This window comes from Drosophila elegans, unplaced genomic scaffold, assembly GCF_018152505.1.
Source record: "Drosophila elegans isolate 14027-0461.03 unplaced genomic scaffold, ASM1815250v1 contig_476, whole genome shotgun sequence".
In the NCBI taxonomy this organism is placed as follows: domain Eukaryota; kingdom Metazoa; phylum Arthropoda; class Insecta; order Diptera; family Drosophilidae; genus Drosophila; species Drosophila elegans.
This window is the reverse complement of record NW_024545863.1, coordinates 9052878-9296670: the sequence shown is the minus strand read 5'-3', so window position 1 is coordinate 9296670 and position 243793 is coordinate 9052878. Positions and strand designations below refer to the sequence as shown.

The 243793-nt window shown below is 36.1% G+C and overlaps 8 protein-coding genes across 16 annotated transcripts; 7 read left to right on the top strand and 1 right to left on the bottom strand.

Moving 5' to 3' along the window:
* The first annotated feature begins 1526 nt into the window (after nucleotides 1-1526).
* On the top strand, nucleotides 1527-60027 carry LOC108141074 (ras guanine nucleotide exchange factor V). Of its 2 annotated transcripts, XM_017264234.2 has the most exons (3): nucleotides 1527-2848; nucleotides 58008-58414; nucleotides 59319-60027. In XM_017264234.2, exons 1-2 carry the CDS (start codon nucleotides 1824-1826, stop codon nucleotides 58366-58368), a joined length of 1386 nt encoding a protein of 461 aa, XP_017119723.1. In that variant the 5' UTR covers nucleotides 1527-1823; the 3' UTR covers nucleotides 58369-58414; nucleotides 59319-60027. The 2 variants fall into 2 exon arrangements, with proteins under 2 accessions (XP_017119723.1, XP_017119724.1); XM_017264235.2 differs by lacking the exons at nucleotides 58008-58414; nucleotides 59319-60027 and adding an exon at nucleotides 35804-38118.
* Nucleotides 60028-63749: 3722 nt separating this feature from the next.
* Nucleotides 63750-76064, top strand: LOC108141177 (DNA polymerase alpha catalytic subunit). The gene is made up of 6 exons (XM_017264407.2): nucleotides 63750-63862; nucleotides 63919-64113; nucleotides 65191-66206; nucleotides 66849-69409; nucleotides 72570-73048; nucleotides 75715-76064. The coding sequence occupies exons 1-6, from the start codon at nucleotides 63847-63849 to the stop codon at nucleotides 75909-75911; spliced, it is 4464 nt and encodes a 1487-aa protein (XP_017119896.2). The 5' UTR covers nucleotides 63750-63846; the 3' UTR covers nucleotides 75912-76064.
* Nucleotides 76065-77000: 936 nt separating this feature from the next.
* Nucleotides 77001-80898, bottom strand: LOC108141176 (circadian clock-controlled protein daywake). 3 transcript variants are annotated; one of them, XR_001774221.2, is made up of 5 exons: nucleotides 80697-80879; nucleotides 78622-78877; nucleotides 78274-78571; nucleotides 77799-78210; nucleotides 77002-77736 (listed from the first exon to the last, which is right to left on the bottom strand). XR_001774221.2 is itself a non-coding variant. In XM_017264405.2 (4 exons), exons 2-4 carry the CDS (start codon nucleotides 78836-78838, stop codon nucleotides 77937-77939), a joined length of 789 nt encoding a protein of 262 aa, XP_017119894.1. In that variant the 5' UTR covers nucleotides 78839-78877; nucleotides 80829-80898; the 3' UTR covers nucleotides 77001-77936. The 3 variants fall into 3 exon arrangements, 2 of the variants coding, with proteins under 2 accessions (XP_017119894.1, XP_017119893.1); XM_017264405.2 differs by having other exon boundaries at nucleotides 77001-78210; nucleotides 80829-80898; XM_017264404.2 differs by having other exon boundaries at nucleotides 77001-78210.
* A 1288-nt stretch (nucleotides 80899-82186) lies between these two features.
* On the top strand, nucleotides 82187-85046 carry LOC108140966 (protein archease-like). Its single transcript, XM_017264034.2, has 3 exons — nucleotides 82187-82315; nucleotides 82382-82406; nucleotides 84615-85046. Exons 1-3 carry the CDS (start codon nucleotides 82261-82263, stop codon nucleotides 85003-85005), a joined length of 471 nt encoding a protein of 156 aa, XP_017119523.2. The 5' UTR covers nucleotides 82187-82260; the 3' UTR covers nucleotides 85006-85046.
* Nucleotides 85047-87726: 2680 nt separating this feature from the next.
* LOC108141058 (transcription factor E2f1) lies at nucleotides 87727-133918 on the top strand. 5 transcript variants are annotated; one of them, XM_017264208.2, is made up of 7 exons: nucleotides 87727-88201; nucleotides 102977-103062; nucleotides 125474-126263; nucleotides 126994-127722; nucleotides 129032-129266; nucleotides 129398-130264; nucleotides 133323-133918. In XM_017264208.2, exons 3-7 carry the CDS (start codon nucleotides 125796-125798, stop codon nucleotides 133448-133450), a joined length of 2427 nt encoding a protein of 808 aa, XP_017119697.1. In that variant the 5' UTR covers nucleotides 87727-88201; nucleotides 102977-103062; nucleotides 125474-125795; the 3' UTR covers nucleotides 133451-133918. The 5 variants fall into 5 exon arrangements, with proteins under 5 accessions (XP_017119697.1, XP_017119698.1, XP_017119700.1 ...); XM_017264209.2 differs by having other exon boundaries at nucleotides 102977-103068; XM_017264211.2 differs by lacking the exons at nucleotides 87727-88201; nucleotides 102977-103062 and adding an exon at nucleotides 112561-112579.
* A 4326-nt stretch (nucleotides 133919-138244) lies between these two features.
* LOC108141042 (insulin-like receptor) lies at nucleotides 138245-198826 on the top strand. The gene is made up of 13 exons (XM_017264174.2): nucleotides 138245-138822; nucleotides 152745-153253; nucleotides 174914-174966; nucleotides 181073-182278; nucleotides 186080-186658; nucleotides 186734-186903; nucleotides 186962-187244; nucleotides 187363-187725; nucleotides 187837-188261; nucleotides 189818-189932; nucleotides 190020-190661; nucleotides 191337-191641; nucleotides 193464-198826. The coding sequence occupies exons 4-13, from the start codon at nucleotides 181303-181305 to the stop codon at nucleotides 195996-195998; spliced, it is 6393 nt and encodes a 2130-aa protein (XP_017119663.1). The 5' UTR covers nucleotides 138245-138822; nucleotides 152745-153253; nucleotides 174914-174966; nucleotides 181073-181302; the 3' UTR covers nucleotides 195999-198826.
* A 4739-nt stretch (nucleotides 198827-203565) lies between these two features.
* On the top strand, nucleotides 203566-205043 carry LOC108141004 (cilia- and flagella-associated protein 161). Of its 2 annotated transcripts, XM_017264078.2 has the most exons (5): nucleotides 203566-203630; nucleotides 203708-203768; nucleotides 203976-204494; nucleotides 204550-204651; nucleotides 204806-205043. In XM_017264078.2, the coding sequence occupies exons 2-5, from the start codon at nucleotides 203712-203714 to the stop codon at nucleotides 204971-204973; spliced, it is 846 nt and encodes a 281-aa protein (XP_017119567.1). In that variant the 5' UTR covers nucleotides 203566-203630; nucleotides 203708-203711; the 3' UTR covers nucleotides 204974-205043. The 2 variants fall into 2 exon arrangements, with proteins under 2 accessions (XP_017119567.1, XP_041565261.1); XM_041709327.1 differs by having other exon boundaries at nucleotides 203574-203768.
* Nucleotides 205044-218373: 13330 nt separating this feature from the next.
* On the top strand, nucleotides 218374-230312 carry LOC108141228 (homeobox protein slou). Its single transcript, XM_017264484.2, has 4 exons — nucleotides 218374-219969; nucleotides 221384-221642; nucleotides 227083-227363; nucleotides 229748-230312. Exons 1-4 carry the CDS (start codon nucleotides 218728-218730, stop codon nucleotides 229961-229963), a joined length of 1998 nt encoding a protein of 665 aa, XP_017119973.1. The 5' UTR covers nucleotides 218374-218727; the 3' UTR covers nucleotides 229964-230312.
* The last annotated feature ends 13481 nt before the right edge of the window (nucleotides 230313-243793 follow it).

The window sequence follows — 243793 nt, the reverse complement described above, 5'->3', positions numbered from 1 at the left end:
GCCGAGACGTTATAGCCATGCCCGTATAAACGTCGAGATCTCGAAAACTTTTAGGTCCAGAGAATTGTGATTTATCTTGAAGATGCTAGGTATGACTTCGCAGCGCAAGTTTATTTTAAACGCCCTCAAATCGCGAAAGTATTTCATGGTACTCTAAGATTTCTTATTCGGTCAATATCTATCGACTCTTGCAAAACATTAAAGGTTCGGCTGGTGGGGTCACCTCAGAGCCGATTTTTTGTTGGGGGTATATTTATTTTTAATTCGATTAAACACTTTCGATGCACTCTTTTTTGGTTTAAGCGATTAATTATAACAAACGAGGAATATGTCAATATTTTCTTTTTTTTTTAAGATCAACAAGTAAACACATCGGTAATAATTATTTTGTAAATAAGCCAATAACAATTAAATTTTTCAATTGTTCTTATGGCAGCTATAAAATTGTAACACAAAACAGTAAAAAACCCAGAGTTACCTGCTATATCCATCTCCTTCTGTTCCTCTCGCTCACTCACTTTTTAATGCAGTGGTGCTGCAGGTGTCGAAAGTTCTCCACTCTTTTGCTCTCAGCGAGCTTTTAAAGCGTTGTTTTGATTTCATTTTTTGCTCACGGTAGCGGGTTTTATGCCGGTTATTGTTGTTGCTGTTGCCTATGAGTTGGTATTTTCATTGATGAAAATCCCACGTCACGAGTGTGGGAGAGCATCGTGGAGAGAGCATGAGATTGGGAGAGCGAAAACTGAGGACCAAAAACTAAATTACAGTCGCTGACAGAAAAGTTGGTGTCCCAAACTTTAAAAAACATTTTCTAGAAAAGAAATGTTTTACATAATATTAAATCTTCTCAAAATAAATATCTCCATTACTGCTTTGTCATTCATTATACAAATTTTGTTTATTATACATTATTATTTATAATTTTTATATTAATAATTTTAATTATTGATTTATAAAATAAGATTATTATATCCTAATTATGGAATTGCGCTCCTTTCTAATGATTATTCAGTGTTTCAAGGAATGTCTTTCATATATTTCCGTAATGTAAGACACTTATAGATTTCCTCGTTATCAAAAAAAAAGAACTTTAATATAATACGATTGCATAGGAAATCGTCGGAGAAATTCTTTTAAAGATCAAAAATTCAATAGTTTAGGTTCTACACTCCAGTGCAGGTAAACAGTGCAGATGAACAGAAAAAACAGTAAGAACAGTTTTAAGCAGATGTTGATCTTTTCCGGTTTCTACCTCTACCCTGTCTCTCTATCTCTTTCTCTCTCGGTTGATCTTTCACTCTTAACATTTTCGAAAATAGCTTTTGGTAAACAGCTGAGCGATCTTGCTCTCTTTGCACTCTCTGTACGTTTCAGCAGGTGCAGCGGCAACAAGTGTCGATTTGCTTTTCCGGTCTTTTTGCGCTCTCACCTCTCTTACTGTTAAAATGTGTATCTTATGTTACTTAACAGACCAGTAGCAGAGACTTTTGAGCGGCGAGTGAAGCGAATCAAGTGTATATAGTGTCCGACTTCGACTCGAAAAAAAACTTTCGTGCGAGACAGACGTGTGTGACGGAGCTGCGCTTTTATATTCAAACCCGAACCCAACTGTTGACTGCAACTTTGGCGCGACTTTTCGCGAAGTGAACGAGCTGAAAGCCAAGCGAAATTAGATGTGAAACAAGTGTGAATGGCAGGCTGAAGAAAAAAGAGAAATAAGGTGCATATGTGCAGCAAGTGTAACGATACCCAATACCCAGGCTTAAAAAAAAAATAAAAACAAAAAATCAAATACAAGTAATACCCCTTAGTGGCCAGTAGCCATGTCTACGAAACTGGAGCAGCAGCACTCGAAGCCCATTCTGAGTCCAACTCGATCCCTGGACGAAGGTTTCGAAAGTGATCCGGATCGGGTTTCCACCGATTCGGAGCATCAGACATCTGGAACCAATAGCACCAGTGCTGGCAACAACAATGCAGCCAACAACAACAGTAACAGTAACAATGCCAGCAAGCTGGCGCAGCTCAGTTCGGCGGCCACTGGGGGCGCCACTAAGACAACGGCTGGAGCCACTGCATCCAGTGCTTCTATGGCAAACTCTGGAAATGTCAGGGGCGCACTTACTTTGGCCGCCCCCCAGCTGCAGAGGCGGGAGTTCTTCAAGGATCAGCCCAAGCTGCGGCATCAGGCACCGCCCCCACAACAGCCACGCCTCCAGTACCAAAAACAACGACAACCCCTGGTGCCCAGTTCGGCCTCCAGTGTTCACAATCATCGGTTAACCTCGTCGATTCAGGGATCTTCGGGACCGGGAAATAATTTGGGAACCGGAACCGGAACCGGAACTGCCAACTATCGCCGCGGGCGCCGGCTTCACATTAATCCCCCTCGAAACGCCCTACGCTCCCACTCCGTGGACGCCATATCGCGACCCAATCGACATGGTTACGACCCCAGTAGCCTGATACTGAAACACGACGGGAATGGTAATATAAGCACCAGCAACGCTGCAGGCACAGCCCGTATGTTGAACTACAAGACCACGGGCGGAGGCAGTTCAGCCGGAACCTCAACAGCCGGACAGGCCTTACTCGTCCAACCGATTTCCAGTGCCACCCTGTCTCCGCTGGTGGCTGCTGGCGTGGTCGATGTGGTCGAAGGAGGTGGCTCCTCGCCGGTGATTGCCTCCGCCACCCACAGCCTGTACACCTTCTATCCGGCGGAGGGGAATCTGCAGGTGTGGCAGACGGAGTGCGGCGACCTCACCTACAAGTCGTCCCGGAATATGCATCAATTACACAAGGCGCCCATGTGCTGGACGCAGTCCATTCCGAGGCAGGCAAGAAGGTAAGTTATTCCATTTGTATTATATATTGCAACCATTCAATCAAAGCCTAAATGTGACAGAAAGCTCATGTGTTGATCAGTGTTTTGCCGTTTAAATTGGGCTACCATATTTTTTAACAAAATGTTTATTTTGTTATTAGCAATTTGTAAATTTTGAATAAGCCAAAATATTTTTAATTTTAGGTTTTTTTACTTTAAGTATGTATTCAACATTTTTTTCATAACAAGTTCAACTGCTTATGGGAAAATAGATTTATAAAGTCTGGTCTTAAGACTTGATTTTATCAATAAAACATTATAATTAAACATTTAAAAAAATAAATATATAGTACTAACATTATTTTTTAAATATAGTTAAAAATACAAATTTTTAAAATCGTTAAAAGTCGGGAAAGCATTTTTAAAATTAATAAAATATATCTTTTCTGTTATAACAATCTAAAGATAATCAAAAGTAACATATTTATTAAACGAAATTGTAATAATCTAAAAATTTAAAAAATGGTAAATAACATGGGATTACTTTCTTAAAAAGTGATAGTTAGAAAACGAACAATTTGCTATGTCCTCTTTTTAATTAGTGGCTGCTAAATATTTTTAAGTTTTCTCATTTAAAGAAGACCATTTAGGTATCTTTCTTAGTTAGTAACTAGCTACTCTTAAATCTAGAGCTCAATAAATCGCTCAAAATGTGAGCTAATTAGTTAATGGCTCAGTTTTATTTTTGGCCAATAACGAAGTCTATAGCCATTTCATCTTTAGCGCTTGGCCAGAGTGAAAGTCTTTTTAACAGCATCGACAGCAGCGCCAACAAACAGGCCGAGATACAGAAAAACAGAGAGAGAGAGAGTGAGAGAGAGACACTCAGAGAAAAAAGTTGGGGAGATAAAGAAAGAGGCCGGGGCAGCCACATGTGTCATTTAGTTTGGCCGCGGGGCAGGTTGCAAGTTGCGCTTAAAATGCCTTCGAAAACTGCTTCACATTGATTTCCCTCGGCTCCGTCCCTTAGTAGATTGTTAAATTCGACGTTACATAACTTAACATTGCCCGGGGTTCGCCCGAAATGTGTGTGACCCCAAATTAAACGCAAATTGCACACCAAAATTCAGGCACATAAAGTTTGCCAATTTCGCGGCAACATTTCCAAAAGACATTTTAAGTTTTGCCTAATTTTGGTCTGGGTTGGGTCTATTTTGTTCACTTGGGGACTGTTACAATTTTTGTGTGTGCGAAATGTGTCTGAAATATTTAATAGCTCTTGAAATCGTTTTAATTTTATGACTATGCACAGATAAAGAAACTGAGGGGTGAAGGGGCGTGTCATTGGTAAAAAATGGGTAAAAAAGTTACGATTTACCATCGGCTAGTAAAAACCAAAGGTAAGTAAGACTGTTCGAACTTATTACCTTTCTTAAATTAGAGAATTTATATAACGTAATCCTTAAATATTATATGCAATTTATATTTTAACATGTAACTATTAATGGGAGCTTATAAGAGATTTTAGTAGCTAGATATATTTCTGTTTACTATTATTACTTATGTAAGCTTCTTATTAACGATAGCTTAACTAAGCATCATTGAATTACATTACTTGGGTAGATGTTGTAACTTAAGAAATTGTCTAAAACTCCAACTCAAGCATGAATTTGTTGGGGAACTCATATTTTTTTATTACAAGCTTATATTTTTGTATTGCTTATTTAACTGAAAAGTACTCTCAAAGTTCAAACTTTACACAATTTTTAATACAAAAACTTAACTACATTAAAATATTTGTAGTATACTTATTATGCAAGACAGGCAATACTTTGAATTTAACTTTCAAATTTCGAGTAATGCATAAATGACTTTTGATGTAAAAATATCTGTTTCATTGCATAAGCACACGCAAATATGTTTATTAAAAGCCTTTTACTTTGACTAAACAACGCCCACTCCAATGCCGCAACTATCTGCCTCTGTGGGTGGTGGGGCAAAATAGTGACGCAAAAGAATTGCAAACATTTCAATCAGCAGGAGCAGACATGCAAAGTGAATCAAAAGCGAAAGAAAAAGTAGCAGTTGTCTGCAACTAAAATGTTGATAAGACTGCCAAGGGGTATCCGTCGGAAATGTGTACAATCAATCAAAAGACTAAGGCAACAAACTTTAGTAGTTCAACGCACTGCGAGTTGTCTTTAGTGGTTGGGATTTTGTGTTTGCTTTCGGAATTTTCTCCATTTCAACTGTTGTCGTGTTCAGCTTGAGGTTCGATTGATATCACACTCAAAAGCACAACTCATAGCTGTATTGCAAATCAAATTGCATGATGAGCAAATATTTTAGCTGCGACAGGGACTTTAACACCACAAGGAACAATAAAAGTAAAAGTTTTTTTTTTCGCTTTGCCAAATTTATTTATATAGTTTTTGGTAATTTTGATTACCTCTTGGACTTTGTGTCATACCTTTTGCTTTTCATGAGACATGAACTACGTGTAGGTGTTCGAGATGCGAATTTTTTATTATGTGATGTTTTTTAGCTCTTAGATGAGGTGTTGCTGGAGAGATGATTTGGTTGCCTTTGACGTGTGAAAGTTTTTTTGGCTGATGAACATGGAGTAGCGTTGTTTGATTTCTGTGTGATAGTGCCAAACTTCCGTCTTATGCATATTATGGGAATTTGCGGTTCGGAATTTACCAAATGGTCAGAGAAGTGATTTTTTATGCGTGTTGGCTACAATTTTATATTTAATTTTAATGGATAAATCCTTTTGATTTATAGTTGTACCTAAAATAATTGTTCTCCAGTACATTATTAAAGTAAATTAAAATAAATATTATAATTTTAAAATTCTTTATTTTAGCAGCGTTTTAAATTGTTGAATTAACTGTTTTTTTATGAACATTTTCTCCCTTGAATAATGCCCATCAATAGCAAGGTCAGAAACAATTATTTGCCCTACTCAAGGCTACGTTTAGTTGGCCAATCCTTAACGGCGCCATTTAAAATTCAATGAATTTGTCACTTAACAACCGATGTTTTCGCACTTGCAATCAAATGCCGCTAATTGCTCCTTCACATCCAATCAAGGCAGATTCAACATAATTGCTTGCTATTTGTAATGCCGGAGGCGAAGGCCAAAGTTTCCTTCTGATTGCTGTTTACCAATCACTTTGCTTAGCTGATAGATGATAATGTTGTTGCTCGGCATTCGATTTGATTGCTCACCACTGAGCTCATCATCAGCGCCGAAATTATCGACAAACACGGGGTTTAATTAAAAGAAACAAGATCTTAAAAAGAACCAAAGGCAATCTTCCGTATTTGTCTTAAGTCTTTTTTGGTTGGTAATTTTTTGGTTAAATAAATATGTACAAACGTGAAATTCATATGTCAACATTTGTTGCGTAAATTCGACGTCTCTGTGAGCTGTGGGCCTAAAAATAGATCAAGTATTGTAGGAGGTGGTTTGAGGAGCAGGCAAATGAGACAAGCAAACTGTTTTTTTTTACATTATGCCCAAACGGGAAGTTTTAAGTGCGCCTGCTTAATAGTTTGGTTGACATAAAGCCGACCGTTGTCTTGAGCAATGCACTTGTCATTTATGTAATAGGATAACTCAGAGGGATTCATTTTGTTTACTCAAATCTTAATGGGTTTTCAAGCCTTTTCAATGTCAAATGGTTGGGTTAATTGAATTTTTAAAAAAACAATTTTTTTTGGCATCCACACTTGTTATACTTTCAATTTTGAAGCTTTGACGTCTGCTTTATCGCCATTTTTGGACGACTCATCAAGACAAAAGAACTATAAAATGGATAGCACTATTATGTGTTTGCTTCAGCTCGAGTGCTCCCTTCCTCCTGCCTCACTGTCAATGACATCAGAAGCAGCTGAAACGAAAACTGAAATTAAAGCAACCGGAAATGCAGCGCAAAAAAATTCCCAAGGCTCTATAGGGCTTCCCGCTCAACTTCTGTTACATTTATGCCATTTAGCGTTTGCCACTTTGGTAATTATGCGAAAATGAAAACAATACGACCAGGTGAGTCACCGCCAGCGTCAGTTGTCTACACCTGCGACCGCTTTGGGTCACGGGCCAACCATGTGAACCCACATGTGAAGAGTCGGCGAGAGTAGGGTTCAGTTCAGACGTTCACCGGGGTCGGTAGCGAGCCAAATTGTAAAATGCAATAAAATTCGTGTGCTTTATGGCAGCGCCTTTTGTTTGAGTGCGAGTCATGGTAATTATACTTGGCATATGAACAAATACATTTTTCCCCTGCGTGCGCGGGGTGTATGCGGTATGCAAAACTAAATAATATAAGTTGCAATTTTTTCTATAGCTATATCGGATTGGTCAATTGTGATGAGATTCTGACTTGCGATACTATTAGCTTTTTTCTATTTTTAAAACCCGAATCTCACCAAACTGCTAGAGTCCAATCTACTGGTAAATATTTGTATATTCAAGAAGAAAATAAGTTTACGATAAATAAGCATCTTATTAAAGACTTTAATCCACACAAAAATATCGCAATGATGTCTTAAAATGGGCATAGTGATGACCCGGTTGTAACCCCCTACGTCATCATTTAATCTTATAATAAGTCATAATATGAAAATAAGTAAATTTAAGAGAAAGATGCTCTCAAGATACACAAAGTCACAGATAGCAACCAACGCAAAGTCATGAAAACCGCAAAAACCTCAATTTTAATTTAAAAAGCAAAAATGCAATTTAAGCTAGGCGAACAAATTTGATGAACCGCTTAGATGCTGGCACAATAGGAAAGCCACAACGGAGAGATGCGGGCAAGAACCAGAGAACTTGGCAAATAAATACAATTTGAACACCTTTACTCCACATTCCTTTAGGACAGTTCCGTTAGCCTTCAACAATGGGACGGCACGGGCATCAAATGTTATTATTATTAATTAAAAAAATATTTCGCTTCCAAGTCATCGCCAAATCCCAGGCCAAACCGTGCCAGAACCAAGCCCAACTTAAGTCCAAACATCGCCTGACTGTAGTTATCGGGACAAAGGCATCAAACCACTGCAAGTTGCAGCCCGGTGGAGTAATTTGGTCCAGAGTTTTGATTGGAACTCTTCGTGGCCGTGACATGCGAGCTCGGCCGCTTCGTGTCAGCAAATTAGAGAAATATTTTGTTTGCTCAGTAATTGGCTGTTGATCCAGAGATCCCCCGGAACGTTTCGAATGGAAACCAGAAATAAAGCTTTACAAATTGTCTAGAAGCTCGTGGAGCACACTCCCAAAACCATTCGTATGTGAAATCAATAAACGTCTAATAAATAATGACCGTCCATTCCGGTTTCATGCTTTCGGCGTTTGTATTAGCGAATCTCAAAAGGAATTTGCATTTTCGAATTTAAATATCAGCATGACAAAGAGCTGATAAAAATGTATATTTAGAATATTATAATGTGCGATTCTTGTTCACCCAACATTTTTGTTTCCAGTAAAAGTGAAAAAATCGTTCGTATTAGGTCTTCGAAACCGAAAAATAGTACAATCTTTTGTTAAGCAATATCTCATAAAATTATAAAACTACCCACCAAATTTTCATTTCGCTATCAATAAAGAAAGTTGTAGTCGTGTTTTGCTTTATATTAAATATATTAATTAATTATATTAATCCTTGCCTTATTTTTGTTTTATTGTTGACCCAGAGAAATTCTAATAAATATGTTTTAAAAATTAACTAAAGACTACCGATCGCATTTTTGAAAGTCACTAAATAATGGACACTTTTTAAGAGACTCACATAAATTCCCTCATTCAAAGAAAAGCTGTTCTGATAGCATCAACAAAGGCCGCCTCAACTTAGGTAAACAGCCCATAAATATCAACATAAGTTTAAAATAGGTAACGATTTAGGCTAAACTGTTTAAGTAAAAACGTTTAAATAAAATATATTTCGTCGTATATGTTAAAAAAAACGAATTTATATTTATTTCTTAATTAATTATCCGATAAAAAAGGCGGTTGCGAATTTTTCAGACTTTGATTGATTTCGAACCTGCTGGCGATGCTGCTCAAGAATATGCTCTTTATAGGGTCGAAAATGTCTCCTTCCCTCCGTTAAAAAACTGACCGAAATTATGATCCCCCTGCAAGGGTATATAAGGTGCAGTCAATGTTTCTTTTCACTCAAGAACATAAATTATCAAAGCTTAAGAACTAAGAAAAAGGTAAATAAAATTTATTGAATTAAAATAACAAAAAAAATAATAAAGTTGGGAGGAAACTATCCTCAAGATCTTGACACTATTTTATGGCAGTTCGTGGAAAAAATAAAAGATGAGAAATTTTGTCTAACAGCTATTGTATGTAAACGGAAATACTAAAACAGAACTTGGAATTTAATTTGAAAGTATAAGCAAGTTCCATGACTTGGTGACTGGTCGTTCCCCTATTAGATGAATGCTTTGATCTGCTTAATTGTTTACCAACACTCATAACTTTAATTTGTTTTGTTCTTCGCTGTTTTCTCACACGCATGTGCTTCTTTAGAAGTTTTATGCCTAAAATTAATTTAAACTATTCCATCCATTTCTTGGACCCGGTCTAACTTGCTATTTTATGGATTAATTTTTGGGTGTTCTGGCCAGTAAATGGCAAGACGTTGTTTACCCGTCCCGGCTGTTGTTATGCAAATGAGCCACACGAATAGCCAAATTAGTCAGTTTATTTTCGGGTGGGTGTAATGCTTAGAGAGCAGTTTACGTTCTGTTTTCATTCCTCTTGAGTTGGACTAATTGACTTGGCATTTTAAATTGGACATACATTTCGGGAAAATATGGTATAAGTAGTAGAACAGAATTTTAAAAATTGAATTAACTTGCTTTAAAAGACAAATTTAATATATTTTTTTCTAATGAATAAAACAGCTTTAATTAAGACAGAAACAAATCACCAATAAAAAAAATATATCAAATAATTATATATATATTTATTTTTGAGGACCTTCAAGGAGTACCCAAAAAACTCTTCAACTTTTCTACTATATTAAGTACTGTGTGTCAATGTTCCGATTCCACCAAAGCCTTGTACGGAGTCGTAGTCAACGATAAGACATTTCCAGCAGTAACCCATTTGCCTTATTTTTCTTAGATGCTGTTGTTGCTGCTAGAAATGATGCTGCTGGTGATGTTGGTGCTAGTGATGTTGCATACACCCTCACAGAAATGCACTGACAACAGCGACGGCATATTTTCAACACCTGCCTTGCCTCGACTTTGCCCGTCAACCTTTGTGCCACTTTGCCAGTTCCCAAAACTCACTTTTGTGTCATTGCAGCAGTTGCTGCTGCTGGTGTGGTTCCTCCGGGAGATAAGCGCAAAAAACTATTTGCCAGAAAATGTGGTCGTTGTCTCAGCTGCTGGGGAACTGAACTCGGGGATTTGAATGGAGTCGGTGGGGAATTTTGTCTGCATGCATTAGAGCAAGTTGTAGGCAGTCGACAAATTAACTTGGCGAAGGAGAAGCCGCCAGGCAGCCAAAGGTAGACGCATTGCTGGCTTTTCAGTTCCCCATGCCCCGAGTCACCTTCTTGCCACCCCTTGTTGTGACTGCAAATATGCGAACTGCGCATCTTATTAAGAAAGAAAGTACTCTCTGTCAGGCAGCTGTTGCTTGTTGGGTCGTTGTTGTTGCCGTTGACTGTTTTCTACTATACCTACTGCTTACTAACTTATGTATATATATATAACTCTACACTTTTTAGGGAGTTGTTTGGCTGGCAAGCGGAAGATGTGTTCATAATTATACAAATGCTAGATAGTTGTTGTTTCTTAAATTCACTCAATATAAATCATTTCCCTTAATTCATATAATTAATTTATTAATATCAAATTAGTCTTCCCTTATGAAATTATTCTATTATACTGGCTTACAAATTTAAATCGACCAAATCAAACCTTGATAGGAGTTATGGTACCATTTTTTTTTTAACTTTAAACTTGTTTACCTGTTTTCATACCTATTATTTTTATCTCCAGTTCCGCTCAAATTGTTAGCTTATTTTACTATAAATAAAATGTTCTTCAACTTTCCTATACATGTTATAAGGACAAGTTTTCTTATTTAAATTTAGAGCACAACAAAATTTTGAAAAGTATTTTCAACCATAAATTAGTTCTTATTAAGTACATGCTTAAAACCCGGAATTTATTTTATCTCTTTATTTTACCAGCTATTCAAGCTATAAGGTTAACAATCCGCCGATAAATCGATTTTATACTGATTTTTCTGTCTACGAAAGTGCGTTTGTTAACAACTGCATTGGCACTGAACTTATGCTTTACAGACGTTAACAGCCTACAAATCCCGTTATTTTAAAGCTTAAAATTTCTGAATTCTTAGAGTTTTAAACACACATATTTCTACATTTAAATATTTAGTTTAATGTGTTTTTTTTTTAATAAATCAAGCACCTAAATAAAAGTTTAATATGAAGAAGTGTATTCAAACATCTTATTTTTTGATTTACCTGACTTTTCTATTATCATACGTACAATACATTTTTTTTCATTCAGTTTGGATTTTTCAAGTGCCGTGCGAACTTCAACTTGATGTCTCGATGTTGTCGGGCCACATAAGATGACTTCCCTCGACTAAAATTCCCCTCAGCTTCCCACCCCTTTTTGAAGTCAGGGGGATGGCAAGACATTACAAATACCTAGCCTAAAACCGACCTGGTTGGACTTGTTTACTGGGGTTCCATTCGGAGTTTTTCTGTCATAATTTCAAATGCATTTAAATTGGCCAAAAAACGCAAAGAAACCACAAAGTTGCCCAACAAGATTTATTTGCACTTTTTCGCCAGTTGACTGAATTGTTGCTAACGCAATTAAATACAAATATTTTTCCTTTCGTTGTATTTAATTTGTGTAAATTTTTCTTTGCCAGGTAAAATTTTCGCTTTGCTTATTTCTTATATTAAAATAATTGCAAGTAATTGTAAAGTTATGTTAACCACATGAATGGAATTACAAAAAAATATAAGTTATTCAACTAAAAATTTAAATTAGGCATATTAATGCGGGAAATATTTTGATGGTTTTAATGAAATTGAAATCGATGTTTATTTTAATTGCTTGTAGGCCAATTTTTTTGGCTAAGCAAATGAAAATTTTTAGAGCATCTGCAAGGTAGATTTCATCGGTTTTTTAAAATAAAAATGCAACTAGTCTAAAAAGCCGGACCCAATACATCCCATTATTTTATTTGCACTTATTCCGCTTATTCTCCTAAAGCAATTGAATTTTATTAGGTCTTGGTATGTACACTTCTTAGTTAAACATTACTTTTTGATCTGTATAACACTCGTTCCGATCGGTCCACTAAACATGACCTTAAAATTGAGCTTCCTATGTATACTAAGGAAAAATTACCTGTTTATGCGCTTCGTCACTAAATATACTGCGTCCACAGTGATATATGTACCAAAAAAAGATGCTTTTTCGATGGCATCTGCTCTTCATAAGGTTTTTATAACACGATGGAAGTCAGAGTGGTTAAGCAAGCACTAGCCACACTTCAATCCAGGCCCTTCAACAAGAGGATCGGGTTGAAGAAACTAGTATAAAAAGTTTGTTGTTAACGATGGCCGGGTGATTATGTAGTTAGGTCTGGTCTCCTACTTAAGTCACACAAAATGTATGCTCATTTGCATTATTTTTTGTTCTTCGGATATTCCGTACTTCTAATTGAGCTGAAAGTCAAAATGATTATGTAAACAAGGAGTAACCGACCCGAATGCGTAACAAGAAACTTTTACCTAGCGGAGGGCTCATTCGTTGGCTACCTTTCGACATAAAAAGACGGAAACTGCTCAGAAGCAAAGCCAAATTCAAAGTGGGAGGAAATGGGAAATAAAAGCGGGCCCAAAAATATTTTTTGAATCACGTTTTCAGGTTCACTTGCTAGGTACCCAATTGAAAACGAAAGTGCAAATAGCTAGCTGAGATATAAAATAGTACAATACAAGTGGTAGAAAATCGAATGACAACAACAAAAAAAAACATTTTCTTTGACCCTTTCTCTTTCGTTTGCTTTGGCTTGAACACACTTTTGATTTCCGCATCGTCGCACCGTCCGCTTTTCATTCCGTTGTCCTACCCGTTTTCCATGTTCATTGGAGCGCCCCTTAGGTGTAAGAAGATTTTTCGAATGGAAATGCCCAGACGGATCTTGTGCCGGAGTGTTGACCACGTTCAATTTACAATGAAAGTGCCGAAAACGAAACCAAAATTGAAAATAAAACGATTTCCCGATTTAATTTAACAGATTAATTTATTTTACAGCAGCTTAAGCAAACAAAATGTGTGAACATCGTGCTGAAAAGGTTATGAATACTAACAGACTGATTTTTTTGCTAAAAAAATGTTTTACTTAATAAAAGCATTTTGTTCCCTATTAAAAGCATATTTTTTTATGAAACGCTTTATCTCATTTTCCACTTTTATTTGATGTAAGGCAAGAAGAAAATGCCTGATAATATCTGTCCGATACTGTCCCCTTCACTGGCGATCTTGGCAATCGCCACGGCTATAACGATAATTTCTTGATGGAGAAAAATTGCAACTCTGCTAATTTGCTGTAAATAAACGACGCGCAAATAATATACAATTAATTGCCATTTCAGCTCGGACTTGAAGTTGCAGCTCGAAGTCAAGCTGACGGTCGAATTCAGCTGCGGTGGCCGGCAGAGCCAATACATTGCTCTGAAATCCCGTGATCGGCCAGCTTTTGTGCGCTCCCCGCTGTCTTCAGCTGGCAGATCGAAACCTTCGGAGGGTCGATGGGCAACGCCCACACGCAACGATTCTCCGAGGGCAATTTGGAGTTTGGGGCGCTCTGATTGGCAAATTATGAAGTGCCAAGAAAGCCATTTAAACGATTTAATGGCACCCTGCGTTTCCACCGCGTTTTCCAATGACCGTAAATAAACAGAACGTATAAGAACAGAGAGTCAGTCCCCCTTTATGGCCCCTGGCCTGCGGTGAGGATGCCCTCCTGGTGGTCACTTGGATTTACTCCACAAAGGTCTTCGACTGGAGTTTTTTCCTGGGAAATGAGTTGGCTGGGCCAAACCAGGATGGGTGAATTGAAATCAAGGGCTTGAAAAGACAAAGTAGCATTCCGAGAAGACGATACAGACCACCAGCTGGAGTCCACCCATACATGATATACTTCAATTAAAAACTATGTCGAACATTTTTAGTTTTGGACTACAAAAATACTAATACTTGGACTAACATATACCAATATGTGTTTAATGATAAACAAGTTGTATGTTTTAAACTAGAAGCATGTCATTTGTTACTAGCTTTTGTAAGACCGTGAATTGCCAAATTGAACGCGTCCTTGTTTCCAGTTCTGAACTATTTGTTTCAAGAACTTGACTTAACTTTTTTTTTATAATGTTATATATTTGAAGCGATATGACAGCGCTAACTAATGTTAATAAAAACATCCTCTATTTTGTTAATGATTCAAGAAGAATTTTCAAGCTGAAGTGTTATTTTATTACTTTTTTAAATGATTTTAAATAGCCCTCGTATTTTCATTAACTTTCCCTTGTTCGAGAAATCAGATCCATACCCTATTAGAACGTATACTCTTAGTAGATTTCAGACACAATTGAAATCCAATTACAGCCCGCAAACAAATTTCACCCGACAACTGCATTTTCTATGCTTCGAGATGCAATGTGCCGGGCGCAGACATCAGACAAAGGCAAGTTAAAAGTAATGCTAAATTTTTGCCCTCGGTTCATCCATAGTAATGCAGATTTGCAACAATGTCGGCATGTAGCGGAAGTTGTAGAAATATCTTGTAGTTTTTGCGATCTTAGTGTTTGTAGTGAGATGAACTTGAAGCTCGGCTGAGATTGTGACTCGTGGCTAAGTCGTCATCATTTGATTAATTTTTTCTCTTTGTTGGAAAGTTTTCTTTATTTCATTTGTTTTGTTTGGGATATTTCTTTTTTTCATCTCTCTGCTGCAAAGTGAAATCTACGGCTGGGTTGTGTTTCTCCAATTCATATTCCAGTACCTATGTCTTCCAAACCAAGAAATTCAATTTTCCACAGCGCTTGGATCTGATAGGGTCTTTAAATTCAGCTGCACTCCGCTTCAGACCGCATGGCAAATCAATTGTGTCTCCTAATAATAATCACAATAATTTGTTATTTCTTTTGTGTTTCAATTTCGGTTTGCCTCTCCGTCTTTTTTCGGATACCTATCTTTAGCTCTGAAGATTGTCAAGTGCGGCACGTACTTTCAGATACTCTTGGCTTTCTTTTCATTTCCATTTTTCTCAACGCTCTGGATTTTAGCTCTGTGCGCGACCAAGACGCTAATTACGTAAGCACATAGTTACTGAAAGCCCAACAGATACAAGATGCTCGCTGCCAGATACATTTATAGCCAACTTACTTAGCACCCAATCCGTCTTAATTAAATTAACACCAATTTTCGACCCGACTTTTCACTCTTACCTCGAAAAGTTGCTGTTTCTTTATGCGAGGATGACGCACGATTTTTGGCTGTGGATCAAGTACCATACAAGTGCTAAAAAATCGCAAAAAAAATTGCCCAAATAAATTTATGAATTAATAAACAACTTAAGCAAGAATACAATGTTATTTTAACTACGTATTGCTTTTATGGATTGATAAATTTGGATGAAATTTACATAAATTCGCACCTGCTATTGATTCGTTCTTCAATTGCTTAAAAAAAAGCGTTGTTGGAAGTGCTTTAGATATTTTAGGTTTTTAGGACTGATTTAATAATATCCCGCTTAAAGTTTCTTTATAAAAAGTAATGGTTGTGGCAACGAAGAGGCAGTTAAGTAAATAAAGCCAAGCTGCCAAAAAAGAATATTGAACAATCAAAGTGTCATAAGCTAAGTTAACCAAACAAGACGTAATAAAGTTAATATCAAAGGTTTACTAAATTAGTCATATCACTTAGCATATGTTACAAGTTTCATAAGCAAACTCACCCATTTATCCATTATTATTGCTTACCTGAGCATCCAGCCAGTATGCTGTTTGACGATAGCCCCAGTTCAACTAACCATTTAACAATCTTGCACAAATCTCCAACTGGTCAAAACTCAACTTCGGTGGGTTGTATACTTACCCACCTAGGTTGCTCCACATGAGAGGGCACAGCTCGAATGTACGCAGACTGATTACACCAGATTTTCGTTTGTGGCACAGCAGCAACGGCAGCGGGAAATGGTTACATGATAAACAGCGGGCCAAAAATCAGCAAGCCGAAGACCAGCAAACGAATTCGTAGCTCGTGAAACTTCAATTACGAAAACAATTTGCTACTCATTAAGCTGCTAAAATGTTTATCAATATGTTCGCTGCCGCTTTGCTAGTGGTGTAGTTATACAATTGCCACACAAGCAACAAGCCAAGTGGGTATATTTTAAATTTGACTCTACCTTAGAAGTCGAGATAAAGAAAAATGGTATACTTATTCCGTATGAACGTCGGAAACTATAAAAGCCAGAGATTTGGGACTTAACATGCAGTTTTTAATTATGGCCAAGTTTTTTTCGAAATGAGACCACGCCCTCGAATCGCGAGCCATTATTTTTAGAAGCTACTAGCATATATGTACATTTAAGGATATTTAAAATTCGAGGTGCTGTTAGCTTTCAGCTTGTAGTAGTGAACCTGCAGCTTGGCGCATGGACCTCTACCTAAAACCGAATGGTTTTCTGGGGCTTGTTTATTTTGAAATTGAAATTTGAAAGTTTTCCCGTAGAAGAAACTATTCGGATATCCTTAAACTGTGAAGGTTGCACTTCCTTTAAGTTACGTGTTGCGGTTAAGGGCACTTGAAGAACATGTTTACGATCATCATAATCATCACTCTAGCGATGATGATAATAGTGTAAAGGTTTTACCATGTGTTGTATAACAGGGTAAAAGTTTCAGCGACCCTCACCAGGAAATCAATCTTTCCATATGCCCCTCACAAAATTCAACTTTTCCTGGCCCATTGCATCCAACAAACTAACCCACGAGACTTCATATTGTGTTTCTCACGCACTTTAACACCATTTAGTTGATAAAAATCGCCGAGACGATTCGCCCCTCTTTTTTCTGTACCGCCTATCGCCATCTCACTCCGCGTGCAATGCCACTTGCCACTTGCCACTGCCTCAATGCCTTAACTGCACGCCGAAGATTCCGTTTGGCTTTCCCAAAAAAATGAGAAAAGGCCCCAGACATAAAAAAATCAAGACGCGATAAGCAAAGTCCACAAGCAAACGGACCTGAACCTGTGCACTCAACTGGTTGCCAGCTAAAAAACGGAAAAATATGAAGAAAAAAACGGCAGGGAAAATAAAATACAGGTACCGAAAAAATAGCAGGAAAAAGTACACATCGAAGGAGAAAGTAAACTTTAACGATGCTGCCGCAAAACGTTGAAATGTTGCAAAGAAAGCAGCCAAAGCCGGCAAAAAGGCAGACAAACAAATATTTCTCATCTCTTTCCTATCTTTTTGGGCAAAAGCTTGAAGTCTTTGGATTTTAGTAAACGATGAGCTCGAAATGAAGTGGCCAATTTTGATAGCAAAATGCGTAATCCGAGTTGTGAGAAAAAAGTTATCTTTTATACCAAACCTCGATAGGGAAAGGTAGTCAAAGTAGTTAAACAGATTTTAAAATAAAACATACATGAATATTTTCTTGTCTTCGAGTTTTTTTTTTATAAAAATGCAACTTCAATTTAACAAAATAAATTTATTTATTTAGGAAGTCAAACTGCATAAGAAAACTAACATTCATATAGGGAGTAAATTGCTGATTTTATTTTGTAATTACGTGTTTCTAAATTACTAATAGTAATTAAAGCCTATTAATTAAATTTATTCAAACCTAAACCAAGATATTTAAACGAACCCTTATCAAAACAATTTCACATTTTTACAAACTATTTTAATAATCTAATCGATAAACTTCCGGTCGGTTTAAATCTATTTCTCCCCTCTGTCAGTCGGCATACTCCATTCAACGGCTGCTGGAATTCCTAGCGAATGTGCTATGAAATCAATAAAGTATTCTAGCATTTGTGGCAGCAGCTGGCCATGTTGCCTCTGACTTGGCTGGTGATGCCGTATTCGCCGTTTTGACCACTTTGTAGCTGCCACTTGTTGCACCTTTCTCCTTTGCTTTGGCCCCGAAATTCGATACGAGCCGGGCGATGATAAATTTTTGCAACCATAACGGCCACAGTCGAGTATGTGCCGCTATATATGCGATAGAGTACACTCGGAGAAATCGAGTGATTTTTTATTTGTATTCAATTGTCTTTTCATATACAAGGTTTGCAGTTTTTTACAACACTTTCAAAAATATACATTTAACTTATTATAATCTTAATGACCCAAGAACCACATTTTTAAATCAATAGATAATACATCTTTGAAAACCCAAACCCTTTGAAATTCGGTTTTCATTTAGAATTTTATTTTGATGTGTATTAATGTCTTGTACTGATTATCGTATAAAATACATTTTTTTGTGTAGCTACCATCTTACCCCCTATACCTTCTTAACAAGCAACTTATGCGCATAATTTTGACTTGATTTTATTTTTCTCGCATGCGATTTTTGTGTTTTTTCTCCTATTTTTTCGTTCAATTTGAAATTGAAATTCAAATGTGAAAGCACCTGAATCAAAGGGGGCTGAGGGACCTACGATCGATGGCCCAAGTTAGCCGCTGACCAGCTGGATATTTATTACCTCACATCAAATGCAAATTTTCTCGTGAACTCCCCATCTCTTTTTCAGCTTCTCAAGTTAGAGAAAAACTACTGGCGTAAAATTATGAAAATTTTCTCTAAGTTTATCGACCTCAAGAAAATTTGAGCTTTTAACAAGAAAGGAAGCAAAAAATTCTGCAAACCGTAGTTCATATACCCTTGCAACTTTTGCAAAAATTAAATATTCTTGAAAACATTAAAATTGTGATTTACTTGCGTATATGTCTAAAAACATTGAAGCTATGTAAGATGATTTGCAGCTCAACTATTCGATAGTTCCTAAGGCAACTTATGATATCGTTTTCCGATTTTAGTAAAATTAAAAGCGTAATTCTTAAAGGTCAAATTATAAATAAATCAAAAAGAATTTAAATACAAAATAGAAAAGTTACATTAAAAAAAATTTTAATATTTTTATTGTTTCCATGGAGGCTTAAAGTCATAGTCGTCCGAATTTGATGAAATTTAAATATATATTCTTGATCAGCATCACTAGGAAAGGCGATCTAGCCATGTATACTTTATGGAGTCGGAAATGTCTCCTTCACTGCGATGCAAACTTCTGACTGAAATTATTACACCCTATGCAAGGGTATAAAGCCACACAAAAAACTAGAGAAGAGTTGGGGTATACATGGTAGCGGACCACCACCAGAAACCAGTCCAAAACATTATTGACAAGGTCACTTCCGTCACATGCTGTCGTACCGTGTCGTGGGTGGTTATTCACCTTTTTTGCCAGCCTTTATGTTTGTCAAGGCGCTTTCGGTTGAGCTCAAAACTGGCCAAAAAACGCAAAGAGGCGCCTAATTGAGAGGTAATGTGGCGGGAAGAGGACTTCGCATTGACCCTAGATGGGATGAAGAGCGGCAGTCTGTTTTCAAGTCAGCTAACTGGAACATTTTACTTGATTACCTTGAGACCTCACTAACGTTTAGCTAATTTTTTGAAGCAATTGACAGGTGCCTTGAATTATATTTTTTTTTTCATTTAATGGGCCAATATGACGGCGATCCAGTTATGAGTAATGTCGTGTGACTGTTTCGGGTCTGATAACTCGAATACCGTAGCAACTAAGCTAAATAAGTGCAGTAACAAATATTAAAGGGATTATAACTTTAAATACAACATAACAGAACAACTAGAATAAGAGTAACCAAACTTACAATTAAACAAATAAACAATTAAACTCAATTGTTAATTTAATTTAAGCATGATACTTTTGTAACACCATCCAAAAGTTTTCTGAAATATTTTGTTTATGTAATTTAGTCTTCTGGATTATACATTTTTCAAGCAGAAAAAATTAAGTTAACACGCACATGAAATGTCTAATATTTTTAATAATTTATTTCAGGTTTGTTATTCATCTCAAAGAGATAGTAGATACAAATCGATATGACGATAAATATGAATAAAGTGTCCTATTAAAAGTTTCCTAAACATAAATCCACAACCATTAAATTCTCAAAGTAAAATAATAAAACAGAAGAACAGCACCAATTTGTGGACACTATTATATCTACAAGATACAAAGTTCATGACTTCATTTGTTATGTATATATATATTTTTTTTTTGGCATTCACTTTTGTTTTCAGACATTCTTTTGTGTTATTTTTACTGTCGATTCTGTCTCAAAGCATATTGGGAGCGACGAACAAGCTCTTAATTACAGGTTTTTTGTAAGAGAGAGTGAAAGGGAGAGACATATTATTAAAATTGGCAAACTTCGACTTATAGAAATTAAAAGATTTTTGTGTTTCTCCTCATTGAAAGTTATTGGAACGGATGTACTGAGACTTCGCTTTGATCAATTAAAAGACGACTCCTAAATTTATTCAGAAGAGAAATAACAAAAAAAAAAAACTTTCTCAAGTGCCGACAGTCAATCAATTGAAACGCTTCGCCAAACAAAATGATTCAATGAAATAATTACAGTCAGCCGCAAGAGAAAAACACTCAATTTTTTTCCCTCTGCCACTCTTTGCGTTTCGATGTTGCACTAACAATTTGGAAAGTAAAAGTCAATCTGTCAACGTATTTTTTTTGTTTGCGAGGTCCAACCTTCCTTATATTCAATTGAAAACTCTGCCATAAATGATGACTTATGTTTTTTGTGTAACCTGTGTATTTTTTGCTTCATGTGGATGTGTTGGCTGAGTGTTTGGGCTAGTGTGCCGAAGTAATCGAAAATCACTCGCACGGATCAGTCGTTTAATTACATTGTTAAATCATGCAGTCATGTGCGAAGACTAACATCTGAGGAAGGGACTCTACCCGGGCTGGCAATCAAAAGCTTTGTAAAGTAAAAGATCTGTCAATACGGAGGTTTCGTAATGGTTCAAGTACTTTAATGTTCTTACAACGTATCATTATGAGTACATCTGAGGTGATCTACTTATAATTAATGTAATAGGATATTTTTCACAAACATAGTACAATTATTAGATCTTCTAGTAACTGCACACTGCAAAAACTTTTAGTAAGTTACTAACGATACACTAGCTTTGTCAAGCATTAAAAAATGAGTACAAAGCATTTATAGTACCGGTGTTTTTCATCAATTAATCAGTTTTAAACATTACTTAAAAATCGTCAAATGTAGTAGCAGTAGATTTAGTATCGAACTAAAATCTTAGATTAAACTTTAGGCAGCTTTAGTTTTTAATCTCTGCCGTTCAAATAAAAATCCATTTAACCATGATACACACTTGTAAAATTTTCTACTCCTAAGAAAATGTATCTTTTTTGTTTGAATATTTTGATTTTACCGTTTTTGAGCAAATCGAATGCGATTTTCAAAAGCACTTAATTGGCAATTAGTTTTTGGCCGAGCTTGTGCCTTAAATCTCCAACTTAAAGCGTGGGACTCCCTGCTGAGGTTGGTGGGTGTGGGATGCGGAGAAGTGTTTTGGAGGTTTGTTCAGCCACTCGAGAGGGTTCACTTTCTTCTTTCTTTCATACAGACTTTGATGTGTGTGTGGTAATAAAAACAGATGAGTGGCACCCGCAATCCACTTTCAGACCCGTCTCGTCCCGATTTCATCGGCCCCATCATCTGCACGATCATCATCACAGCCGTCGCCATCGCCATCGCCATGTGGCAAACACTTTCATTTGCCGTTGACAGAAGTCGTCAAGTGGTCAAGTGGGGACACTAATGCAAAGGGGGGTGAGCCGAAAACTTGTTGCTGCCTCGTTTGTTTGTACATCAACGTCATCATCAGCGTCAGAGTTCCAGCATAGAAACAACTTGAAGACTCGAAGAAGAAAAAAATTTCACTTTCAAAACTTACAATAATTCCGCGGGATACCTATAAATTTACGGAGCGGGTGCAGCCAGGAAACGCTAACTCGTAAGCGTAATTGTTTGGCAATTGTATTGGATTTGCATGCCTCATTTTCTTGCATTGGCTATTCGAAAATTGATGCCGATCTCGGTCTTGTCTTGGTCTCTTTTGGCTCTTTTGGTGATTTGTCGACAACATTTTTGCCTGCTAATTGGATTGCGGACGGATCTCTTTGTGGTTAACATAATAATTTATTAATAATTGGCTGAGGGTTTGTTTCAGTCCATGATCCCGGGGCGGGGTATTGTGCAGGGTAACCAAATAGGATGCGGATTTCCTGCCTACGACTTATAGTTTTCCCTTTCTAGGATATTTTTTTCTTGATGACGAGATCTTTTCACGGACAGAAGAACTGAGTGAAGAAGCGTGACAAACAAATATTTATGAATGATAGTAAAAATTTTAAAATATTCATAGCATTTTGTAACTGCACATTTGAAACGTTGAATAAAACTCTAAAGAAGGAACAAAAATTTAAGCACTATAAATTCGTAAAATATTTAAGTATTTAAAGTTTTAAGAACCAGCTTAAACTAAGCTAATATAATAGCAAGCAAGATAACAACTTAAAAAGCTTCCTTTGCCTTTTAAGATTTTATTAATGAAGTAAATTTTAATGAAGAAGTCCCCTTTCGCTTTTATGATGCCATTGATTTGTTAAAGATAAACATGTATTATCTACTTTAAATACAAATTTTTTCATACATTAATTTTTTACTCTCCCAATATTCCTACTTCAATTCAGGTCCAATTTTTGCAGGCACTTTCCATCCAGAGCCCTTTCTTTGTTAGCCAGCCAGCAATAAACAATTTAACGTTTTTAGCAGCTTTTGCTTTTACTCTAGTCGTGCGCGGAACCAAAAGACGTTTTTTCCCCCTGAATTGACTGAAGAGCTTACAGACTGCCAGCAATGTACCGGGACTCCATGCTGGAAAATTACACAGTTTTTCCTCTGGTTTCTTGTTCGGTTTTCATTTTGTTATTGTTGCCTTTGAAGTGAAACAAATAGAACATAACTTTTGCTTTCACCTTTTTCAAGGGAAACCTCCACAACAACGTCAGCAGCCACTGAACGACAAATCCGGGCAAAAATCTCCACTTTTGTATTTTCTTTTTGTTGTTGTTGGAGCTGTATGCCAAAAGCGAGCAGCGAAGTTGGTTTGTAATTGGCCTACACAGAAAGAAATTATTTCTCTCCAACTTCGTTAGTGAGTTGTAATTATTATTATTATTTTTCTTATTTCAGCATGTATACATTATTTTAATCATTTATTTAAAATCTTTTTCTTATACCTCTAAGTGATTTTTATACCCTTGCAAACTAGTCTCTCAGTTTTAAAGCTTTCTGCATGAAACTTTCCCAAACGTTGCCTTTCTATTAAATATTAAAAAAAAATTTTGAATAAATGTAACTTTTCTATTTTGTAATTTTTATTAATTTCTTTTTTTTTTAACTCAGTTATGGTTAAGCTTTTTAGAATTATGCTTTTAATTTTATTAAAATGGGAGAACGATTTCATATGGCTGCCATAGGAACGATCAAATATCTAAGCTAAAAATCATCATAGTTTAAATTTTTTAATCATATACGCATATAAATCGGTATCTAGATGTTTTAAAGAATATTTAATCCTGGTTATAACTGGCAAGGCTTGCCGAAATTTACTTCATTTCTTTATTTGACCTCATTAAAAATCAGAAGAAATCGGCATCTAAACATTCCGCTTTATCTATTTATAACCGTTAAAGTATTCTCAATAACCAACATTTCGCTAACTGATAATCAGAAAATAAATAGAGCACAAATACAATATACAATTTTTGGTTTAATGGCTTATCACAACTTAAAAATAACTTATTTCGTGACTTATAAAACTCCAAGAAATACTATTTCATAAGATCAGTTAATTTTTTTGTTGGTAGTTCTGAAAGTTCTCTTGATTTGTCACAGTGCACCCCAACAGTTGATGGAGGCGGAGTTGTTGTTGCTGATGTTGCTGAAATTTCTGCTGTGGCTGCTGACGCCGCGTTGCGTCTGGCGCTCAATTTGCATGCCAACAGCAGCCAAGCGGAGAGCTCGAGGGAGGCAGGGTCGAAACAATTTGTTATTTGCCTTCTGCGGCTCTCGTTCTCTGCCATTTCAATTTTCGTAGAGGACAGGTTGCAGGTGGGCCAGTGGAAGATTGGTGCTGCTTTGGGCCCGAGACCGAGCTAACCCAGTGACCAAATGAACCACATTCTGTCAGCCCTGCAACTGGGAACTACCTAGATGTGTCTTTGGCTGCTTAGATATTCTGAACGCGGCCTGCAGTTGAAATTCGCGCGCGCATCCAAATAGATTCGGAATGCTCGACGCATGGCAAATGGCAAATGGCAAGCGTTGAGATCCAAGAAAGTTTCTTTGTTCCTCAAACACACTTTCCAAAGAGAAGATTTGCTAATTTAAGGGAATTTACGAGCACTGCCAAACGCCTGACATTTGGAAAGTGCTGAAAGGGCCAAACACTAGAAATCGCAAAATATTTCCGCACAAAACGCATCTCAATGTCGCGTTAATTAGGCAAAAATAATGCCAGCGAAGCACACGAAACACAAATCAAAGGGAAGACAGCTCTACAGCGGTTTCAATCGATAAGGCAACCTGAGGTTAACGTTAACCTTTGCCCAGGGTTCGTGAATGTCATGCAAAGGTTGCAGGTCAAATGGAATGAGGCAGACCGCACTCACATGTGAACTCTTTTTTTTGCTACCCTTCCAAACGTTAACTGTTATTAAGTTTGGTTTGATTATCTTTGCCATAAGTGGATTTATTTTTGGAAGACCTAATAGACTTTAATAAGCATGATTATAAAACCATTTAGACATCCAATAAAATGCATAAAGTTTGTCTTATTAATTTAAGTTAACCTCAATTAACATAATTAAATTGATACACCTTCCATTAACGTTGCGTATTCGTATCCATTTAAATATCACAGAGTTGCCCTACTTGGACAGCGTCACTATGCGAAAGTAGGCTAATTTTAGTTTGAAATCATAAACCACCGTATGGCAAACACCATCATCATCTTCGTCAGCTTCAACCCTGTCAAGCAATCATAAAAAAAAAAGATAATCTTATGCAAAATTTGAAGGTTATAGCCAACAACGAGCGATGCCTTTTTCTCTCGATCGACCGTTTTTATTTCAGTCAAAAGTTTGCTACTCGACCCTATAATGTATACGAGCAATTCCAGAGCAGTGAACGAGACATTTCCGACCCTATAAAGTATATATATTCTTGATCAGCATGACTGGGAGAGTCGATCTAGCCATGTCCGTCTGTCCGTCCGTTTCTACGCAAACTAATCTCTCATTTTAAGAGCTATTTGCATAAAGCTTTCCCAAAAGTTGTCTTCTTATTGCAGGTAGTACATAAGTCGGAGAGAGCCTGATTGGACGACTATAGCATATAGCTCCCATAGGAACAATCGAAAAAAAAACTAAAAAAAATTATAACTTTGCTGTTTTCTAATTTATTTTTTTAGTTCTTTGACATTTAGTAATGGTTAAATATTTCAAAATTACGGTTTAAAATCCATCAAAGTCGGACGACTGCATCATACAGCTCCCTTGGAAAAAATTCAAAGTATTACAAAAAAAAAATATACAACAAATTTTTACTTATCTAATTTTCTTAATTGTTCTTTAAATTCTTTTGTACATAGTACTAGTTTTATAAATCAGAATTACGCTTTTAATTTTATTCAAATCTGAGAACGATATCATATAGCTGCCATAGAAACGATTGTTTTAAACATATACGCTTATAAATCGAAATTTAGATGTTTTAAACACTAATTTTATTTTGCAATTGCTGCAAAGGTATATAAACTTCGGCTTGGCGAAAATTGCTTTCTTTCTTGTTATTGTTATATAAAAATTTGACTAAAATATTATATCGACAAATGATAAACTCATCGCAAAATAGTTTTTAAACATGAACGCATTTAAATTGAAATATAGTCGTTCTTAGCTTTTTTTGTAATAGCTGGAAGGGTATTAAATCTCCGGCTTGTCGAAGCTGGCTTCCTTTCTTGTTAATTTACGTATTTTTTATTGAGAGCTTTAATTTACATCGTTTTTTATTTTTTCGCATGCGTTGAATTTAACTTCTAATTTGTTTTCGAAAAACAAACACGTTTTCAGATCGAAACGAATGGAAACTAGTTTTTAGCATAATCTTCTTTTTGCTTTTTGGGCAACTCAGCTTAACCTCAGGCAATTTATTACATCCAGTTGAAGATTTTATGTATATGCATATGCAGATCATTTTCAAGCTGCTCTTTGAAATTGATAAAAAAGAATGTGTGCTCCTTTTTTTGTTCACTCAACTCTTGAAGAATTGTTAAATGGCTATTTTAAATGATTTGTGAGCAGCTACATTGAAGTGGACTTCATTTTTAAATTATATATATTTAAATTTGTGATAAGTGAAAAATTATAAGGTTTCAAGCGTTTATTGGATTATATAATCATTTGTGATTATTGGTAAGCAAAGTTGCAAAGAATTCCGACAAAAATAGAACAGGTCAAAGCTTTTATTTATTTTTAGTGTTACTTCCATTGTTTAACAAAATCCAGGATCAGATCCACGTGTTTTCTACATATACAAATTAAAAGCCATAACTGATTTCTTTAAATTACTCACTGTCATTGCATCCGTCCTTCTATGACGAGCTGTAAAAGTTTAAATACCTTTCATAAATGGGATTATCAATTTATATAATTTTACACAGCAGGCAACCAAATCTCATTTAATGCAATAAATATTTCGATGAATTTTCACTTTTTTCTCATTTTTTTTGTCGGCTGAAGTCATAAATTTTTCGTTCATTAAGTTGCTGTTTAATGTTATTTAGCACGCGGGCACTCACGTAATCGCAAATGACAAAAAAGCTTGGGCAAAGACGTTAACTTAAACTATCTTAAGTTGCAGTTTAACGAACTGTGACGGGACAAGCTTGAAAAAAAGCTGTTAAAAATCTCCTCTACTTCAACATATATATTTTCTGAGCATTGAAGAGCGTTTCAAATTTGTTTAGTAGCGCAACTTTAATTAATATTTACGCGTTTCCTCGTGCCATAATTAAAAACTGTTCACTTCGGTTCACACATAATTTTTGATGATTTCTTAATTAAATTATGTAAGCTGCGGGGAAAGTCAAGGGAAATGTCAACTGAGCTGGGGCAGATTGCCCCTCGACCCAAATTGAAAAATTAATTAAAGTGAACGCCCCGGCATGGTCTTACCTCCTTTATTTTCTTTTTCTTTCCTGGCCAGTACTCCACACCCACCCACATTTCACTAACTAACCAACTAACAATTGGTCAGGCTTTTTCCTCATCCTAGTCCGTTATTGGGCCTGGTCGATCGACCTGGATTTGGGTTGGTCCCTGACCGCAAACGTGAAGCGATCCGCGATCCCTGCTAGAACTCAGTGCTGCCCCGGCAGTTATAATAATATTAAGCATACGGCACCGGCACCTACAACAGCAAAAATGCGGAGAAAAATTGCAGATCCAATATGCCCCGGCCCAGGGTTAACTCCCTCTTGCTGTAACAGCGCCAAAGCCAAAAATAAAAACAAAGCCCAAATAAAAATAAGTAATAACAATATTTTTCAAACAACACAAGAAATCAACAGGAGGAAAACAAGCGCCCAGAGCAGATAGCCAAGCTAACAGAAAAACCAAACCCATTTTAACCGTTAAGCCCATTTGACTAAATCTGCTACACATGGGCGGCATCCGCATTGCGGGTGATCCAGCGACAGTGGCTGCGGTGCAAGGGGTGGCCAGTGGGTGGAAGCCACTCCAGATAAAGCGATCGATGCAGGAAATGTGCAGCGAAACATCGCAAAGAACTGGAATCCTTTCGGTTGCAGGAGTTGGGGCCGTTCCCCTGCATCTCGTTTTATTTTTTTTGGCGATAGCAGATCGCGGTACAAACAGAATTAGATAACGAGAATGGAGCGGAGTTTTGCGATAAAGGGCAGCCGCTGATTAAAGTCTCTTGTAAAAGTTCTTCACAATAGGTATTGGCTCTAGAATTGAAGTTTTAAAAACTCTTGGAATTAAAATACCATAAGCGAGACTAATTTAAGAATCCTTTTTATTTAATACCATTTTATAAAATGTTAATATCTTATGTCACACAATAAACCATAAGAGCTTGTATGGTTTCACAGTAAAACTTCAAAAATTCTTTAAATTCCTTAAGTAGAATAATGATGTAATTTAATGCTCAGAAATCCGTGTTAGCATATATAATTTCGGCTAAAATGTTTTTGTGCTGTACGCTCTAAGCTTCTAGAGTTAGGAATGCAGTTCGACAGATGGCGCCACCTAGACCCCGGTTGTTTTGTGTTTGAAATGTTGTTAGCTGTATAACGGGAAACTAATAGTCGGGGAACTCGTCTATAGCGTTCTTTTTTTGTTTTTATATTTTTAAAATAAATAGGAAACCGCAGCATTTTTCAATTCGTAAGGCACATTTGTCTACTAGCTGCTTTCGACATATATGCGATGCTAGATTCGTTGGTGTCTCCTTTTCATCGTTAGGGTATGCCAAAAGGTAGCCACTTGTTGCAGCAGGAAGCTAGGTGAGCCAGCCCACATGCACCACACTATCGCGCACACACACATTTGCCGGCTTGCGGACCGAGTGAAAACAGTTAAGACAACAGCAACAACTGCAAAACTGCGAACTGCCAACTGGCAACAGGAAGACCTTAAACTTGGCCTCAAACGTCAGCGGCGGCAACGTCGTGAAGCCAGTACACAATAACAAAAAAACAACTGCAACTGCTGCACAGCCAAACACACAATTCAATTTTATTTCATTTACTTTGTTGTTGGTTGCGGTTGCCATTCGCCAAAGAGCCTGGCTCTGGGGCTTTGGCCAAGCCTCGTGGATTTGCTATTGCCATTTCTGTGTGTGGGCTGCCACTACCCCGCCCCCCGCTTGTTTGGATGACTCGAATCGTTTGGATCGCTCCACTCCACTCCACTCCGCTCCATTCCATTCCATTCCACTCCTCGAGCGCCAGATTGAGCTCATGAATGGGGAGTCGTCGCAGTTTCTAACTCATTTTCCTCCAGTTGCTGGGGCTTGTTTTTGGTTTCTTTTTTGTGAATCGGCGTAAAAATGTTGTGAGAACAAATGGATGTTAACTTTTGCACATTTTTTCTTGGCTTTTTGTCGCTGTTTTTTTCCCACTTTTTGTTGTGTTGATTTTTGTATATTGCCCGTGTTGTTGTTGGCGCGTTAATTTGCGTTTAACTGTTAAGCTCTCCGCTGCCCCTGCTGCAAGTTCGTTGCCTAAGTCTTTCGTTTCGGGCGCGATTTTTATTGCCGTAGTCCGTTTTATCATATGTATTTTCGCTTAAGAAATCCTGCTGTTGTAATAATATTTATAAGAAAATATGTGTTGAATGACTAACTGACGCTGGCGTAATATGCCGTTAACCAAAGACTTTGAGCTTTATTTTCACTGTTTGTGGCTAGGTATTTTAAAGATTATTGTTTTGTGTAGGGCAACAGTTGGAGTTATCGAAGGTTAGTCTGAAATATTTTGGGGGAGGGATGAGATAGCTGAATAATAGCCGGATTCCATTGACGTATTAAAACGCATTTAGCCTAATGCCCATTTATTTGCACAGGGAATCCCATAAGGCTAAATTCCTCGATTAAAAACAATTTTTGAAAAAAACAGCTAGTTTTTATATGCAAGGATGGTGCAATTTTTTATTTCTTTCGAATGTAAAATCTAGCTTGCATAAAAATTACTGAAAACAAGAGCACACGCTGCAAATCCTGGTAGCAGTACCACAATATATTACTGATCTCTGACAGGAAATCACTCCCATATATCTCCTTGGATCCTTGCTCTTTATTTTGAAACTGTGGTGGTCTTCTTTGCAAGCCTGTCAAACAACACCATCAGCTCCCCTTCATTGTTGTCCAAGTTGGCAAATGCCTTTAAGGATTTCCGTAAACTCGCTCATATTTATGATTTTTAATTCATTTTGTTTTGATTTACGACAATTTGAAAGAAAACAAATCAAGATCAGCTGTTCGTGCCACTAACATGTCGGAGTAGCATTATCTAAATGCTAATGCGCCAATAGAATCAGACACATTTAAAAAGTGCACTAATGCGGAAATCAAATCAGGCTTAATTGTGGAAACAAAATATATTATTAAATATTAAAATTAAATTTGTTGCAAAAACAACATTAAAAATAATGCGTTACTTTCTGATTCGTTTGACTTTTAATTCGAACCTTATGAACCTCACGGGACGGTGTAAATTAATTTGTGCCACCCCACGACCTTGAAAAACCCCATTCAAAGCAAACTGTCCAAACTAAAAAATCTAAATATTATGACATTCAGAAACCATTCAATTTGAAGAGCAGACAACACCTCACAAATAAAAGACGCAAGCCGAAATGATTGTAGAATGTTTACTTTTAAGAAATCGTTAAATATTCGTATGGTGTAAAGTGAACGAGAGGAAGGGGAACGTCGCCAAGACTAACAATAAAACTTAAAAAAAACACACACAAAAAACTTGCCTTTCATATGCAAAAGAAATCCATTTACTACTGCAGACAAAAACGAGTTGGGTTTAGTTGTTTGGGCTGGAACCAGATCTGTGAAGGTCAGCTCGTTTAACACATCTCTCTCTTGGACCCATCCTCTATAGACAATATGGGACCCGAGTAATAAACTACAGAGAAATAAAATGATGTCAAAGCAGCCTCCACTTCCATGGGTTGACAATTTAAATTGCGTGCCAAGTGCGGCGCTCATGAATCATGAGTAGTTGGAATTTTGTACAGTTTTTTGGGTATTTTCTGCAATTAGCTGCTGAGCTTGCATTTAATTTATATTATTAGGGGTCCGTTACAGTAATGTGCCGACTGACTTGTGACTGTCTCCTTTTCCTTCCTCACCCAAGACTCACGGCCATTGTCAGCATTCGGCATCTAACATTTGCATCAGCATCGGCGTCATCCTCGCCTCATCGTTCGTGGTGTAATTTCTCTGAGTAGGTTAATGGTGCCAAAACGTTGCAACAACAACTACAACAAATGTCTGTCGCAACGACTGTAGCACCCAGGAATGGTGCCTCATTCATCTATCTTTTTTCACAATTTTTTCTTGGCTTTGTTCTGTGTTTAGTGGACCTTCAGTTGCTCCCTTTTATTCTTGACAGAGTCATTAAATAATAATATAATTCCGAACTTTGTACCGCACTCCTGTTTCTTCCAAGCCTACCACCCAAAAAAAGAAAGTCCTTTTCCCAAAGTACTAGAATTGTATTTGCAGCATTACTATTTATTTTATTGACAGGCAGACATAAAGAGTTTTCCCTCGACTTTCCATACTCTCACCACCTGATGATATGGTGTCTTTTTATGATTTAAATAAAGAACATATTTTTTAAGATTTTTTTTTTTAATAAAACTATACCAATTTTGTCATTTACTAAATATAGAACAGATATCGAAATTTTGATTGCTCAACTTGAGGCCATATTTCTACAACACAACTATCATCTCCCACGCACTCCCGTTATGATCAATTACCATATATAATTCATCATTTTTTGTTTTTCAAATTTGGTTATTATTTTAAAATTTGTTCTTACAATTATTTGGTTTCACCCAGCAGAAGTTATCATAATTTCAGTCAACAGTTCGCAACGCAGTAAAGGACACCTTTCCGACCCTTTAAGCTAATCTCTCAGCTTGAAAGTTATATGCATAATTTTAGTGAGAACTTTGCAACGCAGTGAAGGAGACATTTCCGACCCTATAAATTACATATATTCTTAATCAGCATCACTAGGAGAGTCGATCTAGCCATGCCCGTCTGTCCGTCCGTCTGTCTTAAGCATATATTTCCCATAGGAACAATCGGTAAAACAGTATTACTTCTATTGTGAGTGTAAAAACAGTAAGAAAAGTATTGCCATAAGAGCGTGGAACTGATTAAGTGATATATTCTACAATTGATTTGTTAAGTCTGCATTAAGTACAAATTTTCTGACAAAATAATAACATTTTATTAACGAAATCATATAGCAACCTTAGGAACGATGAAATATATCCGAAAACCATCATAGCTTCACTGCTTTTTAGGCATCCGAATAAAGGAATTATAATAAATAAATATAAAGTCAATTTTCCAATAGCTGCAAGGGTATACAAACTTCGGCTTGACGATGTTAGCTTATTTCTTGATTTAGATTAGCTTCTTCAATTTTCCTTTTTCTTTTCAACAAAAATTTTATTTGTCGCCTTGTTTTCTTTTGTACCCATATATGTTATTTAACTTTTAATTTAAACAAAAACCTAAAAAATAGTTCGTTTTAGAGAAACGTAAATGAATACCAAGGGTCTCCAGTATTCGTTGTTGCTCCTTTTCGGTAAATGACGGTAACCCATCGTGGGCAAAGTGACTGCGATCCCCACCTGGATGGATGCTTTGACTGCCCGACAGCCTCGAATGCTGCTCCTTCTGCTGCCAAGTGGCAATAATTTGCTGACTTGCCCAAAAGTCGGACACCAAAGAAGAGAATACCGAAAGAGAACCTTTTACTTTGGGCTAATAAATTGCCATTGAACGACTTTGGAAGGAATTGCCACAATTGTTGCACCATAATTTCCCATCAAATTTTTCACACTCGTTTCGTTGGTTGGATTTTGGCGCTGCGAGTGCTCGCGATAATCAAATATTTGACCTCTGCCGCAAATAAATTCCCAATGCAATCGCAGGCCAGGCCAAGGAATCCAATCCAGTTGGCCAGAGCATGGTTGAATAAAGTTCGGTTAAGTTGAGTACGTGAAAGCGCTTTGCCGGTTGGCCGGTATCCGTTGGATACCGAATGCTGAACGTTGAACGCTGGCTGGCAAAACGTCGACGTTGCGTGTTAAACACAATTCAAAGTCTATAATTATTGTACAATTGCCAGCAGAACCAACAGAACCCAGTCAGGCCTGGCTCTGGCCAGGGCGAACTCCTGTTGCCGGCCAACTCAGAGGCTGGGATTTAGATTTGGATGGGGATCGAAGTTGGAACTATAGTCAAAGCTGGGGCTTATGCTGGAGCTGGGACACCAGCAGTCAGCATGCTAAAAGAAAATTGTAGCGTGTAAGTTGCTGTGAGCAGAGGTACAGACGAGCCGAGCATGCCAACACACACATTCTAATTCTACACTAGCCTCGGCTTTTGGTTTGACACACTGTTGGGGCAGCAAAATGCCCGAGTTTTAGAGATGAGTGCGTGATTTTTTGGGACTATTGTTTTATAAGAAACATATAAGCATTTACTTTCGCTTATCACATTTTATTTTAGAATTTAATGTGTTAAATATATTTACACTGAAAAGAATGCTAGAAAGCGAAATGACCTCTAAAATGTCAATATGAACTAAAATTTCCTTAAAGGCCATATATGACCTTAGTGCAATCTTAAGCTAGTTTTACTTGTTATTTGAAGAGTTCGTTGAAAAGTATGTAAAGCGTAGAGGGAAGAATTGCCTGCCCTATAAATTATATATATTCCAGACATTGCCATGTCTGTCTGCCAGTCGCTATGTCCGTCAGTTAAAACGACGATATCTCGTAAACTATTAAAGCCGGAAAATTGGGATTTAAAATGCAGAATATATAACGCCTATTCATCGAATTTATGTCATGTCACTTTCAGTTATTGGACGGTGTATGATATATTCGGTTATATCTAACCAGGCGCACATTTGCAAAATCGAAACTTTATTTTAGAAGTTACAAGCATAGATGTAATTTTTTGGATATTTCAGACGTATGTATTTTGAAATTGGTTATTTACGTAACGGATATTTAACTGTCTGGGCACGCGACCATAGCGTTTTTTCATGTTTTTTCCTAAATTTTGACATAATTACTTACATTATAGTTCCTAAAACGTACACTCATAGCAAAATGTACCCTAAAAACAAGAAATTCAACATATTTTTGTCATTAATGGCAACCCACCATAAATTCTAGGTTAAATTTTGCTAAAATTAATAGCGTTTCTTTCTAAAATCTAGGTTTGCCCTTGAGGGAAGGAAATCTTTTCTAGAATTTAGAAAAATGTGTCCAAAATTTCGTATTTCTAATGCTCTGCACAAGTGACCACCACAAACGGCAGCTTTTATTTTTCTAAGTGAATCTCCAGTTGAAGCGCCTAAGAATCGGGCTCCGCAACCGATGACTGCATTTAACTGTTAACTTTGCTCTTTCTTTGGATCTTTTGACTTGCAATTAATGCCCCAGACCTTACTGTGTATGCAGCTATTGTTGCTGTTATGGTAGTGTTATTTTTTATATGCAGTTTCGGGAAAGCGGAAGCGTTGCCCACGCCCACTTGTCAGTTAGCCATGGCCAACAGTTGGGGCGAAGGAGTAAACGGGGCGAGGTGGGAGTGGGAGTGGGCGGACGTGGCATTGGGGGTGTTTAAAAACACCCCACGCACTCGCCTGGAAAAAGGGAGGTAGATAGCTGGCGATCTTCGCCGGAGATGGCGGCAATAGTTGAAAGTCTAATTGTAAACTGTTGTTCGCACTTCTCCTAACTGGTGCTTGTTAAGCGCTTGTTTATTAACAATTTAGCACGGAAAATTCACAGGCAGAACCCAAGAATCGACTGGGAGGGGGAGTATTGGACGGAGGACGAGAGAGGGATCTTCTCGTGGGCGTAACTTATCTCCGAACGGGACCACCGAAAATTTATGCCCGTTGCCGGAGCGAGCTCCTCACATACTCGTAAAGTTTGTTAGTTTATGTGCTGACCGCCTGACCTTCCCCGCCCCTTCCATCGCCCCATTACTAGATCCCCAACACACACTACTCACATGTTTCTCGCCGATCATAACTGTCACAATGTTCGAGGCATGAAAATGGGGCGTGTTGGGTGGCTTGGATTTTTCTGTGAGTTGCGAGGGGGTGGAATAGATCACTGGGATCCCTGGGATGTGAGCGCCGATGTTGGCGGGGAAATTTACCTATTTATACTATAAATAAAAGTTACATATCAGCATTAAAATTTGTAGACAATTTTTACGTTGGGCTAAACTTTTAACAGTTTGAAAATGGCATAAGCAATAAATCGAATAAACATTCGTTAAAATTAGATTTCATTGACTTGCAAACAATGTAATCCAACATGTTATTTCATTTTACAATGCTTTTTTTAAATAATGAACAGTAGGAATATACAAATAAAATTTAACAAGAAAAGAAGCAAACTTCATATTGCAGCTATTGCAAACATTAAACATTCTTGAAAACATTAAAATTATGATGAAATAGAGTATGTTTAAAAACATTGAAGCTATGATGATTTGCAGCTCAGTAATTCGATAATTCCTATGTCAGGTATATGATATCGTTTTCCGGTTTCAATTAAATTTAAAGCGTAATTCTAAACAGTCAAATTGAGGAAGTTTTCTTCCTTTATTTATTTTTGGAACCGTAGTTTTTTGGATGTTTAATGAAAATTATGAACAGACTATCTATCATTATGGAAAAAGGTATTTGAAAGCAATACATGTTTCTTTTTAAGTCTTACAAAACAAAATGTATAATTTATATATATTAATATTTATTTAAACGTATATGCCGACTTAAATTGCTCTATTGGATACCCTTATTTAATGACTTTTCCCCAGACAACTAAGTGTAAACTAATGCTCCCTTTTTTTTCTCTTTCCAGGTAAGCTTTTGAAACATCGACGCTGTTTTGGTTATGCAAGTTGGGCCAACTACCCAACAAAGTTAAACTAATGCAAATAATTGGATAGATCGCAGCGGGCCGACGCCCTAGCTAAAAACCTCAGAGGAAACCAACAAAAATGTAGCGAAAATCGTAACAATAGGGCACTGACCGTTGCAGCCAATTTCGATTCCAAATGTAAACGATTTTCGTTTTAGTGGTCCGCTGCAGTGCTTGCATAAGTTTTGTGTGCGCAATTCGGGCTAAATAAGCCAGTGGAATAATAACGGCCGGCATGGGTTAATGATGCGACATGTTAGCCAACGAAACACAGGCAACAAGAGCAAACGAGATGAAAAAATGCGTCACGCTTACCGTTAGCATTCCAAAGAAAATTGGGTGGCAGAGGGGTGAAAAATGGGGTTCGGGAAACGTGGGGGCTCCAGCTTGCCATGGAGAACGCACACGTATGGCAAACCCCTCCCTGGGGGGTCCCATCCCAGCGTAACATCCCAACCCATCATGCATTTCCACTCTCCCACGGATCGGCTTAGATTGGCCTGGCCTCCTCCCCGCCGCCCAGCATGTGGTGCGCTCCCTTTTTTGGCAAATTTGGTGCAGTGGCAGCAAAAGCGGCAGCGCCTTTCACAAAATCTAATCAGCAGGGGAGTGGACTACCGAGGGGAGTGGTGCAAAGGAAGAGAGCAATTTAATCAAGCGAAAAATTAGCAAGGAACAAAAAACGAAGAAAATAGTTTTTTTGAGAAGTAGAACATGATATACCCTTAAGTAATTTTACAAATCTAAGCTTATTCTAAATCGGGATTTCAATGAAGATCCCCCACCAATAACACCTTGAGAAAACTTTTTTTTTGGCCGTATAATTTGTATGAACATTTTAAGGTTCAAAGGTCCTGCATTTACCATACATTGGTGAATTCGAGAAATATTATATGAATTTTTTTTTAAATGTGTTTTAGGGTCTACGCATTGAATTCAAAGCCTATAATCGTGGCCTTTGTCACAAACTTTTAGATTATTGCGGAACGCTTAAAACTTATAATACAATGTTTTCGTTTTGTACACCAAAATCTATCACATTAATCAGTAAGAGTTATAGAAAAGATGGAGCGTTACACAAATTCTATTGCAGCTATTGTACTCCTAGCCAAAGTGCATAAAAAACCCCATGACTACGGAAAAACTGGCTGCTTGATTTAAGCAAGTCAGTGGGCGTTGTTCCGCAAATAAAGCGGTACGGGAGGAGGAAAGTGGATAAAAGTCTTTCAACATGGAAATCTTGTTACGCTGCCAGGCAATTCTAATTTTGCAATCCTCGGTGCGTGTGAGTTTTTCAACAAGAAAAAAGAAAATAGAAGGTGACCAGGAGATAGATCCGCTTGCATGAGCAAATTTGATACCATCTGTGTACAATTAGCTGTCAATATTGCGCATGCGCCACTTATGCAAAAGAAGACGGCAATCCACGGAGGGGAAACTATCGGTAATGGCGTTCGGAGGTAAAACAGCAAAGCAAACAAAAGCAACTGGTGACTGACTCATTTGCTTAAAATATTTTACAACACGCAACACAAAGTCAACAACAACACACGCAACTATGTCTGACAAATACAGTAAAAACATTTTGGCAAGATTCAACAAATTATAAAAAAATAAATAAGCAATTCCTCAAAAACAGCATGTTATCGATATCTTACATAGTTAACTATTATAATTTTTCTTTTTGAAGATATTCTTTCCAACTTAAAAATAATCAATTTGTCTTTATCAGAAGCAAGAAAAAGAAACACACTTTCTCAAATGTAAATTTGATCTCGCCAACTTTATAAAAACAAATGCTGGTTAAGAGTTTATATTTTTTATAAGGTAGGAAAAAAAGTTAAATTTAAAAAAAAAGGTCGCAGCTTATATATTGTAAGCAAATTTCAAAAAAAAGAATGTCATTGCAAAGTTTTCGCTGGCATGGCATCATCAATGTACCTCAAATCGTCACTCCCCATTCCCCCAACTAGGCCAAATGTATGCCTATTGGCCCACACCCAGAGCTATGGAGGCAATTGCAGCTCTTATATAGATATAGACACGACGGCCATAATCGTAGAAGGATTAGGCAGAGCCACTAAATATTTTTTTGTCGCTTGCTCCACATTTGGTGCGTTGGGCAATTTCAAAGGCGGACGAAAAGTCCCAGGGCGAATGCACTTGGGGTGTTACATAGCTGTTGTTGCTGCGGTGTACAAGAAAAAATATTAATTACAACTGGATATATGCGACTGAATTTACGTACCATTTTTTATATGAAAGTATGAATATCTTCAAAAATATCTACGAATTGGCTAAATTAAGTGCTGTTCATATTGATCAAAATTTAAAAAAAATTGTGTCTGTGCAATATAACAAAAGTATTGGCACAAAGGCGCGTGAGTGAGTATATTTTGTTTTTTTTTTTGTTTTTTTTTGGTTTTCTTCTTATTTTTTTTTTACAACAAATAATAAACAATGGGGCGTTCCCGTTCGCCTCAGCTGCAGGTTGCAACTAAAATATAACATTCGCCAAAATTCGTGCCTTCCATATGTCGCCAGAAAGTGGCGCACTTCGGGCCCAAGTTAAAGTGGCCCAAAAAAGCCAAATCCGTTGTCGTGGAAACCTCTCGAAGGCATTTCGCTCGGCTCTCAGTGAGGGTAAATCAATGAAAAGTGTGTCAGCAGTGTGTTAACATGTGAAGCGGGTAGTGCAGCCAAATATTTTTATGCTGACAGCGAAGTTTTATATAAAGGGGAACAAGAACAAGTGTGCCCCGAAATAATTCTATATTATTACACTGGTTTACAAATTTTAATCGATGAAATCCTCCAGCGATCAAATCTTGATTTTCCGGTGCAGATGGACTCCATGATTCAAAAAATGGCACTACAAACTTTTTTGTAGAATATCATTTTGTTTTATCGTTTTTAACCTGCTTTCACGCTCATTTTTTTATATCCAGTTCTGCTTTACTGAATTCGGTCATCGATAGATACTTCTTCAACTTAGCTACAAGTAACTATTGCATAATAAAAATATTTTTTAAAACATCTAAATCTTTAACATTTTAAACATATGCGTATATGTTCAAAAATATTAAAGCTATGGTGACTTTCACCCCATTTATTAATTCTTTCGTATGACAGCTATATGATATCCTTTTCAGATTTAAATAAAATTAAATGCGTAGATCTAAGCTATTAAACCATTGCTATGTGCATAAGACATAAGAAAAAGGAAAATTAGAAAAGCTAACATTTTTTTGCATTTGTGTTTAATATTTCGATTATTCCCTTGTTAATTATTTTTTAACCGTAATTCCAAAATAATAAAACAACACTAAATATCGAAAAACTTAAAAAAAATTAAATAATATCAAATAAATGTTATCACTTTATCTTGAAGATGGAACATCACGAATCTACTAAGTTATTAACCTTATCAGGCGGACATGGCTAAATCGACTCTCCTAGTGATACTGACCAAGAATATATGAACATTATGGGGCGGAAATGTCTCCTGCGTTACAAACTTTTGACTGATATTATAAAATTCTCTTTAAGAGTATAAAAATATATTAAGACTGTGCTTGGTATTAAAATGTTGTACCATATTTCAAGAAAATTTACTTTATAAGAACAATATAGCTTAAAGTTTGAAATGTTGACCCAATGTTGTAGGTAAATGTTATCAAGAATACCTAAAAACATGTAAAAAAAAGTCAGACATAAAAAGTCTAAAGTACTCATCATCCTCAAAACAAAACTAAATACTTAATAAGAACAGAAGAGATCTTGGTCCTCACAAAAAGTTTAATGGTCCCCACCTCTGGTCCGGCAAGTTTTCAATCCACCGCCTTGACAAGAACACTGGCCAAGAGCACTCCTCCGCCGCGTTCCCCCCGGAGACTTGGAGGTGGGCGGGCTTATGAGTGGCAAATGTCTTAGCCCGGGTGGTCCGCCAAGTATGTTAAGTGTCTTCGGAAAATTGTACGATCATAACTCAATAGCCGGGACTCATTAGGGCCAAAAAAAAGAAAAAAGCCAAAAACTCCACCGAACCGCAGACAGATTGCTCTGAGCGGTGAAGTGGCGTCGGCGTGTGCAACAGTAGCCTCAGTTGTTTGCGCTTCCCCCGCAGCAGGCACACACATGCTTGGATGTATACTGGAAACATTTAAGCTAATGCCCAAATCATTTTCGAGTTTCCACTCAAAAAATGGATCTCAATTTCCTCCATTTGGAGCAGGTGAGTCAACCAGGGGCCCGACAAGAAATTGCTGCCCAGAATCTTTCGTCACCGCCGACGGTCACGTCAAGCCGTGCGGTTAATGTCCGTTAATCTTCCGCCTTCCCCCAGTTGTTTTTACTCATTTTTCGTCGGGAGACCTTTTTTGGGAAACTTCTAATCACCTTAGAACACGCTTTATTATTGGCTAAACTAGTTACAAAACGGTTTCCAAAGATGAGCATTAATTATTGCCAAAACAAAAAGAAAAAGGAACTCTGGTCGCTCGACACCAACTTTGTTATAATCTTTGCCTAAATATTATGGTTTTAAACAAAGTCTGAAAAGCCATTGTTAATGGTCTACATACAACAGTTATATAGGTGTTCTGTATAAGAAAACTGGTAAAAAAAATAGAATGGTAAAAATAAATATCTGACTACTAAATTTAAAATTGTATATTAAATATTAAAACTAAATAAATTATTAAATTACATGATTTATAAATTTAAATTTAAATTAACGTGAAAAATATTAGTTTTAAAATATTTCCTATTTGATTTAAATGCATTTTATTTGAGTTAAATATGGTTTAAATTTTTAATAAATTTTTACATATTAAATCAAACCCGAATATTTTCATATATTAAATAACTCAATACCGCAATGGATGAAAATCAAAGTGGAGATATTTTAATTAAATACAAAATATTTGGATTTACTCCGTTTTTAAAGCAGCTGGAAGAGAATATAGGTTTCTGAGACAGTTTTTGACTTATTAGAAGTTCTTCCCGACTCAGATACAATATGGGCATTGCGAGGGTATTATATTTCAGTCAGAAGTGAAGGAGACATTCCCGACCCTATAAAGTATATATATTCTTGATCAGCATCACAAGGAGAGTCGTCCGACTGTCCGCCCGTTTGTACGCAAATAAGTCAAAGCGTTGGGATTTGCGCCATACTGCTTCACATTTTGCTACGTTATAAGCCCGGATAATAATTCAAAGAAATATGTTTGCAATCAAATAATTTTTATAAACTATACCTTTGAGCTCAACTTGATCAAAAATTAAAAAACGAAGTAGAATGTTAGAAAAAAAAGACAAAAACCAAAAAAAGTATAAATTTATTACCTTGTCTGAGGCTTTGAACCCGGAATCTTAATAACTTACCCAATGTTTCTTGTTCTAAGACACTTACTCCCTAGTCCAATCATTTTAAGAACGGAATGTTCTTTTTTAAAGAACGGCGTTCTTATTTTGAGAACATTTTTGAACCAACCACATTTCAAGAATCAATTAAACTTGATTCAGGAACATTATAACATTTTGTACTCAAAAGTTTCGTTCTTGTTTAGAGCACATTTTCAACTCAGCTGAGAACATCAAAATTCTCTCTGTGTAGTCGTTTGATCCGGCTCGTTCCGACTCTACTATTGATGCTGATCAAATATATATATATATATATATATACTTTAAAGGTTCGGAAATATCTCTTTCACTGCGTTGCCAACTTCTGACTGAAATTATAATACCCTCTGCAAGGGTATAAAAAGAAGTCAAAACACATCTAAGAAAAAGTTGTAAAATGTATTATCTGATTTCATCTGCAAGGATTGATTTTGTGGGAAATGTGGGTCAGAAAAAATTATTAATATAGTGGATTATAATGCTTCAACTGCAGGCTTGGGATCACTTTGGCTCAACTGTAGCTTAGATTTCTGAAACCTTTCACTGGCTATCAATAAATCTCTGTCTGCGATGGCAGGCGGCGATAAAGACAAACGGCCTGCCAATATGAATTAGCTAAGCGAATTGGCCATTTGGCAACTTGGTAAACAACTTCCCGGAGAGAGCATCCCTCTAGCCCTTCCCAGCCCGAGTCCAGTATCATCATTATCATTAGTACGAGTTTGCGCTTAAGTAAAATAATTGGCGAGCAGAGGGGGATAAAGGAAAAACTGTAGCAGTTGATAAATGTTTACCTTGATAGCACAAGCGAGAATTCTAAATACTCTGAAAAGATGGCTAAAGGAATGAGGGCCTCGCTTTGGTTAATCCATTTTATAAATTACCGCTTATCTTTGCTGGAAAAATTAGATTTATTAAACTAAAGCTAAATACAAGAAAAGGTATTAAAGTCAATGCATTACTAATTAAATATCGACGCATTTTTGAGACCTAAATTCTATACATTTAATAGACAGGTGTCTTTTCACTTCTTAGCATGCTTAACTAATATATTTTATAAAGTAGTAAACTTTTTAAAGTTAGAGTATCCCGGTGAAATGGGCAACTTGCATCCTGGCTAGCTGGAAAGGTCAAAAAAGTTCAGCGGCGAAGCAACGAAATTCCATTCATTGGCCATCGGAGAAAGAGAAAGACAGGAAGGAGGAAAGGCTCATTGACGATGTTGTCGTCTCGTCTGCAACTGAAACCGTGGCTTGTGCTTTGCCTTTTCAACACGCTTGGCCAATAAATTGTAACCAGCACTTGTTGTTACGCTTTTAACGGTTTGGATTCGGGTTCGACTTGAAGTTGTAGTTGGAGTCGGAGCTCGGATTCAGGTTCATGTCCAGGTACGGTTTCAGCCCCTCTTACTTTACATTCCTCTTGGCATTGACCGTGGCTGTTGGATGAGAGTTGCCCAGATCTATTTTTGCTTGGCAACAAAATATTTCTCTTGTTCAAATTTTTTACAGGAAACTGAAACTGCTTAGCCATTAAAGGCTGCCTCCGAAAAAAACATATTGCTGCTTGTTTTTTGCAGGCAACAATAGATTTGGCTCATTCGATTAGACTTGATTTAGCTGGGAAAGGGGTTGGGCTGGATCAAAAGATTTAGCTTTCAGCTTTTTTCATGGAATTTCCGCTCCATTCGTGATGCTTTTTCTGCAGGCCCGGTCTTTTCTCTACCGTTTTTCCCATTTCGATAGCATCACATTGGCCTGGTCAGCTACTGGGGGCATAAGTTGTGCATGTTTCTATTACTACTTTATTGGGTCCGATCGGAATTTGTCAAATCATCGAACTTGCGCGGAAGAAGATGGTCTGGGTGATTTGCATAAACCTTTTCAGCAGAACTCGTTACCTTTCTGCCCTGGGCTTTCGTGCGCTATTAGCCTAGAAAGCATCCATCTAGCCATTCAGCATCCAACATCCACCGTCTCATCTATTCGCATTGATGTTGTTCATCTTTTTTGGCAGCTTTGGGCCTCTGTTTGTTTTGCTTCACGGGCCCGCCAGCTTTGTGCTAATCACTTCAACATTTGCAACTGCTTTTTGACCCGCTTTTCCACTGCCATCACAGTTGGCAACCGGCAACCGTTTTGTTTGCTTGTAATTATTTTTGTTTATTTCTTACTGGTTGTGTGATGGGTCTCTAAGCAAGTAACATTTACAGTTTTAGAGGCGTTGCGTGTGGGTAATGATGGGTGATCTATGCGAATATCCGAATGTGTATTTAGATTGCCTAATAGTCACGGCATGCTTTCTGGACCCGGAATATTGGATTCGACTTTTTCTCTCGGCTCTTCGATTAGCTTTATCAGATATGCTAATTTTGTTAGCCTTAATAAAAGAGGTGCTTATGGGCTGCAACTAATAAACACATTTAGTTCAACGGCAGTCATAAGGGTTAACTTTAAGATTACATTTTTATCTTATTCATTCAGATTATTGTTTTTTTTTTCTAAAATATAGAACATCACAGAGAAATGTAGGCGACCCAGTAACTCGGGACTCTCCACCTCTGCCTTAATAAGTTTACGAATAAAAGCAATACCAAGCATCATTCATTCTTCTTTAGAAGAAGTCTACTAGGGTAAGATGGTAAGATTAGGTTTGCATCCCAATAAAGGCCCCGTAGAATTTTGGCTTTTTTAAATAAATTAAAAAAAAAGGCAGTCATCGAAACGAAGTTTATATACCCCTGCAGCAAAAAATGAAAAAAAATCAGAAAAGGGAAAAAACAAACTGAGAATTCGAAATCTCAAAATGAGGATTTACTAATTCTGAGTACAGATTTTGGCTATGCTCACATTGAGGATAATTTTACTCATATAAAGGATATGCTTACGTGAATGTTGAATTTAAAATATTTTGCTTATAACGAAAAAAAATGTATTTAAAATCCGTGGCCTAGCGGTCTGAGATGTCCAGACCGAGTTTGTATTTTCAAATAAAAAAATTCTACATTGAGAAGCTAAAAGGTTATGGACAAGCTAAGGGGTTATGGGTAACATGTAGAGTGCTATATTTTCAACCAAGGAAAGAGTAAGTTCATAAAAGCATTTTGTTCGTAAGTATGCTAAGCATACCAATTATTAAGTGAGCAGTTTTGTTCTTGATTTTTTTTTAATACAAAAATACTCAGATGTATTGCAATGTACTAATTAATTTTTTTTCTGTACAAAAAATGTTTCCTGAGTTCCTCAGCGAAATTTGTATGCATTCTATGTGTTTGTGTTTCCACGATTTTTCAAGCTAACTATAAGTTCAACTTCTTCATTGTCATTGGTGTCCACACCTCCAATTTGTGGTTATTTATGTTTGGCCAACTCTTTTAGCAGACCCGACTTTATCTTTTTTTGGAGCTTCCCAACGAAAACCCGCAACAAGCACATTGACACATCAGTACCTGTACCTGACTAGCCCTGACTTTACTCTTCATTGCACTTTTGGCATTGAGTTTTTTCTGCTCGGCTGCTGTCGACGACGAGTCGGTAGTTGTTGTCTATAAAAAAAAGAAACCTGCAACTTGGTCAAAGTGTCGCCCTGACATGTTTTTGCAAAAGGCGCATGGATAGAAGGGGGCGGGGAGGAAAAGAAAAACACTTTCCGTCTTTACGCAAAGCTAAAACCGCAAATCGTCTTTTGCAAAGGCAGCACGTCGGTGAATCGCAAACGAAGTTAGTCCATGACATGTTTGGACTTTCTGAGCAGGAAGCCAACCAATAGCAAGTGGCACTTTGTCTCCTTCTCTTATGTCTCGTCGTCGTTTGTTCCACAGGTTGCACCTAGGCCCGAACGAGTGAAGATACACTGAAGGAAAAATCAATCAAATTCCTATTCAGGTCGCCTTTAAAATACTGTTTCGTTGAAGATGGTTTTATCTAGCCTTGTCCATCCACCTGTTCGTCCATCCGTCCGTCCGCTTGTCCGTCTGTTTCTTCGCAAACTAGTCCCTCAGTTTATAAGCTATCTGTTGCAGGTAGTATATAAGTCGAAACGAGTCGAACTACTGTATCAAATAGCTCCCAAATGAACAATCGGAAAAAAAATGTTCATTTATTTAAAGGAAATGCGATAAACTGTAATGAATTAAAAGGGGAGAGAGAAAAACTACCTTTTTAATAAGAGTTCGAAGGTAAATGTTTGCATTCAAATGTCTTCACTTTGTTTTCTATATATTAGAAAAATAATTTTTTGAGTGTATACAAGTACACTAGAATGTCTCTGCAGAAATGTTTTGAAGGCATCGCAACATACGGGTCACAGTCTAGGTCCTACCACTCATTTTTTTACAGAGACCTCAGTTGGTCAAATGGGCAGCAGAATTGAGTCAGTGTGACAAGCAATAATTCCCTCCTTCGGCTGGGAAGCCACATAAAAGTTGCCAACTAAGCTTTTAAGTGGGACAACCCATGTTTAACTCCCAGTTGCAGCTAATTTCATGCAAATTATCTATCTTAATGTAGAAACGCTTTTGTGGGTGCTGTCCACTTGCATAATTAAAAGTTTCGACAAAAGTTCCCAAGCAAATTGGAGCAATTTTGGTTTCTACTTTTGCGTGTAATACTCGGGGTCCAGACACAAAAGCAAAACTTTTCGTTGTTTTCCTTTTTTCATTACGGAGCCCCAACTCAAATTTATAAACGAGATAGACACGCCCCGCTAACAAGTAACAAGAGTTAGTTTTGCTAGGTTTTTGTGAAACATTTAAACAATTGTCTTGTTGGGTGTCTCTAATTGATACTGTCGTGACTTGGCTTGTGCTAGAGTCCAAATCTATTTCGCTTTATACGAAAAAAGCAACAGCAGTTTATAAAAGGCGTTTTCGGTTTGGTGGGTACAAGAAAAAGTTTAAAATTGAAAATTGCCCACGTTGTTAGTGCTTAAAATATATTCCAACAGAAGATTTATATTTGCTTCTACACTATAAGCCCAAACTATTAAATTACTGTTAATAAATATTCCAACAGATGATACTTTACTAAGAATATTTTGAATACTGAAAACATATAAAAAATAAATAATAATAATAAAAGCAAGAAGATTTAAGTAAAAAAAGAAACGAAATGCAAAGCTATGTGGATAAAATTATTTAATTATCATAATATGCAAAACCATTGAGTAACGACCACTTCTTCAAATCCATTTAACAGATAAATAATAAAGCATATTTGCAAATGGGAATTCTTTCGCTTCAGAAATTACATTTACCTGAATTCGTAATTAATATTTAGTAACCTTACTAGTGGATTCGCAATTGCGGCTATTAACGATTGTCACAGCAGGAAAACAACTATTCTCATCTTAATTGTTCATAACTCTAGAAGATAACCTTGCGCTGCCGGTTGACACCTTTCACAATGTCGAACGCAACAGAGCCGACATTAAAAAGCTCTATCAAGTTTATTAAATCCGAAGCTGCAAATAAAAAACACACCTACACAAAAATGCAATTTTAAAAATCTAAGGAACCGGTAAGGTGAACTCTGCTTTGCTCACTAAACAATCAAAATGCCATTGTGCATTAATCTTAATTGAGTTTTATAGAGTTTTGATTTTTCATCATGAATTTTCATTAGACACGAGGGGAGCTTCCTTAAGTTTCTACTTCCGCATGGCCATAAAACTACTGACAATTGTTATTCACCTCATTATATATCAAAATGTTATACTTTTAACTTAACTGTCGTACATTTAAGAACTGCACGCCCTTAGCTTCTAGTATTGGCTATTAAGTTCGACTGATGGCGCCACCTGAACTATGATTGTTCTGTGGTGGGATATTAAATTTAAAATTTGGTGGCTTAGTAAAGGTAAATAATTGTAGGGGAACTTAACTTTAGCGCTTTTTCTTGTTATAATTATGTTCTAAAAATTAACTGCTTTTAAGAAATTAACTTCTTTCGGTTACGTTTAACGGTATGCAGCTAAACTGCAGCTTAAAAGTTCTGATATACTTTGGGTGTGATTCCTTATTTTAAAAGGTGTTATCCACTTGCGGAAGTTGTTTTGATGCACTCTTCGATGTTGTTTTGATAGCATGTTTAACTGACAAAGATAAAGTGTTTTTAACTACTCTACTTTGCCCAGTCACTGCCACAGGAAAGACTTTTATAACTGCTCTGGAAATTAAGTGCTGCCGAAAGGCCTTTGCTTAGATGCCTCAACATCAACTTTTCTATAAAGACTCGTCACGTTGAAATCCTGAGGTGTTTTCACTTGCCTTGTTAGTTTTAAGGTTGTTAAGTTTTCGCTTGCAAAGATTTTAGATACCGTCAGTATTGATACAAAAATTTTGTTTGAACTTTAATTTTTTTAAATGTAATTTTGTAATTAAAAATAATTTTTTTTGCTTAGATCTTCCAAGTCTCTTTAAAATCTTTAAAAATTAATTATTCCAATGTCTTCTTTTCATTATCAATCAGTAATCTTTTTTTAAGGCTTCCGTCGGTCTTGTCTCTAATTTGGGTTAATCTTTGCCCCAAAAGAACCATTCATAAAAGGCTATTTCGACTTGCCCGTTCTTTACCTAATCAACTCTTTTCTTAATAAAAAAAATCACGCTCCATCTTGGGCCGGCTATCTATGCCACTTAATAGAAGACAACTGCATAAGCTGAAGCTAAAGCTACACTGATTTAAAAAGGAATAGTAAAATTAAGTATGTGACTATAAAACTCAAAATTTAATTTAATTTTTAATTTTATCCCAGCGCTAAAAGCATATACTTATTGTTAAGACACTGGTCACTATACTATGAAAAAATATAAACATTATTGACATAAGACTAACACCTATAAACTATCTTATTTTAAAGAATTTTCAATTTTTTTTTATTTTTCCCCCTCCTTTTTTTTATGATATTGTAATTTTCATGTTTATTTTTCGAAAATGATTTGTTATTTATAAAATTATTTTACTTCATTTTAAGACAGAGAAATTTTATAATTAATTCTTAAATTAAATATTTAATTTAAATTAAATTCAATTCACATTAAATAGATTATTTAATTTAAAATATATTAATTAATTTGGAAAATAATTGATTTAAAATAGTTCCCATTTAAATAATTCATTTTATTTAAGTTTAGTATGTTTTAAACTAAAATGACATTATCAGATATAAGGAGCAAATCCAAAAATAATCAAATTAAAATTTTTAAAAATTGTAATATTTTCATATTTAAAATACCTCAAAAGCGAAACAAATGCAAACAAAGCTAAAAATTACTAAACTGAGTACCAGTGTATATGAAGCGTTGACTTTTTGCAGCAAAGCCTTTTGACGGCATCTGCAACCTGGAGAATTTGCAGCGCTTGGGGGTCAGTTATTAATTCACATCAACCTCCTGTACGACGCCTTGGATCCCGACATTTGGTAAATTGGCCAATTCATGCGCTTTAATTACTTCATAAAGAAGCTACGTTTCTGGCTTGTTTTTTAACGTTTTCTGGAAACCCTTAGCTTCAAAGCATACATTTACTAACACTTTTTTAAAAAGTGTTGTGAAAATTAAGCTAAATGGTTATGCAATTGCAACCCATGAAAGCAGGGTTGCCAAAGCCCAAATGCTCATGTCTTTTGCTGTTGCACTGCCTATTAATATAGGAAAAGCAAAGTCGATGCATTTTTTCTTCGCAAGTAATTATCTTTCAGGTTTTATTTTGTTTTGTAGTTTTTATATTTTTATACCCTTGCAGAGGGTATTTTAATTTCAGTCAGAAGTTTGCAACGCAGTGAAGGAGACATCTCCGACCATATAAAGTATATATATTCTTGATCAGGATCACTAGCAGAGTCGATTTAGCCATGTCCGTCTGTCCGTCCGTTTCTATGCAAACTAGTCTCTCAGTTTTAAAGCTATCTGCATGAAACTTTTGGGACGCAAACTTCGCAGCTATTGCAAAAATTAAACATTCTTGAAAAAAATTTAAATTATAATTTATTTGCGTATTAGCTTAAAAACATTAAAGCTATGATGATTTGCAGCTCAATTATTCGATAGTTTCTATGGCAGCTATATGATATGGATTTCCGTTTTTAATAAAATTAAAAGCGTAGTTCTGAACTGTCAAATTATTAATAAGTCAAAAAGAACTTTTTAGAAAAAATACAAAATAGAAAAGTTAAATTTTTAAAAAATTTTTTTTCTACCCTTGCAGAGGGTCAGTCAGAAGTTTGCAACGCAGTGAGGGAAACATTTCCGACCCTTTACAGTATATATATTATTGATCAGTCGATCTAGCCATGCCCGTCTGTCCGTCCGTTTGTTTGGGCACCCCTGCTTTATAAAGTAGGAAAAGTCCTCTTTACTGCGTTGCAAACTTCTGACTGAAATTAAAATACGCTCTGATAGGATATAAAAAGACTATTATTTATAGTAATCGAACAATTTATCATTACTAACGATTTATAAATAAAAATGTTTTAAGGTCATACAACACATAATGGCTTGCTAACGTTAATGTAAAGTTAATGCTTAAATTATTTTTTTTTAATAGATTTTAAACAGCAAAATAAATTTCAAAATGTAGAAGAAAAGTCTAATGCCAAACAAAGTGATGCAAACGGAGAAAAGGTGAACAAAATCAAACAGAAAATGTTGTCTGGCCAAACAATTTGTAAATTGCTTCCGACAGTAAATTTAATAATAACAAAGGCAGCGGCATCAACAGCGGCGACTGCTGGAAAATAATAGTTACTTTCAATCATTCATCATCGATTTCAATAAACACTTTCAATAATGGCCGGGCCGTAGAGACGCACAGTTGAGGAGGCAAGGTGCAGATTACTCGAACTCCCCTCAAAAGAGCTTCGAATGTGTGAAAGATTTGCTTCACTTCGTACCGGTGCTTCCCTATGGGGATTCTATTCTGTCCGCTTCTTCAGGGCGATGACTGGCTAAACTATCAGAGATCCATTTGGGCTTTATGCTGCCTATGCTCGCCAATCATTCATTCCTTTGGCCACTGTAATTGGAAATTCTTGCCGCTTACATAGTTGCAAAATCACAAATGGATATTTGACGAGCAAATCTTAAAGTCTTGTGGCACATGCAGCCTTGACATTTCGCGGCGCCTGAAGAGATCGAAAAATAAGGGAGAACGCCCATTCTGATTATTAGACTTTTTTGAGACGCGATCAAAACGTGTTTCTATTCGATGCGACTCGCAGCGCTAATCGGATGAAAATGTCAAAAGTCGAACCTAATGATGCTATATATATTTTTATATAGACATAACTTTTGCCCAAGCGGTAAAACAACAGTCAACGGGCTGTTAAAACCAGTCAATGCTAATGGCAAGTCGGTTAAAGTATGCCAAATAAATTATATTACCAAACAAAAAAGGAAGCAAATTTCAGCAAGCCGAAGTTTTTTTTACAATATTCCGATACCGAAGTATTTTTTAATCAATTTTTTTCATATATTTTTCCGATTGTTTCAATAGGACCTATGTCAATTTTTAATTGTTAACAAAGTTAACTGCAGAACTCTAATATATTTAACAATTACTTTATTTTGAAGAACTTAAAAAACAATTAAAAGCACGAAGTAATACTTTTTTAAATTAATTTTTCCAATTGTTTCTATGGAAACCTTTTGATATAAACGTCTGATCCGGTTCGTACCGACTTATCTTCTACCCGCAATTTTTGGGAACGTTTTATGCAGGTAGGTGTAAAGCCGAGAGACTAATTTCCGTAGTTTGGACTTTGCAATATATAAATACACATATTTAGTTCTTAATTAAAATTTGAAAATTTGTCAAAGTTTAAGGGCGATATTTTTTAGGTCGATTTTCTAAAGTATAGAAAAATATTTCTATGAAAAAACAAAAAAACACTAGTTTTCTCCCTGAAATCTGTGCAACTTGGCACACTCTCCAATAGCAGCCATTCGCGGTCTCTTTGGCTGTTCTAGAACAATTTTGTGTCGTATGCTAAGCAAAAGACTCAGGAAACGAACTGCAGGCTGGCACTTGGCTTACTTCGCGAGCGTCTTCCTCTTCGCACTGGCGGATAATTATGGCATAAAAATTGCTTTTCATTTACCTCAAAATAAAGCAATTGTTAGAGGCCGGGGAGGAGGGCGAAAAGGGGGGAGGAACGCGATGCGGATGTGAAACTGCGCAAGTGCGGCTCTTCTTTTGTTTTATTTTCTTTCATTATTATATATTTCTTTTTGCCACTTTCTGGGCAGCTGCTTAACATGCCACACAAGCAGAGAGCAGCAGGGGAAGCTTCCAGACAGGCCGCAAAAAGAAGATGCAACTGCAACAGTAAATATGTAATTATGTTAAAAGACAGCCGGCAGCTGCCTCAATTCTCCAGCTCACTCTATGCCTATCTTCGTCATAGAGCTGGGTAAGCATAGATAATATCGGGATTGCTCTAGGAATTTTTTTGGTTTAAAAAACTTTGATAAGTCTTAAGCTAGTTTATTCGTTTTATTTTATTGATACTTATACTTTCACCAACATTTAACGAACATGCCATGTAGAACATCTTGACATGGTTATGTTTTTAAAACAGATATCTAAATTTAAATTATTTTTATAATATTTATTATTATATAAATAATATTATAATTAATCTTTGTCAGTACTCTAAATTCCCTGTGTTTCTCTATTTCCCCCTATTTTATAACTATTACCGTATCTGTGGGTATGCCTTACTTTTTATTTTGGATTTTTTATTTGATATATATGTCTTGAGCATTTGAAAAATGTACAATGCCAGCCATTTGCCTATTGGCTAATTTATCAGTACTTGGCTAGCGAAACTCTATTGGCCATTTGTCAACTGTTTGACAATTAAAATACGGGTCCGGATGCAACGCAGCTAAGAGATTGCGATATAAATTAACAGTCAATCCGGTATATTTTTATTTTCAGCCTTTGCCGAAAATCACTTAAATTGTTTGGTCAAAAAACAAACAGTGTCTTGCGCATCCCTTTCGATTGGCTTTAAATTTATGCGCTCGCTGAACTTGAAAAAAAGTCAAAAGAGCTGGACAAATAAAAAAAAAATGGGGAATCATAAACATTTTGTGCAAGCTGAAATCAGCTTTAATTTATAAAGATAACCGGTTAGACCTCATCAGACAGCTCCCTCCCCGAGTCTCCCCTAAAATGACAAGCTATGAGAATTGGGTCAAAATTAGCAACTCTTTGAGCCAATTTTAATGCGTTTCAATGGTGCAGAATGGGTGGGAGATGCTGGGAAACTAAGTGATTGGATAAGCTTTGTGTCCAATATCTCTATAAGAATGACATTTTGCCGAAAAAATATATAGAGGGTTTTGATAGGCCTAGATAAAGATAAGTTAAAAAAGTGAAATTGAAATTTTGATAAATGATGCATGCCATTCAGGTGGAAAACGGTTAATTCGTGTAAAAAAACACAATTTTTTTTTTAATTTTGACATTTAAACATTATTCTACGGCAACGACAGCAATTTCTCAAAAAAAATATGCATTGCGGTGCCCATCATAACACAAATTAAAAGTGAAAAACCTAACATATAGCGAAAACAGCGGTTAATTTTATTAATTTTTATATACATCGCTATATTTTTATATACGTCGCTAGTGTAACAAAATATTGCTGAATGTTTCAAAAAGGACGGTTTGAAGCTATGATGGGTACCGCCTTTTGGGAAAAGGTTTTAAAGTTTTGAAAACAAGTACACTAGGTCTAGTGAAGCTGTACAAAAATACCTATACCTTCGTCAACTTTTCTCCGATCCGAAAATTAAGACACAACATTCTTAAGATATTATACATTATTTTAAGACAAGAAAAAATTAAACACATTTTATTAACTGCGCAGGTACGTTTAATTAAAGCTCACCAACTTGAACTGATATTGATAAACATTCCCACTACTTTTTGTACTTTCTCTGGCATTGCCACAAATACCAAGAAACTTAAAATAGCATAAAAGCAAAAACGCAACACAAAATCCTTTCCCACTGTATGAAAGGCAGGCAATTTTTTACACACGCGTACAAACAGACAGTCATATGTTGATGGGTCAGAAATATGAAAATGTGTATTATATTATAATTAATTATGATTTTCTGAATGCTTCAAAGCCTCAAAGTCAACGCAAAGTTCAATGCCAAAGCGAAACAAACGCAGACCAAAACAAAAGCTACCAACCAAAATACATTTTGAATGCAACTCCCAGCTGATAATGCTTAATTATGTACACATAAAGCGCAGCTTCAGCAAAACAAAAAAAAAAAAACAAGAACAATGGCCTCAGAAAAGATGAAAATTGTAAAACGAAACGCGAAGATAATTCACACGGTATGAGCACTTGAGCAAAGGGCATTTAATGGCATGCAAATAAACCAATAAACTTAAATGAAAACTTTGGAAACTAATTTAATGAATGCAATCAACATTTTTAGCTTTGACTGCGGGTGTGACTCACATTGATATTTTCTCAAACTGCCGATACGAATTGGCAATACAAACTAAATAGTAGGACCCAAGTCCTATTAGAATTTCAGCAACTCTGTAAGCAAGGCTTACATCTTAAATTATGTTCACACTTTGATTTTATTAGAAAATTCTACTTTATTAGAAAATTCGTGTATTATAGAGTATTTGGTGAGGCCCATGCAGCGGATGCTTTTTGAAATGGCTATACAAGTAACGACTGGTTATTTTTAAAATATGTTATTATTGAATGAATATAATTTATGTACGGACGTACTTGAACATTTAAGAACTACCGTGTACAGATTAAGTACAGATCGTACTTGATAATTATATGTTTTTTTAATACACAGAGAAACGATATTTTTCGCCTTAATTCTGCTTATAGTGTTTGTAAATAATACTATAATTAATAAAAACAGTAAACTCTATAAAAAACTATTAATTTAAGAAACGACCTAGTATTTTAAAACAAGAACATTAAACCAGGGGGTAAGTGATTTGGAACCCGAGTTCAAACCCCAGACAAATATATTTTTAATTTTTATGTGCTTTACTAAAATTTCTTATCTAGTTGAACTCAAAAGTATAGCTATAAAAGCTATTTGATTGCTAACATATTCCTTTGAATTCTAATACGGGCTTAGTACATGATAAATACATCATTTATTTTGCACCAAGTCGACCCAACCTTGGTTCGAACTCGTACTCTATATACTGTATAATTTAATATGGTTATGCATTTATTTTATTTAGTATATATCTATGCTATACTTTTGAAGTCAACTTTTTAAAATAAAATAAAAGCATAACAATATTATTTTATATAACACTTTTTCTTCTAATGGCCCACGGGTCTTACATATCTACGATTTCCAAGTGGAAGTTAATTATTTTTTGGACTTCATTTTCGACTTCTAGTGGATATATGTACCTATTGAGTAATTGAGCAATGAGATCTCCTGACTTGCATATTGATGTGTCATCTGGTATTTATTTTTCATCCCACATTATTTACCCAACAATTTATTTTCGCCGCAAAGCAATTATCTCGAAAAACAAGGCTGCTATTTGTAAGCTCATATATATTTTTTCGCAACAGGAAAAACAATATAAATTTTATAAATATTTATATATATATAAAAACATAAGCCCAAAGCGAGCTCAGCTCATAAACAAATTGATTAGCGTATTTAGCGTTGAAGCAAGAGCAGCCTCAGCAAAGCCCACTTGGCACTCAAATAATTTTTGATCAACCATGAAATAATTGCTGCGATTTGATAACGAAATCGGGCTGTTGCCAAGCATTGGTATCCGAAAGTCTGGCCCCATCCTTCCGTAGAGTTCGCTGTTGTGTGCGACCTGATGGTACACACCTCTGTGGATGAGGTGATTTCTTCACACCTGGTACACGTTTTTTTAGTTTCTGGTTAAATAAAAAATATTGCAATTAGCAGGCTGAGTAACATCAGCATTCAGCCCCCCTAATCTTCTTCATTTATACAGATTGTAAAAACGAAATAGTTTCTTAAAACAAAATTTTTGAGTTCGTTCGTTATTATGCAAATAAAATTGAATTATTTTTTCTCCAAACTTTTTGTAACACTTTATAAAATGAAATTTCAAAATGTTCCATGATATTCTGTAATGATGAGAAAGTAAAAGCAACAATGACTGTCTTGTTCTTTAAAAGAAACATTATAATCAAGACAATAAATATTACAATAAATTTCAATATTGATTTTTACACAACGTCGAGGATGGGGTGATTTCTTCACACCTGGTACACGTGTATTTGGTTACTGGTTAAATAAAAAATATTTCAATTAGCAGGCTGAGTAACATCAGCGACCAGCCCTTCTAATCTTCTTCATTTATCCAGATTGTAATAACGATATAGTTTCTTAAATCGAAGTTTTTGAGTTCGTTCGTTATGATGCAAAAAAAATTAAATAATTTGTTCTCCAAACTTTTTGTTTATAAGAAGGAAGTAGGTTCCGACCCTTCAAAGTAAATATATTCTTGCTTAGGATCACTATCCGGATTAAGACATGTCCGTCTGTCGATTGTAGTTCTACTTTTGCAACTCCAGTTTATTTCAAAATTTGGCCATATAGTTTTTTAACTCGGTCAATATCTATCGACACACCAACACTTTTTCGAATCGAAATATTTACGGACACCTAAAATTTTTTACAAATCTAACCATTATTTCAGAAGTGAAGTGCTAAACGCAGTTTCTGTACCCTTGAAGTTTGCAACGCAGTGAAGGAGACATTTTCGATCAGCATTACTTGGAGAGTCGATCTGTCTGTCAGTCTGTCCATCCGGCCGTCCATCCGTCCGTTTCTACGCAAACTGGTCTCTCATTTTTAAAGCTCTCTGCATGAAACTTCCCCAAAAGTTGTCTTTCTGTTGCAGGTGGTATATACAGCTGCGGTCAATATAATAGTTGTGCTATTGCCCCTCATCTTTAAATTTTTGTAGTTGTTTTTTTTCTGGTTCAAATCTTGTCATGCAAACAAAAGAAATCCGGATCATTTTGCAGTTTATTTTATTGAAATCAACAATTTGAAAAATAGTGAGAAAACATAAATATATTATTTGCCAAACATTGGTTAGGATTGATTTAATTCGATTTTTGTCGATTATTGTAAGCTATGATTTCAGACCGTTATTCTATATGGTCACGAAACCTCCAAACGTCTTTTAAGTCAAAATAGGTCAAATATGGAACAATTGGGGCCATAAATGTTTGAGCTTGGCTGATTCTAAATTAGCTAGAAGTTGATTAGCAAAATACTGTAGGTTTCTTATGAGACTCAAGTCCTTCGAACTACTAAAAGTTAATTGTTCATGAGTTTTTAAAAATGAAGTTTATTGACCTCTTACATATTTACATTATAACTTTTCTATAATTTGAAAAAAAAACTAACTTGGACTTGAACACAAGTAGTAATGAATTTTTATTTACCGTATCGTACTAAAAAATATTCAAAACCAACGCCCTTTTAAATGAAGTGCAATTTTATGTTAAGGTGCAAAAAAATCACGTATACGATTACTGAGCCAATACCACCAAAGAGGGGTTAACTATGACATGGGAATGGCTTCAGCCTGGAAATGGGCTGAAAATATCTATAACAGTCTATTTTGGATTATTAAAGACCACTTCACAAAATAAGCATAGTCTTAAGTATCATGTTTTAACCTAGCTCTGTTGAAATTTTTTTTTTTCGTATTTGTGAAATGATTTTTGCCTTTTCTATAATAAGGCATCTATTACCTAATTATTCTTGCAACGAATAAGCCGATGCACGGATAAATATATATATGAGGATATTTCATATGCAAAGACCTCATAAGCTAAGGTAATCTTTTAAAACTTATATTTTTACAAAGAGCTCACGCGCCGTATAAATTTAAATTTTTAGCTCAGGTTTATTAATGCTATGAATTATCAAAATTTTATTCAGTTTATGTTTTTATTTCATTTTTATAACTTTTTGAAAAATTATGTCAAAACGGTTTATTTAGTTTTCTTAAATCCAGAAAAAAAACAAAATATTTAAGAAATTACAACATTTTTTCAGCAAAAAAGGATTATGTTGCTAATTTTTAATTTTAATGAATTAATCGTCTTCACTAATTTTGTTTGTTTTCAACAATAGTCAATAATGGCAAAATTTGGTCAAGAAATATAACAATTACAAACTATTACTACTATTAATTTTACCGCAATTGTAAGTCGCAACGAGCCAAATGCACCACTATAGCATATTACTTCACAACGGTTACAGCGGTTCCTGCTGATAGTTATGCTTCTGGTTTAACTTCTGAAAAGAAAACATAAAATAAAATGGAAACAGGGCTTGTTTTCTCGTCTTGATGATTAAATAAAAGTAAATTTTTAGGCGTGATATTCACACTACCAAAATGCTCCCAAACTAAACACAAATTCAAATAAAAAAAAACGGAAGGACAGACGGACATGGCTAGATCGGCTCTCCTGGTGATGCTAATTTATTAATTCACTTTATGGGATCGGACATGTCTTCATACTGTCTGAAAGAATGTATAAGAATTAAATTTTTTAAATTTGTAATAGTCAATTCTTGTTAGTAGTAAACGCAGGCATACTGTAAATCAACATTTTTGAGTTAACACAAATCTTTTTTTGCTTAAGATCTAGAACACATAATTTGTGCCCTTAGAAACCTAATTTTGCACCGTTATCCTTTTTGCAGATATATAACACCGTCAGCAGCTGCCACTGCAACGGCAACCAATTCAACCTCAGCGACAGGAGGCGTCGGTGGCACCAATCTGGCGGTTTATCCCACCGCCACCGCACAGGTGTATCGTTCCAGCAACGGCCTGGATGTTCTGGACTGCGCTGGACTCGAAAACCACAACACGGCCTCCACATCTGGACACTCCGGCATCGGCTTCTCTCAGCGCCTCAGGGAACTAGCCGCTTCCGCTGGACTGCTTTCCCTTAAGCCCCGCCAGCCTCTCAAGCCGGTGATCAAGACGCGTGGCTCTCCCGGACCGGAATTCCCAAAGAAGGTCACCTTCAGTGCATTTGCCACCGTGCAGGTGGTGTGAAGGCGCGTGAGTAGTGGGGGTATCATCTGTGCAGGCACAGAGCAAGGTGAGATAACTTATGCGTTTTTTAAATATATTTTAAGAAATATTTTCTTCATTTAAAAAAAAAAAACAAGAGATAACGCTTTTCCGACTATAAGATTCCCGTTACTCAGCCAACAAACTTTAAACTAAGTATTCCCCCTACAAAAAAAACGAAGTTTAGGTGGAGTCATCTATCGAACTGCATAGCTAACAGTAAAAGCTAAATAAGGGCGTTCAGCACTGTGGGGGATTACCGGCAGAGCAGCGACAGAAGAACGGCAAAGCGGCGGCAGAGGACTTTATAACCCTATAACTTCTTAAATATTAGCTCGACTTATAAAATTTCTGCCGATAGAAATGACCGAAACACACTCACACACTCACTAACATGTATCAGAGTGACAGTAAATACTTTCACGATTTGTGAGCGTTAGAGTGGGCGTGGCTCCGTTAAACTTGTGCTGCGTAGGAACTACTAAAATCTGCATAAAAACCCCCAAATCTCTAGCTTTTATAGTTTCCGAGATCTCAACGTCCATACAGAGGGACAAACCGACGGACATGGTTAGATCGACCCGACAATTGATCTTGATCAAGAATATATATTTGATATGGTCGGAAATGCTTCCTTCAACGTATTACATACTTTTCAACGATTACAATATTAACTCTACGAACAGCGGGTATAACAACTTGTAAAAAAATCAAAACCTTTTTTTTTGAATTAATAATAAAAAGAGACTAGATTTCATTTTTAATTCAAGTTAAGTTAAAGTTAAGTTAAGCTAGTTTATTGATCAAAGTTTCTCACACCTTGGTTTTGTAATCAATTTAATCAATAATGAAAAGACTTTTTTAAACACATTCTCGAAATAATTATAATTAAAATATCTTTATTAATGTATTTTTCTTTCTTTTCTTTGCAGTTTCACCTTGCACTTGTTAACCATTATTTGTTGTTGTTTATGTTTGTTGCTGTTGTTTAATGTTTAGCCAAAACTATGGAAACCATAAGAACAGAACTACTCCTGAGAATAAAAAAAAATTGTGCCATGTCTGTGGCTTAAAACAAAAATTAAAACCATATAGAAAGGAATTGCACACCCCATAGCTGAAGAAAATACCTCAAAGTCCCAGAATCTCTAACTGTCTTTTTTCTTATCTTTGCTTTCTTAATAGTATAAAGTTTATACATTTGCCTTTGATAGACTGACTTATTAACCACTTTCCTAGAGTTCCTTTCGATCACCCTCTACTAAAACAGTATTTTCCATATTTTTTCATTTTCTACCATTTTCCCCACAAACACACCCGAAAAAACGCTCGAAAAGAAAAAGACTACAAACGCGAAAATTCTAAATATTTTCTATTAAATTGCAAATATGTGTGAATTTTTGCTTATAACGATTCTAACAGCAAATAAAGTCATAAATATATGTATTCATTTAATATGTAAGTCTGTTTTGTATATGTGTATATATACATATATATAAACCATGATTTTGCATAAATTATTTTATAGGAAACAAAAAAACGTTTTGAATTCACAAAAAATGTTAGCGGAACTGCTGTTAATTTTATTTAATGTATAATAAAATATATAATGTAAGCCTAAAAGTATGCATGATCAATAAAATATAAATAAAACCATACTAACAGTCTGTCTATTATTTTGGGACCCTTTGTCACTGTGGTCGGTCATGTATGGGAGCCGCGGCCATAACTACTTCTAGAGGGGCTGTCGCTTTGAAACTTGTTCCAAAAATCTAGAAAAATGTTAGAATTGGTCAGATCGTACCAATATATCCTATAGCTTCCATAGGAACAATCGGGAAAAAAATGAACAAAATTATAACTTTTTTGATTTTTAAATTTTGTGTTTAGTTCTTTAAGATTTAGTAATAGTTTAATATTCCCGAGTTTCGGTTTAAATATTATTGAAATCGGACAACTATATCATATAGCTTTCATTGATACAACACAAAACAAAACGCAAACGTGAAAATTGGCACTCCTAAGGAAATATTAAGCTATTATTTTAAAGAAAAGAATATAGACACAAAACATAACACAAAAATAACAACAAACGACAATACAAACCAACAAACGGCAATAAACTACAAAAAACAGCAGAAGCACGTTTTTTTTTTTTGAGGTTAGGTTACCTTTTTCTATAATTGCAAGTCGTTCGGCAACTTTTGGCACTTTAATTAAACATTCTTATATTCTTAAAATGCTTAAGAATATTATACAAAAAGATTTGTTTGTGCCAAAGAATGCCATCACAACTAAGACTCAAACACAGAAAAGACAAACCAAGAAAGCTCACAATTATGTGTTGAATACAATATTGATTTCCACAAAACACAACACATACTACATATGCTTTTTGTTGTAAAATAGAAATTAATACCTTTATTTATAATATCAATCACTTTCATTGCACTAAAACTTGTTTTTAATAAGCTTAAAAAAATTTTTAGGAAGAGCTTCCCTTGCACGTTGCTTACGCTGAAATACCCAATGAATATCATGCTCTCGCTTTCGATGCTATTCTTGAAGAGGACAGATACAGCAAAACAAAAAATGGATAAATTCAAATAGCTAGACTAATTATAAATAAGAATTTGTGCATTTAAAATTAAATTTTTGACTTTGATTATTTTATTTATGGCCTATGGAACCGACTACTGTGCTTTGGTTTGAAAAATATAATTAGAAGAAATATACGCGTACTCCATTTGTATACCGTTACAGAGGGAACTATAATTTCAGTAAACAGATTGGGATAAACTTCCTGCCAAATAACGGCAAAAATAACGGTTTTTAAAAATAAATTGTTATTTTTCCCGCATATTCATATTGCACTACGAAAACGCGTATATATCGATAACATTCACGAGCGCGATAATATATCGATACACGTCGAGCAAGCCTTATTTTTTTAGTTTAAATAAATTATATTTCCTTTTGCCCTATTCAGACAGGCGTCTTTTCTGCTTCAGCGAATAAATTCAGCTATAATAGCGTATTTCCACAGAAATCCATCCACCTTCAACCATCCGTTGATCCATAAGGTCCATAAGGTTTGGCCGTTACTACGGTGCAACCCTCTTTCCACGCAGTCCATTCCTGAAAAACCGTTGGGATTTTTAAAAAACTCCTGTTTCCATAGAGATTTTCGACAAATTGCTAAAGCCTAGTACTCAGATCGACGAAAACCGTTGGAAATGGAGGGAAAAACGACAACAAAAAACGAAAAAGCCGGGTATCTGCCACCATTCCAATTCCAAATTTAACTCTTGCGTTAGGCCCAGCTGATTGACAGTATGACCGAAACACACGAACTCGGCTGAACTCTGAAAACATCGGTCTCACTGGAAAGATTATAGTTTTTTCACTGGCGAAACTATTGGTCGATCTGAGTACTACGTTTAAGAAATATCAGTACTACAATGCTGTATAAAAAAGTTAGCGACAAAAGTAGGTAACAGTGGCTGCATACAGCCGCCAGCATAGAAACGCACAAGATTTTATCAAAAACTGTGGGTTTTTTCATGAAACTGGGCCCACGCTTACTTAAATGGTATACCCGGTATAGCTGCACAAATTCTTAATATTCTGCAATTTGCAATTTGAGTTTTGCTAAGTTTTTGCTAGTTTTTTGTCTAGAGCGTACCTGTTTGTTAACCACTGTTAAGCTATTTTCTCTAAAACACAGTTTTTCTTATTAAAGTTTTTGGTCATTAATCTTAAAATAGAGCTGTATTTTGTGATATATGCACACAAATTGTTTAAGACGAGTTTTTAAAAAAAAAAAGATTTGGGACAACTTTTCAAATGCATTTTTCCTATACTTGTTAGATATAATATTGTTTGAATAGAAGTTTAGACGATTCTTTATTATTTTTTTAATATGTCTGCAGTTTAATTTTTTCAAATTGACCTCGTAATTGCGAAAATATTTAAAAATAAAAAACGCTTCCTTGTTCCAATTTCCACGATTCCGCTTCCGTCGCTGACCGACCGTTGCTAATTTGACGCACATCTCAATTGTCTGTTGCTGTAAATACGGTTTGATTCAGTATTTAGAGGAATTTTACTTGAACAAATTCCAATTCGACAATATGAAAGACTAGGAAGGCTTACATTCTTCACGCTAAATGTAATAGCCGGATTCCAACGGCGCATTAAAACGCATTTAGCCTATTGCGCATATATTTACACAGGGAATCTCATAAGGCTACATTCCGCATTCAAAATAAATGCGATAAAATAATGCAATTCAAATCATTCGTTTAAAAAAAAAAAAAAAACAGAAAATACCGATATTTAACAATATTTCGTTAGTGCCACAACTACAACACCTGTGTTTTATATGCAAGGTTGGCGCAATTTTTGATCTTATGAAATTAAAATCTATTTTGCATAAAAATTACTGAAAACAAGAGCAAACCCTGCAAATCCTGGTCGCAGTACCACGATGCATTACTGCTAGACTTATGATAGAAAAAAGATGACAAATATCCTGGGAACCTTGCTCATTTTTAGAAACTAAGGTCTCCTTTGCAAACCCGTCAAACAACACCATCAGCTCATCTTTCTTGTCGACAAAGTTGGCAAATGCCTCGATAACATTATGAATCCGTATGGATTTCCGTAAATTTGCTCAAATTTATGATTTTAAAATAATTTCGTTTTGTTTTCCGACAATTCAAAATAAATCAAACCCAAATCAGCTGTTCGTGCCACTCACATGTCGGAGTAGCGTTAGCTAAGTGCTAATGCGCCAATGGAATCAGGCACATTAAAAAGTCCACTAATAGCCTCTTTTCGCAGAGATCCATCCACGTTCCACCATCCGTTGAACGCTAGGTACACAATGTCCAATTCAGGGTAGAGTTTTTTTTTGGGCGAAGAAAATTCACATTACCACCGTATTACCGTCATCGTCTTCAACCGTCTTTGTCTATGTTTTGATGAGCAACAGCTGTTCAGATTAGCCGAAATCGGAAGGTGGATGTGCTCTGTGGAATTCAGAGTTTCACACTTGTCAAAAATTTCAACTGTTTCCAACGGATAGACTGTGCGGAAATTGAATCAGTGTATATATATGCAAGCGAGATTTGTTCTTGAATTTGTTTTGTTTTCTTTATTTTTTATGAATTGTTCATTTCTATATACAAACACAAAACAGACAGGCATGTTCTTTATGTGTAAACGAAAGTCATAAATTTAAATGAAACATCGGTAGAAAACTCGGATTAGTGTGCCTAAGCTATTACATTCTTCTTCTTCTGCCTATATCGATATTTCATGGCCGTCGTTGCTCATCGCTGTGTTGTTGTCAACATATTCCCGCCATTGGCGCTTCAATCAGTCTCCAGCCCTGGACATAAATGAAAAGAATCTGCAGCACAACAAAGGGAAATTAATCAGCGTTATCCAGTTCCAATGTCCGAATCACCTTGTAAGTAAGTTAGTTGGCCAATATACACCGTATTTACTTGGACAATCTGTTTCCAGCTGGTCCCCGCTCCAAGCGCCAAAAAATAGACAAAAATGGTCGGTTCGCGGCAATGGAGCGCCTTCGCCAGCTGAAGGGGACCAAGAACAAATGCCAGGTGGAAGACCATGTGGACGATGTTTACGATGTAGTGGATGAGCGGGAGTACGCCAAGCGGGCGCAGGAGAAGTACGGCGACGATTGGATCGAGGAGGGTGAGTAATAGCCTTCGGAAACATCCCGTAAAATGTTGATGGGAATAATTGAGACTGCCTTTAAACATCGAAGTGAGCAGTTTATGAACAAATAACACATACTTTTTACCGTTTTTTTTATCAATTTTAATTATTCAAATTATAGCCAGTTTATGTTCAATTTAAGTGGTTACATTAATGATATTTTTATTCAATTACTCGAAAATGTAACTATTATTATCCGTATTATTGCTGAGTATATATTCTTACCCGTTACAACAAGTCACATTTGTCATTGCAAAAATATATATTATTCTTAAGTATAATATTCTTCTTAATGCATATAAGTTGTTGTTATTTTTTCATTTTCTATGCCCATAAGTCGTAGTGTAAACGGGCTTACCGTATTCGTTAGAAAGTATATAACTGGTAAAAGGAAGCGTTTCAGGCTCCCTTAGGGTTTGCATATTCTTGATCAGGATTAGTAGCCGAGTCCATCTGTCCGTCCTTATGATCGTCGAGAACTCGGAAACTATAAAAGAAGGAGATCTTTATGGTCATTAGATAGGACCTTTGTGGTCGCTGATGTAGAAATTGTGACGGTGCTACTCGCTCTTAGCTTCTGGTATTGGCAATGCAGTTTGACAGGAGACGCACCTAAACACTCGAATGTTTTGCTGGGCAATATTTAAATTGAAATTTGTCAGCTGAGTTGCAGGTATCTAATGACTATTATAGCGTTCTTTCTTGTTTCCTATTCTCCCTATTGAAGCTACATATATGATATAGACGTCCGATCTGTCCCGTTCTAGTTAACTGCTTACTTAAAAATGAAGCTTATGAAATAACTCTTATAACGTAACACTCTTCTCCTACACCGTGTTTTAAGATCCTTTCCATTTGGATGCTTTAATGACTTTACAGTCATCTTCGATTGTTGAAATTAAATTTTGATATTTTAATATAGTATATATTAAAGTAATTCGAAATGTTTTATTAAAAAAAAAACTTTTCAATGTCATGTTAAGCTAAAGATGTTTGGTTAAAATTATATTTTTTGAAATTCTACAGTTAAATTAAGTTTTTCTGACTTTTAAGATGGCACTGGCTATGCAGAAGATCATCGGGATTTCTTTGAGGATGAAGATGAGTTCTCCGATAATGAAGAGGAACCAAAGGATAGAACAAAGAAGAAGGGCGTGGCACCCAACAGCAAAAAAAGACCACGGGAAGCTGAAAAACCTGCCAAAGGAAAAGCCTCTATCAAGAATCTCTTTAGCACTGCTGTGCCCAAAAAGCCAGACATCAAAAACAGTGTGAAAGATGATGATATCCTGGCTGATATTTTGGGAGAAATGAAAGAAGAGCCTGCAGAGACGACTGGAAAAGTGGAGAATGTTATAGCGCCGGCGAAAATAGCAGTTGCCTCGCGAAAATCCGACGCCGCCGCTGCTAAGGAATACATGAACAGTTTCCTTAAAAACATCAAAGTTCAGGAGCAGGAGCGCAAGAAGGCGGAGGCTAGTAGTGATAACGAGATGCTGGAGCGTATTTTGAAACCCAAGGCAGCAGTACCGAACACAAAGGTGGCCTTTTTCTCCACTCCCTCAATCAAAAAGGAACCACTGCCCGAAACAAACCCAGTCAATGAAGGACCGAAAGATCCTTTTTCCGATAATATGGATTTCAGTTGCCTGGATGACGACGAAAACCAGTTCGATGTCGAGAAGGAGCAGCCTAAGGAGGAGATTTTCCAAACAAAAACAGAAGGGAAGGAGACATACCAAGCTAAAGTCGCCGAAAAAGTAACTCCCAAAGCGGAGCTAATTGGATCTCCAAAGGAAAGTGAACCCGAAGAAATTAGCAAGCTTCTAAACAACTGGGAGTCCATCTGTCAGATGGACGATGACTTTGAGAAGTCCGTGCTCACTGCAGATCAGGAATCGCCAATCTCTTCCGATGAACAGCTGCGCTTCTGGTACTGGGAGGCCTGGGAGGATCCAATTAAGCTGCCCGGCGAGGTCTTCCTCTTCGGCCGCACCGCTGACGGAAAGTCTGTCTGTGTGCGTGTGCAGAATATCAACCGAGTGCTCTACCTTCTACCCCGTCAATATGTAAGTAATGTTCTGTTATTCAACAATATTTTAAATGTAACAAATGTGCAATTTAGATTTTGAAAAAAACGTTTTTTGAAACAAGAAAATCAAAATGCAAAATATTTAAATTTTTTAATCTAAAATTTTAACACTTTTAAACTCTGTTGTTTCAAATTATATTTTCTTTGCAAATAAAAAAGCTTTTTTTATTTTGGAAAGAGCTTTAAAGTTTTTTGATACCAGAAGGTATCATAATTTAAAAAAAAATTTAAGAAAATTAACAAAATTCTGAGTTATAACTTTTTATCTTTTTTTTTTTTTAGATATATTGTATATTATATATATTGTTGAACGTTTATGCACTATAAACAGTACAAGCAAATTTATGATTTATCAAAATCCCTGCTTAAATTGAACAATCAGAATATATATAAAAAAGAATAAAAGATAACTAATTTTAACTTTTCCAATTTTCAATTTTTTTTTAATTCTTTTGGACACAGTAATGGTTTTAATTTTATTCAAATCGGAAAACGATATCATATAGCTGCCGAACGATCGAATAATAACATATAAACTTCGGCTTGCCAAAGTTTTCGTTGTTCATTGTTCAAAACTATGTAGAATGTTTCCTATTAATTCTTTTTATAACTTTTACAGCTGTTGGACCCCATTTCAAAGGAGCCGACCAAGCAGAAGGTTACTGTGGCTGATATCTACAAGGAGTTTGACAGCGAGGTGGCCAGCGAACTTAAGTTGGAATCTTTTCGATCCCGCAAGGTCAGCAAGAGTTTCGCCCACCACGCCATCGGTATTGAAGTGCCCCAAACTTGCGATTACTTGGAGGTTCACTACGATGGTAAGAAACCACCTCCCAATGTGTCGGCTAGCAAAAAGTACAACTCCATAGCTCATATTTTCGGCTCCACCACCAATGCATTGGAGCGCTTTCTGCTCGAACGCAAAATCAAGGGTCCTTGCTGGCTGCAGGTTAGTGGATTTAAGGTGAGCCCAGCTCCCATGAGTTGGTGTAAAACGGAGGTAACCTTGTCAGAACCCAAGAATGTGGAATTATTGCAAGATAAGGGCAAACCGGCACCACCACCTCCTCTTACTCTTCTCGCACTTAATGTCCGTACTTCGATGAATCCCAAAACATCAAGAAATGAAATATGCATGATTTCCATGCTGACCCACAATCGTTTCCATATCGATCGTCCTGCTCCACAGCCCGCTTTCAATCGTCATATGTGTGCTCTAACCCGCCCAGCGGTTGTTAGTTGGCCTTTGGATTTGAATTCCGAGGTAACTAAATATAAATCCACCAAAATATACAAGCACGATTCAGAGAGAGCCCTCTTAAGTTGGTTTTTGGCTCAGTACCAACAAATAGATGCGGATCTTATAGTAACCTTTGATGCAATGGATTGCCAACTGAATGTTATTACCGACCAAATTATGGCTTTGAAAATACCCCAATGGTCAAGAATGGGTCGCCTTAGGATGACGCAATCGTTTGGCAAGCGTTTACTGGACCACTTTGTGGGCAGAATTGTCTGTGATGTAAAGCGTTCCGCGGAGGAGTGTATAAGAGCCAGATCCTATGATCTTCAAACGTTATGCAAGCAAGTTCTGAAGTTAAACGAATCCGAGAGAATGGACGTGAATGCCGATGATCTTCTAGAGATGTACGAAAAAGGAGAGAGCATCACCAAGCTTGTATCCCTCACAATGCAGGACAATTCCTATTTACTAAGGCTGATGTGCGAGCTTAACATCATGCCGTTGGCCATGCAAATCACCAATATTTGTGGCAACACGATGACAAGGACTCTTCAAGGAGGTCGTTCCGAACGGAATGAGTTCTTGCTGCTGCATGCTTTTCATGAGAAGAACTATATAGTGCCGGATAAGAAGCCGCAATCAAAACGTGGTGGAGCTGGAGATCCGGAGGCTACACTTCTTGGTGCAGATGCCACTTTGGGTGCAAAAAAAAAAGCGGCTTATGCTGGCGGCTTGGTTTTGGAACCAATGAGAGGTCTCTATGAAAAGTTTGTTTTGCTTATGGACTTCAACTCCCTGTATCCAAGTATAATTCAAGAGTACAACATTTGCTTCACCACTGTTCAACAGCCCGTTGATATGGATGAGTTGCCCACTCTGCCTAATTCCAAAACTGAAGCTGGAATCTTACCCCTACAACTAAAACGTTTGGTCGAGTCGCGAAAGGAGGTTAAAAAGCTAATGGCAACGCCCGATCTCTCGCCGGAACTTCAGATGCAGTACCATATTCGACAGATGGCTCTGAAACTCACAGCCAACTCCATGTATGGTTGCTTGGGCTTTGCACATTCCCGATTTTATGCCCAGCATTTGGCTGCTTTGGTTACCCACAAGGGCAGAGAAATCCTCACAAACACCCAACAATTAGTCCAAAAGTTGAATTACGACGTGGTTTACGGTGACACAGATTCCCTGATGATTAATACCAATATAACAGACTACGATCAGGTCTTCAAAATTGGTCACAGCATCAAGCAAAGTGTGAATAAATTGTACAAGCAGCTAGAGCTGGACATTGATGGAGTCTTTGCCTGTCTGCTGTTGCTTAAGAAGAAGAAATATGCTGCTGTTAAGTTAAGCAAGGATTCCAAGGGTAATTTGAAGCGGGAACAGGAACACAAGGGCCTCGATATAGTTCGACGAGATTGGTCTCAACTGGCTGTGATGGTGGGAAAAGCTGTTCTCGATGAAGTGCTGTCTGAAAAACAGCTGGAAGAAAAATTAGATGCAGTGCATGCCCAACTGGAAAAGATCAAAAATCAAATTAGGGAGGGTGCAGTACCTCTGCCACTTTTTGTAATCACCAAGCAGCTTACTCGGGCACCCCAGGAATACGCCAACAGTGCTTCGCTACCGCATGTCCAGGTGGCTCTTCGTATGAATCGAGAGCGCAACAGACGGTACAAGAAGGGTGACATGGTTGACTATGTAATCTGCTTGGATGGGTCCACAAACGCTGCCATGCAGCGAGCCTACCATTTGGATGAGCTTAAGAGCAGTGAGGATAAAAAGCTCCAGCTGGACATGAACTACTACCTTGGACATCAGATACACCCGGTAGTCACGCGGATGGTAGAGGTGCTTGAAGGAACCGATGCGAGTCGCATCGCCGAATGCCTTGGCATGGATCCCACCAAGTTCCGACAAAATGCACAGCGGTAAGTTTATTTACATTCTTGCAGAGGGCTAAAAGTTTTCATCGCACAAAAGGATACAATTCAAATCCGTAGTAAATATATATTTCTGATTACCATCAACAGGCGAGTTAATTTCGGCTGTCCGTCCATTTCTACGCAAACTAGTAGTCCCTCGGTTTTAAAGCTTTCTAGATGAAACTGTTTAAAAAAGACATTTTTGTATTGCAAGTATATATGTTAAAATTGGTCTGAACGCACGAAAAATAATATAAAAAAAAGAGGGAAAGCTGTTGTCGAATGTTCCGACCATTAAATACCCTACACTCTGCTAACCAATTTCAATATATTGTTTTTTTTGTGACCTTTAAAAAACTGGATGTCATTTTTAGCGTTGGTAATCGTAACTATAACACAACTTTTTAAGTTTTCATCACACTAAATAAATATGCTACCAGAAAATAGTCGTGCTTTAGGTGCCAACTGCCGAACTTTAGAGTCACATTTATGCTCACATTATGCTTCTCAAATAATGGTTCGATTTGAAAATGGATTTTTGTTTGAGTCTAAAGATATTGACGGAATAAACACATACAGTTTAATAACTGGCATCTATCACGATTCAGAGTGAATGACAGAGATTCGCAAATTTTTAAAATCTGCATCTTAAATCACAAATATCTGTCTTATTTAGTATCATACGGACAGACGGACAGAAAGGCAGGCTGGCAGACAGACAGACATGGCTGGATCTACTCGGCTGTTGATTCTGATGATATTTTTTATATTCTTTGTAGGGTAGGAGTAGGGTAGGAGTAGGTTAGGGGTTTTCTTCTACCTGTTGCATACTTTTCAACAAATACAATATACCCATTTAATAAACTTATAACTTATTATGCTAAAGACTTGAAAACGAACAGGAAATTCAAAACAACTTCGTTGTTATACATCAATCGTCAGAAGAAGAATTAGCACAAAGAGTATACGGTGGCTCTATTTAAAGCCATTACGAGGCCACATCTTATCTAAAGTTTGTCCTTTTTATCATTATCCTTCAATAAACATATATTTTTTATAATAAATAAACGCTTTCCAAAATATAGTAAGCGCACATAAAACAATTTTAGTTGCAACTTTTAATAAAATTTTATATTAGTATTTTATTTATATGTCTGAGAAAATTTGGCTGGCCAAACATTTCACAAAATTTAATTACTATACAGTGGATAAAAATTTGGTTAACCTAAAGAATAAAAAATATTTTGTAATTTTTAGGTAGAGCATTACAAGGATCTTAAAAAGTTCCTGCAATATCTATCAGCCTTAAAATGTATCTGGGAAAAAAAAGAATGTGTCATTAAAAGGTCTGTTTATTTTGCTATAACATTGCCATATAAAATGTTGTTGATTGCAAATATATTTAGAGAGCTTTATTATACAATGAAAATATTAACCAATTTGAAAGAAAAACTCGACAGTTTTTTCTGAACTTAAAAGTTAATTCCTAAATATGTAAACAAGTTCTTGACTAACAACACATAGAGTACTGATATCCGTACTTTATTTTCTCGTCCTGTTAGATTCACTCATTCCTTAATTTCTTGCTGTTGTGTATCAAATTTATGGCTAACCACATGTTTGGGTTAAACAATAAAATATAAACGCGACCGATTTACAATAAATTTGAAACTTAGAATCTGTGTATTTCAAAAATAAAGGTTAAGTTAAAATACTTTATGGTAAGTTAGGCATAAATTTTAAAACTTGGTCAAAATCCGTTTTCAAATACAACTTTTATATTAAAAATGGGTCGCGAAATGTACTGCAGAGCTATTAAAATAATATTATAATATTATGTTTATTTTAATAGCTCTGCAAGGAAAACAGAAGGTTAAACAATATACTTTATAGTTAAATGAATGCATTGCTAAGGAAAAAGTTTGTTTTTGGGTATAATTTTACCATTGAGGCGAAGAGTGAGGACAGAATGCAACTGACCTTTTAACCTTTCACGACCTTTTAATTACTAAAATCGAAAAAGACCCATTTTTATGTAAGGGCCTTTAAAATCATTGGTGACATCATTTTCTTGTTGGTTGAATAAAATAGGCTGTTTTTAAAATAGGTTTGAAAAAACCATCGGCAACGAAATATAAATTTATATCTAATATAAATACGGAAAGCTACTGTATAATGTCAAGCACGCCAAAATAGGAATAACGTGTTTCAATCTAACAAAACTGAAAATTATTTGTTTGAATATGGTGGTAAAAAGTTAGCTAAGCGGCCAAAGTCTATTTCCTTCCATTAGAATCACAAGAACTTCTTTAAAAATATTAGAAACAAAATCAAGCTTGGTGGGTTTTTTTTAGCTTTGGATACCGGTCCGATATTCCTGATCTAAGAACAAATGTAGGTTCCAGACTTATTTAACAAACTTAAGAGTTTATTGCCGACATATTATGAATAAGGCAGTGATTTTAAGTAGGAATATAGGCAGGATAATGACCCTAAACGCGTATAAGCCCTAATTAAATCGTTATAATATTTTAGAGTGGCCGATTAGTCCATGCTCCAAAATTTCTTTAGAACTTTTAAAGGGGTTCTTAAAAAATAATTCTGTATCCTTAAATCCGAATAAAGGAAAGAATTGTGGGAAAAATGTCAAAACATAGAGTGATGTGCCACTAATGACCAATTTTGTTACAATCTGAAAATTTAATTGCCTCATTAGTGCTCTGCGGGCTGAAAAACTATTACAATTTAAACAATTTAAAAATACTGTGTTTTAAAACTTAAGCATAAAGGTTCTATTAATTTTTCCAGGGGAAAATACCTAGTTTATTAAAATCTTGTTGTTCCTTAGTGTAAAAGATATCCTTAAATATTTTAGCAAATACATAAAACAAAGTGAAAAACTCGAAGTCATAGTTGGTTTTAAGTCCTTAGCAACGTTTTTAGAACTATTAGTTGTACATGTATTTTTTCAAAATAATATATTTTTGGCGGACGAGTCTGAGCCTCTGCTTTAATATTTTCTTTGGATGTGTATTGATAATTTCATACTTTCGTCGTCGACAAATTTCAAAAGTAGAATTAAAACTATGCTTTCCTTCTTATCCGTTACTTTGGAAGTTTAAATAATTCTTTAATTGTGTTGCTTGTATTGTTGTATTTTATTTAGAGCCCAGCGTGAGATCACCGAACAGTCGGAAGGCGAGTCTCTCCTTAAAACAACTCTCCAGTTGTACCGCCTCTGCGAACCTTTCCGATTCCAGTGCGTTGCCTGCAAGACGGAGCAGCTGATGGCCAGTGCCTATCGCCCGGGACCCAACAGCTCGCACATCTCTGTGCTTCAGCAATGCGCGAATTCCGAGTGCCAAACCGCACCGGTCCAGTACCTGGCCAGTATCCGTAATCAGCTACAACTTTCCATACGGCGGCACGTGCAGCGGTTCTACAAAAATTGGCTGGTCTGCGATCACCCCGATTGCAACTACAACACACGTACCCATACGCTGACGAAGGAGATGCGTCGCCCACTCTGCCACAAGTGCCGTAGTGGTAGCTTGTTACGGCAGTATACGGAGCGGGACTTGTACAATCAGCTCTGCTACCTGCGCTTCATCTTCGACCTCGGCAAACAGCAGTTACAGCAAAAACGTAAGTAAAAGTCTGGGAATCAGCATCACCGTCTGTCTGCACGTTTCTACGCAAACTTGTTTTTGTCATATAAAGTGCCCGAAGTAAGTATGTAGGACCCTACATTTTATTGGCTAACAAGAAAAGGGTTACATATTTTTCAAAAAAACAAATTTATATTTGTTCTTTATTCAATTAGTAACTATGTTCAAAAGATATAAAAAAAAAACTTCAAACATTATAAATAAGAAAAGAAGCTTACGTCGGCAAGCCGAAGTTTATGTACCCTTGAAGCTATTGCATAAAGTAAATATTTATTAAAAGATTTTAAACATATGCGTATATGTTTTAAAACATTGAAGCTGTGATGATTTTCGCCTCAATTATTCGATCGTTCGTATGGCAGCTATATGATATAAATTAAATTAAATGCGTAGATCTAAACTTTTTAACCATTACTACATATGTCCAAAAGAATTTAAAAAAAATTGAAAATTATAAAAGTAAACATTTTTTTATTTGTTTGTAATATTTCGATTGCTTTCCTGGGAACTTTATGATATACTCGTCCGATTCTTTAAGAGTTTAATGTTGGGTTCCATTGACATAAACCGTTTGAGAAAGGATGTCTTATAGATTTTCTATTGGATTCATGTCCGAACTGCGCGCTGGCCATTCCAAAATTGGGATTTGCGACGATAACAAATGACTCTTCAATGTTTTTAAACTTATACGCAAATAAATCATAATTTTAATGTTTTCAAGAACATTTAATTTTTGCAATTGCTGCAAGGGTATATGAACTTCGGCTTGCCTAAGTTTGCTTCCTTTCTTGTTTTTATTCATTTTGGATATTTTCGATTTCAAAATTTCCAACTACGCTTTTAGATTAACTGAAATCGGAAAACGATATCATAAAGCTGCAATAGGAATGTTCGAATAATTGAGCTGGAAATCGTTTTAGCAATTTTTTAATTGTATTTTATAATTTTATAATTTTATTTGTATTATTATTTCTAAAATTTAAAAAAGTCATGGGAACCAATAGCATACTGTTCTGATTAATAAATGTTGGAGATTGAGAAAATTTGTTGTAAAATTGTAACACATTACCAATCATTTAGGTTATTTTAAATATATGGGCACCGTAATAAAAAATTTCGCCCAACATTATATTTTCGTATTTTCTTAGCTATACTGCGAAATGGAAGTATTATTTAAAAGCACAATATTAATTCATGAAAGTGTGTAAATGGTTCATTGCAGACTATTAGATTGTATATAGGTTTGTCTTTTACATTTGTATATATATTTATACCCTCATATTAAAACAAGAAAGAAAGCAAACTTCGGCAAGCCGAAGTTCATATACCCTTGCAGCTATTGCAAGAATTAAACATTTTTGAAAACATTAAAATTATAATTTACTTGCGTATATGTTTAAAAACATTGAAGCTATGATGATTTGCAGCTCAATTATTTGATAGGTCTTTTATATATTTTTATTGTTCCTATGGGAGCTATATGATATAGTCGTCCGACTTTGATGAAACTTAAACCGTAAATTGGAAATATTTAACCATTACTAAATGTCGAAGAACTAAACAAAAAATTAAAAAACAGAAAAATTATAATTTTTTTTCATTTATTTCTCCGATTGTTCCTATTGAAGCTATATGATATAGTCGTCCGACTTTGATGAAATTTAAACCGTTAATCGAAAATATTTAACTATTACTAAATGTCGAAGAACTAAACAAAAAACTAAAAAACAGAAAAGTTATAATTTTTTTTCATTTATTTTAAACCGTAAATCGGAAATATTTAACCATTACTAAATGTCGAAGAACTAAACAAAAAATTAAAAAACAGCGAAGTTATAATTTATTTTCATTTATTTTTCCGATTGTTCCTATGGGAGCTATATGCTATAGTCGTCCGATTTTGATGAAATTTAAACCATAATTCTGAAATATTTAACCATTGCTATATGTCGAAGAACTAAACAAAAAATTAAAAAACAGCAAAGTTATAATTTTTTTTCATTTATTTTTCCGATTGTTCCTATGGGAGCTATATGCTATAGTCGTCCGATCCGGCTCGTTCCGACTTATATACTACCTGCAATAGAAAGACAACTTTTGGGAAAGTTTCATGCAGATAGCTTTAAAACTGAGAGACTAGTTTGCATATAAACGGACGGACAGACGGACAGACGGACGGACAGACGGACATGGCTAGATCGACTCGCCTAGTGATGCTGATCAAGAATATATATACTTTATAGGGTCGGAGATGTCTCCTTCACTGCGTTGCAAACTTCTGACTGAAATTATAATACCCTCTGCAAGGGTATAAAAATAAATTGAATTTGCTGAGTTGATTCAGAAATGTATGTATGTTTGTTTGTTTGTCCGCATTATCGTCGAGATCTAAAATCTTCAAATTCTGTGGCGCTAACATTGTTACTGGTAGAGACATGTAATTGTTCTTTTAAGTTTGAATTAAAAACCTGTATCGTCGCACTAAAGTGTCAACGATCACTTTTCTTGACCAAAACTAAAAACTTTGCTTAATTGAATAGAAATTAAGTATTATCGGGTAGCGTGTATTTCTTGTCGAAGAAGCATAATTTTCTGTTTAAAATTGGTTTTTAAAAATATTAATAAAAATATTTCCCATTTCAGCCACCCTAACGCCGGAGCTTGAGCAGGCCTACCAGCTCCTTTACGAAACAGTAGATCAACAACTTCAGAGCTCTTCCTATGTGATCATTTCGCTAAGAAAACTCTTTGGCCGGACCCTCGCCTTGATGTCCTTGCAACCGCCCAAACCAACGCCCCACAACGATTTGATCGCAAGTTCTTTGGCAGATGTCGTCTAAGGGTTTAATTAAACATCATTTGTTATAAGTTCCATTAAGAAAACAACAAAACATATGGACATTTCCAGGAAAAAGTCAACCAAGCCCCAAAAACTAAACGTTGAGAAAAATTTTGTTTTGTAAATACAATATTAAAGAAAAACTCAAATTTTATAAACGATTACATCAGAGTCCATTTCTTAAGGGTTATTTAAAATTTTTTCACAAAAAAAATGTATAAATGGTGTTTTATTTTTAAAGTCTGTCGCGTCCGAAATCAATTTTTGTAAGCCCTTGCAGTGGGTACTAAAATTTTGGTCAGAAGTGTGTAACGCAGGGGAGGAGACGTTTCCGACCCCATAAAGTATATATATATTCTTGATCAGGATCGATAGGGGAGTCGATATAGTCATGTCCGTCTGACTGTCTGTTTCAGTACTGTTCGCAAGCTCATTTTAAAATTTAGCGATCTGAAACTTTCATAGTCGTCCTAAAATATGTGTACGCAGATCTAGTTTGAAGAGCGCCCCGACTGGACGTCTATATCCTATAGCTTCCATAGGAACAAGCGGATATAACTTGCAAGAATTGCAGATATTTTGCGCAGTGTAAAAGCTATTGACATGCATCTTTTTAAATTGTATTTTTTATGCATACCTTGATCAGGGTAAAAGCGCGTGCTGATGGGACGTCTATATCCTATCGCTCCCATAGGAACAATAGGGTGAAATCGGTTAAAATTCAATGTTTTTCAGGATATTTTGCGCAGTATATAAGCTTTTGACATGAATCTTTTCAAAACTTAATTTTTATGCCTGTCTTTATCAGGGTAAAAGGGCGTACCGATCAGACGTCTATATACTATAGCTCCCATAGGAATAATAGGGTATAATCGGTCCAAATTTGATGTTTTTCAGGATTTTTCGCGCCGTTTAAAAGCTATTGACAACATTTTTCCAAGTCCTATTTATTTACCCATACCTTCATCAGGGTATAGGCGCTTGCTTTACTTTTTTTTGCAAAACTATAAGAAAACTTAAGAAACAGAATGGAATTTTTAAAAATATCTTTATATTTTCTGATAACAGCACCTCGCAATATAAAAATAAATGTATCGTCCGTAGCTTAATAGATTTTTTGTACTGTGGAGCGGTCGGTGGCGTTGGAGCTATAATTATAGTCCACTGGATTTGTTTAGATGCGCTCAAGACAACATTAACGGAAGTCAACTTATGTATGTTGGCGCCAATGAAATCGAAACAATTATACTGTTGCAGGAAAAAGGGGCAAATGTGGCCCGGGTTTCAGGAATACGATAAATAAAATACACATCTTGTAATAACAAAGTTGAAATTTATGTAGACCTTACAGCTCTAAATAAAAAAATTAATTTAGTACTATTTTCGTAATTAGCAATATACTACAAAAACTGACTTATTTATTGAAGAAAGGCGTTCAATATTTTAGCTAGTACGCTTGAACACAATTATGCATTTACTGAACGACGATTACCAAATTCCAACCACAAACTCATATGGGTGCCGTAGAAAAAGTCGGATATTGTCTGTAGAAATAATGTCGCAAAACTTAACAGGATCCATTTTTTTAAAACAAAATATATCTGAATCATTTCGGGGAAAAAATGTTCAATTATTTGTTTAGTAGCAATATTTCGAGCCCGAAATCTATAATCATTTTTAAAAACTTTTGAAAATTTTTCAATAAAACTTGCTTATATGAATGATAGCACCCCTCTAGGTATACTGAAAAAAGGATGTGCAAAAAATCCATCCAGATTCGCAGACTTTTGTGTTTTTATCATGTTGCTGTTGTATTATTGTCGCGTCTGAAATTCAGGTATTTTTTTTTATTCCATTTACGTGATATATTTAGCTAAGTTTTTTTTACCATTGGTAGAGATGATTAGGAGCTATTCTAAACAAAAGTAAAAAAAACTTATTTTTCACACTTGTTTTGAATGTTAAAGTTGTCAGGATGACGCGTACGAAACCCTGGAATTGCCCATATGTAAGGTGGTAGAAAGGGTCACGTGGAGAGAAACTTCTCGAGGGGAAAGTGTCGGAATGATTCGTTGAATATGTCTGTAAATGCTGAGCTGACCAACTCGTTTATCATCGGCTTGATAAAGGGCAGTCCCAGTTGCCACATGCTGTTGATAACTCCATCAGCCAGTTGGTTAAGTGGTTGTCCCTGCAGCAGGTTCTCAATGTGTAACTCCATTCCGCCGATGCGGTCCACCTCTACGTGCACCTTGATCAGCGAACCCGGATCCCCGATGCGTCGCACACTAGTGGTCTGACTGGGGAATGAGCAGAGTAGAGTAAAACAGCTTGTGAAATTATATATGCAACGCGCTGCTCACCTGTAATCGTAGAGGGTGAGGTTCCAGTGACCTTTTCGGTTCATCTCGGTGCCCAGCATTTTGGCGACGAACTCGTACTCCCCCTCAAGACTCTTCTCCGGGAAATACTGAGCGTAGACGATGCGCTGATCCTCGGGGTCGGCATAGAACTTGGTCACCTCGGATCGAGCCCATCCGAACTCGGAGACATTGCGCAAGATCAGTCGAAAGCTGCCCAGGCCTTGTGAATCACCGCGCCGCAGCTCAACAAAGCTACAGCGATGCGGGTCAAAGGGCTTAATGTTGTAGTCAGGCACACCTGAAAGAGTTTCCTCATTATTGCTCGCTCGTAATCCAAACCTCACTCACCCGTCGTAAAGTAGGCCCTTAAATCGTTAAGCACCTGCCGCATGCACTCGTTGAAATCCTCATTATCCTTCTTTTGGCAACGACTTAACATGTGCTTCAAATCCGCATCCACATCGATTTGACTGGAGCTGACGCACGCCAAATTAGTGGCAAAGAGCAAAATTACCGCCAGGGAGACCAGATTGTTGCCACAGTTTAAAAGCCACTGTTGCGACATGCTCACGGATTTAGTTTGACAGACTCTGACGGACGACAGCTAATAGAAAAAGTAAATTTAAGTAAGGTTTTTAATGTTTATATGACTTTGCTCGCGTCTTGTTTGTGTTTAGTTTTGAAGCAAATTGCCATTTTATGTGGGCGTATAAGCATCTGGTATTTGTTGTACGAATTGTCCTTGGATTTTAAATTAGTTCGCTTGATTGAAATGCAATACCTAAATGATTTAGGGAACCAATCCCAGTCGGTTTTATTTTATCAGTTTGACACTTAAAAAGATTAGATAAGTACAAATTATTATAATTTTACCAAAATTGTAATTAATCAGTGTTGCCAATTTACGGTCTTGGGAAGTAATTAACTATGCAAACTAAACTAATTGCATCATGATTTATGAAAATGTTTAAAACCGCTGTAGTTAACAGTAAATTATACTTTTAAACTGAAGCTTCATTTAACTATCTTGTTAACCAAATCGATGTTAAATTCTACCTATTTCTTGCAGCTACGTGATTATTTAACAATAGGAAGAAAAAACTTTATCCGAAGGCAATTTAAATAGTGCTTTTAGCTGAAATAACACTGCTTGGTTGTTAAGGACATTTTACAGGGAACGTAACAGTTATATGATTTATGTGAAAAAATAATTTTAAATGTTTTTTTTTTCTAATTTTTATTATTAAAATGCTAAAATATGTCAACTTATAAACTGTTACTCAAAAGTAATTTGAACTTTTAAAAGTCTTTTATAACTGTTAGAAAGATTTTTCAAATAGACTTTGTTATTTTTTAGAGAGTTTTTTTTAAGTGAAAATATATATATAAATCATTCAAAAACTTTTTTACTGACTTTTTAAAAACAAAAGTCATTAAAAGACTATTTATATATAAAAAATACTTTATCTGTCGATATCTTTAAAAGTGCGCAAGACAAAGCTACCAAATTTAAAATATATGTTCATATTACTTTATATTTTAAAAATGTTCAGCTTTTTTTTATTTTTTTGTAACTTATAATTTAATTATTTTCTGTCTCAATAGTTATATTATTAGAAACATAAAACAACAGATAAACTCCCTTTGGGAAGAGATATCTCCAGAGATTCTTAAAAAAAAAAGTTGATTCGGTAACAAGACGCCTTCAAAAAGTTATAGAAACTAGAGGCGGATCTACATTTTACTAATTTCCTCTCAATTAAATTTCTTTACTATGATGTATTTAAAAAATGTTTTCTTAGTTTTACATTTTTGTCAAAATACTTAAGCCATAATTACAGATTTCAATATTTTTATGTTTCAATTTTTGTATTAGTTATTTTTAAAATGGAAAAATAAAAAAAAGAATTAAAATTTTCTTTTGTCAAAGTACACATGCCGACTAGTGTACACAATGCACACTTTGGATTCATTGACTATATTAGAACACTTGTCATCTATCGAAGACTTTTCACCGAGTATTGACCAAAACCAATATTACTTTTCAAACAACTTTTTCTTCATGTAATTTGTTTTGTAATCTTTTTATGTTTGCGGACTGCACTTGACCTCTTTAATGTAACCACACAGATTACAGCAGGTCTCTGTACTGCAGAAAAAGAAAACTTCGACCATGACAATAAAGCACATTAGTGTGTTTTTTACTACAATGGTAAACGAAAGACTTGGACAAGACACAAACTTGGGGGTGCGAACAACTTTTATTTCCACTTATGCCAGTCGCTCATGCAACACGAAAGCAACCACTTATGATAATATTTGGCAATTCTTCAGTTTTGCAGTTGCAATTGCAGTGGCAACGTTGACCAATGGTCAGTTATTGAACAACAAGTTAGCTACTTCGTTTATTTTACTCAGGTTACCTAAAATAATTTATACTATGCTACTTATGTAGATTTTTCGTTGTTTTAGTGTTGTCAATTATTAAATTTTGGAACGCTAAACTTTTTTGTATGCAAAGGCGCACAAAGTCTTGACATTAAAAATAACTTTACAGTTAGCTGAGCCGAATACGCGACGTGATCATGTCGAACTACCGAAGTTGACTGAACCACTCCAAGACGGGACAATGACGTACAACCCAAACCCGAAAAGAGCTTCCACTAAAAGTGGCAAAAGCAGCTAGTTAAAGCCAAAACAAAGTCACAAAATAGCGGGTTTGGAGTTTGCCACCCTCTAGTCGCATTTCCTCATATTTACCCTAAAAAAATTATTTAAAACAAACCACACAAACGTGAATCATTTATACAACGAATACTAAAACCACGTTTTTTTTTACTGCCAATGAACCAAGCTAGACATATTTATCCGCCATTTGTAACGGATAAGAAAACTATAAAATGAAATTGCTTAAAATGCATATTATAATTGTAAAAACTAATAAGCTTGAAACTGTAATAATGACTTAAATCTCACTGAAATTATCAGTTACAAGAAAGGAAGAAAATTTATCAACCCGAAGTTTATATACATAGCTTTGGAGCTTTGCAAATATGTAATATACCTTAAAATAATTTAAATAAATCGGCTCCCCTAGTGCTGCTGATCAAGAATATTTATACTTTATAGGGTCGGAAGTGAATGGTTTTAACCCTCTTCAAAGTAACAATGAATTTTACGATCAAGAAATTAAATGTTATTTATAACAAATCATCGCTGGCCAAAAGTGATCTGAATTTAATTAGGCAAGCCCATGTCCGTCTATGTTTTTTTTAAAGTACCAAATCAAGTACTCACAACCAGATCTCAAGTTCATGAAACTGAATAATATTAGCTTCGCGATTGACAACAGAGCGTGCTTAAAATGTTACGATTGCAAGAAAAGCAGACGATGACAGCGAGAAAATGATTATGTGGACTGCTTTTTGCCAAATGGATCTCACAAGGTTGCAGAGCCTCAGATGTTATAACTGCTTTCAATTAAAGCAAAGGACAAGGTCAGCTTTTACAGAAATTCAAAACGGGCTGAGAAGATAATCCAGAAATTTGTAAGTTTTGAATTGCGATAATAAGAGTTTGTTAGCCGAATATTTTTATTTTAATATATTTCAATTACTTAGTTTTTTAAATTAATTTTATTCATTAATTAATTATAACAATATAAACTGCTTTCATTTATGACATTCTCATCATTAAATTCCAAATAGTAGTTCAAAAGCACTTTATACTTAAATGAAACTTTTAGTTATTTCAAAGAAAATAATTGGAAAATTTATTTACAAAAATGTTAATGTTTATATAATTATTTGTTTAACAAAAATTTAATTTAAACGTATTTCTCTTATTAGAGTTTAGTATTTTTTTTTGTAAATGCCGCGAGTAAGTATTTTTCGCCTGCCCATCAAGGGTCACACTGTACGGTAGCTGGTTTGTTTATAGTTATTTAGCGGCTAGCTTTACTTTTATTTTAGTTATAAATAAATAATAATGGAGGTGGAGTTCAGCAAGGAAAACTTTCTGCTGCCGGAGGTGAAGTACGAGTGTGAGTAGATCTTAAATCTGTATAGGAAACACCCTGTTGATAGGTTTTTTGTTTGTTATATTGCAGACTTGGATCACACGGCGGATGTGCAGTGAGTAAGACAACGATGACGGCGCTCAGTGACCATGTGGAGTAGGGTGGACCGATATCTAAAAATATAAAATCTAGAAGATTGTACAAGCAGTATTCTTTTAAAATTGAGCTCGTAATAAGCAGACACCGTAAAATACTTAATTAACCAAAACACAATCTCTGGATTAAAATTTATTCTCAAGGCAATTTGATGTTTCTAACAAGAAATTATAAAGACAAACGTGTAGATTTAAATAGACTAAGCACCATTGTGCATGAAATTTGTAACTTATAGAATGTTTTCTACAACTATTTCGGAGCCTCAAAACAGAGTATTTCAGGAGTACATTGGAGTGAGTACCTTAGGTCAGAAGATTAAACGTTGTGACATTGTTCGAGTCCCGATATCACAAATACGCTTTGAAAACGAAAACTAAATATACAGGTTTGCTTCTAACATTATTTTTTACGAATAAGTCCGATTTTTTTATAGATCTCATTTTGTTGCCCTGTGCCATAAATTATTTTTTTTTTTTATCAAAATTTAACTTAATAGTACGTCATGGCGTCTGTCGTAAATTTTTTACCAATCTCTTTTCATATTCTTGTATAGGTATATCAAATTTATTTGAAAAATAAATGCAAGAATTTGATGATTTTTATTTCTTTCCGCTTAAAACAAAACTTATCAGTTCGTCACAACATCTGTATTCAAAATTTCCCTGATGTTACATCTATATACTTTGGGTCGGTGTTGAAATTTGTAAGACAAAAATCAAACCAATTTTAAATATGCAATCGAATTGTGAATATGTATGCATTAAACATAGGTTTATTTAATTAAATAAATTGTCTTTGCCCATAACACAGGCTTACAAATTTACATCACCAAAAAGCCTACAGAGGTCAAACGTGGATTTTTTGTTGTTTTTGGACGTTTTTACCACCATTGTACTATGTTTTTAAAGTGTTTTTCAACTGACTGTCCTACTTTTTATTTCCATTTCTGGCTTAACCGATTTTGGTCATTGATAGCTTATTTTTCTTAAAAGTCTGAAAATGAAGCTAGAACTGATTTTCCGACAACATAAATTAATTTTTAACAAATAAACGCCTAAAAAACCAAAAATATTTTGATCGCTTTATCTTAAATACGGAACAACAAACGGTTTTATAAAGATTTTTTTGTCTGCGAAAAAGGGTATTTTTAGACTGTTACCCTAGTTGTCTTCTTGTCTTACAGCAGCTAAAAGTCCAAAAATCCCCCTTTGATAAATATTATGTTTATAGTTTTTGATCAAAATTCAGATAAATTTTATAAATTTGGTTAAATCCAAATCCATTTCTTGACTGCAAGGGTATTTAAGGGGCAGAATGGTTTCCAAGGCTGTAAAAAACAGCCAGAAATTTTCACAGGACATTCCTGAGATGTTGTACTTTTATATAAAATATTATAAGAAAAATGTTGTTTTAAAGTTTCAAACCATCCTGCTTTCTTAAAACTTTAGTTTGCTAAAGTTAGTTTCCATTTTCGTTTTACCCCTACTGAGGCTATTAAGAAGACATCTCCGACCCTATAAAGTATATATATTCTTGATCAGCATCACTATGAGTCGATCTAGTCATATCCGATTGTCCGTCTATGCGTCCGTTTCAACGCAAACAAGTAAATATATCTGCACGAAACTTTCCGAAACTGACACATAGCCCCAAAGGAACAATCGGACAAAAAAAGGACACAAAATTAACACTTTGCTGTTTTTAATATATATCATAAAGCTCCATGGAAACAATCAGAATAGGAAAAAAATAAATGAAGCAAAAATTTTAAGTTCACTAATTTTCACTTTATTTTTGTATTTCTTTTTAATAAAGATATGGTTTAATACTTCATTATTGCACCTTTAATTCTATTAAGCTCGGAAAGCGATATCTTATAGCTTCCAAAAGAGCGATCTAATAATTGAGCTTAAAATCATCAGAGCTTCACTGTTTTTAAATCGAAATTTTTGCTATAGCTGCAAAAGGTATACAAACTTAGGCTTGCAGAAGTGTAAAAACAGATAGTTTTAAAACTGAGCGCCTTGTTTTCGTATAACACGGATGGACGGACTAACACGTCTAGTTCGACTCCTTCACTGCGCTGCAAAATTCTGACAAAAATTATAATATCCTATATAATATAATATCAAAAATAAAAAAAACATTTATTTATTTCATTTAACAGAATCCATGGATGGGGTACAAGCCTGAAAGAGGCGTTCGAACAGTGCGGAGTGGCCATGTTTGGATATATGACCGAACTGGATTACGTGTCCGTAGAACACTGCTTCGAAATCCAAGCGCAGGGCGACGATCTAGAAGGACTACTTTTCCATTTTCTCGACGAGCTGCTGTTCCTCTTCTCCGCCGAACCATATCTGGTATGCAAAAAACTGGAGATTACCAAGTTCGACTTGGAAACCTTCGAGATCTCCTGCCGTTGTTACGGAGAACCCTTCGAGTTGGGAAAACATCCACAAGGCACCGAGGTCAAGGCAATCACATACTCGGCGATGCAAATCGTTCAGAACACTGATGCCAGCAACTACGAGGTGTTTGTTATAATTGATATTTGATTCAGCTCCGATCTGAAATAAATATTACTGTTCCGTTTCAACCCCTTTGTTTGTCTCAATTAATCATAAGTGAAATGCCAAGAAAATGATATTAATGCCGCTGTTCCGAAAAATTTGCAATCTCTCGTGCTGTGTATGCATCCCCTGACGATGAGGATGGCTTATCAAAAAACCACTCGATTGTGCGGCTGCAAATGCAATTAGGACTGGCTCCGTTCTCACCGCTCTGATTAAGGATTTACCCTTTAGCGTCTACATTTGTTGTGCACTATTTTTTTTTTTTTTTTTTTTTTTTTGCGGACAGCTTTGTGAATTGGCAGGGTTTTAAATTCCCAGACAACCGCCAAAATTTCTGTCCTTTCCCAGACCGCAGTTCGTTGCAATTATTTTTTTTTACAGCCTTCAGCATTTTTTATAGCGTTAATGAGCGATTCGGGGCAATAACTAGCCATCCCAGATTTGTAAACCCTTGCAGAAGGTATAATACATTTTTTTCTTGACTTAGGGTCGTGATGTCAAACACCAAGGTTTAAAAACCGCATTTTTGTGACCTTCACTTGGTGACGTGGATTGGGGATATTTATGATATTCTTTTATATAAATATAAATTTGGGGAGCCCCATTTCAGTCAAGGAACACAAATATTTTCTGGCTTTGTTACGCTAGGGGCAGAGTTTTTTTCCGACCCTATTAATTATATATATTCTTGGTCATTATTTGCATAATACCCTGTTTAAAAGAAAGAGATCAAAAGTTTTGATCGAAATGAATTGACCATATCCTATAACTACCACATATACTTCTCGAACTGCCCATACTATATGCCTATTTTTTTTGCAGTATAACATATTAGGCAATTGCTTATGGAATATTTTTTAATAAATATTTAGTTTTAAAGTTAAGTTATCTGATAACTTATTCTTATCCAGATAAGGATTGATCCATTGGTGAATAAATAAATATATATATAGATTCTTGAATCTTTTCAAATCGTATATCCTCATTTGTTAAAAAATCAAATCAATCAAAAAGCGTACACAATCGTGTATGTAGTGACGATATTAGGAGTTTTTGGAGTTGAAGGTGCGTTTGTCAAATGATTTTACCTCGAAAAGATGTGGGTTTGTTTGATATTCTATAGCTGTCATAATAACAAGCAGGTAAAATTTGATAAATTAATTTTTTTTTTTTTCGTATATATTATTATATTATATATTTTTGCCCTATATAATGGTTTTTTAAGATTTTCACCTAGATTTTGTTATTGTAAAATGAATTCTACCTTCTTTCTATCTTTCAGATGTGTCTAACAAGATAAGAAGATATTGCCGATAAAAAGGTATTGGTTATGGTTTGGTGATGATTTGCTTTACTGATAAATCTCTTTGACATGCCCATGTTAAATTGATCACTATTTTGTATAGAAAATCATAACCTTTTCATCAGTAGGATTATTTTTATACCTGTTACTCGTAGAGTAAAAGGGTATAATGTATTCGTTGAAAAGTATATAACAGGTGGAATTTGGACTTGGCATGCAGATTCTAACAGTCCCTATTCAGAGCCAGTTTATTTAAAAACGGAGCCACTCCCACTATCTCAGTTTTAAAGATATGTGCATGAAGTTTTCCAAAAGTTGTCTTTCCTTTGCAGGTAGTAAATAGGTCGGAACGTATAGCTCCCATTGGAACATTCGGCAAAAAAAGTATAACTTTGCTGTTTCTTAATATGTTTTTTAGTTCTTCGACATTTAATAATGGTTAAATATTTCAGAATTACGTTTAAGTTTCATCAACCATAGAAACAATAAAAATATCAAATAAATATTGTAAATGTGACTTTCCTATTTTGATTTTTTTTTTAATTCTTTTTGAGTTATTAATAATTTGACAGTTTGACTTTAAATTCTATTGAATCGGAAAACGATATTGTAGAGCTGTCATAGGAACTATCGAATAATTGAGCTGCAAATCATCATAGCTTCATTGCTTTTAAGCATATACACCAATAAATCATAATTTTAATGTTTTCAAGAATATAAAATATTTGAAATAGCTGCAAGGGTATATGAACTTTGTTTTGCCGAAGCTTGCTTCCTTTCTTGTTTTGCATGTATTTGAAGATGACTTTCATGTTGCTACCAGTGTTGCATTCTCAGTTTTAGTAGAAAATACGCTGTTTTTTTTAAAATGCAACTTACAAGTTCAGCGGCCCCTGGGTTGCTGAACTACTGAAATTTCAGACTGTTAAATTTGTATGGGACTGCTGTCAAACAGGTGACAAAAACTCAGCAACGTGGGGATTCAGTTAATTGGGGAATACGCAAACTATCTATATTTAACAACAAACATTCCAGACATTTCAAACTACGCGCAAATGGTATAAAGCGGTATTTTTATGTATGACTTTTTTGTGGCCCGGGATTATTTAGTGGGTCTTTAGCAACACCAGCTGGCAGCGCCAAGCGATTTGTTTTGAAACAGCTGATACCCGATATCATAACGTGAACAACAAAAATAAACGTTTGCCGGGCTAGACCAACCATATGGGATTTCTCTGGAACAGCGGGCAAAGGCAAATTGGAAATTATTCACAATAGGCGTGTATGTTTTAACAGCTGATTGATATTGAAAAGCAACGCTGCGATACGAAAGAGTGTGTAAAAGAACAAACAAAGTATGAACGGCAAATCGCACACACACAAGCAGCCAGTTGCTCATTTCGCCTTTGGCTTTTGAAGTGCGTTGAAATAAAATTGGCCTGTAAGCCTGAAAAACGTATGTGTGCCTTTAACACAAATCATTTCTTGTGATAATATTGAACACGAAGTGGGTGGAAAAACGTCATCGAGTGCCGCATTTCGCCTCCTGTTTGTTGTTGTGTTTGCTGTTGCTTTTCAATTCGCCACTTCGCCTCGCCTCTCTCTAGCTCGCCTGGCACTCGCCGCACCGCTCATTCTGCAGCCACCAATTGTCATGGTGTTAAAAGAAGAGGAAGCAGCAGTCCGAGAGCACATTGTGCGCTAGTTGTTGCCGTTTTACACCCAAAAATTGGGCAGATATCGCCCTGAAAGCCCTACCAATCGAAAGGTAACGTTGTTACCTGTAACTTCCGATCGAAAACATATAACTAGCGCAAGGGGAACCCAGTGAAAAACGTGGCGGAAATTCATGCGAAGACGAAACCGAAAAATGTGGTAGGTAGTACTAGAAGTAGAGAATGTGACATGTGCGAGTGTGGTGTGCGGGGTGCCGCGCTGGGCATTTTCTTTATAAAGGGGAGACCAAAAAAAACCCAACGTTTTTTGGGCGTGCGCCTCCAACTGCCGGCAAAAAATATATATGTAAAACCACTAATAAGCTGACGCAGTAGCTGCAGCAAGAACAAGACTGATAACAGGCGGTATGTGGTAAAGCATCTTGGCAAAAAAGGAGAGCTCATGATAATGCGCACTTTATATAATTGCAGTTACCTGTAAGCCAATCCCAATAGTGTTCGTTTCTTTCTGTGTTTGTTGTGTTGTGGGTGAGCGGCTAACGGCATACGCATTCCTGGCAGAATCCAATTCATAGGATTTCTGCGATGACGTCACTACAATTTCATTGCAATCATTTCAATTTGATGTATCCTAAATGTAAGTTCGGGCGATAGCTTCCTCGATCAGTGGCCACTGGCAAAGCAAGACACTGGAAACACACGAAGTTAACAAATTAAGCCTTTGGTTTTTTTTTTTTGTCAATAATAAAATAATTTATTTCGAAAAGATGTTGATGTTCCGATGCCAAATGTGTGAATGGACCTTAACGTTGGAAATTGGCGGTATTGGGCATTTTTTAACCATATGAACTAGCATACGAATTGTTGTTTTCGAAATTGTCCTAAACCATGGCCTAGTGGCCGGTACACTTTCTAAGACAATACCTGTATGGGACATGAGGTAGTCCCATTTCACAGTTAACTCTCTGCTAAAAATCATTGAAATTGATTAAAATTAAATATTTAAAATACATATTTAAGCAAAGTTCTAAAATGTAGGAAATGTTTTTAAACAATCAGTATATACGCAACTCATATATTTAAAAATATTGAAGCTATGAAGATTTGCACTTCAATTATTCGATTCGTTTTATTATTCCGATTTCAATAAAATTAAATGCGTAAAACTTTTGTTCAAAAGAATTAAACAAAATTAAAAGCGTAATTCTAAATTATAAAACCATTCAAAAAAAATTTTAAAAAAATAAATAATAGAGAAGTTCCAATTTTTTATGATATATTCGTCCTTTTTTTTATCAAATTTAAACCGAAATTTTGAAATAAAAAACCCTTTCCATATCTCGAAGAACAAAAAAATAAAAAAAAACAGCAAAGTTGTAATTTCTTTTCCTTTTTCCTGATTGTTCCTATGGAAGCAATATGCAATAGTTTTTCCAACTCATATACTACCTGCAACAGAAAGACAACTTTCGGGAAAGATTCATGCAGATAGCTTAAAAACTGAGGGACTAGTTTGCGCAGAATCGGACGTACGGACAGACGGACATAGCTAGTTCGACTTTCTCTCTTAAATCAAATCATTTTATTTTATTAAATGTAACGAACATTAATACATTTTTCCCAGACTGATCTTGAGCTTGAACACAGAACGCACGCATTATTTTCCTCGGTTTTGGCTCGTCGGCTATTGAGGTGATGATCTTGCTCTGCAATTCAGGACGGCCTTAGTAATTAATACAAAATTACAAGATAAAAAAAACCACAGAGAACACTTCTACAATTAAGCTATTTTGTTGGCCAAGAGAGGCCACGCACTGTTGTTATTAAGGCTTGCCTCGCCCACCCTTCCATTGGCCGTTCCCATTTCCCTACGACTTCGAACTTCCTTATAAAAAGAATTTACATTTCGCCCTGATGACCTGTTGCTTTTACTAACTAGTATAGCCACCTCCCCCTAAATGGCGCTCTGAAGGATTCTGATTGCCCTATACTACCAGCGCTACAGAAGCCACATTATTAGAAATACCACGCCTTAGAATCGAAAACAAAAATCTTATCTACAGTGCACACTAAGGCAGAATGCAAATTTTTTGGCGAAAAATCTGTTTTTTTCCTGTATAGCTAAAGAGCTGAAATAAAGCCTATTGTCTTCTTAAAGGATTCAACTTTTCAACCTACTAAAAATCAATTTTAAAGATTTATATAAGTTATTGTTATTACAAACCAAATTCGGAAGTTATTTTTAAAATAATAAAATTGTTTACATTAAAAGTTAAAAAAAACACAATTTACTTATTTAATATTTTTATACCCTTGCAGAGGGTATTATAATTTCAGTCAGAAGTTTGCAACGCGGTGAAGGAGACGTTTCTGACCCTATAAAGTATATATATTCTTGAATTTTAAGCCAAAAATAAACCAAAGGAATCACAGGAATCCAATGGGATTTTCTTGGGTCAGATTTTGGTGGCAACATAGTTGAATGACCTCAACACGCTTACGCCCAAATGCCCAGCAATACACTGTCAATTATGCACGTCCGTATACACATGCTCCAAAACAGGCAATGGCGGCCATCGAAGACGACGCTGTCTCAAGTCGCATGGTTTTTTTTCAATCTCCATGTATTGGGCGACGTTTTTTCTCGAGTCTGCAGTTTTTATTTTTCTCTTACATTCTTTGTATTTGGTTACTTTGATTTCGCTTGGCCTTCGGGCGCAGTCTTGGTTTCTTGGTCAGGTCTTTTTTGAACCAGTTGCTCTAAGCGCCTCTGTTACCTGTTCGGCTCTGTTTGGTATACACATCGTTTTGTGCTGCCATAGATCGCACCAAGTTCGATATATCATTACGGAAGCGGTGATTTGAACATTCCGTTTTGTTTTCCCTATGTCTCCAAACAATTTAAAATTACAAAAGCACTGACAGCTTTAATGGGACGATAAGGCCTTCAAAAATTGTAAAATTGAGGTCACATGAATCAAACATTTTTAATAGAGCCACTCACTTTAATATACAGTTGTTATGTCCTGGAAAAATAAATATGGTATGAGTATTTCTAATCTTGAAGAGCAATGACCATTTTGATTTCATCATTTACCCGCCGATCGTATTGTGTTTGTTTTTATTATGTGCTGCATTTTTTTTTTTACATTTATAACAGACCATAAGAGGGCCACATGATGAGGCATGTCTCCATGCCAGACACACACGGTCAAACACTCGCTGGTATAATAAACTTAAGCGAAACGAGTTAGTTGAGAGCTATTTCATTGATATGTTTTTGTTGCTGATTGATGTTTACTGTGCAGGCCGCTGCAATAGCAAGTGGAAACGTTTCCGACCCTATAATGTATATTCTTGATCAGGATCAAGACGAGTCGATCTAGCCTTTATGAACGTCGAGATTTCGCAGGGGTACATAAACTTCGGCCTGCCAAAGTTTTCTTCTGTTCTTGTTTTAAAAAAATTTATTTTTCCTGTTTTTACGGCTGTTTTTCTGGTATTTTACTAAAAATATAATTTGTTTAATGTTCATAGGTTAGTATTTTTGCGGCAGAGCGCCGGTAGAGAACGACACAGACAGTATAAATTCTTCCTCCTTCATACTTAAAAAAAGTTATGATAATTTCGATAGTACTATTAATACTATTAATGATAGTACTCCGATTTGTCCAATTTTGTAGTATAAAGTAATAATATTTAACTAGGTTTTTGCTGAAAGTTTCAGAGCGATAGCGATAGAAGTATTTATGGGCGCGGCTCCCTACAAGCGGATCCACTGTGCACCGGCCCCAAAAGCTTCAGTAAAAGACAAAATTTCTTTTGCGCTTCCAACTCCATTTCTCCGAAACCAAATGATTTTCTAAAACTCTTAGTATCCACAAAGTCCTAGAAAAGTGAGACCTTTTTATTGCTGTATCACTTTTTTAAGATCGGACTATTCTTAGCTGACTTCGAATATGGCGTCTATATATAGTAGTCTCTTTGCGCACGCTTACTGGTGCTCGTCGTCACTACATGTACTGACGTCCATAGTGATTTAAAAGCGTTTTTAGAATTTTTTTGTTAAGAATGGTGGTGCGTATTAAGTGTTAGTGTGTTTAAACGGTTGAAATCTATCCGGTTATCCATGTAATTAAATATTAAAGTGAGTTGTCTTACAAGCTCTTTTTATAACAATATTAACTTTTAACTAGAGCAACAAAGACAAAAACAAACAAAACAAAACAAAATCTTTTGAGATTTGTAAAGTATTTAATTCTTGTTCAAATGTATGTTATTAAAGTCGCCATCTATTGCCACTTTTTCAGATAATTAGTTTTTAAGACATAACCTCAAGTTTTGCATCTTTGAGTTGTTTTTATATGGAATAAAAAGGTAACCAAAAAGGACAATGAATAGTCTTTTAAATTACTATTTCAACCTTTTTTCAAAACTGCAGTAGCTTATTTTACCTTAACAATTAAGAATACACTTTTGTAATGGCAAGCAGAAAATTAAGCTGGACTTCTACATCAATTATGGAGCAAACACAAACCAAATTTGAAGTGGAAAACTGAAACTGTTATAGTACTTTTGAAAACCTTGGCACCGGAGGGAGTTCACCATTTACCGTTCTAGCAAGAGAACTAGATCACGGAGAATGCAATCTGCTAATTTATGTATTAACATTGCTCACTTGTGTGATAAAGAACCATTCGATTTACATGGAAATTTCCTTGGAATACCATTGCAAAGAGCAACGAGATAAAATTTTTCCAACCGTTTTTTTTATCCTAAGGCAACATATTTATTTAAAAAATTGAGATCGTTCTATCCACCTTTGTTCTTTGTTAAAACAAAACTTTTTGTTTTTATACCCTCGCAGAGTGTATTATAATTTCAGTCAGAAGTTTGCAACGCAGTGATAGACACATCTCCGACCCTATATATTATATATTCTTGATTACCATCACTAGGAGAGTCGATCTAACCATATACGTCTGTCCGTCCGTTTCTACGCAAGCTAGTCTCTCAGTTTTAAAGCTATGTGCATGAAACTTTCCAAAAAGTGGTATTTCTATTGCGATGGTATATAAGTCGGAGCGAGCCGGATCAGACGACTATAGCATTAACCTCCCATAGGAAGACACATAAGAATGGTTTGAACTCCGCTTTTAATAAAAACTCAAATTTAGTTACAAGAAGAATTACTCATTTTGTATACAGCAAATTTTCGGTAGACTAAAGATTTCGTTTATGTATGCAATCATTTATATAGATTACAACATCTAATAATAAATAGTGGTTGGGTGATTCCCATGCTGCAACATCCAAGCCTAGACTTAAAAATGTGCGCACCCAAATCATATTTCCTGTCCGATAATTATACAAATGACAAGAAAAAATGCAACCCGAGATAATTACACAAAGTTGATTTGAATTGACAATACAACAGAGAAGCGCGATCTAGCAGCTGCCCATAAATTTATCCTGCTCCAGTTGCCTAATGCATATAGAATATTTTGAAGGGTAAAATGATTTCACCCCAAGGTTCAAAGAAATCACAAAAAAAACAAGAGACTGAGCAAAAGAAAAATACTTTTTGAAAATCGATTTCGAACGCAATTTATGAGACACATTCTCGAGATACAGCTGCATTATCCAGGACAAAGAAAGTGTGATAGTAAGACCTCGGCCATTGAGACGATTGCGAAAGTCGTTGGAAGTATTGGTTCACTTTCTTCTGCCGAACGGTAACGACAGAATGGCATCTGCCGTTGACAAAGGAAAGGCAATTCCGAGGAGTTTTTACATAATCTTATGAATGAATAGGAAAGAGGACATGCATTTTTGGGCCTCCTTCCCATCCGCCAGCCCCCTACTTTTTCGTTTGCATGTGGGATGATCTTTTATAATCCTTAGCGTCCCGAGATCTCCGTGTACGTGCTCTTAGGGTATGATCGGGCATCTCAAATACAGATACACACCTGCATGGCTCTTCTGCATCTGTTTTTGCTCTAGGACAGCTGCGCTACATGAATTTTTCCCATTTGTTAATTTATACTTAAGCGCCGACTTTAAACTGTTAGGGATCTTCTTCTTCTCGGCCTTCTGTTAATTTGTTCTCTTTGTGTGGCTTAACAGGTGGTTGCTTGTATAGTTTGTTTAGAGAAAGCCTGCTGTTTCTTAAGATTTATAAATTTAACGACTGAAAAAATTAAAAAACTATAAGTGATCTCTCAAAATATTCAGATTAATAAGAACTTTTTTTTTAAAAAGTGCATTCAATGTAATTTCGCTTATATAGATTGAGATATTAAATAACATACGTAAAAATTACTAAATTGTATCATTAAATTAGTATAAACCATTGCAGCTAATACAAAAATAAAATTTTCTATAAAACGACGTTATTTTGATTTGTATGCGTATACACTCATACAAATTTTCAACAGTCAAGCAAAATCGAATTTGAATTTTTATGGGGTGTTTACCTTGTGCGTATAAAAAATAGATTTCAATTTGCGTATAGATAGATGTTTCAGGAATACACTTGCGAAATTGATTTTTCCTTTAACTAAACATTTTACTCGCCAAAACGGTGATTGCATACTTTTAGGAGAAAATTCTTGCTCAGGCATCGTTAACTGTTTTGAACTAAGAAAAGTTGCCGTTATTGTTGCTTAATTACTTTCGAAAACTACTTTTTATGGTCATGTGCTCTATCTTAAATTAAGGAATCTTAAGCTACATATGTGTATTAAAAAAAGTTAAAACTTTTTTTAAAATTCCAAAAAAGCTTAAAAAAAACCTTTTTGGTATAATTTTAAAACTATGTTTTTATGTATTATGTTAAGCAACGTGATTGTCATTTGACAATACCCCTTAGACGACATACAGCACTTGCCTGTAGCTTCATCAGCTTAAATGTTATGTCTGTACAAAGTTTAGCTTTTTATACTCGTTACTCGTAGAGTAACAAGATATATTGTATTCGTTGAAAGGTATGTTCTAGGCAGAAGGAAGCGTTTCCGACCATATGAAGTATATATTGATAATAGCCGAGTCGATCTAGCCATGTCCGTCTTCTGTCCGTCTGTATGAACGTCGAGATCTCGAAACTTTAAAAGCTACAAATTTTGATTCAGGCAAAAACGCAACTAGGTTATGTGGGTCATTTTACTAAACCTGGCTCAAATACTCCCAAAATTTGGAGTATAACATTTTCACCGCCCTAAACCAATTCCTTTCTGAAAATTCTTGGTATGAACACCGAATTCTTTTAGCGATACTTTTCGATTGGTGTATTACTCGTTACGATCATCACACCAGATTTTAAATTCTGCGGTCTACTTTTTCACTTACATTTTTGTTGTAAAACACTTTTGGTGATTGGGTAATTAGTACAATAGCAGAACAATACCAGAATTGGGGATACAAGGAGTTGGGCTGGTTTTTTTTTGGAAAGTCATCAGGCCATGCATTCAGCAGCAATTAAAAAAGCATTTGTTTCCCACCCACTCCTCTCTTTCTATCTCGCCCACGTTATGTTATGCAGTTTTGTTTGGCTAATAAGAGCTAAGGAAAACACTAGTGCACGGAGTGTTACCCGTGAAAGAAGAAAAACCCTGCTTGCCTCAAATTTGCAAAAAAAAAAAAAAAATGTCAACGACCACAAAACTTGTTTCGTACACAAATCGAGATGTGAAGTTAGGTGGCAGAGGGCGGGAGGGGGAGCAAGTATGTATGTATATAGGGTGGTCTGATCAGCTCTGCCGAGGACGATACATTGTTCAGCTCTCTCTCTCTCTCCTCTCTCACAGAGACAAGCGATCGTTTTACTTTTGCGTGTTTGACAGAATAGAGCAGCTCTCGCGTTAAGATCACCTCATATAGTTGCATCATGGATTGATCCACATGCCGCATCATTGTTGTTGTCTGCCCCACTTAGGGTCTCTCTGCCCCTTTCTCGCGCCCTACCCCTCTGTCACTCCCTTTTGATCTCCACATGATTCGCATTCCAACAAAAACAATAAGAGAAAAACGAAAAAAGCGAGGTGTTGCAAATGAAAATAAAATTTACAAATTCCATTCATGAAATTTGGCTGCGTCGACGTCAACGCCAAGCTTCACACACACACATACCTAAGGCCAGAGAGAGAGAGCGAGAGCGCTTTGAAGATGCCTCAAATTTCTCCACCCGGCTCCATGCTGTCCTGCTGTGCCCCACCCCACACCCCTCTTCCTACTTTACGTTTGTGTGGTGGTGCGGGTGCATGACTGCGTGTGGCGCTCGCAATGCTTTAACGCTCGTTTCTCGACTATGCTATTTAAAATACCCAGTAGTTGTCCTTCCATTTAAAGAAGTGCTAAAGTACTTACGGAAGCCTCTTATTATTATTTATAAATACATAAATGCCTATAAGTTGGTTTTTTTAAACTAAAAAATAAAAATTAGGTATTTCAAAACAAAAGTTATAAAAATTTTTAAGAGGTTTTAATATAATTTTAAACAATGTAAGTTTAAAACTTGTATTGAGTTATAAACATTATCTTAAAGATAAATATTGATTTCTTTTGTTTATATGGAGGTGTTTGTTATTTAATTATTAAATCTATAAAGGCTTGCATTGAAGTCGAGACATATATGCTTTTTAAGAATGGCAGATATGGTATTGATATATGATATAATTAATCGACGGATTCAACTCTCCTTCACTATCTGAAGTTAAAAAATGTATTCTTAAGAACCGTTTAAGGGGGACAAAAACCATTACTTTTTCAATTTTTTTAATCGAATTATTTTTTTTTTTGGTTTCAAGATTTTGTATGTCTAAGATGTTTGACATTTTTTTAAAAACTTAAAATAGGGATAATGATTGTCTACACCACTTTGTTGGCCGGCTTGTTCTTCATTTTTTTGCTTTAGGTTCCAACTTTTTATTATTTATCAGGGTATCTAAGCGGTTTCGTAACCGTTATCACCGACCGGTAAAAGCGAATCGTAACCGTAACCGAAATCGAAACCGGGCATGATATATCTTTTTGCCCAACCGGATCTGTAACCGAAATATATAGCAACCAGAATAACCGTTACATATGTTATACCCAAACATTAGAACCGGTTTTATAAAATGTGTTTTTATAAAAATGCATAAGTCGTAAAACGTCTTAGCCATTTAATATGTTCTTTAGTTAGTGTACTTAGTGTGTAAAAAGTGTCGATTAGTAAATAATATAAATTCGTTTGTATGTATGAAGTCGCTAAGCGTTTCTAAGTAAATAAGTACTAGTCAAAAAATTTAAAGCTTCTAGAAACTTTGCACATTCTACGTGCGAAAATCTTATTTGCTCTAATGATTAATTTTTTGCAATAATAGATAGTTGTAATGTTAGAAATGTTATTATTATTTGAACCCGTACAATACCGATACCCACAACTTGTTTTGGTTGTGGTACCCTAACCGCAACCGAAATAAAAAATGGCAGCAAAACCGAAACAGTAATTGAATAATTATATTAATTATAACCTTAACAGTAACCGAAGCAGATATTTGATTCGAGTTTAATCCCTTCTATTAATTATTTTAAATTTTTCAAACTAGGAATTCAGCTATTGAGTGATTTTTGTGAGAAAAGAATAAAAAACGACATCAGTAAAAAAAGAGCTGATCCTTGATTTTTAACGGAATAGGTTAACAGATTTTTAGATAGATGCTCGTAAAGATTTAGTCTACTCGCGGTTTCATATCGACGGCAGTCGATTGCTCATGAAATTATTTCTTAAGCAATATTAGTAGAATTTTTTCTTTGGTAGCCTCAATTTCAGTAAGAAGTTTGCAACGCAGTGAAGGACAGTGACGTTTCCGATCCTATAAAGTTAATATATCCTTGATCAGCAACACTAGGAGGGTCGATCTAGCCATGTCCGTCTGTCAGTCCGTTTCTACGCAAACTGCCATATGAACTATCAAATAATTAAGCTGCAAATCATCATAGCTTCAATGTTTTTAAACATATCTGCAAGTTAATCATAATTTCAATGTTCTCAAAAATATTTTTGAAATAGCTGCAGGGTATAAGAACTTCGGCTTGCCGAAGTTTGCTTCCTTTCTTGTTTTTTTATGAAGTTCTTTGTTTGACAAAGTTTGACAAAAACAGAAAGATTTTTGAGCCTTTTTTGTTGGAACGTTTTACAGGGTAACAACTGGTTTAGTCAAGCACCCGTTAAGTTGCATTCCAATTCGTTGTTTTTCCTATTTGGCGTTCTCGCCGGATGTGCTGTTGTTGCAGCTGATGGGGCTGTTGTTTTCATGTCTAACCGTTTCATCTGCCGGCTTTCTTCTTGCTGTGCTGCTCCCCGTCGCTTCCCTCCCTCCCTCCCTGTCCGTCTCGCAATCCAGTTCGTCTGGTGGGGTCTAAAGACTGGCCCGGATTCTCTGGTTCTTTGTTCCGACTTTCTGGTATGGAGCTCTGGGGCTGCGTGAGTGCAACTTTGTTGTCGCCACCTCCAGCCACTCTACATCTCCTTTTTTTTGTCGTCTGTCTGGGCAATTACAGGCGAAATACGCTGCGGTCGCAATTTTGTACACATTTTTATACGCCCTGGTTTTTAATGGGGGTGATGCAGGAAGCTTTAAAACTTACATTTTCCTCCTTTTTTTTGCCGCAAAACGCAAAGTTCATAAGTTTCCTAGGACCCGTTTGAAATGCAGCTCATATGGTGTCTAATTTAAAAAAAAAAAACTGTGTGGCTACATTTTTATGTAAAGGGATTTGCGGGAACAGCAAACAAAGAAACGGTATATAATTTTTAAAAATGTTTTACGGTCTGAAAAATTGTAGGTCTAATATATATATTATTTATTATTATTAACCATTAAACTTTGATGTACTTTGTTTTCGATAATGACCTAAATACATATTTTGATGATTGCAATATTACAATATCAAAGTTGTCGCTGCTAGGCTAACTTTTATTGATTACATGAAACGCTGTAGACGTATCATATTCCTTGAAGCCCCACCATCGCACTGAAACCCCTAGTTGGTCCTGCTTTGTGCTGAACTTTCAATGGAATTCTCAATTTGAGTGCAAACTAAGGAGCTTAGGATGGTGAGTAGGGGAGAAAGCTGTCGAAGGCCGAGCAGCGGCAGAGCTGCGGCAGAGGGCTTTTTAACTCAATAAAGTCTAAAATAATAGCCCGATTTTAAAATTTGTGTCTGCCGAAAGTTTGCACATATCTCAGGAAACATAACCCAAAAGCCTGAATAATGGATAAAAATTGTATACAAATTATATCTTGATTTTTAAAAATACTAATTTACAAAAAAAAGTACTTTAAATTATAAAACAAATTGGAGAAGAAGAAGTCAAGTGCCCCGTTTAACAGATACGTATGCCTGTTGGTTTTTAAAGCCTTTTACGAACTCCTTTTTCCCAACCGGGACACACGATTCTAGTAGTTGCCGCAAATAAAATACAATAACAAAAATAATGAATTCCTCCTTTTTACTTTAACCTCAAGTTGGCTTAACTTCATTTGTTTCATTGTAATGCAGACAACATGAAGATGAGGCCAAAACAGGTTAAGATAAAAAAACAGGCGAAATTTTTCACTTTTGCGGTTTATCAAGGGGGATTTAAGGAGCAAAGGAGTTGTACCCTTTAGACCAAGTCGCGAGCCACAGTTAATCACAGGAGCTTCTTGACCAGCTTAGTCTGACAAACGGACACCATTTGAATCTACTTAAAATTCCAAGATATGCTTTTTCTTTGCTAAGCTGCTATTGTTGCACTTACATTTTTGAGCTCCTGCATACTTTATTTAGAATTTCGTTTTCGGAGTAGCAAATATGCAAACTATATACCTATAAACACTATTACTATTACAATTTAAAGAACAAGACTATAATTGAAATTCATATACGAATTAATTTCTAAAAATATTTAATAAATTAAAGTTAATTATACCCATTACTATTCCTTATAAAGTATACAAATTCTTGTCCGTATGAACGCCGAGATCTCGGAAACTATAAAAACTTGAGATTTGGGATTCTACATTAGTTTAGTTATTCTATTAATTCCTAAGCAGCGCAAGTTTATTTTAAAACGTGGTCATGCCCACTCTAAAGCTCTAAAATAGCGAAAGTCTGTCTTGTAACTCTGAGACACGAAACTCTGAGAAACAAATTTCAAATCGATCAATTATTTTAGAAGTTATTGAGCTTATTATTCTGCCGGCAGATCACTATTCTTTGGTCTTTATATATATATATATATATATATATATATGTCCTGGTGATCGCTGATGTAGAGAGGCAGAGTAAACGATTTCTGAATGCAGCTTAACAGATGACACCACCTTTTCAGTTTGGAATTTGTTAGCTGAAGCTAGAAGTCGGCAAACTCGACTTGTTTTTTGTTGTTTTCCGTAAAAGATAATGTCTCAGACCAGTTAACACAGCAATTTTGAAAACACCTTTCCCTTCTGCTGACATGTTTTGTACCAAAATTAAACACCAAAATCCGTGGGGCGCTAACGCAGTCTCGAAAGTTTTGGAGTAGTGGAAACGTTTAAACTAAAGGGACTGGAATAACCTTGGGATCAGGTCTGATCAATATGCCGCAATGTAATTTCGTGGTCAGTTGGCAGCCACGATCGTGGCTCTCGGCATTCGAAGCTGTTGACCATCAGGAGCAGACACACAATATGTAGCAGCAGGTCCCTGAAATTACATCAAATTATGCTGCAATGCGAGCTAAATATGCGGCGGCGAATTTCGTTTTCGAGGCTACATAATTCGTTCACCTCTAAAAACTCCAGACCCATTGTGATGCTATCGGCCGGCCGACTTTAGCATCTCTACGCGTAGTTTCTTAAGTTTGCTTTTTTTTTTTTTTTGGAAGCATGTGCAGCAAGGAGCCATGAATGCCGTGATACAAAACAGAGGCTGTGTATTGGGCATGAAATATTTTAAACGCTCCGATGGCAAAAGCCTTTCTCTCTGTGCGCACAGTCACACAAAACGTATTTGATTTAATTTCAATGAGAAACTGAAATGGGATTTAATTGGCATTGTTGAGGTGCACAACTTGGAAAATACGTGTTTAAACCCCGTCACCTATGGGTTCTACTGATAAGCACTGTTTGCATTAGTTAGTTAACACCTTACAGTAAAATATTAAGTTTTCAAGCTTTGGCTTGAAATATAAAGTTTTTAATATTGTTTTTAAAAGCGGGGCTTACATTTCTGTTTCTGTGTTCTTCAGACATACAGAGCAATCATTTTGTGTGTAAAAAAAAATCTTATCAATTAAACTATTTTAGTATAGGTTTTAATCAACATTTTACTTATGAATATTTTTATTATCATGAATTAACCTTGAATTCGGTATCTTGCTTTGCATTTAACTATATTATCATCTCGATTAGGATAGCAAAATGTTTCCATTTTACTTCTTCCCTTTAAAGTTGAATATTCACCTTATCAATCCGCCGTCAACTTTGTCCCACGGTTGACTGGGGCTAGACTTTGGACTAGTTGCACTTAGCTGGCTCCGCTGATGCAGATCCGGACCGGGTCTGGCGGCTGTCTGGTCGGGTTGTGTGGCGCTCCATTGGTCCCTTGGTTTTCACTGTGGGTTCGATTTGCTTTAATTAAATTCATTCTCACAGTGTGTGCAACATGTGGCTGAATCGGTGGAAGTTGGGAGTCAAAGTCGGCAGCGGAATGCAGCAGATTCAGAGGTTGGAGTCTGCAAGTCCGCAGTCCGCAGTCTCCCGCTTTGATTCCAACCATCTATTGCGTAGTCACTCCTCCATCTGGGGTCTGGTTTTCCTTGCTACCTACACTCGGGACCTTTAAACTCTTGCGACTTTGGCTGGGCCTTCTGGCCCTTAGTCCTCGTTCTTCTTGGTCGTCAGCAGCAAATCAGGTTTCGCCTGCCTCCACTGACAGACGCATAAATCGCTAAAGTTCTTTGAATGCCAGTCAGCTTGGAAAGAACTCTTAAGCAAAAAGTTATAAATGTTTTCCATATTTTTAGCACCAAAACCGAAGGAATCCACAGCGGGATCTGTTCTTAAGTTCTCTGTTTGATTTAACAACTTTGTTGGCATTGCCTTGTTTGGCTTGTTTGCCTTGTTTGTTCATTTGCGTTTGCCTGCGAATCTGTCCAAGTTTTGCTCTTTAAATCGGAGCAGTCAGCTTTATAGCGATTTGTTTATGACCTACGTTAGGCTATGTTTTCATAGCCCCAGATGATCGTACACAAAGAAAGTTTTTGGTTTTTTTTGAACCAATCAACTTAAACTGTAAATAACGAATTAAAAACATAAAATATTACTTTTAAAGTGCATCAGCCATATGATTTCGTTAGAACTTACTTTTGGATAGCATCAGGTCATGTGTTTACTTTGACAACTGTAATTTACTGTAAAGTAACTATAAAAGTTATAATTAATAGTAGATCTATTAGTTTATCTTTTATATTAGACAACTGGTACTAGCGCTCCATGCACCAAGACTCACATGACAAGAAACACTTTTAAACTTGGGGATTACATTAATAAACAAAACCAATTTTCCTGTAACAACGATAAGTTAGTATTTTTATGTATATTTTTCCGACTGAATAGTTGAATTTCCTGTTTCCTGTTTGAAGTTCTTAAGATAGAAATAAATGAATTAAGATAAATAGCATCCAAGAATAATCTTATTTTTCAGAAGCCTTCAGAATTTTCTAGAGGTTCCTTTAAAAAAAATTGGAAAAAACCCGTGAAAAAGATGTAAAAAAAAATGTTGTGCATTTGACAAATATTTCGTAACTTTTTGAATAATCCAGTAACAAAAAATATACATTCAATGTTATGATTTAAGATTAAGGACGCATAACATTAAATAGTTTAGATGCCATTCCTTATATTTGCATTTAATTTTGATATCATACTTATTTCTTCTTCATTTATACATTTTACTTGCGTAGGGACGCTGTTTGATGCCCATTGGCCTGGACCAAAAACACTTTTGTGCTGTTATATTCAACGACCCATTTGGATAATTAAACAAAAAGTATGTGTAAGTAAATTACAGCTTATTTGTAGAAGTTACGTAAGGGAACCTGATTTTATTTTATCAACCAAATGAAGGGATAATCTAAACTTTCTATTTCTACCTAATTCCCCGCACAAACCGTATGCGTAAACAAATTATTTCAAATAAAATTTCCTTACTACCATTTGCACTTAACCTATAGTGAACCCGTAAAGGGTTTACTCGACCCAAGTCCACTAAACTGTGGACAAGTCGACAACCAACAATTTTAAGGGTCCACAAACAGTCAAGCAAACAAAACGAGGGAACAAGTTAACCCCGAAACGAAATAAGGCGGAATAAACTGGCGGACAGACTCGCGGACAAACATCAAAAGACAAACTTGTAAGTCCGCCGGTGAACAAGGATCGGTTTAAGGTTCTTTCTGTACCCCGTGAAATGTCACACGGTTCACAGGAACTGGTTATCTCCTCTTTCTCCATTTGAAGCTTACAAATCAATTTGATGTTTTCTTACTGGAATGATGATTGCAGAACACTATTTTCACAGACATGTTTGACACTGACTTGACACTCTGCCGCCCGTTAATTGTATAAATATAAATTTTTAGAGAAGGGGAAGGACGGGCCAAAACAAATAGATTCCGAAACCAAATGCTAATTAATACCACGTCTTTTCGGGAAGGGATTTGATTTTGCGCAAATGATTTTCACACAAGGGTCGTCCGGTTTTCTGTCTGGCCCTGATCCTAACCTTTAACACGCTCTGATTTCCGATTTTCAATTCCATGCTTGTAATTGCAAATTGCATTTTTTGTTCATTCCTATTTTTAGGGTCTTATCCCGGACCCATACAAAATCTGTTTTGATTTAAGACGGTTTCCATGCTTCTGTGTCAGGATGATTACCAAGATTTTTCTAGATCTTCAAAACACGCGCGAAGCATCCTCAAATAGTCCTGGAAACCCTAACCCGACCTCAACACAGAAAACGAGAGCACAAATAATTAGGAAAAATAAAAATAATAGTGACTGCTGTTACTGCGTCTGGGAAGGATTCCTTCACAAGGGGACCAATTGATTAGTAGTAACTAAACGACCCTTGCCTTCCAACTGCACCCCTTGTATTGGGCTGGCTTTGCTCAAATTTACAATACCTCTTTATATTTATTAACTCGTGTATCCTCGACAAGGGCATTACTGCTTTGCCCAGAAGCTTAACACGTTCTGAAAGAATCCTTTTGACTAAATTAACAGCATTAAAATCTTATATTTTGTTATCCCCTTGCCTTTTTATGACATAAATAATAGATAAATGAAATTTGGGACTTATTTTTTTGTTCAAGAAATTCATTTTTTTCTCGTGTTATTCTTTTGCGTTAAATTACAACTTTATTTCTATGGCGGAAACTTATGTTTTAGATCGATATAAGATGTTCTTAAAACGTTTTCTTCTCAGCCAAAGAAATTTTATTGCCCTCAACTTAAAAATGGAGGACATTATTTCTGAAATAGTATACCATTAATAAAGGCAAAAAAAAATAATATATTTTATTAAAACCATGAAACACATTTTTTTTTATGGAAGTAGAGTTTTAAAGATGACTGTCAAAGGAGTCTTGTGGTTTTAAGAGTGTTTGCTTCTTCAGTTTGTCAGCTGCATTCTTGCATTTATGTGTATCCCCCTTTTTTTGCACACCGAAAAGTGGAATGAAAAATTTGTTTACTCTATTCTCAGTGCTGGCTGGCTAGGGGTTGCATCTCCCCCTCTCCTGTGGCTGCTTTAGTTAAGTTTAATTATTGGCTCAGTGCCGTCTAGCGGCGCAGACCTCCATTTGCCAGTGGTGCCGGGACAACCAACTTTGGGTGGTTCTCCGAAGCGGCACATGGCATTTGCCTACAATGGACTTCGGAGTCTAACCAGCTCCTTTAGGTATTTCCTCCCTTGCAGCACAGTGGTTAACACATGGTGGCTATTCTGGCAAATCTTTAAATGGGTGCAGGGGTTGATAGTCCAAAAATTAAAATGAACGAAAGAATTATTCCACGTAAAATATTATAGCTTATTTAGATATAACATTTAAAGATTTTTAAATATAAATTTGTAACCAGTTAACAAATAGCTTACATCGCATAAATCGCATCATTTCAACTAACATATTTAAATGTCATATAATTTTTCCTTTCTACTAAAAACACTCCAAACAAAACACTGTTCACTGAAGTCCCAATGTGCAAGACTGCTGCTTTTTGTGCTTAGTTTTCCATTGTGCGTCTGCAAATGCAGCAGGAACCACTTACCGCTTCCTGTTGGAATTACCAGAAGCCCTGAAACAATTACAAACACAAACAAGAACCAAGGGAGTCAAAAACTGTCGGCAAATTCTAATACAAGATCCTTGAGCCCTTGCCTTAAATTAAAACTTCTGTTGCTCTTCTCCAACAACAATTGTAGAGTGCACAATTACAGAGTGGTAAAAAATATAATATCCTTAACATTCTAAATTAACTTATAGCTGCAAGACACTAATTTGGAGTATAACAATGTATTGACGGGTTTTATTGGAGCTCAGAAAGATATAACTTAATTTTAGATACCAAAATCTGGTTAGTACCCTTTAAAAGTGTGGAAATGAAAAAAGGTGTATCTATTGCGGATGACCACAAATTCTAATAAGTTAATTTAATTGCAACCGCGGTAGATTCCAAGTGCAGACAGAAAATATAAAAAGTAAGTTTAACTAATCATGAAATGTAAGTGTTTAATATTAAAATACCAATAGATAAACAAAACAAGAAAAGAAGCAAACTTCGGTAAGCCGAAGCCTATACACCCTTTCTGCTATTGCAAAAATTAAACATATGAATTTCGAGTTATATGAGAACTCATTAAAAACCCTTAAAGTTATGATGATTTTCACTTCAATTATTCGATCGTTCCTTAGCCACCTGTAAGATATCGTCTTCCGATTTTAATTAAAAGCGTTATTGTAAGTTATAAACCACTCTTATGTTCAAAATAATTACAAACAAAAATGGAAAATTAGAGAAGCTACCATTTTAAATTTTTTTTTTTTTATCCGATTGTTGCCGTGGGAGCCACATATATAATATATTCGACCGCTTTTATCAAATTTAAACCGTCATTCCAAAATAATAAACCATTACTAAACATCGAAGAACTATAAAAAAATTTATAAATTTCTTTTCCATGTGTTTCCCCGATTGTTCCCATGGGAGCTATTTGATATAGTCGTCCGACCGGCTCGTTCCGACTTATATACTACCTGCAATAGGAAGATAACAATAACAATTTTCTGTGTACTTTCAGTTTCAAGTATTTTTTTTTTAAACTTGAGCTATTACGACTTTCCGATGAATTTTTTTATCTTTTTTTGGAAGCTATATGATATGGTCATCTGATCCGACTTATATACTACTAGGTGATAAAACTAAACTGTGTTTGTTTTAAAACTGCAGAAGTCTACAAAAAGTGATTAATTTATTTCAAGGAAAGGTATTTTATTTCGTATAACTAAAAAAATTGTTAACTTTATATGATTTTCAAAATTCCCACAAGAGAATCTTTACTATCGAATAACAAATCAAACTTTTTTCTAAAAAAAAAAAAAGTGTCTTTTCTTTAAGAAACCCTTCTTGGAACCGAAACGTAAGTGTCATTCAGAAGCCTCTCAAAAAAGCAAAAAAACGACATTTGCAAAATGCACCCCACGTGGCAACCCCTTGCTTATGTTCCTCTTCTGGTTCGTTCCACTTTTATACATTCCAACAGCAGTAACTGTCTGAAGTGGATTGTGGAAAACGAAGGAGGAGTGGAGAGATGTTGGTTACTATGAAAGGGTGTTCGAACAACTGCTACGTACAACTATTTCTGTTTATTTTGGTTTTCCCTTTTAAGGGTACTTCTTCAGGCTGTCTCTTTTTCTCTGGTTCTACACCTAACCTTGCGCAAGAAATGCGAACCAGGTGTAAAGTGCGTTTGTGCTACCTTTTGCTTCTCTACTTCTGTTTCCATTCAATCCCCCTCCCCCTCCTATTCTACTTCTTGTTATTTTTCTTTTATTGTTTGTTTTGTGGGACATCTGTCAGACCATTTGATTTCATTAAGTGTATGAACACTTCCGTTTTGGAATTTATTTATTGGAAAAAGAAGCTCCCACGCCTGGGATCCACTTGGAGCACAATCCCATAGTCCTTTGCAGGCTAATTGCACTCTCTTATTCCTCCTTGGGGCAGTGTCCTATCCTGATCTTGTCCTGCTTTCCGTTCTTGCTTCATAGGAAACGCAACAACAAAGGGCGCAAGAGATTTACCGATCGGCAAATTTCCTGGAACTCTCCTGAATGGGAAAAACAAAAGCGCAACGCACACTGAGAGAAAAAGGGAGAAAGTTATATCTGAAATCTTTCTATGTGGTGCTTACACTGAGAAAATACTAAGTTATTAGAATAAAGAATAGTGCTATTTATTAAGAAAATTATTATGCCAAATTTTGATATTTATGGTGTTTAATCCTGCTGAAAGTTTTATATATTATTTTTGGAAAAAAATTATTTACTTGTAATTTTGAATAATAATTACCTGTCAAAGACGGAATCCTTTCATAACGTTAATGTCAATCAATTTTTAGAATAATAAAACTGTATAAATGAAAGTCGTTCGGTTACAATTTGTTCCGAGGCTCAAGGGACTTTATTTTATTTTGCAGTGTTCTTAACCTGAATCTTAATCTCAACCTGGGACATCCGAGGACGCCGCTATTCTTATGAATGTACTTGGTACTTGGCCCGAAGGTTTCTGAACAGACATCGGCAGCTTTTGTTGCCTTGCCGCTTCACGTAACCCCGTCCTAGTCGCACTCCTTGTTTGCCGGTTCCTCGCGTTATTGTTACTTAAAATAGCTGAAATAAACGAAAGATAAAAAAGGTAAGGGGGGCATATCCCAAATTTGAAAACCGGTGTAGCCTGAGCCTCAGCCTCAGGTCCAAGTCCCGGCCCAGACCAGATCTTTTCAAATCAGATCGGCCAAAGGTTGTCCAGGTAGCAACCTCTCTCTCTCTCTCTCCTTTTTTTGTTTCTCTCTCTCTCTCTCTTTCTCGTATTTTATTTATTTTTTGTTTAATAATCTCAACTCCGATCGGTTTTTTATTAATTAATAAATGGTTTTATTTTTAAGAAACTAAGAAAATGTTTTTAAGCTTTCTAAGACGGAACGATTTAAAGGACTGGTTACAGTTTTCGGCTGTTATGTTATACCCATGCAAAGGGTGTTATAATTTCAGTCTGGAGTTTGCCACGCATGACCCTATAAAGTATATATATTTTTAATCAGCATCACTAGAAGTCCATGTCCATCTGTCCGTCCGTCCGTTTCTACGCAAACTAGTCTCTCAGTTTAAAAAAAATATAACTTTTGGGAAAGTTTCATGCAGATAAACTTTCCCAAAAGATGTATTTCTTTTAGTAGTATATAAGTAGAAATGAGACGGATCTTAAAAAAGTATAACTTTGCTGATTTCAATTTTTTTTATTTTGGTTTTCTTAAATATATATTGGTTTAATATTTCAGAATTAAGGTTTACATTTCATAAAATCGGTCTACTATAGCATATAGTTCCCATTGGAAGAATCAAGGTATTGCAAAACAATAAATAAAAAAATTTAGCTCCACTATTTAACATTTTTTTTGTTAATACTATTGATCATAATAAGGATTTAAAATTTCATAATTTTAATTTTATTAAAATCGAATAATTGACTTTAAAATTGTCATAGCTTCAATGTTTTTAAGCATACACGCAAATATACGCAAGGTTATATAAACATTCCGAAGTTTGCTTCCTTTCTTGTTTTTTCAAAACAATTTTTTTTTATAAATCGGAATGAAAACAACCAAATTGGTAAAAAGAATTGAATAGTAAAAGAAATGTCTGACTATTGAATTTAATATGGTATATATCATTTTTGAATTCAATTTTTAATCATAATATTAAATACAATGTGTAACATATATGCATTGTTAGGTTTAATATGGTTGAAATTTCTTTAAATTTTCAGATATTAAAATCAACTGTCATATGAAAAATGTCAATATTTTCAGATTCAACTCTTTTATGCCCACTGTTGTCTACAGCCAACATTTTCTTTCAGTTTTTATTTAATTCGGGTATGAAAGGGTTAAAATAACTAAAACGGCAATGGATAACTTATTTTCTTTTTATTTTCTGTTATGGGATCTTCCATGTTATTTGTATTTTTTAATCTGTTTAACAGGTGTTTGAGTGGTTCGAAAGATTTATCGATAGTTGAAAATGCCCTATCCTGCTAGGATCATCCTGATCCCTAAGAGCCGTCTGACCCTAGAAATATCTACATCCTTCGCAACGTTTACTTTTTCCTAGTATGCCTCTTCTTGTTTGTGGCATGCGCTAAGAAGGTTTGTTTTCAATTCTTTTCGTGTGTGCCAGCGGTAGTCAAACCCATAAAGCGGCAGCTGCAAACTATTTGCCTCCTTTATTCCTCAATGTTTCATGCGTATACATCGTATACATCGCAGCAATACGTCAGTAAAGACCCTCTGCCAAACCTCATCGAGCCCCCGACAAACCATGAGCTCGCGTCTCTCCTCTCGGCGCTCAATTTAGTACCCTGCTCTCCGTTCACCATTCCTCAATGCAATGTCCTGAGCAGTCTGTACTACCCGTCCATATCCTGCTGGAATTCTTAGCTATGAGCCGTACAGTACAGGCTCCGCAACGTTGTAACTTTTGTATTTTAAGTGGGGTCTTCCCCTTACTTAAACAAATGGTATAAATTGTTAATGATTCTCCAAAGTTAAACCCTTCCTCGTACAGTAAAAATGTATTCCCCGACAAGTGTAAAACAGGTTGAAGGATGCGTTTCCAGTCCTATTGATTATAAAAACAAATGCATATAAAAAGCACAAACTATTATGATCCGAAAACAAATGGATTTGTTTTTTTATATATGATTGGTAATTTCAGAAATTGGCGGATTGTGAAGTGGGGTTAATGAATGTCTTATAACTTATTTCTTGTGTGCAATCAAAATAAGAGGACGTGTCCTATGCTCTCCCTGTTATTAAGTGAGTACCGATCGCGCGATATTTTTCGTTTTTTTCTCAGATTTTCTGCATCTGATTTTCGGTTGTTTTGGACTTCATCTGTTGGATTTGCATGACCATAAAACCATATTTTTGCACACTCTTCAGCAGAGATTTCTTGAGTTCTGAGGTTAACGTTCACAGACCTGTCAACATCATTATGATGATCAAGGTACTTATGAACGTCCACAACAGATATTTCCATGTCAGACAACTTCAGCTGTCAGTGAGTACTAAAGGGAATCTCTATGGAGATGCTCTTGATCGTTTCACACATAAAAAAAACTGACCTAAATTACCTAGAAACAAAAAAAATCGATATTGTCTAGTACCTCAACTTTTAGATAACAGTTTTTTAGCCAACCAATTGCATAACAAATATGTCTCAGACATTAATCGGGACTTAGCTTCGACTGCCCAGCTGGTATACCTAGAATCTGCGTGTTAACTACCAAATCTAATGTTTTTATAGTTTTCGAGGCCTTGACATTCGTACGGGCAAACAGACAGACAGACAGAACATGGCTCGTTCGACTCGGCTATTGACCCTGATCAAAAGTATATAAGGTATACAGTATATACAGGGTCGGGAACGCTTTTTTCTACCTGTTACATACTTTTCAAGAAATACAATAAACCGTTTTACTCTACAAGTAACTTGCATAATGAGCATAGCCCATTTACTTTAGTAACAAATGTTTGACAAATTTGGTTATACGTGGCCTAATTTTAGACAATTTAAACAATTTTTGGGTAATTCTTAATTCATTTTGTATTTACTTAATTATTACATTTTTGCTACAATCAAGAGATATGTTTTTAGTCTATTTAATGTATGAAACGATCAATTTCACGCTTATGACAAACCGGTAAAAACTTAAATATAGTTCAAGAGATTCAAGAGATCTTAGTTGTAGTTAGATATTCGGTTACAAACAAAAGTTTTTTATTATATTTAGAAGCGTACAGACAATTTTTATCATATGCACACATTAACCAATTACAGGATACAGGAGAGATTGTCTAAACTCGCCTGCTCTAAACATTTTTATTTCTTTAGTAAATTTTTTCATTTATAAATTATATGTAAAAACAACCTTTATTACTATCACAACGAAGTATACCAATACCAAAGTTTCTTTGTGTGTATTTCTTGTATGAATTTGGGACTTTTGGGAATAGTATTTCTCAAAGAGCCGCCGGTAGTTAAGTCATTTGGTCAATCAAAGATTTCCGAACAAAGGCTTAAGAAATATCTGTCCAGACGTCTATTGTTTGATGTCCTTGCCACCTCGGAGAAAAGCTCGTTGCCATTCCTTCTCCGGGTTGTAGACCTCTCCCTTTCCCAGTCTCTTCGATCTGAATGCAATGCCCTATCCTCCCTTATTGCTTTTGTTACCCTACTGCATTCCTTTTCATACGCCCCGTTACGTTACGAGTTCTCTCTCTCTCTCTCTCTCTCTCCCTCTCTCTGATATTTCTTTAAGCACTCGCACTCGTGTTTCGATCCCCCTGCAATTGCATTCCTGTTTTAGTGCTCTCTCCTCTATCTCTCTCCCCGGCGCTTCTTCTTCCTTTTCGCCGGGTTTTTCGGAATTTGTTGTATCAAGGGAAAAGTAAGCAACATTTTCGAATCGAACGCAGCTGAAAGTAGAAGTTATCAACGGATCTCCGGATCTTTAGATCAATCGTCGTTATTCGCGCGTTGCTTGTTTTTACTTTGTTATCGTTAGCAATTCATTTACAAAAATTTCAAAATGCGCTCCAGTGAAGCAAAACAAAAATTGAAATGCAAAATTTAAAGAATACATAAAGTTCTGTTAAATGTATCTGCAAGATACGGAAAATAAACGACCGCTTATAAAGTGTTCTGTTATGTTACAACCCACAAATAAACATCAATACTAATGTTTCGGATTTCGAGGATGTTACTCAAAACTTATAAATCAATACAAAAATATAAAACTCATAAAAAAAAATAAACAAAAAAATGTACATCTGATTCTTTGCAATACTTAAAATTGTTTCAAGTTTTCTGTTTGTTATTTATTATTAAATCTTTCACGAAACAAGTTTCTCTTAAAAATCTCATTACTATTTAAGTGTTTCTATTCTAAAAGTTACTTCAAAATTGTTTTAAAATTAATTTAAAAAGTTCATTAAGTTATTTATACAAATCTTTTTGACATAAGCCTAACTAAAGCCAAATTCGTTTTAAGCAAATCAACGCTTATTTATTTATTATACCTTAATACTAAATTTGTATTTAGTTAATCGTAACTTTAAAGAAAATAAAAAATCTAAATTACCCGATAAAATAAAACCAGTTCAAAATACTGTAAAAAACCTATTTGGATTACATTTAAAAATTGCTTCATCAAGGCTTCAATTATGTAAGTATATAGAGAGAAATTAAATTAAGTAATACAAGGATATCTTAAGACCAAACTAAATATGAAATAAACTCATGTCCCGAGATTTTTTTATCAGCAAGTTTTTTTATTTGTTGGTCTTACATGTAAATATATAATTAAATGTATATACAAATTATATTCAGTTAAAAAGATTCTTTGTGGCCTACAGAACGTTATATAGATAGACGTCAATAAAGTTCATTGAAGGTGATTTAGTAGCATCGAAACTGGCGGCAACCGAAACCAAACTCAAAGCCGAGAATGTGTAACCATATAGGTTGTTAAATTAGTGTGTGCATTTCAGAGTATCTGTGAGTTGATATCGTACTCACACAGATTGAGCTCAGGTAGTCCACTTAGGTATTTCTCTCTTTCTCACACATGGAGCTTCAATTGGGAGAGATGTTCCGGTGGTGTCGCACGTCTTAATGTTGATAGTAGTCGTTGTGTTTTTGTGCAACTGAAAGAGGGTATATGATCTAACTGAATAATAAAATAGTTAGATAGTAAATTATACATATATGTATACCTTCAAGCTATAAAAGGAATCCCTTATAACAAAAATAATAAATTTCAACTGACTCATAATCGTATTAATCCCACACGCAAAGTCTGTAAAAATAATTAACATAAAAATCGAATTAATGTTCAATTTGTGCAAAGTATGAAACATAGATGTTGTGGGGAGAAAAATTCGTTCGAAACAGGGAAAGTGAAAAAGAAAGAGGAAGGCGCTTACGGCAAAATCAATTTTGTAGAAAATCCAGCATGTGTATCGAGATTTTTAATAAATGTTTCCCGCAGCCAAACTGGTGGGGAAAAGTAGATAAACTAAGAATCAAAACATTGAGAAATTCTACATACATATATCTTTTTATTGGCATGGAAAAATAACAATTGTTCAAGGAAGCCCAGACCTTAATATACTTTGTTCAATGATCAGTACACATTTTTAGTGTCAGTATAAAGGATTTTATAAATATTTCCCTAAGAAAACTGAAGCCGTGACATGAAAAGGTTTATTTATAAAATGTACATTATTAAAATATATTTGTTAGTACTTAAAGGAAGATTCTTAACAAATATTAACATTTTTATTAAGTTTGTTTTAATATATGGCTACAACGCGCGAAAGTCTGTTATGTTACTCTGAGTTATGGTATATGCCAGTTAAGCTGTATATGTTTATTCGGTCAATATCTCTCGGCTCAATTAGAAATTATTAGCATAAATGTACATTTTTTGGCAAATGGCGCCATCTAAACCCAATTTTTACAGTGAACATATTTATTTTGAAATTGGTTAGCTGATTATCGGATGTCAAATAGTCGGCACTCGACTACAGTGTTCCTATATATAGTAAAAAAAAAAAGAAATTTATTTAGTGTTTGGTTTATCCAAGTGTATTTTAAAAGCTGCTGCCTCTGAATTAAAAACTTCACCCCGTGGCTCTACACCTCTGACTGACATTCCGTCAAACAGGCGGCGACTTCGACGTCAACTTCAACAGTCGCGTCGTTCCACCTTCCTTCCTGTCCACCTCCCCCTTTTTGTTTCACTTTTATTTTCGAATATGAATATCGCGCCGCGGCTTGAGACTCTCAAGTAGTTTGCTTGCTGATTGCATTCCATGCCGGAGACGTGGTTTCCTCTTCTTGTTTTTCCCTTATCCGCCGACAACTCTCGTTCATTTCCCATATGTCTGGCTTCCTGGTAGAAAAGGGGGTGGCGGCGTACCTCCAAAGGAAAAGGGGTTGCTGCTCTGAGTTTGATGAGGTAGAAATGGCAGGGATGTGATGGCCAAAGGAGCAGGGAAGGATAAAAGAAGGATGACGAGGTTGACGAGGAGCATGATGCACGATTGACGCAGTTTCATCGGGGGTGACAGATTCGAAACGCTGTCGGCTAAATACGTCTGGTTTTGAAATAAGCCAATATTTAATATATTTATGAACAGGAGTGGATGAAGAGTATCAGTAAAAAACTTTTCGTGGAACAACTCAAATGTCTCTTGATTTTTTATACTTGGTCAATAAAGCTTATAGTTTACAAGAAAAATGCAGAAAACTTTTGCCTTCAAATCGTAATTTTAAAAAGAACGCACAATGAATTAGATCGGTGTGCCATTACTAAACTCTTATCGATATTTTACAAAACTATCGCTATCATCTCTACGGTTTTCGCATATCTAACGCTTGAAGCTTGATAAAATTTTACTTTTCTTAGACTTAAAATCAGTTTACAGTGTAAATTTTTGAAATTTCAATATTGGTTTTATTTGCTTATGCTTTAATTCTATCTACATAGCTTATATGCTTTTAATAACATGTGCAAATAAATCAAAACTTAAGTGTGTTCAAGAATATTTCATATTTGCAGTAGCTACAAAGTTAAATGAACTTCGACTTGCCGAATTTGCGAGAAATTGCCAAAAAACCAGAAGCAACCGTTTTTACAGCTATTTTCCAAGAAATCGTTTTTTTCGCAAACTTTGTCCTATTTATTCGTAATCAGAAAACCAGAAGTACAGCCGAAACTTTTTCTTTAACCGAATTTAACTAACCATGATTTGTATTAAAAACGTTAGCTTAAAAAATGCTTCTAAAAATGATTTTATATGTCTATAGCATAAAAATGTTTTATTTATTTCGATAATTTCAATGAAATTTCTAAGGCGTTAAAGCCCCCCAATAAAAATATCTTTCCACCTTATGTTACTCGCAATCGTTGTGGAAAAGTTGCAAGTGTCTAAGTTAAATTTTAGGCAATGAGTTCATTGATCTAAGCCCAAACAAAAACATCTGCTCAAATATGTGCTCAGCCCTTGTGTTAAACGTATCTATGCCAGTGCTTTGTCTTCCACCCCCTCTCTCACTCTCTCTTTCCCTTTGCCCATCCGTAAAAGTTTATGATATGACATACGGAAAAAAATCAAGCAAATTATGGTAAATACGCCCCAGAACACTCACGCCCCTCTTTAAGGTTCTGGAGTGAGCATACAACGGATACAGAGATACTCACGATCGGCGAAAAAAACCAGGCACTCGCACACGCATTTCCAGTTAATTAAAAGTATTTATGACACTGCGCACATAAAATGTCTTCCCAAGTACCAGAGTCCACCCAAGGATCGTGGGAAGTTCCCTTTTTTCTCTCTGCTGTATGGCAAAAAAAAAAAAACATCTTGCAAAAAAACGGGAGGAAAAAATCAAACATAGACTACTCTAATTGCATATGCTGAAGAGTATGGATGTGGAAGGCCAAACTTCACTTCTATGCGGCCGTGAGGGGTGATTCGCCCTTGTCCTCTTCTTCTTGTTGTCTGGTCTGGTTTATGAGAAATACGAAAAAAATCACACTCACGGATCTGTAAGTGTCTGCGCCTCCTTACTCAAGAAACCCAAATGTTAGTCCCAAGGCACAAAAAACTAAATTAATCCCAAAAAAAATGTCTAAAAAAAAAGGATAAAAGCAATTGAAAACTGGAAAGGAGATTACATTTTGGGCTATGTATAAGAGAAGGCGCTCTAAAAAATGGTCCAGCCCGAAAAGAATTCCGTTCACTTTGCAGACTTATTGCTGCTGTCGTCAATCAAGGAATAAAGCTTCTGAGTAATCGCCAACAAAGTTAGGGTGTATCCTACAGGCAGCAGTCAATATGGTGGAAAACAAAATGTGTACAACTGTTGGGGTCTTAAAATATGTTATCCTATATAGGAAGAACTATGAAGAATGTAAGCGACTATCTCAACCAACTTTCCAGTGGTCTTCTTTGTTTTTCCTATATAACATTTACCCTACTAAATATTTAAACAGATTGCGGTTATACACAAAACGGGAGCGACTTGTGCTAATTTATGAGTACAAACTCTGATTACATAAACGGTTTATTGATTTAAAATATTTGTTGGGATTATTTATTTAAAAACATCGAATTCGCTTTTCAATTGTGCAATACAGTGGAACCTACAGGCGAACATGGACTCTCCTCAAGATTATATACATATATTTACAATATTTACAATTTTAATTACTTTTAAAAATTAAATATAAAATTTTTTTTCTTTTTGTCTGATTAATTTCAGTATTTTGACATTGATACTTCATTTTTATTATCGACAGCAGTAAATGAAACTAAATTGATTGTTAGGTATAAAAGAAAAAATCTTGTGATTTTTTTTGGAGAAGAAGATTAACCTGTAATGACAAAATTATATAAAAAAAAAAGTCCTGTGTGAATTAGTTTAGAATTTAGCTCCTAAACATTTAAAAAATGTACTGATCAAATAAAAAGTAGTATTGAATTGAACGAATTTTAAATGGTGCCAAAAATGTCATTTCCGGCCTTAAAAAATGACCTCTTGATATGGTCTGAAAATCAGCAACGCTGCAGCGCTGCAACTACAACAATGTCGTCACTGCAATGCAATGCAACACTTGGCATACAACTGATAAAGATAAAGATGATGTAGGAGAAGTGGATGAGGGGCCATGCCACCCCCTCTGTCGGCCACTTCCGTCTGAGCGATTTTTAGCCGATTTGTAGTGTAGCCGCAAGCGAGAGAGTGGAAAAAGGGATGGGGCCAAAAGCCGCTCTCCCCAAACACTTGAGTCTGGCTTCCACATGCCACATGGGAAAGAGACAAAGCAGCCCCACTCAAGCTCCACTCTCTTGCGCTTTCGCTTTCTGCCCTCTCATAATCCCTCTCAGCTGATGCCGCTAATTCGCTGCAATAAGCAAGGTTTTTCTCATTTTTAAGTTTCCGTGTGTAAGGGGAAAAAAATGGTGTAGTAGTATAAAATCGTGGTATGTAGTATTGGATAACTGGGGAAGGTGAATAAAAATAAACATTTCCTATGCGGGGACATTTACTCTTTTTTTTTGGTTTCAGAAAAATTGGGAAACTTACAATTATTAAAAATGTCAACATACGTACTGTATGTTTAAAGTGGTAAACATTAATTAACCGATTCTTAATAAATGTCTCTATTGGACGATTGATTTTTTAACCCTTTGTTAAATAATACAAAATTTAAACAATGATTACACATTTTTTACGTTTTGATTTGATAACCTATCGTACAATCAGTCTGCACTCGCTTCCCTTTTGGAAGCTCAACCCACGTTCCACTCTCTCAGTGTCATCGGCGCTCAGCTGCTGCCGCCGCGAATTCGCCGCAGCAAGAGTCGACGTATGTTTTGTAGCTCCTCGGTATTTTCTCTGATTCGCCGCATTCGTTCGCTCGTTGTTGTCGCGTCGTGACGTCGCTGCTGTTGCCGCTGCCGCCCGCACACACACATGTGCGACAGAAAAACACGTTACGAGCGGTCGCTGGGTAAAATCGTCAAACAAAATGCGATAAAATAGAAGAAAAGCTAACTGAAAACAGTAAAAGACTGAGGTATAAATAAGTAAATATAGCTTAACCCAATAATAATAATCAAAAGTTTGGTAGTAATAAAAAGTGCGATTGCGTCGGTGCTTACGTTTTCTCCGTTTGACGTAAGGCGACTCCCTGCCCTAACTCTCTCTCTCTCTCTCTGTCTGTCTCTCTCCGATTCTCTTGCTCCGCGTGTGGATTGCGTTTTTGCCGGCGACGTCGCTACTCCAAAAAAGACGCGGCACAACCAACACACACACTCATTTTGCGTTTAAGTTGTGGCCCAAGAAGTTCAGTTTCAGTCCGCAAAAATGTGAAAATGGAAAACTAAGAGGGAAAACACAAGACCGAAAAGACTGCAACTATAAAAGGCTCCAAAACCGCTAAGAACGTACAGAAAATCAGCTAAAAAGTGCGCGCGTGCAACAACAATGTGATATCTACAACAAATGCTCGAACTGCTGACGTCACGCACAGAATCGTAGAATATATAGAGAATAATATAAAAGAGAAACGTCGCGTAGTGAAGTTAAAAGTTCCCACACACACAACACACCAACAGACTGAGTCGACGAGCTAAAAGCAGCAGTATATAATACGTGGAAACAAAAGTAAACGAAGAAAGGCAAAACACCCGCAAAAGAAGAAAGAAATTGCAAATATGAAACGTGTGTGATATTCAAAGAGCAAGTAGTAGACGGCGGTGGAAAAGAGCAATTCGTTGTTCGAGTGATATATAGATAGCATGTAAAAAAAAAAGGCGACAAAATTTCCAATACTTAGGTGCGTATTCAAACAACACCGATGATCTATAAATCATTTATTTTGGGGATCCGCTTTAAGCCTCCAAATAACCTCCAAAACTACAGTGAAAAGTAGTCACTCATTCAATCCCTCATGCTCCACTTTTGAGAGATAACGAATCCAATTCGTTGCTGCCCATTAGTTGAGTTTCAATTTTTGATGGCCCAAACTCGGCGGCGATTTCTTTATGGCGCCCCTTAATTAATTTATTTACTAGATTTACAAAAGCGCTGCAGACAAAAGTTTCTATGTACTTAGAGGCAACGCGTGTTTTTCTTAAAACTTAATATGTACTTATAATGTTTTCTAATATGTGGTAAAATCAATTTACATAATTAACAATAACGATATCTTTTATGAAATGAAATTATATAAATAAAAGGTTTAAACTATATTATTTCTCTTTACACTTCAAGATCAAAGTAAATATCATTTCTTTTTCGTGTTGACGTGGTTAATATACGAATTTAAACCAATTCATGACAAATAGGTCATTCTTTTAAACATTTTGTAACATTAAAATATGCTAAACAAACCACCGTTGTACTTAACATTGTTTAGGTTTCTTTTTAATTTGGTGGTTTCTAAGACTTAAACCATTCATTCACTGTTGTATGTTTAATTTTTCATCATACATCTCTGACATCTGCCGGTTCACCCTTGTTACCCTTTCACAAGATTAATTTTTTGGTTGTTTGACTTATTTTTGGTGGTTTTTTAATATTTAATAAAGCTCTAATTGGTTTTTACTCTTAGGATTTTTAAACCAATTTAACCGTGTTTGATCCCACTCTTTTCCGGTTTAATTTGAGCACGTACTTAGCAGCTGCTCAATATGGTATAGATATGTACATACATACATACATACATATGCATTTATGTACATTATATACGGCCCCTGTTATCAGGTCTTTTGAGTACACATTGATTGACTCTAAATGCGTCATCTATCAAATTTGAGTGACCAAGTGAAATGAAGTTTTATACATTACGTATGTATTTCGTATATAAATAAGGGGGACTTCCCGGAACATTCCTGGCGTGCCGGCATTGAATTTCTACAACTGCTCCCTTTCCCGGTTTTTCTTTTTGTTTTCAGTTTTCTGTGGGCGAAATTTTTTTGCGACGCATTTTGTGCGCCTCTCCCTGGATAAAGCTGCCTTCTCTTTCTCATTTCTCAGCCAGTTGGCAATTATTTTTGGATTTCTCAAATGAAAAAACTGATGCGACGCCTATTTTATTTTGTTTCAGTGTACTTTTGTACCAATGCTTTTTACAGTGAAACAGAATATTTAAATTTCGATTGCAACAGAACCATGGTTGACATAAACTTTTTTTTTTGTGAAATAAAGGTCGTGGACCCAAAACTAGAGTATTACCTAATAACAAAAAAAAAACGAAAAAAACGCAACCATGTAGACCTTTCTTTTCTCAGCCAACAACAACAAGGAAAAGTTCCATGTGGATTGTGTCTGTGAGTAACAGCTGTTACTCGGATTCGGGCCGGCTTTTGCTCTCTTTCCCAACAGCATCCCACACATACAGTGGTGACTCTCTCTCTCAACTGCCGCTTAATACACAAAATTCGTGTTCTTCCTCTTGTTTTGCTTTTGCTTCACTTTTTTTCTCAATTGCAATTGTTGTTGCTTAACACCTTGCACACTCGCACAGTATTTATTTGTATTTATTTCACTTGTCCCGTGCCTTTCCACTGCGCATGCAAAATAATGTGCAAAAAGAAAGCGAAACCTTTTATAAGCGGTTCTATGTACATATGTATGTATGTATGTGTGTATGTTTCCTTGTGCTTGCGCTTGTGTGAGGTTGTGTGTCTGCATGAATAACAAAATGCATAATTAATAACCATGTAAATGCACGAACTACATAATTAATAACGGTAATGGGGAATGCTATTTATGTAAGTACATACATATGTATGCTTTTTAATCAATTGCTAGCAATTAAGTGCATTTGGAAATAATGTGTATGAGGTACAAGAAATTAATAAAAACAATTTTTTTTTGAATTGCTAATATAAAAATTATGATTTAATTCAAGAGAAAAAATTATCAAAGGTTAATTTATATCTTTTGTACATATTTATAGCATAATATAAGAAAGGAATATTTAAATCTTTATGAAAAAGACACAAAAAAAGATATCTTGAGTGTTTTAAAAATTGTTTTAAAAAAATTTTTGAAAACAAAAAAAGTTTACTTTTTTGTTTATTAAAGGGCATATCATCGCTTAATTGAATTAATTTACTTTATTAATTAAATTCAACCTAAAGTGAATATGTACACTCTTTCCAAATTATAAAAGTTATCGAATGCATTTAGCAGTGAATAATCACATTTTGAAAGGTTATCGTGTTGTAAACATTTAAATCATTTGTGCTGGATGGTTGTTTTTTCCCTGGTTATAATAATAAGTCAAGTTGTGATTTTTTAAATGCGTGCCTTGTATCGTTTCGTTGGCTCTCCCACCCAGACAAACCTCAGCTGAATTATTTACTTTGCCCCTACATAATGTGTATTTCTTTTCTAGCATTTTCCTTTATCAGACATAAAAAGTGAACGGCACTCAATGAGAACCAAAAGCAAGGAAAAGCTATTCTACTTTTTATTGTTGCTCCGCTCTGTTGCGCCAATGTTGATTGAAAAGATAGAGAGGAAGAGGAAAAAACAAAAATTAAAAAATACTTGTTATTGTATTTGCTGTGCAGGCCACATTTTTCACGATTTTCCGTTCACCGCTTCGAATTTTCATGTTCATTTCCCTGTTTGCATAATGTTATTTCTCTCTGTTTGCTTCTCCTTTTGCTTTGCCTTCTGCTTCGCCTTCTGCTGTTAGATAAATGTATCAGAGATGACTAACAAGTGCACTTAGAAGTTGTTAGTATACAGATAAAGGTACATTACCTTCAAGATTCCACTTTTGAGGGTTACAAAAATCGTGTTTATTCTTGGCGATTTAGATGGCGGTAGTGCTTACAAATATCACCGTGGACGGTCTTCCACGTAGTGACGATGAGCATCGGAAAGTGTGTATACATACATATGTATGTAGCCGCAAAATTGAGTATCAACTAAGAAAATTCCGATTTTTTAAAATGTTATAGAAATCAAAAGGTTTTACTTTTATAATACATGCATACTAAGAATTTTATAAAGTCGAATTAGTTTAGGAGAAATTGGGATGAAAGTGGAAAAGAAATTGTTTTTGAATATTAAATCGGCACAAAGCTGCGCAGTAAAATCAGCCTTGAGAATTAAAATTTCCAAAGCAGCGTGCCGATTTAGAAACTAATTAAATAAAAATATAGTTCATTTTTTTTATAAAATAAATAATTGTCACCAAATTTGATAACCAAAATTGTGTTTGTGTCAAGAGTTCAAGTAATAGCCTGATTGCATAGCCGCATTAGTGGACTTTTTAAATGTGCCTGATTCCATTGAGTGACTGAATGAGTGACACGAACAGCTGATCTAGGGTTGTTTACTTTTGAATTGTCGCAAATCAAAAAGATATTAATTTCGAAAGAAATCAAAAGTCTATCACAATTGCTATTTATGAACTTTGTGTTCTGAAACTTAGTACGCAAAATAAATTTTGATGTATAAAATTGACAAAAATATTTTAATTTCATTACCTTTTAAATGGAAAACGATCCATATTTATGAGATGACCCTGTGATGCCTGTGTCAATACTTTTAGATGCAATTTATTGTTTAAAACTTTAAATGACAATGTAAAATTTGCAAAAATAAATAAATGGCACAACATGGTCCACATTTTATTAAAGTACGAAAGTATCCCTTTTTGCGGCTCTAAAATTGGTAAGATAGCTAAGTAAACAGGCATCTAACAGTCGGGTTTTTTGAATATAGCGTTTTAAAATTTTTTTTGTTTTGGTAATTTTATACTTCTCACCGTAATTTTAGATGCAAAATATTTCCAGCTACTTGTTCGCATTTTGCGTGCCGATCAAAAGAAATTTAAATTGGAAATTTCAATCGGCGAGACCTATGTACCTGTTCTGTGTGGTACCCCTTTCCATCTCTCTTCTCTTTCTGCATTCGCCTTTTGTCTGGCCCACATGATTTTAACATTTATTTCAAAGGGAGAAAGAGAAAGAGTATACGGTTTCATTGTATTCGACTTGAATTACCTGAGCTCGTTCATCTGTAAACGGATACCGTTTTTTTTTTTTAACTTAAACACACACCAACACACTTGTACACGCTTTCAGCAACACTGCAAAACTTTATCTAGTGTAGAAATGAATACGGAAAAAGGGAATTCATTTGTTGCCAACGCAAGACTGCAAGAAGTGTGGCAAGGTGTGTGTACAAGTACCTTAAATATTAATTTTAATGGACGAAGATTTCTAATGAGTTATTTTTGGGGTACCAGTTTGATCCCATATTTACAAGGATGCTCTAAATCTTTACGTCGAGTTGGTGTAACAATAAACTTAATTCTCACATTCTGTAATCATAGTTTTTGTAATGCACGAAAGTATTAAAGCAAAGTAACGACAAAGTAACAAATTAATAGAATTTCGATTTCGGAGCATCAGCGAAAGCACACCTTTTCGTTTTTGCATACGGAGACAGCAATTTAAACCCTGGTACGTGAACCACAGAAATGCTTCTCTAGCTTTATGACTAATTCGCTTCTGCACCTGAGTTTAACCTATGGCTTGAGGTCTTATGTGATTTTACATTGCCTTGTTTTATTGTGTTAGCTCACATACGTATAACAACAGCCATGAGACATAGACGGCTTAAGCAATTATATAAATTTACATTAATATTTAATTTTAAATATTGTTATACAAGCATATTATAAAACTTTTAGCCTGGTTTCCAACTTTATTTAAAATTCTTAAGTTCCCTTACGCATTTGCTTCATTTCGGCTTACGAAAGAACACAAAATATATTCATGCATTTAATCGTTGACATAACTTTAATATTTTTTTTATATATTTATTAAAATAAGCAAACTTAAATAAACCCTTTCTTTGGAATTTGAGGCCACTGTGCAATGCCATCTTCGGTGGTTTTACTACCTGACGCGTTTGCCATTCCATTTTCTTGCAAATATCAGCAAATTCCATGTGACATTTTAGAGGTCTCTGTTCAGTTTACTTTGCCGACATTTATTTGCGCTATAACTCTTAATTTTTTTTTTCCTATTCAGATAGTACATTTGATGAAAAACAGTGTACCGTTGGCTGTTTGGTTAACAGTTTCTGTTATGCGTTATGCAAATAACATTTCATGCAGGGCGAGCAGCGCTAATTGCCAGTTTTACCTGCCTGTTATTTTTTTTATTTTTACGCTCATTTGAGCTTTTAAATTTGTTGTTGTCCCTCCATTCATACTCGCTTTGTACACGAATGGGGCCAGAATTCCTCTAATGAACTTTAAGAGCGTCTTGTGGAATTAGAGGAATCAGGAACACTCAGGAAAAAATATTTTATATACTATTATTATTGACTAAACAATGTGTGTAATAAATAAATATTTTTTAAAAATTGCTATCTTCATACAACAAATTGTGTTAAAATTTTAATGAACTCCATTTTGGTTTGGTAAAATCTCTATCTATAAAAAGTTGGTACATACATATGTGATTTCTTTTCAGTGTTTAGAAGAAGTCTGGCCGTGTCTGTGGCTTTTATTTCGCCAAAAGCGGTTCGGGCCGGCCGCGGCAAAAACGTTATTTTCTTTTTTACGTTTTGGTTTTTCTTGTTTCTATATTTTGCCTTCTTTTTTGCGTTTGTTGCCTTTGCTTTCTGATTCGTCCACACACATATTGATCGCTTAATATTTTTTTGCCGAGTTTATTGACATTTTGTGCGCGAACTTATGCGAGTCTTCTCCTTGGGTTCAGAAATAGTTTCGGCATGCTTCAGAGCGGGCCTTTCCCCCTTGCCCCTTCTCCTATCTGTTGAATCCGGTTCGTTGAAGATTAGAATTTTTCGTTTGACCATTTTTTTGTTTTTGTTTCTGTACTTATGGTTTTTTAGCTTATCATCTTTTTTATGTGGTTTTTGGGCTGCAATTTATACGCCTTTTTTTAAACACATTTAATTATATCAAGTTTAAGTCTTTACAATTTAGTTAAACCTTTAATCAGATTGTTCAATTCAAATTGTGTACATTAGAAAAAAAAATATATGTAACTTAACCCCCTTAAAAGACATTACAAGGCCCTAAATATTTAATTGGTTTCTCCTTGAAAAAGTTAGCATTCGCTGTCTATCATCACAATTGTTGCATTAACGCGATGGTTTTTTTTTTTTTTGGCCATAAAAATGCCGGGTAGTCTCACTGGTTACTTACCTGTTTTTTTTGTCCTATCAGCCATGTATTTTTTGCAGCATTCTTTTACTGTAGTCGTGAAATTGTTTTCTTTTGCCTTTGCCTTTCGCTTCGCGTTTATTTTCATTTCCACATATGTATGTACATATGTACATTCGTTCGTTCGCTTGTCGGTGGCGCATTTTAATTTGTTGTTGCGCCCGACTGGAACAAATAAGAGACGGATCAAAAGTGTAATGTGCCAAATGCATAAAATATTGAGAAAGCAGGTCAAACAAGCTATAAATAATCACCAATAAAAATCCCAATACAAAATTTAACTTTATCTATTTTTCGTTTGTTTTCTTTTTGCAGATGTGAAGAATCTTTAGGTGCTAATTTAGTTGATAAGCGAAAAAAAACATCAAGAGAAATAGCGATACACAGACAGTGCAGTCGACCACACGAGATCTGGAAATTGCGACTGGGTGGCAACTTTTCGAAGGCAGTGCTTAAAAGTATGCTACAAACTAATACCATATATAGCCGACTGAGGCGAACATAACAGAATCAACAGTATATATATATAGTATATACACATATATATATATTTATATATATATATCGAGACAGAAAGAGAAGGAGAGAGAGTACGGCGGAGCACCGCCGAAAAATCAAGGGAGGAATCGGCATCGAAATGTCCAAGTTCTTTGTGAATGTTGCCCCTATCAACAACAGCAACAGCAACAGCAGTAGCAGCAACAACAACACCGCCAGCAACAACCAGCGACACCAGCAACACTATGGCGCAGGCGGGGCAACGGGCCACACAATGGTCGCCCGCAGACTCAACTACGACCAGATCGGCGGCACAACCAACATCAACAACAACATTGTGATCAAGAACGAGGCCATCGATCTGGACTATGATCACGGTTTGAGCAGCAGCGACAGCAACAGCAACAGCAATAGCAACAGCGGCGTGGCAGCCCATCTGCGGGATCATGTCTACATCAGTCTGGACAAGGGGCACGCCACGGGGGGAGTGGCAACGGCGGGCCATGCACAGCATCAACTGCAGCAGCAGCAGCAGCAGCATCATCACCAACATCAGCAGCAACGCAAGACGACCGGCAAGACAAACGATATCACAAATTATTACAAGGTGAGTTGCGGTTTAGTGAAAATCACATGATAAATAGGTCTTAGGGACATGTGAGAGTTACTTAAATGTGTAAGCGGAGGATGTGTTATATTGTATTCGTTGAAAAGTATGTAACATCTAGCGGTTCGGACTCTATAAAGTATGTATAATCTTGATTAGGATCAATAGTCGAACTAGCAATGTCCGTCTGTCCGACCGTTTGAACGTCGAGATCTCGAAAATCATAAAAACTACTGATTTAGGATTTGACATGCAGATTCTAAGTGTTCTTACAACAGCAAAAGTTTATTTTGAAACGTGGCCACGCCCACTCTACCGCCTACTAATCGGGAAAGTTTGTTATGTGTTTATTTATATGTTTTCAAAGTAGGCTATAATTTTAGCGTCAAGTTTTAGCAATGCAGTTCTACAGATGTCGCCAACTAAACCTCTATTGTTCTGTGTACAGTTTATTATAATTTTTGTTTTAAATTTCCTATGGTTTAAGCTTAAGCTATAAACCGAATTTACTGTGTGTAGTGCATAGGCTGTAACATTTCAGAATCTGGCACAAAAGAACTCTACTATTGTTTCTAAACTAAGTTGCTCAAACATATGATATATAGCAAGGCGGAGTTTTATTATTTGTATTTTCCATTAAAAAAAACTTGAATTCTAAAATAAGGGCAATAGGTTTATGATAATTACCGTAGAAGAACTCCAATAATTTAATTCACCATCCTCAACGCAGGTCAAACGCCGGCCACACGCCGTCAGCGACGAGATCCACCCGAAGAAGCAGGCCAAACAGAGCGCGCACCATCAGACGGTGGTGTACCAAAAGCATGTGGCCAGCAGCACGCCCCAGCAGTTGCGTCAAAGCCAACACCAGGTGCACAACGAGGGGGATGGCGAGCTGGACGAGGATGTGGTGGAGCGGGTGGCCAAGCCGGCATCTCATCACTCTTTTGTGCTGTCGACGCCGCAGCAGCAGTTGGCAGCTTCTGTGGCCAGTTCGTCGAGCGGCGATCGCAATCGGGCAGACACTTCGCTGGGCATACTGACCAAGAAGTTTGTGGACCTGCTGCAAGAGTCGCCAGATGGCGTGGTGGATCTGAACGAGGCCTCCAATAAGTTGCACGTTCAAAAGCGACGCATCTACGACATCACCAATGTGCTTGAAGGCATTAACATCCTGGAGAAGAAGTCGAAGAACAACATCCAGTGGCGCTGCGGGCAGTCGATGGTCAGCCAGGAGCGATCGCGGCACATCGAGGCGGAATCGGAAAGGTTGGAGCAGCTGGAGAACGAGCTCAACATGGCCATCGACCAGATGCGCGGCAACCTTGCCGAGATCTCGCAGGAGGTGGAAAATTCCGGGGGAATGGCCTACGTTACTCAAAACGACCTGCTCAACGTGGATCTCTTCAAAGATCAGATCGTCATAGTGATAAAGGCGCCGCCCGAGGCCAAGCTTGTGGTGAGTAGTTTTTGCTGTTTGGTAATCCAGAGCGAAATAATGATCTGGAAGTTTAGGAAATTTTGGTCGAGCTGCCCATCAAAAGTAAAAAAAAAACTTATGACTGATTATGACTTGGACCGAACTCCCCCACAAGAACCTCTTAAATTAAGTTAATGCTTGGAGAAAAGACAAGAAAAAATACAGTCAAAGAAAATAACATTTAATTCAATTAAATAAATTTTGTTGACATCTGAAAGTTTTCCTTTGCATTACAAGGCTGAATACTGAGTTTTTTACCTTAATAATTCAAGATATTTACTAAAAATATTATAAAAATTAATATAATATTCTATTAAATATAAAAAAAATAGATTAAAGATGTACAAAAATTGAAACGCAAGCCAAATAGGTGTTCAATGAACCAGTTTGAAACATTGAAAGTTACTTTATTTAATAGTAAATCCTTTTGATTTTTTCTATAAATCGGGAACTGACGGCTTGCCCATTTTTTATTTATGTATTAACGAGTCATATATTTGTGTCCATATTGTGCAGTTTCCAAAAACATTTTTCTACTTCAGAGCTTTTCTTTGCTAGCTTTGCTAGCTTTTCTTTTTATTTTTTTTTGTCAGTGGTGCTTCTTCTTAGCGTCTGCGTGCCATTAAACGTGGCGCTTATTTATAGAAACCCATCGCAGCGGCAGACACGGCAGTAAAATGGAATCCCGCCCATCTCGCCACTCCTTTTAGCCACCTTTTTATTGATATAAAGTACATTTCTGGCCTCGTCCAACAATGTTTTCCAATTGCCGCTGTCGCTGTTTGACCTTCCAGATGCCGTACTGTTTTTAACTATATCGCCGCCCAATGTTTTCGATAGCCTTAGACTGTATAAAAAAACTCTAGTAAAACTTGCCTAAAACTGCTGAAATCATAACTTACCAACATTTATATATATGTATCTTTAAAAACACTTAATCAACGGTCATTGCCGATTCTGAAATTACAATAACGCAAAAGAGATAAGCCAAAAAAAAAAAAGAACAACATTTAAGAAGACGACGGAGGGTAAGAAACAGCTCATAGCAAATATCTTTTCTAAAAATAAGCGAGCGGCAAAAAAAACTGATCATTCTCAGGCGCGCTTCATTCGCATTTCTCTTTAGCTGACGAGCGGTCGCCGACCGCTTAAATATTTCTAACGCCCCCTTCAACTCAAAAGTTAGTTTACACTTTGCAATTTATCTTTATTTAATTGTTGTATTTTTCTATTGCATTTTTTTAATAATCGGTTATCACTTTTTTTTTTTTTTTTTTAAATGTTGTAGCTGCCCAACACAAAATTGCCGCGCGAAATTTACGTGAAGGCGGAGAACAGCGGAGAGATCAACGTCTTCCTCTGCCATGACACCTCGCCGGAAAATTCGCCGATTGCAGCGGGCGTGGGCTACGTTGGAGCAGCCGGAGCAGGATGCGTTCGAACGGCCACCTCCACCCGACTGCATCCGCCGACCAACGATCCGCTCTTCAACAACATTGATGCCCTGAGTACCAAGGGATTAGGTGAGTTGTAGACTTTCTTCTTTGAATTTGTCAAAAATTAATGCCATTTTGAAAAAAAAAAAACAAACAAACTATATTAAGAAAATAAAAAGGATTATTGATTTTTTATTTATTTTTGTTCTTAATTACAGTTGCCCAACCCTACCGCTCGGCCCGTAACCTCAGTAAATCGATCGAGGAAGTCGCCAAGCAGTCCCATCCTGAATATAATAACATTTGTGATATTGCGATAGTCCAGCCTCATCAACTCAACCAGCAGCAGCAGCAGCAGCATCAACAGATGCTTCAGCAGCCGGAGGAGGACGATGTGGACACGGAGCTCAGTCAGCTGGTGCCTACGCTGACGAATCCGGTGGTTCGTAGCCATCATTTCCAGCAGCAGCAGCAGCAGCAGCAGCAGCACCAGCAGACCTCCATCCAGGAGCTGTTTAGCAGCTTAACAGAATCCTCGCCCCCCACGCCCACAAAGCGGCGTCGGGCGGCAGCTGCCGCGGCCATTGCCGCAGGCAGTGCAACAGCAACAACAGCAGCAGCAGCAGCAGCAAACACTACGCTTAATAGTCATAACAACAGTAACAGCAACCACGGGAACCACAGCAACAGTAATTCCCAACCATCCACAATAAGTTACGGCAGCAGCCAGCGACGCAGCGATGTGCCCATGTATAATTGTGCAATGGAAGACGCAACCACAACATCTGAAGCATCAGCTGCAACACCTCGAGCGGCAACAGTAACGCAATCATCGGCGATTAGTTCGCTGCAGGCGCAATTCGCTGCCGTAGCAGACAACAACAACAGCAACAACAGCATCAGCAGCGTTGACGGCGGCTTTGGCAGCATCGCTGGCGCTGGCGCCAACGCTCATATCCATCAACCATTCAGCCATGGCCGCCACAGCCTGCCGCCCAGCGTGGCCGACTGCGATGCCAATAGCAACAGCAGCAACGTCACGCTCCAGGGCCTCGATGCGCTCTTCAGCGACATTGGCTCGGACTGTAAGTATTTGTGGCCAACTGTGTCCTGTGTTCTGCCCTTCCAGCGGTCAAAAAAATAGTTGTACATGTTTAAACGAATTGAAATAGTTGTATTTTCGCATTTATTATAAGTTTTGGCAGAGCAAAACGTTTTTTTTTTGCCTTTTTATGGTTGTCCTAAAAATTAAAATAACTTAAATTTAAATTTATGATCAATATATGGGTAATTCTCCAGAAAGGTCAACCGCATCAAAGTCCATATATATATGTTCTATTCACATATATTTAAAACTAACTAACGAAAGCCAATTTTCGATTTACTCTTAACACATTTTGAAATATTTCGATGCAAAGTCGAACAAGTGCGAAAGTTCTGTCTTGAACATTTCTATTGCAGGTTTGGTTTTTCGTTTTTGTACTTTTTTTTAAAGAAAGTTGTTTTGCGTTAATATGGGCGCTTTCAAATCTTGGTTTATATTCAAAGAATATAAAAAAAATGCCAAATAGCATATGTGGTCATTGCATCTAAAGTTTTAGACCAATGAGCACATATTTTGTTTTTATATATATTTTTTAAAGCAGATGAAAGATGACAATGGAGGCAAAACAACATTAATGGAGTTGCAATTTAATTTATGCCATCTACACAAATTTAAAGTTTGTCATTAAAAGTAAAGTTAAAAGAAAAATGGAAGGATGTGCAAGGAATATATATATATATTTTTTTTTCCTTTAATGTAAATAATTGAAATTCTAATTACTTCAAAAGCACAAAAACAACATAAAAAGTATGATGCAAGAAAATGTCGCTTAAAATGTCTATTAAAAAATCCAATTAAAAAAAACTATTTAATATTTTAAGGTCAAACGAAAATCTTTATTAAGAACGATCAATTTATAACATTTTAAAATTAATTTTAAATCTTCGATCACGTTTTGCTGAAATCAGTGCTTGAACTGGTTTTTAATAAAGTCATTTCTGTTTGCGTAGCTAACATTCGCAAGCTTTTTAGATTTAGATTCTCAGATTTTTGTTAATATCCTGAAAGCCAACAATTGCCCAAACTCAGCTTAGTACCAATTTGAGTGCTTATCAAGAGCTAAAATAATAGCTTTTTGTAAAAATAATACAAACATTTGGAGCTTGTTTTTTTTAGTGCGTACGAATGTCGCATTCGACAGTAGAGAATTACCCATGTGACAATTTTTGTTTATTCCTTTTGACAACTATTATTTTTACCACAACTGTAAATAAAATTAAATTTGATTGCACTTGTAATCGCCCGCCGCCATTAATCCATGATCATTTCGTATTCGCCTGAGATTTTGTGTCGTCGTTATGTAAATAACCGAAGTTAACATCTAACTATAGTTCTTACATGGACTGAACCTAGTTAACAATGAGGAGCACTTGTCAAGAACTTTCTCTGTGACCTGCGTGTATCCAAAAGCCGCATCACAGTCTGAGTTCTTGCTGAGTGTAAAATCCTTTAAGCAACATAAACCAAAGATAATGGAATGGTACATAAATTTAACAAACTTACGAATTCCAAATTCTTACAATTTTTCTTTTACATATTATTTTTATATTGCTACATTTCGGCCAACGAGAATCAGTTCAAAATTGACAATTTAATTTTGTATTTTAGTTGCATTATTCATTCTGGGTTTTTTCAGGGGTGTCACAGAAATTTTTACCTAATCTTCAAAAAGCCAATCCGGTCCTGCACAATTGTTTAAATTTCGTACCTGTAAAAACATCAATAGTTGTCTAGTTTTTTTTCAAGAAAAACCAATAAAATCTCAGCATTAACATTACTTGCAGAAATAACTTTGTGTACCAAGTATTATAAATTCAGTCAAAAGTTTGCAACGCAGTGAAGGAGTATATATATTCTTGATCAGCATAACTTGGAGGGTCGATCTAGCCATGTCCGTCTGTCCCTCCGTCCGTTTCTACACATAGAAGTCTCTCAGATTGCATGAAACTATTTCAACTTTCTGTTTTAGGTAGTACATTAGAAAAAACAAGAAAATAGGTTATAACTTTTTATATTTGTAGTTTTTTTTTTGCTCTTAAAAATAATGGTTAATTTATCAGAATTACGATTTAAATTTGATTAAAACGGAACAACGATACCTTCCATGGGAACAATCGGTATATTAAAAAATAAATGAAAACATATACATACATAAGTCAAAAATTAGATTTTTTAAAGAATATTTAATTTTTGTAAAAGCAGCTAGGGTATATAAACTTCGGCTTGCCGAAGTTTGCTTCCTTTCTTGTTTGATATATTACAAAAAACCGAGTTATAAATTATCCATGATATGAATAAAATAAATAAAATTAACGGTAAAACGCAAAAACATACAGTTTTAAATTGTTTAGTTGTTGCTGTAAAGTTATCAATAGCGCCTGAAATAGCTTATATGCAAATTCATTAGTATCGTTTAAGAGCTCTAGTCTGTGGCAACACAATTTGAAATCGATAAACAATAAAGCTGATATGATTTCTGTGGCACCTCGAATATAACAAAAATATTCTTGAAACTAAAACAAAAAAAAAAATAACCTTAACTTTATTTAACATTTAATATATCATAACATCATACCAAACATTCACTCATTTCATGTGCTGACGTCAACATACTAACCATTTACTAATAATATAATGAAAAAATGCAAAAACTATAGTGCATAAATGTATATACTTGTATAAACATCGACATATTACCCGTCGCCTCGTCAGCAATCGTCCTCGTGTCAAATTCATTTTGGAACTGAATTCTCGTGGGTCTGCACTGACAACACTGACCGCTCCAGGGCCAATTGTTCATTTTGAAATTGAAATTCTGTAGCACCATGAGATTCAGCTCTGGCGTGAATTTCAAACATGCATCCACAACATCTCTCGCTCTATCAGCTCTCTCTTCCTCTTCTATGTTTGTCCACGGCAAAAAATAAAATCGACAATAATTCAAAAATGTAAAACCAAAACCATTAACAGTCATATGCCCAAAAACTCAATGAAACATTGCGTAAATACCAAGTAACGTGTTGCATTTTTATTTACAGACTTCAACAACGACATTGCTTTTGTGTCCATCAATCCACCGGACGATAACGACTATCCGTATGCGCTAAACGCAAATGAGGGCATCGATCGGCTTTTCGACTTTGGTTCGGATGGCTATGGACCCTAAGAGGAGACGTCCACCAAACACACTCTCATACACGCATATATCTACAACATTGGGAAACTGGGGGTGTTTATAATTTAAAATTATATACAAATGGAAAAACAAAAAAAAAATCAAACAAAAACCAGCAAATTACAAATTATTAAATTATTTGATTGCAAAAACCACAAACAAACAAACAAAAAAAAATCCAAAAGCAAAACACAAAAAAAGCAAATCAGCAAAACTTAATGAAACTAAGTTGTGTGTAAAGTTTTAAGCGTAAAAATATCTATATTTAAATTTATAACCCAAACTAATTTAAGCGAAACAAAACAAAACAAAAACACAAAATCTACTTTACGTAAACTCAGCCTCATAAGAGAACAGAAGAAGAGCCAGATTTTATAAGCAAATTTAAATTTTAGCCCCATAACAAAACAAACGAGAAGCAAAAGAAGAATCAGGAATATGATGTAAAAAAAAAATGGGTATAACACACAAATGCAAATTCTTCCCTCTTATCAATCAACTTATTTGCGCTTCAACAGTCTGTAAATTAGTAAAAACTAAAACTAATACACAAATCAATTTTAATTAGAAAACAAAATAGCTGTAATCCCAATCATCATAAAATTAAACTCCAATAAAAAGAAAATCAATTTAAAATTGTAAAAAAAATATCGAAGACGTTTTAAACTCAAACGGAGCAGAATGAAAGAAGAGAACACTATACCAGGGCCCCCGACCTTGACCCTATACTCCCCCCCCCCACACATATCCCCTTCTCTCCTGTTTTAGTTTAGCATGCAACAAGAAATTTCTTCTGCCATTCTGTTAATCTGCTTGAATTAATCGATTGATTTTTAATTACTATTATTAAAACTATAACTATGTATAATAATTTGTTATTGTTATAAAATTTAAACTATAAACACACACACACATGGGCCCAATAACAGTTTATTTATAAAAGCCAAATCATCCCACAAAACAAACAACATACAACTTAACAGAGTCAACTACAAGTACATAAATAATTATTTAAACTTTGCTTAGAAGTAATATATTTAACTAAACAAACCAATGCAAATCATTAAACTGTATAAAATCAACAAATAAAAGAGAAGAACCACAAGAACCCGAAACCTCTGTACAATTGTACGTATAATTTTTTAAAGAAAAACACATTTTGTTAGGTACTTTTCGTTTTTTTCCAATAACAAACACACAAAAAGGATAAAATAAAGATTTGAAAAACAAAGAACAATTTAAAGAAACAAAAAAAGTTTTAAAACCAAAATTATTGTTTCAATGTCGTCTTCAAACAGCCTAGCCTGGGTGTCAAAACTATTAACTAAAAAAAAAATCACCAATTTTAAATATACTAGTTTCCTCCGAATCTTGACACAATGTGACACAATGTGTCAATAATGATAAAGTCCATTATAGTCAGAACATAATAATTTGAAAGCTCACGCAAGTCATAATTAGATCTACAATGTTTTAATATTAGGGAAACTTTTTTATACCCTTGCAGAGGGTATTATAATTTCAGTCAGAAGTTTGCAACACAGTTAAGGAGACGTTTCCCACCCTATAAAGTTTTAAAGCTATCTGCATGAAACTTTCCCAAAAGTTGTCTTTCTATTGCAGGTAGTATATAGGCCGGATCGGACGACTATAGCATATAGCTCCCATAGGAACAATCGAAAAAATAAATAAAAAAAAATTATAACTTTGCTTTTTTTAATTTTTTTTAGTTCTTCGACATATAGTATTGGTTAGTTTCAGAATTACGGTTTAAATTTCATCAAAATCGGACGACTATACCATATAGCTTCCATAGAAACCATAAAAATATGAAATAAAAAAAATATTTGTAATTTAACTTTTCTATTTTGTAATTTTTTTTTAATTCTTTTTCACTTATTAATAATTTGAAAGTTCAGAATTACGCCTTTAATTTTATCAAAATCGAAAAACGAACAATTGAGCTGCAAATCATCATAGCTTCAATGTTTTTAAACATACACGCAAGTAAATCATAATTTTAATGTTTTCAAAAATATTTAATTTTTGCAATAGCTGCAAGGGTATGTGAACTTCGGCTTGCTGAAGTTTTCTTCCTTTCTTGTTAATTATACCCTTGTATATAATTGTATTGTAATTTAATTGAGAAGTTTGTAACGAAGTGAAGGAGACTTTTCCGACCCCATAAACCATACATATTCTTGATCAGGATCAATACGAGAGTCGATATAGCCATGTCCGTCTATCCTGATTGTCTGCATATCGGTCAATTGCGAATGGCAGAATTATAAGAATTTGTGCAGATATACCGAGTATACCAGCATAAGGGTGGGGCATATTGAAGTAAGTGTGGGCCAAGTTTCATGAAAAAATCCTGTTTTTAAGAAAATCACTAAACAGTTTTTGAAAGATTTAGTGTAATATGCAGGACGCCAACTTTTATTTCGAAAAATTGCGTTTCTGTACTGGCGGCTAGGTAGCCAGGGTTACAAACACTCGTCTCCAAATACAAAATCCTTCGTATTCGAAAAATTTGATTTCTGTATTGGCGACTGTATGCAGCCGTTACCCAATTTCGTCGCTAACTTTTTTTGAATTGTGCAACATATTGAGGTATACAGCATTGTAGTGCTGATTTTTCTTAGTAATTTGGCGAATATTTTATTTAAAAAACCCTACGGTTCCCAGAAAATTACGTTTATGAAACAAAAACAGTTTTGCAAACTTTTTTTGTATAGAGCCGCCGACCTGTCTATTATCCACTGTTAAGCTATTTTCTCAAAAACATAGGGTGCTATTTTATGAAAGTTTTTTGGCATGAATCTTGAAATAGGGCTCTATCTTGTGGTATAACCCGTATATGCGCACAAATTGTTTAAGATATTTAAAAAAGAAGATTTTTGCCAATTTTTTTAATGTATTTCTTCAATACTTGTAAGAATTAATACTGGTCGAACAGTAGTTTCTCTATTAACATGTTTGCAATTTAATTTTTTCAAATCGTCTTCCTGTTTACAAAAATATTTGAAAATTAAAAACGATTCCGTGTTCCGATTTCCACCATTCCGTTTTTGTCGCTAACCGCCCATCGCTAATTGGACGCACATCATTTTTTGATCAGACATATGCATACATACGATGCCCTACCAACTCCATCCTGGCGTACGTCGATCTGACTACCGGGGTGTTATTTATTTCCGCCGGTTATTTGCCTCTCGCTCTCTCTGAGTAAAGAAAATTTACGCTATTACGTTTTCTATCTAGTCTCTCTATAGCTTTTGAGATCATCCAACTTCTATATGAGTGAAAATCTGCCAAGTGGGCCCACATAAAACTTGAAGGTCCGATTTTCACGGAGCTTTTGGACTTTTTGGGTTCACAACAACAACAAAAATATATTTGGGCCTGTTTTGATAAATTCAAAGTTCTACGGAAGTTACAGGGGTTCCAAAAGTTAATGTTGATCCCTTTTTTTTAAAAAAATTTTATTATTTAGTGTAGATATATGCTAACCAAAAGCTCAACTGAATACCATCAGGATTCAGAAATAAGTGCCCCGTCCCGCCATTCGCCTTGCAGAAGAGACTAGAAAGCGCCCAAATATCTGACAAACCGCAAAATGGACACACGGCCACAAAAAAATCAGTTTTCCGCTAAATGTCCTATTCCGCCGCATTTTCCGTGTATGAAAAGTGTTGTCGAGGGTGCCCGCTTTTCAGCGAAAAGCGCTCGAATACTGCAGTTTTTATGTCGCGCTTGTTAAACGAGTGAAAAGCCGAGTGCTGCCAGAAATTCCCCAAAAGTAGCGCCACAATCTTGTGCTCCTCGGGAAAGTGTGCAGTAGGGGCTTCCAAGCCATACGACCGATATTAGGGTCTCATCACCTTTGACCCTCGGGACTCGTATACTTTTTCACAAATGTTACATTAATCAATATGCATAAGTACACAATTGTACCATTAATCCATACATATGAGTGTCGACACTTGTATTTAGAACATGTTTGAATACATAGTCAACGTTATTATAAACTGTAAACGCAACATCATTTACCCTTTTAAATTTAATCTAACTATTGATAAATCGGAACAAACCTGAAAAATATTTAACCGAACCGGGAACATACCAATAAATCAAAAATATACATAATTAGTTTCAGTATAATGTTTACAGCAGCTGTTAACTGTGTGCAAAAGCCTAGTAATTAGATCGACGAACAGTTACGCCAGCGTTAGAAGTTTATTCTTTTTATTGAGATCGAAGTTTGGGATCGGGAATATTTTGTATTATTGTAGTATATTTTGCTGAGTTCTTGGGTTTTTCCAACTCCAACCACAAAAGATTAAATTTTGTATTTTTTACTCCGGGGGCCCGGCGTACGTTCAATCAGAGAAATCTGGCAACGCTTTGCAATTTCCTGGTATTTTTTTGTCGATCTGAGTACCGTGGTGAGAAAAGGCACTGACTGCCTCTCGCTCTCTCTCATAGCTGGCGTACGGATTTCGTCGATCTGAGTTCTAGGCTTAATGGAAATAATAAATGTTTTCGATGTCGTATTATTGAATCCTTAGTTTCTGTTAGTTCTTGCATGATTCCCGTTTCTGTTAGGAACATTTTTTTTTTACAGAAATGTTAGGAAAATTATTATTATTAACAGAAATTTTGGAACATTTTGATTTCTTAACATTTGGTTTTAAAATCGGCTGTCCTATCGATATTTTGAAAACATCGATAAATCGATATCAGAATCGATTCTGGCATCGAAGTTTGGCCATCTCTACTTCTACACCGTCACGAATTTCGTAAACATTAAAAAAAAGCAAGCAAAATTTTCGAACGGGACGGACGTCACGCGGATGTATGTTTTGTTGCTGCGAAAAATCGTCGTAAATAGGAGGTCACAGTGGATTACCGACATCTAATACTATGTCTGTGTGCCTAACGCATTAAGTGAATGAAAAGTGCGAAAAAAAAGAGCCGTGAGATATATGGAGTTTGAATAGAAGAAATTCCACAAAATACAAGTGCGGGCTATTTTCGTGTGTTGGTGAGAGTGTATGGCATGTCCGGGTGTGTGTGTGCGTATGTGTAAAATTCACGGTAAATAAATAAATAAAATTTGTGTACACACACGCATAATAAATACATATATGCATCTGTATATGTATACACAGCATGTTGTGAAGTTGCGGCGCAAAAAGAAAGCACGCGAATAAAACATCAGAAAAATTTAATTACGCCTGCGTCTGGGAAAGTGCGTTGTTCTATTTTGAAATCGATACCAAAATAAAATTAAAAAAAGCAAGAGGTAACACAACAACAACTAGAACAACAATGCTTCACAAAAACAACGTTTCAAATAGGTATGTAACAGCAAATAATAGTAATAGTAAAAACGTAACAAGAAAAATACTCGACTGAAATTACTACGCAGCAATTTATGCCAAGTTGTTTTTGCTCTCGCTCTCCTCTTTCATCACCCGTTCCTCTTGTTCCTTTTGTTGTTTTTTCATATCTATCATATCTTGTGCCTGTTGTTCTTCTTCTTTTTCACACACCGCTTTACGTCTCCGTTTTGTGAATGAGAAGCACAGCATTGTTCTCTCTCTTTCTTGGTCGCACCGCACCCGGTCGCTCTCTCACTTGCAGCTGCGCGAAGAGAGGCGAAAAGGAAACGAAAGAATTTTGATTGCTGCCGGTTTTTGTATTGTTGCTGCGCTGTTTTTATTGTTGCACGCATTGTGAAAAGCGGCCCAGATAAGTTAATTAAATAAATCCATCATTATCTGTCTTTAACACATAGTAATGCGATTTCGTTTTTTTTTTATCAATATCAGTTTCCATATTTTATAGTAAAGCAATTTTTGCAGTGATATTTTAACACATATTATGGCACACAATAACTTACTAATTAAAAAAAAAATCAAAACTTAAGATAACATAATTATTTTTAAAAAAGACGCAAAACAAATTTCCTTATTTGAAATGAAAGTTTTCAATTTTGGAATACCCCGGCATTTTCAAATGACCGGGAGAAGACTTCTAAATTTAGCCGCACATAATATTGATTAGATTTTTTTACTAACAGTTTTGGTACTAGACTAAATGTTTTGATACAGGATACATATGTTGTGGTGAAAGTAAAAAACAGGTGAATTTATAAATTTGATTTGAGGAAACTTTTGGTTTTTTGGTTCTGAAATCATTTTTGTAATATCAAAAAACTTACTTCATCATATTTTAAAAACACACTAGTTTGGCAGAAAACATCTATATTTTAAATAGATCATAAATATCATACCTTGACCTAAAATTTGTGATTTACAATTTTTGGAAAGCTTAATTGAAATTGAGCGTTTCAAACATAAAATATAAACCCATCGGTGTCTTATATTTTGTGATTTAATTTGTAAGTTACAAATAACTTTTATTATACTAGTGATATCTGTTACTCTCTTCTATTTTTAAGGGGTGGGCAAACGATTTTTTTTTTGGAAAAAGTAAGTTTTAAGAGGTGGGCAAACGTTTTTTTTTTAAACATGTTTTTAAAAAGTGGGCAAACGATTTTTTGAGATTCTTAAATTTTAAAAGGTGGGCAAACATGGTCATTTTTTATTTATTTTATTTTTAAGCCGTCGGCAAACGTTTTCTGTTAAAAAATCATATTTTTAAGAGGTTGGCAACGATTTTTTTTTAATTCTTAATGCCTTTGGCAATTGATTTATAACTTTAAAAGAAATTATGAAAACTTAAAAGTTCCATATTTTCTAAAGTTTTTACTTTTTAAATATTCTAAAGGGTGGGCAAACTGGGCAAACAATTCTCTTGTGAAAATAAAATTGTAAAAAGTCAACTTTCCATATTTTCAAAACTGGAGGTTGGCTAAAAAACGAATTGGTGGGCAAAAAATGGGCAAACGATTCCGCTTTTTAAATATCAAAAATTTGATTTTAGTCGACCTAACTTCTTTGAGCTCTCTCTTCGGTTGCATTAAAATCAATCAAAAAAGTTCTTTCTTACCTGTTGGTATTTCAAGGTTTCGGTAAAACCATTTTAGTTAATTGGATTTTTGGAAAAAACGAATAGTTAAATTTTTTTAATTAACTTCAAAGTCATGACAGGGCATTTTTTACCTCTGTTTCTTTTTTATTTTTCAACACCACTGACCTTTTTCAATGTAACCATATTTGTTGAGATTTTTTGAACATAGCAAAACTTAATCCAATGTAAGTTAAATGTTTTTATAAACTTGTCTACTTCATTTTTCATTTTAAAACGAGAAGTAGATATTTAAATATGATTATAGGTTCGATTGTACTTTTAGTTGTAGCACACAAAATCAGAACCGTTATTATTTCAAGTTTTATTTTAAAAACCCAAATTTAATTATCCTATTTTTTAAAATTTTTTTTTTGCAAAACTAGAAAAGAGAACAACGGATCACTTAGCTGATTTTTTGATACCATCACAATAGATTTAGAGCCTTTAAATATAAAGCTGTATCAACAACGGCAATATAACAATATATCCTATCCGTTAATCGCACTCCAATGAAGTCATGCGTTGTGAAAAATAGGAAAAAATTATACAAATAACTGGCGTTGGGGGTGGAAAAGTGGGAAATGTGAGGATGGGTCCGCCTGCTAATTAAAAAACATAAGCACTAATTGGCGTGCGCTGCGCTTGTTGTTGCTGTTCAAGTTCCCGTTGGACTGCCCACTTGCTGTGCTCTTATTATATTCGAGTTATTATTGTATAATAAGAGAGAAAAGACAAAAAATGAGGAGGTGGGGTTAAAATCAACAGCGAAACCGAAACAAAAAAACTAACCGCGAATTGCGCATTTTTGTATTAATCATACTATATTTTTGACGAGGCCTGAGGAATATGTTTCAATGTATTTGAATTTGTGCGTAATTTATTTATTTTTAAATCGAGTTTGCCTGCCTGATGTGGTATGAGTGCGAGCATTTGTATACGTGCTTGCGACAAAAATAAGTCGCCGCAAAAACAAATTGTGGAAATAGAACCAAAATAAAACAGATACACAGATGAAAACTATAGAGGATGAGGCGATGACGGAACCCGGGCCAATTTTTTGTTGTTTTTTGTGAGTATTTTTATTATATTATTTTCGTGTATGTTATTCTTGATATTGGTTTTTATGGTATGGCAAAAAACAGGAAATTGTTTGTGCTATTGTTTATGACGTATGACCAGTAACTCGTTGGCAGTTTTGGCGCATAATTTGGCCACACTGATTAACAGCAGCGAAAGAAAAAAACAATAACAACCAAAACTAAAAAAAAATCCGAAAATGCGTTGACCACATGTCTAAACCTAGCTGCACACAGGCTAGAATGAGAGGGCACTATAGCCGAAAGAGAGTGGCCGGTGATAAGCCTGTGTGTGTGAGGCGAGCGAGACAAAACGACAGGTGTCATTGACCTTTTTTGCTGCGAAACATCACACACACATTCAGTCAAATGATTTTGTGTGCACTTGTTATACCCGTTACTTTTAAATTTAAAGGATATTTTGTATTCTTTAAAAACGTACATATGTACTAAATAAAAGGAAGTGTTTTCAAGCTTATAAAATATTCTTGAACAGCATAATAGCCAAGTCGATCCAGCCAAATCCGTCTGTCTGCCGGTCAGACGGGGTAACTTAAAACCCGACTATATTCAGGAGCATTTTCAAAATTAGTTTGCTAAGTAACGAGTATTCAACAGTCGGGGCACTCGACTATATCGTTTCTTCTTGTTTCAGCTGCGCTTGCTTCTTTTTCCTATCGCTTTCGCGCTGTATTTGTTGTTTTTTCACTTTTGTTGTTGCTTCCTTCGCTACTTATGCTTGGCCTTGAACTTAGACGAGCGTTCTAATCGCTTCATACTCCCCCTCGTTACTCTCCCCTTCCACGCTCACACATGAATGCACGCACTGCAAGTATGAGTTTTTTTTTCTTTGTTTTTGGTTTTGTGCTCTATTTTGAGGTATTTATATTGGAAAAAACAATGAAAATGTTAATTGGTGCTAGAATAATCTATATATTATACCCTTGCAGAGGGTATTATAATTTCAGTCAGAAGTTTGCAACGCAATGAAAGAGACATGTCCGACCCTATAAAGTATGTGTAATATAACATTGCTGTTTTTAAATAATTTTTTTAGTTCTTCGACATTTTGTAATGCTTAGATATTTCAGAATTACCGTAAAAATTTCATCAAAATTGGACGACTAAAACATAAAGCTTCCATAAAAACAACAAAAATATAAAAAAAAAATAATTTTTTTAAATGTAACTTTTCTTTTTGTAATTTTTTAAAATTCTTTTTGACATATTAATAATTTGACAGTTCAGAATTACGCTTTTAGTTTTGTTGAAAATCGGAAAACGATATCATATAGCTGCCATAGGGACTATCGAATAATTGAACTACAAATCATCATAGCTTCAATGTTTTGAAACATATACGCAAGTAAATGATAATTTTAATGTTTTCAAAAATATTTAATTTTTGCAATAGATGCAAGGGCATTATGAACTTCGGCTAGCCGAAGTTTGCTTCCTTTTTTGTTAAAATTTAATTATGTACTAATCAAACCAATACACCTTTAAACGAGGAGAAAAAGTGACGATTCAACTTTATAAGTGTCTGATATCAAATTTTGTGACAAACATTATTAAGCTTTCGACTAAATCAATAAACTAACTTAATATCGAGTTAGAAGGACACCCTACGAAATTTGAACTTTTGCAAAATGTTTTTATCGGATTTGTCCGTTATTTATCACTAAATTATTTGTGAAGGAAAATCAAATATCAAATTTAACTTTTCCAAAATGTTTTCAACTGGGATTTTGAAGTTATTTATCTTTTAATTTTTATAAGTTAATGCTTTTTCTCCCCTACACCCCATCTCAAAGAAGCTGGGTCGGTCGACTAAAATCAAGTTTTTCAAATTTGAATTTTTTGATCATTAATAATAGTTCTTTTTATTGGAAAAAATTTAAAAAAAGCCCTTGTTAAAATTTAATTATCTAAAAAAATAAAAAACTTTTAAGTTTTCATAATTATTTAGCCAAGAAAAATGAATTTGCCAACGGCAAATAAATGTTTTTTTTTTTTAAATAAGAAATGCTAACTATTTTATGCAGTTGGCAAACGATTTTTTCTTGGGTAAAAAATGATGAAAACTTAAGTTTCTAAAGTTTTTACTTTTTCAAAATTCTAAAATGTGGGCAAACGTTTCTCTTGTGATTAAGCAAAAAAAAAACTAATTGTTGGGCAAAAGTGGGCAAAAAATGGTCAAACAATACAGCTTTTCAATTTTCAAAAATTCGATTTAAATCGACCAAACTTTTTGAGATTCAGAAGTTTTTAAAAAAAAAATGTTCCTGTTAAGTACGAAATTTGCGCTACTCCGTGTTCTACTAACTGCACGAAATATTGAAATAGAAATGATTGCGATCGAACCAATGCGGGTGGGGATCAATTTGCCTTTAAACAAAAACGAATAAAAATAGAAACAAGCCCCAGCTGCTATGGTTGACACTCCTTCTGTAGCCTAGTTTTATACTTAAGCTTACAAATATAAATAAATAAAAAAAAATAGAAACAAAATCGTTTTATAGTCTACAAATTTCTAAGACTTCTGACATTCAAATTTGTAAAGAAAAGTAATACTATATTCGTGCTCAAGCTCTATCCAGGTATCCCTTGCGGTGTGTCGAATTAGAAATTGAACATATTATACATATGTATGTACATATGTTTTCAGTAAGTTTTTATAATTAAAAAAAGTATTGTTAAATGGAAAAATTGTATTAGCAATTTAAGCAACAATGTCTGCCCCTGATTTAGTATTATTGCCCGTTCTCTTTTTGACAATTTTAATATTGAAGCTCTATCTCTGTCTATCAGAAATGCCATCCCGCTTGCACAGCTTTTTGTTTTTAGTTATTTGGCATTTCGCTTTGCTCAGTTATTTGTTTTTCTTGTTTTTAAACATTCCGTTTTCGTATTGACATTCGTTTATCATTTTTCTTTGGCAGCTTTCGAGTGAGTGTGTGTTGGTGTAATAAACAACACACGTGGTTGCATTTGTAGGTATGAAATCTCCTCCCTCCGACACCCACACGCTGCAGGTAAAAGAAGAATTTGAGAGAGCGAGAGAGCTTCTATTGTGTTTTTGATAAAGTGCGTGCTGCTTCTGTCTTTTTATTTGATGTGTGGCGATATGTGTGTTCCGTGAGTGCCCGTGAGCATGTGTTCCGCAAGTGTGTGTTTCGCGACTGTATGTGTTGGTGTGGCGCTTGGAGTATTTTGTTTTTCTGCTGACGTCGACGCTGAAGTCGCTGCTGGGTGGTCGGCTTCACTTCATTTTTATACCCGTTACTTCTAGAAACTTTTTATACCCTTGCAAAGAGTGTTTTAATTTCAGTCGAAAGCTTGCAACGCAGTGAAGGGTAAATTTACGACCTTATAAAGTACATAGTATACATATGTACATCATATTTACTCTTAATTTGCTTTACAAGACGCTTCGATTTAGGCTTCCCGTCCGTCCGTCCGTCCAATTCTGCACTACTAGTCTCTCAGTGGTAAAGCTATTTTGACTAAACTTTTCAAAGACTCATATTATATACATATATTTTTATACTTTTTGTGTTGTTTTTATTCGTAAGAATTTGGCATTACGGTTTGTTGGTAATAAGCCTTTTTATATAAATTCATTGAGCAGCGGGTATCTTAAAGTCGGACTACACACACGACCACAGTATTTTTCTTGTTTTTGTAGCCTTTGAATTGTATTTATTTTTCATAAACATTACGAGATAAGCCCTACGCATGCTCACTTTTCTTTCTCTTTATTTTTCTTCGTGTCTTGTCTTTTTGTTGTTGGGCATTTGGCGCTGCATATCTATTGATTGGCTTTCCGATTTACTGACGACATTCGCATTCGCATGTTATTGTTTTTTGTATTTCTTCTTTCTAGCTAATATTGTTTTCTTCTTTTTGAGAGTATTTGTTAAGCTTCATTTTCTAATCGCCAGGGCGTCAACAATGTTGGCGTTATTTATTATTGCTCTTTCTTGGACACTTTCTTTCGCCCGTGAATAACCTTTGACTGCCCTTACTTTTAATCTTGTCCGTCCTATGATCGGTGATCGTGCCTACTTAGACGTATTGATCAAGGATAAAGAGAATATTTAAAATATCCTCAAGCTTGAAAGCTCAACAGAAAAGAAAATTAGTATATTATTTAAGTGACTTATTACTGCAAAATTGAAAATAACAATTATTGTATAATTATTATAGTTGTCCATACAGGTAAATAAATCGATTAAAAAATAAAGGCTGTGCTTCCGAAAAGCGGGATCGGGAGTTTCGATCTATTCAAATTTTACAGATCCATGTGTGCGACAAAACCGATTTTTTTTTGACATCTTCTTTCTAAAAATTTGACCTTTGTCAAAAAAAACACAGCTTATCTTCGGCAGTTCCTCTCAAAAAAGTATTGTCAAATCTAGTAATTAATCGAACAAAAAACAAAAAAATTGAATTTTGGCAAAATTTCGGTCTTAAATTGCTTTAAAAATAATTTATCGAAAAACGATCTTTGATTAATTACTAAAAAATATATTTAAGAAGCTCGTGTTAATATTTGAGACTAATCGGTTTAGCGCTTTTTCGAGTTATGTTGGTCACAATATTGAGTAAAACGCCTTTAAAGTTTATACTTGTACTTCCAGAAATCTAAAACAACTTTTAAAATTTAGGTGTAACTGTAAAAATATTCCAAAAGAGGAGAAATTTACCTATGTTAAAGGGAAATCCGAAAATGTTATCAAATTCACTTTCGAGTGAAAACCGGAACAGTCCTGGATATCTTGCTGTAAGCTCGGTTCTCAAAAATACATATGGTGTACACAAAAAGTTTAAGTGAACTGTACTGAAACTTCATATAAAACTAGCGGACCCGACACACATTGTCCTGCTTGATTTCTTTGCGAAAGAAATCATTATTATTTTTTCCAAACTAAAAAATCTTCCACTCCCAAAAGCCGCATAATAATTGAATTATACCATTTGGTCGCTATTTGGATTACCTTATCGAATCCGCAATGATCATTTGTGTATTTTTATAGGTTTTGCTCAGAAATAATGATTGTTTTTGAGCTTTATTATATTTATTAAAAAATAAACACTATTTGTAAGCGAAACAATATCGGATCCCAAAATAATCATTATTTCTGAGCGATATTTTTTGACAAAAATACTAAAATTCAAAAATAATCAATATTTCTGAGCATAATCAATAAAATTCAAAAATAATAATTATTTGTGATTTTTTTTGAATATCGCTTATAATGATAACGGTGCTTGATTTTAAGTTATATTTAAGTTATATTTAAGTACTATTTCTGTTTATAATTTTCAGAAACACACATATTTTTGTAAAGAAAAATAATAAACTATTTTTATCTTAGGTGATTCACACCACTATTTATTTTGGACCATTAAAAGCTTAAAATAGCTTTTAATAATGAAGCGTCTTCACTTTCATTTTATATTTTTTAACATTTCTAATTTAATAAAATAATGAGTGAGGACAGTAAACCTGGAATATTACTCATTAAATTTTACAATATAAATCTGCCCTTTTAACCCTATTTGTGCTCGTTCTTTTTTCTGGGAAAGGCTGCTGACTGTCAAGTTTTTTGCCAAGTTTTTAGATATTGTAAATTGAAAACTTAACCCGAGTTTCAACTCTCCCACGCTATATGGTCTCCTCTTTCGCCATCTAGAAAGTTTGTTTACAATTTTATTTTAACTGTACTCGTAAATTTAGCGATTAGTGAACTGGGTCTGCTCTTCTCTGCCAACTCCTTGGCAAACTTTTCGTTTCTTTCCGAGTTCCGCTTATAACCGCCAAGTCTCGTTTCGCGTGCTTCTCGCGCCCAACGCGGCACTCCATATACTATATATCGTGTTTTCATACCCTATGAAGGAGATTTCATGAAAAGTAAAAAAAACCGGGTTCGACAAAACTCAAATAGAGGCACAAAATGACTTAAAAATTAAATTATTAAAAAAAGAGGAATCTACCTTTATATGAAGCACAACTTTAAAAGAGAATTGTTTGTGACTCTTAAAAAGCTTGTTGTCGTTTATTGCAAAATAAAAAATTAAATAAATAAACTAATGAACGAAAAATATATATATTATATATTTTTTAAAATCTCTTTAGAAAGAGTATTTAAACCATTAATTTTTTTAAACACAATTAATCCTGTTTTGGTAACATCGGCTGTTGCGGCTGCCCCTTTTAAGAAATGTCGCTGCTGCCGTTGCCGCCCCTTTATCGCTCCACAAACAATGGGACTGTGGCACTCAACAGACAAACAGACCGAGCGACTTGGCCAAATGAAGGAATGAAGAGAGCACCGGCTGGAGGTCCAGAAAAAAAGCCGCTGTCTGGCCAAGAGAGCTCTACTCTTGTCTGGCCGGTCCGCACCCCGTTTGCTCTTAGCATACTCCCCCGGCACCCACTTTGTGTCACTGAATGTCTGCGGATGTTTGCTTTTGCAACATTGTTGCTCAAGTTTATTTTTAGACACATTTCCATGATGTTTCGTTTTTTTTATCCGCCTTCCAAGCTGACGCTGCACATTGGACAATGAGCGTTGGATCGCCGTAATCTCTTATTAATGCAAAACGAACGCCAATAATTTTATGTTATCTATTTAATTGGTTCAGCCCTATAAGCGGTAAATAAAGACAATAAAACTAATGCTTAATCTGTAGAAGTAATAAAATGGCTCAAACACTTCATAATAATCAATTACAGGCTGTTAAATGAAATTAACCAGAAGATCTTAAACAAAAAATAAACCAATGCGAATATAAAACCCTATTTGCATTTACCTCATTTCAGTGTCCCTTTTATCGATGATGTTGATAGTTTCTATTTTATTTATTATTATTGACTTCTGAATGAAATTATAATACTCTATTCTTAATCAGCATCTGTACTAGAGTCGATCTGTGCGTCCGTGTCTACGCAAACTAGTTTCTCAATTCAAGCTATCTGCATGAAATTTTTCCAAAAATTTTCTTTCTATCGCATATAGCCCCCATAAAAAAATGAAAAAATTATAATTTTGCTGTTTTTTAAATTTTTTAGTTCTTCGAGATTTAGTAATGGTTTATTATTTTTAAATTACCTATTAAATTTTATTAATCGAGTGACTATATCATAAAGCTCCCATGGGAACAAACGGAACACAACACAAAATAAATATAAAAAAATTTAAACTTATATTTTTACTTTTTTCTTTATTTTTCTTTGGATATAGTTATGATTTAATTATTCCGAATTACGCTTTTAGTCATATACATACATAGATGCCATAGGTACGGAGCGATCGAATAATTTAGCTCAAAATTTCCACAGCTTCAATGTTCTTAAACATTTTCACTTATAAATCGAGAATTTTATGTTTTAAGGAATATTTCATTTTGGCAATATCTGCAAGGGTGTATAGACTTCGGCTTGCCGAAGTTCTTTATTTTTCTTGTTTTCTTTGTTTTTTGAAGGCCTGCTATCGCTGTTGTACATTTATGTATTTGTTAGCCCCATGCATAGGCGGTAGCTTTACAATTTAATGGTTTTTAAATTATATAGTCGTCCGATCTGGCTCGTTCCGACTTATATACTACCTGCAATAGAAAGACAACTTTTGGGAAAGTTTCATGCAGATCGCTTTTAAACTGAGGGACTAGTTTGCCTAGAAACGGACGGACAGACAGACATGGATAGATCGACTCGCCTAGTGATGCTGATCAAGAATATATATACTTTATGGGGGTCGGAAACGTCTCCTTCACTGCGTTGCAAACTTCTGACTGAAATTATAATACCTTCTGCAAGGGTATAAAAACAGTGAATTAGACGAATATCAATTTAAATGCCAATTTTAATGCAAATCCATATTCTCCCGCCTTCGTTTGCCATTTGTCTTGTCCTGTTGTTAGTTATGTTACTTATCGAGTAAATATCGGTAAAAATCAATATACCGTAGAAAGAAGCAATTTGATGCACTTTTCCCCATCTCTAGCCATATAAAACCTATGTAATAAAAACTGCGTTTAGTTATAAGTAGAGACTTTAACTACCGTTAGAAGGCAAACGAATTTTTTGTTACTATTTATTTTCGTAAAATGTTAACTTTACCCAAAAATGTCACCAAACATAAAATGTGCATTTAAACTTAATCTATATCCTTTAATTAAGTTATTTGTTGATCAAGGTCATATGTTTATTGGATGATAATAGCAAAGAAACTAAGCACAACAGTTTTTACCATTTTTTTTTTCTACAAGAAATCGATCTTGTCGACAACATTGAACAATTCGTTCGGAATTAGGTTAGGAAGTACAACCGGAAGTACACGGTGTTGTATGTATGTTTATTTGTAATAGTTTTCAATTTTGTTTCTTTCAGTGTAAAGTAGTTACATGTGTAGGTGCTTAACTAATTTGGGATTGTTGTTCTGATTTGTAAATTCTGTAGTGCACACCTAATTACAAATTACAAATTACGACCAATACCACTAGGGACTACAATTAAACTACGACCGCAGTTTTACAACTTTACAACCGCATGTTTAGTTGATTCTTTTCTTCCTGTTCTTCCCCTTTGAGCGGTTTTACAAGGTGTAGTATTAATATTTTTGGTACTGTACCACATTGCGCGGCAACAACAACCAACAAAACACCAACTAAGGGCCAACGACTCCGACGTTTTCTGCACTAAGCACACACACGCATGCAAACTGTCTGTCCCTTGTGCACTCACATGCGTTCCGGGGGAGCGAGGAAGAAAGTCGTGCGCCTTATTTCCATTCATAAGCGTTGCTGTCGTTGTGCTTGGCAACTTGGTAGAGAGACATAATTTATAAATAAACTTTTTGCATGTTTATCCAAGCTCTTTTTATATATATTTCAATAATAATTCAAACTATATTTTTTAACATTTGTACGATAATCTAATTTTGGAAACAAATAAACAAATTGACTACATCTAAAATTATTCCATTTATTATAAGCAAATTATCTGGTTTAAAACCAAATACTTATGTGTTCCCATAAACCCTTTTTCCTTCGCGTATTTCTCTGCTCCTCGCCCTTTTCCGCGTTTCAAAATTCTCATCTATCCTTTTGCTTGTTATTATCGCTGACATGCGCTCTGTGTACGCTCTCACGGTCTTTGCCAACGTGCCCGATACACTCTCTTTATCCCTCTGTCTGGCCGCCGCCTTACTGCCATAGCACTTTGTTGTTGTTCTGCGGCTTTCGTCCTGTCAGCGTGTTTTTATACTCACTGCGCTTTAGCATGTCTATCCGCAAACAAAAAAAACGTACTTTTGGGAAGAGAACGAAGCATGCAGACGCCGACGCCGTTCCTGCTCGCTTGCTCTCGCGCCGCGTCCTTATAATATTTTAGTTTGTTTTCGTCCCATTCGCATTCGTTTTCACACATTGCGCCTTGCGTCATTTTTCGGGGTCAACGTCATCTCAAGGGTTGTCGGCGCTCTGCTTCTGCCGGCGTCGCTGCTCTTCTTGCATGCCTGGCGACTTTATATTGTGTTGGGTTTTGTTTTTGTTGTTTTTAGCTTGACTCGTATTTTTTGTCATGTCTCTCGCGTCGCCAAGCGCTCTTTTCTTGACTTTTCTCTCTCATTTTCTGTTGCAGCACATGTTTAATGCCGGCGACGCGCCTACTTGCTTTGTGTGTTAAGTTTTAGGGTGTGTGGTGATTTGTTTTTTTGACCAAATAAATTGTTTTGCCAAACGCTGTGAGATTAAAAGTCAAAAATTTCATGCCAATCACTTAATATTTCCTGTAGCCTCTATTCTGTTAAATCAACATTTCAGATTTTAGTCCAGTCTTTAAAAAACTTTGTTTATCAAATTTGCCGTTAGTTCTCAAAAACATCATAAGAAATTTATTAACTTATCTGCAAACTTTCAATTACTTTCATTTTATAAAACAACATCTGTTTAAATTAACTTTTAATTTTTTTTTCTGATTTTGCGGTCGAGTTCCCCATAATAATGGCTGCCCGTTCGACCGTCCGTTTTTACTCAAACTTGTTTCTCAGTTTTAACGATTTTTTTCTACAAGCCTAATTTCTATTGCAGGAAGCACAGTGGCTTACAGCGTATTTCGTGCAGAGTACAACTGAACATTAAAGACGTTTATCAAACACGAGTTATCAAACAAATTTAAACGCAGTTTTTTAAGTTGTATTTTTAAATAGATTTAGACCCTCAATTGTTTCACAATTCCTTTAGATACAATTAAAAAAAAAAAAGAAGAATTTTTTTCTGACTATTTCAATCTAACATTTATTCGCACCTAATATTAAAAATATATTGATACATATTATTTTGTGTTAGATTTTAACCCGAATTTCTTTTACCCTTGCAGCTATTGGCAAAATAAAACATTCTTGAAAACATTAAAATTATAAATTACTTGCGTGTACTACCAGCAATAGAAAACCACTTTTGGGAAAGTTTTATGCAGATAGCTTTAACACAGAAGGACGGACATGCCTAGATTGACTCTCTTAGTGTTGCTGATCAATAATATCTATACTTAATAGGCTCGGAAATGTCTGCTTAACTCTCAGTTGATATCAAGTTAGTAGAACACCCTACTAAAATTGAACTTTTCCAAAATGTTTTTAGCAGGGCTTTTGCCGTTTTTTATCCGTTAAAAAACATTTAATGCTGTTAAAAAAAAAAAAAAAAAAAAAAATTTGTTCTGCTAAGTGGAACACCCTACTAATCATGAACTTATCCAAAATGTTTTTACTGGATTGTTCCGATATCTATTCCGTTATTTTGAGGCTCTTGCTTAAAGCGTTAAAAAAAAAACTGCCATGGTCTTTTAAGTTAGCAATACACCCAAATAGAGTTAAACTTTTCCATCCGTAAGTTATTTGTGAAAGAAAAAAATAGACCGCTCGTGCCGAGTTCTGATTAAAAGCCAACACTCTAAAAGCTGGTAAATCTTAAAAAAATAGCAGTTACATTTAACGAGGCTATGTTTTACAAGCTAAGCTTAATAATTGAAAATTCGGCCTTTATATGCTATTTTTTATAACAATAAATCTTTTTTTATAATATTATCAAATCAATTTGAATTCGAACAAATTATAATTTTATTCTCATCACCTCTAATTTCTCTAATTTTCACATTTCAGATCGGCGTCGACCAAGTGCACCATTGAGATGAAATGATAATCGAGTGCCTGCCGCGAAGGTTAGAAAGTAAAAATCATGTGAAAAAAGTGAGAAAAAGTCAGGCATGCTATGTGACAACAACCACAAATACTTGTGAACAAAAGATCAAGAAAGCAACAGAAACGGAAACAACAACGAAAAAAAAAAACTATAACTTAAATAAATAAAATTGCTAGTCAGAAAAAAAACAACAGTAACCAGGGAACAAAGCCAGAGAAAGAGAGAGGAAAAAATAAGTCTTTAAAGTCGCCGAATTCCGACCCCAAGTGCATTTTCTCCACCTAGTTCGTTTTTTCGAATTTTCTTTTGACAACGGATAAAGCTTTCGTCGAAAGTTGAACAAAATGTGCAAAGACAACTCCGGAGAAAAATATTGAAACGTGTCTGAATTTATAGAAATTTATAAAAATAAAGAAAACAAAAAAACGGCATATATATATATATCTGTCATTCTTTATTCTCACCTGAGGTAAGTTACATTTCCTTCTCTTTCTTCAAATAATTTAATTAAAATAAAATCTTCTGGGCCGCCAAAATATATTTTTTATGACCAGGTGTTTTAAATACCCAATAAAAATGTGTATACGATATCTTAATAAATATCATTTATTTATTCAAAAATAGTTAAATCGCATTTATACAAACTTTAAAGATTGTAATTCTGTCTTTGATTGCTAGAAATGTAATTTTAAGTTTATAAAAACGAGAAACTAAAAAAAAATATTGTGTTAAGTGTTTCTAAAATAAGTCAAACTAGGAATAAAACCCAACTTCCGCACGCACATAGATAGTTTATAAAACAATGATTTTTAGATTTTCCGATCAATTTCAACACTTCCTATGGAGAATATATTAATTTATTTTTTTAATTTTTTTTTATCAACTTAGCAGAACTAAAAAATAAGAGCGGGAAACTTTTTGGCCTCACGAATAATTTACAGATAAGTAACGGCAAATTTCCAGTTAAAAGCATTTTGGAAAAGTTCAAGGTAAGTTACTTGATATCAAGTTGACAGAACATATCGAAATTATTAACAAAATTGATCGTCAAATTTTTTTTTCCAAATAATTTACGGCAAAATGTCGATAAGAAAATAGTTTAAATAAAATTAGACAAAAAGGGAATGTTTCGTTTGTTACACTTTCCGGAATTCTAACAGGTCTGCTTTTTTAAAACTGTTTCATGAGTTTAACTCAGTCGATTTTCCAAAAAAATTTTCTATCGTTTGGGTGTGTTTGTAAAAGTTAAATTATGTGGATTTTTCAATAAAATCCTATATCCTATAGTGGATTTTGATAAAATTCAAGCGAATATTTTGGGAAAGGCTAGAAATATCTTTACATTCAGTCTGTATATGTTGAAAAACGACAAGGTTACGTTAATTTTCCTATATGGATTGCATGATGGAGGCCGGCAACCGACCGTATCAGCAGAAGTTGATGTTGAAGTAGCAGTAGTCGCTCAAATGCGCACTCACCGTCTGGGCATTTTTACAGTTTTGGAACAGACACTCGCACACATGGGGACCACTCTTAAGACGATGTTTGACGCCATAAAATGGAGCGGTTCGGGGTGCGGATATATACAATGTGGCAAGCAGTATGCCATTGCAATTGCAATAACATTTCTTTATTGCTCTAACGAATATCTGTACGCCTCGTTGTTGACGCCGTCTCATTGTATTTGCGGTTATTTTATGTGGTTGAATCGAGTCGAGCCGGAAGTTGTTTCAACTAAAAAGAAAACCTGACTGAAAAATGAAACAGCATGTGCATAAAATTAGCAGTACAACTTTAACAATCTAAACTTTTTTTATTAAACATAATTTGCCCTTAATTACCTGTAAATTATTCGTGAAAAATTAAAATTTGCTGCCACATTTTTTAAAAAGTTATCCCCAAAACTAAAATTAAACTTTTTTAATTTTTTTTTTTGCATTAATTTGACCCTAACTATCCCTAAATTATTCGTGAAATAATAAAATTTACCGCCTTTGTTTTTATGTTTTTTTTAAACCCTTTGTACTGTAAGCTTGATAGCAAGTTAGCAGTACACCAAAACGAAACTTAAACTTTTTCAATTTTTTTTTGCAGGAATTTGGCGAAAAAATGTGTAAAATATTCGTAAAATAATCAAATTTGCCGCTCGTGTTTTAATATGTTTTTTATAAAACAAACCCTACACTTTAACTTTTTTAAGTTTTTCTTTCGCGGGAATTTGCGTAATATCCGTAAATTATTCGTTAAAGAATTAAACTTCCCGCTCATGTTTTAAAGATTTATTAATGAAAAACAAGCAACACATTATTTTATAAAATTCAGCTTTTACTTAACCATTTTCCTTGGAATTCCTAATTTTTTAATCTTTTATTAAAAAAATGACACTACTAACCTGGTGATTGCTGATGTATAAAGTCAGAGTGAAAGGAACTGTGAGCAGGGAGTAAGGTGTTCTACACACTCTTAACTTCTAGTTTTGGCAATGCAGTTTGAAATTTGTTAGTATAGTATTCAATGAAGAACTTGATCTTCGTTTTTTTTGTACTATCCAAGTCATTTGGGGACAACTTCGGGCCATGGTATTGGTATGCTTAAAAAATAGTTAAAGCAAATACTTGTGATATTAAACAAAAACATCTATTGACGAGGTAAGATTACAGTGAACATGTCAAGATTATTATTTATTTGTAATCAAAAATTAAACACAAAACGGAACCGTTTTGAAGCCGGGAAGCTTGACAACGGGAAGTATGCCAAAACCAATTTGTGATAGTTGTCTGGACAACACATCTGCTGACGCCTTATTTTGCTATAGGCTATACAAAAAAACCATCCCTTTTTCAATTTCGACTTGATCGAGATTTGAAATTTAAACACATCCTTTTGCGATATTATGCATTAATTTTAAATAAAAAAAACTTTAAACACAAGCGGCATTTTTGATTCTTTCGCGAATAATTTCAGCCAATTTCCTCTTGTTATTATAAGAAAATTACTTCTTCTTTGGGACTTTAATGGCCAGCAGTTTGCGGTTAGCACGTATTGGCTGTCATTTATTCATCCAGGCAGTGCATTCACACAGATGTTGATTGAGATAGCAACTGAGCACGTCTGAGTTCTGAGGGTTTTTCATATTGGGGCTTGCACCTTGTTTTGTACCGATCTCCAAGTAAGCGCAATTCTGTCAGTTGTTCAATTAGATGCACTTCCGCTGGATTTATTTTCCTTTATTTCTCAGTCGCTCTATTTCTATAGTTTTTTTTATGTGCGTGTGACTGTTTGAAACTGACTGAAACAAGAAAGGAAGCAAATTTCGGCTTGCCGAAGTTTATATACCCTTGCAGCTATTACCAAAATTAAACATTCTTTAAAATATCTTAATTTCGATTTATATGCGTATATGTTTAAAAATATTGAAGCTAGGCCGATTTTCAGCTAGTTTATTCGATCGTTCCTATTGCAGCTATATGATATCGTTCTCCGATTTGAATTAAATTAAAAGCTCAATTCTGAACTGTCAAATTATTAATAAATCAAAAGGAATTTAAAAAAAATTACAAAATAAAAAAGTTAATTTTTTTTTTAATTTTGTTATGTTCCCATGGAAGCTTTTAGTTATAGTCGTCCGATTTTAATTAAATTAAAACCGTAATTCTGAAATATTTACCATTAAATATAAAAAAATTAAAAACAGCACACTTTTAATTTTTTTGATTTATTTTTCCGATTGTTCAAACTTATTTACTACCTGGAATAGAAAGACAATTTTTGGGAAAATTTCATGCAAATAGCTTTACAACTGGTATACTAGTTTAAGTAGAAAAGGACGGACAGACGGACATGGCTAGATCGACTTTCCTAGTGATGCTGATCAAGAATATATATACTTTATAGGTCGGAAATGTCTCCTTCACTGCGTTGAAAACTTCTAAGTGAAATCAAAATACCCTCTGCAAGAGTGTATAATTGTCAAAAGACAATTTGCAAATAGTCAAAAGATATTATACTTTGCACAGACTAGAAGTGACAGACTATGGATTTAACTGATAAAATGTCATATTTTTGCAGCTTTTAAATTATGATACATTTTCACAAGAGCTTGTTTAAAAAGCAAGTCTGAACTGCGAAAATTATTTGTATGTTGCAGGCAATAACTTAACGTCATTTGACACGCGTCTTTGTCACGAAAAGAGGATGATCGTTGATAAAAAAATGTTTATTTTTACATTAGCCCAATGTGGCTGCCTTGGGGGACGCCTGGATCGGATCAACTAAAAGACAGACAGCGTATTGGCTAAATAAATGTATTAAAGTATGCAATTCATCAATCACGAGGTTTTTCTAGCTATTAATCATCATTTTTGTTAGCTTACTGGTGCTTTTCCAGATTTTGTTCATTTTCATTTACAAATCAAGTCAGAGAACCGCTTTATTTTTACAGCGAAACACATGTACTAAGTATACTAATTCTGCGCTGTTGCGTTGACTGACCGATAACGAAAGAAAACTCGTAATTAAGAGCCATGAACGTAAAGATACAATTTGAATTAAGCTGTAAATAGTTTTCTAACTACATATTAATAAACTATCGAGGGGAGAGGGAGTCACCGAGATGATAGATTAGACGTATTAGATGGTGGGCTGATATATGATAACTTTTTTCGGTTTTTTTTTTATTCATTTATTGTGTGCCTTTAATTAAACATTATGTCCGAAGACAGTTAACCCGGATGTACTTTTCCTCCCACCTTCGTTTTTTTTCTCTTTTTTACGCTGTGGCTGTGCCTCATAAACTAGTGGCAACAGCTGCAGCCGCAAATGTCAATCGAAATGCGAAGGGTGTCAGAGGGGGATGGCCACATTCCAACGTCTGTAGATGTTTGTCTTTCTTTTTGTTGTTAAGAATGCCGAAGTTGAAAAAGAAATCGGAGATAAAGAAGCAGCAGCACCAGCAGCAGCAACATTAATCGTGGCATCACATCTTATGAAAACTCACCATGTTAAAATCACGTTTTAAGTTATGTGAACGACGCGTGAATAAGTTGAAGTCCAGAATTTGAATAACGAGGAAAAGAGATAGCCAGATGACAGCAGAAAGAGATGCTGCACGCTCCTAGCATCTGCTGATGGCAATGCAATTCTAGAGATGTTTTGTAAAGGAAATTTAGTTCGAAATTTGTTAGCTAAGTAACGGGTATGTAATAGTCGGTTTCTTGTTATCTGTACACTGGAAAATCTTGGACGACTATATCCTATAGCTCCCGTAGGAACGATCAGGTCAAATTCAATCTCTCTGTTTTTATATTTGTGTATAACCGCTGGTGTTTTGACTTAGATTAGGTTTTTATAGAAATTATAACCTTTCTATTAAGTTTTTTTCCATATGTATCTCATCCCACCATGCGACTGTATGGCCATTTTTTGTGCAGTGTAACAGAAAGATTGTTGAAACATTTCAAATCGTATTTTCTCATATGTACACACCTTAGAGTAGAAAATATATTAAGACACCATTTGCTCAGACCGAACCTCTGCTCAAGCTCGACTGAGAGACAAGTTCGAAGTTTGATTTCTTACCAAACTTATCAGTTTTTGGTTCGAACTTGTAATTCAGTCTCGCGGTGAATTTGCAACTGCACTTCTCGCACCAGTCCTTAACAATGAGAGCGAGCAGTTCAGCTACAGAAATTCACCGCGGGGCCAAATTACAAGTTTAAATCGAACCGTGAAAAAATAAAATTTTAATCTACGTGGAAAAGTCACTCAAGAGAGTGGCAGAGCAAATGACGCCTTTATTAGTAATTTCTCTATATGTTCACCAGAGATCTGCAACGAGTCATGCGTTTTCCGGTACACCCGATCATTGACTCGCGTCTGGTATAATTTAATTCCAAAAGTATGATCGGTCAGCGAATGTTGTAAGCGAACATTTCTGTTTGCATCAAACGATCAAAACCTAACAAAATATGGCCTAACAAGAAAGGAACCATGCCGAAGTGTATACAGTGGCTCGCAGCTTATTTCGTGCAGTTGAATAACAAAACTTTATGTCGGTATTGCGGCCAAACTAATAAAGATAAAACGAAAATGAAAACTCAATATTTTAACTAGAAACAGTAGCATATTTAATAAACTGAAATAAGTATTTTTTTCTATTAAAAATAACAAAGAAATCTAACAAAAACAAAATTTAGAGTCTTTTTTCATGCCGCAGCTTATTTCATGCAGTTCATTTATACCGAAAAAATTTTACTTTTAGCGTCAAACATCCCATATAAAGTTAGCATCTTACTAAACTTGAACTTTTTCAAAACTTTCTTTTGCAGGAATTTGCCGTTGATTATCCGTAAATAATTCGTGAAAGAATCAAATTTGCCGCTCGTGTTTTTATATTTTTTTAAAGCAATAACAAAACAAAATTTAACCCATGCATACAAACATATGTATATGAAACACGTGGACGCCGACAGAGATCTGCTAACTTGTCACGTACAGTGTAAAACCGCAGCATGTGATAGTATGTGTGCCGACCAGTGTGTCGTGTTCTGCCGCCGCGCTGCTGCTCAGCCGGTAAAATAATACCGCTGTTTGCACACATACACTGACAAGTTTTGCCGTGCAAATTACTAACACAAAGATGTACGAACAGGTCAATGAGTGTGTGTTGACCGCTGATGTAAAACGTCGTCGCCGGCAGAGCTCTGCTCAAGTTGACGCCCAAAGCACACAATTCCCGCGAAACCTGCAGATCAGAAAAACATTGTCTACAGTGGCTGGGAGCATATTTTAATATGGGAGGTTTTAAATCAATTAATTAATGAAATAGTTAGTTTACTAATGTCCATAATAATAAAAAAAAGCCTTTGACGTCGACGTTAGCAGAGCTCTGTCGGCGTCCACGTGTTTCACATACAAATGTATGTATGTAAGCATGTGTTAAATTTTGTCTGTAATTTCTTTAAAAAATAAAAAAAACGCCTGCCCAACTCTTAAAAATATTTTTTTTTGTGTGAAAAATAGCCGCGGCAACCCCGTAAATGACGGTCTCAGCTCATTTTCATTAATACCAAGTTATGTTAAAACCATCAAGTAATTTAAAACCAGCAGACAAAGTCGAAAGGAGACGGTACGAGTGCCAGACTTTATATGTGTCATCAAGGTGCATTTTTAGTTATGCAACAAAAAATAAAAGAACAATAAAATTTACAGAAACAGAGGAACCTGTGGATGTTAACCATTTCCGCATTCCACAACGGAGAGTAAGCGCACCAAACAAAAAAAGGGGGACGAATAAGGGGGTTTTAAAGAGAGAGACAGGGAAAAGACCTCGACCCACTCTCATGTGGAGCCCATAAAAACGTCATCGGTGCCCATAAAACCCGACAGCAAACATGCCGCTTGCCATTGGACCCAGACGCCGTAATAGTTTTATAAATACTCATAAAACTCGCCAAAAAGACCCGTGCTTCCTCTCCATTTACATAGATGTATACCACAAACATAACCAGTACAGGGCTAAGTCTGATGTCCGTTTGGCCCCTTTTATCACTTGGAGTGGCATCTGTGGAAAAAAACGCCACCAGGTAAAGCCGTTAAGTGTATGCAACAAGATCGCCGCCGCCTGTCTGCCGTTTGAAATATGCGCATATTCTTAAAGTCTCACGCTTTTGCAAAGGAAACGGAGAAACGATCTTGCTAATTGACATTGACAATGCCATTAGGAGGCTGTGGGAAAACAGTAAAATATACCAAAGATTTGTATACCCTAGTTTACCGATTTTAACGTTTATTGAAATCTAAACAACTATATGTGTTTTGAAAAACGTTTGGTCCCAAATTATTCGCATACTTTTTCTATTAGTCTCGGAAATTATTTTTTTTTTTTTAGAAAACAAACATATCATAAAAAAACTTTTTTTTAATTATTATTTATTTATTTATTTTAAACATCAACAATTTCTTTAGAAAAACATAGTACCTTTTAAAAGCGCAAAAAAGAAACATGCTTGTTAGCTTCTCGCCTATTCCATCGCTATATGCTTTTTGCCCTGTGGGTTAACGGGAGACCACTGTTACATGCTTAGTTCGCTTTTCCAACTTAACTGCCCGTTCAAGGCCATTTGATCTTTTGTAAGTCAGTAAATTTGTTCGATTGAAATAAGATGGCTTAGTTAATGGGGTGGGGTAGAGTGCATTGGTTTATTTAACAACACTATTTTACAAGTTTAAATCGGTGAAATCTTCCAGAGATCAAACCTTGATTTTCCGGTGCAGATGGACTCAATGACACTGAACATTTTTGTATGTTACCATTAATTTTGAAGTGTAAATAACGTTAATAAAAAATAAAATTGGCATGAAAACAGGTAACAAACAAGAAAGGAAACAAACTGCAGCATGCCGAAGTTCATATACCCTTGCAGCGAGTGCAAAGATTAAACATTCTTGAAAACATTAAAATTATGATTTACTTGCCTATATGTTTAAAAACATTGAAACTATGATGATTTGCAGTTCAATTATTCGATAATTCCTATGGCATATATCAATATCATAATGTATATGATATTGTTTTCCGATTTTAATAAAATTAAAAACGTAATTCTGAACTGTCAAATTATTAACAATTTGTTTTTAAAAATTACAAAATAAAAAAGTTAAATTAAAAAAAAAATTTTGAAATATTATGAAATATTTAACCATTAAACCATTACCGGCTCGTTCCGATTTATGTACTACTAGCAATAAAAGGACAACTTTTGGGAAAGTTTCATGCAGATAGCTTTAAAACTGAGAGACTAGTTTGCGTAGAAACGGACGTACCATACAAAAAATTTAGAGTTTCATCTCCATCCATCTGCACCTGAAAATCGAGGTTTGATCTCTGGAGGATTTCATTGATTAAGATATGTAAACCATAGCTTCCAAAATATTACCTCGATTTTGTACATTTTTGTGTCTACCGATAGATAATGACCGAAACACACAAAAAGACCTACGGTCTAACATGTCTCAGAGCGAAGCGACAAACGTTTTGAATATTTTTCGATTTGTGGGCGTTAGAGTGGGCGTGGATTCGTTTTCAAATAAACTCTAGCTGTGTTCGAAAAACTAGAACTTGCATGACAAATCCCAAATTTCTAGCTTTTGTAGTTTTCGAGATTTTGACGTTCATAAAGACGGACATGGCTAGATCGACTCGGCTATTGATAACTTGAAAAAAATAAAGCCGCAAATTTTATTATTTTATTTTTTATTTTATTTTTATTATTACTGATAATTTAATTAACGGTAAATTATGGATAAAACAAAAGTTTAATATTTACAAGTTGTACTGCTAACTTTATGCATATTTTATGCCACTTGAAACGCGCTTGTTTTCTAGGCGAGTAATTGTTGTTGTAAAGTTGGTTAGCTGTGTAATCTAACCTAACTTAACAATTAAAAATTACATTTGAGTTTTCGATCGACAACCTGGTGCGTTTTTATTTTTAGATTATTTCGTCTAAGTTTTAATGTAGTAACTAATAATGCAGTAAATAAATTGTTTGGATATGACGTGCGTCATTAAACGATAATGGGCGACACATGCGCCTTCTCTGCCAGACAAAAGGGGTTAAGTGACGGGAGGGCGTTGTTGCATACTTGGGAGTTTAGATTGGAATGTTGTTTAGCTGAGACGTCGCCTTCCTTTGAGAAATATCAGACACACAGATACAGATACTATGCATAATGAAGGTTATTTTCTGCTATACGAGGGGGTGTGGTGGTGTTGGCATTTGGAAAGTAAACTGCTCTCTCAGTTGGCCGCTTTTTAACTTGCACAATAATCTGCAGTCAGCTTTAAGTCATTGTGCCCGTTTCTGGATTTGAAAATGCAGTTTTTTTCATTTTCATGCATCCGGGATGCGATGGTGATGGTCGTGCTGCTGCTGATGATAACGTGGTGGCAATTGCCTTGCCATTAAAAAATATAAATGCAGTAATGGTAATGTCGGATTTGAGTTCTCGAGGTGCTTGTGCTATTAAAGCAAATATATCCTGCAAGTTTGGGTGTTTGTTTTATGATTTGTATTGGACCTGACTAGTTCCGAGTCAAAATAATAGTAGTGAAGACGATTAATTCAATAAAATTTTAAAAATTGCAAAGTTTTATGGTTCTAAATTATTTTATAACCAACCTAATCTTTTTTTGCTGTAAAAATTTTGTAATTGTAGAAATGAAGCAAACTTCGGCATATATCCTTGCAGCTTTTGCAAAAATTAAATATTCTTGAAAACATTAAAAGTATAATTTTCTTGCGTATGTTTTTAAAAACATTAAACAATTATTCGAAGATTTCTAAAACAGCTATATGATATCGTTTTCGATTTATATAAAATTAAATGCACATTTCTGAACTGTAAAATTATTAATAAATCAAAAAAAAAAAAAGTACAAAATTAAAAAGTTAAATTAAAAAAAAAGAATATGTTTTTTAATTTTTTATTGTTTCCATGGGAGATTTATGTTATATCATATTCGTCCGATCTTGATGAAATTTAAACCGAAATTCTGAAATATTTAAGCACTACTATATGTCGAAGAAATAAAAAAAAATTTTAAAATATCAAGCTTATAATTTTTTTTCATTTATTTTTCCGATTGTTCCTATATAGACAGACGGACAGACAGACGGACAGACAGACGGACTGACAGACGGACTGTCAGACGGACTGACAGACGGACTGACAAACGGACGGACAGACGGACGGTCAGACGGACATGGCTAGATCGACTCACCTAGTGATGCTGATCGAGAATATATATACTTTATAGGGTCGGAAATGTCTTCTTCACTACGTTTCAAACTTCTGACTGAAATTATAATACCCTCTGAATGTGTATAAAAATAGACAATTATGACAAAGCTTAATTTTTCAAAAAAGTTATGAAAATGAAAAAAACCGAAACTGAATAAAATTTTAATAATTCATAATTTGTTTTACGCAGCTCGACTCCGTGCATAAATCTAGTACTTAAACTTTTTAAATTTAATCTTTGTTGTATCCCAATAAAGAATATATATTCTTGATCAGGATTAATAGCCGAGACAATCTTGTCATGTCCGTCTGTCTGTCCGTCTGTATGAGATCCGAGATCTCGGAAGTTTTAAGATTTGGGATTTGACAAGCAGATTCTAATTTCCTAAGCAGCGCAAGTTTATTTCAAAACGGATCCACGCCCACTCTAACACCCAGAAATTGTGAAAGTATGTACTGTTACTCTGAGATATGTTAGAAGGTTGGGGTTGGTTGAATGTGCGTTTTGGTCATAACTATCGGTAGTCCCAAAAATGTTTAATTCGAGGTATTATTTTAAAAGTTATGGGGCATATATAAAAAGTTATCTGTCGCTCCTCTGCTGCTGCTTAGCCACTGATCGGCCGCTGCTCTGCCGGTGCTAGCAGATGAGAAAGAGAGAAAGAAAGAGAGAGAATTACAGAAATCAAACCGGAAAATCATTATAGCTTTATTGATTTAAAGGTATAAACTCTGAATAAACATATAACAAACATTTAAATTTAGCAGTAGCCGCAGGGCTATAAAAACTTGTGTTCACCGAAATTTTCGTTTTTAAAAAAAAAGTTACATTTTTTTTCGTTACAATTTTCGTGGCCGATTTTCGTGTTTTTACATTTTTCTCCACGCGAACGTGGGCTTGCTTACAAAAGTATATAAACGTGCGAATGCTGAAAAAAAATTCAAGCTTTACGTCTTTTAACGAAAATAATTTACTCTTTTACCTAACAAATAGCACCAGAGTAAGAAATATCGTATATAGTCTGTTTATAGGTTAACCTTTAGTTTGTTGAGAAAGTAAATCTTTACATTAATTAGTATTGATTTATTAAGTATATCTTTAATAAAGCATATAGTTCAGTTTTAAGATAGGGATTATTTAATTAAAACAAATTGTTTTGATGTATCTTTCACTCAACAAAAAGTTTTATGTCCTCCCATTTTTTGCTTTGAAAAAATACATTTTAATTTTATTTTTTTAGTTGTGAGGCCCCCAAAGACAGCCCCTTGGCAACAGCCCGATCCGTTCCGATGCGATCCCATCCCAAATCCAATCCGTCTACACGGATCTTGTGATCTGTCATTACAAGCGAACGCAAAGAAAAGAAACAAATCTAAGGGAGATGGCATGAGATGAAACTGTCGTTGTTTACGTTTTATGTAAATTTATTTTTGCCTTGCAACTTAAACGCACAGACATTTAAATTTAGCCGGACGATCATCTAATGGCCTCGTCCGCACACAACACAGCTATTCATTCCGCTCGTAGCTTCGCCGCGGCGGTGGTGCGGGCTTAGCGATGTGATGCTGGCGTGGTGTGATGCGCTGGTGTCTGATCGTCTGCCGTGCAATTTTTACACTCAAAGAAAACGTTTAAGAAGGTGATTTAAATAATGGTTCAATATAATTTGTATAAATATATAAGTTGTAATGTATAAACCGGAAATCATTGTACTCTTTACAGCATGTTCTTAGACACATTTATAAACCTTTTAAAATCTTAAGAGATTTTTGGTTTATGGTTAAAAATGGTAAATAAACCGTACAATAAATGCTGAAAAACTACAGTCCTCTTCTAAAAAGCAAACATTTAATATTACAAATTTAAATCGACAAAATCCTCCTGAGATCAAACCGTGATTAACCGGAGCAGTTGCACTCCCTGATTCAGAAAATCAAAAAATTAGTAGTTCCAAAGATTCGCGCATAATTTAAATTCCCTCTCTTAATTCCGAAAAAAACTCACGGAAACTTTCCGCAAAGCAGTCAGCGCAATGATTTGCGGAAGGATTCAGATCGTCAAGCACAGAAATTAATTTGAGATGCAACCCTCGTGCTTTTGAAATTCTTCTTTAACCTTACATTTTTCAAGTGTATTTCAAAGAATAATGGTGTGAACTAAGTTTTTCTACGTTTGGACGGCTAAAATCTATCGCTCTGTCCAGGTTTTGAAGTGTTAAAGTGAGTTGTCAACCAGGCATTTTTATTTAAAAAAACTATCTTTTAAGTAGAGCAGCGAAGTCCACTTCTAAAACTTGTTGAGATTTTTAGGCTATTCAATTCTTGTTCAAATTTAATTTTTAGTTGTTTTCCATATGGGATGCAGAGGCAACCGCATTAGCTAATTTTAACCTTGACAAATAAGAGAAGACTTTAATGACGGCAAACAAATCATTTTGCTACCGCCAACATCAATTATGGAGCAACTGCAATTTAAATTTAAAGTTGTTTGAAATATAAACAAGAAAGGAAGCAAACTTCGGCTAGCCGAAGTTTATATACCCTTGCAACTATTGCAAAAATTAAATATTTATATCCGTATATGCTTAAAATGCGTATATGTTTAAAAACATTGGAGCTATGATGATTTTCAGCTCAATTATTTGATCGTTCCTATGGCAGCTATACGTTCTCCTATTTGAATTTAATTTAATTTAATTAAAAGCGAAAACCTGAACCAGCTAATTATGCCCAAAAGAATTAAAAAAGTTAAATTTTTTTTTTTAATTTTTTGTTTTTAATTTAATTTAATTTAATTAAAAGCGAAAACCTGAACCAGCTAATTATGTGCAAAAGAATTAAAAAAGTTAAATTTTATTTTTTAATTTTTTGTTTTTAATATTCTTAATGTTGCTTTTTTAGCTATATATCGTCAGATTTAATTCTAAATTCTAAAATACTTAGCCATTACTATATCTCGAAAAACTAAAAAAAAAAATTAATAAACAGAAAAGCTACATATTTTTTAAAATTTATTTTTCGACTGTTCCTATGGGAGTCACATGCTCGATCCGACTTATATGCTACCTGCAATAGGAACACAACGAGACTAGCTTGCGTAAAAACGAACGGACAGACGGACCGACAGACGGTCATGGTTAGATCGACTCTTCTAGTGGTGCTGATCAATAATATATATACTTTATAGGGTCGAAATTGTCTCCGTAACTGCGTTGCAAACTTCTGACTGAAATTATAATACCCTCTGCAAGGGTATAACAAAGTTGTATAAATCGATCGTATGACAGCTGTAAGATATATTTGTTCGATTCCATTTTTTTTAAATACATATGGTTGATAACAATTACAAATACTTGAAAATTTGTATTTGTGACCGCGAGTGCTATGCTATTCGATGTTAAGCGTTAGGCTAGTCTACCTTCAATGTCATAAGCCTATGTCAAAAGCGGGCATATGCCAATAAGCTAATTTTTTTTGGAAACAAAGGAACCAAAGGGAAATTCAGTGGCAAATCCCCAATTGCGGAAGGGAAATTATTTTATATTAAAGGGAAATCCGAAGATGTTAACAAATTCACATCCGAGTTAAAACTGGAACTAAAGATCCCTAGAAGATCCCTGTATACGTTATAGGGACAGGTTTTCTTTTAAAGATGCTATAGGTCGACAAAGATTGTAAAAGTTGATAAAACTAAAGCTCTAACTAATTAAAGCAAGCATTTGTAGTAATATATGCAATTGATGAAAAACAAACTAACCCATTTTTTTCTTGAAGGTTTGTGTGACTCTGAAGAAATATGTTAAACGCTACTAAAAAACCAATTGTATTATTTAGTGTTTGCTACTCACTAATGGCAGATGCAGAGTTAGAGCAACCTTCTCCATCTAATTCTTACTCATCATGTACTGCTAATGGATGAAAAAGGAGCAGATGCTGTCTGAACAGACCTTTATTTAAATTGTTTTTTATTCCAAGTGTATAGAATCGTATGAGCTAAAGCCGGCTGCTATATATCTCCTTGCCTGGTCCGTCCGACTGCTGTCTCCGTCTCTATCTTTGCCAATGTGTCCGTGCCTGTCTGTGTGTCACTCGACTGTCTCGCCAAAATGCCATCGGCGTAATCGCTTTGGCGCTCTCTTTACTTTTTTTATTGTGGATTGTGGTTTTTCCTCTCCTCTCCGATTGTTGACTGTGGAATAAAGAGTGTGATGGATGTAAATCTTGTGGGTCAGCTGGTTCTACAACATGCGTTCCATTCCTTCACAAACTTTTTCATTCGACTTCCACATTTCATTTTGTTTTTGGTGCATTTTTTATTTATGTTAATTTTTATATATTTTTCGAAGTTTTTATTTGTTTTTTTTAAATTTTAAGAGAGAAAACAATATTAAAAATCCTTATTCGAAAAACGACGCTCAACATTACCATATTTTGTAAAAGTGTAATTTGTCGTTTTCACATGTTTTCACATGTTTTCATGCATTTTTTATTTTTTATCTTCAGTTCGGTTTAACCGTTTTCGGTTATTGTTCGCTTATTTTACTAAAAAATATGACTTTACTTCTACACCGGAAAATCAAGTTTTAATCTCTGTAAGATTTTGTCAATATTAATTTGTAAATCAGTGTTATCACAGAAGAAGGCCTAATAAGTGTAAAAATACAATTATTGTGTTTTTTTACGGAACCGTTTCCTGTAGCGTGGTGGGCGATTACTTTGCAACTTATGTACAGATATAAATAATATGAAATTCTAAACAATTGGTGCATTAGTTTTGAAGTTCACCAACTTTTTCATGTAGTTCCTTTGTTTTATCCGAGTTTTTTTCATTGACTGGTAAATTCTACTTGCTTATATTTTGCCTATTTTTTGTGCGGTATTTTTTATAAATGATAAAGAGCATTAATAAAATAAAAAATTAGAATCACACAACTCGAAGTGAACTCAGAACCCCAAAACCTTGGGTGTTGGCTTCCTGGTCCGGACATCTCACCGCTCGACCTCGCGGTTTGAGTGCATTTTGCTTCATTATTAGAACATTTTTTCTCAAATTCAGAATATACCTCAGTTTAAGTATTTCTTCTTAAAATGAGTATTCCTAATGTGAGTTTTTGATGAGCGAGGTTATACTTGAGAATTCAAATTCTTAATTTCTGAACCGCAGAATTTTCTCTCCCGTTTCTGTTTGGGCTTTGCTTTGTTCTGTTCTTTCGATTTGTTTATTTGATTACGTCGCTGATACCGCTTTTTTATAGTTGTTTGTTGCTATACAAAATAAGAAAACTATAATTTTTTAACTAATATAAATAGAAGGTGAGTTGAATTTTTACAATATGCAGAGGGTATTATAATTTCAGTCACAAGTTTGCAACGCAGTGAAGGAGACATTTCCGACCCTATAAAGTATACATATTTTTGATCAGTATCAATAGGAGAGTCGATCTAGCCATGTCCGTCTGTCCGTCTGTCTCTACGCAAACTAGTCTCTCAGTTTTAAAGCAACAACATCAGTAACAATCGGGAAAATAATTGAAAAAAATTATAAGTTTGCTGTTTTTGTTAATTTTTTTTTAGTTTTTCGATATATAGTAATTGTGAAAAAGTTTAGAATTACGGTTTAATTTTCATCAAAATCGGACGAGTATAACATAAAGCTCCTAAGAGAACAACAAAAATATATAAAAAGAAAAGAAAAGAAAAGTGCGAGCAGCACAACCATCACAGCTGTCATATCTAATGCAGAGTAGCGGCAGAGCGCCGGCAGAGAACGACAGGATCAAGTCTCAGAGTGACATGGCAAACCTTTGCGTTTTGTGGGCATTAGAGTGAGTGTGGCCACGTTTTAAAATAACAAAGGCACATCCCTAGCTTTTATAGTTTCGGAGATCTCGACGTCCATAAGGGAAGACTGATAATAGTACAGAGAAAACATGCGGCCAGCTTACCGATAGGGTTATCGTAAAATCAATGAATTTAGTTTTTAGATTGCTCGTACCATTTCCCTGGAATCGGGTTTTACCGATAAACATGTAGTTTTAGTTAATTTTGATGTTGTTACATATATTTTAACAATGTTGTCTTGAATATGATTTCTGGATTGTTTTTGTTCTTGTGCGGAGTGCATTCACTCATCTTAAGTCTGTCTGACCCGTTTTGAGTCAACGCGTTTAAGTTGTTTGCTGGTTGCTCAAGTAGTTGCTCACGTATCTTGGTTCTTGTTGAAGCTGGAGCTTTGAGATTCGACACTTTAGGTTAGAGAGACTTTATTGGAAACTGGCACAGTTTGCGGAGCTTTTTATAAACCGCTCTCGTCTTAGTGTTGCTTGAATTGTAATATTTTGTTTGCAAGATAAAAAAAAGAAGAGAGAAAAAACAGTATTTTGCCTTGTTTATTGCTTTATTTGCGGCGTTTTACTCTTGATTAGGTTCATTTGTGCCCCGTACTTCGCATTTGTTGTTCTCCTCGTTCAAGTAGTTGTTGTCTTTGTCGTTGTTCTTGCCGTTCGCTCGTATGAATTTGTATCTATGTTTGTAGAAATGGCGGGGAATAGAGTAAATGTGAAAATAATTTAAGCGGAACATAATAGCTAAACAACTATTTTAACCTTGCTGCTTTTTTTGTTGCTGTATACTTTTTTAGACTCTTGTAAAATGGACATTTTTTATTCATGCAGAGGGTATTATATTTTCAGTCAGAAGTTGGCAACCCAGTGAAGAAAGAAAGACATTTGACTGGCGGATTCAGATCCGCCAATACAGAACATTATTATTTTAAAATTCTTTGCGATACCTAACGTGTAAATTATAATTTTACCTTATTACAGCTTAATTAAATTGGTTATTAATAACATGTTTGACGGTTGAATAGAATTGGTTTGATTCTAGACTTTGGCATTTTAGCAATTCCGTCATCCTGGTTCTAGTTTCCAAATGAATTTAAGGGAAAGCTGCAATGGTTGTCAATATACGAAAACAACAAGTATTTTCTTAAGACTTTTTTTTTAGCACGCTTTATTTAATTATCTATTTGTGCATGCGTGTTTCGTTGGGTCCTTTTTCATCGACTTTGGCAACTCTGTTTCTCAACACTACTTGAGAAAAGTTTGCAACACTGGCACCAGAAGTTTCTAGCACTGACTAAAATGCGGCATACAAAAATTTGAAAATTTTTACTTGTGGTCAACAATATCTGTTCAATTTTATGCGTTAAACTAGTATATTACTAATGCCATCTCTAAGGGACACAAGCGGCCCTGAGGACGTCCTGTCTATATTCAGTTTCTTTGGACCAATAATAAAACAATATGGAAACAGAACTAAAGGTAATGCAAGCATTGACTAACAGTCAATTTTAAAGTGTCTATCAGGCCTGTTCCAGTTTTCACTCGGAAGTGAATTTGATAACATTTTCGGTTTTTCCTTTAACATAGGAAAATTTTCCTTCTTTTAGTCCCTTTTGTTCTCAAACAAAATCACCTGACTGGCAGCTGTACCCTATTGACAAAGGCGTTTGATTTGACAAAGTTTTGCTGTCTCAGAGCTAATTAAATTTTGGCCCGTTGGTGTCCCTCAGCTAATGGGATTAATGGTCTACTAGTTTAGCGTATAAAATCGAAGGAACTTGCATTGGCGGCCACAGATACAAATTTTCAAATTTTTGTATGACGCATTAAGTCGGTGCTAGAAAATGCTGGTGTCAGTGTTGTGAACTTTTCACAAGTAGTCTTGAGGTCCCAACGAGATACGCTTTGCTCAAATAGAACATTAAATTAAGCGGTAATAAGAACAAAATCACTATTAAATGTTACTTTGATTAAATGCCTATATTACCATATTCAAACGAACACAAAAAAGCGTGCTAAAAATAAGTTCCAAAAAATACTTGTTTTTTGTTCCTATCATGACAACTCCTGCAGCCTTCCCTTCAATTCGTTCGAAAACTAGAACAATCACAAAATAATTTGTAATAAGTCAAATATGTGCTTATAAACCAAATTTGTAAAGCAATCATGTTCTTAAACCATTAAAGAAAAAGGAAAAATATCATCTGAACTTTAACTTATCGCAAAGCATTTTAAATCAATTAATTTCTGTGCTTGCGGAATTGATTCCGCCAGCCAATTGCTTGGCGGATAATTAACAGACGGAAAATTCGAAACCGTGTGAATCTTTCGGAAGTCAAAACTGGAACAGGGCTGTATACCTGTTCCTCGTAGACTAAGAGGGTACATTGTATTTGTTGAAAAGTATGTAACATGTAGAAGCAAGCGTTTCCGACCCTATAAAGTATATACATGTTCGTGTTCAGCATCAGAGAGTCGCTCTAGCCATGTCCGTCTGCCCGTCCGTCCATCCGTTTCTACGCAAACTACTGTCTCAGTTTTAAATACTATCTGCATGAGTCTTTCCTAAAAGAAAATATATACGTCGGAACGAACCGGACTATATTGTATAGCTCCTATATAAGCAATCGAAACAAATTAACGAAAACTAATTATTACTTCGTCGATTAACAATGAAAAGTCCAATCTTACATTACATGGCAATCAAGAGGTATTGCTTTTATAAGAGTTTTTAGAACTGACTTTGGTGAAATGATTATATTCTGGTTTTAAATACAATAAATAAATATAGCGCAGTCCATACCTAAAAAGTTAAGTTAATTTCGAATTTATACTTAAAATAGCGTTTAATGTTTCAACGCTTAAACTATTTCGAAGTTTCGATTTTACCACATTTACTTGGATAAAAAATCGCGCGACCTCGGCGTTTGACCAGGGAAGGGCCAGCATTTCCCGACCAACTAATGCCAATTCTTGAAATCGGCAGTTCCCGATAGAGTACATGTTATCGTAGAACTTCAATCCAGAAGGTGGCTGTCTTATCGACATTTTCCCACGGAACCAAAGTAATGCCATTATACTGTCGTTCGTTTTGGTCAATATTGGGAGTACCAAAATACTCCAGGATTGCAGTTATGCTATTTTTTTAACTTTCAAAATATTTTCTAAAAAAGCTCAAATTCCCGCAATTACACTTTACAAAAGCCGAATTTGACGAGAAAAAAATGGAAATGACATCTCGCACAAAGAAGTTCGATTATGTAATAGAATGTGTGCCGACCACTGGAGTTGACTATTGCCATATAGCTTATAAGCGCCCGCTTAAAATAAACTAAGAAACCAATAAATGAAATAAAACACTACCTGACCTTAAAAAATATATATGTAAAATTGGATTATTTTAATCTTTAAATAAATTTAAATACATTTAAATACAATAAACACAACAAAATTTAAATATGTAAAATTATTAGATAAAGAGGTAGATTTTTTTATACGCAACAAAACCTAAAAGGCAAAATTTGGTAGCATTGCCTTTATAGACCGAATGCGTATTTTATTTACTTTGTAAGGGCGGAGGAAATTGTGGTATATGGTTGTGAATGAAAACGAACCCAATAGTACGCATATAATTTTACTCTTCTCACGCCCGTCATTCGTAGGAAATTCATTGATAACTTAAAAAATTGCAAATCAAACAACTCACGAAACTCAGAAATGCTTTGCGCAATGCATTCTTCAAAATAATTGGGCGATGAGGACCGGAACGGATCATAAATAATAAAAGTAAGCAAATAACGCGTTGGCAAACATACAAAAAAATAGGTGCGAGGGGGAAAATCTCTTGTCTAGATTAGAGAAGAAAGCTTATCAAATCAGAACTTTCTGTTAAAGCCGCTGACAATTATTGTTGTTTGCTCACTTGCATTCCCCTCACTCACACAATGACGGGTGTTGGACTCTTAAAAATGTCATTACACTTCAAGAAAAGAGGAGGGCTAAAATGTTGTTCCCTTGATTCAAGTATTCTTGCATGAACGGAGAAAGCAAAGCAGATTTGGTGAGCAAGGAGTGAAAGTATCTTGGGATTGGTTGAGTAGTTATTGCTTTCGGTAAATAATACTTGTTGAAAGAAACATGTTTTTAATTTGTATCAAATTTAACGTCATTCAAAAAGGTAAGTTTTGGGCATCTTGAAAACCAAAACGCTTTCGGAAGACTTAAGATTAAGTGCAATAACAGGGAACTAAAACAATAAAAATTTAAAAAGTACTCAAATAATTTACCAAAATTGTTTGGCTTTAGTCGTGTTCTATTGTGTATTTAACAACAACAATGAAACCACAAAAGTGTTCTATTAGTGGGTTTCAACAATGGATCAACTGCACGACAATAACAAAACTAAAACCAGGCTGGAAAGAATTTCAAACTGAGCATTTCGCATAAACGATTTAATAAATACACTTTTTAAATATTTCTTTTTTGTCCCGCTTTAACATCGAATTTTAGCTTTTTGTCTACAATCTTTCAAATTTGACAACTATATTTTTACAGTCGTATGCTTAGTCATTTTTCGTAGCAAAATTTGAAATCAGAGATTTTGTGTTAAGAGCGAAGAATCACAAGTTTTTGTTTTAACTACTCAAAGTATAATATACTTCAACCAGGAGTCGTCACTATATGACTTGGGTATTGAAAAACCGAAGACCACAGTTATGACCCTTGTTTTCCATTACTTATTTTACCTCAAAAAACTCTAAAAGAACAAATAAGCATAATTTTTTCTTCCCTTCTTGATGTTTTTCATTTGAAAAAAATGGATGTCATGAAATGAGTTGTATAGGTGCAAATAAAAACACAGATTAATCTTACCTAAAACGACGTTTAAGGGCAATAATTGCCTTAAGAGTCGTTTTAGTTATGTTTTCCTAAATTTCATATGGAAGCTCAATTTAAAGGAAATTATTTTTAAAATTAAGGCAATTTTTCCTAAAATAAAGGAACTTTGTTTTCTAAGTGGACACATTTAACTCTTTTTATAATAATAAACAGCTTGTCTGGAGAGTCCATCCAGACATTTCCATCTGTCCGTCCGTATGCCCATATTTTCGTATGTCCGGCTGTCCGCCCATCCGTTTCTACGCAAACTAGTCTCTCAATTGTCAAGCTAGCTGAATGACATTTTTTTAAAAGTATTTTATTCCTTGCAGATAGTATATAAGTCGGAACAGGCCGGATCGGGCGACTATGCCACATTACGATTTTAATTTTATATAAGTCGACTAACAAATCATATAGCCGCCATAGGAACGATCGAAAAAATCATCGGAAAATTTAAAATCGTCATTCTTAACTTACATGTGGTCGTTTTATAGAATATATTTATTGTAATAGCTCCAAGAGTGTATATCCTTCGGCTTGCCGAAGTTTGCTTCCTTTCTTGTTATGGTCTTTCTGACAAATATTTATATTTTCTATTTCAGGTTTTCTATGAGAAAAGAAAAAAATTCTCAATACTAATTGTCCAACGTACAAGGTATGTATATATAATTAATACTTAACTATTAAAAATTAATTTAAATAAATAAATTTTTATAGCTCTCCTTGAGAGGGGTCAAAATAGCTGATATGATATTTATTTATTTATATAATGCTAACTAATAGTTAAAACTAGGAGTTAACAGAAATTGTGGTTAGAGCTATAGCTGATATGATATATTTTAAGGTTTTTCCCGAAATCTAATTTTAGTTTTTGACATGACGTGTGCGAACTTTTCATATACAGTGGCTCGAAGCTTATTTCGTTCAAGAATGAAATGAAAATGAAATTTCAAATCGTCATTGCTGCTGAACCAGCAACGATATCAACAAAATTTAAACGCAGTAACTCAACTAACTCTTAAATTTTTAATTTGATAAAAAAGTACTTTATCTGAAAAAAACCAAACAGTTTTTCATAGAAAACTTAAAAAAAAACAGGCAGTTTTGGCGTCGAAGCGAGATTTTTCAATCATTTTTTTTTGTATACCAGTATAATTATATTCTAAAATAAACAATTCATAAGTTTTTGGAGCTGGTCACATTAAACTAAAGTTTTTCCGGGGATTTTTAACGTTGGATCCGCGAACAACGATCAAGCAAAGGGAATTAGTCCTTAAACACCTCAAGAATGGAAAAACCCAGAGCGCAATAGCGAACCCATTTCGGTGCTTCGGTTAGCCGAAGTTTCATGCAGATAGCTTTGCATAAAACATAGCTTTGCATAAAAGATAGCTTTACATAAAAGATAGCTTTGCATAAAAGATAGTTTTGCATAAAAGATAGCTTTACGTAAAAACGGACGGACAGACGGAAGGACAAACGGACATGGCTAGATCGACTCTCCTAGTGATGCTGATTAAGAATATATATACTTTATAGGATCGGAAATGTCTCCTTCACTGCGTTGCAAATTTCATTGCAAATTTCTGAAGAATTTTTCTTATATCTCGCCTTTAAAAGTGTTATATCATATGGTTTCATATAATTTCGGATCCTTTCCTTGACTATAAGAGGTTAATTTGTGTAAAAACGGTTTGATCCCCCCTAGTGATGCTGATCAAGAATTTGTATATTTGTATATATATTGGAAATGTCTCCTGCAAACTTTTGGGTGAAATTATCTCTGGAAGGGTATAAAAATAAACAAAGCAAATTTCTAAACAAAGGACAGTAAGCAAGGCGACTTTTTTTTTCAAAGCTTTATACAACAGAATGTTGAAAAAAATTCCAAAATAATTCCGGTGCTTTAATTAGGAATTTTATTTTTATAGTAGTCTTCTACGCACACGCCCTTGGTGTGCATCGTCACTACATGTACTACCGTGATATCTGGACTCTATCTGTCTCAGAGCAACTCGGTCATTGATCCTGATTGGGAATAAATAATGAGTTTGTTTTATTTTTTGGGCCGTTGAAAGGGTAAAACTTAAAACGTTACAACTTTGTTGTTTTAAAAAATACTATTCTGAATTTAAGCTTACCTATTTTAGTAGACAACTTTTAAAATTAGACGAACAGTTGATCGTTTGGTCGGACAGCAAGTTGGTGGATCCATATTGAGTTCGCTGATCTGAACGGTGATGCATAAAACAACGGGCTTTAAGGTACGGGCTCAGACGAACATCTCGAGTCACTATATATGTATACTATGCATTATACAATATAATAAAATAAATAAAAAATATTATAAAACCTATATTATATTTTAGAAATCATTTATGCTGTTTATAGTTAGTTAAATTTTAGTGTTTGGATGTTTAAGGGTTTCTTACCTTTTGGGGAATTTTCAGATATTATGCTCTTAAGAAAACCTGTTATACAATTGCGAAAATTTATATACATATTTGAAAAAATTGTTCTCAATTTACAAAAATTTTTGTTTTCCGTTTAAAGAAGAAGGAAGCAAACTTCGGCAACCATCGTTTATAATTTCATTTATAAAAACATCGTTTTTGCGATGATGGATGTTTTTTATATTTTTCTATCACTGCAAGGAAAAAGCTACTTAAGCCTAGTACTCAGATCGGCGAAATCAGTTCGTCAGCTATGAGAGAGAGCTAGAGGCAACTAACCGGCATACACTTTTCGCCAGTGTGATTTCCATCCCGGTACTCAGATCAACGAAAAAAAATCCAAGAAAATGGCAAAGCGCTGTTAGATATCTGAGATGAACTCTGGGTGAACGTACGCCAAGCCCAAGCGAAAAGAATAAAAAAATAAATCTTTTGAGGTTGGAGATGGCAAAGCAGAGTATTGAAGGATCGCCTGCAATATTAAAAGGTTGTCGACAAATGTTCCCGATAAATTTTAGTACCACTTTTGTTAAAGGAGCACTGGCATATTGATAAAGATTGTCATTCATAGATTTAAATTATTCACGTAGATATACAATAATAACAATGCTTAGATAAAGGTGCAGACTGTGGCGACATAAATTTAAATTGTAGTCTATTATTCAACAAGACAGATGACTGTAAGACCGAAGCACACCGAATCCAAAAAATTCTTTAAACATCGGTCACACTAGGAAGAATAAAGTTTTTACGCTGGCGAAACTGTTCATCGATCTGAGCACTAGCCCTTAAGAATGTAATAGGACTACAGTACAATTTTTTAAAAAATAGAATAGTAAGGATATATGTATTAAGTAGTGTTTGTGTTGACTGGCCTAAGGATGGAGAAATTTTCAAAGGAGTGCAATGGAAAAGGTTAAGATACTAATTTAGTTCATGTTTATGTGTTGTTTGCATGTTGTTTTGTTTTTAAATGTATAATCGGGAGCTTTTTGCAATTGTCAGTTGCCTAGCTTCCGGTTCCTAGACATAGACGTGGAGTGCGGTGTGTGAAATTATTAGTGTTGAAAAGAGTGTACCAGCTATTTGGAAGCGCTTCCGACTCTATAAAGTATATGTGTATATTTTCGATCAGGATGAATAGCCGAGTCGATCAAACCATGACCGTCTGTCTGTCCGTCTGTCTATCCGACACTCGGTTTGTCCGTCCATATGAACATCGAGATCTCGGAAACTAAATGCTAAAATTTTAGGAGTAGGATTAGTAATTCTTACGCAACGAAAGTTTATTTCAAAACGTGGCCACGCCCATTTCAACACCCACAAATCGCGAACGTCTTTCATGTCTGTCACTCTGTTTGTGTTTTTGGATAATATCTATAGGTAAATAGCTTTTAAAAGCTATTGATTTATTAGGTTATTTGCCGTTGGTCTGCCGGCGCTCCGCTGTCAAAACACTATTCTATGATCATTAGATGGGACAGTGGTCGGCACACATACTATAACTATATGCTTCAGTCCAGTGGTCGGCAAAGGGCTATCCCTGGATTATAGGCCAAGGCCAAGTCGGCAGAGCAGCAGTAGCGCAGCGGCAGAGGCACACACACGATGAAAAGTTTCGCCGTGCACATTACTCACCCAAAGAATTGCAAGCATGTTATGGTATGTTTGCCGACCTGCTGACCACTCCAGAGATATATAGGTCCACGTTGACCACTGCCCTGGGTCATGATGCAACTATACAAGGGGGCCTCATCAGCTCTGCCGAGGACAATACATTTTTGGGAGACTACTCTAGAAAGAGATAGCAATCGTTATTCTTTCGCCCGTTTGACTAACGAAAAAAAATACAAGTCCTCAAAAAGACAGCAGCTCGTGCGTTGAGTCCACCTTTTATAGTTGCATCATGCTCCGGAGCACAGTGGATCTGATGTTGGGAGACAGAACGAAAGAACTGTTAACTTGTGTTATAGAAGTTTACTCAATCGCTGTGAAATGACATTTGTTCGCAATATATTTTTGCCAGTTGCTTTAACTCGTCTTTTAAATTTTATAATACTAAACACCTTTTAGTCAGGTAAATTGTTCATCCCCCAGTTTCGCATATATTCACAGCACCAACTATCTGTTAAATATTTAGTTAACCATTTTGATAAAGGCTTAAATAAAGCATTGACAAACTAAAAAACCAAAAAATGCGATGCTGTGACAAACCGGAGAGAATTGAGATATTATCAATGAGATATGGCGAAAGCAGCTGATCATCATCGACCCATCAATACACAGTTGGAATTTCGATCGGTCTAAGCAGGTTTTCGTTTAGTCATATCTCCCAGTGAGTGTGGCCTTATCTTCGATTATCATAATGTAATAATATTATTGTTTTGCTTCTTTTTGGTCGATTTGAAACACGAAAAAAAAATTGATCAAATATTTCAATGTGTTACCATTGAACTGGAATTTTTTTTCAGCATCTTATTTTTCGTCATCGTTTATTAAAGACTGTTCTTTTCCGTCTTATTCATTCGTTTTGCAGTCGTTGCTTCTTAACTTGACTGGCAACTTTGTTTCGGATTGGAATGTTGTTGGCTTTTGGCTTCGGTCTCTGTCTCTCTTTTGGTCATTCACTCCATTCTTTTTGCTCTCTTCTGCCGGATATTGCGTCAATGCCGACACTTATGTTCCTGTTATTGTTATGATTATTATTTTTGTTGGAACTTCGTCTGTCCGGGTATCCATCCGTCTGTCCGTCTGTCCGTGCATAAATCTTTCCCAAAAGTTGACTTTCTATTGCAGGTAGTACATAAGCCGGACGGAGCCGGATCGGTCGACTAAAGCATATAGCAATCGGAAAAATAAATGCAAAAAAATTATAACTTTGCTGTTCTTATATCCTTGTTAATTTGTTAATTTTATTTTCCGATTTAATATTTAAGCGGTCCTATCGACATAATTTCTTTTGGAATAATTTCTCCATAACTTATTCCTTTACAAAAATATTTTAAAGTCAATAACTTTTTAATGCACGCTTTTGCTCTGGCACCTAGACCCTGATTGTTGAATATTTACTTTAAAGTTGTCTGCTGAGTAACGGGTATCTTATAATCGGAAAAATTCGACTATAGCACTGTCTTGTTTTTATCTCGAGTTCCGGATAACAGCTCTACATTTTTCTACATTGTTTACCAAGAGATAACCGAATATTGTTAACACGTTTTTATTCATTCATGGAAAGTTGTGATATTTAGTTATATAATTGCAAAGTATATTGAGTTTCAAAGTTGCGCTAGGCAACTTTTCGTTTTTATATAAATCAATAGTTTGATTTTTTTTATGCTCGTTCTTAAAGGGAGACAAGCGGAATTCTCTTTTACTTTCATTAATTTCTGTCAAAGACAAAGAATTAAAAAAAGAATTTAAAAAGAAATTTTGCGTTTGACTTTCCATTATCGTCTTCCCAATGCAAGAATATGAATTGAATGAAATTATAGCCTCGCTGTTTATAGCTTGCGGAGGGTATTATAATTTCAGTCAGAAGTTTGGAACGCAGTGAAGGAGACATCTCCGACCCTATAAAGTATATATATTCTTGATCAGCATCACCAAGAGAGTCGATCTAGCCATGTCCGTCTGTCCGTCCGTTTCTCAGTTTTAAAGCTATCTGCATGAAACTTTCCCAAAAGTTGTATATCTTCTGCAAGTTGTATATAGTTCGGAACGAGCCGGATCGGATGACTATAGCATATAGCTCCCAAAGGAACAATAGGAAAAAATAATGATAAAAAATTATTTGCTGTTTCTTTTTATACTAATACTAATGGTTAAATATTTAAGAACTACGTTTTAAAATTTCAACAAAATCGGACAACTATAACATAAAACTCCCATGGAAACAACAAAAATAATACATTTTTTTTTTTTAAATGTAACTTTTTTATTTTGTAATTTATTTTTCTTTTTGACTTATATATAATATGACAGTTCAGAATTATGTTTTTAATTTTATTAAAATTGGAAAACAATATCATATAGCTGCCATAGGAACTATCGAATAATGGAGCTGCAAATCATCATAGCTTCAATATTTTTAAACATACACGCAAGTAAATCATAATTTTAATATTTTCAAGAATATTTACTTTTTGCAATAGCTGCAAGAGTATTTTAACTGACTTGAATAAATAGTAATGGTTTATTATTTTAGAATTGCCATAATCGAAAATTATGATAGCTTTTTTAGTAATTAGTTTTTGTATAAATTATTTGTTAATTTATTTAACTAATAATCATTGTTCTGACTCGTTACAGTGCGAAATCGGAATATAACGAGAAAAATATCATTCCAACTGACGTCGACAAAGTCAAAGCCAGAACAAACCATAGCTTATTTCGCTGTATCAGTGACACGGGCAGCGTACGAGAGCTTGAAGAAAGATGATTACTTAGCAGGGGTTGCGATAGAGACCCAAATGAAAAACTCATAAGAAACTGCAATTAAAAAAAAAAAGGAACGAATAAAAACACCGGATAAGTGCAATATGCAACGACAAGCGACCAAAAGCAAGTTAAAGCGCGAAAAAATCAAGTTAGAGAGCGAAATGGCAGCAACAACAGCTGATGAGGTATTATCAACAATAGGCGCAGCAAAAACAACAAATACGATTGGCAACATTTGTATTTTGTGTCGACAAGAAATGTTGCTGGATACATGCTGCTGCCGGCAATCAGTGGAAGGCTTGGATATGTCTGCAAGCAGTGTTGAAGCTAAAAGTAGCAGCATCAGTACGAATGGCATTGAAATTGTAAATATTTATTTTGACGCACCCGACTGCATCGTTCTCGAAAAAAAATTCGTTTGTGTAGAAACAATTTCGACTGGTTTCAAAAGCTGGTTCACAACAAAAGGGGAATCAACTGGAAAGAAAATGGGCGTAAAATGCAGTGGAAACCGAAGCAGCAATGAAAACGACGATGACTGCATGAAAAACAATCGACGGCGGCGCGAAAAATTCAATATCTTTAGCAATTGTCACAATATATTGCGAACGATGCAATCGCTGTTGCTGCTTATGTTAAATTGTGGCATTTTCATCAAACGACGCCGACGGCAGCAACCTCATCAAAAAAATTTAAATTATACAAAATTCCTATTGCTGATACAAGCATTGGCAGCAGCAACAACAAGACTGAGTTTAAGCCCTAACAATTACAACCAACAACAACTAAAACATAATAGTGGCACACCACAACAAAAACAAAAACAACAGCCAGATAAGCAAGAGTGGTTTTACGGTTTGCGCCATTACCATTATTGGATTAGAAGTCTAATTTGGATGTTAGCCCTCAATCTCTTAACCATTCATGCCACAGCGTCAGTTGTGTTGCAACAGGAAGCGCAGCATCTGCCACACAACGATATAACCAATAATCTGAATGCACTATCGGTATCAACGCAGTCACGACCGCCTAGGAGCCAATCAAACGGAACAATGCGATTGGCTCAAAATGTAATACGTATGTACATACTTAACATATATTCGAATAGATACATTTTTTTTATTGGCTTTATAGAAAAATTATGCTTACGCGAGTTCCCCATCATTATTGGACTTAACGCAGTTACTCAGAACTTCCGTTTACACTTAGCAAACTCGCGAGTAGAAATCGAGAAATATTAAGATGACTCCAAACTCAACTTAAAGCCACTTTTTCCATCTGTGAATATGGGGGCTACATTTTTTTCGTTACCAAACTTACCGGACGTAAATTCATCATAATCGTTCTTTATTAAAATTTTGAAAAAAATCAAGTAACTTGCCAAAAATAATTAAAGTTTCAAAAAATGTATTTTTTTATACCCTTGCAGAGGGTATTATAATTTGAGTTAGAAGTTTGCAACGCAGTGAGCTGCAAATCATTATAGCTTCAATGATTTTAAACATATACGCATGTAAATTGTAAAGTTTTCAAGAATATTTAATTTTTGCAATAGTTGCAAGGGTATATGAACTTCGGATTGTCGAAGTCCCTTCTTGTTTCGTTATTTAGCTTGCGAATCAGTGGAAACGCATTAGCGGACAAATTTCCTGGGTGCACAGAACTCCAAACTCCTTGTAAACTATAAAAAGCTTTAGTTATTTGCTTATTTTATCCTTACAATTTGCAGTTTTTGATACATTTATTGTTTGAAAACGGGTTCTTAATATAATAGGAGGGTCCTACAATTTTTAGGAGTTCTGTCATTTTAATAGGTACTAGCGAAAGATAAGTATCTGTCCATCTGTAAAGAATTAATGTTTATGTCTTGATCGCTATGTATGTATGTAAATGTGCGGCTAGACCAGAGAGGTTGTGGGCTCGTACAACCAAATTTATATTGGGTCGTTCGGCGTCTCGACCTTGCCATCTTGATCCGTAGACTCCTGGCACTTGACAATATTTGTTCTAGCTGATTTTGCGCACACACATTCGCTCTCATTCTCGCACTGTGTATAGCCTGTGTATGTCATGTCCAAGATCCACTGCGTCCTGTTTTTGCAGTCCGCCAAAGTCCGCCTATTAATCGATTGAGCTCGTGGCCCGTGCGGTGTAGTTCACAGTGTCTCGGCTTTGCGTGGGTCCAAGATCAGTTTGTTTACAGTTTGATCTGGAAGCCCTTTATTTCTCCAGCATTCTCGCACGATTTCTGCGTCCGGATTTGTGGGGAGCTTTAGTTCTTCGACATATAGATATGTTTAAATATTTCAGAATTACGGTTTAAATTTCATTCAAAAAGGACGACTATATCATATAGCTCTCATGGAAACAATAAAAATATATACATTTTTTTTTTAATGTAACTTTTATTTTGTAATATTTTTTTTAATTCTTTTTGACTTATTATTAATCATATAGCTGCCATAGGAACTATCGAATAACTAAGCTTCAAATCATCATAGCTTCAATGTTTTTAAACATATCGCAAGTAAATCATAATTTTAATGTTTTCAAGAATATTTAGTTTTTGTAATAGCTGCAAGGCTAAATGATCTTCGGCTTGCCGAATTTTACTTTCTTTCTTGTTAATATTTCTTCCTTAAGCATTATTCCATATGAAATAATTGTGAAAACATCGTGACTAGTGCTGAAATCGTCTGTCTTGAATCACTTAGAGTACGCTTACAAAGTTTTGCTCGTTATTTGCAAGATTTTGAATTGAAATTTCGTGTGTTCTAAAGACAGTTATCTATAAAAAGAAGTCAAATAATCGATTTCTTTATAAAAAAAATCTACCAATGTAAAAAATATTTTCTTCTTTTCCTAAGTAAGTTTATTTTTTGAGTCCACAATTTAGAAACCCCCATAAAACAGTTAGATAAATGTACTAACGAGTTCTCATAATTTTTGAATAGTTTTTCTGTGAGTAATGCCATTATATGGCATTTCTTGGCTAAGGAAAAATCCTGTCAATTGTTTTAACACAATTAGCTGCCAAAATGAAATGTAAAATAAGGTCCCCAACATATTTTGGTCTTAAAGATCTGTTTCTAACTCGAACTAAAAGGTAATGGTCCTGGCACTAACTTTGATAATCCGAATCGGACTGACATCGATGGAGAGTCCGTTGATTGATACTTTTAAGTAACGAAGTGATCTAACGGTTTCGTTTAAGATTTACTAAGACACTTATTTCAATTACTTGAGTTTTTTAGTGTTCAATTGGTTATGGATAATCTGAAATTATGAAACCTTTGTGGAAAGATACGAGTCTTCATGTCTCAACCCAGTTTTATTGGAACAGTTAGTCAAAAAGCTGATAGTCAGCGATTTTAAGTCAGCGGAAAAAGGAGGGCAGTCGCACAGCTGACGGCGCTATGACACTGACGATTTTATTCACTGACGGATCCATTGAAGCTTATAAAGCAGAGCTCGCGAATTTAACCGATTTACCCAACGCAGTATGCATATTGACAAAAAGCACACGATCTCTGTCTGAGCGAATCACCTTTTTCGAGTTGCTCGCTTTCGGTCAACTACATATTGCTTGCGATTTTGTTAGTAAAAAGTCCACGGTCAACCTTGCTTTTAAACGTTGGATGAAAACATTATTGTTGAAATATGTTTATCTGCCTGATTTTAACTCTAAAAGGTTTGCAATTTTAACCTTTAAATGTTAAAAATATTTTTTTATACCTTTTCTATTTTCTTCGAACCCAACAGAGTTTTAATATTTATTCTGCTTTTGAAACGGTTTCGGGCTTGCACTGATTAATTTACCGTTGTATAAAATATTATATTACCCTATTTTAGTTGCAAAATGTTTTTAAAACACATTAAATTAGCCTCTGCATTGCAATTCGTTCTGTCCAAAACTCCAAAAAATGAGCAAAACTTTACAAAACTTTACTGGCTCGCAATAACGTTAAATCGAAAAGTCTGAGAAAAGCGTTGAAAAACAAAGGAAGCAAACTTCGGCAAGCTGAAGTTCATATACCCTTGCAGCTTTTTCAAAAATTAAATATTCTTAAAACAATAAAATTATGATTTACTTGCGTAATGTTTAAAAGCATTGAAGCTGTGATGATGTGCAGCTCAATTATTCTATAGTTTCTGTAGCAGCTATTCAATATCGTTTTCCGATTTTAATAGAATAAAAATCGTAATTCTAAACAGTCAAATTATTAAAAAGTCTAAAGGAATTTTTAAAAAAATTACAAAGTAAAAAATGTATATTAAAAAAAACATGTTTTTTATTATTTGTATTGTTTGTAGATCCCATATCTATATCAGATTTTGATGAAATTTAAAGCGTAGTTCTGAAATATTTAATCATTACTGTTTGTTGTAAGCAAAGCTGTAATTTTTTTTATTTATTTTACCGATTGTTCCTATGGGAGCTATATGCTATAGTCGTCCGATCCGGCTCGTTCCGACTAATGTACTACCTGCAATAGAAAGACAACTTTTGGGAAAGTTTCATGCAGATAGCTTTAAAACTGAGAGACTAGACGGACGGAGAGACAGACGGACATGGCAAGATCGACTCTCCTAGTGATGCTGATCAAGAATATATATACTTTATAGGGTCGGAAATGTCTCCTTCACTGCGTTGCAAACTTCTGAGTAAAATTATAATCTCCTCTGCAATGGTATACAAAATGAGCCCAACAAAGTGATGTCATAAGGCCATGAATTGAATTAGGTCGGAGTTAAAGCTGAACTGATTTCTGCAGCACCCCTGTGTAGTTATTTGTTGTTATTTTGTTTTAAGTTGAGACTGACCAATACCATGGTATCTGCCGTCAGAAACTAATAGTTTTCCTTTCAACCTTACAGCTTGCAAATCGATGGATATTAAGAACCTGGCCTCTAACTTCAACCAACTGGAGAACTGTACGGTCATTGAGGGCTTTCTTCTGATCGACTTAATAAACGACGTCAGCCCACTGAACAAATCGTTTCCAAGACTAACCGAGGTGACTGAATTCGTTATTATCTACCACGTTTCCGGGCTGCACTCTCTGTCGAAGATTTTCCCCAATCTAAGCCTCATTAGAGGCCTCAAACTGTTTGACGGTTACGCCTTTATCGTCTACTCCAATATGGACCTTACGGATTTGGGGCTAACCAAGCTGCGATCAATAGCAAACGGTGGTGTACGAATTGAGAAGAATCAAAAACTGTGTTTTGATAAGACTATCGACTGGCAGCACATTATGTCGGAGAACGACTCACAGTTTCAAGTTGTGCTATTGGAGAACGCCAAGCCGCAGGATTGCAAGGACACTAAGTGCCCGGGGGAGGTGAGAATTGGAGAGGATCAAAATTCAAACGGCGGAGAGCTTCACGCCAGTTGTCGGGAGTATTCGTCTAATCAAACGCGTTTCTGCTGGGATAGCAAAAGTTGCCAGACAAGTGAGTTGACCAAAAGAACTGAAATTTGGCCAGAAAATTTCATTTTACTAATATTTACCGTTCTTGGTTCTTAAGTTTGTCCCGCCGAGTGCCGAAACAACTGCATTGATGAGCACACATGCTGCCACAAGGACTGTTTGGGTGGCTGCATCAGAGATAGGAATGGGATCGAAAGGTGCATCGGCTGTCGAAATGTGTCCTTCAACAACATCTGTGTGGAGACCTGTCCGAAAAACTTTTATCGAGTAAGGCCTATTCTTTAAATGCCGCAGTGTGAATAAATATATTATATTTTTTTTGCAGTACGAAAGCCGTTGCATTACGGCGGAGGAGTGCTTGAAGAAATCAAAGGTTGAATCTGAACAAGAGTTTCCGTCGGTCCCCTACGAAGGGAAATGCACCCATCGCTGTCCAACGGGTTACCAAATCGCAAACTATACGTGCGTACCCTGTCCTGGTGGCAAGTGCGAGAAGAGGTGTCCTGCCGAGTTAATCGACAGCTTAGAGCGGGCGCGAAAGTTCCACGGCTGCACCATATTAACCGGAAAAGGTGCCCTTATTATCAGTATCAAGCGTGAAAGCGGTGGTAAGTTGTTTATAAATGTTCTTAGACTTAGCTCTATAACAAAAAAAAAAAATATATATTGGTTTAAAAAAGGTTACCAATTTAATTTATATATATACATATAAATTTTCTTTTCCAGCTCACGTCATGCAAGAATTGACAAATAGCCTCTCTGCCGTCCATAGAATTGAAAGCTCCCTAATGGTTCACCTAACCTACGGCCTGAAATCTTTAAAATTCTTTCAGTCCTTGACTGAGATTAGCGGCCAGTGGCTGACGGACAAAGAAAAGTTCGCATTGTATGTGCTGGAAAACCGCGACCTGGAAGAGCTCTGGAACCCCAACCAAACGGTTTTTATTAGGAATGGCGGTGTCTTTTTTCATTTCAATCCAAAACTTTGTGTATCCACGATCAACAAGCTATTGCCCATGCTGGCTTCCAAGCCCGAGTTCTTCGACAAGCGCGACGTTGCAACAGACTCAAACGGAAACCGTGGATCTTGTGAGTTATCACGATCGATGCTGGAGATAAAAGTTTCCTCTTTAATCTTTATTAGAACAATACATCGTTTCATCGTTTGGCAAAAACTAATCGGTATGATTATATTCACAGGTGGGACTGGCATTCTAAACGTCACAGCGCAATCTATTTCGTCTGAATTCGCCATGTTAAAGGTCACGTCGAAGGTGGAGATAGGTGATCCCCAAAAGCCTTCTAATGCGACGGTAATTTTCAAGGACCCTCGGGCCTTTATCGGTTTCGTTTTCTACCATATGATCGATCCGAATAAGACCGCCACCAAGAGCAGTGACGATCCATGTGACGATCGCTGGAAGGTCAGCTCTCCCGAAAAGAGCGGTGAATTATGGATAAGCGACTTAAAACCTTATACATGGTACGCCTACTACGTTCGCACAATGGCCATATCCTCAGAGCCGACCAACGCTGAGAGTGAGGTTGAGCACTTCAAAACAAGCCCTGGCCAACCGTCGAAGGTGACGGACGTTGTGGCCACTGCCGTCTCCGACTCAAAAATTGTGAGTATGGCATTTTAAAGTTTTACAAGAAAGGAAGAAAGCTTCGGTATGCCGAAGATTATTATATTCCCTATGCACTAATAGGAAAAATGTATGTTATAAGTAACAATATCTCGAGCTCTGTGTATGGGTAGCAACAAAGTTATGAAACTACAAAAGCTATTGATTTAGGATTCAGATTTGGAATGTAGGTTCCAATTTTCAAGTATATTTCAAATCACTTAATTCGTCTGTCACTTCACTCTGCGACATGATAGACCTTATGTGTTGGACTCTGTTTGTGGGTTTCGGCCATAGCTGCTTAAACTTTCGGCCAGGTTGCTTAATTATAATTTAATATATTTTTAATTAGATTAAGTTAGTTGTTTTTAAAAATTGTATTAATTTTTTTTTAGATTTTCGAAACTGAAAAGGTTGAGTGCGATACATTTGTTAAGAATGTGCGGAATTGAAGTAGTGTCAGATGGCAGTATTTTCATTTTTGTTGTTTTAGGTAGCTTAACGTGCCTGGTCGCGGATTGTCAACGACTGGTTTTGTTTATGTTAACTTGAACTTTACTTTTGATATCCACTAACTTCCTTGGAGTCCGCTTGCTCATACACCTCGTTGTTAGTCCAGTGCATTTTTAAAAGATTTTTCAGTCGCTAGTTGCTCATCAATTAATTAAAAAGTCGAAGCATCGTCTAGCAAAGCGTATGTGTCGATTGTTTTTTGAGGTCCTATTGTGTGACGGGCATAACTTTTAGTAACGCGTTGTTACAACGAAAATAAATGTTGCAGTAAGTGTAAGGAATTTTGATGTCTAGGCTAGGTTTTTGCCCTTATGGAACAAAAAGTTTATATTGAATATTCAGTTGGCTGCTTTACGTTTCAGTCTTTCAAAATGTGATTTCTATCTTGACCAAATGTACAGAGCTTATTTTGGGATGTATATTCCCAACGCTTGTCGACACCCAATGCTTTAAGCTATACAGTAGTACTTAGATTTGGTCTGGACTTGAGACAATTAGTGTGGTGTCTAGAACTTTATTGTGACAGAATCCAAGAAATGTTGCTGCCTTTATGGTTTGACCTAACCGTTCGTGGAACATAATAATCTTTGGATCTGCAGATTTAAGTTTTTGAAAATGTTTTACAAAGTAGCTTTGCGAAGACACCTATTTTTTCAAGAAATTTCTAGAATAGCAAATTGTTTCGAATTTAATCGATATCATTAAAACAAAATAGTGTTTGTATGGGATTTATAATCGTACCACAATACATAAGTGATGAGTCGTCACTGATGCTGTCATCTTCTACAATCTTGTCAAAATCAAGTTGCATCCGCTTAGCTTTAAATTGTTGTGAAGCAGAAGGTTTTGAGCCTTCTCTGATATTTGAGATTGTTGGCTCCGCTTAGTCCTTGTAAGTCCTCGTCCACCTTCTTTGTCCATTATTTCTCCTGGGCGAGTTTGTACCCGTTAGGTTTTGTTTACGTTAAGTTCATTTCGTCATTTTTTTCAGTTGTTTTTATTGTTATTTACAATTAATGAACTTAATTTTCTTTCATATACAGAACGTTACTTGGAGCTACAACAGTAATCCTAACGGTGAACTGACACGCTTCTTCATAAAAGCAAAACTGATTAGCCGACCATCCCGAAACATCAACCGGGATTACTGTACTGAACGTAAGCTTAAACAATATTAAGAATTACCACCTAGTTTAACCGAAACATGAAGTCTGAAGTAATAAATAAAAATGTTTATATTTGCAGCACTTGCTAAGGCTATGGACAACGAGCTGCCGGCGACAACTCCTACCAAAAAAACACCGGATCCGTTGTCTGGTGACTGCAAGTGCGTAGAGGGCTCCAAGAAGACCAGCAACCAGGACTATGACGACCGGTTCCGTCAAGCCGGCATGGGGTTTGAAAACGCGCTACAAAACTTTATCTTCGTTCCGAGGATGCGAATGGGCAAAACAGAACAAGATATGAACAAAGATGCAGCTCAAGATGCAGCCCTTAACTCCAATGGTATTGCAAATGCTATTGGAGCTAAGAATCCAATCCGTCGAAAACGAGACATCGCCCTAGAGCCTGATTTGGATGATATGCACGGCAGTGTACTGCTCCGCCATGTGCGCTCTCTCACAGATAATTCCGAAACTAGCTCCGAAAAGAATAACGAGACCACCTATAAGGATGAGGCAACTTTGTCTACAAATGGAAAGTTCTATGAGGTGTTTGCGAAAGAATTGCCGCCCAATCAAACGTCTTTTGTTTTTAACAATCTGCGCCACTTCACCCGCTACACCATCTTTGTGGTAGCCTGTAGAAAAGAAATGGCTGGTGATAGGGATAAAGGCCCGTTCTGCAGTAAATATGATCCTGTCTTTCCAACCACCAAAAAAAAGGGTAAGTGGACAAAATAATTGTAGTTTATTTAAGAACTGTTTTTAAAAAAATGGTAAGCAGTTTATAAGTAAAACTGGACAAAAACCCATTTTATTGGGTAAATATGCCCCTCTCACAGTCTAGAAGTTACGTCTCTGTTTTATTTCTAAGCAACTACTAACAATCGTTTTGTTCAATATGTCTCAAAAACATTTGTTTTTAAGGGCTATACGTTACAAAATCTGACGCATATTGGGGCTAAAAACCTTGAATGGTAGAAAACAGGAGCCTTGATAGTCATGCAAAATATTTTAATGTACATATGTGTGTTTGCAATTTTAAAAACCTGTTCACGACCTCCACGTAACACGTAACATTTGTGTTATTTAAAATATTATATGATAAAAAATGTTATGCCTTTTGACAACACGAAGTACCTACTCTCGATTCTATCTTGAACGAAAACATTAAACTTTGTTATTTTTTTTAACTGTTGTTTTCCGTTGTTTTTAATAATTGGCTTTTTTTGTTACAAAAAATGGCTTAGTATGTCAAAAATCCTGAGTTAGATTTTTCACCAATATTGGTTTACATGGTACACTGGATCCCCCTATCAGGAAGTTAGGATTTTCTGGTGTTCATCTTGTATAACTTGATTTCTTTTTAATTTATAATTAATGATTATTTATTTTTTAGAACATGCTGACGACGCTGCAGACCTAATTGTAAGTCTAGAACCTGCCAATAACACGGAGTCTTCGGTGCGGATCTTCTGGAAACCACCTGCCGATCCTAATGGCGAAATTGTCACTTATGAAGTGGCCTACAGGCTGCAGAAACCTGACCAAGTGGAAGAAAAGAAGTGCATCCCTGTGGAGAGTTTTAATCAGACCTTCGGCTACCCGCTGAAACTAAACGAAGGAAAATACAGCTTCCGGGTGCGAGCCAACTCACTAGCGGGATACGGCTTATTCACTGACCCGGAATACAGAGAAGTGGAGGTGGGCTATGCAATTATTTTATCCAAACGAAATGGGGTTATCCGTCAGCTATTTACCATAATTCTCCCCCCTGATTTGTTTTAAGACAGAGTTGCGATCGATAAATAAACAGTGTTGGGATACTTTTTTTTTGTTTTTCTCGGTAGAGTACAATGTATTTGTAGAAATAAATCTTGACGTTGATACGGACGGACAGTCAGATGTACAGACGGACGGACATGGCTAGATCGACTCGGCTATTGATCCTGATCAACAAAATTTTTATGTGATTCTTTCTGAAACTTTTTATATTTTTCTTCATAGCTATAATAAGGTTTTTGAAAATTTAATACTCTTTAAAAAATCTAAAATTCGATTTATATGCGTATATGTATGTTTTAAAACATTGAAGTTTTGACAATTTTCATTTTATTCGATCGTTCCTATGACAGATATACCGATATTCGATAATAAAATTAAAAGCGTAATTCTGAACTATCAATTTATTACTATGTCAAAATGAATTAAAAAAAAAAATTAAAAAATTGGGAAGATACATTTTGTTTATATTTATTTTTTTATATATTGTTTGTTTCCATGAGAGCTACATGATAAAGTCGTCAGATTTTATTAAAATTAAAACCGTAAATCTGTAATATTTAATAATTTAATAATTTAAGTTATAATTTGTTTTCATTATTTTTCCGACTGTTCCTATGAGAGCTATACGCTATAGTCGTCCGATTCGGCTCGATCCGACATATACATATGAATCATAAGCATTACTTTGTCAGATAACAGGTAGTATATTTGGCCATTGCGATCGACTATTCTAAACAGCTCCCATAAGAACATTCGTAAAAATAATTAAAGAATATAACTTTGCTGCTTCAATTTATAGACATTTACTTTGAAATATAATAATAATTTAATATTGTTATTGTAAACGATTCCAATTGTATTAAGAACGGACATCGATTTTCGCATACAGTGGAAAATCGCCAAATGAAATTATAGTTGATTTTAAGAATAATTAATTCTTGTAATAGCTGCTAGGATATATAAACTTCGGCTTTTCGGAGTTTGCATTTTTTTTGCTTAAAAAAAAAGTTTTTAACGTCGAGAGAAAATGTATATATAGGCGAAAACGAGTACCTGGGTTATCAGTAGATGCTGTCAATTTGAATTATAGATTTTGGACTAAGAAAAACATCCCTACAAAGACCGTAATCTCTAAATGGAAAACTCTTTGAAGTATGGGGAAATTCATGTAGATTTTAACAACAAATTTGTAAATTGTAAATTGATTCTTTAAATTAATAATAGAAGAAAGCGTTTTTGATCCTTAATGATCATGCTAATCATGCTAATGTCCGACTTCTGATGCATGTCGTAAACTGGCAAAGATTATATAGACTCTTTCTTATTTTATTTGGCGGTTTTTGGTGACCGTTTTTAAAGAGAGAAATCGCATCACAGTTTTTACCTCAGTATAGACTAACCTACTGTTTAGGTTAAAAGGATCTACTTTAAAAGGTCGTATTCCAACTAAATTCAACTCAAGCAAGAAATAACGCTACAGTCGAGTCCCCCGACCCATACCCGTTACTCAGCTATCAGATTTTAAAGAGTGGGCGCGGCAACGTTTTGAAATTAACAAGGCTAGATCGACAAAAATATTTATACTTTAATGGGGTGGAAGCGCTTCCTTCCTGTGCAAAAACTTTTCGTTTAGGGAGGGACTACATCTTTAGGGATGTGGAGAAAATCAGAAATTAATAATGATAAGAATATTACAATGTAATTTCCACTGAAATATACTTTCTATCTCTATCCCAAACAGGCCCCACTGAGCTATGGAAAGTACTTTATATGGTTTTCCGGGTTAGCCGGTGCACTGTTGATCGCCATCCTAATGGCCTACGTCCGGCATTTACGTAAGAAAGGTCCCTCCAACGAACTCCATATGAACACAGAAGTAAATCCGTTCTATGCGAGCATGCAGTATATCCCCGACGATTGGGAGGTGCTGAGGGAGAACATTATCCAGCTGGCTCCTCTTGGCCAGGGATCCTTTGGTATGGTGTACGAGGGTATTCTAAAGGCCATGTCCGGCAATGGCGTTGATCGGGAGTGTGCCATCAAGACGGTTAACGAAAATGCCACGGATCGCGAGCGAACCAATTTTCTGAGTGAGGCGAGTGTCATGAAGGAATTTGACACCTACCACGTGGTTCGTTTACTGGGAGTCTGCTCGAGGGGTCAGCCCGCTTTAGTGGTCATGGAGCTGATGAAGAAGGGCGACCTCAAGTCCTATCTGCGAGCCCATCGGCCAGAGGAACGGGATGAAGCCATGATGGCGTATCTTAATCGAATTGGTGTAACTGGAAACGTTCAGCCGCCAACTTATGGAAGGATTTACCAAATGGCCATTGAGATTGCGGACGGCATGGCATATTTGGCGGCCAAAAAGTTTGTGCATCGTGACCTTGCCGCACGCAACTGTATGGTGGCCGAGGATTTGACAGTAAAAATTGGTGACTTTGGCATGACCCGGGATGTCTACGAAACGGATTATTATCGCAAGGGAACCAAAGGCCTGCTACCAGTGCGATGGATGCCACCGGAGAGCCTAAGAGATGGTGTCTACTCCAGTGCCAGTGATGTGTTCAGCTTCGGCGTGGTTCTATGGGAAATGGCAACTTTGGCGGCGCAGCCATATCAAGGATTTTCCAACGAGCAAGTGCTGCGGTTCGTCATTGAAGGCGGAGTGATGGAGAGACCGGAGAATTGTCCAGATTTGCTCCATCGCCTAATGCAAAGGTGCTGGCATCATAGGCCATCGGCCCGACCCAGTTTCCTTGATATTATTGCGTATCTCGAGCAACAATGTCCCGATTCGGACTTCAAGGATGTCTCCTTCTATCACTCGGAGGTGGGTCTGCACCACCGCGAAAAGGAGAGAAAGGAGCGCAGTCAGCTGGATGCATTTGCGGCGGTCCCCTTAGATCAGGATCAGCCGGACGTCGAACAGCAGGAGGATGCAACTACACCCTTGCGAATGGGCGATTACAAATCCAACATGGATCAAAATTCATCCTTAGATCAACCGGCTGAGAGCCCAATTGCGTTGGTGGATGACCAGGCGACCCACTCGCCGTTCAGCCTGCAGTCGGGATTCATCGCGAGCAGTACTCCCGATGGCCAAAATGCGATGCCAACTGCTTTTCAGAGCCAACCAATGGCAAGTGATGATGCAGCGGCCTACGTTCAGCCAGATCCGGAGGCTTTGGGCGTTGAGAGGGGATATGAGATCTACGATCCGAGTCCAAAATGCGCGGAACTGCCAACGAGCAGAAGTGGTAGCACTGGTGGCGGTGGAAAATTGAGTGGAGAGCAACATTTGCTACCAAGAAAAGGACGGCAGCCTGTCATCATCAGCAGTTCCATGCCGGATGAAGTCATCGGTGGATCTTCATTGCAGCCTTCGACGGCTTCGGCCGCCAGTTCCAATGCCAGTTCTCACACAGGACGCTATCTCAAAAGAGTGGTGGCGGATACTCTGCGTAATCAAGCCAACATGATTAACCGCCATCTTTTCAATCACAAGCGCACAGGGAGCAATGCCAGTTATAAGAGCAATGCCTCCAATGCACCGAGTACTAGCAGCAACTCAAACTTGACGAGTCACCCGGTGGCCATGGGCAATCTGGGAACCATCGAAAGTGGTGGCAGTGGTTCGGCGGGTAGTTATACAGGCACGCCCCGCTTCTATACCCCCTCGGCCACGCCCATCGGTGGAAGCGGCGGTGTCGTCATCAGTGATAATCCCAGCTACAGAGCATTAGACTTGATGGGACCGATGGCCAGTGAACAACCCACCATCCTCACGACCAGCAGTCCCAATCCAAACTATGAGATGATGCATCCACAAGGAGGTCAAATCAGCGCCAACCCAAACTATGTTCCCATGAAAGAGCCACCAGTTCAGATGGCGGGAGTGACCATTAGCCAAAATCCGAACTACCAGCCAATGCAGGCGCCGTTGAATGCACACCAAAGTAGTTCTGACGAGGACAACGAGCAGGATGAGGACGACGAGGACGAGGATGAAGACGTGGACGATGAGCATGTGGAGCACATCAAGATGGAACGCATGCCGCTAAGTCGACCCAGGCAGAAAGCGGTGCCCAGCAAGTCTCATCCGCCTCGCAGTCGCAGTGTTAGCCAATCGAGGAAGTCGCCCACTAATCCCAACTCAGGAGTCGGAACGTCAGGAGTGGGCAACATGTCAAACCTTCTCAAGGAGAGCTGGTTGCGGCCGGCGGGCACGTCGAGGCCTCCACCCCCCAATGGTTTCATCGGAAGGGATACGTAATCGCTGAGTTCTGTAGTTAAATAAATAGTAGTTTTGTAAATAGACGAGCTTGAAGGACTTACATATAAGTGGAAGCCGTAAAGATATAGAGTAGCAATCTTTTGACGCAACCCAAGCTTCAATGATATTGATTCTTCCCTATGCCTGCAAACCAAGGTGGGAATATTTTGAACTGAAGAAAAGTATGTAGGTATAAGTAGAGACGGACTTTTCAGCAATGAAGCCTACAAAAACAAAAACCAATTTTAGTCTCTTATTATTTTGATCAAATTATTAAATAATAAGGATAATACATTTATTTGTAAATCCTCTTTAAAATTCACGATTGTTCTTGATTTCGATCCGAACTGAAAAAATTACACCTTGCTTTTCCATTTTCCTAATTTTCGGTTCGTATGAAAACCACTAACGAATCTATTAAAACCACAGGTGAATTGCTAGGAACCAGACAATATTGCGTACAGCTTACTCGATTCTTTCTTCAAAACATCGAACTATCCTGACCGCATCATGTATAATACCTATAGTTTTGAATAAGCCTATTTATGTTTATGTATTCGTTTAGTATTTACTATACATATTTTGTTTGCTTATATGAATGAACTAGAGCCGTTAGTGAAAGCAGAAAAACGGAGGAAAACTAGAAAAACACAAAAGCAAAACAAGTCCTACATGCAAATAACAAAAGTACAAAAGCCAACAACCAACCAACCTAAGTACCGTTTAAATAGACATACAAATTCTACCAATTATAACTTGTAACTCATAATTTTTACGTATATTAATTATGATAATTTGTAGTACCTACCAAATTGCAGAGAGAAATTCGAGTGTAAGAGAAAAATAACAGAACGTAATGGAACCACAGTAAAAACAGAAATAGTTTAACTTTAAAACAGCAAACAAGCAATACAAAAACAAAACAACAACTGTCTTCACTGAGTTAGCTAGAGATATTTATAGTTATCTATATATCAGTTACATATGTATAACTAAATTTAAATGTACTCAGATAATTTTTAGTGCATGTTACAATGCTTTCAATTTTAGCACGCTTATACCCCGTGATTTTTTGTTTAATTTATACAAGTTTTAAATTGCTTGATGTTTCACATTTCACTTATAATTCTCTTTTTTATGCGTAGTTTTACTATTTATTTTCAACCCGCCCCTGTACATAGAAATTTTAATTGAAGCGAATCACAAACGGTAACTGGCTAAAGTTTGATCTGCTCTGGTATAGCTGCAACACTATCTAGCAAAAGCAGACGCAAACCAACAACTTTTCTTGCTTTTCATCTAAACTAATTTTTATTGAAGCCAAGCTTAAAAGGATTAAAAGAAAGAGGAAACCATAACGTAACTTCAAACTGAGAGCTTAAGTAACTGATGCATCATACTTATTGTATACAATCTGCTGTTGTTTTTAAACAACTCTTGCTATATACAAAGCTAAAACTTTTTGTATACTAATTAATAGAACGGCACCACATTTTTCACTAAACCTAAAACAAAATCTGCCATACACCCCGTTTACTCAAATATGAAAAAGAAACCGGAGGGATTTCGTTTTTCTTTAATTTAGTTATTCAACAATAGCTCTTAGAAGAAACAATAGACAAATTATATACCATATACACCATATTTACACATAATTAAGAACTGAACGTGATATGTTTGCTGACTGTACTATCCTGACAGTTCTCCGACTTCCAGGGGAGAAACGGAACTCGAAGTCCAACCCAGTTTCATGAATCAATCACAAAAGCATAAAACATTCTCTTGAAAAACTGAAATAAGCAATAACCTAACCCACTTCTGCAACAGAAAAAACATTTATATTATCCACAAAAACTGCAACAAATGGAATTTTTAAACAAAAAACAACTACAAGAAAAGTATTCGATATTTGCCTTCGCTCTTTATATTATAATATATTAAACTATACAAACACGTATATTAAATTACTAAAATAAAGCAAAGAAAAGCAGAAATAAACAAAAACTCACGCATCTGCAATGTTTTTTTTATATTTAATAAATGCAAAGCAAAAACAAGGAAACTAAATATTTAAATGAATTATACAAGTTACTTAGATCATAGGCATTGTAACGAGAATAGTGGGAGAGATAGGTAAACGGTAAGCCGGAGGAAACCTATAACTAATTTTGATGTATAAAATAAAAATAGGAAAAAACAATTAGTGCTAATTTTATAAACAAAACTGGGAAGCAAGCGATATTTACACTGAAAACTAAAATAAAAATTACATAAAATATAAACAAAAAAAAACAATTATATTAATTTAACTATGTAATACGCTATATGCATAACGAAACAATAGATACGTAACACAAAAACCCTTGCACACAGACACACATACACACATTTACATACATTACACACACACCACACACTAAAAAGACTGAAAGATATAGTTCCTTTTGTTTTTATGTACATAAAAAATGCGAAAAATAAACAGAAATTAATAAGAAAATTGTAAACTTAAAGAGATCCAAATAAAAGGGTAAACGTAAAAACAAATGATGGAATTATACATTAATCAAGTAAATTAAAATAAAACAACAAAACAGCAGAAAAGCATTATGCGACATTGTGTAACATGTATATTTAGTAGTCGAATTAACTAAATTTGTTGTAACAAAGAGTGGAAATATGAGCGCTTTCGCGACAACGCCAAATAGCAACTACTTATATAGCGATATATATATTAAGGATGGTTTGGCTATGGGTCGCGACCGCTCCCTGCTGCTTTAATGTATATACACGCGTACATCTATTTGAATAAACGGTACCATTTAAACAAATGATTGTAAACTTTATCATAAAAACATTATAAAAACAATAGAAAAGGATAAAAAAAAAACAAAAAGCTTCAATATTTTTATTATTTCTAATTAATGCTAATTATATAAAATAATGCTAAGTTAATTGTTTCCTGTTTGTTTAAGCAAAAAAAAAAATTAAAAAGGAAATACAAATAAAAACCATAAACTAAAAGTAACAAAAAACTATGAAATGTCAAAGATGTTTTAACTCAACAATAAAGTGTTGACCAGATTATAGGTGGTAAAATTATAAAGTGTGGGAAAAACTTTAATTGGAAAAAAATGTTCTCACATAGAAAAACATTTAGCTATCGTCTCTCGCAGGATTTTAAAAATTGGTTTTTTGGAAATTGCAGTTACAGTAAACACAATATAAAATAATATAATACAACAATAAGCAAATTAGGCTTAAAGACTTGAAGATTTTATTTCAGTTTAAAAAAAAGAGTTTCTAGAATAACGCTGAAGACCCAATGTATGCACTATAACTTGGCAAACCTAAATTATTATTCAAACAATTTAAAAATGTTAAGAAACAACAAACAAAACAACCTTTTTATACCTTAGCAGAAGGTATTATAATTTCAATCAGAAGTTTTTAATGTAGTATACATTTCTGAGCCTATATATATGTAGTAAAGCTGCTATAGAAACGGTCGTATAAATTTATCGGAAATTATAGTTTCAATGCTATACTTGCATAAAAATCTGATTAAAGTTATTTTAAAAAATATATGCATTTTACCATAGCTATGGCTATATAGGTTATATAGACATGGCTTGCCGAAGTTTGCTTTAATTTTTGTTTGTATTATTTTAGTTTGTGTTTAGTTTTTTTTTTTTTTTTGGTTTTTATATTCTTGCAGAAGACATTATACTTTCGTCAAAAAATTGCAACTTAAGTATGGATACATTTTCGATCCAATAAAATATATATATTCTTAATCAGAGTCAAGACTTTTACTAGTCCAGCATTCAATAACATCTTTGAAAGTACGATTCAGAGCAAGCAGCATTTGACACCGATTCAAAAGTTCCACTATTTGAAAACAGTTACTTACAACACGGAAGAAGCTGCTTTTGATACGTTATATTCCAATAATGAATGCTGCTTACCACTCTGCTTGGACTTGCCTAATTGAGCGCTACAACAGACCACGTCACATTGTCAACACTCTGCTAAATAAATGTGGGTACTTATGTACATACGTCATTCAGAGCAGAGGTTACAATTCTGCGCAAGGGGACAGACGGAGCTACAGAGATTGTACGCGGCTTAGGTGCAGCAGGTCAAACTAACAGGGATTGCTGGATCATACATATCATTCTGGACAAGATTGACGCCCAAAACTCAGAAAAAGTGAACCTGAAAAAGTTTTCCAAGTTGGTCCACAACAAAACAAAGCCAAGCGATCGTTACACGCTTTGGTATCAACGGAAAAGTCCAAGATCTCATGATTTATATGTATACATCAGCCAGAAGTCTGTTAATTTATCGGTCGACCAGAGACGCACATTTGGTGAAGCTAAATCCTTGTGCTTTATTTGCCTGAAGTTTGGGCATGTGTCACGCAGTTGTGAGTCTAAGTGAACATGCAGGATTTCTCACAATCGTCACCACTTGCTACAATATGTAGAGGACACAGCCAACGGAAGATGACCATTCGACCCTGGTACTCCGGAGGATACAACGGTGATCATCAGCAAGCGCTGGATCGTCTTACAACGGATTTGCAACCATTACAAATGGTGAATGGTTCGGAACTGTCGTACATCGTCGAGCGGTGCATAAAGGCGCTAGGCCTGATACTCTTGCACTTTTTTTTGTTTTAAATTAATAACTCTCAAACAAGGCAAAATATTTTGATGGGATTTTTTTAATGCTATGCATTAACCTTATTATTATTTTGGAAAAGTGGGTGTGTTATAGTGTTTTTAATATGTTTTCGTTTTCAATACTTGCTACACTTGTCTCTTGAACCAATTATTTTTCTGGGCCGCTTACAGGTCAATTTTCCTTTTAAAGAAAAGACACTCTTTATATATACTTTATAGAGTCGGAGATGTCTCCTTTACTGCGTTGCAAACTTCTGATTGAAATTATAATACCCTCTACAAGGGTATAAAAACACGAAATCACACAATCGAAATCGAAGTGAACTCGGGACGTCAATATTTGGGAGTCGACTTCCGGATCCGCACATCTGAGACCGCTCGACCATGGATTTTGAAAACGTTTTTCTCATTATAAGAAAATTGTTTCTCAAATTCAAAACATATCCTCAATTTGCATATTTTCTGCTCTATTTCAGTATGTTTACTTCTTACTTTTTTTGAGAAAAAAACGTTCTTAAAATCGAGGAGAAATTTTTATTTTTGTTCTCGATTTCGCTAATCGAGAAGAAAATATCTTGAAAACGAGAAGAAAATATCTTGAACTCGAGAATAGAAGATCTTGGACTCGAGATGAAATTAGTCTAAAACTTAAAAAAAATTAAAAGAGATAAAAATTGGAAGAGAATTTCTCTCTCACATTGTTCGAAAAGTTACCGAAGTATACTTCGGGCCTCTTCGCTTCCCTTTAAAATTTTTGTCCGCGGTGCGAGGTTGAAGTTTTGTCTTTGGTCGATTGATTTTTTACATTTTTATTTTAACACTTGTGCCGTTATTTCTGCTAAACCAATTTTTGTTTTGCATAGCCAACACCAAAGAGCGTGCAGCACCCAGACCCCCCGCTAACAGTTCTTTCGTTCTGTCTGACTTACGGCAGTGGATTTACCAACACATTTCAAAAATGCATTTTTGTAAAAACAATTGTGCACATTGTGCATAGGCGTGAGCACCCCTGCGCAACAATGTTGAGTTCACATCAGCAATTTCCGGAAAAGCAGCGGAACAGAGGCCGAGCAGCCGCAGAGTGTCCGCAAAGGACTTAATAAACCTATAACTACTAAAAACAAGAAAGAAAGCAAAATTCGGTAAGCCGAAATTGATGTGCATATAAGTTTAAAAACGTTAAAGATTTTCAGCTTAATTATTCGATCGAAAAATCTGAACTATCAAACTATTACTATTTCCAAAAGAATTTAAAAAAAATTCAAAAATAGAGAAGATACAATTTTTTTTGTTTAATTTAAATTTGAACCGTAATTCTGAAATATTTAACCATTACTTCATCTCAAAGAACTAAAAAAAAAAACAGCAAGCTAAACAGCTATCATTTTTTTTTATTTATTTTACTGATTGTTCTTATATGCTACAGTCGACTGATCCGGCTCATTCTGACTTATGTGCTACCTGCAACAGGAAGACAACTTTAGGGAAAGTTTCATGCAGATAGCTTTAAAACTGAGAGACAAGTTTTCGTATAAACGGAAGGACGAACGGACGGACGGACAGACGGACATGGCTAGATAGACTCCCCTAGTGATGCTATTCAAGAAGATATATGCAAACTTGTGACTGAAATTATAAAAATCTCTGCAAGGGTATAAAAACAGCTCGATTTCAACAGTTTTTGTGTCTAAAAATATATATGACCGAAACACACACACACAGAGTTCTACAGCTAAGTTCTAAGATGTCTCAGAGCAAGACAGTTCATACTTTCAAATAAACTTTCGCTGTGTAGGAATTCTAGAATCTGCTTGCCAAATCCCAAATCTCTAGCTTTAGATCCCGAGATCTCGACGTTCATAAAGCGTACAGACTGTCTTTCCAGACGGACATGTCTAGATCGAGTCGGATATTGATCCTGATCAAGAAAAGCTATAAGCTTTAATGAACATTTTTGTTGCGCCACTCCAAAAACGATTATTTTCTTGTCCATAATTATTTTGATATTGAGTAAAGGGTATTTAATAGTCGCGGCACTTGACCATAGCGTTCCTTCTTGTTTGTTTTAAAATGGCCATTTTAGTTTCCTGCTTGCCGTGTCAATATCAAATGAAAATAATTGTTTCTGTCTAACTGTCCGCTATCCACAGCCAATCAAGGCTCTATCTAATTAACAACGGAATAGCCTTGGGTCTGTCACCCATAACTCACTAATGTTGGGCCAATCGAAAAAGTGTTCCCAAGATGTCAGGAAGTTTTAGGAACGAGAAACTAATGCAATAATCTTATTAGAAGCCAGTGCGATGAGTGCTTAGTGTCAAAAGAAGAATTCGGGTAATTTCAGAGCTCCACGGGTACTAAATACCAGAAACTCGAGTCACCGGCATAGAGATGGGGTGGTGAGAGGAATGTCGTGTCAAGATGTTGGAGGAAAAGGTAATAAATTGCTGCCACCACCACTGACAGCCAGATCCAAGTCGCTGGCTCCTCGGCAGCTGGCGGAGAAGCGGTCCAAAGACACCCGCCGCACTTTCAATTTCCGTAGCGGCATTTTTCAATATAAGCGGAATTCCTCGGAGGACGACTGATGACATGCGCACTCTCGGCTTGTCTCGACATGTAATTAGTTGGATACTTCATTAACCACAGTTGACAATCAACAAATGAGTAATTAACTTGCGCCTGGGACTAGGCTCCTCGACTGTCTCGTGGGCACTTAATATATCATAATTGAGCAATTTATTTTCGCCTCTTTGGCAGGATCAAAGATGAAGCCGCCACCAAAGCGCCGCATGCGAATTTTATGGTCGGTTAGTTGCGGATGGGTTGGCTTTGTGTGTGGCTGCCAGAGCAGGGAGCTATCTTTGATCTTTTGGGGGAACTCATCATAGTAGGTGGTTACTGGGCAGTCACTGGGAAAGCACAACACACAATACAAAAAAGAAAGGTTGCTTGAACCCGTACACTAACTGCAGTACTGCTGCACTGAAGTTAAAACCAATCTCCCCTTCAACATTTTTGCAGAGCAATGTATGGTCCTGGGGTGAAAGTGGGTAACTGGCTGGAAGCTGCCCTGTCAGAGGAGGTGAGCATTGCCTATAGGTACCATTAAAATCCTGTGTCTACTTCTCAATTTCACTGAAAGCCATAAAGTTTAATTTTTGGTAGAGATTCCCTTGGTGTTACTATTTGTTTGATATTATCCTATGACAGTGATTAAGTTTTACTTTTAAGACTGAAGTACGAATATGTGCTAAGAAAATGAAGGCGTTGTTAAATGCTTTCTTCGTAGATGCATGTGAGTGAAATGAAGAAACGCCGGGATAGTGGAAACCTTCTGCTGGACAGGACCCGCGCCGTCTACGATCGCTTCTACCAGGAAACGGTGCTGGGGCCACCACAGGATGTGCTTGCCTTCGGAGTGGTGGTGCAGCTCCAGCCAGTGAAAATCAGTGTCTGCCGCCAACAGGACATAGATCAAAACCTGGCCCTGTCGGTTGTAATTACCCAGGAGGGACTGCACCGCAACTGCAACACCATAAACGAGATGTGCGACCTCACAGTGGCACCTTCGCGACGTCCTTCGCTGCGCAACAGCTTCAGGATCGTCAGTCCGAACGAAAAGGACCTTACTGGTCAGTACCTAGCCTACGGCGAGAAGTTTCGACTCCAGACCCTGGAGCCCGCGGATGAGCCAATGTATGTGTTCAGCGGTCCTAAAAGGCTAAACCTTTCGCTCCCAGTAGAGAAGGTGTTTTTCACCACCAAGAACGGCGAGGTGACGTTGCCACTGGGACTGGTCTCCTACAAGGTCTGCTTTTATCCCTCATTTAAAGTAAGATAAACTATAGTCTAGTATCCGGTAGAACTGCGGCCAATCTGCCCGGGTGCCAACTTCTCACACTCACTTCTTTTGTGCCCATGAAAGCCCCGATCACCGTTTCGAAAGCGAGGGCAAAACCATTCCGGTAAGATATAGATTTTAAAAGCCCATGTTGAATTAAACAATCTGTACATGTTACGAGAGCAAATTAACATTGGCAAGATCTTAACGTATATCAGTTGCTTTCTCGACTTCCTTCGGCGTAATACTAAAATTAGTAATATCTATAAATATTTCAGGTAAATAAACCGTTGATCATTGTGCACGCTGTGACCAATCGAAATCTGGCTGTGGAAAATGTGCTGGCGAACACCCTATTTGGCCCAGAGTTTCAGGTGTCCGTGCAGACTTACAAGAATGTCTACAAGCGGGAGACCTGGAAGAACCAGTGGATGTTCACATACTGATATCACCAATCGCATGTTGTTTTTGTGTTCATATTGCCATACTTAAATATAGCTTGTACCTGCTGTAGCATCCAAACGACCAATTCAAACGAGCTGTTGCGAGTTCGTCTGTTTGTTATGCATGCAAAAGACTAGACGAGAATTTGTCATAAATTCCGTTTGATAGTCGGGCAATGTTAGGAATCCCGAGAGGAAATTTATGTCCCGGTCAACGAGGCGTGCGAGTGATTTGTTGCGGGGGAAATGTCAGATGTTGCGCCACTTTATGCTTGTGATAAATTAATTAAAATTAGACAATAACTACGACGGGAAGAGGCTAATGAGCTGGAGACGATCGACAGGGGCAACATCTTCTCCGTCGCCCAACTGCAAGCAGATCTTGTATAACATGTCAGCGCAACAAATTTCAATTAGTTCGCGGTTCACATATTTGACGGCAGCAGGGCAGTCATAAAAAAAAAGTGCCGCCCCCAGACGGAGTTGGGAATTGATTGGCAGCACATGGTAACATACACAGGAAAAAATTTGGTAGCCGACAGTATTATTATTCATTATTTAATATTTAAGAGGTATAACTAAAGTAGAAGTAGTAAAGTAATTAAAGTTTTAGCATTTAATTTAATTTTTTAAGTTATGCCACGTTTAAATGACAATTTAAAAACATTAAAACATTTTAAAACAACAAATAACTGTATGATAAAAAAACATTCGACGACGATAGATAAATATAGTCGAGTTCCCCGACTATTAGAAAATCGTTACTCAGCTAACAAATTTAAAACTAAATACTTTCCCACAAAACAGCCGAAGTTTAGGTGGCGCCATCAGTCGAACTGCATAGCCAACATTATAAGCTATGAGCTTGCCCCGCTAATATTGGTTTCGTTCTGTCGCTCTACATCTGCCACCACCGGAAGAGCAAGGGCCGATCAGCGGCAGAGCGGCGGCAGAGGACTTAATAACTATTAGAATAATAGCTCGATTTTGAAAATGGTTGTGTCTACCGATAGATAAGACCGACACACACAGAGTCCAATAGCTAAGGTCTAGCATGTCTCAAAATGACGTGACAGACTTTTGCCATTTGTGGGCGTGGCTCAGTTTTGAAATAAACTTGTGCTGCTTAAGATTTAAGAAATCAAATCCCAAATCTCTAGCTTTTATAGTTTTAAAATCAAAAATTGGCAAGTCGATACCTCTCCGACTTATATATTTCCTTAACCTATAATGCAGTTTCGGCTAAATTGACAAATTTTAAACTATAATTGTTCTTAAATCCCGATATTGTATTTATACACAGGTTACGACTAAATAAAAAAAATCGTTTTTACCCTTTAAAGCTTACAGAAGAATCAATAAGGAGAACGGAGATTTGTGTTTTTAAATGAATTTTTACGTTTAGTAAATACCCCAGTATTAATTATCCGTCACAAACTTTTTACTGAAACCTGGAAAAGTCTTTTTATATTTTCCTATTATGTGTTCGGCATGACGCCGATAAACCAAATTAAAATGATAAGATCATTAGTAAATATATTCAAAAGTTTGACTTTGATATTTTCTTCAAAAGGGACTTACTAATGGACGAATGGACATGAATAAACGACTCACCTGTTGATGCTGATGCTTTATAAAGACGCAAATATTTCGTATTTTCTATGTTGCAAACTAAACTTTGATATGATATGGAAAACTACAGAGTAAATTACAATTCTATAATATCTTGACTTATAGATTTAGGGCTCTTAAAATATATATATATTTATTTCGTGTGTGCCATAATTAATTTGAACACCTAAATTTGACACATAAGGGACTATTGTTAAGCCCTTATTGGGGTTTTAATTGGTCCGGGATCGCTACCCAAAGGAACTTTAGTGCCAGGCCAGGCCTTTGGGAATATTGCGAAGTAAAGAGCTGCAAATGAAGCCAAAGGTCCCCGACCCGACAACGAGTTATTTTCGGCTGTTCGCTCCGATTGCATGTTTTCTGTCATAGATTACACGCAGACCGCCTTTAGCCGCCACAGAGCACACAATCTCACACTCCCCTACATCTTCATTATTGCCCACCATCTGTTGCAGACGAAAGTACGAGTATCTCGAGTGACAAAGCGGTTCGAGGGGAGTATCGTTTTCGAATTTTGTGTGTTTTCTCCAGGCTAAACTGCACATTACTTATGCAGGATGATTTACTGAGACGCGTGACAGATTTACAAGTTGCATTTACTGCACTAATTCATCAAAAATATTGTGTGAGGCCATAATTTGTGTCGAGTAGTTGAAATACCACAATAAAACTTCAATAGTGGAATCTTCACACCTATGACTGGCTTGTCACATTGAGGAAGCGATTTCCGAATGGCATTTCCTGCCTCTGTTTATGCATTTAATTACACTTGATGTGTATTTATATATCTTTATAAATTTGCAACACATTTTCGCCGTTTTTTGTCTGTCTGGATTGGTAATTATTACGAGGTGTTGACAAAATTATCGCTTGCAGGCGGCTCGCGTGCAGCCGAATGTCGGTGGCAAAAATAATTTACACTTCTAATTAAGATACTGTTGAAAATAATGTTTTTATGACATTTTAATGTAACCTCTAAGTATTGCCTTTTATAAATTTTATTTTCATTTTCTTGATTGTAATTTAGAAATGGCGATCGAAGCCAACTGAGCACACTCAAAACGCAATAAAACCTGAAAATGTATTTCGAATATATTGCATTATAAAACAAAGCATCATTTGGGCCTTTCGGCGACAACAAAACAACATAGCCATAAAAAACATTGTATCTTTTGTGTTGTGTTTTTGGGCATGGCATTCTGCATTTTTATGTGCCATGAAATTAATTTACGATTACGACAATTTAAATTTTTAAAATCAAACAAAAAAATACTTATAAAGTTGGATTGCCTTGTCAAACGAAAGTGTTAAAAAGCCAGAGGAAGCAGCCACAAATGTGGCCCCAGTATTATGTGCATTGGGGGTTGAGCGGTCTTGAGATGGGGGCCTTCAGGTCATTGTGGCGCTGTTGAATATCGATGTGTTGACTTGAGTTTATGTTTCATATTCCGTCTGAAGTGATTTAATTTCTATAAACAGACAGGGCCAGTCGTTCGGTTTCCAGGGGTAGCTGTTTTGCCTGAGATGATGATGTGGCACTGACGTTTATGTGCCATCGGTAGGGGCGGAACTCGTTCACGGCTTATTTGGCAGCTCTTTTGAGTCCGTTTATTGATGTCGCTGCTGCCAACAACAAGTTTTAAGTGGCTGTTACTTTATGAGCTTATTAAAGAGGATGTTCTTGTTGGTGCTCCCGGTTTTAGTAGCCTAAAAAAGGGGCAATAAATGCCTAAAGCAATGTCTAACGAAAGGAGCTCAGGTGTATCAAGAGACAAGAGTGAGAGACATAGATTTACGTTACGATTTCTTCCGCTCTTTCAATGTAGTACAGAACAAGGTTCTCATTCCATTCTTTTTGATTACAATATGTCAAAACTATTCCACAATATTGAGCCTAATCAAGCATTTCTCCACTTTTATTCCAGACAATTCGGTCAGAGCCTGATTTGAAAATTATTTATTTATGGCAATCAGCAGCGAAGCACGAATGGCAATTGTGTTTCATTTCTCTTAATACAGCTCTTCAAATAAACAAATCGTGGTGTTAAAGCAAATGATGGATTGACGTCAGTTCCCATGAGTGTTTGTGCAATCCCAACATGGCCAACTGAAAATCCGAGAACGTAATGAAGCGAATCAGTAGGTGCAATATGCTGTGGAATAACTTATTATATCCTTTAGAGTTGAAGGAAGAGTTTTCGACCCTACAAAGTATGTATATTCTTGATCAGAAAGTCTGTCAAGTTATAAAGCTGTTTTTGTCTATCGACTCATTTTCTAAATCCGGCCATTATTAGTGAAGTAATAAGCATAAAAGTAAATTTTCCTGCAGATGGCACCACCATAAACACGATTATTTTTAGGGGCATATTTATTTTGAAATTGGTTATCTGACTAACCAATATCTAATAGTCGTGGCACTCGACTATATATTAATCCACCATTTCTGGTAAATCATGAAATTTTTTACACCAAAATTAGCGATCCTTTAAGAGTTGAAACCAACTTTTTTTACAACTTTAAATTTAAATATTCCGACGTAAGCTCAGATATTAATATATCTTCTAAATATAAAAAAATCTCTAATGACATAATTCCAAAAGACCGAATATAATAGAATTTAATTTAGATATTGTCGATATAAAAAAATAATCAGAAATTAACGCAGACATTTCTGGCTCTATAAAGTATCAAACAACAAGAAAGGAATAAAACATCGGAAAGCAAAAGTTTTTATACCCTTGCAGCATATTGTTTAAAAGAACAATATTTCTATTATTATGCCTATATAACAAAAACATATCTTAACGAGGTAAAAAAGTCATGCCGATCGCACCTTCAACATTCAAAATATCTGACATCAAATGTAGTGACGAAAAATGAATAAGCATCCGTCAAAACAAATACATTTTTTAAATGTTCCCATTTGGACCGCTTCATCCAGACATTTTGCCAACACAGGTATTTTTTATGTCAGTGTGTATCCACCTGCCCAGCACATGAAACATTATTCCGGAATTCTAAAACAAGTACTTACAATTTTTTGAAACTGACAGACACCGAAAAATTTAAATTTTGAGGTATACAAAAAAAAAAAAAGAGCATCGGCTTTAAGTAATTTTGGTGTCATTGACGCGTTTTTTAACAAAATTTTAACTGTGTTAAAAGTGGAATATTTTACCAAACCGGGATCAAGAAATCCACTTAAAAAATTTGTAGTATGTCATTATCCCTAGCGATACCTTTCTATTGGTGTATTACTCGTTACGATCGAATTATCACAGCAAATTTTCAATTCTGCGGCTATAAATAATTTTTTTTTGTAAATTTTTTGGCCATATGTATGATTTTATTAAGCTGCTATAGAAAAGATCAAATAACTGAAGTGATAATCATCAAAGCTTATTTGTTTTTGATGGGTACTCATATAATTCGAAATTTAGATGTTTAATTTTTCAAATAGCTGTATAGGGCATATAAATTTCGACTTTCCGAAGATTATTTCCTTTTTATACCGTTATAATTTCAGTCAGAAGTTTTCAACGCAGTGAAGGAGACATTTCCGAAAGTATATAAAGTATATATATTCTTGATCAGCATCACTAGGAGAGCCGATCTAGCCATGATACAGTTTATCAACTGTAATATAATAATGAAGGACATTATACATCCATTTTACGAAAAGGAAATATTTTTGAAAGCCCTTAATGCATCAATAGTTAAATATCCTTGGCCTCTTATCAGCAATGATCTGTATATACACCCAGAAAAAAAATCGGGTAAAATCGGGAAAAAATTGAGCCCACATCATGAACACAAGTTTCCAATATTCCGAACGAACGGGGTCATTTTTAGGTACTGAATTAGTTGCTAACAACAAAAAAACATATTTTTCTTCCTCTTCCCGTTTTTTTCTTTTCTCTTTGTTTTATTTCAGTCTTTTAAATTGGAATGAAAGGAAATACGAAAAACTGAAGGGAAAGAGGAATACAAACTTGTGTTTTTCACCATGTCGACCCAACCTTGATTTGAAACGAGGACCCCCTAAGCCAAACATTTTAGAACGATTTTATGAACGAACATTGAAGCTACGATGATTTTCGGCTCAATTATCGTTTTTCGATTTGAACGAAATTAAAAGCTTCTAAGTACTGTTTAAATTTCTTAAAAATTGGATTTCTATAGGAACGATCGGGAAAAACAGCGGCATGGCTTCATTGTTTAAATAAATATTCGTAAATTTAGTCACTTTATAGAATATTTAATTTTTTTTAATAGCAGCAGATTTCTTTCTTTTAAGTTTGCCACAGGGAGCACTGTGCTGGCTGTTTGTTCTACTTATTCTTTTGTTGCCGCACTGGCTTTAAAATGTATTTGCTTCCCTATGCTGAGCACTTTATTTTTATTTCCAACATTTTTTTGTGCGACCTGACTTGGCACAGAATAAAAAACCAGAGGGGCAAAGCGGGGGGAAAACACGAAAACATTCATAAAATATGCATTATGCAATCTAAGCTCGTGTGAGCGTTGCTAAATATTTAATGTCCATGTATTGTACCATACAATCGCACAAACAGGCAAACATATGTGTGCGGATGGCCGTATTGTGTAGTTTATGATTTTGTTTTGACGCTGAATATATTTATGATCATTAATTTCACCGCCACAAAGGCAAATATCGAAATTAACAAATTCCTTTATGTCAAAAAAATTCCACGCCTCGCCAAAGACAAATGGCCAGAGCAAACAAAAGTCTAAAATCAGTAATAATAAAAACATTAAAACCACAATAAATACAGCTTTAAATCACATGTGCCGTTTAACACATTGAGTCGAGCGTTTGCTTTCTATTTTTAATGTGCTTTTCGTTGGACTGCGCATAAATTTCAACTTAAATTGCGCGCGCAGACCAAAAACCATAGGCAGTTCCCCTTTTCCCCCTTTGGCTGCAAAAGAAAGGGAAACGACGCCCACTTAACGCCCTGGGTGGCTGCTATCTGTCTCCCTCTTAGCCCCGTCTCGCTCGCCTCTCCAAAAAGATTCTTGCCAATTAGCATATGTGTTTGTTGGATTTGGTGGTTGTTACGCCTAGTTTATTTTGATTAACCTAAGATTTCAAATTTTGTATTTCGAAACTATTAAATTATGGGCAAAATTGATGTCGTTGCTCTTTGATCTGGGTGCCAAAAGTCTTTGGAATCGCAAAAGATGTCTTCATATACGCACATTAAGGTGCATATATATTTTTTACTTCGCCTTTGTTCTGTCTTCATTTCGTTTACGTCTTTTTAATGAGAATTATGAGACTTTAATTTATGTATCAATTTTGCGCACATTAATATTTTTAATTCGCAGTGCGAGTTGTTTCGAAAATGTGGTCAGGGTTTTTAAGTTGGTGAAAAGAAATTTTGTAGGTTAATACATACATAACAATTGCTCGATTTAATTATAATCATTTCTCGTAGAGTAAAATTATTATTATATTCGTCAAAAATTTATCTGTTGTCTATGATTTTGGAATCATAGGTCATGGATATAATAAATCTAAATTTAAATGTTTTAAAGAATATTTAATTTTTGAAATAGCTGCAAGGGTATAAAAACTTCGGATTGCCAAAGTTTGGTTCCTTTCTTGTTATTATAAATTCTATTTAGAATAATGTTTTCCCATCAAAATTGTCTTCATTAATTCAATATATAAAATTATGGAAATGATGATGTAATTGTCCTGTGTATGTTTTATAACATATCAAGAAAGCTTACCTCGGCAAGCCGAAGATTATTGAACGATAATAAAATAATCTATAAAACAACTACTTATATTTTCGATTAGTATGCGTATAATTTAAAAAACTTGTTCGATCGTTATATGTTATGTTATCGTTATCAGTTTTTCTTAAAATAAAATATAATAGTAACCTTCAACAATATAAGTTTTTTTTCATTTTTTGTTCGATTGCTCAATTGTCAGCTATATGACATAGACGTGGGTCAACTCTTCTAGAAGGGTTATAGTGTTATAGTGCGTATTATGGATAGTTTAGTTATCGATGGTGGTCACTATCGATGTCATCGATAGTATTACAAAATATCAAAACAAATATGCCAAAAACTCTTTTTGATTCCGATTAACAAGCAAATAATAACGAAATTATATTTATATAACATCAATTTAAAAATGGAATATTCACTGTCTCCTAGTGAAAATTTACATTATAGGGTCGAAAACGTCTGCATCTCTCCGTTGCCAACTTTTGATTGAATAACAACGTCGCAAGAGTATAAAAAGTTCAATTTTTAAATTCGGTAGTATAGTATTTAGCCATTTATTGAATTTCTTTTACATTTTATAAAAGCTTTATTTAACTTCTTTAGTATTACTCAAAAAGTTTGTTGAATGTAAAAGGAAATATAATTTTCTAAGCTTGCCTGTTTCTAATCTCAACCATTCATGCTTCCAATTTTTTTTGCCAATTCTAAATGGGTTACCATTTTTAACTTTTAACTGTTTTTCAAAGTTTTTCCAGTTACTGATTATATTAGAAGCTAGTAAAGTGCAATTGTTGTTGCTAATGACTGCAGCTGTGAAACTATTTAAATAGCCTAGCCAAGTGTCTTATGCGGAAATATTGTCCTGCCCACAATATAAACATCAAGCCACCCTTCTGTCCAACAAAAGCTGCAGCAGAACAAGGATCTGCTCCAAATCCAATGACTTCTTCTGCCTTCGAGTGTTGTTCGATGTACACAGAGAAATCAATGTGGATCGAATTGATTTATTATACCTAATTTTTTTGGTCTTAAAACACAAGATATTTAAAATAGAAATGGACGCTGAAGGTAGATTTCAATGTTCTCAGGATAAAAGGAAAAACTTCTTAACAACTTTAATATTAAATTTTTTTTTTTAAATTGGATTAGTGCAAAAAAATTTGCACAAAGTACAAAATTTATTCAGAACAAAACGAAAAAATTTAATAAAGCAATTATAAAAAAATGTTTCCAGAAAATTAAAAAAATGTATTTTTAAATTTAAACAGTTTTAAATAAAATGTAATTTTTCCTTGTATTAAAAAAGTGTTGAATGAGAATGTGTAATAAATAGCGCAACACGAAAACAACCTAAATAATGTTAAAATTCTAGTGTTTTTCCGTGTGGCACACCCCTCCATCTTACTTTCAGTGTCACACGCACACATACAGTGAACATAAAGAGCCACAGGAAAATCCACAACGAGTACAGCAGACTTAATATCCAAAGCAATTTACAGTTATGAAAATAAGGGACATATCCGCAAAACGACAAGCACAGAGCGCCACCGCAGCAGGAACGACAGCAACACCAGCAACAACGAAAATAACGACAATAAGGAGCCGGACAGAGGACGAAGGACGAAAGGGGAGACAAACTTCTGCTAACGAAGTAAGTACCCTGGAGGACACTTAAGCGATCGACCCCAGGCCCAACTGACGTCGAGCGTCATAATGCCGCCAACATTTTCAGAAATTACACACAAATGACAAAATAAAAGGTACAAGGAGTCTGCAAAAGGACAGGGGAAGTTCGCGCACACTGTCACACAGCCTCAGCATGCTCATGCTCTCTCTCGCTCGTCGAGTGACTTTCGTTTGGCGGCCATGTTGAAAGCCTTGAGTGCTGAGTGTTTCAACTTATTGGCTGTCGAATCGGGGGCGTGGCTGCGACGTCGTTCCGTGAGCGGGAGAGCTGCAGTGCTTCAAGAACGCTGGCGCAGTGAGCGGGAAAAATCGGACAGAGAGAGAGAGTGAGAGAAGGGAACTGGGTGGCTTGATGGTGTGTGTGTGGGTGAAAGAGGGTGGAGCGCTAAGTTGCGGCTGGCAAAATGAGGGTTAAATCGCGTGCATAATTTAGCAGTTCATTTCATTTCATTCATTTGAGTGCAAGTGTTCAGAGATGTTCGCTGCCTAAATGCTTTCATTCTGCTCCAGCTTCCGTTTCCGTTTCCGCTCTGACTCTCTTCTCTATACATTAGAGTGAGTGTGCGAGTGTGTGAGTGGGCGCTGGCGCAGTGTCTACCGACGTTTACCGCCACAATGACAAGCGTTTATGGCAATTAACACTTTAGCTGTTTATATGCTGATGCCGCTGTTGTGGACACTTAATCGTGTCGGCCATTAGAGGTGGTAGATCCTACCAAAAAATCCATTGGCAATCATGCAAATCACGTTTGCCGTTTTTTTTCCTTCTTGCTCCAGAAGCAGCCCATTTCTGTTTCCGCCGTTGCGTTCAGTGCAAATTCAATATCGTGCATAATTAATTTGCAATTAGCACGTTTCTGTTTTTGTTTTCATTCCACCAGCCTGCCGCCACTTGCCCCTCTGAAAACGGAAATTTTCTAATTACGTGCACAAGCTGAATGCAAACTAGTTTCCCGCTCCATCCGCTTTTCATCCGGGCGATTGCCCGCCGGCATTTCGAGTGGCTGCCCACGTGCGTCCATTGCAGATTTTCATGGCCCTGACGATGGGCTGCGAAATGGGTTGGCATATGAAATGAGCTGCAAATTGATGGAGGAATTAGCGCAGCATATTTAATTCGCTTTCGCAGCAACAACAACCACGGCGCTTGGTCCTTGTTTGTCCAGCGGGTACGGCGGCCAGTGAATGAGAGCTAATGGGCTTTTAGGTGCACATTTTTAATGCAGATTAGGCACACATTTGATTAGGCTATGGCAAAGGAAAGAACACAGTTTAAGCGGAGAAGATTCGATCAATATTATCCATTAAGCGAAACGTGACTCAACATAAAAATATTTTAAAGCTAACAGTTGTTCAGAAGACTCCCTGAATATGTACGAAAACTGAAATCCATAGTGTTACTTCTAAAATTGAACTCTTATATTACATCTTAAAAAAGTTATGACTATCAAAATATCACTTGCTGGAGTTTAATTTTAAGGCCCTGCTCCGTTTGGTAAGTCTGCTGTGTTTATAAATGCTGATAACGATATAAAAACCTTCACGATATCGACACATAATAAAAATACACATATGCATATAAAAACCAAAATTTACTTTTAACATTAATGTAGAAGTTTAAAACAAATATAATTTCTCTAAGAAAAGTGAAGAATAAGTACAAATTCTACTTTTTATTGCGTGCCATGGACATTTGTTAGTAAATGCTCAAACATATTAGGTCTAAGTAAACAATTCAATTTGTGTCAAATATTGATTATGACTAAATGTACTTCACTAAATTCAACTCGGATTCCAAAGCTACTACTTTTACAAATATATAATTGAAAAATAATCCATTGATTTATTTAATAAATTTATGATTTATGTAATTATTTAACGGCAAAATTATATACGTTAGATAGTATCATACATCAGCCGCCGAGCCGCCCCCTCTCACCCAGCTTGGGAGCTTACCCCGGCTGACTGACTAATTTATGTATTAACTTTAAACGCTCATTAGTTTAATTAGTCAAACAAATTAACGTGGGGCTTACGGCAAGTGGAGTGCAAACAACAAAATGGCCGAATAAGCAGAGTGAGCGGGAGCATTGAGGGGTGTGGAGTGTGCGGGCGGACTGGAGGCCATCTGCCTCGCGCTCCGTTAAATGAATGAATAAATACAAGGGATACGGCTTAGGGCAGCGGCAAATTAAGGGAAATCCTATAAATAATTGAAAATAATGAAATTATCACATAATTATGCCGATGACCGTACACTTGTGCTTTTAATTGCCTTTTGTCGCGAGGTCAGCGGCTCACATTATTAGCTTATCGATTTCCCCCTGCACATGGCGATCTGCGCCATTTTTATTTGCCTTTTAATTAGTTGTAAATCTTGCACAGCCTGTTGAAAGCCAACGGGAAAGGCGAACAGCAAAAGGGGCGGCAAAGCTGCCGCCATTGCATGCACTATTTATTTTAACAAGAGCTGCTCATTTAATACTTATTTTCACTAATTAAATGGAAGAGTAAGTACATCAGCCGGCGACATGGCACGAGAGCGAGCGAGAGAGACGACCACATGCGACAGCAAAAGCAATTTTCCGCTTTTCCGCAGCGCAAAAAGTTTGATGTCTATGTAAACAGCGGCTTTCGTGTGTGCGTCTGGCGAACTGCCAATTTTCCTGCCCCACTCACACACTCGCAGCGACTATATGCACATGCTATCGTATTCCGTATACGTCGGCTGTTTGAGCGCACTTAAATAATGAATAATGACGAGACAAGCAATTAAAATAATTTGCGGTTTTACCGTGCGTATGCGCATCATTTAATTTTGCATGTAAAAGGATTTAAGCACTTATTACACAGCGAGAAACGGGATCAAACCTAAGGATACCCTGCTCAAGGGATGAGCAATCGAGTACGATAGTGCGCTGAGTGCAGATTCGTGTACATACACACATACGAGGCCAAGCCATCAATGGGCCAATTAAAATGAGTGCCCAACGCTCTGGTGTTGGTGGCGAGCATCTTAAAACTAATTAAAACGAAAAACGGCATAGCGAGCTGCTCATTAAGCACCCAAGTTCCCTCCGCCCCTGCTATGCGGTTAATTATAGAAGGGAAAAGACGAGCCGTGCTAACGAGTGGCGAAATAAAGCCAGTGGATATATAGAAGCAGTCGCATTCCAGGTCCAGCTAACACCCAACCTTCCATCGTCGGAGTTCATTAGGCAGCACCCTGCGTCCACTTAACGATGTCACTTATACGCTCCATTGTCCCCTTCGTACCGAAAAGCCCTAGAGCCGATTGGCCCATGCCACGTTAACCACCCACTGGCTACCCAACCTTCCTCCTCCCCCTCCCCCTCCCCTTCTGCACACCCCACATTGAAGGCCACTGCTGCGATGCGTATAAACCGCAAATTGGATGCGATATTAAATCGTCTGTGCCAAAGCGCATATAAATTTTTGTTCAATTTAAAAGAATTTCTCGAGAGCGAGCAAGCGCAGGAGATGGAGAGCAAAAATGGCCAGAAAGAGTGACAGAGAGAGAGAGACAGGGCGATCAGGGGACCGTCTATCTCCCTCAAACACTTTGAGTTTTACATAGGAAGCGTCAAGGTGACAAGCCACAAAGATTACTCTCTCGTGCGAGGAACAACAAGAAATCCAAAAGTAAATAAGCCAACTAATTATAAACATAATTATGACCACAAAAATGTTCTAAAATTCAATTAAGCTGAAGAAAGCACTAAGCACTCATGCATAAATCACTAACAGCAAACCAGGCATGCCATAAGCAAAGAAAACTCATCACACAACGGGCAACAACGTGTACAGCAAAATAAAAACGCCGAGGAATGTGCAAAAAGTTGAGATCCATTTCGCAAGCACCCGACCGCATAAACAAACAAATTTTGCGCTAAATAATTTGGCAATTACTCACATCCTCGGGAGGCAGAGGCTAGCTGGCCATTCTTTCCTCGGGTGGCTATTACAGCTGAGTGGAGAACTATGTAAAACAGGACTCTCCAGGACTCGCCTCTCTCGGCGCCAAGGATCTCGTCCTCGTCCTCGTCCCCTGCTCTTGGTCCTGCCGCTGTGGCTTAGACCTGCAACAGACCATTACATTTGCTAACGAGTGGAAGGCAAATTAAATCATTAGATGCTAGTAGAGATTAGTGCCGCGGCAGGAGGAGCCAATCCACTCAAAGAACCACTCATCGGTGGGCGTGGAGAGTGGCGCATAGAGAGTCACTCAAAGCAGAAACCACCACCACCATTACCACCGCCACTACCACCACCACTGGTATCACAGCCACCAGCAGCAGCAGCATTTAGCAGTTGACTTGCCACAGGCACACATCTGTTGGATTACCAACTCGCAGCTCGCATCTCGCAGCTCGGAAACGGAGAAAGCGGAAACAACCCTCATTACGCTTCTGACTCTTGAGCGTGTGAGTCGTCGCGCGCGGATTACGCCCAGGATAAACGGACGCCGGACGGCAGCAACGCTTAAGCAGCAGCGGCCACTTCGGATATCGGCAGATCCAGATTTAGTCGATTGGTTGCCCTCAAAGTGACAGGACACGCAACGCGCAGTGAACAGCCAGTGAATTGCCAGTAAACACCCAGCAAACAACCAGTGCATATTTGACAATATTCCCGAAGACTTAAACATGGTCATGCTGCAATCGCCGGCGCAAAAGGCCAGCGACATTGCAACACAGCCCGCCGCCGTCGCCGCCGCCGTGGCCGTCGGTGGCCTAATGAGTCCCAACTCGAACCCTGAATCGCCCAAGTCGAACGCCTCGCCGAAAGTGGCCAGTATTGAGGCGGGTTCGGTGGCCGGAGGCGGCAGCACGCCGCCAGCGCCCAAGATACCCAAGTTCATCATCAGTGCCAATGGCCCAGCGGCAGCGGGAAAGCAGGAGCAGGAGCTGAGATGCTCCCTCGAACGGCTCAAGCAGATGAGCAGCGATTCGGGCAGCCTGCTCAGTCGGTTGAGTCCCATGCAAGAGGAATCCGCGGACAAGGAAAAGCCCAATCTCAACAACAACAGCAGTCTAACCAACCACAACACGCACAGCAATCCACGCCGCTCCCAATCTCCCCCCGCTGCAATGGGATCTGCATCGTTCTCCTCACCTGCCCAGCAGCGAAAGCTCCTGGAACTGAATGCCGTGCGCCATTTGGCCCGACCGGAGCCACTGCAGCATCCACATGCGGCCTTGCTGCAGCAGCATCCGCACCTGCTGCAGAACCCACAGTTCCTGGCCGCCGCCCAGCAGCACATGCACCATCACCAGCACCAGCACCAGCACCATCAACATCATCCGCATCCACACCCACACCAACAGTCGCATCCCCATCCGCATCCGCATGCGGGTTCGGTCTTCCACTTGAGGGCCCCCAGCAGCAGCACAGCCCCGCCCTCGCCGGCCACGTCGCCCCTGTCGCCACCCACTTCCCCGGCCATGCTGTCCGATCGGCAGCTGAGCCCACCCATCGATCCGCCCCAGAATCCGGCTCATGCCTCTCAGCAGCAGCAGCAGCAGGTTGCCGCTCCGGACATGGATCTCGAGCGGATCAAACTGGTTGCTGCGGTGGCAGCGCGCACTACGCAGGCTCCCAGCACCTCCGCCTCGGCATCTGCTGCCCATTCCGTGACCAATGCCAACGCCAACGCCAACGCCACCACCTCCGCCTCCAACACCAGCTCAGGCTCGCCCAGTGGCCGCGATCTCAGTGACTACGGCTTCCGAATACAGCTGGGCGGGCTGGCAGCGGCGGCTGCTGCGGCGGCGGCCACTTCGCGACAGATCGCGGCGGCCAACTACGCGCGGAGCGACACCAGCGAGGAGCTCAACGTCGATGGAAACGACGAGGACAGCAACGATGGATCGCACAGCACGCCGTCGGTAAGTGAAAGCGAATGAAAGCGAAGTATTCCGAATAATTGCAAGGTAGTCCTTAATTCCTTACTTTCAAATGGCTTTACACAAAACAAAGGATTATATTAGATACGCATTTGTGCAATTTAAATGCAAAGTTTATACACACAACTTTTAATAGGGTTTATATTTAAAACAAAAATAAATGCCATATGAAGAAAATTTATTTTTATCCGAATTAGAAAATACATTTCCGAGTATATATCTACACACTTGATCAGAATCGGTAGAAGAGTCGATTTGGTCATGTCCTTCTGTCCGTACATTTCTACGAAAACTGGTCTCTCAGTTTTTTTGTATCCATGAAACCTTCACAAAAATTATTATAGATATACTCGTACTAGAAATATTGCAGGAACAACCGGAAAAATACATGTACAAAAATTAAAACACTACATACACTATTTCAGTTTTATCCTTTAATGGGAAGGCTCGAAAAATGCATTGGAAAACTTATCTTCGTTGTTTTTTAATATGGTGGTTTTTTTGGCTTGCCAACATTTGTTTCTTTTTTTTTGTCTTTCAAAAACATTTCTAGAATTTTATCATGTTGATAATAAATAAATAAAGAATTAATTGATAAAAAATTAATTTTTTTAACGGGAATGTGAAGAATGTTAAGCAAACTATCACCTGTCTAAATACCGTATGCCCCAAGTATACATTTCCTTTGAAAGCAAAACTTAAGTAAGCGACTCAACGGCTTAACTATATATCAAAAAGAGGTAAAATAAAGTACTTAGAACAATGATGTTTATATCAATCAGCAAGGAACGCAATAGTCGAGTTACTCAGCTAACCAAAGCAGATATGTTTTAAGAAAATAATCGGGTTTTAGGAGCGTCATTTACCCAAAATTTGTATTTCTGCTAGTAACTTCTAAAAAAATTATTCGATTTGGAAGATTTTTGTTGAGTCGAGAGTTATTGACCGAAAAATTCTATATAGCCTAATAACTAAACTCTACCATGTCAAAGGGTGAAGCGACAGACTTTACCGACTTGTGGGCGTTAGAGTGAGCGTGGACACATTTTGCATGTCAAATCCCAAAATCTAGCTTATATCATATATACAAAATACAGTCTGAAAGAAAGACAGACGGACATGGCTCGATCGACTCGGCTATTGATCCTGATCAAGAATATATTTATTTTACAAGGTCGCAAATTCTTCCTTTTTATTGATTTAATAGATTCGGAAATTCAGTCAATTTTCAGACAGTTTTCACACGTGCTATTATAAAAGATACGGCCAAAAAAGTTAGTTTTATACTAAAATAAGCATGAAACAATCTTAGCACTGTGTATCAGTTTCGACTCGTGCAATGGAAATAATTAAACAAAAAATAAAATGTCGGACCCTTATATGTTTTCTTGTACAGGTCTGTCCAGTCGACCTGACGCGTTCGGTTAACAGTAATGCCACCGCAAATGCAAACTCCGCCTCGACCAGTGCATCCAGTGAGCGAGATGCTGCCACAAAACGGTTGGCGTTTTCCGTGGAAAACATCCTGGATCCGAACAAGTTTACAGGCAACAAGTTGCCAATTGGTCAGTTTGGCCATCCACGGCAGTGGAGCTACGAGAGGGACGAGGAAATGCAGGAGCGATTGGATGACGATCACAGCGAGGACATGTCCGGTGAGTAAAGCTATCTCCATTGATACGAGCAACTTGGAGCTCACAACCCTTGAATCGCAAGGAACCTTGATGGCTAGCAGTCTGATTTGATTGAAATCGGTGGAAATTCATGGCACGCCCACTAAACATGTTCCCCCGAGTGTCTCTGTCACTCCGTGCTCAAATACAAGGCCAATAAAAAGGGGAGGCACGGCAACGGGCAGAGCACCTGCAGCAGCAAACAGTTTGGTTTCTCTTCCTTTTCCTCGCCCACGTCCTGTTTTTTTTTTTTTTTTTTTTTTTTTTTTGCAAGGATGACTGTGGATGGTGTATGTTATATTTATACTCGTTTTAGGTATGTTTCGATTTTGAATTTGCTTTTCTGTATTCCTCTCCAAGCCGGAATCTACAGTTTTAAGGCCCTGGGATTTTAGCGCTGCCTGCCTTCTGGCGGAAGTCACGTAGGAACGAGTGGGTGGGTGGGTGTTTGGGTGCTTAGTTTGGTTATGCTGGCCGTGAAAGCATTTATATTTTGGCTATTCCATTGCAAACAAATGCGCAAATGCTAGAACAACCAAAAAGGATCTCTGCATTGCGAGGCTGGCAATCTTCGTTTTTGAAACGCAAACTTGTTTAGACCAAAAAGCTGCACTCATATCCAATAAGGATTTTCAATAGAATTGCTTTTAATTGATTGATTGATGTTTTAATTGGGGAAAACCCATCGCCAAATGGGTAGCTACATTTCCATTTCACTCTCATTTTTTCCTTCTAACTGTTTGTCTTGCTGCGGATCAGGTTTCGGTTTCCCAATGATTTTTTCGATGCCGTTTTTTCTTTTCGGTGGCTGGTTAAAATTTTGCTGGAAATTAATTGATTTTCATGCTTGGCTCGGTGCAAAGAAATTGCTCAAATAAAAATTTGCAAATTTGATTGAAGTTGTTTTGGGCGGGGGGCATGGCGATGCCATCACTAAGCCGCTGGCCAAAGCTTCAAAAACAGGAAAAAGTATGATGGTGATGTGGATGGTCATGGGTTTTATGACTGGTGGAGCTTAAGTTTAAGTTCGGTGCGATTTGTTTAAACGCTGCTTGTGATCTGATTATAAAAAGCGTTGACTTTATTGGCAAACGGTTTGGTTTAGAAAACCAAGGAAATGTGAGTCTGAGTGGATAGAAAACAAATCATATTTTGTGCGACTCTCTACCAATACAATTTACGCATATTCAAGATATAGGTCAATTGAGGAATTTAAAATACTAAGCTTTATATTGTATTAAACAAAAACACCTCTTAACGAGGTAAAAAAGTCGAGACGATCGCACCTTCAACATATAAAATTTTGATATCAAATTTTGTGACAAAAAATGAATAAGCATTTGACTTAATAAATACACTTTTAAATGTTTCCATTTGGACCGTTTTATCCAGGTTTTTTGCCTACACAGTGTATTTATTTAGTCGTATGCTTAATCATGTTTCGGCACAAAATGTGATTTCAGATATTTAATATTTTTTGAATTACTTTTAAACGAACCATCGATCCCAAGCAAATTTGGTGTCATTCGACTTGCATTTTGAATTAAATTCAAACTGTGTTAAAAAAGTGTAATATTTTATTAACCCAAGCTCATGAACTCCATTTGAAAATTAAAATGTTTAGTGCGTCACTTTCACCGCCCTCTTTCCAAAATCAATAAATTTTCTTAAAGTCTTGTTATGCAATCCTTATAAATTTAGCGATACCTTACGATGGTTGAATTACTCGTTACGATCGGACCATCACAGCATATTTTTAATTCTACGGCTATATATAGTAGTCTCCTATGCACACGCTCTTGATTCGCATCGTCACTACATGGACTGTCGTCCAAAGTGATCAAGTTGTAGTATACAACTTTACGATAGCAAAACTCTGATAAATTTTTATTAAAATCAACAAATAAATCGATAAATTATGAATATTTCAAGTAATGATATTTATAAGTACTTGCAATTATTATTATTTTCTGTTAGAAATATGTATATTTTATTTAGCGGAGATCGACTGTGTCCTATTGTTGTATTAACCCATTCTTTTTGAACTAAATTTTTTTTGTATATTGCCAATTAATTAACCTGTTTTAAACTGCTTCGCTTACACTGTTTTTATGGTCCAATTCGTTAAGCGCGAATGTAGGAAGTTATAGACACGGAAAATGGCAATCGCTGGCATGGCCATCCACATCAACACCATTATCATTATCAACGAAACATTATCGGCCATCGCTGGCTTCGGTTGTTGGCCAGCTGTTTGTGCAATTGTGTTTGTGTTAATAAAACACAATTAACTTCATCAATGGCTGGCGAGGGATGCGAGTATAAGTGCTAATAAAACCGACTCAATGGCCCCGCCAACGACCCCATGAAAGAGGCTTGGGCTGTGGAGTCGAGTGGTGGCACTGAAAGGGAGGCGACCAGGCAGGCGACCAGGGAAACTTCGCCACGATAATGATGTTCGAAATAATTATGTTGTTGGTCGTATCCAGCAACCCCTAGGCCGGTTATACACACACAAATACTCGCATAGAGAAAGACATATAGACAGACAGCCAAGTGCGAGTGTGTGAGCATCACGCATACGCACTGTTTGCCGGCTGGCATTCAACGATTGTTGGTTGGTGTTGGTGTTGCTGTAGTCATTAATTAGCAAGGTACTTAATTACCGCACATTCATTAGGCGCTTCAATGGCGCTGTCACACACACACACACAATCAGATGGCCAGGGATACACCCCGTTTTATGGCCTATTGGGAGGAGGTGTTAATGCCGCCGCTGCCGACGCTTCGGTTCAGATTAGCGTAATTATGCGGCCCTTTGTCATTGCGACTAATTAGATTTTATGTCACCAGCACACTCCTTTAGCGGACTTCACTTGACAGCTGCAGCTGGTTAATAATTCATAAATATTACGCATACGCCGGGTCTGGCTACAATTCTCTAAGGCGCCGTTCATTGCGTTTTAGGCGCAGCAATTTGCATTTCATTTAAATTGCAAAACATAAAACTAGCAACACGAGCTAGGCAAATTTGCAACAATAAAGCCACATATTGTCTGCATAATCCAGATAGCCATGAAAGCAACTGAAATGCGCCCCAAAAGTCATATGAAAAAACAAGCGATAACCAAGTTGTTGAAGGAGTGGAGGGGAGGGTAGGAAAATACGGGGGTGGCCAACATTTAAATGTGGGCGGAACGAAGCGGAGAATGGAGCACAAACAGTGGCAAACCAACCCCCGAAACAAAAATGTAAAATGGCTGCGAAAACTTTTCTTCTTTTTCAGCACTCAATTTGGCGCTCTCTCTTGTTCGCTCTCTCCATTGCGATTGTATGGGTGTGCGGACTCGGGGGAGTCCTGCCCGTCTGTGTCTTTGTGTGCCCGCTTGTGTGTGTGTAAGGACGAGTTCCATTTTGCCGCCATGCAGTTGCCGTAAAGTCAAGTTAGGCGACAATTTCCAGAGCCCGAGAACTCGGCTCGTTTTACGAGTATATCCGTCCATCAGCAACTCATTTATTATTTTATGAAAATGGCAAAATGAGAGGACAAATGCTCCCCGGGGTCGAATTGGTCGGGCGGATGCGATTACAATGATTGCCACAGCACAAAAAATGTCAAAGTTATAAGCCATTTCGGGGCAGTATCTGTGTGTGTGGGCTAAATTATGCGCCAGTTTGTGGTAATTAACACTCGAGTTTCATAATTAAGCATAAATTGTATGTTGTATTTTCAGCCACCCTCTGTCTTTCTTACCTTTGAAAATTTCACTGTGCATGTGAGACTCTCTTCTTTTCGACCCTTTCCACGGCCAAATCATCAAAAATGCTTACGAAGTGCTTTCGTTAAAATAATAATTACCAGCAGCAATTTTGTTAATGGCAGACGCTAGACAGATATGACTCGCAGAATGATTTGAGCTTTTAATGGGTCGCTAAACTCAGAAAGCGATATATATATTTATTGGGATAATAATATATAATATATTATAATTATTCGAAACTGTTTCTTTCAAAAGGATTCTAAAAATACCAAATTCCAGAAATCTGGTCTTATTTGGCTTTAATTTAACAAAAAACAAATGGCATAGGTTTTCTCTTGATGATAATTGTTAAAAAATGTAACTCTTTCTAGATAGTAATATTTTAAACATTGCTTAAAATAACGTTATCGTAAATAACGATTGATTTTGTTAGCAAAGGGATCCAAATTTTAGATTACTTTACGCAAATGTGCGTAATCCTTTCAGTTAAATTAAACGTCAATTTTGGTCCGACAGGGTTTCCTCTTTTCCCTTAATGCCAGACATCACGCAAACGGCAAGTTGCCGTTGAATGGACGGCGCAATTAGGCGCCCGCTTTCGCCCTGCTAAATTGTGGTTCCAACGCTTATTAGCCAGGCCGGCTTTCTAACTTCCTCCCTGATTTTCCACTGCCCTTTGAACTTTTCGCGTTTGTTTGACAGCGCATTAAGCGTCTGTCTGCCGATTCCTCCCCGTTGGTTTTGGGGGGCTGTTAATTCAATTGACTCAAACCAATTGTGGTCAGGGCCAGTCGTCGACTCAGCTCGATTCGGTTAGGTATTGATGGACAGGCGGGCATCTAATGTGCCATTAATGCATATCAAAGTGCCTGCAAACACTCCACAGCCCATTACCGGCGATAATGGCAGTGCCCGCTCTGCGGCCATTGCGAAATTCGTTAAATATTAAATGAAGCGTTCACGTTAATTTTCGGTTTAATTGCCGCCCAGCCTATGGTGCACTTTTAAGCGCACTGACCGCGCTCCCCACTTTCCCTCTATTTCATGCAAACACGGCCAATCATGTTAGCCAATTACCAGGACTAAAGCGAACATCCTTGACGGAGGGCTGACACTTTTGGCGACCCTTTTTCGCATGGCTGAATCGATTCCTCAGCCTTAAAAAAGGGGTTCACCGCAAATTTGCTTTTCGGCAACTGAGAAAATTGTTAACAAGCTAAGTTCTTGACGGCTTACAATATTTAAATTGCTGTATTTGGCTAGCGTATTCATATTATGATGCAATCAGAGTGTTAAAAATATGAGTCGAAATTGTAGACTGTAGTTTCGCTGAGAGACACACCCACGGGCATAGTTAGCCAGCTGCCTTAATTGAATTTTGGTTGTCGAATCATGGCAATCAACGGAACCAGACACTCCGTCCTCTTCTCGTTCACTTGATGAGTTCCGACACAGTCATTTGGCGGTCACATGTGCGCCAACATGCGCCGAAAAATTCCAATTAATCCAACAATGATGCGGTGGCCGAAGTGATTGATTTCCGTTTGCAATCTCCCAGGACAGTGATATTTGCGGGTGATGGATGGCCCGAGCCGGTTGATTCGTACCAAGTGAAGGACACGCAGAAATAAACAACTCATATCTCTGTTTTTCTTCTGCAGCCCAGGACCTGAACGACATGGATCAGGACGATTTGTGCGACGACGGCAGCGATATCGACGATCCCAGTAGCGAGACGGACTCCAAGAAGGGAGGCAGTCGCAACGGGGATGGGAAATCCGGCGGTGGAGGCGGAGGGGGTGGATCAAAGCCTCGAAGAGCTCGCACTGCCTTCACCTACGAGCAGCTGGTTTCTCTGGAGAACAAGTTCAAGACCACCCGATATCTGAGCGTCTGCGAGCGGCTCAACTTAGCCCTTAGCTTAAGTTTAACGGAGACACAGGTAATATATGTTTTTATATTTTAAAAAGTACAGTCAGATATATTCCTTACATGGAATTCATTTAATTTAACAATCAAAAATGCCATCAAATATTTAAAAATTATGATATTATGAAAATATATATATGTTAGGTTAGAACGAGTAAAAATCTGCCACCTTTTTGGGCTAACAACAACAAGAAAAAGACAAGTTATTGGGTTTTGAGAAAATCAAAGTCTAACGGGAGTTACAAAGGTTTTTAAAGCAAATGTTTGGAGAAAAAAAAAATTACAACTAGTGCAATATTTGCTTGCATAGGGCAACTTGTTTTATATGATGTTTATTATGAATAAAGTACATTTATTGATAAATAACAACAACAAAAAAACAATTTAAAAGGTTCTGAGAAATTCGAAGTTTAACGGGAGTAACAAGTGTTCTCAAAGCCATTTAAAAGTAAATAAAAATAACAACTAGTGCAATAGTTAGTTGTTCATATTTTGTTGTATGGTTTTTTTAATGAATAAATGTTCATGTTAAGATGAAAAAAAAATCGGTGTTAAAATATTAAAATAAAAAACAAGTTTTTATATACGTATACAAAAAAATTTTTATTTTTATTGATTGCCGGAAAAATCATCAAGACTACTTATAAAATGTAGAGCAAGTGCAAATTAAAAAAAAAACAAAACCGCGCAAGTTAATTTCAAAACGGATCCATCCGCAAGAGTCTGTCTGTCACTCTGAGCCTCTATAGACGTTAGTTATTAGTTTTTGTTTGTGGGTTTCGGACATATCTATCGGTAGACACAACAATTTTCAAAATCGAGCTATTTAATTTAAGAAGATATTGGGTAACTGCCAACGTAATCCGTTTTGCTATGATGGTACTGCATTTTTTAAAAACGGAATTTGAGCACAAAGAGCAGCGGAGAGCACACATACAAATAAGTGCACGCACCTTATTTGCGTGAGTAATTTGCACGGGGGAACTTCTTAATGTGTGTGTGCCGACAGCACATAAGACAGTGTCCTTGTAGTGGGTGGTGGGGTGCTCATTTGTTTGGCACTACTAAAGCAAAAAAACAAATCAAAAGAGTAGCAAAATGAAGGTATCAGTTCCGCCCCTCCCCCACTGTTTCTAAGATTTGCATTCTCCAACAAATGCCTTGCCAAAGCAAGGAAGTGCCTTTCACTCAATTTCCGTGTAGCTCAAAATTAATCGAAGTACCGAACAAATATATAGCAAAACATTTTAAGACCGCAACAACTAAAAAGATAATACAATTTTGTATAGCAATTATCGTTCTTTTGGTATAAACCATAATTCTCTTATATGATCCATCAGCAAGATACAGAGAGAGTTACGGTTTCGTCCCACCTGACGATTTGGTTGGTTTTCTTATATATATTAATACCATTGCAGAGGGTATTATTATGTCAGTCAGAAATTTGCAGCGCAGTGATGAAAACATTTTCATCGCTAAAAAGTATATACATATATTCTTAATTAGCGTCAGTCGATCTAGCCATGTCCGTCTGTCCGCCCGTTCGTCCGTTTGTACGCAAAATAGTCTCTCCGTTTTAAAGCTTTCTGCGTGAAAATTTCCTAAAAGATGTCTTTCTGTTGCAGGTGGAAAATATATAAAATAAAATTTAAAGTTCGCAGTTTTTTATGTTTATAATCTTTAAGACATAGTAATGGTTTGACATTTCTAAATTACGTTTTTAATTTAATTCAAATCGCACGAATATATGATAAGGCTCCCATTTAAACTATTACAAGCAACCTTCGGCAATTTTAAATACCCTTTCAGGCATTGCAAAATTAAATATTCTTTAAGAATTTAAAAAAAATCTAACTTTTTGTCTTAAAAGGTGTTTTAAAGCCTTAAAAATAACATACCAAAATATGGATGTCGGCAAAAGTGTCTAAATGCCTACATTTTGGTTCGCCGGCAGAATGATTGTACAATACTGACAACTTTAAACTTGTTTTTCTCGAAATCATTTTTTTAAACTGGCCGAAGACATAACTTGGCCAAATCTTAAGCTATTCTTACGAAATGGTTTATTATTTCAGTATAACGGTTTTAATTTTATTAAAGATAACGGAATAATTTTCCCTGCTTTATAGACAAACAAATCGAAACATAGTTGTTATAAAAAATATTTACCTTTTTTAGTAGCTGCAAGGGTATATTAACATCGGCTTGCCGAGGTCTCCTTCGTTTCTGGCTTATTATCAAACTTAAACATTACCAGTCTCTTTGATTAAAACTTATAAAAGAAAAAAATGAATTTAAATTGTTTAAAAATAATATTTCTTCGGAATGCCCGCTAAAAATGAAAACACTCGGAACAAAAAACATTTTTTTAATACTATCCCTGTTGCCCAATTGCAGGTTAAAATCTGGTTCCAAAACCGTCGCACCAAGTGGAAGAAACAGAACCCCGGCATGGACGTGAACTCCCCCACCATTCCCCCGCCCGGCGGCAGCTCCTTCGGACCGGGGGCGTACGCCAGCGGACTACTGTACTCGCATGCGGTGCCCTATCCGCCCTACGGACCCTACTTCCACCCACTGGGCGCCCACCACCTCAGCCATTCGCACTCATAAAATTGCAAGATGCAACAGCGATTGTTGCAACTGTTTGAAAAGCGAGGCAGGTCGGAGGTGAGCGGAAGAGGACCTGCGGCCGAGGGCAGATCAATGGCCTTCAAGGACAAACTGTAAACGTCAAACTGCTTTATGTGTGTGTTTAGTACTCGGACCGAGATGACCTTCGTTATTTGCTTCGATTACATAATGTATATAGTTATTGTATAAATATGCTATGCTAGTGCTTAGAACCTCGAACGCCATATCTAGAATTAAATTATACAACTACTTCTAGCGTTTAAGTGGCAAGCAAAATCAAAAAGAGCAAACCAAAAATTGCATAAATGTCAAGTAAAAAATAAACATTTTAAAAACTACCCAGACCGGATATTGACTATGCACTCGTATTTCGGAGAGTCTTTGGGGTGGCGAGGGCAAAAAAACGATATATCGTGTGAAATGGGAGGACAACAATGCTAAGTCAAGTGTAAAATTTTAAATTTGCTTCTCATTTGCCATGAGCGGCTCAAACACTCACACCCCGGCCACTCATTTATGTGGCAAACGGATGCGAATACGAATTCTTAATCCGATTTGGGTGACACAATGCTCCGGCCTGCCGCCGGCTGGCTGCCGACTATATCTTCCTGTTGCCGTGAAGTCGGGCGGCGAGAGGTTGTCAAAACAGTGACAAGCAAATGAATAAATTCACGCGCACACACCTCCAGCTCATTGATATTATAATCGCCTCAGCGAGTGTGTGTGTGTGTGTGTGTGTTTGTGTTTGTGTGTGGGCCAAGATGCGTATAATTGAAACAGAAATCGAGAAATCCATGCATGACCGGTCATTTGGGCCCGATGCGGATTGACTGCGTCTGCCGCTGACAGCGGTGCCCAAAAGTAAGCAAGCGAATGGGCCCCGGAAAATCCCATTATATCTATTACGCCAGGACTCACACTGTTTTTTGTGCGGGTGCATACGGAATTATTTCACTCTTTTGCAACCGGATTTCTTTCATTTTCGCTTAAATAATTTATTAACAATTTTTGTTTTACATTTGTTTAAAGCTTTGCTTAAGTACTTTGCAATTAGTCGCACAAATCCTGTTTGCATACATGCGTGTACACGTTTATACGTACGTAAGGACTCTTGTATGTCGGTGTGCGTTAATTTCTGTAAATGTAAGTCGCTAAATTATTTAACTGCAGACATGTGAGCAAATTCAAACAGCAGAGTAAAGAGCGAGTGTTTAATTTGCATAAAATTAAATGCTAGTTTAAGTTGCACAGACTTTGCCACGAAAAGTTTTTACGGGAGAGACGAAAAGGGAGCTTAAATTGGGGTCCACATTTTAGTGTGTACTACCATTCTCTTGAAAATTCTTAATTAAAAATTCAATACCCATTAATTTTCTTCAGAAATATTAACCCATTAGGTTAATTTCACGGGAGATCGAAACCAGGCTAAAATAATTTTAAAAAGATTATTAATTTCAGACGGATTTCAAATAAATTTTAAGTTTTGATTTTTTAATCATATTTGTTTATTATACAATGTATAATATCAACAAAAAACACCCCTTGAAGAGGTAAAACCAAAGTGACAATCGACCCTTTTTGTGAGAATTACTACTTGTTAAAAATAAAAATTATTTTAATTTTTATTTAACTAGCTAATCGGCAAAAAGCTGAAAATAAAATCAAGCCTTGATACTAAACAATTTCTAAGCAACTTTTGTCAAGGAAAAGAAAATAACCATTAAAAACACCCTTTTAACAATATATGGCACTTATACGTAGCTTTAGTCGTTTCAAAATTGTGGGTTGTGGTTGCTATTTCGTTTTCCGATTTCAATAAAATTAATCATTATGAATTATTTTGAATTATTTGCTTATATGTTTAAAAACATATATACTTTATAGGGTCGGAAATGTCTCCTTCACTTCGATGCAAAATTCTGACTGAAACTTTAATACTCTCTGCAAGGGTTTAATAATTCATAATTACGCATTTAATTTTATTGAAATCGGAAAACGATATCGTATAGCTACCAAAGGAACGAACGAATAGATGAAGTAAAAACCATCATAGCTTCAATGGTTTTTAATGTTCTTAGTTATTCGACTTTGTGTGTGTGCTTCTGCCATATCTATCGGTTGACATAAGGCAAAATCGAGGTATAATTTAGGAAGTTATTGGCAATTATGTTTTGCTTCGTTCTACATGTTTTTAAAACGGAGTTCAAGCATGAATAGAAGCGGAGAGCACACATATTAAATTAAAAAATGCAGGCACCTTATTTGAGTGTGTAATTTCCACGTAAAGCTTTTCAATGTATGTGCCCACAGCGGTTTTATACTATTTCGTGCTCTGCCGCTGCTCTGCATAAGATAGTGTCGCTGTAGCGGGTGGTGGGGTGCTGCTCACTCGTTGCTTAAACTCTTGCTAAACACCGATTGTTTTCTGGGTAAATATTTAATTTGAAATTCGAGTCAGTCAGAAGTTTGCAACGCAGTGAAGGAGACATTCCCGACCCTATTATGTATATATATTCTTAATCGGCATCACTAGGTGAGTCGATCTAGCCATGTCCGTCCGTTTCTACGCAAACTAGTCTCTCAGTTTATTCAAAAGTTGTCTTTCTATTGCATGTAGTATATAAGCCGGAACGAGCCGCATCGGCCGACGATATCATATAGCTCCCATAGGAACAATCGAAAAAATAAATAAAAAATGTATAACTTTGCTGTTTTTTTATTTTTTTTTAGTTCTTCGACTATAGTAATGGTTAAATATTTCAGAGTTACGGTTTAAATTTCATCAAAATCGGAAGACTATATCATATAGCTTCCATAGGAACATTTGGATAAAAATACAAAAAAATTATAACTTTGCTGTTTTTTAAATTTTTTTTTTCAGTTCTTTGACATATAGTAATGGTTTAATATTTTAGAATAACGGCTTGCTTTCTTTCTTGTTATGTACTCAATTTAAATTTATTCGTTTTAAATTTTTTTTGCTCAAACAGAGTAAATTGAACTCAAACTGATCATTTATGGTCACGGATATTTTTTTAGGTACAAAAATTCTCGGATTGAGTGCAAAAAATATAAACGACAAAACGAAAATATTTGAACTATGTATGAAATACTTATATTTAGTTTAGTTAGAGAATACATGTACCTGCCCCACACTTATGATAAGAAACAGTCAGCTTAAGCCATATTTTTAATTTACCGTATGGACGAAAAGACGTGCAAATTTTAAAATCCTTAAGAATCCTGCCTGCATCTAAAATTATTTCCTATGATTGGAATTAGTTTTTTACGAGAAAAGTTGGCAATGAATAAAATAAATTTTAAGCGAAGTTAACGCCTTCCAATTCCAGTTTAAGGTCTGCAAATTAAGTTAGACTTGGTAATACGATTTAAATTGTATACTTTTGGGGGTGTAAATTAGGCCTGGCAAACGCCTTGCAAATCAGTGAAACGATAAATTAACGCAGCGTCGGACGGCGTTAAGCTACCCTTAAAGGGACCCATCGCCTTCACTCAAATCCAAGACAATTGCTTTTCAATCCGGCGTAATACAGCCACGGGGAGAAAGCTCGAAAACTTTCAGTGTCACTCTTCGAAGATTTTCCGAAAAATAAAAACGCGGCACTCACACAATTAAGTCGTATTCCCCAACCGCTCATTTTCCATTGATCCGAGATGAACTTAAGTGAATTTGAATTCGATTTCTAGCACTGTTTTGTGGGACAAGTTTAGCTGAGATTTGTTTACGCTTCTCGGGAAAGTCTTATTCGCCTGAATTGCTCCAGATTATGCATACATCTCATCCTTGTCCTCGGATGTGTGTAAAACTCGGGCCGCGTTGGTGTGAGCAGCATTTAATCTGCATCATTGACTTCTCTTCTGCGGAAAAACCATCCCTTCCCTGGTTGGGTGCTAGTAAATTGTATGCGAATATTTAGTTTGTCTACTTTATCGGCGCGGCTTTATCGAAACTTATTGTGTTTGTTTAATTGAATTCGGATAGCTGCGACAATTTCGCGTCTGAGTGCGTTCCAAATAATCTGCTGGGGCGGAGATAAATAAGGAGTCGGAGAATTACTCATTCGCCTAGTTGGCCCTCAAATCGGGAGTGATAGATAAAGTTGCGACTTAGCTTAGATCAATTAGTTCGCTATTTGCTGGTGCATCCATCTGTTTCGATGTCGCAATTAAAATTTAATAAGTTTTCCAGGCCCCCGAACACCCCATATATATACATATGCGGACTCACATAAATTATGACCAACAGTTGACATAAACAAGCTCCCAAGAGTCCTTTTGCCAAAGTTATATGACAGATTTGCGCAGAACGTTTTGATGAAGAGTCCAAGGAGTAGTGGTTGGGCTGGTGCAAGGTCGAAGGGCCGGAAACGCTAAAGTGTCACCAGGGAGCGGACGGGTGGGTGGTTGGTCGGTTTGCAGGCACATGTGCCTTGAGTTACACTCGCTACGGGGTGGGTTCTTTGTTGTTTTCAGCCGAATCACATTTTGATGATTGTCAATGTGACTTTAATGCCATTTTTCAACTTCCAAGGCCCTCTCCACTTTTTTCGAGGCACGTGCAAAAGGGCTGTCCCAAAGACACTGATCGTAATGCTGACATCTGTGGATTAAATTGCAATTTGTGCTCATGTAAAATTGAAGCCGCGCGCTCTAACTGTAAGTGTTAGGCGTTTCTGGCATTGTTTACGCTAACTTAACTGGTTCGGTTTGCGCTCTCCGTTTTCCTGGGCTATTAATATTTCAAATTGCGCATGGCAATAAAATTGTAAAAATGTCTTTCGGCTAGCTATAATAATAGATGTTATTATGGTTGATTATGGGACAAATATAGAAGCGCAATAATATTTCAAACAAGTTCAAATAAATTTTAAATTAAAACTTTTTATTTTATGAATTTGATTTTAAATGTTTTTGTAGAAAAAGCATATTAATAGGTATCCTTATAACATTAAGTGGCTAAAAAATTCGTGTTTCTTATTTTTTTCCGTTCAATTTTTATTAAATTGATTAAAAGATGGTATAAAAATTAGTACATCCATTCATACTATAATTGCTAGGCCTAACTATTCACAGTATAAGAATTTCGCATCTAATATTGTTAAACTAACCCCCATTGAGATCCAATCATTAATTGTCTATTAGTGGTTTCAATTGGAATCCGTTTGAAAAGACTGCCACAAATGGCTTGCACAGAATTTATAAGTTCAGATTTTCTTTAAAAAGGATCGAAAACCGGTTCCCACGTTTTCGCTGTGCAAATGAGTGGGCAACTGGTTACAATTCAGGCCTCGCACACGCCGCCAATTCATCATCTTCTCCATCACGCTCACCTGTCACACGGGATTGGGACGTATCACTCTGAAGGGCATCACAAATTCAACGAAATTGAACGTTATCCCAGCTCGTCTGACCGAATAATTCGCAGTTAATTTTCCGCGAAGCGTGGCGAAATGAAGCACAAAGCAACTCGGTAACTCTGGGCCTTTTCCCCGATTTTATTTGGTGAGAAAACATTTACGCACTAATTTCTGGGCATTGACTGGGCCACCCGTCCCCCTTCTCCCCCCTTTCACATTAGTCCTGCGTCCAAAACCAGTTGCATGCCAATTGGTTTGCAATTTGCCGCGCTTAGCAGGCGGCGAGTGGGTGAGTGGGTGGCCGCGGCCTTGACGGGGTTGGCCACAAATAGCGCACGCGTAGCTGTCCGACGCGTGGCTCAATTACGCGGTTAAATGCATTCAAATTGAGTTGTTTATACTGCGGGCGTGTGCTCTGCCAACTACGGATTGTACCTCTTTATAGAGTCAGTACTACCCAGTTAGCTTTTTCTAGCCAAAGTCTTTCACTCATTGGAATACCAAAGAAAGAGATTTTTGTCGGATAAATACGATTTTCATACCCGTTACTCGTAAACTAAAAGGGTTATATAAAGTGTATATATTCTTGATTAGGATCAATAGGCGAGTCGAACTAGCCATTTCCGTCTGTCTTTACTGTCCGTCCATATGACGGTCAAGATCTCGGAAACTAAATAAGAAAGAGATTTTGGCTTTGACATACAGATTTTAGTAATTCTTACGCCCACTCTAACGCCCACAAATAACAAAGGTATGTTTGTCACTCTAAGGCATGTTAGACCTTAGTTATTAGACTTTGTGTGTGTGATTCGGCCATATATATCAGTAGGCTCCAAAAATTTCCAAAATAGGGTTATAGTTTAAAATGTCATTGGCAATTATTGGCAACCGGAGTTCGAGCATGAAAAGCAGCGGAAAGCAGCAAGAGCAGCGGAAAGAAGCGGAGAGAGGAAGAAAATTTCGGCAAGCCGGCGTTTGTATACCCTTGCAGCTATTGCAAAATGTAAATATTATTTATAACAACTTTATTCCAATTTGTATCGTTATAAATCAGCTAAGTTTACTTTCCGATAAACTATTTGATTCCCCAACTTTTTAAAAATATTTTTAAAAAACTTTTAAGTTAAGTGAAGACTAAGCTATTTTTGGCTATATAAAGCTGGAAATATTGGGGCTGTTGTTTTCGCCGATGCATACTTATGTGGACACCTCTGGCATATCAGTTCCAGTTACAGTTGATGCCATTGCCTTAGCCCGCAAAATGCCACGTGGCCGGATGGCATTGTTCACGGGTTTTGGGCAAGTGCCGAGACACCCTTTAACCCATCTTTGTCAATAGAAAACATAAAACTATCAGCATTCCGAGTGGACAGAAGTTGCCACCGAGCTGGTTGATTATTTATGTCATTGCTACCCTTTAGCCAAGTTTTCTTGCGAAATCCGCTTAAGTGTGACATTACTGGCAAACGCAAACAAAGCCGGGACATAATTAAGGGAGCTGCTGGCAACTTACGGCCAAAGAGTCTTCCATGTCTTGGAAAAACACCAAGAAATAAGCACTAAGGGGAATGCAGGATATCATTTTCTAAATAAAATTTCTTTGACCTTCAGGATGTTAAGATTCAGAAATTGTTTTTAAATGTTTAAATAAATGCCAGAATAAATGGCATTAAAATAAATACAAGTTTTAAAAAAGCATAGTTATATTTTAAAATTCATTCACTGATTTAAGTTTCAACGTTTTTGTTATACGCGACCAAAAATTTTTAAGTTTTTGATGTTAACAACACATTTTTTGACAGTGCACTGAAAGATTAAGAGATGTATCGCCTTGGCAGACAACCAACTACAGCAATTAAAATACGCGAATTGCGGCGAAACTAAGCAGCCACAAAGGACCAGAAAGTATCCTTTGAAGTTGCGTTCACAAGGATTAATTTATTTACATTTGTTCTGAGCAAGTGTCCCGCCGCACTGACTTTTAAACTGGTCCCGGGCACAACCAGGCTGAGCAATCTTCCATCACTTTATTTAATTTATTCGTTATATCTGACTGGATAAGACCATAGAACTCAATTACATGGCCAGCTCAGATTGCTTCCGTTACACCTTTTCTGCAAAGTCGGTTTCATTTGTTGCGCTAGATTTTTCTCAATCACATACGGGACGGAGCGACTCCCTCGGGGATACGAAAAGGGAAACTAGTCCAGACACATCTGCGGTGGCTCCGGCTCCCAAATAAACTTGGCTAACAAAGAGGACATTTGCAAATGGCTTTGGTCTTCCGCCTTGCCGGCCGTAATGAGCAGATTTGTTTTAATAAGAAAAGACTGCAAACTAAGCGCCGGGGTGGCCTCGCTTGGCAGTTTTAAAATGAGCAGCCCGACCGAAAACTAATTGTGAAGGGGCTCCTGACACCGACCCCACCTCCCTTTTTGCAGCGGGCGGTGAGCTTAACAAATCGCTAGTCCGCAAAATAGATGAATCTCCGCAGGGGATGCTGCTAATGTGCTCGTTAAAGTTTTCCGCTGGCAGGAAGTGAGCATAAAGATAGGACACCTGCGAAATACTCGCATACGGTCGTTATGACAATGCAGCGCATCATTTGGATGTGCCAAATTTGCCCAATAATTATAGCAGCCACTGAGGGTAACCAGTTCTGCTATGTCAGCTATTTTCCGTCAAAAATGTGGAAAAAAAAGGAATTGTCGTGACTATTTTTGTTTTGGTTTTTTTAACAGTAAATAAAAAAAAATAATCCTATTTTTAAAGCACCAAACTAAAAAAATCTGAACTATTTTAAGTCTATTAACTTATGATTTCGTCCCGACACTATGAACACATTTTTACTTGTATTATTATAACAACTAAAACTTAAAAAAATGAGGTATTTATATTATATAATTTACACCCATAATCCATCTGGGCTCATTTACTTACATTTCAAATTAATCCCGCCAGCCTGCAACTATTTTTAATTTTGTATGTTATTTTTTATAATGTAAGGCTATGAATTACAATATTTATAAATGTTTGAAGCTTTATAACTCTTTGAATCGATACTTACAATGTCAATAGCTTTTAAAATAACTGTTATATAACTAACGATAACTGTTGCGCGTCCCGGTTATTTGGCTTTTATAGTTTCCGAGATCTAAACGCTCATACGAACGGACAGAACAGTAACCAGACAGACGGACGGACATCGATCGACTTCTTTTTTCGTTTAAAGTTTTTATATTTGCTTTTTTCAATTATCTATGATCCTAACCGGTTTCCGAGAAGGCGTTTCCAAATACCTTAAACTCATTTTAAACTAAATATATTCAAGTGTTTAATAATAATAATAATCATCAAAACATATACACATTTTGTGTTATTTTTCAACTATTCAAAATAGTAAATTTGTTTTTTTTTTGTCTTTCTGTTTTTATTTTGTACGTTTTTTTCATCAATTTTTTTTTAATCTCGTTGCCTGGTTTTGTTTGTTTCTCTGTTTTTCTGTAGTGAAATATTTTGAATATCTGCTTCGGATGTTTCAATACCTGGTCCCCTCATTAATTTAATTTCTAATTAATTTCTTACATATTTCCTGGTGCTACAAGGATTTCCTTATAAATGAATGCACTATTTTCAAATACAAAATACAGTACAATCAAAATGTGTATATACCTACTTTACTAAAAATATCAGCCTTATGGAATTTTACATTCAACTAATTGAGTTATTTGCTGATATCTAACATTTAGTACATAATTTTGTAATTTCAATTTCATCTACTTTAAGATTTTGTCCCTAAATTGCATTTTGCTTCTGATTGTTTTGGTGCGTTTTGGCAGTTATAATATTTTTGTTCTTGGTTTAGCGTCCTACTGTCACTAGATTATGTTCTAGGGGGCAACCATATATATAAATAAAAACTCAATAAATCTACAAACAATTACTTTTATAATTTTCTTTCTATTAAGTGTCCTTTCCTTATATTGTCATCGAAAGAAGATTTTTATAAATTAATCAAAAAAAACCCAATCGGTTTGATACATCAAACTTTAAGCAATATAACATCAAAAATATATCTCAGGCTAATAATAAAGAATTGGGTTTAATAAGGGATAGAAATGCAGGTCAAATAATGAAGTGTTTCGCACGGTTTAAGGGTACTTGCTCTTCCTTATTGTATTCAAAACATGGAGTTCAAAAATCTGTTGTAATTAAATTAACACATGATGATGTATTAAACAAAAGAAAACTTTATATGGTGAACAGCGATGATTCGATGAAGTAGATCTCATAACCTTTATACTGAGCTATTTGACAAAATAGGTCTTAATTATTACTTAAATGTCAGTAAACAAATTGTCTTTTTTGAAGCAAAATCTGAAAGCAACACGATAAGGAATATAAAACAAAAGAGAACTCTATAGTCAAGCTTCCCGACCATTTGATACCCGATACAATCGAAGTTTAGGAGGCGCCATGTGTCGAACTGCATAGACAACACTAGAAGCTAAGTGCAGGGGACTTCAAAACTTCTATAATATTAGCTCGATTTTGAATATTTTTGTGTCTACCCATAGATATGACCGAAACACACTGAGAGTCGAACACCTACAGTCTATCTTGTCTCAGAGCAACGTGACAGACCGACAGACAGACGGACATGGCTCTTTATCCTGATCAAGGCAATATATACTTTATATGGTCGCAAGTGCTCCTTTCTACCTGTTTCATGCTTTTCAACGAATATAATATACCCGTTAACTCTTCGGAGTAACGGGTATAAATATGTTACTTGTTTGTTTCGAGCAAGGATTTTATCTTAACTTCCGTAAAGCTAACAATGGACTAAATACCAAAAAAACTAAAGTTGCTCTACGAGTAGCGGGTATAAAAATATTAAAGAATTTTCCATATTTATAGACAGGAATAAAATAATTAACACTAAATTAGAGATCAAGATGAGTCTTTTTTACTTTATATATCTATAATGGTTTCCTAGCTTTTTTATATTGGGCAGCACTGACAAAACCACGCTGATCCTAGTCCCGCTGTTTGCTGGTTGCCAGGAGCGTTGCTAATTAGCGAATGGCCCGACCTCAGGTCGTTATATCTATTGGTTTTTCCTCCACATATTTGCCGGGCTTTGTTCAGGCGTTCGATTTTTGGGCAGCAGCGTGAAATGGGATTGCAGGGCCAATCCCTCGAAAATGGGACGTAAAACTAACCCTTTAAACAAGTCGAAGTTCTTGTGGACGAGCGCACGCAATTCAATTTTAAACTAACAACTTAATCCTTTATTCAATTTGAAACCCATTAAAAGGACATTGCTTATCCTTTTAAGTGAATGCAAACAGCTTTTAATGTAAATAAGAAAACGAGATCGATGCCAGAGAGTTTGCCAATCTCTCCAGCTGAATCTGCCGACAAACCTGTTAAGGGAGTGGAAAATTAAAATGCAATCGGTTACCGGTTCGATTTGGCCGAACGGCCAATTGACATTTGCAACCGCACTTTAGAGCCAGGCGCTGCCGTCCCTTGAACACTCGTATTCGAGTCCGGACTTCTATCCGGATCCTTGTCCCGGAATCTGGAATCGCACTTGAGAACAAATCGAGAGCAGGGTGGTTGAGGCGAGGCGACTGAATTCCATTTGAATATTTCATGCTGTTGTGGTGGCAAAAATTTTAAATCGACTCAAGTCAAGTGTGGGGCTGCCGAAATCAATCTCGATTTGTGTGGCAACCAAATTAACATAGAATCTGAAGCCAATGTAAGTGTAAGCCACTTGGCATCGAGTCAGTTGCATTTGCTACTTAGTGTCGCCCTTAGCCAGCTCCCCTTTCCCATCCCCTAACTTCCATGCTCTTATCCTGGTCTCAGCGATTCCATGATAATGTTTGAGCTCTGCATTTGCTTCTTAATACCTTCGAGTTTACTTTTTAAAATGTATTTTATATTTGATTCCGGTAACGCACCATCAACAACACCAACGCCACCACCATTCCCACCACTTCCACTGATGAGGGAATCGTGCCAGATCCCGGGCCACTAAGTAGAGTTTGGGAAATTCACCATGTGCACTCACGTAGTATAATTTACCCTCCTCGACACAATAAAAAGTGGAAACTTAGCTGCAAGTATTTCGTTTTCCATTTTCTTTTGTTTTTTATTTTAAGCAGTGCGCCTTTTTTGATTGCCTTTTATTTTGCCTGCCTCCCGTTGTTGTTGTCCGTAATGGGTGATGCTTTGGGATGGACATGGAACCCAAAGACTTCTAACTTAGCTAAGTACTTTTGCACATTGTAGCATCTTTTGTGGGCAACATTTTCAAACGGAAACTTGGCTCTGCCGAATGTGCCACTAATGCCGGGACTTGGGGGGAACTGGAGTAAAATCCAGGTACAAATGCCCTGTATTTCTTTACTCCGAATTCTACTTAAATCTTGTTAGATACAAATTGCTGCTGTTATAGGAAATTTATTTTAAATTAAAAACTCCTTAACCCCTTATACTTTTTGAGGGAAGCATTTAGATCATAGTACCAAATTAACAATCCTTGACCTTTATTTTGAATACCTTGCAGAGGGTATTACTATATAAAGTAAGTAAAACTTAGGTTTGTGAAAGAGACATTTCTGACCTTCAAAATATACACAGGAGCGGACAAGAAAGTCCGGACACCCAGGATATGGCTTGTAGAGCTAAGGTTGGCTTTTCAAATACCTTGAAACTCACTTAAAAAAAAAAAATAATTTTGTTTGAGTTCTTCAGTAAGGTATCATTAATTTTAATTTTAATACAAATACACCTTTAAAAAAATGTAAGAATTGAAAAACGTTTTGCCTTTCCGGATTAATTTGTCCGCCACTATATATTCTTAACCAGCATCACTAATCTAGCCATATTCTGCTGTTTCTATGCAAACTAGTATCTAAGTTGAAACAAGATAAGATTACATCAAATTGCTCGGATAGTAACAATTGTAAAATGTATGACACAAAAAAAAATTTAAGATAGCAACATAATAATTTTATTTCATTAAGATGGGACGACTATATCATAAAACTCACATAGGAACAATCGAAAAAATGGGTTTAATTAATGAACAAATTTTTTGTGAATAATCGTACAATTTTTAAAGCAAATAAATCAATAATAAATATTCTAACCTTCGACCAACAATTCTTGCTGCTTCATCATCGTATTGTACATATAAAATGGATTTGTCCTTCCCCTTTTTGAGCAGCAAACTGTCCTCGACGAAGCTGAACAAATAACAATATTTGGACACGCGACCCGTGAACCACTTGAGCTAAGTTCCGAATGGGAAGTTGACAGATTTCGGCAGGAGACAACAAACAGAATGTCAGCGAGTCAATGCTGAACAAACAAATAAATGTAAATAAAGTGAATTACGAAAATATTAAATGAAAATTAGATGCTTCCCCCAGAGCTGACCCTCAACCACCTGGCGCAAGTCCCTACAAAAATGTCCGCACAAGGAAGAGAAAATCCTCGACAGGCTTATAGTCACTTATCCCTGTCGCAGCTGGATACTAATAAGCAGGCAGCCAATCGGGGCAACTGGTGGAGCTTTGACTCATTTCCGGGCCAACTTCTTATCTTTAAGTGGCCAGAAGCTGTGTCCCGGAATTCCCGACCATTTTGTGTTCTTTTTTTTTTTGGACACTTGCTTTTTTCTGGGATTTTTTGGTCACTTGGTCTATCATAAAGACCCGAATTTCATCACATTTGCGCGCATAATCCCTTAAGGCTCTTTAAACTTTACACACTTTTCAGATGTCTACCTTTCCTGAAAAAGGTCACAATTTGGGCTGTGCCGAAAAAAAAGAATCAAAGTAAATCCTTTTTTTCCGCAGACTGTTAAAATAAAAAATACTAGTGGAAAAGGTTAAAACACCAAGACTAAAAGGCACAGGCATCATAATGGGTCTTGAGTTTTAATTGAGTGTGTGGCCGGCGTTAGCAAGCAAGGGCATCCCGGCCAAACTGTGTTAAAACCATTTGCAATGTGTCTGTGTGCGTTTTGTGCCCAATTAGAGTTGCAGCAGCGGTCACTTGAAGGACAGGCAAAAGTTTCACCCGACAGGCTGAAACTTTTCTGTTACGCCTCAAGTATGAGTAATTGAATTCGCCAGAATATGCTAATTATCGGCTTAGGCGAATTTTTCAATTAGGGCTGTCAAAGTTTCGTTCAGCAACAAATTAATTTCATTAATATGAAAAACATTTGAGACAAAAATTCTGGAGAGGACGCAGTTTTCTGCAAAGAAAACAAATAGATTTCTTTAAATATGTTATGTACTTGTACTATGACCCCTGTTATTTTTTTATTTTTGGACGTATGATAAAACATTTAATTGCTATAGTGTTTTTTAGTAACTTAAAAGCTACATATATTTTATACGCT

Bases quoted from the DNA above. Each gene is read 5' to 3' on its own strand.
- LOC108141074 (XM_017264234.2), top strand. From the start codon at position 1,824: ATGTCTACGAAACTGGAGCAGCAGCACTCGAAGCCCATTCTGAGTCCA. The intron at 2,849-58,007 runs GTAAGTTATTCC...TCCTTTTTGCAG, and splicing joins ATTCCGAGGCAGGCAAGAAG to ATATATAACACCGTCAGCAG.
- LOC108141177 (XM_017264407.2), top strand. The intron at 66,207-66,848 runs GTAAGTAATGTT...TAACTTTTACAG, and splicing joins ACCTTCTACCCCGTCAATAT to CTGTTGGACCCCATTTCAAA. The intron at 69,410-72,569 runs GTAAGTTTATTT...TATTTTATTTAG, and splicing joins TTCCGACAAAATGCACAGCG to AGCCCAGCGTGAGATCACCG.
- LOC108141176 (XM_017264405.2), bottom strand. From the start codon at position 78,838: ATGTCGCAACAGTGGCTTTTAAACTGTGGCAACAATCTGGTCTCCCTG. The intron at 78,572-78,621 runs GTGAGTGAGGTT...AAACTCTTTCAG, and splicing joins AAGGGCCTACTTTACGACGG to GTGTGCCTGACTACAACATT. The intron at 78,211-78,273 runs GTGAGCAGCGCG...CTCATTCCCCAG, and splicing joins CTCACCCTCTACGATTACAG to TCAGACCACTAGTGTGCGAC.
- LOC108140966 (XM_017264034.2), top strand. From the start codon at position 82,261: ATGGAGGTGGAGTTCAGCAAGGAAAACTTTCTGCTGCCGGAGGTGAAG. The intron at 82,316-82,381 runs GTGAGTAGATCT...GTTATATTGCAG, and splicing joins GCCGGAGGTGAAGTACGAGT to ACTTGGATCACACGGCGGAT. The intron at 82,407-84,614 runs GTGAGTAAGACA...TTCATTTAACAG, and splicing joins GATCACACGGCGGATGTGCA to AATCCATGGATGGGGTACAA.
- LOC108141058 (XM_017264208.2), top strand. From the start codon at position 125,796: ATGTCCAAGTTCTTTGTGAATGTTGCCCCTATCAACAACAGCAACAGC. The intron at 129,267-129,397 runs GTGAGTTGTAGA...TCTTAATTACAG, and splicing joins CCTGAGTACCAAGGGATTAG to TTGCCCAACCCTACCGCTCG. The intron at 130,265-133,322 runs GTAAGTATTTGT...TTTTATTTACAG, and splicing joins CAGCGACATTGGCTCGGACT to ACTTCAACAACGACATTGCT.
- LOC108141042 (XM_017264174.2), top strand. From the start codon at position 181,303: ATGCAACGACAAGCGACCAAAAGCAAGTTAAAGCGCGAAAAAATCAAG. The intron at 182,279-186,079 runs GTATGTACATAC...TCAACCTTACAG, and splicing joins ATTGGCTCAAAATGTAATAC to CTTGCAAATCGATGGATATT. The intron at 188,262-189,817 runs GTGAGTATGGCA...TTTCATATACAG, and splicing joins CCGTCTCCGACTCAAAAATT to AACGTTACTTGGAGCTACAA.
- LOC108141004 (XM_017264078.2), top strand. From the start codon at position 203,712: ATGTATGGTCCTGGGGTGAAAGTGGGTAACTGGCTGGAAGCTGCCCTG. The intron at 203,769-203,975 runs GTGAGCATTGCC...CTTTCTTCGTAG, and splicing joins AAGCTGCCCTGTCAGAGGAG to ATGCATGTGAGTGAAATGAA. The intron at 204,652-204,805 runs GTAAGATATAGA...TAAATATTTCAG, and splicing joins GCGAGGGCAAAACCATTCCG to GTAAATAAACCGTTGATCAT.
- LOC108141228 (XM_017264484.2), top strand. From the start codon at position 218,728: ATGGTCATGCTGCAATCGCCGGCGCAAAAGGCCAGCGACATTGCAACA. The intron at 219,970-221,383 runs GTAAGTGAAAGC...TTTCTTGTACAG, and splicing joins GATCGCACAGCACGCCGTCG to GTCTGTCCAGTCGACCTGAC. The intron at 221,643-227,082 runs GTGAGTAAAGCT...TTTCTTCTGCAG, and splicing joins TCACAGCGAGGACATGTCCG to CCCAGGACCTGAACGACATG.